This window comes from Silurus meridionalis, chromosome 1 (genome assembly GCF_014805685.1).
Source record: "Silurus meridionalis isolate SWU-2019-XX chromosome 1, ASM1480568v1, whole genome shotgun sequence".
In the NCBI taxonomy this organism is placed as follows: Eukaryota; Metazoa; Chordata; class Actinopteri; order Siluriformes; family Siluridae; genus Silurus; species Silurus meridionalis.
In genome coordinates this window covers 11,610,427-11,898,784 of record NC_060884.1, presented here as the reverse complement: position 1 = coordinate 11,898,784, position 288,358 = coordinate 11,610,427, and the positions used below count along the sequence as shown (strand labels likewise).

At 39.2% G+C, this 288,358-nt stretch overlaps 5 protein-coding genes across 9 annotated transcripts; 2 read left to right on the top strand and 3 right to left on the bottom strand.

Moving 5' to 3' along the window:
• Positions 1 to 23,740: 23,740 nt before the first annotated feature.
• Positions 23,741 to 45,407, bottom strand: rybpb (RING1 and YY1 binding protein b). 2 transcript variants are annotated; one of them, XM_046859699.1, is made up of 5 exons: positions 44,993 to 45,407; positions 44,120 to 44,245; positions 26,982 to 27,245; positions 26,796 to 26,891; positions 23,741 to 24,341 (listed from the first exon to the last, which is right to left on the bottom strand). In XM_046859699.1, the coding sequence occupies exons 1-5, from the start codon at positions 45,016 to 45,018 to the stop codon at positions 24,092 to 24,094; spliced, it is 762 nt and encodes a 253-aa protein (XP_046715655.1). In that variant the 5' UTR covers positions 45,019 to 45,407; the 3' UTR covers positions 23,741 to 24,091. The 2 variants fall into 2 exon arrangements, with proteins under 2 accessions (XP_046715655.1, XP_046715648.1); XM_046859692.1 differs by having other exon boundaries at positions 23,741 to 24,344; positions 44,993 to 45,402.
• Positions 45,408 to 67,916: 22,509 nt separating this feature from the next.
• Positions 67,917 to 135,442, bottom strand: shq1 (SHQ1, H/ACA ribonucleoprotein assembly factor). Its single transcript, XM_046834633.1, has 12 exons — positions 135,264 to 135,442; positions 125,782 to 125,958; positions 125,573 to 125,637; positions 119,135 to 119,257; positions 118,846 to 119,006; positions 116,940 to 117,052; positions 115,964 to 116,058; positions 98,796 to 98,953; positions 95,577 to 95,630; positions 86,699 to 86,822; positions 81,383 to 81,503; positions 67,917 to 68,786 (listed from the first exon to the last, which is right to left on the bottom strand). Exons 2-12 carry the CDS (start codon positions 125,922 to 125,924, stop codon positions 68,141 to 68,143), a joined length of 1,803 nt encoding a protein of 600 aa, XP_046690589.1. The 5' UTR covers positions 125,925 to 125,958; positions 135,264 to 135,442; the 3' UTR covers positions 67,917 to 68,140.
• Positions 135,443 to 135,586: 144 nt separating this feature from the next.
• Positions 135,587 to 166,567, top strand: gxylt2 (glucoside xylosyltransferase 2). The gene is made up of 7 exons (XM_046834773.1): positions 135,587 to 136,030; positions 151,188 to 151,383; positions 155,850 to 155,981; positions 156,090 to 156,341; positions 157,422 to 157,545; positions 162,918 to 163,090; positions 164,067 to 166,567. The coding sequence occupies exons 1-7, from the start codon at positions 135,756 to 135,758 to the stop codon at positions 164,253 to 164,255; spliced, it is 1,341 nt and encodes a 446-aa protein (XP_046690729.1). The 5' UTR covers positions 135,587 to 135,755; the 3' UTR covers positions 164,256 to 166,567.
• Positions 166,568 to 168,685: 2,118 nt separating this feature from the next.
• On the top strand, positions 168,686 to 178,201 carry ppp4r2b (protein phosphatase 4, regulatory subunit 2b). 2 transcript variants are annotated; one of them, XM_046856119.1, is made up of 9 exons: positions 168,686 to 168,811; positions 170,031 to 170,112; positions 171,226 to 171,396; positions 174,514 to 174,607; positions 175,224 to 175,261; positions 175,346 to 175,420; positions 175,575 to 175,715; positions 175,905 to 176,209; positions 176,715 to 178,201. In XM_046856119.1, exons 1-9 carry the CDS (start codon positions 168,778 to 168,780, stop codon positions 177,005 to 177,007), a joined length of 1,233 nt encoding a protein of 410 aa, XP_046712075.1. In that variant the 5' UTR covers positions 168,686 to 168,777; the 3' UTR covers positions 177,008 to 178,201. The 2 variants fall into 2 exon arrangements, with proteins under 2 accessions (XP_046712075.1, XP_046712065.1); XM_046856109.1 differs by lacking the exon at positions 168,686 to 168,811 and adding an exon at positions 168,876 to 169,048.
• Positions 178,202 to 204,405: 26,204 nt separating this feature from the next.
• pdzrn3b (PDZ domain containing RING finger 3b) lies at positions 204,406 to 287,439 on the bottom strand. 3 transcript variants are annotated; one of them, XM_046855105.1, is made up of 10 exons: positions 286,460 to 287,439; positions 281,253 to 281,339; positions 278,484 to 278,591; positions 213,320 to 213,567; positions 210,919 to 211,006; positions 209,054 to 209,152; positions 208,684 to 208,746; positions 208,497 to 208,598; positions 207,617 to 207,733; positions 204,406 to 206,944 (listed from the first exon to the last, which is right to left on the bottom strand). In XM_046855105.1, the coding sequence occupies exons 1-10, from the start codon at positions 287,171 to 287,173 to the stop codon at positions 205,430 to 205,432; spliced, it is 3,141 nt and encodes a 1,046-aa protein (XP_046711061.1). In that variant the 5' UTR covers positions 287,174 to 287,439; the 3' UTR covers positions 204,406 to 205,429. The 3 variants fall into 3 exon arrangements, with proteins under 3 accessions (XP_046711061.1, XP_046711054.1, XP_046711069.1); XM_046855098.1 differs by having other exon boundaries at positions 204,406 to 206,947; positions 286,460 to 287,435; XM_046855113.1 differs by lacking the exons at positions 278,484 to 278,591; positions 281,253 to 281,339; positions 286,460 to 287,439 and adding an exon at positions 225,401 to 225,645 and having other exon boundaries at positions 204,406 to 206,947.
• Between the last annotated feature and the right edge of the window lie 919 nt (positions 287,440 to 288,358).

Sequence of the window (288,358 nt, the reverse complement as noted above, 5' to 3'; positions counted from 1 at the left end):
CCCACTGAGGGTGCCGCTCCGCCTTATCACATCGGCCAAAAGTGCTTGGGGCAGCCACCTGGAGGCTCGCTCCACGCTTCGTTCAGCCTTTCCTGACCTCCAAGACATTGTACCTGGTGGCAGTTCGCCTCAAGCCCCGCTGTGTCCGCCACTGGCACTTCACTTTCCTCGTGCCCCAGGATAATCGTGCCTCTCGAGTATTTCCCTCCACCAGATCCCCTTCACCCACCCAGGGCGGGTTTCGAGGCCTTGCCTCTTCAGTCTGCTGCCTCTCACTCCTGAGACATCGGAAAAACAAGGCCTGGAGACGGTTGTGGAGGGGGGGTACTGTCAGGATCTTCAAGGCACATGGCGCGCACTTTGGGTTTCGCGGCACGCACTTCTGGGTCGGGGGCCATCTTGCCGTTTTTTCCCGCGCCTCCCGGTATTTAAGGAAACCAAAGACTTTAGCTCGGGGCCAGATGATCTTACCGGCTTCCTATAGTCTCTGACAGCTTAGTGTATAAATGAGATAATTGTAAGTCACTCTGGATAAGTCTGCCAAATGCCATAAATGTAACTGTAGACATAAAAAATGATCCAATCCCTAGAGGCTAAAGAAACATCAGTGTCTGACTCAATGGATGTTAAATGAAATCCCCACAAACTATAATCCTGATTTATGGAATGTGCCACACAAAGACTAAGACTATACTTCCTATCAGCCACTGCACCATGTCACACATTTTCGCACCTGAATTACATTGTCCTCTTATTACCACTTGACTATAAACAGTTCACTGCACTTCCTGTCTCTTGTTTGTCCCTCCATGCCAATGATCTGTCCATTCTCATCGCTGTTACCTTTGTTCCACGGTTCAGGTTTTATATATTTTTTATTTCTGTTTATTTTGTACACTTTATTATAAGAATCTCTGCACTTGTATCCATTTCATTTACAATTCATAATGTGACAGAGTGACAATTTACAGTATGTTATATCATTATCTTGGCTATGTCTACAAACAGAGCTTTTTAATTCTTGACATTTTCATACCTCAACAGAACACTTTAGGGCCATGTGAACATTGTTTCTAGGCTTGTTTTTGAGTTACTGAGGTTTGGGTTAAACCTGTTTAATGGAAGAGGCCAGTCCAACATTCTAATAAGTACAGTATCTCACAAAAGTGAGGACCCCTCACATTTCAGCAACCATTTAATTATATGTAAGGGACAATACTATAGAAATAAATATCGTATATACTTTAGAGTAGTTAACGTGCAGCTTGTATAGCAGTACAGATTTACTGTCCTCTGAAAATAACACAATTAGCTATTATTATTTAAATAGCTAGCAACAAAAGTGAGTACACCCTAAGTGAACATGTTAAAACTGTGTCCAAAGTGTCAGTATTCTGTGTGAGCACCACTGTTATCTAGCACTGCCTTAATCCTCCTGAGTATGGAATTCACCAGAGCTGCACAGGTTGTTGCTGGGATCCTCTTCCACTCCTCCATAATGACTTTCACAGAGCTGCTGGATGTTAGACAGATGGCGCTTCTCCACCTTTCGCTTAAGGAGGCCCCACAGCTGCTCAATATAGTTCATGTCTGGAGACATATTTGGCCACTCCAACACCTTTAACTTCACCTTCACCTTTAGCAAGGCAGTTGTCATCTTGGCGGTGTGTTTGGGGTCGTTATTATTTTGGAAAATTGCCGTCTGGCCCAGTTTCTAAAAAGAGGGCATCATGTTCTGCTTCAGAATGTCATAGTACATGTTGAAATTCATGTTTCCCACAATTTAAAAATCCAACAGTAACAGCAGCACTCATGCAGCCGCCGACCATGATGCTACCACCATGAGGAGGTAGGAAAGCAACAACAGGGCGTCAACACACATGCTGGACACCATCTGAGCCAAACAAGTTTATGTTAGTGTCATCAGACCACAGGACATGGTTCCAGTAATTCATGCTCTTGTTGACAGGCTTCCTTTTGGGAAGACCGCCTTGAAAACCGACTTGTTGCAGTGTGAGCGTATGGTACCGACAAGCGGACCTCCTGCTTCTGCAACCTATAAAGCAATGCTGGCAGCACTCATGCGTCTGTTTTGATTATACTAAAATGATGCTGAAATGTGAGGGGTGCACTCACTTTTGTAAGTTACTGCATAATAATCTAAGTATATAGTAAAGTATAAAAAATGTATATATTAAAAAATATAATATTTTTACTTATAATGAGTTGTAATTTCCAGTACTGTAACTTTATTTATTTGACCACAGACTTTGTGGGGGTCCCTAGACTGTGAAAATCATTCTTCTAGATGATGATGTCACAGAAAAAGTCTTTTTTTAGTTATAGTTCCAATATATATTAAAACATTTTTTTACAGGGTAGCCTATTTCATAAGCATAAAAAATGCCAGGTGCAAATGAGAGAAAAATGGTGTGTTACATCATAGTTTCAACAAACTTCCTCTCCACAGTAATGTTATGCCCTTAACAGTTCTGCTATAAAAATACTTTTACACTGACGCCGTACATTGCGTCCTATTTAAAACTACACCTTTAATCCACTGCTCGTAGACTTCAACCCCTGATCTTGACCTTGTCGACATGTTCACGGTGAAAACAACAACCTTGTCAGCAACAGCAGCTAATAGGTTTAGGCGATATTGGAAGGAAACACCTTTACATTCCAATTTTAATGGGACCTGCAACAGTTTGAATGATTTTTGTTAGTCACAGAATAACAACTTTTCCATCAAGTTATTAGCAGACATATTGGACACCAGTTCAATTTAGACACACAAATACACATTACAATTACACATAGTTTATCCACCTACATTTATTTTTGTGGGAGGTGTTACAAAATCAGAGAAAGACAAGGTTGGTCAAGTGGGTTTTTAATAATTTTTGCCATTTTTTATATAGCTGAATATAAATATATATGAAATGTCATTTTCTCCAGGGCATAACAATACAGTAATATAGTAGACGAGAGTATATCAGCAAGAAGAGTGTAGGACAATAAATACACAGAACAATGAAGACACAGGAATTATGAAAACTATATCATAATAGACAATTTCCAAAATAGAATAATATCCAATGCAGCTTTAAAAGGTGAAGTATACGTATGTTTAAATAGTCTATTTAAGTGTAGAGTAAGTTTTGGAGTCGGCTGGTGGTGGAACGGACGCTGTGGTGACGTTCTCTCCGGAGGTAGGAGTGTGAAGAGGCCATGTGAAGTGTAGGAGGGGTCATCTGGTCATCTGATTTTCCCTTGATTGTCCCAAAGCTCAGAGGAAACGCACATAGACATAAAAAAGAACATGTGAAACTCCAAACAGACACAAGCCAGAGCTCGGGATGGAAGTGAGTACCTTGAAGATGTGAAGCAACAATGCTACCCTTCTCATGGCCTCGCGCCACCCACCGAGTCCACATGCAAGAACAAATTGATGAGCAAAGAAAAAAGTAATCAAAATGCAGCAGTAACATCGGTAGCACTAAAAAGCCTTGACAGCTCAAGCACAATAGCTTTCAAATTGATGCACATGCCTAACAGCCTAATAAAAGTCCACTATTGATCACTACCCCACCGATACAGGCTACTTACTGGAATTCATTTATAAACTAATAAACGTAGAACAGTCCATTTTCCTTGCACTGTAATTGAGTGGCGTGTCTTAGACCGTTAGAGGTATTTACCTAAAGCTTTTATAGCAATGGCATTCGAAATACCTGTTGTTGTTTTTTTGTTGTTTTTTAACACAGCCGACAAGCAGTGAAGTGCGACCTCAATTCAGCCATTTCAGTATGTTACAATTTCCAGAGAAAAAGCTCAGAAACATCACACCACACAGTTCTAAATAGCTTGCATTACTAATGGCAAGCAAAATACTTGGAAGGCACACACCCAAAATCTCCCAATGCACTTTATTATCACAATGTTCCATATACACAGGGTGGCATGTTATTGGTCGATATGATGTTTATGAAATGTGAACTAGTCTTTGGTTAGAATATTAAATAGCATTAAATCAAACTTGATTCAGGGAGCTGTGTTTAAACCGATATACGGTTACATTACGGGAATCCCTGACCAATTTTCAGTTCGTTCGAAAGACATCCAGTATACCACATTGCTGGCGAGTTCGACTTCATATTCCTGGTAATTATAATCCAGTTTGTTTGTGACAAGGCGAATGTGACAGCTTCATTTTGAAGTCGAATAGATGTGTTTATGGAGTTGGAAAAAAAAAAGCTAAATCTGGTTAAGCAGTATTATGACTAGACAGCTCATCAAGCTCTTTTGGTTAACTGTACATATTAAATAACTTCTTCTTTGAGCCAGTGATGAAAGAAGCATTATTTTATAGCCTTTGCATTCTCCAGTGGTTTGGAATGCTTGTAAAGAGCCTTCATGAGGGATTAAAAGTTCAGACGCCAGAGCTAAACACAGGTCTGGTGAAGGTCCAGTGCATGGAGCCATATCACTTTCAACTTTCAAGTTTTAACCTACACTGCAGCGATATATTATATATTTCAGCTTGTTCTAATGTCTGAGCTTAGAGATCCCTGGATCTTTCATTTTTAATTACCTAAACAGACTGTTTTAACAAGCATAGAGTGGTGATTAAACAATGCTGAATTCATTACAGCAATTTTAACATCTTGAACCACAAATTAATATAGTGTCCTTATCAGACGTGTCCATACTGACATGCCAAAGCCATTAAAGAGCTTCCTTAATAGGGTGCACGTCTCCTCAGCAAGTGAACAAGTTTGTGTTGCCTTATTTCGCCCTGTGTTTCCTCTCCTCGCTTTCTCATTAGGCCTCTTTGGCTGAGTTCGAGGGAGAGGTTTAGTTTGGAAGTGGCCCAAATGCAAACATACATTTGAAATATAGCCAGACAGCCAGCCCTAACCCTCCTGCTCTCTCTCTCTCTCTCTCTCTCTCGCTCTCTCTTGCTCTCTCTCTCTCTCGCTCTCTCTCTCTCGCTTTCTCTCTCTCACTCTCTCTGGTGATTTGTATTGTTGGATTGGCTCTGCTTTTTCCAACCGAGTGCAATGAGCCCCAACGAAGGAGGTGCAGTCCATGCAGACACTTTTATGGACCCTTACAACAAGAACTGCATTGTAGAGAAGTCTCGTAGCTTCCACTAAATTTCACTTTGCGCTAAATTTAGTAGCCAAGTAGCTTGAAGCGTCTTTCAAGCTAAGGTAATACAATTAAAACAAAGCTCAAACTCATAGATGAAAAATGTTATTTTTTTATTGTATATGTTGTAATTGCATGTAAATGATCAAACCCAAAAAGTCATTAACTAAACCACTGGATGTCTTCTTTTTTTATGATACTCTTAATATATATATATATATATATATATATATATATATATATATATATATATATATATATATATATATATATATATATATATATATATATATATATATATATATATATATATATATATATATATATATATATATATATACATACACACACACACACACACACACACACACATAGTCCTGGACCAGACCCTAAATTGAAAAATATTAAGCTGTAAATATGCTTAACAGCTCATTGGTCAGAAATGAGCAGGAATTAAACTTGTAAATCCTGTAGATCTCTGTATTGTTTATTTATGAGCTTGTTATCGGGTCCTCGAATGGCTGCATCATATAACCAAAAAATTACTGACCTTTAAAGTAAAAACAAATCCCAATATATATTTTTGAAAGATTTGACAAACCTACACATTTTTGGGTGTTGAATTTTACATCACAATGATTTAATCTTAATGCACATGAAAACTATAAAGTGAATTGCCTGCTTTTCTAGCTTTCCCCCAAACAGTTTATCATAGCAAAATCAAACAGCGGCACAGGAGATCTCAGGAGTATGTTTGTTTCATTCCTGCTCATTATCTGCCCAGGAGTATTTTAACTTGAGGAAAGCAAAGCTCAGTTCACTTATGGCTCAGCTTTCAAAGAACCACAGAATCATGACTGAGCAGTCAAAACATTTGTGGTAAACACTCCCTATTCCAAATCCCAGTTCCTCTATTCTATAGTAAAGCTGCATACGGACACACAGTTCCTTGTGTCATTCTGGAGGCCTGAAGTCAATTGGAGTGAACTGAGGTAAATTTTATATTACACAAGTATTTGTTTTACTAACTTTACACTGATCTATTGAGAGGGTGTGTGTGATGATAAAGGTGAGCTGATAACACGTTTGTTTAAACTCCTAATAAGGTGTGACTGATCTTTGTGGGCTATACAGGGCCCTGTGTAACAAGTAATCAACTGAATGTACACATAATAAAATGTTAAACTGATTCCTTACATTAATTTAACCTGAAGCCAGTTTCCGTTTATGTTCTACTCAAATTAACAGAGGACAAAGGCGAGTCTCTATCATGTCCAAATAATTTAAACTAACAAATTGGACCAATCGGAACAAGAAGTCAGTGTTGTCATCACATATGATCTGTCAGTTCAGATCTAGGTTGTCATTCGTGCGATGTGTTAATTCAGATCAGACATATCATCTAAACAATGCTCTTGGGTGTGTGTGTGTTTAAAGGTGTGGCTTTCCAGGAAAACACTTAAGGAAGGAAAAGTGTTTACCTACATTGTGATCTAGCTTCATCTTTCACCCAGTTGCTGATTATGCTCTTATTAATGCAGCAAATCATAAGTAGAATAGTTTCAATAATTTGCAATAATTTAAGGCCTTTTTGGGTAGGGCATATTTTAGTTATAAGCACATACTGCATTATGACAGTAATGGCAAAATCACAACATTAGATTTTGAAGACAAATGATATAGACTTTCAAGATAGAGATATGTCAAAAAAGCCCTGAGAAGACATGGCCCAAATTGTGACAGAGGATAGATTTCCACTGCACTGACCTGTCAGCAACCCCATAATTCTTACTAGTGCTCCAAAGTAAACAATGGCAGCCTGTACACTTCCCCCTACTCCTGTTTGAAATACTCCTCAGTGTGTGAATAGTCTAACCTCAACTCTGCAATGTTTCTGGAACATCTTGTATTGTTATTAATGGAATTAAACGTTAAAGAATCGTATTTTCCCAAAGGTGACTAGAACTTACGTTTTAGAGAATTATGTACCTCTGTTCTGATTACTTTATAACACTATTTGGACTAAAGTTTGTGGACACCTGACCATCTTCTTTTTCTTTTGGCTTCTCCCATTAGGGGTCGCCACAGCGGATCATCCGTCTCCCTACCCCCCCTGTCCTCTACATCTGCCTCTTTCAAACCAACTACCTGCATGTCTTCCCTCATCACATCCATAAACCTCCTCCTTGGCCTTCCTCTTTTCCTCCTTCCTGGTAGTTCCATCCTCAGCATTCTCCTACTGATATACCCCATGTCCCTCCTCTGCACATGTCCAAACCATCTCAATCTTGCCTCCCTCACCTTGTCTCCAAAACGTCCTACATGCACTGTCCCTCTAATAAAGTCATTTCTAATCCTGTCCATCCTCGTCACTCCCAACGAAAACCTCAACATCTTCAGCTCTGCTACCTCCAGCTCCACCTCCTGTCTTTTACTCAATGCCACTGTCTCTAAACCATACAACATCGCAGGTCTCACCACAGTCCTATAAACTTTCCCTTTCACTCTTCTATCACAAATCACTCCTGCCACTCTTCTCCACCCACTCCACCCTGCCTGCACTCTTTTCTTCACTTCTCTAACATATTCTCCATTACTTTGCACTGTTGACCCCAGGTACCTGAACTCCTCCACCTTCTCTACCTCTTCAAATAATCCACAAATAATAATAACATCCGCAAACATCACAGTCAATGGAAACTCCTGTCTGACCTCGTCCGTCAACCTGTCCATCACCACTGCGAACAGGAAAGGGCTCAGAGCTGATCCTTGATGCAGTCCAACCCCCACCTTGAACCAGTCTTTTTAAACAATCTGGTTAAAAAATGCACTGCCATCTCTCCTAAACATCTCCATGCTTCTACCGGTATGCCATCTGGTCCAACCGACTTTCCACTCTTCATCCTCTTAATCGCTGCTCTTACTTCCTCCTTACTAATCCTACCCACTTCCTGCTCCACCATCTCCACACAATCCAACCTTCTCTCTCTCATTTTCCTCGTTCATCAACTGCTCAAAATACTCCCTTCATCTTCTCAACACACTCTCCTCACCAGTCAACACATTTCCATCTTCATCCTTTATTGCTCTAACTTGCAGCACATCCTTCCCAGCTCGGTCCCTCTGCCTGGCCCATTGTCATAAATCCTTTTCTCCTTCCTTAGTGTCCAACTTCTCCTACAGTTCCTCATATGACTTTTCCTTGGCTTTCACCACAACCCTCTTTACCTGCTGCCGCATCTCCTTTGATCTATTTGATTTGGCACATGTTTTACGCTGGGTGCCCTTCCTAACATAACCCTCCCTATTTATCCGGGCTTGGGACCGGCAATAAGAGTGCACTGGCTTGTGCAACCCTAATGGCTGGGTTTTGTGGACACCTGACCATAGGATTCATAAATACCTTTTGCTATTTTAATTCCACATTTAGTCCCCATTTGTTTTTAAAATAATTGCATCTCCTGGGAAAGTGTTACACTACATTTTAGAGTGTGTGCATTCAGCCACAAGAGCATTAGTAAAGCCAGGTACTGATGTAGGGTGAGGAGGCCTGGGGTGCAGTCAGCATTCTAATTCATCTCAAAGATGTTCATCAGGGTTAAGGTCAAAGTTCTAATGTAAGCAACTCAGTATCTTTGGGTCTCCTAGTTCAAGTAAAGGAAAAGTGATGAGGAAAATCAGATGCTACCTATACATCCTATACAATTGTGTGCTTTCATCTTTGCAGAAACCCTTTGAGGAAGAATCGCATACAGCTGGAAAAGTCAGATCTCCCAATACTTCTAGAGTGTACATTCTCTGGCTGTAGAAGGTCAAATTATTAAAAAAATTCATAATTGCTACTAAAATGTCCAATATCTCATATATTTTCATTTTTAATTTTGAGATTCTGAACTATTTACACCTTTTAGGCATAAATTCATGAACTCTGAGCGGTGAGTAAATGAACACTGATTGCCTATTCTTTATGGCACCTGTTAGTGGAAGGGATATATTAGGCAGCAATTGAAGATTTTGTTCTCAAAGTTTATGTGTTAGAAGCAGGAAAAATGGGCAAGCATAAGGATTTGAGTGAGTTTGGCCAAATTGTGATAGTTTCCCGATCTATCAAAAGTGGTCCAAGAAAGGAACAGTGATGAACCGGCGACAGGGTCATGTGATCTTCATCCTTTATTGCTCTAAGGGTCAAGGCTGCGAATGAACTCTAGAGAAAGTGGAACGCTAGTTCCTGAAACCTATTTTACTCTGATATCATGACAATGTATATGATAAAAAAACAATGTAAGCCATATGTCTTCAGCATTTATTTATAGACAGGTAGACATTCAACACTGTGAGTGGGCATCAAAAATATATTGTGTGTTCGGTTGTTTTTGTTGTGCAAAAAAAGCAAAGACAATATGGTAATATAAAAACTCAAAATAAAAATAAAATAAATGATCACGTGTGTGTTAATCCTCTGCTCACAGAAAGCCAATGCTGAGTATGCGAGCGATTAAGGGCACAGATAAATAGCTCCTGCATTCAGCACAATTTATTGCCATTAATTATTTAGCCGCCACAGCTGGACATTATGCAGTTCACACGCTTAATAAGTGTGGATCGTGAGCAGGTCAGAGAGTGATTAGGGCCGTTGTGCAGGGCGGCTATGGGAGAACATTTATTCCTCTGTAATTACTTAAGATGATTGAGCGCACACATTAAGCACTCGGCAGAGGGAGGCTTCCTAAGCACACAGGCTCTTGTTAAAATTAAGAAAATGAGAAACAATTTAACCTGCCATTCATGCTATGTATCCCTATTAGTAAGACAGAGATACACTATAATCACATTCATTCCTTAGGCTTGACATTTCTGCTCAGTTTTCCGGCTGACATTCCTGTGTTTGTCTCTTGCTCTCTTTCTCTCGCTATTTAAGCTAAAAGTGATAAGGTAATTTAATAAAGACAAAATGTTTTTTTAATTACTTACATTAAAAACAATAATGTGATTATTTACAACTGATAAAGCACAGGTCAGGTCAGAGTAGGGATTAGACCTCAAGGCATCCTGATATCAAACAGCTCATCAGGCAGTTCATTCACCTTCAGTTAATGTACCAGTGGACAGAAAAAGAAATACTCTGGCCAGGATACCTGTCCATTACAGCGCACCATGCACACTTGCACATACTAGAACGTTTTTATAAATGCTGGAAGCAACTTAGCACAGCAACCTCAGGTTTAAACCAGGGTCTCGAGAATTGTAAAGCATCTACACTACCTGCTGTATTCCTTGTACTGCCCTTCTAAACATTCAGCAACCGTAAATACATGTAAACATACATTAATGTGTGCAGAGCTACAGACGTGTTTTGCCAGTTGAAATTGGCTGTAACAGTTTCCCTCTGACCAACCAATCAGAGGACAGAAAAATGCTGACGCTATTCTGGATCTGTGAGGTGAATATGAAATCTAATTGGTTAAAGAAACAGATTTATTTCTTATAAAGACTAAGGTAAAAAGGCCAGCAGTACAGACTTTGAAGGCCCTGGGCAGATTAGATTGCCATGGCAGCACATAGAGGCTGAAATCTGATTGGACAAAAAATCTAATATCCACATACTCGTACTGGAAGCAGTGCAGCCAAGAGAAACGCTACAAAATAAAGAGAATAAACTGTTGGGAATAAATTAATACAATTTCATGGAACAAATATTAGAATTTATAAATGTAAATGTAGGTCAGTGCTTCTAATAGTGTTTAGGCCAGCAAAGAAGGATTTGCTGACCCTGACGGCCCACCACTGGTAAAACTAGATTAAATTTAATAGAACATAAATTCATAAACTTTCCATCCAGTATATACGACTTCTGATGTTTTGATAATAAACTGTGTGAACATCCTGAAACACTTGAATCCTCTTATACAGCAGTGCATATGACTTTTAATGTATTTCTGGTTACATGTAATGTTATAGAACGTGTATTAGTTCCTGTTACAATCATTATAATTCACACTAACATGGCATGCTCATTGTGTATAGATGTGGTTATGGGGCTCATGGTCATGTGACCTGGCAAGCTGCCGCTAAAGATTCTTTCAGGAAATCCCACCATATAAGCAATTGGGTGTTTTTTCTTGTTAAACACCTTTTTTTATACATTACTTTTTAATTTATTTTAGATTATGTGAAGTAAGGCCACGTAAATGATGGGTTGATATAGAAACTGTTGTTGTTATAGGAAATTAATCTGATCGATTATAAAGCTTTAGTGTAAAGTCAGAGTCATCATGTGCTTTTGTGTTGATTCATGTCCTGTTTGCTCCTGCTACTGGTTCTTGCCTCACGAGTCTGGTCTTTCATGACTGTATCCATTTTCTTGTTCATTAGTCTCTTGACCGTTTTGTTACTCTCATTTTTGTTCGCGGTTTTGTCCTCTTATTATGGGTTGCTGAATGCCTGCCCATAGGTTCACGTTTCAGATTTTCGACGATTTTTTGGATTCTTTAACTTTCTATTTAATAAAACGTTCTTACCCAGAACTTCCATCCATCTCTGCTATTCCATGCATTACATGGTGAAGTGATCCTGTGCCTGAGCCATGTTGAATCCATTGGCAATTGAAGAAAAATAAACCTTATGTATAATGGGTCTCGTATATTACTTTTATGCGAAGGTCAGACGGTTGTTCAAAATAAAAAAAAAAAGAAAACTTCTACAAATCTGACTGTTTTCAATCACTAGGTGAAGAAAAAATCTGCATACTTTTAATTTTCCTCACACCATGCCTTTGGAAAGTAAGAAAGTGTAGCTAAGAGATGCAGTTCGCAGCCCTGCTAAAGGCCCTCTGGTTATTCAGGGTTAACGACTGTTAAAGTACACTTTGTATGCTCAATTAGCTTAAATTATAGCGAGGCTGCAGCATTCGCTCTGTACTGTAGCTCCATTTCTTTCCAAATCGTTCATGCACAGTAACAAACGCTTATAAATAACTTTCGATCAAGCTTTTCCTGCCTGTACACAGACAAGCACACACACACGCTCACAAAAATGATGATGAAGTGAAACACCCACTTATTGAGCCAGAAACAGACGAACTGGGTTGCAGTGAGGTCTATTCACATAGCAGGTTGGAGTGCTCAGCATGACAAAGATGGCTTAGATAAGTGTCCACTTTCAGATCACTTCAATTTTCCTGGCATGTCAGAGGAAAATACACAGCTGTTCAAAAGTAAATATGGCCTCCTTATGGCAACAGGCTGAAAAACTTGCAGAACCACTAGAGATGTTATAGAACTGTGAGCCTAGATTGTTTAACAGCGAACAGAATTTTATATATATACATATATATTTTTCTCAGCTCTTTGTTTGCTGTTCAGCCGTTAATTAGGGCCAAAACTATAATTTCAAAGCAAGAGAAGCTGTTTTACTCAGGAAACATTATACCAACACGTCTGCACGAACTCGAATTGTGTTGCTTCACCAAATTCAGCGCAAGGCAAAAGAGAAATTCACTCTAGTTTAGTTGTTTTGATGAGAAATGCACACATAATTTCTAGTTCTTGCCTAAAAGCATCAGCACCCGAAATGGCTTTTTTTGCTTGCTGTTGGCAATTTAAGACGTGTGCTTTGCTCTGAGAATTTGTGCAACGAGACTAAATCATTAACACAGTTACTTGCAGTGACTGTGATCCAGAAATGGTTTCCATCCACATGATTGCCAAACACTGGTAGATTATTGCATGTTGCATCATTATCAGCAAAACCCAGAATGAAAGTCATGGAAAAAAAACAGAAGCAATATACCCAATTCCAATCATTACCCTGTTGCACATGAGAAAAAGTCTGTGGATACCTGACTATTGTGTACATTTGTCAATTTGTCTAGAGTTCCTTTGTGTGTTGTAGCACTAATATTCTCATGTTCAACTTCTCTCAGCAGCACGACAGTGTCTCTGTGCATAAAGTAAGCTGAAGACATGGCTTTGAAAAAAGACTGTATGTGTCCTGCACAGAACCTGGACCTCAACACCACTGAGCACCTTCTAGCTGATCCACATGCCTCCTTAACCAATATCAGCACCTGGCCTCATTAATGCTCTTGTGGCTGGATGAGCATGGTCCAAAATCTACTGGGAAGCCTTCCCAGAAGAGTGGAGTAAAAGACAGTAAAAGAAAAACTAAAAATAAAATGGGAAGTTCAAAAAACACATGGAGGTTTGATGGTCACGTGTCTACAAACCTTAACGTCTTTCAACAATCAATATAGTGCATCTGATACTAGAAACAATTCTTCACTTACCTTCTTTTGTTTACTTTTCCGTACAGAACCTTGAGAATCTCGTATGGATGATCGATTTTAACGTACTTTCCAGATTTTCATGTCAAAGCACCCCCGTGAATTGGTTTCCAGACAAACGAACAATGCAGCACAATGTACATGCAGCATGGCTGCACACAGGGTAGTGTTTTCACCTCGCAGTTCCAGGATTCCCGTTTGATTTATCATTCGTTCCCTGTGGGTTTTCTTTGGCTTCTCCTCCAAACTCCAAGAAGCATTCCAGTGTGCGGCATTCCAGTATCCAGTATTCCAGGATCCAGTATGCTTGACTACGCTAAACTGCCCCTAGGGCTGGGAATGTGTTCGTGTATGATGCAATGGACTTTCATCTTATCCAGGGTGTATTTCTGTCTCACGCAAAGGGGTTCCTGAAATAGGCTTTTGATCCGCTGTGATCCTGTTGAGAATAACTTAGTAATGGACGATGAATTAACGAATGAATGAACGAACACAAATAGTATTTCAGTGTGAGACTGAAAAAAAGCGGATCAATTTCCGTGTTTGTCAATAAAAGCATTAAGTTAGCTCGTGTTTGTCGTGTGCTGCGTCAGTCAAATTCACTTGGGAAAGTAAGCAGTTCCTGTCCTTGTTTATTCACAGTTTAGTGAATGCTAGAGGTCTGGCTTGTTAAACGAGCATCATGTACACCACAAACTTCTGAAGTGACGTAGCGCCCGCTGGAATGTACAATTTGCACCTCATAAACTGACAACTCAGTGGCCAGTTTATTAGGTACTCTCTCTATGTAATGCACTGCAGCTGTAGTATTTTTTTAATAGTCTAAAAAAACAACGTTGTTTTGTTAAAAAAAAAAAAGATACAATGATATATCAAGTTCTTCAGTCATCATACCATGAATCTTTCATATTGTCCAAACCATTTTTTTTATGTAAGCTGTTTAATTCCTGCTTATGACATTTTCTTATCTCTCCTACTCACTGTTCAGGAGGTTTTTCACAGTACGGCTTTATAATTTCATCGGGAAGTTACACGCTGTTTTATTGCTCTAAAGTCTTTTATTACTTTCCTACATGCCTGCCATATCATAGGACTTTCTGTCGACTTGGCAATATGTGCGAGAGCTGGATTCTAAAAATGTTTTATGGCTTCAAAGCTCAGGAGGTTGGAGAATGATGGAATCACCCTCCTAGATTCATCTAAAGTTCATCCGCTATTAAAAGTTAAGAACTCGGACTATCTTTGTAAATACGATAGCCGGCTGTTATCAAGACATGTGAAACCAGAAACCTGCCAGATTCTGCTGCTCCTGTCCACCAAAACAACAAGCAGAGCCATATCTTCTTAACACCATTACATCTCTTAAATCCAGTGGCTGATCTTACAACAGCAGGCCTTCTGATTCCCCATCTCTAATAAAAAAACATCTCCCCTCCCCCCACATCTGCATCTGCAGATGTTCTTACTTTTATCACCATATGGGATTCTTCACTTTGTGGTGCACAGATTTGTGCAGAAATGCTGCATAGGGCATAGTAGTAAAGACGGAGATTCTTGGAAGCCAGGAATTGTCTCCAAATTGTATCAGTTGCTCAGAATAACACAGAGCTTCTTAGCATCTCATGCGAAGCTGAAAGACGAGTCCTGTGTGGTCCTTTCTCCAAAAAATTCCGAACAGGATTCTGAATTGATTGCAACCAGGGAATTTTGCCAAACAATAGGAAATTACTAGCATATGGATGTTCTGTCTAGCATTACAAACATATAATATGTTTTGGCGGCAAACCAGTTCAAACCTTTTCTGAAGTAAATTGTGTTCAATTGTAAAACTACCCTGATTTGGAATACATTGTTATACATGAAGTATATAGAGTACACTTTATTAGGAACACCTTTACTGCTCATTCATGAAATTATACAATCAGCCAATCGTTGCAGTAGTAAAACGCATAGTCCAGAGCTCTACAATCAAATTGTAATATCAAATTTTAAAATGGGATCTTTGGCTGTTTTGGGGATTTCAGGAACTGCAAATTTTCTGGGATTTTCATACAATAGTCTATAGAATTTCCACAGAATGGATCGACAGGAAAAAGTAGCATCAAGTTATTAGAATGTTACTCTAAACTCTCTGATTGCTCCACCCAGTTTAGCCAAACTCCTCTAACCTTTGTTAGGTTTAATGCTATTTTGTAGTATTTTTTGTTGTGTTTTTTGCATTGCATTTGACTTTTATACTACAAATCTACATTTTTTTTCTACATTGTTGCACAGTTATGCTTGTGTACTGCTAGATAGTAAAAAGAAGTATAGATTTCCCTAAAAACGTACCAAATCCAAAAAAAGTCAAGAAACTAAATTATTACGTATAATTTTTTTTTGACAAAAACAATGGCTTCTGTGTTTTATTTATTATAACAAGTCATTTCTGCAAGATGCTCAGAAGAATTTAGCGGTTCATTTCCTCATTAAAGACACTTCAGACTACTGATGTATTTTTTTTCTTTTTAAAGCAGTCTTCAATTTCAGTATTGTCGTTCTTTCATTTATTTCTGGAAACTGCTTTGTATAGTAGAACTTTTTTTTAATATAGAAGAATTTCAATTCTTTTTATATTTGAAGCAAGCTTTCACATGGACTTTAGACTTTCGCGTAGTACTTCATAAGAGGTGTGACATAATATATAGCTGAGGAATGTGTAAAGGACGCTAGACAGTGGAAGTAAGGTTTCGGATTACATAGTGTGTCTGGACGCCTTTCTGTTTCATCATGTGCACCAGTGCGAGGCCTTGGTGTGAATATTCACTTCGGTTTCTCATTTGAAACTCGTGTTAATAATACGAATGTTGGTGTCAGTTGATTTCTACAGAGCCATTTTAAACAGCTGGAAGCTCCCAAAGTGCTGTCCAGTATTCAAGTATGACAATATCCAACAAACAAACAAAACAAAGTACAGGGAATTCGATTTCGCTCTATAATACATTAAAAGCCAGGATTTTTAATCAGAAGGTATTTGTGTACTTCTAGCCCAACATCTGAGATTGTGCCATAGTTTCCTTGCAGCTACTAAAAAAAAAAAAAAAAGCCTGATCACTTCTCTTTTCTCTGATCTGAAGATCTAAGTGGTCTCAAAGGAACATGCAAATGGAAGTAGGTACCTTTCAGCATTCAAGGTTTTAAAATAAATAAGAGATCCTTAAAATCAATTCTATAGCAGACTGGACACCAGTGAAAGGGTAATATGATCATGCTTGCATACAACCAATAATAGTCTAGCTGCTGCATTGTGCACCATTTGGAGTCCCGAAAGAGGCAGATGGTTTATATGTACATAAAGGGAAATTGCAGTAATCAAGTTGGGTAGAAATAAAGGCATGAATTACCCATTTTAAATCTTTAAAGGAAAGCCAGGGCTTAAGTTTAGCTTCATAGGAGGAGTTTTAGATGGTCAAGCTATTAATAGAATAGAATACAACTCCCAAGTTTATAACATCCAGTTTATAAAAGCAGGACAATTGAACAAGATTCAATTCACAAAAAAATGAACAAGAATCTCTGTTTTCATTCACCTTTTGGTTGGATTACTATAATGTTTTACTGTCTGGATGTTCTAAAAAAAATGCATGAACTGGCCAGCAGTTATCCCAGAAACAGCTGTTAGAGCTCTTAGGAGAACCAGAAGATATAAGTATATCTCCTTTGTCTTATCCACACTGCATTGGGTTCCCTTTTTCAGCTTGGATCCTCTTACACATTTCCATCCTCGTGTTGTCTCAGGGAGATGTTTCTTGCAAATGTTGCTTTGGGCTTTCTCGTTAAGGATGACTATATCGATTATAAATATATGCGTTTTAAAAGTACGAATGTGTGTGTTTCAGGTAAAGCTGCTTTGTGACCGTGCTCATTGTTAAAAAGCCTGTACAAATGGAACTGAACGGAAATCACGCAGTGCCGCTATCTGTATTTGAATCTGCGGTCATGACCTATACCCAAAGTTAGCTTTACTTCAGTACCACTTGTAAAACACTGGACAACGGAAAACGGACAGCCCTCGTCCCGCAGGTCAGAAGCTATAAAAAAATCTCCGCAATACGAATAATGCATTCGGTATTTGGTTATGAAGTATTATCAGCGCTGTGGCTGCACATAGCACAGTTGCAATGCCAAGCCAAGGCAAAGGTGCTTATATTTATGACATACAATCGTTTAAGACGTGAGTGAATACAAGAGAAACAGGGATGTGTATAAGCTCTCAGCAGGGAGTGGACAGAGTGGCAGCTCAGACTGAGGCTCCCCTGAGTCTAATGTCACTGATCTACACTGTTTGTGGCTGCACTACTCTGACATCTCAATCCTAGCTGAGACAGCTCGCAGCACGCCTAGAGGGCAAGAGCTAGCACAGGCCTCCTAACACACAGGCCATGTTCACACTCGCTATTAAACATCAGTCTCTGGTGATCACGAGTGGACAGCTGAGATGTCCATTCACACCTTGTATGTATCTGTATGTAACTGTCCATTCACACCTTGTACATTGCATTTATAAATGAGTATCAGCTGAGCATGTGATTACATTGGTTGTCTATTATATATATATATATATAAGCAGGTTGACAAATCTGCCTAAAGTCAGATATTTATGTCTTAATATTGAAACTAAAGCCGTCATTATCACCTCTATAAAAGCCCCTTTTTGCATTTTACTGGTGTGCAGCATTAATGCGCGTGTTAAAAACGCCAAGGAATAACGACATCAGCAAATATCGGAAGAAAGCAATCGTTGCTGCCTATCAGTTTAGGAGGGGGTTATAAGGCCATTTCCAAAAACATTTTAAGTTCATCATTGTAAAGGGAGAAACATTATTCAAAAGTGGAAAACAGTCAAGACAGTTGACTTTCCCCAGGAGTGGACATCCCAGCAAATTCACCCCAAAGATCATGTCATGCTCAGAGAAATTGCAAAAAACCTAAGTTACATCTCTGAAATCTACAGGCTTTAGTTAGCATGTTAAATGTTGCCAGGAAAAAAGCCTAATCTCTATAAAAAGAACAAAGCAGTAGGGACTGGGTTCGCAAAGTTGTTTGGCTATTATGCCGAGCGCAACATTTAGGCAAAAAACAAAACAAAAACATCTGTCTGACAGCTACAGCTTGGCTGAATTTGGGTAATGCAAAAGGGAAAACAATCCCAAACACACCAACAAGCCTAGAACAAAATGGCTGGGGGAAGGAGGGAAAAAAAACACAAAATTGAGGTGTTGCAACTGCCCAAAGTCCAGACCTCAACCCAACTGAAATCTTGTGGCATGACCGTTAAGAGAGCTGTGCATAAACAAATACCCACAATCCTAAATGACCTCAAGCAACACTGTGAAGAAGAAGGAGCCAGAATTCCTCCAGAACGATGCGAGAGACTGATAAGGTGTACTTTCACACGTGGTTTCTTCATATTGGATTGATTTAGACTGATAAGGATCAGATGATTTTGTCTTCATAAGTAAAGCCAGAATTCGAAAAGGTACTTTAATTTTCACGTGACTGTATATACACACAGTGGACAGCTCAAACTGGCAACCCTGGTGACTTTACAGGGACACTTGTGGCCATAAACCACACTTCCACACACCAGGCCACTTCTGCTTTTCATCTTACATTCGAATCTATTCAGACCTGTTAGTCAGCGATGTACACTCGAGCGTATCACCAAAGATGGATTATCAGTAGCGAGGAAAAGGATTAATCAGGATTAAAGAAAGACGGCAAGATCAAAAAATTGCAAAAGTATCGGGACACCAGCTTTTATTTTCAGTATTTTTAAAACCATAAACGGTTCTTCCCTAAACTTTTACCATAAAGTCGGAGGCACACAATTGTATATGATATTACATTTTCTCTTCACTTGAACCAGAACCCATCCTGTTCCAGCAGGACAATGCCCCTGTACACACAGCAAACTCCATGAAGATCCGGTTTACATGAGTGGAAGATCTGGTGTAAACTGGTATAGAGCTCAAACCCACTGAACACCTTTGGCATGAATTAGAACGCTTACTGCACCCCCAGGCCTCCTCACCTCACCTACACATCAGTACCTGCCTTTACCATCAAACTCTAGTTTAAATTAAATGTGGAACGGGACGTTCAGAAAGCAGATCTTAAGGTCAGGTGTCCACACACTTTAAACCTTAATCTACTTTCAACAAACTGACAACTTTTTGTCTGAGTATTATTTAAACTAAAATGGAGCCGAAACAGTACGTCGTCTAAAGCAAACCAGCTGTCTATGACTCGCTCTTGATGCAGGTCATGATGCCTAGGTCACATGTCTTACTTACATCCGCTACCTTCTTAAAGGGGCTGCTACGGCATGCTAACACATAATAAATTACCGTTAAACTCAAACCCCCAAGCTAGCAAAATGAACAAAAAACAACACAGTGGATCCATGTTTATTATTATATTTAGAAAATTCCAGTTTTTATGCCGGTCGTATTATTTTATTTTGTTGTATTTATCCGCCACACCTTAGTAAACTGCTCCGTAAAAATATTGTCTGATATTAAACCGGTGCGTGGTGCAAAAAGGTTGGGGACCACTGACGTACAGTACAGACCAAAAGTTTGGACACACCTTCTCATTCAAAGAGTTTTCTTTATTTTCATGACTATGAAAATTGTAGATTCACACTGAAGGCATCAAAACTATGAATTAACACGTGGAATTATATACATAACAAAAAAAGTGTGAAACAACTGAAAAATGTCATATTCTAGGTTCTTCAAAGTAGCCACCTTTTGCTTTGATTACTGCTTTGCACACTCTTGGCATTCTCTTGATGAGCTTCAAGAGGTAGTCACCTGAAATGGTCTTCCAACAGTCTTGAAGGAGTTCCCCGAGAGATGCTTGGCACTTGTTGGCCCTTTTGCCTTCACTCTGCGGTCCAGCTCACCCCTAAACCATCTCGATTGGGTTCAGGTCCGGTGACTGTGGAGGCCAGGTCATCTGGCGCAGCACCCCATCACTCTCCTTCTTGGTCAAATAGCCCTTGATGCCTTCAGTGTGACTCTACAATTTTCATAGTCATGAAAATAAAGAAAACTCTTTGAATGAGAAGGTGTGTCCAAACTTTTGGTCTGTACTGTAGATCAAGCAAGTCATGAAATTGTTTACCAAGTGAGGGGGAGGAAAAAAAAAGATTATATAAAATAATAATAATAAACAAATAAAAAAGACATTAGGGTTTTAGATAAATTGAACATTTTATTTGTGAAAAACTACAAGCCAAAAATGCATAAATAGACATTTCTATTTGAAGCGAAGAAAAACGATAAGGTAGCCTCTAAAGAGCAAAGTCGTGCACATGCTGAAAACTGTAGTATTTGAAACAGTGTAGTAAAGCTATAGACAAGGAGCAGTGTTCAATTAAACAAACAAACAAAAGCAATAACAAAAAAATAAAATACATTTACACAAGGAAATCGAACGAAACCATCACATGAAAAATTACCAATTTTAACACTCGGCAAGTAGCAAGAAACGCAAACCATGTTCAAATAAAAATGGGAAGATTAATACACTAAAAGACCCTACGCTATTACGAAACAAACTGTAAAAAAAATCGCTTCACGACAACATCGGCTCAGGATCAAATAAAACCGGGTGTACTGTACATTTCTATTGAGATTTTCACACAGATAATGCTACTGTAGATCACAAGGAAATAAGCATTCTAATTATGGAGTTTCTGACAAAGGAAGCTTTAAAAAAAAAAAAAAAAAGAAAAAGTAACCATCTTTACACAGTAAATTACGGTTACTGGTCGTACACAAGAACAGAACTGCTTGCGCGTATATAGAAAAACAAATTACAAATGGAATAAAGAAAAAATTTTCAGCTCCATTGCCATTTGTAGCCTAATATTGTTGACATTTGCACCATTTTCGAGATACATATACAAGCATTGTTTCGTTTTTCTTTTAAAAATTCCAATAAATTAGGATACAATTCATTTTTTTTTCTCTTTACAATTTTACAAAAAACAAAACGAAAACAAACAAAAAAAAAAAATCAAACTTAACTAACTGCTCATGATAGAGGGTAAGGCAAGTGAAAGGATGGCTATATTCATAAGAAATGTAAAGGCTATACAGTGCTCAGCAAGTTCCAATAACTACAAGTGGGTTCAAACGTGGCGAGAGTTTGACACCCCCCCAAACACCAAACACCCAATACCCCCTTTTTTTAAACCAATTTACCCAATGTAGTATTCTTCATATTGTGTTCACATTGCATATTCTATATATATATATATATATATATATATATATATATATATATATATATATATATATATATATATATATATCTCTCATGATCATACCAATTCAGTACACCTGGCGTGTACTCTGTTCCGAGTCTAATTAAGAACGGATCAGGTGATGCACGTGGTCGATGGTGGTTCCGACCCGATGCTTCGGGAATCACCGGTTAATATCACAAATACACAAACAAGACATGGTTACCGCTCACAAACATACCCAGGAACGCATTCATTTGTACAGATCACTAGAGCACTACGCACTGCCGCTGGCGTCTGTACAGAACGTATCCCGGGGGCCGGTGGAAGAAAACAAAACAAAAAAGCGTACACTTCGGCGCGTCGTGTCGCCGGAGGAACAAAAAACCAAGTCTACGATTCTGTTACGAGTGATACGTGAGTGATACTTTCACAGCTGCTCACACTTCTGCTTCTAAACATGAACCACTAGAACATTAGTATTAAGCAATTCGACTGATGATCGAGGTTTAAATATCGCGGTACTGGTGTACGAGACGTGACCGCTCGTACCGACCGCGACTCTCGATTCCGAAGCAACTGATGAGTTTCACAGTATATCGTGAACAAGAATTAGACAGTGAGAATTACGTATGGATTATATTAAACTTTTATTTAAAATGTATTGTTTGATATAATTATATATAATATATATATATCACACTTATGATCATTACAATTCAAATTATTTGTCTCATCATGTTATCAAATTCCTTTGGTCCTTCAATAAATAAAACTCATATCATATACACAGACTTTATACAGGTTTAATACAGTTTAAGAGGAAATGGGTGATTCGGAGGGAATTAAGCTTTGATTGGGGCCGTTATGGGATGGGTGGAAGGAAGATTTTGTCCGAAACGCAGTTAAATACTCTAAAGGGGTGAGGGGGTGAGAGGGGTGGGGATTTTGAAAGAAAAGAAAAATAAATAAAAATGATCTCCGTTTTCCTTCAGCCACATCATGTGGTTCTTTACGATTAGTAGAGTCCCAGGTTACAGTCTACATCTTCATTTAGCTTCTTTTTTTTTTTCCTTCACTAAACAAATGTTCGAAGCTGTAATTGTGATTCAAGTATGCTGGAATGCACTCGGAAAGCAAAACGTGGGTCGATGTGTGGCAGAACTTGAATCCAGACTAGTTCCTTGACTAGAACGCTTAGTGTTTGCACTACATGCCATAAATAACCAATAAGTTACAAAAGAATTCTGCCAAACAATGCCATTCATTAACAAACAGTAACTACAAAAAAAAAAAAAAACACACCCAGTTCACTCTATGATATCTGACTCAACTCTAAGCACTTTTAGGATTTCGAATCCAAATTTTACACCTGGATGCATCTTCATATTAACTGATCCAGAGCCAACCACTGCAAGTGTAAAAAGAATTGAGGATTCTATTAACAGAGACAGGAAATCACAAGGACAGGGGGGGTGCAAAGTCTAGAGTGGGGAGAAGCTAGAAAAGAGTCAGACCTGGGTATGTGAAAAGAGGGCTGGGAATGCCACTATGAAGAGCAGACAGGCAGCCTTTTCCTAGCACTCACTGAAGAAAAGAAGAAGAAGAAGAAAAAAAAAAGAAAAGCGAATGTGGAGTGGCGGAAAAATCAGTGAAATAGGCTTTAAGCTTAAGGACCTTGATGTGTGAAAGACAGTCTGAGAAGAGGGGAAAGAAAGAAAAATAAAAAATAAAAAATAAAAAAAAGGATTCACAGTGTAGCTAGCACCAATGTGGGAGAGTTTCTCAGGGGGCTCCAGGAAAACAATTCGAACTCATTAAAAACTCATTAAAAGTGTAAAATGGAACCATCAGCCATGCTACGTAGTGAAGCTTCAATAAGGGGGGGGATAATCTCTAAAAGTATTAAGATACAACAGATAATAAATAAGTGTCATAGCCATTCAGGAAATTGTTAAAGTGTAGGTGGTTATTGTGCACAGCAGACTTTCTTAATACAAAAAAAATAATAATAATTAAAAAAAATTTAATTCAGGCAGATGTTCACTTACAAGTATAAAACAATACATACAAGAAGCGGGGATGCCATCTCGTTAGCCCTGCTGCCACTCCAGTGCTACCGAGGTGTGACGCTGAGAATCCACCGGTAAGGGTCCGGAGAGATGGGATTATCTCCAATCGGGAAATGTATGTGCACGCGTCAACATGTACGCACATCGACATATGTGTAAATGTGGGGGTGTGGCAAGCATTCGCCCCTTCGTTTGGTAATAAAAAGCAGATGGGCGGAATGAGAGCAGGGCATAGGAGAAATGCAGAACAGCCAGCATCTCCACAGTGTCCAAGAGCAGTCCGGAGGCTCAGAATGACTCGTCGTGGCCAAGCGAGAGGTCTCGTTTAGGAGTGGAGGCACGTGACGAGCTCTTGTCGATGCTCTCGGAGCCCGAGCTCGGGTGCTGCTGCTCGGAGGCGGCGCTGGACGTCACTGTCGAGGAGGACGTGGAGGATGAACGCGTCTTCTCTTTAAAGTCTGTTATGATTACCGTCACATTCCCCACCGTGATGGCCAGCTGCTGGGCCGTGCTCCTGTCCACGTTCTTCAATTTGGGTCTGCTGAAGAAAAAAAAACAAGCAGTGTTATTCGGGAGTTACTACAGGGTACAAATGCATAAAAAAAAACAAACAAACAAACAAACACAGATATATGGTAAAAACTTAGGCATGTATAGTTAAGAGATACAGAGTGCACCCCTCACATTTCAGCAACCACTTCAGTATACTTCTCAATGGACAATACTAAAGAAATGAAACTTGAGTATATTTGAGTGTAGTCAATGTGCAGCTTGTATAACAGTATAGATTTACTGTCCTCTGAAAATAACTCAACATACAGCCATTAATGTCTAAATAGCTGGCAACAAAACTACCCTAAGTGGTAACGGCTGTCCGTTGTTCGACTACGCAAAGCCACATGTCCTATTCATCATGTTCATGTTTTTTGTCTGCTTGACAGGACCATACAAATTAGTGCATCTTGTTTTAGAGCAGTTACAACTTGGTGCTTTGAGTACAATTCTCTCATTCTGACCTGTTCAACTTTGCATCTCATGGCAAAGAACTCTGAGGATTTTTAGAATTGCTCTCCACAAAGATGGCTGAGGCTATAAGATGATCAGTAACACCCTGAAACTGAGTTAAACTACAGTGGACAGGGTCATACAGAGGTTTTCCAAGACGGGTTCCACTCGGAACAGGCATCGCAAGGGTCCATCAAAGGAGTTAGATGTGAAGAAGGTGCTGTGAGTCAGGTGCAGGATCTGGCTTCAAAAAACAGATGCATAAATGCTGCCCGCATTACTTTAAAGGTTGCAGAAGCAGGAGGTCCGCTTGTCTGTACTCAGACCATACGCTCACACTGCAACAAGTCGGTTTTCATGGCCGTCTTTCCCAGAAGGAAGCCTCTACTGAAGCTAGCTCACAGGAAAGCCAGTAAACAAGAGCATCAATTACTGGAACCATGGCCTGTGGTCTGATTTGAGCCAAACATATGTAGTGACACCATGGTGAAGAGAACCAAGGAAACTGTGGCTTTCTTACAGTCAAGCCTGGTGGTAAAGGCATCATGGTCTGTGGCTGCACGCTGGTACTGGGGATCTGCGGTTTATTGAGGGAAACATGGATTCCAACAGTGAAGGTGTTGAAGTGGATTGTCTCCAGACCTGAACCCTAATGAGCACCTGTGGAACATCTTTAGACGGACGCCATGTGTCAAACATCCAGCAGCTCCATGATGTCATTATGAAGGATTGGAGAAAGAGGATCCCAGCAACAACCTGTGCAGCTCTGGTGAATACCATGCCCAGGAGGATTAAGGCAGTGCTAGATAACAGTGGTGATCACACAGAACATTGACAGTTTTCACAAGTTCACTTAGGGTGCGCAGTGACTTTTGAGAGATATTGTATGTGGTCACAAAGATTAAAGCCTCAACTGTGAGCATTAAAAGTATTTAGACGGTCTGGTATACTTGGCTCTATGGCATGCGCTCTGTGACTAACATGACTGATTGTGAACATTTTTATGAACCACTGAGCTCATTGTGACCCGAGTTCTAGGGCTACATAGGACAGCTAAATGAAGGAATGACCCAGTTTATATGATGACAACTGCTCTGGAACACAGACCCTTGGACAGCATGTAACTGGCAGCTTATGAAGCCTTTTCTGAGCCAAGCATAGATCCTCCATTCTCCTCAGCCCAAGGTGGCGGCAGGAAGCGTTAACTGTTGAACTTCAGATCGGTAGGTTGTGAGGTTAAATCCCAGCATCGCCAAGCTGATGGAGCTGGGCCTTGAGCAAGGTTCATAACCCTCAACATGTCAGTTGTATAAATTGAGATAATTGCTCTGAACAAGGGCGTCTGCCAGATGCAATAAATGTACGAGCCAAAAGTAGGATTTTCCACCTTTATTAATCGAAACTACCGATCCATAATGAAGTGCTTTTTTTTTTTTTAGTGAGCAGGTCTCAATATATAAAATAGACCCCCAATCCTCTGTAGATCTCTATCCATTTTCCTCAAAACAAATGGGTAAAGGATTAATGACAATTCTGTGTTAGACACTGCGATATCCGATTGCATCGTCCTATCGGCCGGGCCTAGACAGATCAGTGGGAAAACAGCCAGCAGAGTGTGTGTGGGAGTGAAACCTTGCACTGCTCATTTGAGCGCAGCCCACGACTAACACGCTCATTCAGAGAAGAGAAGGAGAAAGAACAGGGTGGAAGCGAGGGGGGTTGTCTGCATTTGTGAATCAGAGCAGCTCTTACATTGAGATGCACTGTGGCTGTCTGCCAGCTTTGTTCAGTGACAGAATGACTAACAGTAGCTATTCAGGTTGAGGGAAGGCATCTCAAACTGCAGTTATTAATACACTACTATCTCTTTTTTAAAATGGGGTGGCATTAAACATTCTAATAAGACATGAAACGTTGTCTCTCTTAGGACAGCTTTAATACATACAATAAAACAATACTAAAAAATTAATTAAAAAAACCGAGGCACCTTGAGATGTGAGAGTTTTTAGTCTTGGTGGTTGATTTCCCAGACTGTATACTGTTTCTTTCACTTGGTGGGCTTTGATGGTTGTCCATCTTGGGCCTGCAAAGAGATGACAAGTAGCAGTAAATATGCACTCATGATCATTTGTGTTAATGCACTTGGCAGCACTGGCCAAACAATGTGCCCTACCTGGTCTTTTTGCTGGGTTTCTTGGGGAGGGAAACAGTGATTTCTTTCTCTCTGTCCTTCTTCTCTTTGTCAGCATGGTCGTTCTCGATCTTTTCCTTGGCTGGGAGCTCACCATCAGGCAGGTTTCGCTCTGGTCGCTCGCCATCGGCTTTCTCCTTCTCAAGTCTCTCTGGCTTTTCCTTCTTTTCTTTCTTCGCAGGGGGAGGGGTGGCATACTGCTGTGCCACCTGCTGAGCCACCAGCTGGGAGTTTATCCTGGGCTTCCTGTTGGGCCATTCAGAGTTCACAAAGTGTGTGTTAAAAAAGGATCGTGCTCAAGGCATCAGAACTACCACTGAACTGACAATATAGTTTAACCACAATACATAACGTCATACCAACTGCCTGTATTTTGCTGGGCATCATGCATGTCCCAGTTGTGGAGGCTAGGCACTGATATCAGTATTAAAAAAAAAAAAAAAAAAAAAAAGATACATTGTACCAAAGGCGAGTATGACGAAATCAATAATGCATCATAAATGTGTAGTAAAGCTCACACATGATATAATTTGAAAAAATATATGAAAGTATTTATCGGCCATAAACACAGTAAACAAACATACTTGATGTCAACAGTCTGCTACAATGACTCAGGACTACATGTTGCATTTGAGTACCCATCACTGCACACCAAAACAAAGTTTAACTGTAATAAACGGGCATTTGGTGCCACCCAGATGAGGATGAGGTTCCCCTCTAGAGTCTTGTCTCAAGGGTTCTTCCTTACGCCACCTCAGGGTTTTTTTTCCCCCTTACCATAGCTCAAAGTAAAATACACAATATATACACTCACAGGGCATTTAATGAGAATTAATCTATTAATTGCTGGTATGGCCTCACTTTGCTCCAAAATAAATGCTCAAACCCTTAGTGGTGTGGAGTCCATGCAGTGTTGAAAATAATCCTTCTGGTCCATGTTGACATGATTAAAATTATACAGTTTCCGCATATTTTTCAGGTCCACTTTCTTCTTCTAACACACTTTCCATTACTTTGCACTTGTACCCCAGGTACCTGAACTCCTTCACCTTCTCCACCTCCCTGCACCCGCACCACTCCACTGCCCTCCCTCTCATTCACACACATGTACTCTGTCTAACTCCTACTGACTTTCATTCCCCTTCTCTCAAGCGCATACATCCACCTCTCCAGGCTTTTCTCAACCTGCTCCCTACTCTCACCACAAATAACAATATAATCTGGAAACAGTCCGTCAACCCGTCCATCACCACTGCAAACAGGAAAGGGCTCAGAGCCGAACCTTGATTCAGTCCAACCTCCACCTTAAACCAGTCTTACGTTCCTACTGCACACTTCACTGATGTCACGCTGTCCTCATACATGTCCTGCACCACCCTTACATGCTTCTCTGACACACCTGACTTCCTCATACAATACCACAACTCCTCTTTCGGCACCCTGTCGTATGCTTTCTCTAAATCTACAATCACACAATGCAACTCCTTCTGATCTTCTCCATACTTCCGAATCAAGAATCACAAAGCAAATAATGCATCTGTGGTGCTCTTTCTCAGCATGAAACTATTCTGTTGCTCACAGATGGTCAACTCTTTTCTCAGCCTGGCTTCCACTACTCTTTCCCATAACTTCATGGTGTGACTGATCCACTTAATTCCCCTGTAGTTACTGCAGGTCTGCACATCTCCCTTATTTCTTAAAGATCAGTACCAGCACACTCCTTCTCCATTCCTCAGGCATCTTCTCACCTTCCAAAATCTTGTTGAACAATCTGGATAAAAACTTCACCTTCCACCTACACCTACACCTTCTACCACTTCATCTAACTCAATCCAGAATCCTTCTCCTCCATCTCACAGCCCACTTGTGGAGCATAAGCACAGATGACGGGTGCATACAAGCAGCAACAATACTCAGGCTATGGCATTCAAGCAATAATTGACTGAGATTACCAGGTCCAAACTTTGCCAAGAAGACATTCCACACAGCATTGTACCACCTAAACCAGTCTGGACTCTTCTTACAAGGCTGATTAGGTTAGCTGATTGAATGAACTCTGTCAGCTCAGTTTGACGTTTCATGATTAACTTCTCATGTTAACCAGTTTCTGGCAGCAGAACCAAATCATTAGATGTTTTCTTTATTACACTATTCTAAATAAACTCTAGAGACTTTGAGGAGATCAGCATTTACAGAAACACAAACCAGTTATATTAAAAAAGAAAAGCACGCACACATGATAAACGATTGGCTGATAAGTGCATGCATGAACATGTAGGTGTCCAGGTGCTCGTAATACAGTGCTCTGTGAGTGTGTTCACATTTAGGAATAATCTAAAGGTGCTGAAACGTAGGATTAATCATTAAACCTGAAATATGATTAAAAGTTAACATTTTATGAGCACTAGCCATTGCCAAAGGGGTGGGGGAATACCGTCAAAAAATTGGCGGTCATTATAACAACACTGCAGTATTGCCAAAAAACACAAAAATCATCTTCCTTGAGTGCAAGTTGTGTAAACTCTGCTCTCCATTTTGTATGTGCTACTGTGTGGGGGGAAAAAAAAAAACAGCAATACAGTAAGCAAATAAATAAATAAATAAATAAATAAAAAGAACATACAAACACTTTGCAAAATCGGTGACATTGCGTTCTCAATGATCATAAAGAAATAACAATAAGAGAGTGAAGTTTGTTTCACTGCTATGCAAGTGGAAGAAAAAAAAATAAAACAATCACTTGGGGCATAAAAACAATTGACAGATAGGGGTCAAGTGTTCAGAGAAATTGTGTGACTGTAAATATCGCTTGAAAAACTGTTCTGCCCGGTAAGTGCGAGAGATTGATGGTGTGAAAGTGCACCCCGATCTTAAGTGCTCACCTTATAAGATGTGGCGCCATGATTTCATTTAGGCTTCACACACAGAATCGTAATCACTGTGTGGAAATAGGGGTATCTCTTGCACGGTCTCATGCTATGTGATATCAAGCTCATTACCAGGTCACAATAAGCAGGCAAAAAAACAACACAACAACAATTCACAAAAATGCAGCTAAACCATTTTACAGTGGTGCACATAATATTCCTTTTTTTTTTTTCCCCCTCATATGGACACGCAGAAATCCACAGAGAAGTTGATTTTTGTGTCTCCGGTGGGCTCAGGCTTCCTATTATTAAGGTCCGTGCTATACTATGTTCCAGCTGTGCGTGCTCGTTACAAGCCTAATCCCATTACTCCACTCTTTTAACAAATGAGTGTGGGGATCACAGGTGTAGAACAATGACTGGCACTAATCTAATTATGGCCTGGGGGTTGGAAGAGGACTACAAGGTGCTTCGCAATCTGGCTTGCCAGTACGTGAGACCACAGGTGGACAGATCTGATTACAAGGACGCCTTGTTGTATAATGACATAGTGAAAGCCTTGTGGCTATTACCTTTTTTTTTTTTTTTTTTGCACATACATACTTCTCACTCCTACATAAACCCACAAAGAGACCAGATAGCAGCAGCGTGCTGCAGGCTCTCTCTCTTCCCTGTGCACGGTTGAGTTAATTAAAAGCCATAGGGCTGTGGTTGAGATCTGATGCAGAACTGTGCACAGCTCAGGCCAGCTCGTACTCCTCGAGTATAATGGCAGACATCTGGCAGCAGCTGGGGGTAACAAAGCAACCAGACTAAACCTAGGCGGAAATAGGGGGAAGAGAGCCGAAGAGCCCACGAGCACTGTTAATGTTGTCTAAACATTTTGACACGGCAACCTGCCTTCGTTATCTTCCATCTGCTAATTTGTTGAAGGCCATCGTTTTGAAATCATTTAGCAGTTTACAGATCAAAGAGGGAAAACAAGCTGTGTCCTGTTCAGGGCTGCACATGTCTTATTTTGTTATTCAAATAGAATATCTGAATCAAATAAAACAGCTCACGAATATTCATTTTGATTAATCTAATTAACGAAAAGGAATTTTAGGTCTCCAGCCAATTACATTCAATAACATGTAATAAACAAACTTATTAACAGCAGCCTGTACAATTTTAAGTCTTTTGCCTCTAGAACATTTCGTTCGTAAATGATTTGAAATGACTTTTACAGCTCAAGTGAAGCAGAAGTGAAGTGCGAAACTTAACAGTCACGATAAACAGCAGTTTCCGAGTGCGAGCTAGCACGTACTTATTTACTTTGACAACTTCAGCCAAAACAAACAAAAAACAAACAAACAAAAAAAAAGCTTGTCCACCTTGCACCACTCCACCTTTGCACAGCACATGGTTTACCGAAAAGGTAATTCTATTATGAATTTTATGAAGATTATTTTTGTAATAAATTTAACAGTTGGATTTTGTGCATATTTGCTGCAGCACTGTTTGTAAATAATGTTACATTGTGAAAAACCTGCTGCAAAAAAAAAGGTTCTTGTTGCTGCATGTGCACTTTACTGCGTTTGACACTGACGGTGGTTAAAAAAAAAAAAGTTGTGTCAATTTTCTGCTTTTTATGTTTGTTTTTCAGAACAGAGGAGGAGAACATTCCTTGTTGCTGATATAAACATTCTTATTGATCGGCCTCATCAACAGTGATGCAACAGACAACACCAGAAGAAAACAGCTGCCCGTCAGAGTGAAAGTGGCTGCATAAAGAAGCATAGATATCTATGTTTGCCCTCATGACAGACGGGTTGCAGGGTTCTCTCCCACAGGGACTGGCCAATCAGAAGACAATCAATCTCCTCATAATAGGGAATCATGTCAAAGGGACCAGCGCAACATCATAATCAATACCACCTCTGTGAGCAATCCAGTGGAGTCTGAGCTATGGGAATTACACAACTGCTGGGAAAAACGCCAGCCACTATTTAAAAAAAAAAAAAAGGGGCGGGGGGATGGGCGCGATGGCTAGAGTGCTGAAATATCTGTAGGAGGTATGCCAGTATTCCCATAAAAAAGAAAACAATTATACACCCAAAAACATTGAAAATTATTTAAAATATTTTTATCATAATAATTTCCTCATAAAAACGTATTGATTGAATGTAATTGGCGTAAAAGTAAAGTCCAAGTAATTAAAAAAAAATTAATTAAAAAAAGGTGTTTCCAAGCACACTGTACACCAGAACAGGAAAAACGTGAGCAGAAAGGTTAAGCAGTAAGTGGCATAATTCAGTCTAACCACTACAGTAGAGCCTAGAGGTATTTGCTCTGATCCAGCTGAGGGATTTGTCAGAAGTGTGCACTGAGGCCTTGCTAAATGCCTGCTCAGCCGAGTCTACTACTAACGGGCATCCAATACCGCTTCCCACCTGAGGTTATGCTGGGAGCAGTGCTGGAGGTGGACAGGGCTGTGATTGATTTGCTCAAACCCGTCCTGCCGCTCAGGTTCTGCTGCCAGGCGGCGAGATTTGTATCACGCGTAGATCAGAGCAGCAGAAATAGGCCAGGCGGTTAAGCCGTGATTCAGTGCCAGCTGTAATTCAGCCATGAATGCTCGCCGGCATGTCAGGACCACTGTTAAACCTGCCACAACAAGGCAAAAACCACACAATGCATTATTTACAGGCCAGCACATGACCAACAGCGCAGAAATGCTCTCTTTAATAAACAAGACATCACCTCTTCATCGAGCTGATCGAATCACCAAATGCAAACAACTTCTTGAATCAGATCCGTGAATGTCATCCGGTACTGCAAACTGCACTCCCCATGAAGCAGTTGAGAATAATAGCGGGTGGCGACTAAACACCCATCAATTTGAGAGATTGGGCGACTGCTCAACCGGTGTAGAAGTATGCCAGAAGTGAATGCCAACCTCTAGACAGGCTGGTAGCACAGACAGCTTGCTATTCACCACCGTCTTAGACAGTGATTGAGAGTTCCTACTCCCATCCCCCCTTCACTCCTCAGTGAAGTGGGCCAGATGCTATCAAACAACCGTCATTGACACACTATACTCAAAGTCCAGGCTTACAGACAGCAAGCAACAAGGAGGTTACACAAAGCTCAATCAGGAGCATGTAAATATACAAAATCTGGTCTTCATATTATGCAATCACTTACTGCAGCAGGAAGCAAGTTCTTGCCTGGTCAATGTCAACATTCACCTTTTGAATAAATCTCTCACACACTCTGGGGACTGTTTATTTATACTGAGCTTAAGGTGACAGTGGAGTGCCAGGTTGAGCCTGAGATAAATGAAATACATTACTTCCAATAGGGTGGCGAAAGAAGAGTACTTGAGTGAAGAGAGGCTGTAGAGAAGTCCTCAATTAAAACAGCTCTTCAAATGCAAGTGAAGTGCAGAGGCACAGGATTGCCGGCAGTAGCCTCTTGGCCCGCAGTGGTCTATAGTGTACAGAGGTGCACATGGTAGACATGTCAAAGCTGAAAAATAACCACACCGACAGTAGCGCAGGCCTGCCCGAAAAGAATGTAAATACCTGTGCTGGAATGGGCAGCGGTAACCAAAGCTCTATCTACTACTTCTATTTCTCCCTGCAGAGCGAATGTGTTTTGCACACCATAAGGATTCCATTATTCAACCTCATGGGCAGAAATCTCCTGGATGCTCAGTGAGAGAAAGAGAAAAATAATGAGTGAGTAAGAGAAAGAGAGAGAGAGAGAAAAATAATGGCTTTGCATACCATTCCCTCCACAGTGAAGCTGAAGATGTTTTGCTATTCTGCCCTGTTCACATTTCCAAAAAAAACCCCTCTTAGAAAAAAGGTCTTAGGAACATGTTGGGGAAAATCCCAAGCCGAAACCTTGTCTCCATTAGAGCATCTTTACATCACTGCCATGGCAGACAACATTCATATGCAGTCATCAGCAGAACAGTTAGCAAGCGAGCCTGATCCTCCAGTGCAGACATATTAAGCCCTCAGCAGAGGGGGATGATGGCACCGCTGGTTTTCTTGAGTGTTAAACAAGCTCTGGGATTCAGCTCCCATAAGCCATTCCACTAAACGATTAGTGGCACGGCGCCTGTTCGCTGAAGCCGAGATGGAGTACGCAAACCCTCAGAGAACACCTGGGTTCCAGAGACTGGACTGAAGACATCAAACGCGCACCTCCCCCTTGTCTCTGACGCATTCTCATTCTCCTTTTCGAGAATCGTTTAGAAGACTGCCAATGCAGACTGGATGAAGGACAGACCGACAAATCATAAAAGTAAAAAAAAAAAAAAAAAGCAGAAAAAAGAAACACAGACAAGCAGTTCCTCAGACTTGTGTGAAACCCAAGATGGGTTGCCCAGGTACACAGACGACCACATTTTATTTCACTCCAAAAGACAAAAAAACAAAAAAATGATATATTCGTCCACTCTAAGAAATCTGCCTTATTTCCAACTTGGCAGCACAGTGTCTGTCTGGGAAAGGGGGAGGGGGAGAACAAGTGCAGAGAAGAGAGGAGGAGGGGCAGAAAGACAGCAACACGGATTGAGAGAAGAAGCAGTTCCCTGGTAATGCGCAGATGTGAATTAGCTGGCGAGTTTACAGAATATAGCAAACTGTACTGCATTCGTTTTTTGACAGTGCTGCACCACTGGCTGGTGTTCGGCGTTCGTATCATTTGCGCTTTAAAGCATGAGAAATGCCAATATAGACTTAAGTGGCTGTTTTATTTTTTCCTTTTCCAATGGTTTGCATCTATTGAGTGTATAAGGCGCCTTAGTCTCCATTCAAACACTTAATGAAATCACACGCTGCATTTCAAGGAGCAAAATGTGACCAATAGATAATTCAAATCAATAGCAATTACCTGTTGCCAGTGATATGCCACGTCACTTTAAATGCTCTTTAGACTCCGACTGTTTATATCCGAGCTGCTCTCGAATGAGCGGCGAGCAGAAGCTTAGCACGAGCTGAAAACGCTTAGAAATCGAACTGCAAATTTCTCTCTAAATGCTTTGCATCAGTTGTTCTCCACCTTGCGCTTGTGCATCGGCTCATATGCATCAAGATGCACGCATATTCTAACATGTATTCTGCCACGTAGATCGTTTCATGCTTGGGAGGCCTAGATGATCTCTGTCTATGCAGAGAGAACACCAGAAGTCGAATGCATTTTAATAAAGTTGAAGGAATTTGAAATGTAACGAGAGGCAAAATGTATAAATTTCTTTTTAATGCGTATGAAGATACAATTGCCAGGACTAAATCAGTTGTAACTCATAAGTAACCTAAAGGACTCACTGTAGGGGTGCAACAGTGAGGCACAACACGTCAGTTTAACACGGTGCAAACAGCGAGAGAGAAAATGAGCGACACAGAGCGCAGCACAGGGAGACAACACCGCATAGCTCGACAGACACAGCATAAGAAGGACACACACACACAAACAAACACACTGCGACTGAGAGCAACAAAGAGAAACAGCGCATGACATTCCCAAAAATAACCCAAAAAAATATATACTAAATCCTGTAAAAACATAAATGTTAACAAAAAGAGAGAGAGAGAGAGAGAGAGAGAGAGAGAGAGAGAGAGAGAGAGAAACAAAGGGAGTAGTATGGTGAATGTTACATTGTGATAAGGACGGTAGGACATTTGTTAAGCTGCACAAAAAAAACAAACAAAAAAAAAAAACCCTAAGCTGTGGCTGGTGAATCACCATGATGGTCAGTTGTGGAGATTTACATGTCATGCACTCCGCCTGTTTCCAATGGCAACAAAATGCCAAGCGAGAAAACTGTGCCACCCAGTTACTATTACTATAATATAAAAAAACAAAAAATACAAACAAAGTGGAGCTCAATGATGACATTGAAGGATTTATTCTGACGATTTTCCCTACGTGGTTAAAAGCAGACATTTAAAAGGGTCTTATCTAATAAAGAAAGCAGTACGTATACGTATGAACTTTGGTAGTTTGCTAAGCAAATAAACGCGTAATTATTTATTATACTCGTTTCTTTTGAAAAACTAAATAGTATAAACAATTCCCTGATTCACATCCTGATGTGGTTAAGCTAGGCTAGACTAGCGCAGTGTAAAACCCCATAGCAAATCCAAGCCCAAGGCTGCGTCGTATATTAGACCAACCTGAAACGCAAATGTATTGGATTCAACACCAAGTTACTAAACAAAGTATCTGTGAATAAGTGTGTGTGTGTGTGTGTGTGTGTGTGTGTGTGTGTGTGTGTGTGTGTGTGTGTGTGTGTGTGTGTGTGAGTGCACATGATACAGTAAATTATTTTACTGTCGCTCATTCAATTCATCTGCAGCTTGGGTTGGTTGAATCTAGTGTTTAGAAAAGACATTTTCGGATAGTACGGTTTCCCCGGTTCTGTCCGAGTGAATGCGATTTATCTGCTTAACAAGTTCTGCAACATTTCACGAAACATATAGTGAGAATAATCCAAAAGGTAGCCGACTGCTCATGGGAGTATGGGAAATTCATCCAATAAACACACTTCACAGATAAACAAAAGCAAATGAAGCATTTTCCATTCAGAACAGCTGCCAAGGGGACTGGACACAATGCGAGAAATCGACACGATGAGACGTGGGTAGAGCTCAGTCCTCGGTATAGGTGAGCTGATGCAGGTGTCCGTCTCGAGTGTTGCTGCCGTAATGACCGGTTGTAGCGATCAAACCGAATCAAAACCAAAATACGTTCAACATCCGAATCATTTCCAGCCCCTCATGGTCCATGACAAGAAACACTCCAGACGAGGATTGTATTTCTAAAATACGGCCAGAAAAACTACTAGAATCTAAGAGTTAAAACAGAGAGAGGGGGAGCATGATGAAGCTTGTGCCAAGTAAGTCAATGCTTCACTGACTGTAAGTGCTCTGTCTCCAGAGGCAGAAAGCTGACTCCATCATCTGTCCATAATAGAGGGTTTCCTCCCCCGGACGACCTTTCGTGCCACATGCTGCCTGCCTTCTTTGAGACTGACAGATAGGTGGTGTGGCAGTGCTAAACGCTTCTTAGCTTTGTCAGTCTGCAGGAGCAAATCACGTTCTTTTTGACGTGTGCTGCACGCCTGCACCGTCTCCGCGCCTTTTTCCTTACGCTATTGGCTAGGGCCAATGACTGCGTTGTACACTTGTCTCTCCTACTCCCAATCTTGTGCAAACAGAACCTGGTCTGAATTAGTTTAAGTAGGCTCTGGGCAATACGACATGCTGCTAAGCGGAGACAACATTTCACGGGATATTTTATGTCTAGACCAGAGCGGTCTGCAAAACTAATGAGGAGAAATGCAATAAAACGGCTCTTCGTGTTTCGAGGCTCAAACAGGAAAAAAGGGAAAAAAGGGAAAAAAAAGAGAAAAAGCGATTACACTCGGACAAGGCTTTCGCGAGTTGCGCTTAAGAATGTCAAAACAGGCTGCGCTGGGATATTTCTTCTTTTTTCGATAGATAATCACAGACTGCACAGACAAACAGTTTAGAAAAAGACAGGAGGGATAAAACCAAATAATCTCTGTAAATTATCAGACTGGGAACGTTTAATACTACAGTGTGTCGATAAAATAGTAAGTGTCAGCATTTCAAGGATAAGAAGCATGTGCATTCGCCACTAAAGAGCCCGTATCGGACGTTGTTTTTGTATTTTAGCCGTCTTGCTTATGAAAAGAAGCACACCATGCTCCTGCCTGCAACATGTGAAGGAAACTCATCTAATGGCATCTGTTCAGCCGTGTGTTAGAGCCAGAGCCAAATACTGAGGACCACATTGAAATGGTATTTATTGTTCCGACAAAGCGGAGTTGAAATGCTTGTTGCTTGAGCACGGAGAACCTGGTGTAAGGTGAAAGGGTGCCACGTCAGCGTTTCGGTGAGGCCGAAGAAACAGCGAATCCAAAATAGACCTTTATTGTCTCAATAAATCAAAACGGTGGGCCGAGTGCTACTTTAACAATATCGAGCCTTTATTTAAAAACCGAGGAGAATCTGCGTTTCCATTATACGAGTCCTTTAAGAGTATTAGCGGCAAAACACAAAAAGATGTCAGCGTGTAATAAGACAATACTGCTAATCCTCTTACTGGTGACACCACACAAGGATTATAGCCTGAAGCGAGTGTACTGAGCAGTTGTTTTATCGCACGCGGCGCTCCAGCAGGAACGCGTTCGGGGGGGCGTGGTGGGGTGGGGGGTGTTGTGTCAGGGTTGTGCATTAATGACGACCAGAAATTACACCGAGTGCAAATCAATCCAGCAGTTTCATGGGTCAGGATTTGTTATGGACGTCATTCCCATACACCTGCAAGCAAAAAGCCAAAACAAACAGCTTAGCCGACAGTAAATATTGAAGTGTCGGGCAAGAACTGAACGCGCTCTGTTGTACTGCATCTCGAACAAATTCGTGAAACACTTCAAAAAGACCATGCCTGCACATATTAGCGTGCATGGCTGGTCTGTAAACACAAATCATGAGTGACTGGAAAAAAAAAAATGCATTGGTGTTAAACTGGCCAGTTCAAATTACTCTGTCTTGAAGGAAACTGAGTGGCAACCTCGAGCGTAAAACTATTGCTTGTGCGTGGTTACACTTCTATGATTTAACCTTGATCACTGCATGTTGTGGTTTCGGATAAACACCCAGCCCCTGCTCCACTGGATGACTGAAGTGCTGTGGCGGTGGTGCATGTGGGAATAAACGTAAGGGGAACGAGAGCGAAAAAAGAAAGAGAGAGGGGGAGAGAAAGAGAGGGCAAGCCCGGCACTTCCCTTCGCTGCGTAATGATGTGCTCCATTCTGCCTTCCCTCTGGGAGCCTCTCGACTGAGTGAGCACATCCCTGCACCGCCGTCCATCAAACTGCCGCTCCCCTCACTCTCACAGCATGGTCCAGCTCACTCAGTCACTCGCTCCACACTCTCTCTCCCTCTCCTTTTTCTCCTTGTCCCTCTCCCTTCCCCTCTCCCTCTCCCCCGTGCCGTGTCATCTGGTTCGCTCTCAATGTTCCGATTCACAGGGCAGTTTAGAGAGTGCGTTGTGACTCCAACTCACTTGCTGGGTTCCTTAGCCAACAATTTCTCCCACTGCTGATCTCGAGTTTCTCACACACACACACACACACACACACACACACACACACACACACACACAACGAAAACCCACACTCAAGACTCCCACCTGTGCTGACGAGCAAAGCGTATGTTAAAGCTGCATGTTTACGCGGAAAAAGCTGCTGTAAAGACCCGAAAACTTTTTTTAATCTCTTTTTTTTTTTTTAAACCTTTTGGTCCAGTGCAGTGTGAGGTTTAGGGAAAAAACAAATGAATAAAATAAAACACCCAAAAGACTGAAGACTTAATTTTCCCCTTAAACAAACCGTAACTCTATAGTGATTTCCGTGTTCCAATGTACCTTAATATTGCTTCCAAGTTGCTAGCGGGCAACTACGTTTCTCTCTGTTTTCATATTTAAAGCCTGATTTCAAATCCATGGAAGTTGTTTAACCTCAGACATGGTACCAGAGTACGTTTCTTTTCTTTTTTTTTTTTTATCTCTAAAGCACAGTCAACTCCAAATTCCCTGTCACAGGCCAATTCTAGTGCTCTGCACCCAGGCCAAACCTTTATCCTTCCACTGCTTTTTTCTCCTTTTTCTTCCATTATGTACAAAATTGTGCAGAAACTACCACCACAGCCAAAGTCACATGATAAACATCTTGTGTCTATTTTTGTAAGGAAACAGGCGCACTTCGGCAGGGATCTCTCCAGGTGAAAGACTGTTGTAGTGTGTGAGCGGAGTGTGTGAGCGAAGCCTGTGATCGCTCATGCAACGTGTGCATAGCGTTGCACTGACAAAACAACAGACCGTCGTCTGAAGAAAAAAAAAAAGACGTGCGCGTACTGTAGGCTGTAAAGTTCTCGCACTTTTGCGCAAATCTTCACATCTCATTACAAATTTAATCCCCCCAATTACCGCATCGGGACAGACTAATGCTGCAGGGGATGAGGAGCACAGACACAAAAAAAGAGCAGTACAAACCGCTCCTATAGCTCCATTACGCACAACATGAACTGAACTGACGGTGAGGAAAATCCATGGATTATAAACATCACTCTTCAATTATTTTATACAGACCCACTAAGCGAACACACACACACACACACACACACACACACACACACACACACACACACACACACCAATCTGTGCCCGTCACCTTAACGCTGGCATGAGCAGGTAGCACAATAGTAGCGCGCTCCATCCGGAATTAAGTGCTTAAAGCCTCAATTTGCCATCAAATTATGAACGGACTCAACACTTTAACTGAGCGGGCGGCAACAAACGCAGACGCTATTAAACACTTATATAAATATTCCAATCTGTTGGCCCACATTTGTGGGTCGCCCACAAATGGCAATTTCAGACTTATGTTTGATTGCGTGCTGTAGCTTCACACTCTTCCAAGACTGATAGTAGCCAAATGACCTGTTCGAAAAGTGTGTGTGTGTGTGTGTGTGTGGCAGCTTAAAATGAGAAACTGAAAAAGAGCCTATTGGCTTGTAAACCAATGTGGAGCGTTTGTTGTGACGAACTGACAGCGCTACCTAGATAAAAGGTCACGCCTCTACGGATTATTAGTCAAATTTGCATCAATCATTTATCACCGGGAGGCTGACCTTCAGCTTAAACAAGAATGTACAAGGTCTTCAGGGAGGAGACGGTGAAACAGAATGTAACCTTAGAACGACTAACTGCGAGACTTCAAACGCTCCCCTCGAGCACGAAACAAACATAAAAACTTCTAAATGCGCCGAGTGGCACGGGCCAGCTAGCAGGAATCTGGAGGGGAAGGAGAAGTAAATGTACACCTACACTGAAGATCAAGGTAACACAAAGCCTGCCTGGCACTTCCCCTCCGATCCCACACATCAATCAACTTTAGAAAGTCCTAATGGGCACTTCCGGAAACCTGCGAGAGACTGATATGTGCACGGGGACACAGCCAGCATGAAAGCCGATACAGAAACTAAGTGTCACATTCTGCAGCGCTGCTCTCGAGCTTTTCACTGCAAGGCTAGAACGTGGTGGTTTGGGGGGTGGGGGGTCTTCTGAGGTTGGTGCACAGGAAAACAAACTCTGCAGCGGCAACACGTGCAAATGGACAGCTGATTTTTATTTTGCTTTGCTTTTTCAGGGCTGCCCAGTGTTTTTTCCCCCGCTTTGTGGTGAACATTTTACTCAACACTTCTGCACAGCACAATTCCCATTACGTAATGCAGTGTCTTTACCGCTATACGCAGTCAGACTTTAAACTCTGTATCGCTTCCGTTTTATTGTGTTTGAGTCACACCTTTAACACATCGATATAGCACTAGACACTATAATATACACAGAGCAACAGTTCTTCTCTGTCAGCAGCAGCAAATCTATTCTGGTACTAAACAGATAAATGCACTTCATGTACGCATATGCTTTTGGTTCTCTTCTCCGATTTTGCGCTGCATGTATAAAAGCACTAAACTTCAAAACACAAACATTTGGTTAGGATTTAGGATTCTGTTCCTGCTTGTTCGGAGGAGTCCAGGACAATCAAAAGTCTCTGATCGACTGGGTTATAGCCTCACACACCCCACTTATGATCATACAAGCTGTCAGGAGATTAGAAACGGTTGCACAAGTCGATGTGGAAGTAGAGAAATTACTTAATGAGCGAGGAAATCGATCACATAAGGAGACTGAGTAGTGGCACAAGATAAATGAGTGATTAGTTTTTTTTATTAACTTTATTCACAAACTGCAAATCCAGAACATAATCTAGTGTACTTCTGGCTCCATTAATGACTTTTCTCATTTTGTAAACGCTATATTCATGTGACTTATTCCTTCTTTCAAAGGTCATCAGAGTAGATGATCCCGAGTCAGGATCTCTGACCCGAGTGACCCTGGATGACCTTGGCTAATGTTAACACAGGGTGAGGCTTTTTGATGTGCAGTGGCCTCGATATCACTTAAGAACGCTGTGCGGCCTGCTGCAGAAGAAATGGCCATGCTATTACCGCTTGAGATTTTACACAGCCTTTTTATTCGGTTTAATCCATCTCATTTTATTCCGAGGTTCAATTAAAAAAAAAAAAAAAAAAGTTCAGCATTAAAGGTCACCCAAATGTTTAGCAAATCTGCTCAGACATACTCGAAAAGAAAAAAAACCCATCAAATAAACTGAAAATGTGCTGCGGAAAGCCTACAATCGTTTCTGAGTGCTGTCTACAGCCGTCATTAACCGCTGTGATCATCTCTGTACGATAGTCTGGAACACGGCCAGGCGAGAAAACTGCAAATCAATACACCTGCATTGAACATTAAGAAAAACATCAAAAAAAATAAAATAAAATGTAGGCCAACTAAACATCCAGACCTCGTTCAGATTTCTGCCAAGAAACGCACAATATCCAAATGCACGCCCATCAGTCGAGGGCTGGCAGACTTCTTTTGAACTCAACGCCATCAAAAGGTGAAATAATCGGCAAATGAAAAGTGTTCGAGCCACACAAAGGCCCATTCAGGGAGGAAAACCTAGATAAAAGGCGAGCAGGGTAGAAGATAAATCGCCAACGAGCACAAGTGCATGTCATTTTGCTGCGCGCGCAAGCCGTGCTCCCTGCAACGCTGCTGGAACACATCAAAACGAGCACAAGGTGGCTAATTAGTGCTCATTAAAACGAGAGCCAGTTTTCTTACATCGGCAAACAATCGCGTCCATCAAAGGTTAACGTCTCCGATCAAACGCTGCTGCGTTTCTCTTCTCTAGAACATTTCAGGGTTTGTATTCTCCAGGATGACAGGTGCTTGGCAGTTGCTGGTGAGAGACAGGTCGGTGTTTTTTTTTTTTGTGTGCGTTTTTGACGTGCGCGGTTTTTACATCCTTCCATTACCATAAATCCCACTCATCTACTTCCTGCAAATCGTTGTTTTCATTACACTTTGTTCGACTTTGGAAGGAAGATGTTATTTGTTATCGACACTTACGTCGCAGGATATCTGTATTCCCCTTCTACAAGTTGTACATGCACATAAACTTTCCCCTGAATGTCAGTTCCGCACCGAGCCTAAAAACCACAGATGAAAAGGTTAGAGGCATGGGGATTCCTGACCTGCGGCGCACATTACTCATAGCTGTAGACACCACATCAGTCAGCTGATGAGAAGTGTTGGCGGCTTTACACACACGCACCGTAAACACCGCGACAAACTAACCGACGTGTTATTCGGCGTGTAAGAACAACGAAATGGCCGGGTTACGTGCAAAACAAACATCTCCTGTCGCCCTGTAGTCTCAAAACAATATACAAAAATTCAATAAAATCAAGCCTTGTTTTTAGTCCTTTAGCAGCAATTTAGGAAAACCTTCACAGCCACGGATTAAAACGTCAACCGCCATCAGAGTACTCTGCTTCAAGTTAATAACAAATACAGGCAGGTTTCGCACTTGTGCGTCACAGAGGACTTGTACCAGTGAAGCACTTCATCATCGCTGACAAATATGCATCACTTACTGGAGAGGAAACGACTGCGAACCACAAGATTTCCTAACGGTTAATAGACTCCTCAACAGCAGCATTCAAGCAGACGATGGTATTTATGTCGCACCAATTTCCTCGCCTTGCTTTCTACTTGTCGGTGAGGCAAGAAAAGCAATCGAATAATCATCACCTGACAACCCGAACGCCTTACACAGGCCATACTCTGGAATAACGAGCATCCGCATACATGGTACCTCCAGCCATCACCCAAAGTTGTACGCACCAAAGTTACCAATTGTGGACTGAAGAAATGCCGACTTTGTCTTCCTCGGACTTTCGCAGCTGGATTGCGTGTAAAGATGGTGATTGCGTGTTCTCCTTTTGCCAGGAGATTTCGAATTCCTCTGGCACATGGGAAGATGTGCAACTTTACACCGTGCACTTGGTGAAGAAGGAATCTACATTGTTGAGTGCATTAAAAAGAAAAAAGGAGCATCGCTCATTGCGGATGAAGTTGATGTGCAACAGCAGAAGGATTGCATTAGAGAGAGAGTGTGTGTGAGAGAGAGAGAGAGAGAGAGAGAGAGAGAGAGTGTGTGTGAGAGAGAAGGGGGAATGAGTGAGTGTGAGAGAGAGAGAGAGAGAGAGAGAGAGAGAGAGAGAGAGAGAGAGAGGTGGGAATAAAAAGCCCTACCTTGTGGATGTGCCCTTCCGTACATCGCAGATGCTGCATTTAAACGCTTCCGCGCTGTTCCTGAACGTACACACGCTACAGTCCCAGTATCCGTCATCAGCCGCCGGCTTGGCTTGTCTTTTCGGCCTGGGGGGGGGACACACACAAAAAAAAAAAAAAAAAAAGCCTTTCAATAAAACTGTCAACTTCACTCGCCTTTACATGACCTGCGAGCAAATCAGCACGAAAAGCGCGATCGTTAACCGAGTCAGACAAGTCACCAGATCCGAGAAGTGACAAACGTCAAACTCGACACTGGTTGAAATCCTGACTAGCGTGCTAACTAGCGCAGTTGGTTGGGTTTTCTTTTTTCTCTCCTCCAGTGAAGCAAAACCACTCACACCGACTAACACACACACACACACACACACACAGTCCGAGCAGACTCTAGCGTTAGCGCACGAGCAGGCTATAACCGTCTCAAGGGTTAAACCGAACGTCAAAAAATAGTGCCTTTTCTCCCACCGCGACCAAAATTTCGAGCCACCTCAAAGTGGCAGTTAAACATGTTGTGTTCCGCTAAGGCCCCGGTATATCCTCCTGTAAATCTCCCTTTGTCTGTGAGTGACTAGCTGCTAGAGTCAGAAGGGGTAGAGGAGAGAGGAGAAGAGGAGAAGAGAGGAGAGGAGAAGAGAAGAGAAGAGAGGAGAAGCCGCCATAGTTGCACTGTTCTCACTCTAGCACACGAGCCGAGGGGGAGAAAAAAAAAAGGCTGAAACACTCCTCAGGGGGGAAAAACAGCGTCTGAATAACGAGAGTCCGTCTGAAGAAGAAAAAACCCGTCCACGGAAACGCAGGAACACACACAGGGACGTCCAGAAAGGCTTTTCTTACCTGGTCGGGCTCTTTTTGTCGCCCATGATAGGGGAGACGTCTCTGGAAAAGAATAGAGTTTTCTTTCTCTTCCTGGGGAGAAAAAAAAAGGAACGTTTCGGGAATGGAGAAGAAGAATAGTGAGGAGGATCCTGAGAGCTCGAAGCGCCGCTAGCGCAGGCAGGCAGAGTCGCGTTCACGGACGGGCGCGAGGCAAAGCGAGTGCAGACCGCGTGACTCCGCGCCGGCCAATCAGCGCCGGCCTTCGCTTTAAAGTCTCGCTAGGAAATCGAAAATAGATCCAAAGCAGTACCGCCGCTCTCTCAACACAAGTTCCCGATAGCTCCACCGCTGAGTAAAGTCAGCCTCAACACTTACCCCGTCGGGTGTTTTTTGGGCTTCTATTACTCACTGTTCAAGCACATCTGAAAGCCGAGTTAAGCCTAGTAATGCAACCGATCCAGCTGATCAAGGTTTCAGGGTGAAGAACATCGAAATACTAGAGCAAGGTGTGGCTTCAGGGTTGGGAATCAGAAGCAGCTGCTTAGGAGCACACTTAGATCCTGGGAGGTTTTACCAGTGAACCAACACACACACACACACACACACACACACACACAGCATGGTCAGCCACTTACCTGGTCAGGGTTGAAGGGGATCTTAGGAACATAAGGAGCAATGAGACACCAGGTCATCCCAGGACACCAGGAACACACATTTACATCCAAGTTTATTTGAGGGGGAAAAAGTGGGATGAAAGTCTGTAGCTTGAGCTCTGGATTTAAACATCGTTTCTCCAACTTGAAGGAGATCTCAGGACCACTGGAGGCGATGAGGGAAGGGATCCTCATTGAGACACTAGGTCATCCCAGGACACCAGTTGAGTGAAAGTCCAGCCAAAATGTATGTTTTCATTAACTGAGATGAACACCTGTAGCCCGGGTTCAGGATGGAAACACGGTTCCCCTATTCTCCTTCTCCAATGTATACTTGGAGCGTCTGGAATTGCAGCTTGAAAAGACTGATTATGAAGGTTTTGAACATTTCTAAATTCTCACGGTATTCCCAGATGATGAAGCTGCAGATAATGAACAATTCGCTGATGGATTGTATTGAATGTGTGAATTGTGTACATGGTGATATGTGCCTAGGTCTAAAGAGTTACTTGTTGATTCAAACACAGAGAAAGGCAGCATGGGGGCAAGAGCATACGACTCGGATGCCGGAGACAAGAGCCGCTCTGTCATTGTGTCCATCCTTTCTCTCTGACAAGAGGATGTACCACTGGGTCATTGTCATTCGATTTGTGCTTGTCTCTGTCAGGCCTTGTAAGTGAGAAATGAAACGCTCTCTGATGCACAAACTGCCCGTCATGTCATTTATCTCCAGCTCACAAAGGCACATACATGAGATAAGTGAGCTAGGTGATAAATACAAACAGGCTAGATCACCTTTCACTTGCCGTAGACGAACCGTTGGAGTTACAGTAAATAACACTGCTGATTAGTTAAGTGAAATTTCTGACTGTAAAGTACCTACAGATAAATCTTCCTGCCTTTCAAAAATATGATACATGTGGGCGGAGGGCAAATTTGAAGCAATGATTCAAATGATTCTGGCAATCAAACACCGAAAGAGCACAAAAAAGAAATCAAGACGACTTCTTCCCACATCAAACCCAGACTCTGCCTTTGTTCTTCATCACTTGATCAAACATGAAACTCAATATGTACAGAACCTGCTGACTAGGACCATGTGCCATATGAAAATCTTTTTTTTTTAATATTTTTTTTACTTTGAATCACTTTCATTTCAAATATGAAAGTATGACCATTTAATAGAGCCGCAAAACATCTGTAGAGAAATGTTCATTTGTACCCGCATTGAGGAAGTGGAGGGGGAAATTCTCTTACGCGGTATTAGGTTAGAAATCTTGAGAGCAGATGATGCAAAATGATGAGATCCAAATGTATTAGACGACTATTTAAACGAGGTTTATAACAGATTTAAATAGGAGGAAATATGTCACATCGGATGATAAGCGTAAATATTCTTCAGCTAAATGTTTACATATGTTTCTAGTATGCAAGATGCAGAAAATGAAGAAAGTCTTGTGTTTGTCTTTTCTCATCCCCCTGGGGGAGGGGGTTGTTTTCCCAGGAGAAAGCCCAGGGGAGCCATTGACATGTTGAATAAGCGAATGTGTGGTTCAAAAGAAGAAAAGACAAGGACTTTTCATCTTTTTGTATCTTGTATTCATTCAGCTTTGAGAAGAAATCTCGATATTTAGTTAAATCTCAATTTAAATGGCCACACCTGTACCTGATATATCAATTGTTTTGGATTGTGCTGCAATTACATGCTTATAAATGTTCATGGTACAAGGCACCGGTCCAAATCTATTGAACGATAATGAATATTTCCTGAAATGATCCCAAATTGTTGCCATAAATTTAATTGTAATGTTCTATAAATATATCTGGCCAAATGTTTGTGGTCACCTGACCATAATACCAATATGTGGGCCTTCTTAAGTTATTACAGAAAAGCTGGAAACATCTGGAAACCTGGAACTTGTATAGCATATCTTTGCATGATATGGCTGTACAATTTGGCTTGACTACAGCTAAAAAAATCAACCATGTTCCAGCATGACAATGCTCCTGCACACAATACAAGCTCCAGGAAGACATGGTTTGTCAAGGATAGAGCAGAAGAATTTAAATGGCCTTCACAGAGCCCTGACCCGAAGCCCTCACTAAATGAACTAGAGCACTGACAGCAGACCAACATCAGTGCCTGACCTTGCGGCTGAATGTCACAAATCCCCACAGCACTCAAAAAATCCTTCCCAGGAGAGTGGAGGTTATTATAACAGCAAACAGGAAGGAGGGAGGGGGATGAATGGGATAGTCAAAAAGCCCATAATTAGTATGATGGTCTGGTGTCTATAAACTTTTGGCCTGGTCGTGTAATCACAGGAAGCATGCTTGTAGAGCTAACAGCAGCTGCGCCAAATGAATTGTGTTCATTAAACACAGCATCAACCTTGATCGATAAATTGCCTAATTTCACATCTTGTTGCCTTCACATTTGCATTTCCCGGTCCGTGAAGTTGAAACAGGGCAGTTCACATAAAACAGATACAGTACGTGTGTCTACTGTGTGTGTTTTTAGCCTGTTTCCTGGGGTGGCCACTAAACTTAAAGTCATCAATCACTCTCTATGATATATACTCGATATTGGAACAGGGATTTACTATTAATACTGAAGATAATAATCGATTCAATCAGATTGCACTTGTGACAAATATAACAGGACTGTAGTGTATACAGGTAATAGATTTTAAATATAATGATGTAACAAAGAAATCAAACAATTCTAATTTGCTTATTTAAAGCTATAATAAACCTGGAGCATTGTCCCCCATTTCTTTGTTGTTTTCACCAGGTTTCTATAAAAATACAAAATGCTGATTAATGCAGATATAATCACTGGAAAGATAAGTAAATTGTGTTTTGATCAGATGAGACCAAAGTCAAATTGGTTAATTAGGAAAACATTTTGACGTTGGGGGATTAAAAAAGAGAGGACAAAGTATAAGAGAGAAACCCCCATATACAGTGAATCATAGATGATTATATCAATGGCTCAATTAGTCCAGGGGCTCTCGGGAAGATTAAAAGCACTTGTTTACTGTAAAAATGTGTAAAACATTATACCAAATAATGTAATGACAATACAATGCATCACACAACTACATTTTAGGGGAAAAGGGTCTTCCTGCTATTAACTGTGCACCCACAGGAAGTATCTTGTTAGTGTTTAAAATTGATACCATAACAGAGGAAAAGACCTGCTTTGCAGACAGTCTTATATGCCGTGGGCCTCTCAGTGACATGTAGCTCGGTTTCTTTTTCCTCTCACGCTCACTTATATAGCTTTTTAAAACGCCAACTATTTATTTGCATTATTTATTCATTCGGAGATGAGTTTATCAGAAGGAACATCTGTTTTGTTTTATGTAGGTGGTGTTGTGCTGGAGGAAGACGGAATGAAGTAAAAGCAGAACACTGTCAGAAAGTAATAGCATATTGCTGATGCAAAAGGTCGAGTCTTCCAGTCATTACCTACATTTACCTTCAGTGCTTCTCTTTTCTTTTCTTTTCTTTTCTTTTCTTTTCTTTTCTTTTCTTTTCTTTTCATTTCTCTCCTTTTCTTTTCTTTTCTTTTCTCTCATTTTTGGTCTTCTTTCCTTTTCTTCGCCTTTTATCTGCCACTGTCTTATACTGTACACATGTTTCTCAAAAACCTAAATCCCCACATCACTGTTAATCAACAGTGTGATCACTCAAACAAATTCCAAAAATTTGATCTGAGAATTACGGACATACACTATCAGAGCCAAGATTAATGATGAGCCGTGTACCTGCAGAGATGTTTTGCTATTGGTAACGACTCAATGTGATTTGTTGTACTTGACCTTTCACCTTGCAGATAAAACACATCTGGCTGCTTGCCCTAGGGTCTGTTTGTTGTTGGCTGGACCTACAATGTGTGGTTTCGTGTGTGTGTGTGTGTGTGTGTGTGTGTGTGTGTAAGACTTCAAAGATGCTTTGACTGATCAGTGCACAGAGGTGATATTTGTTTGATCTCTCTCTCTCTCTCTCTTTTTCTCTCTCGCTCTATTACTCAGTGAGATGGTAATATGAAAGTGTTCACAAATTATTATTGTAATGGATGTCTATTTCTGTGCTCTTTCGAAATAATATTGTATTACAAGTGAAACAGATCTCATTGTCAAAGGGCACGCATAAAGTACATCATTATAAACATGATCTGACCTCTATATGTTGGCAGATCTATTGCCTCACTATGCCTAGTAAGCAATAAAACACAACGCTAGGAGCGTTTTTAAGAAGTAATCAATGACCAGGTGATATGATGTAGCCTGACACTAAGCTGAGTTATAGTTTTCTCCCTGAAGTGGATTACTTTCCTTTAACAGCTTTTTTCATTTCACCTAAATCACAGCAATCTGCCAATATTAATTAAAGGACGACACATCATACTAATCAGTTTATACTTTTGTTTAACGTCGTGGAACTGTTAGCGCTTATGTCAAAGCCACTATAAATAATCGTTATAAACAATGCAGCTTGTCTGGTTACAGAGAAACTGCAAAGTGTTCCATCCTGAACATTTTTCTCTGAAAGGAAAACTAAAGGAAAAGGTTTCATCTTTACCTGTCGAGACTGGAGACTCCTTCTATAAATGTAAAAAAGAAAATTCATTTATTTCTTAATAACAACCTGATGTGTTTTTTTTTTATGTGGACTTTTTATACACAGTATTCACTACACTACAGCCCTGTGAGTGAACTGTTACTACAGAAATGATAATGTATTAAAACCAGTATTTCAACATACCATAATATAGTAGCACAATTTATTGTTTCTATTCTGTGTTTTTCCATTACGATTCTTGTAGGATCTGTAGCCTAAATAAAGATTATTTCATGTAAGTAATTTTTAATGATAAAATGCTGATTGCAGCTTAAAAGAAAATGTATTTTAAATAATTCTACACTATATAAACCATAATGAGAAGAAGAAAAAGAATAGAAGAAAACAGGTTTGTGATTAAAAACACCTTGACATGAAATGAAGATTTAGCCCAGATGCATCCCATTTCCAAACTCATTTGATTGGACATGATTTAGAAAACCATACACTGTCTATAAATGCTGAAAATGCATATTAGATCAAAGACTGAATCATGACAGAATTGTGCATAACTGGGTTTCAGAAGAAACTGCTACTGCATTGAAGCTATCAAGAGCAAAGCAGCCTCCAAAATTCTTAACTGGAAGAAGTTTGGCACAAGCAGAACTCTTACTACAGTTCGTGAAAACTGAGCAATCAGAGGAGAAGAACCTTGGTTAGAGAGATGTCCAGGAACCTGATTGTCACTGTAGCTAAGCTCCAGAGATCATGTGTGGAGAAATGAGAAACCTGGAAAAGGTCAACCTTCAGTGCACCACTATAATGATCTGGGCTGTATGTCATTGTGGTTAGACAGAAACCTCTCTTCAGTGCAAAACACATGCTCTGTATCTACAGTTAGTTTTACCCAACACTTAAAACCAAGTTTCTCTGTAATTAAACCTCAGGTTGAATTGGAAATTAGAAGCTGGGAGAGGACATCTTTATATCTCTACCAACAATGTCCGAACAGCGAGTTTTAATGTATGTGTTATTACATGGAATCCTCAACACTGATATCATGCAACATGTGATTAGACAACTACATCTACAGCATTTGACAGATTGCCCACTTACAAAAGTGCTTTGGAGTCTCCACCAAAAATATATATCTTCATGCTAGCAAAATAAATAAAACCGCCAGTCACTAAGAAGCTTTGGACGAACAGGGTTTAAGTCAAGTAAACGTTGTCTTTCCTCCCTGAACCCCATGAAGTGCTTGATGATGTGCTTGGAGATGGTGTCTGGACTTCAGTCTTTGTTTGAACATAGTTAATGACTCAGCAGTTTAGACAATTAGGGAAAATTCCACCATCTGTCTATTGATCCAGGAAAGAGTTTTGCTGCATGTCTTCCTTGTATATAGTTGAGACCCTAGTGATTCAAAATGGAATGTGTTGCTGAAGGGGCTTTTTTTAATATACTGTATATAGATGCGTAGATTTGAAACTGTCTATTTTAGGATGTGAGCAAAAATGGTGTTTTAAATCTGATCTAAGAGGCTTCAAGAAAACCACTGCGAGTGCAGCAATGTGGTGATATGAGAAAACTGATTAAAGTCTCTGATATAGGCTGCTTTATTCCGATGGTCTTGCTTTGACTACGTACATTTACATTGCCAAGTCATAAATTAGATTGACAGTGGATTCAGAGAACAATGTGCTCAAGACAGAAGTTGATGGCCATTGCAAACACACACACACATACTTACACACACATTTGCATGCTCAGTCACACCTAGGGGCAATGTAAAGTTGCCCACGTACAAGCAAGTTTGTGGGTGGTGAAAAAAAAACCCACTCATGCACAGCAAATAACCTGAAAAGGCCACACAGACACATCCAAACTATTGTCTGAGACTTTTCTAAGTAAGATATATAAAACATACTGTTTCATTTTTACAATCCAATGCATATACACACACAGAAATTCGCAACTGCATTTGACGTTTTACAGTGTAGAATTCAATGTGCTTGTCTATAAAAGGGTGCAAAATTACATCATTGTTAATGTTTAGGATTTGCATTACCATCCATTTATGGTGTGCATTATATAGGCTTGAATTCTGAACTGTCTCCGAAAAGAAATGGATGTGTGCAGGGGTTTAATTGTGGCCAAGCCCTCTGGGACTGCATTAGAGTGCCATTTTCATGAATAAGCGTACGTGTGTGCGTGCGCGTGCATCCTGGGAGAGTGGGGGGATGGAGGTCACGTTTTCCTTTTCTACATGTGGAATGCCTCCATAAGTTCCTGTTTAGATAGACAACCCTCTCTCGATCTCTCCCTGTCTCGCACCCTCTCTTTCACTATCTCTTTCTCACTATCTCTCTCACTATCTCTCTCTCCCACTCTTTCTCTCCATCATATGCTGGCATGAGCTTAAGTGCTGCTTATGTTCAGATGAGTGTTTGGCTATAAGACTAGGCATGGATAGGCTCCAGGGAGAGCTTCAGGAAGGTAGATTATCCTCCTTACTGGTACATGTGTAGCATCTTAGTGCTGGTGGGAATGTGTGCAAAATAAGACAGAGACAGAAGAGGGAGAAAAACCTCCCCTTCGAAAATCAGAGGAGAAGTTATGAAAAGAATTTTGGAGCAACAGACAGAGACGGACCGACAGGGAGGAAGAATGCGAAAGACAGAGGACGGGCTGAGAGTCTGACTCAGTAGTGCAGAGCTTTGTTGAATTCAATGCAGCCCTCACAAAAGATTCCTCAACAAAGCCCCGAGAGCTGAAAGTCTGAGCTTGTAAGCATGTGGAAGTGTGTGCGCACGCATGTGTTAGAGCATGTCTACAGATGTCATGACGAGGTGACCTGATCCCCACGGTGCGTTCACTAGGCACACTGTACCTTTAAACAAGAAAATGAGATGCTTTGTTTTGGCTGCCAGAGCTCAAGCTCTCACTTTCTAAATAGTGTTTTGTTCTCCCCACCTTCAATTAAAAAAAAAAAAGTGGCTTTCAGTTTTTTTTTCCCCATTCGTTTTTTTTTTTTGTTGCAATTTGCAACGAGCAGCTTCCTCTAGGCATTAACAAAACTGCCATCACTCAATAGGAATACAGCTAAACACACAAAGCTTTATGCCAGGAAGAAAAATGTACAAAACAGACTTTCTTTTTTTTCTGCCATATTGAGGTGTCTAGGGCTGACAAAAGCCATGCACAGGGAGTAAGTTTCATTGCAGTGTTTTGCAGTGCTTCTGTGCAAGCAGGAATTACAGAGAAATAGAAATAGTTTTGCAGCAAAGACAGTTAGGTGGGGGAGTGTAGACAGGATGATGCTATAGAATCACACCCAGTGCTGTGGAACTCAGTCCATTTAACTGATTAGTGTGGAGACTAATGCATCTGTGAGGCAATTTTTCTGCTTGGACCCTAGTGTGAACAAATTCTAGGGCTCGGGCATAGTTGCATTTGCCTAAATCCCATAAAAAGAGATAGAGGATTTAATATAGTACAGGGCCTAGCTGAAGTCTTGGATTGTCAAAGTCTATCAGAATTAGCTTGATTTCCTGCTTAAAGACATTTGATTGATCTCTCTAGTTAGTTCCTTATGTGTTGTATTTCCTGTAGTCAGGAAATAATCAAACTGTGCTGGGGCGACACGGAGTTTTACACGGTCGCTATAAACCAAAGACCCCATCGTCATCCCCCCTTCCTCTCTGGTGACTCAGCTACTAAACACATGGCCTCAATGACTGACATCTCTCTCTCCCTCTCTCTCTCTCTCTCTCTCTCTCTCTCTCTCTATTACTTCCTTTCTTCTCTTTTCTCTCTCCTTACTCTCTACTCCTGCTCTTTCGTGCAACACAACTAGCACCCCATGTATCCATCACACTCCGGCAGGTACAAGCAAGTGCCCTGACAAAGCCTGTCTTCACTCCAATTCCCTTGGACCCATCGGCTTCTTTCTCTGGAGTGTGTGAGGGCATGGCGCCTTACAATTATTCTCTCAAGACGATTAAATGTGTTAACTATGCAGCCATAGAAGATTTCAACACGGTAAGTGTTGAAAGCGAGAAAGAGAAAGAGGGGAAAAAAAGAGAGGTTGGTTTATAAAGAACACGTGGGTGGTAAATCCACATTAAATAGCAGAAAAATTGACGACTGAAAAAGGCTAAGGAGAGTAAAAGTGCATTAGGTAAGGAGGGAAAAATAGGTTTTGGACAAATGGAGTTGTGTGGAAGACGAGTGGTAATGGTGGGGGGGAGAAGGAGGTTACCAAGGCTACCAAGGCAGCATGCTTTCATAGAAACCTTAGTGCCATTTTTGCACTAGATGTGAACCTTTCATGGAGGTATTAAAGCAATTTAGTTTAAGAGCATGATCAAACAGGTAACCCCAGGCATCAATTCTAAATGTCAAGAGGAGTGCAATGAGATTCAGTCAAGTACTCTTTTGAAATATGTCTCAAATCAGTGGGAAAAGTTTACCTATAATGCCCTGCGTTTTATTGGATATTACTAATGTATTTAAAATAAATGTCAAACTGTGTACACTATCAGATATACATACCTTATCACTATTTGTTTCCTTGTAGAACACTATAAGAAACAATTTGCTTTTTGTGCTATTTAGAGCCCTTTCCTTTAAAGCAAGCAACATATATATAGGACTGTAGGCATTAATTGCATTCTCAAGGCTAAAGCCAAGTTTCAAAAGTAGGACTATTTGAGATCAAGCCAGTTTGTAAGGAAGTTTAAAAAAGTCCTTACTTTAACTAATCAACTTAGTTTTTTCTTTGTTTGCGTATTTCTAGAAGAATAAGATTACTTGACTAACAGATTTAAAAAAAAAAAGTCTAGGTTCAAATGCCAATAAATAAGAAATACAGAACGTATCTCAAGTCTTAATGTCTCAACATCATGAGTTGTACAGCAATAATGCATAGTGCAAAGAGCAAATGTGAAAGAGCAGATACAAAAGGCAGCAGAAAACATGCTTTCTTTTTTTCTCTATTTTTGCTGTCTCACAGGAGATTTCAGTACTGTTGTTGGTGATTACACTCAGGAAACATTTATTTCCTGACAGTAAAACTGACTGATGAAATGCTACTGAAGATAATGGTGTAATATAATCAAATTCATTCTTTAGAGAGAAAACAATTTTGGAACGCCCATTGAGAAAATTTTTGTTTGTCATGTCTTTCACCGCCTGGAAATGAGGTGTAAATTACATGAGTTATCTGCAATATACATGTACAGGAGATTAAAAAACAAGCTGTTTGTGTTTCATAAAACATGGCAATTCATCAAAGTCAGTTGCAGTCAAAGGATCAAAATGAAAATAATTTTTTTTAATTTAAACGCACGAAATCTCCTATGGTATTACATGATGATAAGTAAGAGGAGTGCAGACGTACATATAAAAGTGTAAGAACAAATTTGATTTTAAAAAAAGCACCAATATGGGATAAAAATAGCTGGTGTGGGCATCGACACATTGTGAAGGTGTTGTGGAAACATAAAGTAAGGTATTTATGGAGTCCAGGTGATGAGCTGAGAGCAAAGACTCAGCAGAACTCTGAAAACGCTCCACTGAGAACAGGTCCAGGACTGAAGCCGGGCCCTAAGGCGCAGCTCAGATGTCTTTTAACTGGAGTGTGAAGTTGGTGTCCTTGGTCCGTAATGATACCTTCTGGCACTCCATCATGCCAGAATACATGATGGAACTGCGCTCCATGCATTTTATTGGTAGTAAACTCAAGGGCATCACCTGATGATGCCATTCAGAATTTCCACTGAATGATTAATGCACGCACCGAGTATGAATAACTGAATATGAATATAGTATGGGAATGTGTTGTAAACAGATACAAGTATAGATTTGAATAGATTTGTAGGTGCATATTTTGTTTCATGTGGGTGAATGCATGTGGTCAGATTCGTAATATGTTGCAGAAGGAAAGAAAGGTGTTCATTTGAATGAGTGTGCAGTGGCGTGAGTACGGCATCGGTAACAGTATGTGATAGAGATGGTTTAAACTAGTGTTCATCTGAGATCAGTTGAAGTCAGTTAGGAAGAACTGTAGAGAGGTAGTTGAGGTTTAGGAACTATCAAGTTTATGAATTTCTGAGTGCATAGTGATATTGAAAAAGAAATTTGTGGTATAAATAAATAGTGCCATTGCATTACATTCGATACCACAGCATCTAATCTACAGCATCAAAGTCTTTTCTGTACTCATTAATTACTTAACATCGGTTCTTTACAAACTGAATACACACTAAATAACAGGATATGTAGTTCTATAAAAAAATACAATTATATTGATGTAGCATTTAGGCACATAGATAAAACCAATAAGATATTGACCATGATATAAAGTGATCCTTCAGTCCTGAGTGAAAAATCATTGTTTGGTGCCTGTTGCTTTGGAGCACTGCGGGCATGGAGGCTTGAAATGTACATATGTGGGTGTGAGAGGGAGAGGGAGAGAGAAAGATGAAGTGTGTGCTAGAGGATTGTGGTAGGCTCACTGGGCCGAAGCATTTCACTGTAAAACATGTATCCTGGACAGGTCATGTGTTATGCATTGATCCATATAAATGCAGCAGAAAAATCCCACACGGCGCAAGACGGTGTTCCTGCCAAGTACTCTTAAGACCACAAGGGTTTTCATGCCAGGCCAGACCACTAACATCTATCTGATATGATGTACTAGAATTAATTCACAGAGGCTCTGTGAAAAGCATAGAAAAGCATTTTATTTTGTATTTTTTTTAATAAATTAAAAAACAAATGCAAACTGAAACATTTTACCTTTATTACATTGTCCATCTTGCTTGATTAAAGTAACATTAGCACTAAAATGACACGTTTTTCCCTAAGATTTTTCTACTCACCCACAAATCACATGTTTTCAATCAAGACTGCGAATGTTCCCTACGTTTCTTTCTCACGGGTTATGTGATAAGCGGCCAAGAAACCAAGAAAATAAGACCCTCTCCAAACCAAAACTGGTTTACAGTCTCGTTTTTTTGCAGCCGCACTCTTTCTGTGAGAACACAGATTGTCTATCCTATAAAAGGCAAGCATGCCCAGCTCCACTCCACTCCACACCACTGACGGCACCACCCAAGCGCTGGAAGGCTCAAACCCAAGGCTTACCAAGTGGAATTTAAAGGGAACACTTGAGAAACACAACATGGGTTGAGCAAGGGACTGGAAACTGCCTAAATCAGTTTATCCAAAACAAAACAACTCGTTAGTAGGTTGTCTATATAGATTAGGAGTATGACTAGTCTAATGAAAGTATCTGAAAATATATTTAAACATTCCAAGTTTGCCACAATGATACAGCAAAAAAAACAACTGGAAATGCATCTCTAATACACTAAATCAGGGTGGGTGTTTCAAATACATTGTAAAACAGTAAACGCTAGTAAAACAATGGTTCTTTTGTAAAGATTACAAAAATGTATGGCATAGGGGTTTTCCACGACTGTAGCGGTATCACTATCTACCCTTTAAAACAGTGATATTGAGATATTAATATAATAGCACAGCCGGGAGATGCTGAACTGTGAGCAGTCTAATCTGAAACGTCTCTACGGATCCAGAGTATGAAATTCAGCCTGATTTCTCGGTCAGCTGATATGAAAAGGAGTTGTGTGAGAGCCCTTGGTATTCGAGTGAGCAAATCTCAGAGCAATGCTAACACCATACAGATGTGCAACAAGTCTGCACCGAAGCCAACAGAGAGTGGATGACACCAGCGCAGTAGATGAATTTCATGTGGGTGGTTGCCTCATTGATTTTGTGTCAAAGGCAGATTAGAGCATGTAAAGATTCAATGCACCCAGGGATGGAATAGATTACAGTGGAACGTAGTTCCTTTAGTCCTGGCTGGAGCCCGTGTTCAGCTTGAGTGCTCTGAAGTCAGTAATTGCGCAGCAGGAAGCAGCCTAGCTGACCAGATGTAAGCATCTTCTTTCTGCATGAGTTACAGGTCAAAACAACCCATAATTTATATATACACTGAAGAGCATTTAAAAATCATTCATCCAATCGTCTTGGAGTAGTATTTAGACCTCACCAGGACCATTAAAACTTGAAGGAAAGCTGGATGAGGTGGGAATACACAACAAGGCAATAGTCCATCATACACATTTAAACATGTAGAGTAGCTTATCTTATTCCTGGCATGTTTTTTGGAGGTGTAAAGAAACCAGAGCACCCCAAAGAAACCTACGCAGACACAGGGAAAATGTGTAAAACCCCACATAACAATGTGAAACCTGGCACAACGAAGCAGGAATACAACCCGCCGTGTTACTTTGACATTTAGCAGCAACTGCAAAAACTTAATCAGATCTGTATGTAGTGTGGCCAGCATTTGCCTTTAAAGATGCCTCGATTCTCACAGACATACTATCACACATTTTAATTAGACAGAATTCTATTTCAAGCATCTCATGCAGAACTTGTCACAGCTGTTCTGCAGGTAACCACAGGTTGCCTCAATGATAAGATTAGCTCTCTGGTGAGGCCATTACAACTGTTGCAGAACTCCATGTTATTCTAGATCAAATTAATCTAGGTTTAAATTCATATAATACATCTTAAGGTACCTAGAGGTGCACATTAAATACTACTGTAACAGCTATCATAGGATGGACAATATCTGGTCTTCACAATTCATCTCCCTGAAAATCAAGCTACATCTCATTGTCGCACTGACAGCAACCTGCACAAGTGAGACCTTGAAAATGAACAATGATATCAGCTCTTAAAATAGAATATTACCATCATATCAACAACAAAGAGGTACTCTAAAGTTAGGGAATGTACAAGCTATACATCATTGTCTCTTACAGAACTGCTTGTCCATATCCTCCAAATGGAGAGCCATCAAACCCCCAAGACTACAAATACCACTAGGCACCAAACATAAACAAGGATGCCCCAAAAATGTGTAGAGAAGAACATTTATCAGGATGTCACAAGGGTCAATGCGATCCTGGCCAGAGACTGGAAATATTGAAGAGAATGGACTGCCCATATTCTACCTAGCATGAAAGGATTTAAGTGGACTTTGGCATATGCTTTGGCATACGCTTCTCTGATCATTTAGAATACCATTTCTGAGGAGTATGTAGGAGATTGATGAGAACTAGGACTTGACATCTTGGTTAAATATGTAAATGGTTGTCTCTTTCTCTATCTATCCCGAGGCATCCAGAGATTGGGCAAGCTCCAGTTGTGTGACACCTCATTAAGTTAGAAGGTGCCAACCCCTCAAGAAACCCCTCTAGAGGTTGCACCAGCTCCAGTTGTGTCTCACCTCATTAAGATTTCAGACCTTCAAAAAGAAGATGCCGGGCCATCCAGAGATGTAGCAGCACCAAATGAATCCCATTTCATGAAGATTTCTGACATTGAACTTCGAGGATAAACAACCTGTTAATCAATACTCGTAAACATTCTACATATGCTGTTTCACCATCATTGAACATTTAAAGGCTCTGACATGGAGGAGCTGGTGTTGGATCAATAATAATCTCAGACGCCGAGCTAATTTATTAGTAGCACCTGGTTCCACCACTCCACCTGACTGTAAAAGACTGGAGGAAGGAAATTATTCGTTATCACACACTCACGGTGCTCATGATATTTTCTAACTCTCTGGTGTTGGTAATGTTTTTATGATTTATAATCAGACTCCTGGTGTCACACAAATGAGGACAGCTTTGCTTTTTTTAAATCTGGTTCCTCTCAAGGTTGATTCCTCATACCACCTAAGGGAGTTTTTCCTTGCCACAGTCGCCCCAGGTTTGCTCATCGGGAATAAATACACAAAATTCACATATATTGAAATGTTTATTTCTATAATTCTTACACAAAGCGCTATACGAATTACATTTCAATTGATACAATACAGTATAGCTTTTAACAATTGGACATTGTCTTAAAGCAGCTTTCACAGATAAAGCAGTAATAAAGAATGTACAAGCTTGTATCATAAATCCTTATAATAAGTTTCAATTCTGAAAAACTTCAATTGAACGGAATAGTTTCAAGCGCTTTGACCTGATAGTAGTGTTAAAGGATTATTGAACTTATCTTTCACCTTGTCAGCATTATCTTGTGGAACCTTAGTAGTCATCTACAGTTCTTTAAATCTCTTTGATGCCTGTGTGGCTCACTTTAATGAACTGTTGATTCAGTTGACTGACACAGAGGCAAATCTGCAGGCTTAAATGAATAACCGAGGGGCAAGAGGTTTAATTCTGAGCTCAAGTTACTGTGTCTGTGGAGTTCTGCTCTAGTGTAGGATAGGCTCCAGAGCCACTTCAACCTGAGAAAAAAGAAAACAAGATTATTGAAGATAAACAAATTGTGTACCGCTTCTGAAATTTGGGTCAAAGAAGGAAAGAACATTTGAAAAATTGTACCAAAAAAAAAACTTTACAAATGCTCAAAAATACCCGGCCACATCTCAGAGAAAGTCCTAAGACGAGTATAGAAGATTGTGACAAGGAGCTCTCGTGTCATTCAATGGTATCTGTCGTAAACTACGATTTCGCTTCATAATAAACAAGCTGTGCTGGAGCTCTATCTGAAAGGTTAGCAGCAGTGAGTAATTGCTGCTGGTCTGAAAGTCATCGCTCTCACCCTCGAAAGCATAATGGACTCTGCATCCCCATGAGAGATTACATAATAACCAGAGCAGCTGGGTGAATTCCCTAAATGCATTGGCATCTTATCTCCCTCAACATACTTTTTAGGGCCTTATCCGAGAAGGAAGCTACCAACTGAGCAAGTGCAATAAGGTTACAAAGCGTGTCATGTTTTATTTTTTAATTTTTTTGAATGGTTATGGTATGATCCTGGAAATGCAATGCGCTTTTAAAAAGCTAAAAATATACCTGGGTTTTAATTAGTTCATTAGATACATGGATAAAGTTCATGTTTGCGCCGAACAGTGAGAGAGGTTTTGTTACAGGCACTGCATCGCATTTCAGCAGTGAAGGTTGTGACAAGGCGAAGAGAGTCCTTGACATTCCATCGTAGAGAAAGATTGTGTGTGTGTGTGTGTGTGTGTGTGTGAGGTCCAGACAGCAGCAGTGTGACAAACTAACGACGTGCTGTGCTGATGATAAGGTGCTTCTGTGGCAGACGCACCCCCTCCTTCTGTACATAATGTGTGTGTGTGTGTGTGTGTGTGCGCGCGTGTTGCCATGGCAATTTTAGACTGTATAACTGCACACGTTGTCCTTGAGTGTCAGGCCCGACTGTGCATTGGTACTGTCTGGTGTGTATATGCAGAGCGGTGTGAGCTTGACATAAATTGGTGTGTATGTTGGCTTCACTCTTGCTCTCACTTTGCTTATGCGTGCCGGCTCTGCGGTCCTGCTGTGCGAGCGGGCTTGTCTGTGTGTTGTCCAGATGTAATCCCCACCAGCCAGGCGCTGACTGCTATGCTCCAGGAGCCACAGGGGGTAGTCTGGGGGGTGACAAGCTGACACATTCAGGCAAGGAAATCTCCTTTCACACACGACAACCCGAGGGCCTCTGCTATTTGAGAAGGGAGGGAAACAGACAGACATAGAAAAAGAGTAAGAGGAACCCCAAGCTCTAGGTTTCAGCAGAGAATGAGTTGAATTGTTTTAATGAATTTCAGGGTGAGCTAAGCTTTAAACGAGATGGAAGGGAAATATCCTGTCCTGTAACCCCGGTCCGTGAACTCCGCATATCTTGAGGACGGGGGCGATTGTTAATGCAGCACTGTACTGAAAGCCTGTGGCTTTCTAAGAATGCTTCAGGTCTATGGGGTCACCACTACTGTGGCCACACTGCTGTACAAACATGGCCTTCGCTCCACAACTACATGCTTCTGAACCGCTGCTTTGAACAAGAATTATATGGTGCAAAGAATGTAAACACCAGAATGCATGCTCTTCAGGGATACAGTGATTCGTCAAGTGACTTTTTTTTCCTCCTCCCAGCATTAGGAGTTCATTTCAGGAAAGTCTTATTTGTTTTCAAGCCCACGGTTTAAAACAAGAGCCAGTTTATTAAGGAGTAACTTTAACCATATCATAAACAAAATCAGGAATAAGAAAAGAAGTTCAAATTTTCATATAATGCAAAGCCCTGTATTTTGAAACAAATTTGATTATGAACATAAAAAAAAACGTCTCTGTATAGATAAACTGATTTCAGCATAAGAGATAGAAAAATACTGGTATAAAGAGGAGGTAGCAAGAGACAGCAAGAGGAAGCTGTAGAGAGAACAGTAAAGAGATGTAAAGAGGTATAGCAGTGGGAGGTAGAGGGAAGGGGGGGTGGGGGTAAAACTGGAAGAGAAAAGTAGAGATAAATGAAAGAGGAAGATAGAAATACAGGAAGGTATAGAGTTAGTGAGAGGTACAAAAGTAGAGCAATGTAGTGAGCAAAAAAGAGTGAGAGAAGAATGCAGAGACAAAGAGCTAGAGCCAAAAAACTCAGAAAGTAAGAGAGAAAGAAAGACAGAGATATGATGTTGGTCAATCTTGTCACAGATTCCCCAGAAAAGTCTACCTTCCACACAAAACTTGTGTTGAAATAGTGACCATCAGTGAGAGTAGTTAATTAACTAAATCATGGTGAAGCCTTTCGTCTGAATGACAGCGAAATTAGAAATGAATGCCCAAGGAAAAGCAACTTTACTTAGGATATAAAAGCTCATTTAACGCACTTCCTCTTGGGAGCAAGTTATCACTTCGCTAGACGCAACAATGACAGCATGTTCCATCTGCTGAGAACAGACTTAAACTCGACACTTGTGTTAATTGTTACTTTACCCTGTGGGGCCCACTATTCACAGAGAGTCTGTGCAATTTGAGAAGAAATGCCTGGACAATGGTAAGCTAATGTGTCTACAAGCATGTTAGATAGGAGAGGTGTCTGATGGTACCGCATGTATATTTAACACATACACGCGCAGTCCCGATTAGCATGTATCAGTGAAGGTTTGACTGTTTGAGCTGTTAAAGGGCGTTCTCTGTGCTCCCCTGCATGATTTACATAGCAACAGTCCAGAAGCTCGCTTTTTAACCGTCACTTCCAAGAAACACACCTTTCATAACAGCACTTAAAACGAAGCTCAGTTCTAACAAAGAGCTCGGCAGTCTTTCATGCGTAGCGGATCGTAACAACATGCCGTACATGCTCTAGACGATTCCATGTAACACCCTCTTGAACAGAATGCGTGTATGAAAGTATTCGTCGCACTGGTTTACAGAAGGAGAAAGAGGACAAAGAGGTGCCAGAATAAACACACATACAGTGTGTGTATTGTGTGTGCGAGCTAGCGAGTGAACGTGAAAGAAAGATGAAGAAGGAGAACAAAAGCAATCGGGTAGAGCCACTGGAAAAGGCAGGCTCTGGAGTGCTACAGATTAATTTCTTCTTGAGGGCTATTCATCCACTCAAGCACAAGAATCACTTTGCACTAAGGACTGAGACAATATTGAGCTTTCAATCAAATTCATAAGCAAGAGCTACCGAGTACGTCTATTACGTGTACGCGTGTGTGTGTTTGTGTGTGTGAACGATGGTCACCTTGTCCTTGGTCTGGAAGCAAAGCAATAAACCTACAGTAGGTTGGTGATGCATAGAGACAATGACAGTGTGTTATGGCAGAGTGACTCTAACAGCAAGACTCATTGGTACTCAGGATAGCTGATAGCATTGTAAATCTCAAAAGAAACGTTAAAAAAAATAAAAGCAGGCATTATCACTTTTCACCACTGAGTTTTAATATCAGTGTTTAAAAGAAGCTTGAACTTCTTTCCAGGAAGGAATTTAAGGACCTGATCCAAGTAAAAACTGACCAATCAACAGATGTCAGACCACACACACACACACACACACACACACACACACACACACACACACACACGTAAGTAATGGCAGCTGTTGGAGTGGAAGTAGTTCATAAACAAGCAGTAGCTGGGAGTTTAATAAGGACCTCACACCAATGTCAGAGGCAGCCATAATTACCTCACTCTGCAGATGCTGGAGGGAAGGAGAAAGAAAAAAAAACCACTCAGACACACATAGGGCCACATTCATCTTTTTTTGTCAGTAGAATATATTTAAAAGACACAAATGTCCTCTTAGCCACAGGTTAAAGCCATTAAAAACTAGCATTGAAAAATTCCTGGCTAGTATCTCATAAAAAAAAAACAAAAAAAACAAACGCATCCACAGACAGCCTTCATAACAGGAAATATAGAGCTCTTTAAGATGAAAAACAGCAATGCAACACACTGTCACTTAATCAATGGCAAGCCCTGGAGGGGAGTGTCTGCTAGTGTGCTGTGGATGGTGGGATGAAGGAGGACAATTTGATAGTGGTCAGAGCGATGACTTGGCTCAGGATTGCCAAGAGAGCGTGGTCAGCTCTTCTCTAGGGGTGTTGCTTTAATGACACCATCCATCTCGACAGCAGTGCAGAGAGCCTTCGCAGCCATTATCACCACCTCTGAGGAAACAGTGGACGAAGAGGAAAAAGAAAGAAAAGTGGAGACGAAACCGATTCCCTCAGCGACTGAGGTGGGGCTTACAGCAGGCACAACTCCGTTACGCTCTGTCGTATCGCTCCAAGGGCTCCACAGACCGCACGAGCCTCCATGAATCTCATTTCAACTTATCCATTCCTCGACTCGCAGGTTTTAAGTGGCTCTCCCAGCACCTCTGCAAAGCTGGTATTACGCTGTTCGATTGCAGCAGTCTGTGAACATTCTTTGTCCCATTGCATGAGATGATGGCCATAAAATCTTGGCTCGGTTCTATGACAGACTGTGAGGTAACATGTGCTCTCCATGTCAGATTCTATGACAAAGACAGACCTACTCTGAAAAGAAAATGACTGTTCTGCATTGTGTCAATCAGCGTGATGTAGCACTTGTATAAATGAAAACAAGACCGCGATATAACAGAAGCAATAGAATACAACGAAAAGACATGAGGACAGCATAGGATGTAGGCTGGTGACTATACGTATATTAAAGTGAACAGGTTTTTGTTTGACATTTTTTTAAATTGCCACCACCGTATTTGTAGCCGTCCTGTCACTTCTGTGTCACTTTCTATTATTCTACTGTTAGTTTCCTTGCAGAATTCTTTTAGATAAACACAAAAATCGCACATTGTAAAAGAATTCTTTGTCTAAGAATATACCATATGATCCACTCAGCAATAGCCTGTTTAACTGCCATTTTAACCAAAGATGGCTGACTACAAAGTACTAGCAGTGTCAAAAAGTACAGGCACTCGTCTTAATGCACATACACCATGCTCTCTCTGATCCTCAACCAACGCTCCATTGGTCTCACCATCTTCTCTTTTCTAGCCCCTAGGTGGTGGATCGAACGAACAACGGTGTCAAAGAACAATTCTTTAAGCAGTACTTATATTAGAAAATATAAAAAAATTAGCTTTTTACACTGATTGTATCCTTGGTTTGGTCAAACTTCAAAGAACCTTTGTAAGGTGCACTGGACAAAAGCGTCTGCCCAGTGCAATTAATGTAAACGTTTTATTAAATAGAGTACAACGTTTAAAAACCACCAATAGGAAAACGGCATAAGATCACAAGAAGCTCAGGGAGAAACTGATAGAACCGTTGGTGAAAACTAGGCGCGTTAAGAAAAACTGGCTCAGCAGAATGTAAGAGAAGTGAAACTAAAGCTGGTATGTGGTGGAACTTGGTTCTTGCTGCCAATATTAATTCTATAATTATTGCAGCCCATATATTGTGTATATTTATTGCCCTGTGTTATTTTCTCACTGTTGCATACCTAAGTTGCACCATGGTCCTGGAAAATTTAAATTTGAGAGACCCTTTGATGGTCTCGCAGTTCAAACTCTGAACCATTTCCAAGTTTCCAATCGGTTACTGGTCTCTTCCCATATTCAACAGCTTCTTTTTGAATGACTTACAAAGCAATTTCCAGTCTGGTTCCTGCCTACCTTTCTGAGCGTCTCCATCCTTGCATCCCGTCTCACACCCTCGGGTCCTCTGGCAGCACTCATTTCAATTTCCTGCAATCGGCTTCTCTACCGCTACTTTCAAAGCTCATCTGAAAACTTTTCTCTTCCCACTATATTCTTGTTGTTTTTCTTCTCCTTAAAGGTTATATGGTGTTATATGCACAGTGAAGCCACCTGGGGTGAGCGAACAGCGCTAGTGAATTTCGAACACATGAATAATTAAACAAAATAGAAACAAATTCTGTTTCAGGTTTTTCTACCAGGAATACTGTTTTACACTGAGCTACAGGATATAGGCTGGTATGGATTACATATTTTCTTTCATAGGCACAGTGTTTCCATTTGGTCAAAGTTTTGTAGTGGTGTGTGCAACTTTTTAAAGAAGACACAAGGGAGATTGTTCGACTTAAGAGTCTGGACTTAGTGTCTGATGGCCCTAAGAGCTCTTTCACATCTCAGGCTTCACGGTGAAATTCTGAAGCAAGAACCGCTCTACTATATGTGACTGCATGCACTTATGCACTTGCTTATCTACTTCATAAATAACTCCCATGTGCTTATTCAAATGTCAGGTGACAAAAGCTGAGCTAGGCTTGCTTTCAGATCTTTCAGAGTCTTCAGTCTTATCTGGAATGAGCTGGTGGGGCTGCAGGCTTTCATTCCAACCAAGCAAGAGCCACACCTTATACGACTTGTTTAATCAGGCTCACAATGGGCTCCAATCAACCCTCAAGTGTCCCTCCTGTTTATCTTGAATGAAAGCCTGAAACCACACATATAAAATTGACAGAAGAACCTTGCTCCATCTAAGGAAGACTGGTCAGCATGCTTTAAAGAAGGCTTAGGTGAAGGACATGCTGCTCACACTTAGTTCCAGAATAAATGATTTCTGCCTGGTCCATTTATCATTTGGTATGGTACATGCACTGATTTATCTAATCCTGTGATTAATGGTACGGCTTTCAACAAAACTGGAAGTGCAATTCGTAGTCTGTGAATGGCTGTTGATTGAAAAATGCTTTGACTCATTCAACAGCACTAATAAAAGAGCATAACAATAGCAGGTTATTCTTTAACAATGGAAAACACTACTAGTTGACTCATTACAGCTCATCTAGTAAAAATGAATAGCTGCATAACCCTTAATTTCTATATTAGTGGTCAGTTAATGAAACAGGGTGACTGGTCAGCATGAGGCTTTGTGATTCCTTTAAAGGAAATGAGCAGGATTTATACCTGCAGGTGAGCTGTCAATTTAAAAAAAGGGACAAAATGCAAAACCAGCAAAATGGGGAAAAAAAGAAAAAATAAAGGACCGAATAGTGGCTGTGTAACGTCTTTAGCAATAGCTCAGCTGGAACAGCAATCTCTCCTAGCTTTAGACACTTCTCCCCTGAGAGCTACTCAGGGCTGCAGTTGACATTTCCTGCTGATATGCCTTCCCTCCTCGTTTATCGTTCGGTGACTGCCCCTTGCTGTTTTACTTCCAAAGAGACGACAGCGTGCAACCGAAACAAGCTAATCATCCATTAGTCGGCATCCAGGGCTGACAGGAGCGCAAGCTGGGGTTTTCAGCGCAAAACCGAGATCAGAGCGCTGAAACTGTCACGCGTTATGGCATCGGAATGTTCTTTAAAAAAAAAAAAAAAAAAAAAAAAGACAAGGAATTCCAAATAAAACAAACGGAAACAGAACGATTACAGCTGGTGAATGTAATTGAATGAATTTAACACACATTAGAGGATTTCAATCAAACAAAATCAGGGCAAGAAGTCTTTCATACGAGACATGATTGATACAGAGTACAAAAATGATTTTTTCAACCATTTTACACTTCAAGAAAAAGAAAAGATGTGTGAATTGTTTCAATTCAAACATATACTTCTCAACACAGACAAACCAAATGACAGTCCATTAACGATCATTTCAGCTCGGTAGATCCCTGTGAAGATGTCGGCATGTCCTCGTCGTCACTGTCCAGTTCTTCGGTGCTCAAGATGCGTACGGTACGCTGTCGGTGCTCTGCGTCGCTTGCTGCTTTTGGGATTTGAACTCCATCCAGAGCGACAGGGAGCTGGGAATCAACCGTCTTTCTCAATCCCTCCACCTCTGCCTCACGCTCTCTCTCTGTGCTGCTGGAGGGAATGGGTATTTCAGACACGTCCTCTCTGATCCTCAGCTCCTCCTCCAGCCTCTCTCCCAGCTGCTCGATCAGGTTTTCTCCATGCTCATGCTCCTGGGACCACGGTTCATCTGGTACTCTTTTTCGCTCCTCCTCTTCGCTCTTAGGAACACTGCTATCAAGATCGTCTTCTTCATCACCACTGCTGCTGGAGTTTTCCTCTTCTTCTTCGCTGCTGCTGTTAGACTCACCCTCCTCTTCACATTCTTTCATATGCTTGTTCACCCCCTCCTCCTCCTCCTTCCTACTCTTTATTTGCTCCTCCTGTTCCTCTTCTATCACCAGCTCAGCGGCTTCCTCCAGAATCTGCAGCTCCAGGTCCAGATCGTTCTTGTGCAGCTCAGCTTTGCGTAACGCTTCAGCCAGGGCCACCATGTGCTTGGACCTGAAAAGCAAAACAAAAGCGAATGAAAAAATCTTTTACAAAGATACACAGGACTGAATAAAAGATCTATAAATGCACCGTGTCCCTATCATAGCCCTCTCGTATCCTTTTTTTTAAGGCTTGGTCTCATTTCCTTCAGCTTCACAAGTCTGCTTTAACCCTTGTGTCCCCGTTTTGTGTCAAAATGCAACTGTGGCAGCGGGGGGCGCGGCTGAGCGCCGGTTTGTGAATGGAGGGCGAGGCAGAGGGAGACAAGCGAGAAGAATCGCACACCTGCTGGGAATGTATCTAATCAGTGTTCCCTTCTGCAGTGAGTGAGGTAAAAGGAGAAGATGAGTGAGAGAAGAACGCTGGGGAGAGAGGGGTGTGTGTGTGTTTGTGTGTGTGTGTGTGTGTGTGTTGCTGAAAGTGCAAAAATCAAATAAAGAAACCTGGTTTTATTGAAACTTGTCGCCGCCCCACTGTTCTTCCTTCCCCCGAACCGTTCGCTCTCCTACAGCAGCTTTACGCGATTGGCTCATTTTCGGTATTAAAGATGACACAAGGAGAAATTTACAAATGATGAAAAATCTGACCCCAGCTGCTTTCTACAACAATAAATAAAACAAATAGCTGAATTCGCTGTTGCACGACTTCTCATTCGCACCTAATTCTTGTAGGCGCTTTCCTCATGATACAAGATTAGAATCTACACTGCATCAGCTATAAGCTATGACCACCTGCCTAATATTGTGTTGGTCCCCCTTTTGCTCCAAAAACAGTCCTGACCTTTGAGTATTAACTTCATTAACTTCTTCAGCAGTTTGAGCTACAGGAGCTCGTCTGTTGGATCGGACCACACGGGCCAGCCTTCGTTCCACGATTGCATCAATGAGCCTTGCCCGCATACGACCCTGTTGCCGGTTCACCACTGTGAACATCCTTCCTTGGACCACTTTTGATAGATACTGACCACTGTAGACCAGTGAGTGACAACTGGAGATTCTCTGATCCATCACAATTTGGCTCTTGGTAAAATCCTTACGCTTGCCCATTTTTCCAAGTTTGAGGACAAAATGTTCACTTGCTGCCTAATGTATCCCACCCACTAACAGGTGCCATTATAAAGAGATAATCAGTTAATCAGTGACTGTCAAACAGTCATAATGTCACAATGTCACAATGTTATGCCTGATTGGTGTATGGACAAGTATCATAATTATTGGCGAATATTATATATATATTGACTATATAGACGGCCGTGTTCGCATATGTGATCCTTTGTTTTTCATAAATTAATTCATAATTAAGTTTGATCCAAAGCATCTGATCATTAAACCCGTACAGCTCTCACAAAATGCCGTGTGATGCTTGGTAAACCTTGATCTAATAGTCTAGTTTAAATAAGATTAAATGAGATTCAACTTTATTGGCATTGTGCAAGGTACATGTACAGAGCCAATGAAATGCTGTTAACATCTAACCAAAAGTGCATAAGTGGCGTATTTACAATAAATAGCAGTAAGATGGGCAGTAAGTATGAGGTCCATATACACAGGGGTGAAGGTGATAAATGTACAGAAATTGCAGTAGGTAATAATATATATGGTATATGTAGTAATATACAATATACTGTGCAAAGATTATGCATAGATAGACATGTCAGTGGGTAATATACTCAAATGACATGATATAGTTTTGTACAAGTATGAATGTATGTATGATACAGTATATACAGTATAAATACACGCGGAATGTACAGTAGTGCAAAATGCACAGAAAGTGACAATACCGTATTGAATCGGCTGTTCAGTGCAGTAACAGCCACAGGAAAAAGCTATACTTCATTCTGTTTGTGCGGCTCTGAGGCACCTGTAGCGTCTCCCGATGGGAGAAGGGTGAATAGTCCGTGGATTGGGGGGAGAGGTATCTTTGATAATGTCCTTTGCCCGTTGCAGACAGCCTTTGTATTGTAAATGTTTTTTAAAGTGGGTAGCTGAGTGCCGATGATTCGTTGGGCAGTTTTCACCATCCTCTAAAGGGCTTTACGGTCCGAAGCAGTGCAGCTGCTGTACTACAATGAGATGCAATTATAGAGGATGCTCTCAATGGCACAATGGAAAAAGTTTTCCAGTATCCTGTAGCACAGACAAGCCTTAGACTTCTCAGAAAAAACAGGTGCTGTAGTGCCTTCCTGATCAGGATAGATGAGTTCAGAGTCCAGGTGAGATCCTCAGAGATGTGGACTCCAAGCTCAGTCAATGTAAATGGGAGCGCAAGTGTGATTGCCGGCTCATCTAAAATCCACAATGACCTCTTTCGTCTTCTTGGTGTTGAGTTCCAGGTTAATGTCCTTACCCCATGCTACTAGGTGCTGGATCTCCTCCCAGCACCGACGGCCCAGCACCGTGGTGTCATCCGCAAACTTAACGATGATGTTTGAGGTATAGGCAGGTACGTAGTCATAGGTGAAGAGGGAGTATAGAAGAGGATGCTCTGAGTACACGGCCATGGATGCAGTCAGGGCCGGCTGCTTTCCATGCATTCACCCTGCCCAGGGTAGCACGCACAACAGAGGTGGAGAGTACTGTTTGAGTGGTTGCTCATCTGTTAATTGCTCTGCATTGAGCATGGGCTCTATGTTCCCTTTTTCAAAACAAGCATAGTAGAGGTTGAAGCAGAACTGGTTGGTGGTGCCTCGCTGGGTGGTTTGAGGTCAGTGATGGTCTGAATCCCTTGCCACATGCGTCAGGGGTCAGTAGAGTTGAAGTGCTCCTTGACTGTTTGTATAAATGTTTGGATTCGCAGATTCCACTCCTAAGATTGGCTCCGGCGACGCTGTAGACCTCCCGGTCTCCAGACCTAAAGGCTGTGTTGTGTGCTTTGAGAAGAAGACGAACCTCTCGGTTCATCCAGGGCTTCTGATTGGTGAGCACTATGATGCTCACTCACTCATACACAAAATGATGTTCATTTGTGTGGTCACACGATCCACACACCTTTTGATGATGTGGTTAAGAACAGAATACCAGAACATCTACTGTATCTCCTGGAAATTTGAAAGCCGCTTCATCATCATCATCAATGAGGATCATATCATATCAGATCATGCAGGATATGGAAGGACAAGGAAGTTTACTTAATGTGAAGTTAAAATGTCTATGCAAACGGCACAACAAACAAAAATAAGCAAAAGAATGTCATAGTATTTTTTTTTTAAAGGTACAACAGTGGACTTCCTCAGCTCATTATCAGTTAATGATATTGAAATGGGCACTGGTAGCATAGTTGGTAAGATCGAGTCACTGGGTCTACCCTTTCCACCCCATTGTAAAAGGTCTGGCCATACCCCTGACTAAAGGACAGAACACAAGGGTTTAAAAAAGGCATTATATTTGTCATTATTATCCTTAATCAACTAGACAGTGAACCTTCAGTGTGGGGGGATAAAGTGCTTTTGTTTCCAGACATAGCCTGTCAGATAGACTTAGAGGTCTTGTGTGAGTAAAGGAGGCAGTACACAGGCGATGTTAGCATTCACCTCACAGAAAAGCTGTCTCCATGGCTACTGTTGGGAGAACTCCGTAGTAGCACTTCGGTGCATGCTTATCAGCCTTGCTCTCTGGTGGAATAATTATTTTAGGAGAGAGACAGTTTCTCACACTCACTCACTCACTCACTCACTCACTCACTCACTCACTCATAACACACACACACACACACACACATAGACAAAGTTACTTGCAGAACTCACTTGTGCACACACACCATTTGTCACATTGCAGCACATCTCTGCTTCTTCCGTCGCTATTTTTTACCCTGCAAACACTTGTGGCCATGCCACTTGTAAAAAAGAACATAATACTTACTAAGCATAGTGCAGTGCTTTAAATAAATACAATGGCTTTCAAGCTCTTCTGTGGGCAAGGGTTACTCCGAGTAACATGACAAAGCGCCACTTCGAGAGGAAAGAAAAATCTGCTACAATGCACTGCATGTAAAGCTTAGAATGCAAAGGGGGGGCCCCCAGGATCATGCATTATTCATGCGCGGAACAAGTCCGGGGCGCTGCCAAAACTCAAGTGGCTGCTACTGAGCACTCCAGACAGCTAGCGGTCTACATTGGCATGGTGATTATCGGAGCGTCCAGAGTGCTTTCAGGGTCGCGGCTCATTCGCCAGGGGGTGGATTGGTGTTTGGTTTTTGGGGGGTTGGGGACGAGTAGAGGCGCAGCCATCGGCGCTTCAATTAACCCACCACCGAGAAGCGAGATGCCTTCTTATTAGGGAGCGGGGATAATGATCTCCCGCTTGGTGAGCAAAGCGAGCTATTGAGGCTGGGAGATTTCAGTTAATGCATCTGGAGAAGGCTGTTTATACAGCGCTTTAGCCTCAAGTGCTGCCACTCAGGAGCCACAGGTTTGAGGATGGTACACGGCGGAGGAAAGAGCAATCCGTTACAGTGAGGCAGTGGAGAGCGGGTTAGGGAGAGCGCGGTCGATTCCGTGTTTGTGTAATTGTGCAGTGAAAGATTGACAAGGTAAACAAACTCCACAACTCAAGAATGCATATCTACAAACCCTATTACATCACTCAGGAGAAAAAAAAAAAAAAAGTCACAACACCCATAAAAGATAGATTTTGCAGTGATCGTGCAATCAATAATGCCTAACAAGACTGCAAACAAGGACTGGAAAACCTTCGGGATGAAATCTAATCTCCTGAGAATTCTAAGACGCTCGTCTGTAAAACATGCGAAGAATTGTGTGTAGTAAAGAAAATACAAATAAAAAGCAGGATCACGTTCCTTACTGTCGATACACGCCAAAGGAATAATGTGCTTCAGGCCAAAGTTGATTAAATGACAGCATTCATCTTCAGCGGTGTTCTTACAAGATGGCCCCAAGCCATGAGCTTCACACGGTCCCAAACATGGCATGCGCAACATGATCTCATGAACAAACCTGAAAGCATCTGTGCAAAGCTCCTCAAGTGGAGAGTCCAGGTCCATAAAAACCAGTGAGGTGCTTCCTGGAGCGATGTTTGCTCCAGGAAGTCCCATGGAAGTAGCGGCACTTCAAACACATGCGGTATTCTCTTTCTCCCTGTGGGAAGTCATTATTGAGTTAGTGCTGCAGAGGCGTGCTTGTTTTCTCTCTCTCTTTCTCTCTCTCTCTCTCTCTCTCTCTCTCTCTCTTTCGTCCCCCTCCTTCTGTGCTAAGAGAATGTGTGCTTATGGTGCAAACAAAGGCTCCTTTTTTGGCTGAGGGATAATGTTGTACGTGATTCAGTCACTGGAGCGCCACCGTTGTGGTTTGCAGTAATTAAGTGATGAGAGGAGGCTTTCAAAGTTGGGAGAGAGGAAAGAGAACACATTTGTTCCTAAAAAAAAAAAAGAGGGATTACTTTAATATTAGAAAGGGAACTTGTGGTAAATTACTGAAGCAAAAACTACAATGTATGCCAAGGCTTCTAATAAACATACGAGGAGGAAGCCGGCCTGCACCTTTAAAAGACTAAAAGGGAGTACACTGGAATGCTCGGCAAGGGTTTAACAATTTCTAATAGCGTTTTATATGCTTCTTCACATTCAGGTTTATTGCGGTGAATGTAAAAGATAACGACGTCAGCTTTCGATGGAATAAACAGCCAATAATGAGAAAATACGACCTATCGAATGAGCTCATGCAAAGATTTCAGTCGATACTACAGTCTATTCCACATTTAGTACATATTTGCTGTTAGAAGAACCTCCACTCTTCTGGAAAAAGATTTTAGTGTGTGCTTGTGGGGATTTTGCGATTCAGCCAGTAGTAACTCACTGATGGAGGGTGAGAAGGTCTGGGGTGCGGTCAGAGTTCCAATTCTTCCCAAAGGTGTTCAGTAGGGTTGAGGTCAGAGGCTTTAAATCTGGCCACTCAATGTCTTTCACTCCAACTCTTATCTTTATGGAGCTTGCTTTGTGCACAGGGTCATTATACTGCTGGAACAGGTTTCGGAAAATGTAAAGCTATCGCATCCAAACACATCATATACAATTGTGTGCCTCCAACTTTGTAGGAACAGTTTAACAAGGAACCACATATGGCTGGAAAAGTGTCTCTAGGTGTCCCAATATAGTGTATATATGTAGAATTAGCTCATATCTCTGAGTTGAAGTGAGAGAAGACTGTGTCTCACTAGCAGTTTGAAAAGATCCCACTGCATCTTTTCAATAACTGGCTTCATCTTCCTTGCATGGTAGTTTTCTTATTGGCTGGTGAATGGCGATTGACACCTGAATATTTTTTTAAGAGAATTCTCTAGAAATCTCTAGAATATCTCAGATACACAAGCTTCACTTCTTTGTATGTTTGCATTTTATTTATACTTGCTTAAAACAATAACAAAAAAAACCCTGGCTTATAATTTACTATTTAAAAACCTTTCAGAAGACATTATTGGGATGTAAAATAAAAAAAATAAAAAATTTAATAAAAAAATAAAAATCAGTAGCCTGGGCATCCAGCACATGCTGATTTTGGATGGTCATATTCCATTCTTCCATAACTTAAAATCTTGACGCAGTAACTAAACTACAGAAAAAAGCAATTCCTGTTTCATTAGATGGAGGTACGAAAGAGAGTCTTTTGCTTGCTCCCTGTGCAGTGGCCTATGCGTTAAACATATAAAGATGCCTCCCAGACTTGAATAACAATGTTTAATTCGGGTGCAAGTCTCACAGCGGAGCCACTGGCCAACGTCTCCGCTGATTCGTTCTCTCGAAGTCACAACCACAATTGTTAGTAGAGGATTATAATCATATACCAAACACAACACATGGTACTGGGTTACATGCTGGACTTTTCCCCTTCTGGGCTGGATGATGAATTTATCATTGATCCACCCATTACATTGGTTAACCGAATTGTCTATATAATCCCACAACAATCATGTCGTAACTTTCGAAGTCGTTAAGTTTGGCTCACTTGTTTTTCAAACAATGTGCAGAAGTCCTGAGAAACCCCACCCTCTGAAGCAGCGGGACACTTCAATCCCCACCCAAACATGAATTATGAAAATTCTGATACTACACTGCACTGCACAGAGGTTTTATGGATAGAGGATGATAGAAAAGGCAATCAACTAGATGGATCGTTACACGTATGCATCAATACTATTTGAAACAGATCTGCACAAATATTGCATTTGAGAGCTTTTAAAATAAACACTGTTTTATCTTTTTCTAAAATGTGCCTACTTGAATTATTAGGTTACTTAAACCTAGAGAAATGCAGGAAAATTTACCATCAAGCATTTTTTTTTTAATTAGATAGTAATACTAGCGCATATTTCCTAGAAAAAGTGTAAGAGGTAATAACAGGAGCTTGGAGAACTAGATTACAAAAGTTTTAGACATCTTTTCTGAAGCCATTCTAAGAAAAAAAACAAATACTTCCTCTTTTCCTGTAATGAGCCAAATGAACATTTATTATTTATTTTTTTTTTTTTAGCAACAGTAAAACCCTATAAAGCATTGCCTGCATTTTACAGCTTTTAAAGCTGAACACATCCAATCCAGTCTTACAAAGGAAAAAAAAAGGGCAAAACAAAGAACACTCCATCAAAAGACCTTTCAATTCAGACAACCATCTAAGCCAATTTCCCTGAGGGGGAAAAAAAAAATAAAGCACCTAAACCCCATTTGAGACAATTTCCAGTTTTAGTTCCTCGACTGCTTCTTAATTCTTTTATATTGTCATTGCCTCATACTGCAGGTAAAGGCTAAAACTCATTTTCCCACAATTCCCTAATGTCAAGTAATTTAATACTAGCTGAAACAACTCAAGTTTACTCTCTTGTGTGTGTGTGTGTGTGTGTGGACTGAATGGTTCACACCCTGACCCACATGGCCTCTGCAGGCCACCATCTCTGCCAGCTCTGTAGGACTACCATGGAGAAGCTTCTGTCCTGAAAGAGTAACGCTTGGCTCGTCACCAAGGTTCAGACAATATCCCGTTTCTCTTAGCCTAAAAGAAGGGGGGGAAAAAAAATAATACAAGCCCTGAAGTCCAGCACCCTGAGTTGCCATGGTCGCCAGTTGGAATCCGATTGACCCAATTTAGAAGTTTGGAAACAACCATAGGCACAGACACACAGAAAGCAGAGCTGGTGTTATCTTGTTGGCAGAAACGGCGTGAAGAAACTCCATGCGCTGGTTACTCCAACAGGAGGAAAGCGATAAGAAGAAAGTGAAAACAAAGTGCAGTCTTGCACCATTGCTGTGAGGCCTTGGCATCTCGACAAGTCGCTGAAGCCACGCTGAAACGAATAACGCAGCGTGAGCATGCCTGCTGTCTCTGCCTGGGTTTTTTCGGCTGAAATGGATAGCAGAGATTCCGTCTACTGCAAACCTTTTCTTCCGAATCAAAACAAAGCTAAAGTGAAATATAGAGTAAAAGGCTGAAAATCTGTCGGTCGAAACAAAACCATGCCAGTCTTCCGCTTGAGAGGCAAAAGCGCATGTTCAACTGATTAGAAATGACATTCGCAAGTGCGAGGCCATGTTGAGTGCTTGACTCGAGCAACAGCAAAAGGTTTAAATCGAAAGCTCTCGAAGTTCAAATGAAAACACAAGCAACAGTATATGAAACTCCGATAATATTGGCTGACATTCCTCCAGGCATGATGGATGTTAAAGACTGTGATAACTTGGCAGACGTTCGAGGTGGTGAATGTGACGAGGCATTCGAGCGACGCTGTCAGTCAAAATACTTGTTCTTCGCTCACTTCAGTCACTTTGTCCTGTTTCTGATAGGAGGAACCTCCCAGCAGCTTAAATCATTCTGATGCCGTTTTACGAGGTCATAAATCGCAACTTGACTTTTCAGCAGGCGAGGATGACCGGACGGAGGACTACTCCGAGCATTACCAGCCCTCGGCTGTTAGGCGGATCGTCGTAAATCATCCGGGTGAGGGAGCGCTCATTAATCCTTTTTGTCTATCGCAAAAGCAGCTGAGCGTCTCAGAGTGGCGATGAAAGATCCGGGGGAGCCTTCACAGGAGTGGAAGTGATCAGATAACGGCTCGAGCCGAAGCGTCACGCGCGGAATAACTGGCAGAGCAACGAAGAGTTTAAATAATCTGCTATCAGATCTGTCAGGAGTTGAAAAGCTCGCCACAACAAAGTGAGAAAGAGACTAGAAGAGCTGCCTATGCAAACCAAAAATATAAAAATAACGCTGGGGATTTTCATGAAAAAACTGTGGACTGGCAACGTCTCCTTCGGTTGTTTTGCATGACAAGTAATGCTGCTTCCACACGGCAAGCTGTTATGTTTAAAAAGGGAATAAAAACAACAACAAGAAAAAAAAAAAAAACAACAGCTGAGCTGCAAATCGATTCTCAACATGATGTCGAAAAAAACTAAAATATGGAAGCCGCAGTATCTTCTCCTTCAGCGAATGCCTTGAGGCTACGATGAAGAACCTGCGAGCGCGTCTTGCAATTCTAGCTCAAAGTCAGCATTTAAAAAAATGCTGGTTGTTTACTGAACTGTGAGCGAGAAAAAAAAAAAAAAAAAAAAAGAAGAAGATGATTCACCATTTGATCACGGGTCAATGCCGTCAATATCTCGGTTTCGATCCACTTCGCAGTAGATGAAAGGCGTGAAAGTAGACAGCGTGCCACGTTGATATTTAAAGACTATGGAAGGAAACTGTACTTCCTGTTGTTTCATCTTCTTGATGATTTCGAAGAGACTAATCGAGTTCTCCAGCATGTTGAATGTGGAGATTTTTCGCTTTTCTTCGCTCTCCTTGCTCCTTGCCTGTCATCTTTTTCTTGACTTGTTGTTTTGTAGCAGGCCCAGGAAATGTGCATTCCAACTCGCTGTGAATTAGTGAAAGAAATTAGACACCGGCAGAAATGTATCAAGCTCTAGATATTTTAAAATGTTGTCGGTACTGCGGTTGAGCAACATTGCAAACGCAGTTTTTTTTTTTTTTTGGCTTGAACTGAATCATGGAGCTGCTGAAAGCATGCTGGGTCTGTTCTACACATTGAAGGTTGTGGCAAAGCCAACAGAAGAAGTGTGATCAAAACGCAGTTGTGGTCAATTGCTAAACCCGTCAAACCTTGAAAGTGAAATAATCAGTTATTCCTGGGGAGGTTTTTTTTCTTCCCCTTTATCTGGAGCCTTTGAACCATTTATGCTTAATGCATATAGTCGATGCCTGGTCAAATTTACTGCATTTAAACCATTCTTTTTTTTTTTTTTATCTTGGCACAAATCAAGCCCTTTGTTTCTTTCGAGCAGGAAAATCAATACAAGACATGAACGCAGGTCAAATAATCATTCAATTCTTAATGTGAGATCATGAAAAGGGGCGGGGCTTACAGAGAGTGACAGCTAACATCAGAGAGATCAAAATGTTCTGTTCTGGCACCGGGAAATGTCCCCTAGATGTCCAGTCAGCTATCTTCAAAAAATGGGTGAAGACCAACCTCTTTCTGAAACAGCATTTATTTTCCCTGTTTGTTTCATGTAATTATGTATTTAAAAAAAAAGTTCTATACAGCCGCCCAAACACTTGTACGTCACTCTGGCACCAATTCTTACACTTGCACGCATTGTTCACGTGCACACAGTCCAATTATATCAAGCAGGTGCTGATAATCACTTGCATGTGTTGGAGTAAAATTGGGTGAAGAAAACCTGCTACCAAGGTGAGGTTGTGAAAGACAATGTCACAGCTCCTACACCCCGTGGCAAGACTGAGCGAAGCAACATACCACAAGGTAGTTATACTGCATCAGCAAGGTCTCTTCCAGGCAAAGATTTCAAAGCAGATTAGGGTTTCAAGATCTACTGTTCAAGCTATTTTAAAGAAGCACAACGAAACGGATGATGTTGAGGACACAATGGTCGGCCAAGGAAACTTTATGTAGCAGATGAAAGACACTTTGTGCTTACTTCCCTTTGACATCAGACGATACAAAGCAGGACTATCAGCAATGAACTGGTGGAAACCATTGAGATGTCTGGCCAGAAGTGGTCTTCATGGAAGAATTGCAGTCAAAAGCCCATGGCAACAAGGCTGAGTGACTCAACTATGAGCGAAAAAACATAGGAACTCAGGTGCAGAGTCAAAATTTGAAATATTTGTCTGTTGCAGGAGGCAGTTTGTTCACCGTTGGGCTGGAGACCAGGACATTAATGAGTGTCCGCAGGCAAAATTGAAGCATGGTCGAGGTTCCTTGCAGATTTGCGGCTACATTTTTACAAATGGATGTGGAGATTTGGTCAGGATTAATGGTGTCCTCAATGCTGAAGAATACTGGCAGATACTCATTAATCATGCAATGCCATCAGGAAGGCGTCCGATTGGCCCTAAATTTATTCTGCAGCCAATGCCACCAAGGACTATCTTCAGTGTAGAGAAGAACAAGAAGTCCTGGAGGTGATGATTTTGCTCCCACAGAGTCCTGACCTAAACATCACACCAAATATTGATTCGATTCGGATTTCTCTTCTGTTGATTTACTTTCCAGTTTGTTAATTGATAAAAAATTATTATGAACCATTAACACTTCTATTTTTCAAAGCGTACTTACTTTACGGCATATCTTTTCAAACCTACCTAAAACCTTTGCATAATACTGTGTGTCTATGTATGTATATGTATAAAAATCTTACCAAATACAATTTAGGTTGTATGGTCCAACACAACCCTGAACATCATGATTGATTTTTACTCACATTATTAATTGGCCATAAAAAGGCTTTTGTCTAGAGAAAAATCTGTGCCAGATATAAAAAAATAAATAAAAAAATAGAAGGTAGAAGGGGAAGAAATCCAGCGGGTCCTGACAGGTTTGATCATCTCTACATCTGGGCACCAGGCCTGTAACATCAGGCCCATTTTTCTCTGCTGGAGCTTTTACACACAAGACTACAACTTTGCCTGAATCCAAGCCAGCAAAGCTCATAGCTCATTACTCAATTATGTGCTCACTGGCTCCGATTTCTAACATGCAAGTAATTGTAGTGAAAGTAGTTTTTTGGGAATTTGGGGGTGGGGGGTGCATTACTATTTGTACCCACAACCAAACTAAAAAGAACTTCAATCTGAAAAGTCCAGCATAACAAACGAGAGCTTCATCATCATTCACAAATAACGAGCTGCAGAATTCTTCAGGCCAACACGGGGAACCAAAAACGCGACATCTAACAAGCTTTGCGATTCTGATTAAAGCCCTTATTCATACACTGACACAGTGTTGAGCTCACGGTCACATTCCAGAACAGGCTAAACCCACAAATTCTGCCTTTGTGCAGAAGGAAAACAATTCACGTTTAAACATTTTAATCCGACTTCCAGCTTGTACCCTTTAACACAGGACCAGATGGCGGTTTCAAAGCTAAAGTATTCATGTATACAGTATGTTTTACTCCCCCACACCCTATAGCATATGGGGCAATAATTGCCTTCTAGACTGACCTACACAAATTAGCTTTGGGCCACTTCACATTATTTGTTCCTTAATTACAAACCCGCCCCGTCTCCCGCCGCAACATCAATTTGAGTTACCCGGACTTCCCGTGCAGCCACATGAAAGGAAACGATGTGAACTTACTTAACCCGCTGGATCCAAACGCAGTAGTCTGTGATGTAGAGGTCGTTAAGGATGTAAGCCGGCTCGTTGGATCTGAAGATCTTATGGATGGCTAGCAGGCATTTCAGGACAAAGGCCTTACCTGGAATGAGGGAAATCAGTCAGCAGTCAGACAATAAAGAAAAGCTTGTTTACATAAATCAAAGCAAAGCTGGAAAAGAAAGAACATAAAGCGGTAATTCTGTGAGGGGAAAAAGAAAAGAAAAGAAAAAAAAAAAAAGATATAACCAGCCACTAATTGGCAAGAACAGTAGTCTTCTTTTTTTTTTTTTTATAAATAGAAGAGTTTAAAAGAAAATGTCTTGAAAACTGTTTGCTGACATTTCACCATTCTTCTGAAGAGGTGTAAGAATATCTTTCCTGCGCACAAGATAATAGAAAAATTGAAGTGTCATGAAAGGAGTGGCAGAAACGAAAAAAGAAAAAACGCGAGAGGATACGCCGGGCCTCTCGCCGAAATAGCCTGGCAGCCGGTGGAGACATTCCAGCCTCCTGTGAAAACAAACAGTGCTCTTGCACTGAGGAAAGCCTTGCAGAAACATTTGGTTCCCGTTTAAGACGGGGCTCTTACTCTAGCAGGAAAAAAAAAGACTTGACTGCTAGAGAAAGAAGATCTCTGGGGATCTAAGTCTTTCTTTAATTCTCTTTATCTTTACTTCTCTCTCAACAACTCCATGACCTCATCCATTCATGTGGAACCTTTTCCTCATTTCCTCTCTGCTCTGGGTTTTGTTTGTTTTTATAAATTTTTTTGAAAGCTTTTGTTTCATTAGCAGAGATGAAGTCACAGACTGGGTGGCTTTCTCCAGAACTTTAGAACTTGCTAGACTTTAAAGATGAGCTGAAAGTTTAAAATAATGTAAACCAGAGGGATGGGGATGAAAAAAATAAAGGAAGGCACATAAAGTGGCGGCAAATTTTACCTCAGAACTTTACCAGGAATAAAGCACAACTGTATTAGCATACCAGCCATGCTGTTCAGTAGGTTTAAGCTAATTCTCAGAGCCATTGTCACCGTGAGGCCTTTTTAAAATATAAATAAATAAACAAAATAAATAGGATAACTTCTAAACTCTGAATTATCTGTCTGACAGCAAGGTCATGCTAACCGACAGCTGTAAATTAAAAAAATAAAAAAACAACTGTAAAGGGTTAAAGATAGGGGTGTCCAATACCTTGTATGTAGCTATGCTAATCTCTCGCAGACTATATCACGCTTTGCTCTTGTGACTTTGGATAGCAAGGTGACACACGCAAACGATTATTCGATTTAGTGCGTAATCAGATTTCCGGCTGTCAAAATGGCCGTAATGCTCTTGCACGGTCACATCATCAACATCGAAACAACAGAGAGCTTACGCACTCAATGAATGTCCAAATGCAAGTAGACTGTAATGTTTCAAAGATAAGAAATCCAGACAAAAGAACTGGCTTTTTAATACATTTTTCGCTACTCATGTTAGCATGGACAGACTATAATGTGTTACATAAATTAACCTCAGGTGATAAAACAGACAATATTAGTCAGTTTTTTTCATTTATTTTTTTTTTAATGATATGGCTGATCGGGGTTTGGATATCAGCAAAAAAATTGGTCTTGCCATTCCAATACTTTCTGAGGGAACTATATATTAGTCGTTGGAACACAGTCCCTTCAGAAAGTATTGGGAAGACATCGACTTCACCAAATCTGTGCTGTAATTTGCTTCAGTGGAGCCTCTATGAATCAAACTCGTTTGTGCAGCACATTCCACAGATGCTTGTTTGAATTGAGATATGAAAAATTTGAAGTCAACACTTTGAACTCTGTCATGTTCTTCAAACCATTTGTGAACATTTTTTTTCCCCAGTGAGCATCATCCATCTAAAAGAAGCCACGAAATACCCAAACCATGAAATGCCCATGCATTCCTGGCTCCGACACATCAAACTGTAAACTTGCTGCCTAATATATCTCCTTCACCGGTGCCATTTTAAGAAGCAAATCAATGCTTTTCAATTCACCTGCCAGCAATTTTATCAGAATTTTTGATTAAATGATGAATATAAAATAAAAGATTAAAAGATATATTACATGAGATAGCTTGAATTAGTATCCACATTATCAGGAAATTAAAATCTAGCTGTGTTAAGCCTTTTGTTTCCGGTGATCAGATATATTGGAACATGTGACTGACAGCTGTTTCGTTTTATCCAGCTGTGCCCTGCTTGATTAATTGATTTAACAATTAATAGCTATTCACGTTCGAGCCTTGGATTACATTTGTGACTGCACTTGGCCTTAAAAAGCACAAGCATTGTGAATAGACAATACATTGACTTGGAGGGTCCTGAAATAGAAATAAAACCGCCGGTGTACTACCAACAACCAGACCCCAAAACAACAGCTAGTGACCTCAAAAGGACAGGGGTAAAGGCACCACAAGCCACAAAAAAATTTCAAAAGCAGAAATCTATAAGCCATGCCACAACATTGCCAAAAGTTCTGGAACCACGAATAACCTCTACCCGAATAATAGAAAAGCTAAAATGCGGAGAAGGAAAGGATCTCCTCGTGATCCAAATTATACAAGCTTATGCAAGTTTTAGCGATTTTTGGAACACTTTGGTAAGGTCAGTAGGTTGACGGATTGATGCAAGCAAGAGATATGCAGCTAAATATGAAATGCTATTTACTTTCTAACCAGGTTTCTACACTTTTACTCACCTAAAAACTGGGTGGCCTGCTAAAATTCTGATTTATATTCCAAAATGTATCTTTTGATTTCAATCCAAAATATCTTTATTGTTTAGTAAAAACAACAGAATTAGCCTTGCGGTCCCAATAAGTCTACAGGGGACTGTATATAATGCCAATCAATGTGATCATATTTCTCATTATAAACGTTTTCCATAAGATTAGGCCCTATGCAGTTAAGGAATAGGAGGTAGACCTCAAAACCTTTAAATAAGGTTTTCTCCCTTTCCACTTTTAATGCGCATATCATCACCTCAGAACTACAAAAAATGTGTTACCTTAAGCTGTCACACACATTCTAACTCAATTTGGCTGTATTTGAACATAGAAAAGTGTGTGTGTTTTATGCTGTACGGTGCCGCGTTATGTCATCTGTTGAATTTCCTCTTACACGCTTGTTAAATCGCACTTTGCCTGGAGAGTGTTTGTCTTCTTTGTGGTTCTGCATTACTGACTACTTCCATGAAAATATTTAACAAACACCGCCATCAAATCCCGAATTCTCGAGGAGCTAAATGTTCCGCAGCACACCAAACGTGCTGCTTGAGGGCTGTTTAAATATTTACCCCGGATTTCATTTCCTGCACAGACCTCCCTTCATCCCTCCCCTCGACGCCACCTTTAATGTGCTTGTTCCGCCGATATCTTCGACCGTGTGCTTTTCAGCCATTTCGCAGAAGAGCGGCGGATCGGCTCGCCCTGCGAGCGCATGTGTGTAATCGTATTTCCCTACGAATTTAATTAGCGGGGTGTTACGGCGTGATGAAGAGGCTCCTGTTTTAACGCGAAGTAGCGATGGAGGTCACTAGTGTGGTTTGTCGATGCCGATGCTGCTGTCGTGATTGTGGATGTATAAACAGAATGAACTGAATTTTCTATTTGCTTTTTTAAGGTAGGGAATTTTGCGAGGGTTTTAATTTCACCGATGACTGATCAGTGTGAGCGTTAAAATGGAAGTCTTTAACCACAGTTTTACATGCCGCAGACATTCTTTTGAGAAGCCGAGAATCAAGTCATATGTGCGAGGAAGAAAACGCAATGAGAAAGTGAGGAAAAACGAAAATGGAATTGCAAAAATGTTCATCAGAAATAAATGTATATACGTGTGTGTGTATATATACATACATTAATATATCATACATGCATACATATACACACACACATATACACAGCAAAAAGTTTATTGGAAAAAGTCAAATTTACACCAAATGTAAGATAGAAACCAAATAGAGCACGGTTATTCGATACTACGCTACATTTTGTATTACCTCAATATATATCTTCAAATCTTGAAATGTGTCTATAAAAGAAATACAAAATTTAAAAGACTCATCTCTGAAATCCCTTGATCAACCACAAATGGTGGAATGCCCCATACTGTGAATAATTCTGCTTTCCCACAATCACAATCACCAATGTTCAAACTAATCACAGAAAGGTATGCGGAATATTTTGCTACGAAAGCGCGAAACAAATTCGGCTACAAATAATCGTTTCCCACGCTAATCCTCGCACCAGTGCCGCGTTACAAGTTTAATGATGCGTGCGAAATCAAAAGCGCGTACCTGCTTCGGAGTAAAAAAGCGACTGTTCCCGTCTCCTGCGATACTGAAAAGGGTTGCCCTTCGGAAAGACAGTGTGTGGCGGGGAGTTAACAGGAGCTAATGAGCTCGCTCGAAAATCAGTGCGGCGAGGTGTTCACTTTCTAATGAGCCACGGCCGCGCTAATCCAGCAGCTAAAAAGCCCTTTAATTGCCATCATTTACAAGCATTAAACCAACATGCTCCGGATAAGCTCACTGCACACATCCTAAATGTATTTACACAGAGAGAGAGAGAGAGTCACCCCTCTCTTTCTCTCTCTCCCTTCCTCCCTCTCTCTCTCTCTCTCTCTCTCTCTCTCTCTCTCCCCTGCTCTTTCTCTCTGCCAGACACTTTGATTTAAAGATTACTCTTCCCACAGAGATATCAAAGTCAAAAGCGCGTACGCTGCAAAGCCAGCGCTCCCTGTGAAGTCTCTCTCCACCTCTCTCTCGCTGACAGAAGCAGTTAGATATCAGTGAGTGAGCCGAAGCAAATCTGTTGACTTTACTAAGAGTAAAGACTCCTTTAGCCAGCAAACTCCACAGGACAAAGACGGATATCTGTGAAACGTTTCTCACGTCACCTGCCACGTTTTTTTTTTTTTTTTAGTTTGTTCACAGAGGTACCGTTTCATTAACCTTGTTTAAAAACAAAGAGGATAAAAAAAAAGAAGGAAGGATGGTTCTCTTCCTCATAGAAAAAGGACGAGCAAGATAAATTCTTTCTTTCAATAGAAAGAGGTTCAGCTCTTATTAGGGCCACACAAAGGAATGAATGAAGAACCAAAGGCAAGATTCTGAGACGTGAAAGCCGGGGTCACGTTAAGGTCCTGACCCTCGACTTGACCTCTGAGCACTGTTTGAAAACCACTCAAGAGCCTTATTGTGACAGAGTCCTGCTGCTGGGAGAGACAGACAGAAAAAAAAAAAAAGGAAAAAGAAAAAGTGAAAACTCACCACCCTGGAAAATGTGAGCGGCGTCCTGCATTGCTGTCGTGATCAGAGAGAAGTGGCGGTACAGCGGGTAACACAGCACCCTGCGGCCGAACGACACTAGCACCTCGTGTAGCGTGTGATACGTCTGAAACATACAAACACACACATTTTTCTTCTTACCCCTTGACTGACACCATTATTAATACTATGACGCCTTCATAATCTACGTTCTTTTCCTTTTTTTTGTATAAATAAAACCTACAGTTTTTGTGCATAAGTACCTTTTCCTAATGAGGCCAAGCTGAACAGCTCAAAAAGAGCAAATCTCTTAGACATTCTTATCCTCGTACTTATCTCACAATTACAAGAACATTTTATCCAAATGCCCACACATACTACACTTCCATCCACTTACCTACAGCTCATCATTAAGCTGCGCTGGTCAATAAAATCTGGTCGCAGTTTTTTCAACGAGCCCCTCGCTTCCCCTCTCTCTCTCTGGTTGCACTGAACACTTTCCTCGTAACTGCAGCGATTAGTGCTCTAATTACTCCTAACGACTCGGCGTTTTATTGAAGGGGTAAACACAAGAGCCACTCTTAAACACCTTTTGACGGCTTCGAATCGTCCCAGCTTAAAAATCGGAGATCAGCCGTGATGCTAGACACGGGAAAATAAAGCACGTGGGGAAAAAAATTCTTTCACACACACACACACACACACACACATCCCAAAACCTCCCGGATCTCTTCTTTCAGTGGCTTGTTAAGAATGCACCCCGAGTCAATGCAGCGTGTCATCGTAGCTCATGTGCTCCCCCGGGCTATAAAACAGCGGTGTAAATAAACCAGAGGCGGGGGGCAGAGCCGAGCAAGACTCTTAGGAGACAACATTAGTCAGGCAGAGTGGAGAGAGAGAGAGAGAGAGAGAGAGAGAGAGAGAGAGAGAGAGAGAGAGGAATGGGGAGAAAAAGAGATGGAGATGCAGAGGGCAGTTCCTTGACAGCCGGAGGAAGAGAGAGAAATTGAGGGAGCAATAAACTAAGAGATAGATGGGTAGTCGATCAGATAAGGCTGGCAATACAGCAAGATGAGGAAAGAGATACCAAAGGATGGAGAGATCGAGAGCGAGAAAAGGAGACATAGCATTGTGTGTGTGTGTGTGTGTGTGTTTTGGATGCAGCTGGAGGATGTCATTAGCTGGTCTTTATAATCAGCGTGTTGCCTCTGTACTGAGAGGAGGTTTAGGTTACTCTCCCTTATTGTCACACTCGTGTGCAAATGTGTAGGATTAAGAGCTGCTGCCGCCCTCGCTCACAGGCAGGAAACACACACCAGCGCACCTGCCCACACACACACAAACACACACACATACACGCTCACACAAGTCTTTGTATTCCTCCACACACGGTAATACTGGCACCTTTTAGTTCAGGGCCTCTTTGAAACGCATGAAATGACCAAAAGTGTGTGGAGACCGGACCATCTCCAAATTGTTGGTAAGAAAGTTGGAAGTACGCAACTGTCTACAACGTTGTAGTATTAAGATTTCCCTTCATTTCCACCCAGAAACCCAAATTCCAGCACGGCAATGCTCCTGTGCGCAAAGCGAGCTTAATGAAGACATGACTTGGCCATCAACAGAGCTTGCAACAGGATGACTGGATAGCAAGATGGCTCTGACAATGTCGATCGCAAAGGGGCTAATCGTTTAGAATTGTTTAGACGTTTTTTTTTTATTTGAATTTGATATGTGATGTGATCACAAGACTTAACCATGAGCCATAAATCTGCGGACTTTTGACTCAAATAGTGGTGGGCCTTCAGTGTGGACTTTGCCTGACTTTATCCACCTCTTAATACCACCACTATCACGTCGTACTATAACAACAAGTGGCATTACAGAGAGAGACATTTCATATATGGAGGGTGAATACCATTTTACTAAAGCAAGAAACCAAGTTAACTCCAAACCTCTACACTACCACTGCAACTGTGCTCCTACATCATCTGGAGCAGTTCAGAATCGATATTTGTCTAATACCATGACAAAAACATTTAAAAATTTTATAAAATACAACCTACTTACCAGAGATGCATACTCATAATTTGCAGCGCTCCTCAGAGTCTGTAAGGTACGTGGTACGGCTGAGAAAGCTAGCTAGCTTCGGGGTTGGCCGACCTCCTCACAATGTCTAGCTTTTCTTCAAAATGTACTTATAAGTATGTCCGAGACCAAATCAATTTCTCTTTCTCTGTAGACATAAAAAAGTCTAACTTGGATGTATTAACGTGTGCAGAGCTACAGATGTGTTTTGCCAGTCGAACTTGGCTGTAACAGTTTCCCTCTGACCAACCAATCAGAGGACGGAAAAATGCTGGCGCTATTCTGGGCCAGCTAGCTGTGAGACGAATATGATATCTCATTGGTTAAAGAGATAGAGCTATTTAATTAGGAGACTATGGTTAAAAAAACCTGCAGTACAGATTTTGAAGGCCCTGGGCAGATTAGATTGACATGGCAGCACATAGAGGCTGAAATCTGATTGGACAAAAAAAAAAAATCCAACATCTTTACACGTACTGGAAGCAGTGCAGCCAAGAGAAACGCTACGAAATTAAGAGAATAAACAGTTTTGAATAAATTAATACAATTTCATGAAACAAATATTAGAATTTAGGTTGTAAATGTAGGTCAGTGCTTCTGATAGTGTTTAGGCCAGCAGAGAAGGATTTGGTTAACCTGAACTCCTGCCACTGCATTTAAGAAAAGACTTGGGAGTCGACTTTGACATCACTTGGATTGTGCTTGAATGCTATGACTTAGAAAGATTTTTCGAACCAGAAATTGAACGATACATTTTTGCGATTTGATCTCCAAAGCAAGCCTACAAGCTACCAGCCTGCTAATAAACTTTCACTACACAAATATAATGCTCACTCCTCAACGGCAGAGGCATTCTGTGGAAGTCACGTATCTCTACAATAGTAGCAATCACTTTATGATGGTGCTGTTTGCAGCCATAAAGTGTTGCAACGTGTAGAACGTGTAGTTAAAAAATATCTGGCATAAACTTGGCAAATCCCAAAGCAAAGCCATATTAACTCAAGATAGATGGGTTCAGTCGACACCTCATCTGATGTGAGACGAAACTAAAATATTCAGTTAGTTAGGCATCTTTCGAATACAGAAAAAATGAACACCAATTTTAAAAGCCTGCATGATTTGTGTACATTTGCTACACTAACTCTTACTCTGGCTCTAAATGATTTAAAACCGCATTATGACATGTTTAGGATTCAAAGCTTAACTTGGCAACAAGACATGAATGCCAAGAGGTACTTTTCAACTTGCTCCCACATCTGGAAACCAGTGTTTGGTAGGAAAAGAACATGTACTCAAAAATGTGCATGGAAAAGATTTTTTTGTGGGTTCGAGGCTACATAAGGCCATCTCCAGGCTTTTCTTATCTATGATTCCTCTTCTGGTGTAATCATGAAGGGAACAGCCTTAGTCACTCCATCTGTCTGCCTGTCAGGTACAAACACACACCTGCTCCAATTCCTAAAACACACACACACACACACACACACACACACACACACACACACACACACACACACACCACTGCCACTACTCACCTTTCAATCTCAAGGGGCCTTACATACCCTTACACATGGCCAAAAATAGTTTTTACTCAATAACATCTGGAAGCACTCCAGGAACAGAATCACTATGTGGTGTGTGTGTGTGTGTGTGTGTGTGTGTATATATATATATATATATATATATATATATATATATATATATATATATATATATATATATATACATACACACACACACACACACACACACACACACACACACACACACACACAAATACACCCATACATACTTAATATATTATTATATATTATTATAAATTACTTTATAATAAAATTAATTTGCATTAACGTGTTATTGAGCTGTTAATTTTGACAGCCCAATATATATATAAAATCATTTATTAGGGGTGTAACGGTACAAGTATTCGCAACAAAATCTTTCATTACAATGCAGTACTTTTTACGTGATGAACACAGTTACAATCTGAGTTCCCTCTTTAACGTATTAAGTGGTGGCGCTATAAGAATTTCTCTTCAGAGGAGAAAATCCTGACAATTCCACAATATTAAATGAGTGAATGAATGAAGGATGGATGAAATGAAGACATTTGTTAAGGTATGCTGAAAAAAAGTCAACAGTTAAGTAGACATTCATCTTTTAAACATCTTTAAAATAAAATGTATATTAAATTTATAACACACATGCACACACGTACTTACATACACATCTGCATTACCCAAATAGGGGCTATCAAATGTAAACTATTAAATTTTTACCAATTGAATTGTATTTAATAAATTTGGTTTGTGCTAATTTCATTGATTACCTAATTTAATAAAAAATGTACTGCATTAATTAGTTTTTTCTATAAAATATTTTATATATTATTTAAGTAAGCAGGCATTTTTCTTTTTAATTGTTTTAAAAATTTTTATAATAATATTACAATGCGTTATTAAAAAACGTCAAGCACGTTTTATGTTTTGCATTTCTTCCCGCTAACCGTATCAAAACTGAACCGAACTGTGACTTAAAAACCAAGGTATGTACCAAACTGTGAATTTTGTACACACACATATATATATATATATATATATATATATATGTATATATGTGTGTGTGTGTGTGTGTGTGTGTGTGTGTGTGTGTATCTTGATAGCTGTTTAACCCTCTCTATAACTCACCTCACAAAATCGTATTTCTGAGTCACCTAAAAAAGGCAATTACTTGGCTTTGTGTGCTGAGCCTAGACTGTTCATCTAGTTGTTAGCACTTTCCATTCTTTATTCTGTGAAGGCTACAGATGCCACCCTGCTGCTTGTTTACAACAGCACCTCTACTCCAACAGAGAAGGCAGGGCTCACGTCTAACAGATGACATGAGAATCGTCTAATGAAGATACAAACCCAGGCAAATAACAGTGTTAGCTGCAAAGCGTATCACCTTCTAATTCTAATCCTATGTTAAATTGTCTGCAACTCATTATTTTCATGGCAACAGTGTTACCTAGAATTCTCGAACACACCATAAAAACAAAATTACATTTTTCTGGCTTCTACCATGTACAGGATCGGGAAGAACAGAGCTAGCGTGCTCCAAAACAACTACAAATCTGCCAATACGGATCGACAATTGAAGATATTCTGCACTTCAGCTTTTCATCAGATTTTCCGTCCAATTTGAAGGATTCCAGATTTGGAATTGTCCTGCCCCCACCATTATAAAGCACTGGCCACTTTTAAGCGAAAGAAATCATCATCCGCAAGCAGGAGTCATTAATGTGGCTGGTTGAATTCAGTTTGCTTACTATAAGTTGGTTAAAAAGGAAACAGCTCAAATTCATCCACTATGTATTTGTAAAGTATTTGTGACATGATTCCTTCACCATTTTGGGATGTTCCTGGCTGGAGTTTGCAGTATTATAACAATGATATTACAGCTCTGTGTGAAATCATGCCTTTGAAGATGGTCATTAAAACCAAGGCTTTTGGCATACAACTTTCCGAAAAGCCACAAATCTGGTCGTGCCATCATCCCACTGCTACACAGCCTGTTCACCCACCACTGTGTCACCAAGCGTGACTCAAACCCTCTCATCATCATTGCACTTGCGGGATCACGGACAACAGAACAGGAAACTCGGAGGAGGCGCACCCCCTCTTCGTTTTAAAACAAACAAAGAGATTGAACTTTATAATTCGTCAGAATGCACGTAAGATAAACAAATCTGCCTCCACTACTATCAAATGAACTAGAACTAGAGATCTTACCGGCTTTTTAAATTAATTTAACCAGTATTTCGAATCTTGTACATCTAATTAACGTGAGGATGTAATGTTCGCTCATGCTCAGTAACTGCCTGGTCAGGGCTGCAGAGGTAGAAAACTTGGGTTATCAGTTTACATTTTGGAAAACTAAACCAATGAAATCTTTTTTTTAAATATAATTAAGCATTAAGCTATAATTGAGACCAATTCCAAACTTGATCGATGTAGCTGAGGTTGAGGAACTGTCAGAATCCTCTGAGCATGCTAATGGAGCTGGCTTTTGTACCTCTGATCTGTTTTCAGTGTTTGCTAGCAGTAGAGTTTAAATATTCAATCAAGTAAGTCATTAAAATAAACATGCAAATAAACAACCTTTGAGATTAATTTCTCACACACATCAGATTTGAATACCAGTACAGACATTTGAGACACTAGCCAGATACAGATTGCACAAATAGTGCTAAATAGTGCTTTCTAAAATCCTGAATGTGTTTTTTTTTTCATACCTTTCCGTCTGCTGGATATCTCATGTTCCACTATCCTTTAAAGAAGACCCAGTTGGTTCAGACTTTGACATGGGTTTATTTTTTCTTCAAAAGGTAAAGTTGCTTTCTGATTGTCAACAGAGAGGCAGCTTGGCGATACTGGGGCTTCAACCAACAACCTTCTGATCAGTAACCCAGAGCATTAACCACTGAGCTACCACTTGTCCATTCTAACATCTTAAGCAGAACTGACTTGGTTTCACTAATTGAGAAAAACTTGTCACACATGGAAATAGGTGTTTCGAAGTGATATAAAAAGCAAAACAAATGAAATCATTAGTTGAAATTGGATTATTGTGAGCGCATATGATTTAGACTGGAAGACTAATTTGATTTCATTCAAACGGTGTGCCATTTGTCTAAAAAAGACATGGTAAGATTTTACCGCTATTTGAATGATATACAGTAATCCGCCGCTTTACCGCGGTTCGAATCTCGCGCCCCGGTTGGTTTATCGCGGAATTGCATTTCGTTTAGCTAGTTTTCCCGGTCTCTCGCGGATAGCACGATAGACCAAAAAACTTATAGGGAATTTTTTTTATGGAGTTGTATGTTGAAATAATGAAATGTATTAATAAAAATCTAATTTTTAATTATAAAATGAAGTAAAATGTTAATACAGTACAGTACTGTATACGTAAAATATCGCGGGTGGTTTTGGAACGTAAACACCGCGATAAACAAGGGATTACTGTATTAAAAAAAGCCTACGACAGTGCTGGCTCATTTGATTAGGGCTTTGGGCTACTTTGGGCTCACAATTGTGAGTTCCAATCATCACCATCAGTTGCTTGGCATGGCACGAGTATCAAGTCTCTAACGCATTCTACATTATTAGTGCCGCAGGTTCCAGGAAACTGCCTTACGCTGTATCGCTACAACTTTGTATAAACCTGACCGTCTCCCCTGCCCTCACTAATGCCGCTGTGAATGAGCATCAATCCTTACAGCCATGCCCTGAAATCTAGTGAAAAGCCTGCCAAGAGGATTGGACAGGTATGAATGTGCTGGTTAGGTGTAAATTTAAAAAAAAAAATGATGAAGCAGTTTTTGGTTATAGAACAAACAATAAAGATTTTCAGATTTTTAATGAGGACACCTTTTCTCTGGAGGCATGAAGAATTAAGAGTACTTTCAGACCATGAAAATGCCAGCGAGCAACTGAGTGTCCTTCTGCAATCAGGCAGGAGGTGCTGAAGCATTCAGAAGGATCAAAAAGTATTTGATCTACAGAGGCTTCAGTTTTCACACAGCGCAAACTCTCAGTAAAAAAAATCTGTTCACCGTGCACTCAGACATCTTTCACGGCAAATATGAATATCTTCAGATCCTCCGACCACTTTTAATATGAACACAAGCGGACCTGCTAGTGAAAATATTCAGTCAGCCATATCAAGAGACCTATGGGGGCCGGATTGAATAGTCTGGGAATATCAGAAAGGAGGTTTTTCACATAAAGTCTCATAAGAGAATGACAGGAAAAAAATTTAAACATCCAGCAAGCGTCAGTTCTGCTAGATGGAAATGCCATGTTAATAAGAAAGGTTAGACAAACTGGTTCGAAATGACCAAACCTTCAACCACACCAAGCATTAAACATGCTTTACAACCACGGTGCGCCAAAAAGCATCCCAGACCAAACAGTAGAAACCAATGCATTTCCTACTTAGGCCTTGAGTGGTGGCATAATTGAATCAACCCACCTCCAAATACCATCATGACGCCATGGCAATAGAAACCATCAATTTTATATAGAAACGCAGAATAACAGAAGTCTGGATAACAGACAGGAATCTGACTCAGTGAAAATGAATGCCATTACTAAAGCAAGAAAACCAATGAACACAATCCAACAAGTCTCCTTTTAGTTCAGCCACAGCTGCACCACATACATCGTCTATAGCAGAAACAATCAATCAATATTAACCTCAAAAAATGGAACTATAGTCCACCCTGGGTTTCAGTGCATTTTTTGTAGTGTGTGTGTGCATTTGTGCAAATTCTACAGGAAATAAAAACACAAAAGTATACACGTTTGTTGAAAGAGTTTGACCGACATTTCCTCTTAATTCCCAGCCTTTTTTTTCCCCCTCAATCCCGTCAATAACTAGGCTTGTAAGTATATCTGCGACCAAATCAATAATTTCTTCTCCTTCGTCAGTCATCGTGTAGCTAGAAATATTGTACATCTTTCAAATCTCTACATATTTTAGCATGCGCATTTTGCTACAGATGCACTTTGCTAGCTCTGACTAGTGCACTCTGACCATCCAATCGAAGGATATAAAAATGCTGACATCATCGTACGCCTGCTAGATGGCCCCGTGTCGCCAACTCGAATTCTGATTGGTTAAAGCAGCAGTTTCTTTGTCTTTTATTTAAAGTTACAGGCACCGCACGGTTACTTCTAAAGAGCTCAAGACAGATTTCATTGACCTTGGCAACACTTGATAGCTGAAATACTATAGCATACCATACCTCCAGCCAGCTTAATGTCCCACTGATTTTTCTGATAGTCCATGCTGACTCCACCTGCAAAACACAACATACTGTATTACACATGAGGCACAATCAATCAAAAGCGCACATGCTCTCAAACTGTCCACATCAAACATCTAATGTCATTTCCAGATTTCTTTTCGTAATGAGAGCAACACATTTGTACACCAAAGCATTCAACAAAGGGAACACTATAAGGAAATCGGAATAGTTTTCCTGCCTTTTGCAAGCGGAAACTACAGTGCAGATGTTAACGCGTACTGTGGGTCGTACATTCGGGATGCGTTCCAGCAGATCTGTTTACAGGAGCTGCGCTCTGGGTCTTCGCCGGAATTATAGCTTCGGCATTCCGCGATGCTTTTAAACGTGTGATTTAAAACTCATATCCGTGAAGAAATGACTATTTTCATACACTAACATATCTATTTTTATTGCTGGTATGGGACATCTGTTCAATGGCTCTTTATATCAAAATTGCTGTGTGGAATGAATTTTAAGATGACAAAAAAAAGCAAAAAAAAACATGGACTAATCTGACCAAGTCTGACAGCTTCGGATTTGTTTATATCATTTAACATTCGACATGTAACAAGTGTATGGAGGTACATTTATTTTTGAATGTACATTTAATGTCAAATATGCATGTCGATAAACAGAACAGAGTATAAACACTACTCAATATAGCAAGTTCTCAGCCTCACACATCTGAGACAATAGATTAGAGAACTGTGTATAACCTCGGCTGGTGCCCAGGATGACTTAACAAAACCACTGAATAAATACTAAGGCTTTCAATGCAGATATCATATTCGAGATCAAGAAATATTCTCACTTTATTCAAACAAAAATAAGTTACTTTGGTCAAAGAGGTGATCTGAGTATATTGTGAACAGTGTTGTGCTAGTTACTAAGAAATAGTAACTAGATACAGTTACTTCATTCAAAAAGTAAATCAATTACTTACACCAAAAAGTAATGCATTACTGTTAAAAGTAACTTTTTAGTTACTTTTTTTTAAGAACGTTCTTTAATGTTCCTATTAATGCCCTTTTATGCGTTATAGTCTATACAAACACAAAACTGACTTAAACACATAGTAATTTTTAAACACTATTTTATTAAAGTCAGACCAGCACAAACTGAATATATCACTAGGATTTCTGAAATAAATAACAAAACAAGCTGAATAATATATTCACAATCAAAAACTAAAGTGGCTTCTGCATCATAAAAGCTGTTGTGTTGAGCTCTTAAAAATGTTCCTTTCACAGCTTAAGTATGAAAACGATCAACAATGTACAATAACACCGGGTTAGCTTCTAGCTTCATCGAGGCGTGGAGTTTCTGGAGGAGCTTCGACAGATTGGAGTTGCTCCTATAGCAGTAGATACGACCTTCGTTTGACTAAAAAGTTTTTTCGATACGACAACTTACATTTGACTAAAAAGTTTTTTCTTTATACTCAATTAAAAGAAATAATGAGCATATTTCCACTTTGAGAAACTCGTCTTGCTCTCGCCTCGCCTCGACTCGCCATTACTGCCGCACAGACCTGAATAAACAGAGACACGCCCACAGTGCGTCTTCTTCGTGTTTACAGTGGTTCATTCACCAATCCTACAATGCGTCGCTGCTGTAAACAGGTTAGACTGTAGGATACACTTCAGCCAAAATTCATTCATTTAAAAAAGTAACGGACATCGCACCATACGGTAATGGTAACGGAGTTACTTTATTAAAAAAACGTTACAGTATTAGTTACTGTCAAAAGTAACTACGTTACAGTAACATGTTATTGCCCAACACTGATTGTGAATATCGTTTAGTGAACAGTTGATTACCTCCGTAATGATTAAACTACAATAAATGGACATTTGATGGCACATATATGAGTTCCCTTCTAAATCTGGTTTCTCTCAAGGTTTCTTACTCAGACAATCTCAATGAGCTGCTACTGACTTGCTTAGTGAGGAAAAAAAATAGGGACTAATTTATAATGCTAAAAATTTATATTCACAATCTACTTAATTCTATAAAGCTGCTTTTGGGCCAATGTCCATTGTTAAAAGTGCTTTCAATTTTAAATTGATAGCAATTGCACATGCTTTTGGTTTTAGCTTGCTTACTGTCATAATATCAAATAACAGAGAAATATGAAAGCGTTGCACAATAATAGAGAAAACAACCTTTGGAAGGTGAATTCTACTGACCTAATCAATGCTAAGATGCCTCTAAAAGCTAAGGACCTGTATTATATTCGAAGGTTTTCATTTGGACACCCCGTTGTCTCCCGAAATGTGTTTTGGCTGCTTACAGAGATTTGATTCATCAAATGCGGTGCAATTGTGTCTCTCCTACTGAGGTAAAGTTTTTCATATGCAGATATTTGGTCATTTCCATTCAGCAGACCATGAACGGCACGGCACGGCAAACTGTTTTTCACACCACTGTACGTGGTTTGAATATGAAATCTCTTTCTGCTCATTCAGCCACTTCATCGTCGTTGAAACATTAAGGACTTCTACAACTAAATTGCAGCAAAGTTAAAATAAAATACATTTTTGAAAATCAGCACCCGCCTGATTCCTCTAGACAATAATGATACGATATCATCAAGTTAACCCCAAACTAGCTCTAAAGTATATAAAATAAACACCTTCTGGGTATAATTAACCTTTTTTTTTTTTTTTTTTTTACAGAACACATACTGGATTTTTGACTATGAACATTTGCTAACATGCCATTTAATAGAAATATAGATCATTGTAATGTGATCCATGTAAGGTAAGAGAAAAGGTTGAATATTGAGCCATTACATCGTATATAAATTGTCTGTTTATCCTATTCTGCTAGGATATTTTCCACAGGTTTGACACTATTGCTTCAAAACATAAAATCCCACTAAAAAATATATGACACTTTAGAATTTGGACACTTTATGTTTTCCTGATCTCTTTTGTGTTGTGCTTATGCTGTCAAAATGGCTGTAATCACATCTCTGGTCTTTTATTAGGCTTGACACGGTAATCTCTCATGTTTTATCTCTAGCGAACGCACACACACGCATGCACAGTGTTTGTCTGATTTAGCTTCTGTCTGTGAAGATATACACCATACAACTACAACTCAAGATCTTCACCCCTTATGCAACATTCCACCATATCAGCAGCTGGTGGTACAATGCGATTCCGGACTCACGTTGTGTTCTCCTTCTGTAGTGCGCACATCGTAGATGTAAGCCAGGATGATGTCCACTAGACTGAGCCAGACATGGTACCGGCTCGCCTTGTCCAGCGCAAAGGAACGATTTGTGAACTTTCTCATCTGTTCTTTTTCTTCGTCGGTGAAACTCACAACTGCGGAGAAAAAGGTGGAAATCGGACCAAATCAATGCATTTACATTGCAAGAACGCCACATGCATCTCAGCAACTTACAGGGCATTTTGGAACATTACGGTGTAAAAGTTGAGTCTGCTTGCAAACGAGCACAACCAGAAATCCTAGATTTCCATAAGGAGTCATACAAGTTAAACACTGAAGCTCAAAATTATTAAACGGCGATGCAAATGACTATTTTTCTTGTGGCCCTGAAGTCAATTTGACCCACTGAATATTTTTAATGAAAGAAAAATTCTAGTACCCGAACTAATTTAGTAGGAACACACCAACATCTGGACATTCATGTAATTGTATAGTCATTTTACCCACAGGCTCAACCAAATTGGACAAAACTGAAGAGAGAGAGAGAGAGAGAGAGAGAGAGAGAGAGAGAGAGAGAGAGAGAGAGAGAGAGAGAATGAGAGTTCTCATAATAGCCTCAGATTCCTGTGCGTGTCTGAATGAAATGAAACTCGATGGGGTGAAACTTCTTAAAAAGAAATGCTTTTCTAATTATCACGGTTGTAAAGAGTGCTTATTTGAGTTGCTATATGTTCAATGCCAGTTCAAGCCATCCAGTGTGGCCATTCTCCTTTAACAAGGTGTTTCCAACCAAAGAACTATGGTCAGCCAATGTTTTAGGTTTTACGCACCGTTCTGTGTATACAGTAATCCCCTGTTTATCGCGGACGCCACCCCAAAAATGCTATTTAATGTATACAGTACTGTACTGTATTAACATTTTACTTCATTTTATAATGAATAACCATATTTTTATTCATAAATTTCATTATTTCAATATAAAACGCCATAAAAACAATTCCCTATACGTTTTTTTGTCTATCGTATTATGTGAGAGAGCCCGGGAAAATCAGCAAAACAAATGAGTTATGTGGCAAACGCAATTCCGCGATAAAGAGGGGGATTACTGTACTCTAAATATGAAGTGTTGTATGAACACCAGGAGGTCGGCTGCTTCTGAAAACAGCTGTTCTGTGTGTTCATTAACTTAAGCCCTGGACTTTGGACTGGACCATTGTGCTGCTGCTACACGATCGGCTGATTAAATAACAGCATTAATGTTCAGGCATACAGGTGTTCCTTACTCAGAACAATTCGTTTTGACCTGAAACTCACTGGCCGTCATGAAAACCTTTAGTTTAGTTGAATACAAAAACAGCACGATTAATTCTACAAATCATTTAACTCGACACAAATCAAAAATATAAAAACAGACTAAATGTGAACAATGTTCTAGCAGAGGTCAGTTTCATATATGTTACAGATTCGTCACTGGAATTAAATGCAAGGGAGTTAGAATGCTAGAATGTTCAGAATTGATGTCATTTCATCATGTGTGTGATGACGTAACCCTTTGGAAAAAAGTATGGCAAAGACACCCAATGGAAGCACAAATTCGGGTATGTAGGAGGGTTAAACTGTACTCGGTGTACAAAAAAATACTTGTATATTTATACTTGGTTTTTGCATGCAGGAGGCAAGTATCATTGGAAACAAATAAAACCATGAAACCTTACAAAAAAATACACAATAATACTAAAAATAAATAAATCTTGGAAAACATTGCATTGTTTAAAAGCTTTACTCAGGTAATATTACAACTGAAGCAATTATCACACTACACCTTCTTGCTCCTCTGGCACAAGTTTTGTATACCGCCCATGGTCCAAAGTGCAAGTTTGGTGAACTCTAGTATGACTTGTAGCCCTGAATTTGACCCACTGATTATATAAGAGAGAAATACACTAACTGGCCAAATGATTAGAAACACAAACACTTGCACATCCATGGAATTGTCTATGCAGCCAATCATATTATGCACAAGCTCTACTAAACTGGGCCGACAGATTAAAGAGATAGATGGATGGAGGGAGGGGAGAGAGAGAGAGAGAGAGAGAGAGAGAGAGAGAAAGAGAGTGAAGAGAGAGAGTGAGTGAAAAAGAGAAAGCACTTGGTCCTTTTTAGTAAGTTTCAGTGAGATTGCACTCATAATAGCCTCAAATTCCTGGTGTTGTCTGACAGGTCTAAAACTCGATGGGGTCTTCTGCTCTTGTGTGTTCTGCGACGCGTTTCTACTCAACACAGTTGTAAAGAGTGATTGTTGTAAAGAGTTACTATAATCTTCCTGTCGGTTTAAGCAAGCCACTCTGGCCAGTTTCCTTTTCGCATACCCCTGTGTTCCAAAGTTTAGTGAACTCTGGCTTTTTGCGAGTTCATATACCCTGAAAACAAGTGTTTGATGTCGATATCGTGATTGATGTCACAGTGTGACAAGATGAGGAAACACTGAATATAGCGGTGTCACAGTGTTATATAACAGCTTGAAAATATTCGAAAATCAAGGTTTTTGGTTTTACACCATTCTGTGTGTACAGTAATCCCCTGTTTATCGCGGACGCCACCCCAAAAATGCTATTTTATGTTTACAGTACTGTAACTTTACTCTTACCTGATTAAATGTACAGAAAAACAACCCTTGTTAAAAACTCTCTTTCAAGTACATATTAAAAATGTATAATGCCATGATTTTTTTTTTATCTTCTATTCGCAACACCGGTGTGTTCTCCCTTTGTATTTTTCTTCTTTACAGACATTCAATCAAATTCCCATCAATGTCAGATGAAACTGCACCTTTGAGCAAAAGCCAGAACACACCACCTGAGACCTAGTCCTTTTTTTATTTATTTATTTATTTATTTTTTTAATTACAACCGCTGCAAACAACGGACAATGCGGAGTCGAGTTACTCATGTAGAGTATGATCAGCATCAGTGTTCATGTTGGCTTGATTTACAAACAATTCATAAAAAAAAGTAACTTTTAATTAACTGTTTAATTAAAAATCATCATTGGGTGGGCTTTCTAGCTAATTTTGCGTTGCTGTTGTATGTTTAATAACTAGCCAAATTTCAGGTTAAGTAGAATAACCAGCAAACATGAAGAAATAAATGAAGAAATAAAACCAAATGCCCGCACTGTTAATCATTTACTCACTCAAGTAGACTTTTAGCGTTACACTTTGACACCCAATTCTTTCTCCAACTACTTTTCCCAGACAGTGGGCAGCCTTTCTTCATTCGCAATCGATACAGTACATCACTATCAACACGCCTGCTGATTATACCCACTTCGTCTTGCTTGGTATCTCTCGTGCGCTTGTATTCCCTGCACCTCACGACAAATGACGAGCATGAAATTGCAGGGTGCGAGTGTTTTGTCGGGGTTCCTGACTCCTAACAGACGACTGTTCAAGACGGAAAAAAAATGCACGCTGTGAAAATGGAATGTCTGTTGACGGCCTCCTGACGTCCCACACTTCACCTAGCTGAAGAGCGCTCATTTACATATCGTGTGGGAGAAACAAGATCCGAGCACAACACAATGCACACGAAATGCTGAAACTAACTATAGTACCAAGATGTAGAAAAACAAACAGATCGAATGAGAGAGAGAGAGAGAGAGAGAGAGAGAGAGAGAGAGAGAGCAAGAAAGATTGTTTCATTTGTTATCCTGATCGGATTTTTCGTACAAGGTATACATAGGTCTTTGGCTAGACACAAAGGCAAAAAGATTTTAAGTGGGTGTTAAGTGGAAAATGTTTCTTTTTCCTAATAAATAATGCTGCTGTAATGAACAATAGAAGCACTGATATGAAGCTATAAAACTCTTCAGTAGGGCAAAGGCAATATTAAGCTTGTAACATAAATTAATATGTTTGAATCCAATATATGAAAGTGAGCAAGTCTGTTTAATTGATGTTTTATTTTTTCTTCCCAGTTTTGGGCTCGAACCCCCCTATGCTTTCTCCATCTGTCCCCCAATAAAATAAAGAGTTTGGACGGCGCTGCGACAGGCAGAATTTGATCCCCTTTCTCAAACTCGCTTCGACGCACACATATTGTGCGAGGAAAGATGGATGACTGTTCTGGTGCGAGCGCAAAACAAAACACACGCATACACGAGAGAGAAGTTGGACTCCGTAAGGTGAGTTTATTGCTTAGAGATGGATCACTGCAAATGTTTAATGTGTGCAGCTGAAGTAAGTGCACGGAGAGGGGATTAATGAGTTTGACTGATGGGTAGGGGGGGTGGGGAGAGAGAGAGAGAGAGAGAGAGAGAGAGAGAGAGAGAGAGAGAGAGAGAAAAAGAGCGCAGCTGAAAGTGATCATCTGTCTGGCAGTAGAATAGGAGTACAAGCTTCCCCATTACAGAGCCCTTGGTATACACAACTGATCTGGGATCTGGAGGCACGCACGCACGCACACACACACACACACACACACACACACACACACACACACACACACACACACACACTTCAAACGAGGCTGCTGGCTGCAGCTGGGTCTTGGCTTGGCCAGGAGCTGCTGGATTCCTGCAACATGATGACAGGAGCTCTCACTCACGCTCTCTCACTTTCACTCTCGCAATCCGAGGCCGAGCCTTTGTACGAAAAGAAAATGATAAATGTCTGACTAGGATTCCCGAGTCTAAAAGACAGGCTGGTGTAAATATACACTCTACTCCAGACACTTGCTAAAGACTATGAATACATCATTGTAATCTTTTTTTAATTACCACATAATTTAGGATATCCTTTAAGAAGACAATACGACACGAAACGAACCGTCATGGTTGACATTATTTGCCTGAGAATGATTCTGCCACATTGAAAAATCTGGTTTTGTTAGCCAAATGGACTCAGGGCACTTGACTGGACTTGACTAGACTGTTCTGAACTTCGAGTTGAACTCGTACAGACACACCTGAAGCATCCTGGAGTATACGCCATACATGGAACTCATGAGCTGCCGCGCTGATCTCGCAAAACTGCAAGATTGCATTTAGAAAGGATACAGACATAACATGCATCTCGCTACATATGGCAGCAGTGCTTATAATTACAGGTAGTCCTCTACTTACGATGGAGATACGTTACGACGACCCCATCGTAAGTTAAAGATGGTGCTATGACTGTGACGAGTCTTTCCTGCTTCATGCTGATTTACAAATTGTATTTTCTTCTCTAAACTGATGGCTTTCCTCTTCTTTTTTCACTACAAGCAGGAGACATACTTGGGCACTTGGAAGACATGATTTTATCACTAAAATTGCTGTTTGAAACCATTTGAAACAGAAAAGAAAAATCCACACTGAGACAACTTTCCTCCGTTTGACCGCTATTGAGAGTGGAGCATTTACAGGGCAAGAGATACGCTCATCCCAGCTGTGCGCGTCCGAGGTGTCGTACATCGTTTAGGTCCACTGTTGCTTGATTAGCTTTATATAATATATATATATATATATGTATACAGTGCCTTGCGAAAGTATTCCGCCCCCTTGAACTTTGCGACCTTTTGCCACATTTTAGGCTTCAAACATAAAGATATAAAACTGTAATTTTTGTGAAGAATCAACAAGTGGGACACAATCATGAAGTGGAACAAAATGTATTGGATATTTCAAACTTTTTTAACAAATAAAAAACTGAAAAATTGGGCGTGCAAAATTATTCAGCCCCCTTAAGTTAATACTTTGTAGCGCCACCTTTTGCTGCGATTACAGCTGTAAGTCGCTTGGGGTATGTCTCTATCGGTTTTGCACATCGAGACTGAAATTTTTGCCCATTCCTCCTTGCAAAACAGCTCGAGCTCAGTGAGGCTGGATGGAGAGCATTTGTGAACAGCAGTTTTCAGTTCTTTCCACAGATTCTCGATTGGATTCAGGTCTGGACTTTGACTTGGCCATTCTAACACCTGGATATGTTTATTTGTGAACCATTCCATTGTAGATTTTGCTTTATGTTTTGGATCATTGTCTTGTTGGAAGACAAATCTCGTCCCAGTCTCAGGTCTTTTGCAGACTCCATTAGGTTTTCTTCCAGAATGGTCCTGTACTTGGCTCCATCCATCTTCCCATCAATTTTAACCATCTTCCCTGTCCCTGCTGAAAAAAAGCAGGCCCAAACCATGATGCTGCCACCACCATGTTTGACAGTGGGGATGGTGTGTTCAGGGTGATGAGCTGTGTTGCTTTTACGCCAAACATAACGTTTTGCATTGTTGCCAAAAAGTTCGATTTTGGTTTCATCTGACCAGAGCACCTTCTTCCACATGTTTGGTGTGTCTCCCAGGTGGCTTGTGGCAAACTTTAAACGACACTTTTTATGGATATCTTTAAGAAATGGCTTTCTTCTTGCCACTCTTCCATAAAGGCCAGATTTGTGCAGTATACGACTGATTGTTGTCTTATGGACAGAGTCTCCCACCTCAGCTGTAGATCTCTGCAGTTCATCCAGAGTGATCATGGGCCTCTTGGCTGCATCTCTGATCAGTCTTCTCCTTGTATGAGCTGAAAGTTTAGAGGGACAGCCAGGTCTTGGTAGATTTGCAGTGGTCTGATACTCCTTCCATTTCAATATTATCGCTTGCACAGTGCTCCTTGGGATGTTCAAAGCTTGGGAAATCTTTTTGTATCCAAATCCGTCTTTAAACTTCTCCACAACAGTATCTCGGACCTGCCTGGTGTGTTCCTTGTTCTTCATGATGCTCTCTGTGCTTTAAATGGACCTCTGAGACTATCACAGTGCAGGTGCATTTATACGGAGACTTGATTACACACAGGTGGATTCTATTTATCATCATTAGTCATTTAGGTCAACATTGGATCATTCAGAGATCCTCACTGAACTTCTGGAGAGAGTATGCTGCACTTCATGATTGTGTCCCACTTGTTGATTCTTCACAAAAAATTACAGTTTCATATCTTTATGTTTGAAGCCTGAAATGTGGCAAAAGGTCGCAAAGTTCAAGGGGGCCGAATACTTTCGCAAGGCACTGTATATATATATATATATAAATGCATGTACATAATGCATGGTGAGCTATTCAACTGCATTTATACATACATCTAGAAATTCTGCCATTTAGGAAAGAAATATCCTTTTATTAGAAGTGTCCAAGGCTGCAAAACTTTTACAGACCTACAGCTTTTTCAAGGCTTCAAGTTGTGGTCCTTGCCACAGCTCTCCACAGAGTCAAGGAGATCAACACAGCAAAACTGGCTGTGCAGTCAGGGAGGAAGAGGCAACATGGCATACACTCTATCATTCATAATGACACAATCATCTCAGGGCATCTTGGAGCTCAAGCATGCAGAAGAGGGGAGATTGAAACGCAGCCCTTTGATGTTGCCTTATGTAGCGGTTTGAAAAGTTCTGATCTGGATTCTTGACTGGATTCCATAATGGAAGCATCTGATAACCTTTGTCCTGTTTAGTTGTACCATAAGGAAGATAGTGAGTGGGAATTGGCCATGAAAGTAGGTGCTGCATGTACTAGCAGACGACTTCATCAGTATTTTTTTTGGGTTGTTTTTGGTACAAATCATTGCCATTAAAAGAGAATGCTTCCTCTGCCATGACCTGCTCTGATTATTACCAATTTATGTGCCAAGAAATACCAATAAAGAAAGAATACATTTTTTAGACATAGTCAGTTTCTAACTTAAGTTTATTACAAGCTAATATGCACCTTCACACGACCGACACACGAATGACCATTAAATGTCACGTAACTAATTCCTCAGTGCAAAATGCATGTTCTAAAGTCCAGTCGGATACTTGTTAAACTACATGTCCACCACCTCCAGGTTCACTGTTCTGCATTCATGTCACTGGAGAGCAGATACTTGTTATGCAGAGGTAAAAGTTCAGTGAAGCTAATCTCCATGCAAATGAGCGTGACTGACATGTCGCGCTCAGCCAGTCAGATAAGGGCTCCACAAAGAGGGGAAGACTTTCAATTCTCTATAACCAAATTCACAGAAATGCCCAGTGAAGGAGAGAGAAAGCGGCGCGCTGCCAAAAAAATTTGCAAGTGCAAACACGCAACTGCTGTAAACAATGAAGCCAGTCGGCGCACGAACAATACCCTCATCATGCCGACAAAGTCCATCATGACGTCGTTTACACCGATATCTTCATGTCGCCTTCGGCGACCATCGTGCTAGCAGTTTCAGCAAATTAACAAAGCTGCTGATTACTTCCAGGCTCAGTAAATCAGCCAACATTGCCGAGGCAACATCCAGCAGTCATTGCGGAATTTAATGATATGCACACATATGGAAGTGGTGCCTCGGTGCGATTCGGATCACTAAAAAAGTTTTATAGAACCACACTCGTTACAGTCACCTGCTCAATGCTGTGAGTTTCAGTTACTCGTTTTTATGTGCTACAAGAGATATAGATAAATGGGGAATAACCCGCAATAGAGTAAAACTACACTAACTAAAAATGGATCAAAACCAAACAGTTAATGGGCATCATGGTGGCGTAGTCTGAGACGATGCCACTCCACAACTTAAAAATGGATCCTGAAATTGTGTTACCGTTTGTCCAGTTACTGTTTGTTTACCATTTCTGTTCATCATCTCCTCAGAGTTCTATGGCTACTTTTAACCTCCCAAAAACATACTGGTAGGTAGTTTGCACCTAGTTTTTAAAGGGGTTCAGGGATGAGTTTTGAGATTAAGCTTCAGGATTGTTTACTGGATTTAGGGTTCGGTTTTTAGATTATTGATGAGGGGGTCGAGTTCTGGGTGCAGATTTGTGTTTAGGGGTCAGGGATGAATGTTAAACTTTGTATTTTGATGTTTTTAAGGTTTAGGGTGTTTTATTACATACATAAGTTTTGGGTTTCAGGTTTGCGAAAAGGGTTCAGGTATAGAATGAGTTCCCCCCCAAAACCCTGTATATTATATTTTCCCTGCATATTGTTTTTTTCTTTGTTATTGTTTGTGTACAACAGTGTGGTCAACCACAAGTGTGTAAACTAGGGGCATTACCATCTCACTTCTGTTGACCAACATGCAATATTACTCATACAATGTGCTATATTATTAATTTAGCTTCATTACTTCTCAAAATGTATACATATTTTAATTAGGAAGTCTAATTTCGTTATAATACAGTGTAAACCTTTCGTGACTAAAGCGGACTCTGAGAAACGCACAAGAATACACACAATATGCACCAGATTGTATTTTTTGTGAAAGGATATTCAACGAACATTATAAACAAAATGTTTTTTTTGTCCTACTCCCCACCAATGTTCATGGGCGTTCCTCCTGATTGACCACCAACCTGATGAGGATAAAATGTTACTTGAAATGAATGAATGAATGAATTAATTGGGTCATCTGTCAAAAAAATAAAAAAAATTAACACTGGACTGTGCTCAAATCTTGTGTTGAGCTTTGTGCGAGAGCCCACTCATAAATGAGTTCGAAATTGTGTAATGCTCACAGAGCTTTTCAATCATTCTCACATAAGGCAATACTTTACCCATCTTTTAGAAAAAACCTTTCGAAATGAATTTATTGCTACACATCATATTTTCTTCCAACTCCAAGGGAGGTTTCTGTAATTCCAAAATGTAGTCCAAACACCAACCGGGCCAACAATGATAAAAAAAAAAAAAAACTAAACGCAGCGAAGCTAATTAGCTTTAATTTTATGACTTAACAAGGATGATGCAGTCGGGGGGGAATCTCTCCGAAAAGCAAACAGCGTTGATGGAGTGTGGAGGCAGGAGATGTATTCTGGCAGTGGCATTTACGATATCTGAATCACAGCCAGCCTGCTTGGAACTGTCAATCCAGGCAATTAAAGGGCAATAAAAGGTGGCTTTACACGAGTACTAGCTTAATGCAGTGTGTGTGAATGTGTGTGTGTGTGTGTGTGTGTGTGTGTGTGTGTGTGTGTGTGTGTGTGTGTAAGACTTATTCAGCTACAGAGCATTACTGATAAATTTCTATTATACATCTATTATATATGTGTCATTAAAGATGCTTCTTCCACCTGGCAGAACTGTGATGCAAAATATGTAAGACAAATTTTCACACGTTTTAGAATATCAGGAGGTTGGTATGTGCTGCAGATAAAAGTGTTCCTGTTTGCAGCGCTTGCAGTTTGTTTTGCGTGGGAGTAAAAGTGAATTTAATATAAACCTGATTCGACACTAAAGAGCCCATCAGCTGAATGTGCAGTGCATATTAAAAGGTAGTAGAGCATAACTAAAATAAATAAATAAATAAATAAATGAATGAATAAAATCAACACTGACATTCAGTATCGGTACATTAAACATTTGACAGATAGCCAAAGATCTCGCTTAGGAATATTCTTCAGCATTAAATGTTTTAAGAGTTTTCTCCTGAGGGATGATTTAGGGTTCTGGCTTTTGATTTAGAGAGTTTGGTTTAGAGCTCTGGGCTTAAATATTAAGATTAAGATTTTAAGGCTTTCAGTTTATGGTTTTAGGCTTTGAGTTTAAGGATTTGTGTTTAGATTTTAGGGTTTAAGGACTTTAGTTCAGGGTTCAGAGTTTTGTGTGTAAATCTTTGAATTTTGGGTTTAGGGCTTTGAGTTTAGATATTAGGGTTTAAAATTGAGTTTAGGGTTAAGGGCTTTAAGTTTAGATTTTGAGGTACAACACTGAGTTTAGGGTTCTGAGTTTAAACTTTAAAATTTAGTGTTTAGGGCTTTAAATTTAAAGTTTAAGTTTAGGACTTTGAGTTTAGAGCTTTGGGTTTAAAGCTTTGGGCTTTGGGTTTAGGGTTACGGCTTTAAATTTAGGGTTTGAGGCTAAGAGTTTAAGTTTTACAGATTTGAGTCCACACTCAAAAGAAAAGAATGGTGAAAGTAAGAAAAAGTGATGGTCATGTCAAGTCAAATTGAACTTTACTGTCGTTCAGCTGGGCAGCAACTTGCGAAGCAGAACAAAACTGCATTTTTCCAAAGACTCCATGTGCAGATGAACATATGACAGTCAGTATAGGCAAGACAGGTAATATATAGACAGGACAATAGTAAGTTTAGCATATAGACAAGACAATAGTAACACACACACACACACGGATAACACAATCAGACGTTTCTTGTACAGGCCCTGTATAGAAGGAAGTGAGGTTCTGCTGATTTTCTCAACAGTCTTTACTACTCTCTGTAGGGATTCTGGTCCCAGTCAGAGCAGTTTCCATAATATGTTGCTGGTCAGTATACACTCTATTGTGCCGGTGTAGAATGTAGTAAAGACAGACGTCAACCATCAGTTTTACAATTGCTGAATTATAAAAGCTGATTCTTGTTTTTTTACGTGTTATGACTGCTTATTAAAAGGTTGATATATTTTCCCGGTTTTAATTATGTATAAGTGCAGCAATGAAATGTTCTAAAAAAAGATCTGCATTTGACTTCTGACCTGGCGAACGGTAATAGATAAAAACGGCAACTTAATTACTTAATCTGAGATGAGCGAACCTGCAGCCTGCTAATAAAATGTCAACGCTTATAATGCTGTCAACGTAAATAATCGATTAGTCTTAAGTGTTAGGCGGACCGACTGAATCGCGCAACAAACAGGCCTTCTTTTCACAAGCGCATTTTGAAAATTGGAAAAAAGGTTTGCGTGAAAAAAGATATTTACCGATTCCAAAAAAATAAGGAATGAAGCGCTTTTCTTAAATAAAAATAAAGTGTTTTTCTAAGCTGTTACAGGTGCTGAAGAAGACAAGCATGAAGGCTTGTCAGTTAGTGAGAGGGCTGGTTGAACACGGCCTGGAGCGCTTTTATAAACAGACAGAAAAACATACAGTAACTCTAGATAAACAGTCAGCTGAAATGCTATGGGACTCCAATGCCAAGAGACAAACATTACTATTCGTGTGTGTGTGTGTGTATATATATTATATATATATATATATATATAAAAAATAAACACGCACACACACACACACACGCACACGTGTATGACAACTCTATGAGACAGTCGAGTGTGAAATGCGTGCGTGTTAAATAGCTGTTCTTTAGAGGGCAAGTCTTGCAGCGAGCATATCAAAGATCCATGCTGCTGATTGATGTCTGCTTACTGAAGACTGACAGCTGCTCCGGTGGCACAGTCATGCTCCTGCGGATCGGAGACGCGCCTCTCTCTCTCTCTCTCTTTCTTTCTCTCTCACTCAATCTCACTCTCTGTGTCTCTCAATAGCACTATCTATTCCATCTTAATCCTTTCTCCGCCTGGGCTTCCTCTGAGGCACCATACGCTGATGGCTGAGTGTCATTTGTTCGTCAGGGCCGTAGGGCTTTTGCAAAATTAACAGGCTGCTCAAGGCAGACAAAGTGTGCGAGCGTGTGATTGAATTGTCGGGACGTCTCTGCAGCGCTTAATCGCTCTCATCTCTCAATGCGTGCACGCACACGCACACGCACACACACACACAGTCAATGACCCATGCATCACAGCTTTAAATGTGTCAGATAAACCCACTGATTTTAAATGCCAAAGGAGCGAGAGAAAGCAAGAGAGAAGGAGAGAGCAGATTGACAGAGGGCTTGCGAGTAGGCAGTTTGGGGTGGTGTGTATGCTTCACTGACTAAAATACCCAAATGAATCATGCTGCGTGACAGTTGCAAAATGAGTCCGCAATTCAACACCACAGCACCAACAGGCAAATGTTATTCTATGAGTCACCATGGGGTTAAGTAATTGAAACTGACCACATGATCCAAACAGCTACAATCATAATGCTCCAGCCAATAAATTACACTGCCATTAGTGATTTAGTTACAAATCCCCCAAATCCCACAATCTATTATGGGTTTGCTGGCAAAGTGATGCCACCTGCTGGTCCAGTCTGACAACTGATGGCTGAATAAAGAGTCAGCAAACTGTCTGCCTTTTCAATTCAGAAATGACCCCAAAAAAGTGGAGAAAGTTTAGAATTCCACACGAGGGAGGAAAAAAATAAACACTAAACAATCAAATCATTTGACAAAAATAGTTTTTTTCAAACAAAGACATCTTAGCAACTGAAAATATCTTGAACAGAGTCAAACTTATCTAGAATTTCGTATTATAAGATTACAATAAACCAATGATTCACTTGTTAGAATTGGAAAGATAATTTGACAATATTCAACGTATCGCCGCTTTATATTTTAGTACACAGACTGCATGACAACATTTTTTAAGTACAATAGTAACGTTTCACTTAAAGGTGTGTTGCCTCTTAAAATATCTTCTGCGCCTGCATTTTTTTCTTAATAGACTAAAAATGATTAAATATTAACAAAACTTCAATTTGGTAGCTCATAGGTTAACGATCAGAAGGTTTTGAGGGCCCTTGAGCAAGGCCCTTAACCCTGTATCATGGCTGACACTGGGCCCAGCTTCCTACATTGTTAAAAGCCCCTTTCACCTTTAATACACAGCCTGGTGCATCCATAGACCGAATCATCCCTTCATCAAAACAATGACCTAAAATTACTGCTTGTGCTGAAGTTATTAAATCAAAAAAATGCTTTAATTGAATATAAAACTGCTTCGATACTAAATAACCACCAAGAAACAAGACTAAGCTCATATTGCTGTTTAAAGATATTTGTGAAAAGTCATACCCCGTGATACGTCGCTCTTCCTGCATCGATCACTTCACAGATGAACGAGATCATGTGTTTCGCATTGACTTTTGTACCACTCACTTTAAGACATCAAAACACTATTGATCTTTGTATACCGATGGTTTGTATATCAATAGGGGCAATTCTGGGAATTTTACACCTCAGCCGCAGTAAAAAAAAAAGGTCAACTTTGAATGAAGTGAAACGGTGACATCGGATTGGATGAACATCAAGGGATTGTTTTAAACTAGCGTGAAATTGAGCAAACCGTGTTTCATTGGCTTGGAAAGGAGGGATCAGGCAGTGAGCAAGACTGTACAGTGCAACATCTAGTCCTTTACTGTTTTTAAGAGACCGGCACGAGGTGGAGGAGTTCAGGTACCTGGGGTCAACAGTGCAAAGTAATAGAGTGTGTGTTAGGGAAGTGAAGAAAAGAGTGCAGGCAGGGTGGAGTGGGTGGAGAAGAGTAGCAGGAGTGATTTGTGATAGAAGAGTATCTGCGAGAGTGAAAGGGAAAGTTTATAGGACTGTGGTGAGACCTGCGATGTTGTATGGTTTAGAGACAGTGGCATTGAGTAAAAGACAGGAGGTGGAGCTGGAGGTAGCAGAGCTGAAGATGTTGAGGTTTTTGTTGGGAGTGACGAGGATGGACAGGATTGGAAATGAGTTTATTGGAGGGACAGCGCATGTAGGACATTTTGGAGACAAGGTGAGGAGGTGAGATTGAGATAGTTTGGACATGTTCAGAGGAGGGACATGGGGTATATTGGTAGAAGAATGCTGAGGATGGAGCCACCAGGAAGGAGGAAAAAAGGAAGACCAAGGAGGAGGTTTATGGATGTGGTGAGAGAAAACATGCAGGTAGTTGGTTTAAAAAAGGCAGATGTAGAGGACAGGGGGGGTATGGAGACGAATGATCCGCTGTGGCGACCCCTAATGGGAGAAGCCGAAAGAAGAAGAAGAAGAACAAGAGACCGACGCATGCATGTTCACTTTTGTTTATACACACACGCACACACAAAAGACAGGTAATTTATTGCACGTGAAGATTTACTGTGGACAAACACATATTTTCATTGAAAAAGAATAGCATGAATAACAGCTTTACAAACGTTTCTATCTGGTGGTGTACTGCGGTCCATTTGACATTAAAACACAAAACGCACCAAGAGCAGCATAAATTCACAATGGTTTGGCTCAGTCTCTGTAACTGACCGAGATTTATGGCAACCGATACGCTTGCAAAAAATCTCATTTTGTATCCTTGTTGTTTTTCCAGTTAAACAATACAGAAAAAAACATCCTGTCAAGGATTTGCATACAGTTTATATGCACCTTGCAGAAGGTGCAAAATGCAAAAAAATATCTAATGAGAAACAATTGAGCGATTAAAAAAATAAATAAATAAATAATTGAAAAAAAAGGGGAAAAAAAAGAAATAATAAAATATATATATATATATATATATATATATATATATATATATATATAGCAATTGTTATAAACCCACTTATTATTACTTACAAATGACCGTTTTGCAGGTTATGCAAAGTGTACGCAAACTTATGACCTCATCTATAATAGATCAGCTGCACGAATGGCGTGTGTGACTGGTTTAATAGAAATTTAATTTATTTGTTAAAGCATACAACATATAAATAAGTGGTCCCTCCCTCAGTACAGCCGATACTGCAGTTATATGTTTCTCTTGAATATTTATGCATTGGGAAAATAAAACGGCATCAAATTTTTGACAATTCTGAAAATTATGAATATACGCCAAGTGATGAGTTTGCTCAGATCACCCAGCTCTTCTTGTATAGCTCCAGTGCATTAGCAAAACAAACATGGCTTTAATGGATTCTTCTGTCAAAGCATTCTTAAACCGTCCAATGATATATCATAATGCATTGCTTAAGTGGTTTGTAATATCTAATATTAAAATAGCCTAGAAACATTATGAGTAAAAACATTATGAGGCAAAGTATAAAAGGATTTGTAAATATGCATAGCATAGACTGTATGGACAAATGTTTGTGGACACTTGCACATAAGATGCTTTTCGATTGTCCCGTTCCACATTTAGTCCCAGTTTACTGTTATAATAACCTCCACTCTTCTGGGAAGTTCTTCCACTCGATAAGTGTGATTGTGGAGATTTGTGCTCATTTAGCCACAAGAGTGTTAGTAAAGTAAGGCACTGATGTAGAGTGAGGAGGACTTGAGTGCACTCAGTGTTCTAATTCATCCTCACCATGTTTATAGGGTTGAGGTCAGAGCTGTTTAGCGGGCCACTCAAGATCTTCCGCTGCAACCTATGTAAAGCTTATCTACATGCTTTGTGCACTCGAGTATTGTCATGCTGGCACGGGTTTTGGTCCCTTCATTAAAGTCAAGAAAAAAAAAAAACTCAAAAGCTACCGTATTTAAAGACGTCCTATATAATTGTTTGCCTCCGACTTTGTGGTTTTGACCAAAACTGTTTTTACATTTGTGGGGACAAAATCAGGTGTCCCAATACTTTTGTCCATATAAAGTAGATTACAAATAGAGTGACACAATAGAAAGCCAGATAGAATAAGAGTAGGTAGATGGAGAGAGTGTTACTAGTAGAAAACAAAAGCAGATACAATTTGATGGATGAGAGAGAGAGAGAGAGAGAGAGAGAGAGAGAGAGAGAGAGAGAGAGAGAGAGTAATTTGTAGAGAGAAGGTGTTGACTAGTATATAGATAAATAGTAGAATGATAGAAAAAAATGTGGCAGTAAAGTGTGTGCTACGAGAGATTGACAGAGAGATGGATGGAGAAGGAGGTGTGTGTTACAGGCACACTGACAGAGTGAGAGGTGGAGAAGATGGGCTTTAGACTGTCAGCCTACAGGTGTGTGTGTGTGTTTTGACAGTCACAGTTTGAAATCTTGAACATTTTCAGCCAGGCTCTGAACATTCCCTCAATGTAGGTCTAGCTAAAAGCTAAAGCCTGCCCGCCTTCCTGCCTATCCCTCCATCCATCCATTCATCCATCCATCCATCATAGACAGACAGACAGACAGATCAAAGCTCTTAATAAATACAGCTGTGCTGCCATTTTTGGCCAGTTTGACGTTCCATAACAGGAGACTACATTTACAAATTTTAGGTCTCGCTAATAATAATAATAATAAGAATAAGAATAAGAATAATAAACTTGGCAGAAAAGAATTCTCACTTTGTCAATCCATAACAAATACTGTTGATGTGAACCTTTTTTCTTTTACAATAGCAAAAACTTCCCATTTAAAGCCAGTCAGCTTGTTTTGTGCTCCAGTTTTGTCACTAGATTTCACCATTTGGTTTTAATGTTTTAACTTATATAATTTGTGTTAAACAGAACAACCCTCCTGTGCTACCAAACATATTTTTTTACAGAAGAGTAAATAATCTATATACAATTAGCCATAAAAGTAACACTTTGGATACACAAGTCACGTAAATGATTGAAAGGGTACATTAAGACATTTACTCACTAGTTTCAGCATCCAGGTCTGGCTTCAGCTCACTCCACCACGGCTTAAAACTGAGATGAACTTGCCTCATCTCTTCACCTTCATATAAATCACACCTGTAAAAAATGAACACAATCAACACAGTGTCTGTGGAAAAACAAAAGTATATAGTGCCTACCTAAAGAAGCTTCTATACACGACCATCCTAATGTTATAATACAAACTCTGCTCACAAAGCACAGAAAACCTGGAACTCACCAAATCAAGTAAATAAATCCTACATTTCCTCTGACAGTTTTACTAACTAGATTTAAGAATAATCTTTTTTTTTTCTTTTTTTCTTTTTCAAAAGTAAATTAAAGAATAATCCTGTCTAGTGTTTAACACTATATATTTGGCACCTGTTTCCTTGTATAATTGCGATCAGCTCTTACTCATGGTATAAAGACAGCTGTGTAAAAATGTGAATCATTGTGGGGTTTTTTAATAACAAACATGTTCCTAAAAATGTGTGTCTGCTGAGGTGTCAACATGGTGAACAAAAAAAATCCTGGCTGGCAGGCAGACGGTTCAATGTTGAATATCATACAGTGCCTGTCAAAAGTTTGGAAACAGTTATCGTTTTTTGAGAGACACATGCATGTTCATATGCAACAAACCAGGTAATTGAATCCCCCCTTAGCATGAAGAAGAGCTTCACACACTCTTGGCATCTGGGCAGTAGATTTGTCCAAATATTGTCCTGAAATACTTTGCCATGCCTCTTGTAAAACTTCCCAAAGGTGTCCTTTATAGATATTTCTTTCTGACCTTGTGATCCAGTTCATTCCAAAGGAGTTCAATAAGATTTAGATCCGTTGACTTGCTATTCTATTCTATGACGGCTAGCACCCCAGCCGACTGTTTCCTCTCTAAATAGTGCTTCCATAGTGTCATACTTTAGAGCGTCAGCATGTGAGGTTTGATCGGTAGCCAAGTGAATGACAGTTCCACTCACAGATAATGATCAGTACAGAATATGGTGGTCTCTGAATTCAAGCGATCGGCTCTCCTCTTGGCAGGGGTGGAGTTTTCCGGGTCTTCCACATCGATCACTTCGGACAGCTCTTCCTAAATGGCACAGTGAAGGAAAACATTTGCCGCTTAATGCACTTCATTGGTTAACCAATGTGGTGCAGATTTTCCTGCCTTAGTATCTGTACTCTGAAACTCTTTTTGTTTAGCGGAACTTTTATTTCATTGCATTTTAATGAGCAATATCTTACTCTGTAATCCAACTTACCATTCCTACTTAAAGTGAATACATTAATTGTGTTAAATGAAAACCTGTCTCAGCCGTAAGTCTTTGGTTCTCGTCAAAGTGTACTCTCACTGTGTGTATCCACAACAAAAGAAAACGTTCTCGTTATGATGCGCAGACGAATAGAACGTCGAGTTGTATAAATGATTTAAATATAGTTCTCATTAGGGGTGAACTCAAACAAATCGAATACAAAAAAGCATCAAGGCAAATGCTTCGTTTAGTCTTTTTAACTACACACGATGCGCTGCGTTTCCCCACGGACCATTATTACTGGCGCGCCACCCGCTAAACTCTGGACCGCTCTGGGGTCTCATTCAGCAACGTAGCGTACGTACAAGGTTGCGTGCGCTATCTGTGTCTCCAATTCCCCTTCTCGCCTTCTGCGCTACCACGTTGTGGCTTAGAGATTTCTAACACGTTTCACACTTTTTCCCATCAAGTTTTTTCCACAATAAATCCAAACCTTCACGTGGAAAGTGATGCGCGTGCAAAACGAGGCTAAAAACGTGCACGCAATGGTTTGGATTTTTTTATTTTTTTTTATTATAATGACACCCCTGGACAGGAAAACACAGAAGACGCTGCAGAATGACAAATGGAGGAAAGGGGAGAAATCGAAGAGGGAATATACCAGCCAAAGAAAACGACAGAAAGTTTCCAAAGTTTGCGATCATTTCAAACCAAAACATAAAGAAAACACTGTACATTGTGTTTAACCTTTTTAAAGTCATTTTAAATAGAATTTTTATATTTTGATTTATGATTTTTTTTGTTATTTATATATTTGTATTTGCATTTTGAGGTAATATGGCAATTAAATGCAACTAAATGGGTTTAGTTTTCACAGATATTCTTTGCAATTTTGGCAAAAAATAAAAAATTAAAAAAATTAAAAAATTAAAAAAATTAAAAAAATTCTAAACAAGAGAACAAATTCCTTCACCACTTTAAGGGACCCGTCTTATTTTCTCTAGTATATTTACTATTGCTCTTTGATAAGCAAAAAGTACTTCTTATCGGATTACTAGATTAATCGATGGAATAATCGGTATAATACTCGAATACTAAAATAATCGATAGCTGCAGCCTAAGCCATATTAGATTATTATTACGTATTAGATATTATCTATAGAATTTAGATAGTATAGATATTATATATCAAATTAATCATAATATGTCTCTATGTTGATTAACACAAATACTACGACTGTACACTATAAAGTACTAAAGTAAATGCATTAATGTACTTAAATCCAACTAACAGTACTAAACGTTATATGTTGTACTGAACATTGAGGACAAATTCACGTCTTTCTGTACAGGAATAGGGAATTGAAATGCTTTTTTCTTTCAATTCTTTAAATTCACATATCAGATGCACAGAGATTTTGTACCTGGCAAAGTTATTGTTTAAGAAGGGATATGTACAGTATTTATTGTACATTTTGTACCTGAAATTAACCACTTAATTTAAATTATGCTTCCTCTAAATTGTTGCAATTTATGGTTTTAATATTAGAAACTTTGAGTAAAATTTGAAGAAATCATGTTTGAAATCTCTTCTGGCAAAAATCAAAGAATGGTTTAATCTACAATATACCTGAAGTCGAGAGAAAACCCCAGTCCTGAGGTTTCCGAAGCCGTATTTCTGCAATGTTCTCAGGTCTTCCTCTGAGGACTCGACGTACGGCTGCTGTTCCACCTGCCAATCAAAATCCTCATCATCATCTTCCTGACATGCTTCGCTCGTGCTGCAGGCTCCTTTAAATTCAGGCAGAGAAGAAAAAAAAAATCTAGTAAAATTCTGGAAAGAAAGGAAAGACAGCAGAGAAGTTGGAGTGACAGTAGGAGTAAGCTAGGAGAGTGTGTTACATGTGGTTCTAACGTACCGATTTCCTCCACCAAAGGTTGTGCTGATCTGGAGCCTTTGGGAGCCAAGAGACTGGTCAGCATGTGCAGTCCATCAAAATGCTGTCCTGCTGTCTCCTTAAAGACTCGCATTGTAAAGAGACCTGACAGAAACACACAATTTCTCACAGGAATGTACTGAAAATGAGTGAATGAATGAATAAAAGTACAATCAGTGTTTGTTTTCATATTATACTATTGGAAACCAAGGAATAGCTGGGTGTTAACACTAGTTTGATGAATATCTTGGGAATACACCAATCATCTTTACCTTCATCCATATGGTGACACAAATGCTAACAAAAAAAAAATTCAGCGATCAAGCAACAGCCTGTCCCACTTTTCCCCTTAACAGATTTTCTTGTTTGTTTGACCAGTGTTTATATTAAAGGTCCTGTGTAACTGTATAAAGGTGATTGTCTTCACTTCTCTCAATTCATGTACAGTGTTTTTAATAATACGTAGTTTTACATACATTAAAATTTAAAAAACGGTTATCTGAAACATTTCATGACGCATTGATTATTCCATCATTCCCTGCTCGAATGGAGCAGCTTGACAGAAATAAAGTGCAAAACACCGTAGTAATAGTAATTAAGCATAATAAATGATGATTAAACGACCTGTCAGCATTCTGCCAATCAGAGGAGAAAATCAGTTCATAAAGACAGGGATAAGTATGGAGGCAAACAGAAGATAATAACCCGTGGATTTCTTACTAAAGCTGTGATGTTGATGTGTAAGAGATGCAATTGTGTTTGGTTCCATGATGAAATCGCAGCATTTTGATGGACGTTTGCGGTTTTTCATGAAAGTATATATAAACCCTGATTTCGCAGTCAAATTCGAACAGCGTTGCCACAGTATTGCCTCATTTTCTGTCGCCTGTAGCACCGATGCCAAAACTTTTCTCCAAATCTAGTGTAGTTACACAAACACATGCTGAGAAAAGGCCTAGCTTTTCAAAAGCACCAGCAAGTGTTTTAAGAACAAGAAGGTCTCTGGGAAGTTTTTCCAAAGTACTCGATCAATTCCTGTTTCCAGTAGCACCCATTAATGAAATGTGCTGTATATATTACGCCTTTAATGTATTGGATAAAAAAATAAATAAACGGATAAGCACCATCAAAATATTCCCCCCATTTTGTGTATTTTGCTTTGTATACCACTACAGTGAACTTTGAAATAAAATCAAAGTGTGATTGAACTGTAGACTTTCAGCTATAATTTATTGTTGAATTATTAATTTAGGAATTACAGTCATTTATTTTTACATATTCCCTCTGTTTTTTGGTTTTTTTACAGGCTGAACGGTAACTGGGCAAACTAACACTTATTAATATAAGTATTTAAAAATAAATATTTTAAACAAAATTTGTGCAATTAAGGCCTGCCTGAAGTCCGGAACCCATGGACCACAGAATCCACCAAATTCCTTTAACGCCTTAAACAGAAAAAACTCTTCAGCAGCTGCTTGTTTGTTTTTTTTGTAGTTTAATCCTTAGTAAGTTAACATTCTCAGTTTGTATTTTTCTTTCCTTACATTAACATTTCTATGCCTTAGCTTCTGCAGTAAATGTTCTGTGTTAAAATCCTGTGTAGAGAACATTCAGATACTCTTTAGACTCTGCTGAGTCATGCATGTAAAAGTATTAAATCTCAATTACAAGGCATAATAATCTAGCATCATGTTTTTTTTACCCTTATGGTTTGGACATGTGCAGAGGAGGGACATGGGGTATATCGGTAGGAGAATGCTGAGGATGGAGCCACCAGGAAGGAGGAAAAGATGAAGGCCAAGGAGCAGGTTTATGGATGTGGTGAAGGCACATGCAGGTAGTTGGTTTGAAAGAGGCAGATGTAGAAAACGGGGGGTATATAGACGGATGATTAGCTGTGGCGACCCCTAATGGGAGAAGCCGAAAGAAGAAGAAGAAGAAACCCCACTAAGAATGTATCAGCTGACTGATGTCTTCTGATTTTAAATAATTTTATGCTGGAGTTACAGAAATGTAAGTCCAAGGATCAATTCAAAGCAATAACAGTAATTGGTGTACAACTGTCATGCACTGCTAACACTGCAATCTTTCGCTTTCTCTCTCTCTCTCCCTCTCTCTCTCTCTTTTTTCTATTTTACAAAATGCAGATGTACACAGTTATTTAAAGCTATTATGAAATACGGCATCCTCTAAATATTTATAAACCATACGTTCTGTTTTAATCACGAACTTAGTATCTGACTACAAATGACTAGACTGTGATTACTGCTTACAAATAAAGTGGGCAAAATAAGAACGATGCATGACGTTCTTTCTGAAATGTTTTAATTATGTCCCTGACGAGGTTATCATAACTTCTTTTCACTTACTGGAAAATTCACATATCAGATGCCCAGACCTTTTGTACCTGGCAAAGTTATTGTTTAAGAAGGAGTATGTGCAGTATTTATTGTACATTCTGTGCCTGGAATGAACCACTCAACAATTTAAATGATGCTTCCTCTAAATTGTTGCAATTTATGGTTTTAATATTAGAAACTTTCTGAGTAAAGTTTGGAGAAATCGTGTTTGGGTGTCTCCTCTGGCAAATATAAAAGAATGGTTTAATCTACAATAATGTGGGCATAAATGTTGTCTTCAATGTTTCCCTAGCTCTTGACTGTACATAAAGAGCATAATTCCCCCCTAAAACGATTTACACTATACAGAGTACAAATCTGTGTGTAAACCTGAGACTTAATAAGTTTCCTATGCATTTTAGACATTCCTTTTCACACTTAGTCCCTATTTGCCATTATAACCCTCACTCTTCTGGGAAGATGTTTCACTAGATTTATGAGTGTGATTGTGAAGATTTGTTCTCATTCAGCCACAAGGGTGTTAGTAAAATCAGGAAATGATGTAGAGTGAGGAGGCCTGGGGTTCGGTCACTGTTTCAGAAGTCCCAAAAAAGGTTTTTAGTAGGTTTGAGTTCAGAGCTCTAAAACATGCCACTTAAAATCTTCCTCTCCAAACATGTAAAGCATATAAATATAAATATATATATATATATATATATATAATACTGGGGCAGGTTTGGGTCTCTGAGTTCAAGTGAAGGGAAAATGTAGTGTTATCACAACCAAAGACAATTGAGTAGGAGGGTAATGGATATGGTGAGGGAAGACATGCAGGTAGTTGATTTGAAAGAGGCAGATGTAGAGGAAAGAGGGGGTGTGGAGACGGATGATCCGCTGTGGCGACCCCTTATGGAAGAAGCCGAAAGAAGAAGAAGAAGAGCATGACATAACTAAAAATTTTACACTTTACCACATAAATCTACAAGGTGCCCCAAAATACTTAATACATATTCTGACTGGGGATATTGCACTCATCACAGTGGATGTTAACACTACCCAATGTATAAAGATCTTTTGGACACACTATAGAAGAGTTTAGTTTGGCACCTATTCACCAGCATTCCGATTATTTAGCTGATATAAATCATCAAATTACATTTTACCCCTTTTTTCAAATCTCAAACTCAATTCTGGGTATCAAACAATAATAAATGATAAAAGATAAAATAAATAAAAATCCAAAAAGGAACAAGAAATATATACAGTACGTTTCAATAACGTTTCTTTGCTGAAGATAATTTGAAACTGACTCAGCAGTGGTGATGCACCAATCTCCTGAAATTACCAATGACCTCAACAGAAAATCATAAAGTTAAGGTGTATGAAAAACAATGTCTAGAAAGGAGAAAAGGCATGTTGGAAACTAGCGTGGCAGTAAGCAAAGCTACAGTGGGTACAGAAAGTATTCAGACCCCCTTAAATTTGTCACTCTTTGTTATATTGCAGCTATTTGCTAAAATCATTTAAGTGTATTTCTTTTCCTCATTAATTTACACATAGCACCCCATATTGACAGAACAACACAGAATTGTTGAAGTATTCAGACCCTTTGCTCAGTATTTAGTAGAAGCACCCTTTTGATCTAATACAGCCATGAGTCTTTTTGGGAAAGTTTTTCGCACCTGGATTTGGAGATCCTCTGCCATTCCTCTTTGCAGATCCTCTCCAGTTCTGTCAGATTGGATGGTAAACATTGGTGGACAGCCATTTTTAGGTCTCTCCAGAGATGCTCAATTGGGTTTAAGTCAGGGCTCTGGCTGGGCCATTCAAAAACAGTCACAGAGTTGTTGTGAAGCCACTCCTTCGTTATTTTAGCTGTGTGCTTAGGGTCACTGTCTTGTTGGAAGGTAAACTTCGGCCCAGCCTGAGGTCCAGAGCACTCTGGAGATGGTTTTTGTCCAGGATATCCCTGTACTTGGCCGCATTCATCTTTCCCTCGATTGCAACCAGTCGTCCTGTCCCTGCAGCTGAAAAACACCCCCACAGCATGATGCTGCCACCACCATGCTTCACTGTTGGAACTGTATTTGTTGATAAGCAGTGCCTGGTTTTCTCCACACATACCGCTTAAAATTAAGGCCAAAAAGTTCTATCTTGGTCTCATCAGATTAGAGAATCTTATTTCTCACCATCTTGGAGTCCTTCAGGTGTTTTTTTTTTTTTTTTTTTTAGCAAACTCCATGTGGGCTTTCATGTGTCTTGCACTAAGAAGTGGCTTAATCGGGCCACTCTGCCATAAAGCCCCGACTGGTAGAGGGCTGCAGTGATGGTTGACTTTCTACAACTTTCTCCCATTTCCCGACTGCATCTCTGGAGCTCAGCCACAGTGATCTTTGGGTTCCTCTTTACCTCTCTCACCAAGGCTCTTCTCCCCCGAAAGCTTAGTTTGGCCAGACGGCCAGCTCTAGGAAGGGTTCCTAGACATCTAGACGTCTCAAACATCTTCCATTTGAGGATTATGGAGGTCATTGTGCTCTTAGGAACCTTAAGTGCAGCAGAAATTCTTTTGTAACCTTGGCCAGATCTGTGCCGTGCCACAATTCTGTCTCTGAGCTCTTCAGGCAGTTCCTTTGACCTCATGATTCTCATTTGCTCTGACATGCATTGTGATCTGTAAGGTCTTATACAGACAGGTGTGTGGCTTTCCTAATTAAGTCCAATCAGTATAATCAAATACAGCTCGACTCAAATGAAGGTGTAGAACCATTTTAGAGACGATCAGAAGAAATGGATAGCACCTGAGTTAAATATATGAGTGTCACAGCAAAGGGTCTGAATACTTAGGACCATGTGATATTTCAGTTTTTCTTTTTTAATAACTGCAAAAATGTCAACAATTCTGTGTTTTTCTGTCAATATGGGGTGCTATGTGTACATTAACGAGGAAAAGAAATGAACAAATTATTTTAGCAAATAGCTGCAATATAACAAAGAGTGAAGAATTTAAGGGGGTCTGAATACCGTAATTTCCGGACTATAAAGCGCACCCACTCATATATAAGCAGCACTGAAATTTACAAATATTTTTTATTTTGAACATAAATAAGCCGCAGGTGTCTACAATGAAACTAATGTACTTTACACAGGCTTTAGCGAAAGACACGTTACACACGGTGTAACGGGTGAAATATGTTGCGCTTCCTTTAGGAGCATAGCGGTATTTTGGGAATAGCATGCCACTGCATTTACCACTATTACTGCGTGTGTTCAAGATGAGAAATATGTCCTTATTATTTTTTGATGCTCATTTCTAAGTTACGCTGACTAACCCGTAACGCTGTTGCCAAGAAAAAGAAAAGAACACGAGTTTTGGAAACCTGTCTGTGCTTATACGATTTCTGTTGCAACTGGAGTTAGCGAGCTCTCCCATGACCCAGACTCAATGTGTTACAACGGCTTGTATCTAAACAGTAGCCTACCAAGAAAGTCATTGTTCACTGTCTTCCTCCTTCCTTTCACAACTATTTCTCTCGGGAGTTTATCTTTTGGCATCGTCGTGCGTTTAAGAAAAACGTTTTTTTCTCCCGATGCCGTGCAGCTCAGAACACAGGTGAGGTGCGTTTTTTCGTTTCCGTTCGGAAATTTCATTGGTCTAATGTTATGGGGTTTAGTTTTTTGGCTTGAAGTTTGTGAAACCGGGACAAACCCTTGAAAAATCCATAAATAAGCTGCTTCATTGTTTAAGCCGTGGGGTTTAAAACTTGGGAAAAAGTAGCGACTTATAGTCCGAAAAATACGGTACTTTCCGTACCCACTGTGTATCTTTGGACTACAAAAAAAAAAAGTATATATATAAATTTATTAATTGAGTCAATTATTAAAAACAGAGGTATAGACTTTCCTCAAAAAGTACACAAAGTAAAGCAGTAAATAATCAATTTATAATGCAAATATATAAAGAATTGATGTTTCTAATATTTCATAAAACTGTTTAGAGGAAAATAAACCTCATTCAAGAATAATAATGCATTTTCTAGTACCACACATGTCTGTAGGTAAAAAAAAATTGAAAAAAGGTTACCTTTATCAATGTCAAAAGAAGCCTTTTCCCTTCCATCTTGGATTATTCGTCCAGGCAGTGTCAACCTGTAACGATAAATGAAAAATCACCAAAAAAAAAAAAAAAAAAATTCCTAAATTCTTTTTACTGATTGAATCTGTTTAAGAAATTTCACCTTTGCTTATTTCTGTTAAAATAGATCATGAAACACTCGTGTGGAGAGCAATCACCTGAGAAAATAGGGCTTGGCATAAAATTTGAAGTCCTCTCCTTCGACGTAGACGTCAAACTCGGATGTCCTTGTGTAAGGAACGCGGATAACCAGCGTAAGGAAGTCTGAGTCTTGACTCAGCTCGAAGGCTGGTGTTATCATGTCGCTTGTCTGTGACTATTCAGCATCTGAGTGGCTAAAAGATGATGAGAATAAGTCATTTACAGCTTTATCAAGAATGTGACACTGATGTGACACTACAATAATATGCATTTTTTTTGCTTGGGTAATATTCTGTATATGTATTCAAGAATAAATTGGCTAAGTACTGAAAACTTGGTGTTAAAGTAGCGTTACAGGAGTCACACTAGGTACTTGCGAATGTTTTGAATACTGTCTATTGACTTTTAGAGAACATGGGCAAGTAATGTAATAATTGCTGGAGTATCTCTAGGATTTTGGATCCATATTCCATACAAATAAATGCATAATCTTCATTATATAGACACTTCAAGAAAAATGTTTTTTCTCCTATTAGGAGTCGCCACAGCGGATCATCGGTCTCCATACCCCCCTGTCCTCTACATCTGCCTTTTTCACACCAACTTCCTGCATGTCTTTCCTCACCACATCCATAAACCTCCTCTTTTCCCTCTTCCTGGTGGCTTCATTCTCAGCATTTTCCTACCGATATTCCCCATGTCCCTCCTCTGAACATGTCCAAACCATCTCAATTACGCTTTCCTCAACTTGTTACCAAAACGTCCTACATGCGCTGTCCCTTTAATACTCATTTCTAATCCTGTCCATCGTCGTCACTCCCAACGAAAACCTCAACATCTTCAGCTCTGCTACCTCCAGCTCCACCTCCTGTCCTTTACTCAATGCCACTGTCTCTGAACCATACATCACAGGTTTTACCACAGTCCTATAAACTTTCTCTTTCACTCTTGCAGATACTCTTCTATCACAAATCACTCCTGACACTCTTCTCCACCCACTCCACCCTGCCTGCACTCTTTTCTTCACTTCTCTAACACTCTCCATTACTTTGCACTGTTGAGCCCAAGTACCTGAACTCCTTCACCTTCTCCACCTCTTCTCCCTGCAACCACACCCCTCCACTGCCTCTCTCTCATTCACACACATGTACTTTGTCTTACTCCTACTGACATTCATTCCCCTTCTCTCCAGCACATACCTCCACCTCTCCAGGCTCTTCTCAACCTGCTCAATACTCTCACTACAAATCACAATATCATCCAGAATATGTCTGACCTTGTTCGTCAACTGGTCCATCACCACTGCAAACAGGAAAGGGCTCAGAGCCGATCCTTAATGCAGTCCAACCTCCACCTTGAACCAGTCTTTCAACAAACATGCTTTTATCCTATATTTTCTTTAAATATTCCCCATCCCTGAAAATGTCCAATTTAATTTATCCGACTTAAATGAGAAAAAATAATTCTGGAAGCTTTATGTAGGATACTATTATTATAGCACAGTGCCATTGTTTAATATTGCCAACTAGTTAAATATAAGCAAGTTTGTGAAGATTTGTCTTTATTGTTAAACAATCTTGATCTTTCACTCTAAATAAATAGTCAGAATATTCACAAAAATTAACTCTAACCTCATTAGGCATTATAAGTTAAGATCTTGGCAAAGGCAGGTAGAATACAATATTGACGACAAGACTGCCAATAACTGTGGCACACTTTTTTTCCATTTATAAAACTGTTTACAATTGTGTGACATTCAGGAGAGCTGAGTATTTTTTTTTTCTAGAACTATCAAAAGCTTTAAGTGAAGACACTTTTTCAACACACAATAATTCATATCCTGTCAGGGCTTCCATTTGAAAGAGGAGTTATCTAAGGTGATTGTGAGTATAATAATTGTGATCTGGCTGGAGTTTTGTATTACTTTTCCTTAATAAAATATCGCATTATAATAATTATTATCATAATTATATTATCATAATTTTTGAATAACCCTGTATGTATGTATGTATGTATGTATGTGTATATATATGTGTATAATCCTGTATATAAACTGTGTGTGTGTGTGTGTGTATATATATATATATATATAGCTTGTTTATTCCAGAACTACTGCAGGCTTTGTCTAATCCTAATCAAACATCAGAGACACTGCCTACTTCATGCTTTGAGGCTTTGTTTCACGGCGTTAACACAGATTCTAACTCCATCTGGTGGCTGTTCAGTCGTCCACAAAGGTTTCCCTAAACAGATCAGTCACTAGCACATAAGAAGGTCTCCCGGAGTGAGTTTTTTTCACACTTCTGCAAGTCAGAAACTCTCCAGCTACATTGTGATCTGGTAACTTGCAATTTCCCCTGACCACAAAGTGTGATAGAAATTTCTCGGTTGCTCATTCGCTAAAACTGCGAGAAAAGTTAAGTGAAACACATGTGGTGTCATTAAAACACATCTGTTCAGCACAGCAGTAGTCAGTTATAGAGGGTGACCGATATTTAGGAATCAGGGCAGCCGATGGGCGATATATGATGCCGATTTTCTTTGGTCGATTTTGCTTTCCCCCCCTTCATGTCATAAAATCGAATACGTATTTAATAAGACGTGATACAGAAAATTGCTTAAACATTTATTAAACAACACAAGCCTCTTTAATCGGTGCTCTGGTTACCAGTTTTTTGTACCCATACCTACCTGTAGCCTAAACCACAGCTGGTTGAAGGCTCACTAACAATACCAGTTCCATACTCATTCTCTCTCCCCAAATGTTATACTCATTCTCTGCCTAAATTTTATACTCATTCTCTCTCCAAATGTTATACTTGGCATTTTACTTGGTCCGTACGTATACTTGGTCAGACAGAATCAGTTGTTTCTCGGCTGATTCTGCATGTCAAATCAGCAGCGGAGCTGGTCGGTGTAAACGAGAATCCTATTGGCTATTTCACTTAGCAAATGAGCACGCACACACACACACACACACACACACACACACACACACACACACACACACACACACACACACACACACACACAAAAACTAAGCATGCTTGTCATTATTTCTCGCCTGTGCAACTTAGTTAAAATAAGCCACATGAATTTGTTAGTAATGATCGTGGCAGATGGAAATGCTGTTTGCATTATATTTACAGTTCCAGGTTCCCTGTTTGGCTGCCGAATACAGACTTCTGCCACCTGTTGGTAAGGAAGAGTTATGTTCACTTACGCAAGCGCAGAATTTATATGCACAATTTGGTCTGGCAGATGCGCCTGCCTAATAACCCTGCCTAATAATTTGCAGCACAATTGGCCACTGCCGATAAAAAAAAAAAATGTAAAGCAGAAAAATTGTCCTGATCCATTGGTTGATCAATCAGTTACTTACACCTTGACCATATGCTAGTTATATTTGAATCAATATACTTTGCTGAATCTTAAGCTTTTAATGTGGCATTGTAAAAATTCAGTCTGAATTCTTTTTTTCCTCTCCACAATAAAAAAACATTATTTGTGTGTACGTACAACCAGTGAAAGATCCTGAGTGGCCTGCTGGAGTGCTGACCTCAACCCTACTAATCACCTTAAGAATCTGCAACCTAAGCCCCTTTATCTACCTCAGTACCTGATTTTACTAACACCCCTGAGACACAAATCTCCAAAATCACACTGCAAAATCTACTAACACATCCTCCCAGAGTAGCAGAGGTAATTTTATCAGAAAATAACTGTAAACGACAAGATTTTGCACAGATAAGACATAGGTTATGAAATTACAGTTCATGTTGAACTCTCTCTTAACCATGGGAAAATGTGCTCGCTTGCTTGTGTGTGTACAAGCAGATAAAGAGCATTTATTTATAAATACCATGGTCTTACAGCCATCTCGCTCAATACATGTCATTTTTCACCACGGATGAAAATGCATGTTGTGTTTTGAGGGCTCTTAGTGCACTTAAACCTCTCAATAGTAGCCGAATGACTAAAGCAAAAATGTAACGCAATCCAAAAAAAATGTCTTGCATTTTTTTTAACTCCACAGGTTGGACTGCCAAAGCACCCTCACTACATACAACAGGCGCCCTAATGGCATACACAGGAAACATTTTGCACATGCCTCATGGTTTAGCCACCAATTTAGCTGGTTTCCAATATACACAGCTCAGAGTGAATAATTAGCTATGCTACAGTATCCACACACTCATATACAGCCAATGTCTATGTTTCCTGAAAGCTGAAAGACACAAACCAGCTACTGCAACTGGTCTTGACATTGGCCACTGCTCAAACATCCTCTGAACTAGGAAAGGATGGATGTGTCATGGCAAAGTCTTCACATATAAGTCATCATTAAAAGAAAAAATACTACACTATAAAAGCCTGAATTTGAGAAGTTTACTAGTCTGGAGCATTCAGGGATGTGTTAGGAGGAAAGACATCAGGAATGACCTTAAAGAAGCAATTGTTGCTGTCCCTCAATCTGGGGAGGGGTTATAAGGCCATTTTCATTGAATTTCAAGTCTAACATTCTTCAGTGAGGAATATTATTCTCAAATGGACAACATTTATGACAGTTGCCAATCTTCCTAGGAGTGGACATCCCAGAAAATTTAGTCCAAGTTAAGACCATGCAACGATATTAAAAAAAAACCCTTAGTCACATCTTACACTCCACAGGCCTCAGTTAGTACACTGTGTTTAAGCTTGCGTTAGCACCGTTAGAAAAAGACTGAACAAGCATGGTTTGTTTGGAAGCGTTGCCAGGAGAAAGCCTTGTCTCTTTAAAAAGAATGTGGCAGCACAGCTTAGGTTTGTACAGTTGCATCTGAACAACCCACAGGACTTCTCCAACAATGCCCTCTTGTTTGGTAAAAACTAGGGCAGTTCACATTAACGCAAAAATTTATTTTAATGGCATTCGGGTTTTTTTTAACTGCGTGATTTATGTTTGACCGTTTTTATTAAACATTGAAATAAATAAATGAATAAATATAGAAACGGCAAAATTAAATCCTTCAACACAACACATTTATTCACAACAACCTTAATTTACTCAGATATTATAAAAAATAAGAAAAATGATAAACTTTATTTTTAATCCCTATACATTTGTTTTACTGAAGTCTTGAATCAAACACCCATTTCCGCTGTGGTGCACACATCCGGCAATTAAAACCATCCGTGTGGAAAAAAAAGGTCCGTTTTGGTTTCCTGATGATTTACGTAATTTAAAACACCATAATTACTTTAAAACACTGACAAGAATGTTTTGTCCTCATGCTTGATGTTTAGTACATTTTCACTAATAATAAACACACATTTGCATAAAACATCCATATATGCCCACGCCCATGTTGACTAGAGTATTAAAAACTGAAATAGTAGTAATTTAAGGTACATCGAGAACAGATAAAAAAATGTGAGATTAAATTGCGATTCAATATTTGAATCGCTTGGCAGCCCTAGTAAAAACCTAACACAACATATCACAACAAATCAGAAAGTCACACAAGTGTATAAAGAATAGAATCAAGGTGTTGCAAAGGCCCAGTCGAAGTTCACACCTCAACCCAGCTGAAATGCTGAGGCAGGACCGTCAGAGAGCTGTGCATATGCAAATGCAAACAAACCTCAGCGACCTGATGCAACGCTGTAAAGCAGACTGAGCCAAAATTCCTCCACAATGATGTGCGAGACTGATAACGTCATACAAAACAGGACTGCATGAGGTTTCTGCTGCTGTGGTTTTTACCTATTGACTCATAATGTGTGCTTCGTTTTTCCACACACGGTTTCTCCGTTTCGGCTTGATTTTTGCAAAAAAAATAAACGATGATAATATGTCATGTGCTGTTCATCTTGAATTGTATTTACCTAATTGTAAGACATGATATGGCTCAGATCATTTCTATTATGTCCTGATATGTAAAGCCATAGAAAAAATGGTGTACTTTCATTTTCACATGACTGCATGCCCAGACGAATGGTATCTGCATTTAGATCTGAGAAGGGTTGATCATCTTTATAGGCCATTATTTGGTGGTGTACCACTCCAGTAAGTCTAACCTGCTCCTGCTGCAACCTGGGTGTCACAGTGCACCAACTCTAGGCTCTATTCAAGTAATACTGCACCTCACAGTAATGTGAGTAATGTAAAAAACACCTTTCTAGTTAGTCCTAAAATGAGTCAGTTCCTCACAGCATTGTGGTAAAGGTTATTTAAGTGAATATCACCTTCCCGGGTGTTTAGAAGGACTGAAATCATATAAATAGATACAACTTTATTGTCATTGCATAATACAAGTACACAGCAACAAAATGCAGTTTGGCATCGACCAGAAGTGCACAATTGTTTGCTAGTTGCATATAATTCTATGATTCTACATATGTAACTGCCAGATTTCTCTGTCATGCAAAACCACAACTACCCTGGGAGAAGGTTCTAGGCATTACAACAATAATATCGATATCAAATTCTATGCCATACAGTCGGTTAATCACTAATGAAGATCTGGGCATGAGTGGGCATCCGATGTTCCCTGAAACACAGTAACATTCATAGATTTACACCAGTTTGTGTATAAAGCAGGTTTTCTGCCCATGAATGATCCCTCACACAGACTGCTCACATGCTACAGAGCATGTGTTTTCATGCTGTCTGCTAATCTGGCAACATAAAAATGCACCTAATGATACGTGGACAATGGCAATTTGTCCACTGACTACTACTTGGACTCTACTGTCCTGGTCATATAGTTTATTGTATTGTGGTGTGCATAGTCAATTATCTAACTGTACTTAAGTCTGCTTTAGTGAATGAGGTTGTGAAGAAAATTTCATTCCTCTTTCATGTCTGTGATGAACTTATAGTACTTGAATGATATAAATGTTAATGAGTTGCATCAATGATACAAGGCTCTGAATTTAACATGTCAGTTCACCAAACAACCCATTTAACAGGCTGTAAAATACAAACACTTATTTTTTTTAAACCAAAAAAAATAAAAAAACACCCAGCAAGAACAACCAGTAGAAATAACACCAACAGGCAACTTGCAACAGCGATAAAATCATTCATTTTATTACAGACTAATCAACAACTTATCATGTGCTGCTAGGAGTCTGAATAGATCACGCTCAGAATGTTGAATATTACAATAAATTAATAATACACGCCCAAGTATTTTCTTCTGCCAAGCGTATTGACACATGAAAATCATATTGAGACGTGCAAAAATAAAATTGCATTGAGACAGCTAAATCCTAACAAGCCATGTGGAATTCATAGCGAGACGTGGAAATTGTATCGAGACACAGAAATTGTTTCGAAACACAAAAAATCTAAGAGACACACCGAAATCAGAGAAACATACCGAAATCGTATCGAGACATAACAAAATCAAAGAAACATACCGAAATCGTATCGCGACATAGCAAAATCATATCGAGACACACCGAAATCAGAGAAACATACTGAAAATGGATCGAGACATACCGGAATCGTATCGAGACATAGCAAAATCTGATCGAGACACACCGAAATCAGAGAAACATACTGAAATCGTATCGAGACATACCAAAATCGGATCGAGACATACCAAAATTGGATCGAGACACACCGGAATCGTATCGAGACCTAGCAAAACCGATTCGAGACACACCAAAATCGTATCGAGACACACCAAAATCAGAGAAACATACCGAAAATGGATCGAGACATACCGGAATCGTATCGAGACATAGCAAAATCTGTTTGAGACACACTGAAATCAGAGAAACATACCGAAATCGTATCGAGACATACCGAAATCAGAGAAACATACCGAAATCAGATCGAGACATAGAAAAATCTGATCGAGACACACCGAAATCGGATCGAGACATAGAAAAATCTGATCGAGACACACCGAAATCGGATCGAGACACACCGAAATCATAAATACGAACAGAAATATACCAAAACTGTATCAGGAAACAACTAAATTGTATGTTAAGTGAATTGGGTGTATCGTTACATCCCTAAAAACTTGCTTTATTCAAATTAATAAACTAATGAATCATGCAATACCCAACAACCGTCAAAATGAGCTCCTGCTAGAGTTCCCAAGCTCAATAATGCAGCAGGTTGTACATGCACATGGCCTGTCACAGCTGGAATGGGGTGCATTTGGACTTTTGGAGAATGAAACCCAAGGCAAGTATTTACTTCCACTAAACGTACAGAGACACATGGGAATCGTATCGAGACACATTGTGTCAAGACACATGGGATTCGTATCGAGACACATCATATCATGACACATGGGAATCGTATCGTATGGTATATACTGTTATTATAGTATGTGTATATTCTCTTTTTCATATCTTTGCATTTATTTTTATTTCTTTGTTTGTTGTTATTATTAGTTTTTATTTCTCTGTTTTTATTTTTTTGTATATTCTTTTTTATATATCTGCATCTATTTTTATTTCTTTGTCTTGCTGCTGTAACATAGAAATGTCCCCACTGTGGGACGAATAAAGGTTTATCTTATCTTATCTTATCGAGACACATTGTATCGAGACACATGGGAATCGTGTATAGACACATGGGATTCGTATCGAGACACATAGGAATCGTGTCGAGACACACGGGTATCGTGTCGAGACACACGGGAATCGCGTCGAGACACACGGGAATCGTATCAAGATACATCGCATCATGACACACAGGAATCGTATCGAGACACACGGGTATCGTGTCAAAACCCACGGGTATCGCGTCGAGACACACGGGTATCGTCTTGAGACACATGGGAATTGTATCATGACACACGGGAATCGTATCGAGACACACGGGAATCGTATCGAGACACACGGGAATCGTATCGAGACACACGGGAATCGTATCGAGACACACGGGAATCGTATCGAGACACACGGGAATCGTATCGAGACACACGGGAATCGCATCAAGACAGAAATTGTATCGAGCCACACGGGAATCGTATCGAGACATTAAAATTGCATGTTAAATGAATCCGTTGTATCGTAACAGCTCTAATAACTTGTTGTTTTTTTAAATACTAATCTACTGCAGAATGCAAACCCTGACAGCCAGATTAAGAAAATGAGCTCCTGCTGGACAGTAAAGCAGCAGGGTGTGCATGCACATGGCCCGTCATAACTGGGATGAGGTGCATTTCGACTAAACACGCGTATGTTTATAAAGCAGCTCGGTGTTAGCTTAATCCACATCGCACCATCACACATCTAAATAACCGTGACTTCTCCGAGAAATGATGATACTTGATCTCATAAAGAAACCTAATAAGCACGGCTCGTATACTACAGCATGCAAACGGCTTGAACGCAACTTTAGATTGCTTGGGGTTAGATGCTAGCTATAACGCGTTAGCGGTTCGCATCAGCGTATAACAGGAGGAAAAGTGGTCTTTTTTAAAAAGCGATCAAAGTACCAGAAACGGGACACTTTTATGGGAAAACATATCCATGATGTATCTACCTTAAAATCCAGGGCAAAAACTCTCCAGCGTAGAAAATAACACGAACACATGGCCGAGTTCCTGTTTAACACACAGTCAATGGAGCTACCGTAACATATCAAATAGAAACGCATGTAAAAATAAATACGATTATAATTAGGCGAGGTTTGTATTGGGTGCATCGGTAAGACAACTAGTTAAACGGTACAAGAAATGATAAGTAATAAAGGAAACTGATTCGAACAGTAGCACAAACCGGTAAAATCACAAGGGAACTAAATTTTTTAAAGGTCGGGTTTTTTATCTGTATTACGGTCGAGCAGCTTTGCCCCGCCTCCCTCGGGAGAGTGAATTCGTGGACGGTGAGACTGTGCGCGCTCTGGACTTGTTCACAACGCGAGTAAACGGAGCACAGCGGCACTGTGGAGGTCCATTATAGTCATTGCATTGGATTTCTAACTGGCCGTTTCAATGCGTGGCCGAGCGCACACGGGGGGAACTTTTCCACCACCATGAGGATCCACTGCAAAATCCTGACGATCGCGCTGTGCCTCGGAGTTTTCCTACTTTTGTACTTTTTCGGGGGGAACACGGCGGACGATCCCCCGCCGCCTCCACCGCCACCACCGCTGCTCAGGCACACTGCCGAAGACCGCAAACTTCCCAGTTTTCCAGCTGCGTCTGCACTCGGGAAAATAGTTTCGCTAAAAGTCGGAAAGCCTCCCGAAGCTCCAAAACAGATCCGGAGAGAAAACTCCAGAGGAGGCAATGCCAGCGCCAAGCTTCGGTAAGCTGCTGCTTCTTCCAGCATTATTCATACTGCAGATCTGATGAAGTTCACTGATCTGGAAAATAACGTGCAAAAATGTATTAGAATGCACCAGATTGTGTGCAGGGTGCATTGATCATCTGCACATATTCAACTAGTCTCATAGATCGCTCTGCGATTGACCCTGAATTTGACCAGTGCCCAACAGTCATATGAAGTTGATCTCCAGGCAGCCATTCTTTAACATTTCCACCAGACCGACTGCATTCAAGGACATTTCAGAGCCAAGGGTGCTGCTCAGATAAGCAAGATCAGTCTTCTGCAATCATCATCCAGTGATCATTGCTTTTTAGTTCATGGCATGTGTGCATGAGGGAAGACACATCATTAGGTGAAACAATAATGTCTGCCATTGATCATCTGCATCCAAACATCTGTTTGGGCATTTATATATCTGCAGTAACTCTTAATCCTGGCCAGGTTTGCAGTAAAGAGCCTAGCTCAGGAACCTTAGGTGTTCGAGCAGACACTAGAAGGGATGCCAAATCTCTCATTCACACTCTTATTCACACCTAGGTGCAATTTTGCCCAAGTCCACCCACCAGCTGTCGGGATGAAGAAAACTGAAACACAGAAAGTGCTTTAAACACTTGAATTAGTTCACACTGGGGTGTATTAAACCCCAGGTGAACGCAATCCTCGGTTGTGTGGTGTCACTTGTCACACACTTAACGCTCATGTCACACCCTTAACCCAGGGTTAACGATTTTCATCTCTGGTATTCGTAATTATATAATAGTGTTCATTCCTTACACCAGGCGTAAACGTTGTTTATTTGCATGTTCGCCCGGGGAACAATCGTGACTGGATAAATACAGCGTGCAAATAAAGTACTACCCTTGCTTCTAAATGGTGTTGTGAAAGTGTAAAACACTAGGGGTTTGGAAATTCTTGCCATCAATAACCCAAGAAAAAAAAAAAAGAAGTGAACAGCGAACATGAAAAATGCAGCACAGTTTTATGTAAATTTTATTTTCAGGTCACCTTGGGTTTTAAACAGCGTTGCACTTACACATTCTACCGTGCGTGGTGGTGCTGAGGATGTGTGTGAGTGTGAGACCAATGAAATTTGGGTTTCAAACCTTTTGATGAGACCGAACCAGGAATCCTATGGCTGTGATGTGCTTTTCTTGTGTACCATCAAGAGGTCACCTTGCCTCAGATCACTTATTACTAGATATGGTATTTGTCCTATATCTGGTTTAAGATGAATATTAAACGTGTAATATTCTGTATAGTCTTGCATGGAAATCAGGATCAATTCCAAGGTTATACATTTGAGAAAAGTAGGGGAGGCGTTCATATAAGCGCATCGGTTCTTTTGTCCAGGAAGAGCTGTGACCCCTTGAAGGTTCACGTAAGAATAACACGCAGAGTGAACAGTCTATTAAAGCGAGAACAGTCCGTTATCGCGATCAGGCGTGACCCGAGGGCTCCGGGAAAAACCAGCTCGTTTCCGAAGGACTCCTGTGAGCTTAGCAGAGGAAGGCCAAAAATCAATGATCGACTTGTTCGGTGTAATTAAATGCGCCCGCTCCCTCGTGAACGTTTTTTGATCGGGACGGCGTTATCCGTTCACCCAGCCGCTCGCCTTCATTCAGAGCTCTACAAAAAGGAGCGATTGTGAGCTCCACCGGATTAAAACGGGGATGAATCTGCATCATTGTTTTCCTCGGATGCACACGTTTTTACGCACACACGTCGTCGAGCTCTATATGTTGGCCTACAAATAGAGGAATCACAAACGGGAATTGTTTCAGCAGGTATTGTTATGCTGGATTTTCACTTTTCTCAAACAAGGCACATATGTCACTGCACCCAAATGGACACTTATTTCTCACCATTGGTGAGTGTCAGGTTGAGCAGCAGATACATGATTACAGCTAGGAAGCACTCTATGGAAAATACCATTTGAGGGAAGAAAAAAAGGGGGCAGAAATATGACCTGTTCAATTCAGTTATGATTACTGTTCACAGTTTTATTTTTCCGTTTTTACGCTCATCCTCCAGACAGACTTCCTGCCTCACCAGGCTGCGACTGACAAACAAGTCCCCGATGAGGCATCGCATCATTTCCCCTGAGCTTCTGTCGAGTTGTAGAAAGACGTGGAGTGTGTGTGCGCGTGTGTGCGTGCGATGAGCTGAAATCCACGCTGTTTTAAAAGCACATTGAGCGCTGACAAGGCAGGATGTTCTTCTTTATAGTAGGAATGTATTTCGAAACTAAAGTGACCAGAGGAGATGATTCAGCAGCTAATGAGAGGAAAAATATGCAGGATGAAGTGTATAAATAGTTTACGTGAAAGTTGGATCGGTAATCCGAAATCTGGTAATGCGCTCTGAGATGGTTTTGGAGAGCTTCTCAAAGGCAAACTGTTGGTTGAGTTCTTCTTCAAAACCTTCTAAAAGGGTTTCGAGATTTGACTAGAAATTGTAATTTTTTTCATATATTTAAAAAAAAAACAAAAAAAGGAAAATGAGGCAAAGGGTTGTTTTGGTTTTTAATAATTATTGTTATCAATTTTTATTTTTACATACCGTATTTTTCGGACTATAAGCCGCTACTTTTTTCCTGCGTTTTGAACCCCGCGGCTTAAACAATGAAGCGGCTAATTTATGAATTTTCCCGGGTTTTTGCCAGTTTTACAAACTTCAAGCCAAAAAACTAAACCCCATAACATTAGACTAATTAAATTTCCGAACAGAAACGAAAAAACGCACCTCACCTGTGTTCTGAGCTGCACGGCTTCGGAAGAAAAAAAGTTTTTTTTAAACACACGACGATGCCAAAAGATAAACTCCCGAGAGAAATAGTTGTGAAAGGAAGGAGGAAGACAGTGAACAATAACTTACTTGGTCGGCTACTGGTCAGATACAAGCCATGGTAGCGGGTCATGGGAGAGCTCGCTAATTCCAGTTGCAACAGAAATTATATAAGCACAGACAGGTTTCCAAAACTCGTGTTTTTTTATTTTTTTTATTTTTATTTTTTTATTTTTCTTCGCAACAGCGTTACGGGTTAGTCAAAATCATATAGGTCTAGATATCATTTCAAATTTAAGATTGGCTTTGGGGTTTTTTTTGCTAGCATGTAAAGTAAAAATGCTTTTCGAAAATAAAAGTGTAAATAGTTTATCAAATCAATATTTGGTTTGACTACAATTTGCCTGCAATTTCTTCTAGGTGCGCTTGCACACAGTGTTTGAAGGAACTCAGCACGTAGGTTGTTCCAAACATCTTGGTGAACTACCCACAGATCTTCTGTGGATGGAGGCTGCCTAAAGCCAGACAGAGATTAGGCTTTTTGGTCGCAATTCTGACAAGAAGACCGCTCCTGGATAGACTTCTCTAGACATGGGTGTACACTGGGTTCCATGAGTTCCTTACTGACGGCATTGCTGGACATCTTCCGATGTCAAAGGGAGGTAAACATGATGCATCTTTCATCTGCTGAGTTACGTTTCCTTGGACGAACACTGCATCCATAGTCCTCAAGGTTGCCTGTTTCTGCTTCGTCAAAATAGCTTGAACAGGAGATATCGAAACGTCAGTCTGTTTTCAAATATTTGACCTTGCTAATGCTCAGTGTTGCCATGGTGTAAGACCTGTGACCTCACCTTGGAAGGAGAGGTCGGTTCCTCACATATTTTGAAACCTCCTACACAGCTGTTTCAACCTACTTACGAAAGTAATAATAACCAGCACCTGCTTGATATAATTGGATAATCGTACACTTGATTCTGATGCTACAAAATCCCTGACTGTGTGCCGGTGTACAAAGTGTGTAAGAACTGAACGCCAATAGGTAGTCGCACCAAATATTGATTTGATTTGGATTTTTCTTCTGTTCCCTCACTATGCATTTTGCAATTTTATATATATTTTGCCCGCCGTTATTCTGTATTATTCTGTATTATGACCGAATAGCGAACCTCTGGAATATACGATTAATCCGTCATCATAAATGTTTTATATGCTCCAGGAAAGATTCTTCATAGGCAATTTTTTTACCAGAACACAGAACTTTCCTGAAGGCCTTGAATTCTTATCAGCACTTGTGAGAGAGCGGATAAGAGTGCATCAGCTCAGGGGGAAAAAGAGCTCGGAGCGTTCCCGTCGGATTAAGTTAAATGAAATTGGAGAGCTGGCTTAATCCTTTCATGAGGTAGGCTGCTGTGTTCTTTTGGCTGATATTCCTCCCACTGAGTTACAGGGTTCATGATGGAGTTTGCCAGACTGATGATGAAACAACAAAGCCGTGCTGTCAGTTCACACTCAGGGCCTGTATACATTTCCTCCAAACAAGAACGTCTTGTTATTGTTGCGTCGCGCCGGTCTAATCACTAGTACAAAGGGACTCGCGGACTTTCAGCATTGCCGATGTGTGTCATGAGGTATAGGTTTGGTAATGAGATCTGGGAAATACTGTAGTGTTTGAATATACTTTTATTTAATGTCAATAAAAAAACAGACTGGAAGAAACTAAATCTGTATTTTACAAATGTATATAATGAGTAGCCCTAATTGCTAGTTAGAATTCGATCTAGGAAGGTTGCATTAGGGTTGGGTAACTTCGAAGGAATAATACAACATGGGGTATTGTATTAATAAAAAATTATCAATGACAGGTTGGTTGAAAAGGGGTTAACAATATCTGCGAATGTTTTATCTGATTGTAGTTCCATTTGAACGCTTAACAACATTGTCCAAAGCAAGTAACATGTTCAACATATCAACAATTAAATCCTTTTTATAAAAATCAATTTATGTGGTGTTTGCAGCACTAGTCCTCATGCTAGATGTTACTATACTAATGATTTAAGTATTAGAATTGATCAATTTTGCAAGACTGCGTTGTTAAACCGTAACATAAACTGGAAATTAGTATCAACTAAAAGAGATTTTGGACAAAATGTTGCCAGAGTTTCTGTTTATTTTTGAAAATTGATTCTGAAAAGGGCCTCACTCACTTTCTAGCATGTCGGCTAGCTCACTGGTTCACATCGATTTGTACATTCATGATAAAGTGGCTTCAGGTGAAATTTCCATCCCTCCTTCTTGTTCCATTTTATGAGCTTTCATATTTTTAGTCAGAAGTAATATTAAAAAATATGTTATCATTTTTCAGTGGTGGGCGGTGAGGGTCAGCAAATCCTTCTCTGCTGGCCTAAACACTATCAGAAGCACTGACCTACATTTACAACCTAAATTCTAATATTTGTTTCATAAAATTGTATTAATTTATTCCAAACAGTTTATTCTCTTCATTTTGTAGCGTTTCTCTTGGCTGCACTGCTTCCAGTACGTGTATGTGGATGTTAGATTTTTTTGTCCAATCAGATTTCAGCCTCTATGTGCTGCCATGTCAATCTAATCTGCCCAGGGCCTTCAAAATCAGTAGTGCTGGCCTTTTTACCTTAGTCTTTATTAGCAATAGCTCTGTTTCTTTAACCAATCATATTTCATATTCACCTCACAGCATTTTTCCGTCCTCTGATTGGTTGGTCAGAAGGAATCTGTTACAGCCAAGTTCGACTGGCAAAACACGTGTGTAGCTCTGCACACATTAATACATCAGAGTTAGACTTTTTTATGCCTACAGAGGAAGAGAAACTTAAAAAAAAAACTTATTTGAAAGAGAAGCTAGACATCGTGAGGGGGTTAGCCAACCCTGAAGCTAGCTAGCTTGTCTCAGCCTGGAAAAGGGTTTGTTCTTCACTTCCAGACCAGTGAATACGAGCGGTACCACTGGTTTACAGCCTCTGAGAAGCAGTGCAAATTATTAGTCTGCATCTCTGGTGAGTAGGTTGTATTTTATTTACATTTTTAATTTAGAGTTTTGGAGTTGTCTTAACTGGGTTTCTTGCTTTAGTAAAAATGGTATTCACCCTCCATATGTGAAATGCCTCTCTCTCTGTAATGCCACGTGTTGTTATATTGTGTTTTTGTATTGTATTGATGGTTTCCATAATCGCGACGTGATAGTGGTGGTATTAAGAGGTGGATTAAGTTGGGGAAAGTCCACACTGAAGGCCCAGGTATCAAATGCACGGCCCGCCACTGTCGTTTTCATTGCCCACTGAAGACGTCAATCTGCCGCTTGTCCAATCAAATCGGTTGACCAGAGCGAACTGTTTTACAGTAAACGATTTTGCCCTCCAGTCAAAGCTGATGTTATAGAAAGGAAATCGGCACCAACTCACTTATTTTCCAATAACTCACTCATTTATCAAGTAATTAATGATCACAGTATTATTCAGGCTGCCATTAGGTGTTCAAGGTTTATATGACTCTCGCTTTATTAAAGCCAATTTTATTCATTTTATGTGAAGGTTCTTTCAGATATGTGTTTTTTAATCTGTTTATATTGAGCCCTGGCATGTCATATCATCATTTATTGACATGCATTGAGAGACAATGGCAAATCAAATAGCAAATGAAAAAGGAAAAGAATCAAAAACTTTCCAAAATTCCGAGGGCATTTTGAGTTAAACCAAATACTAAAATTTCATGTTCATGCAGTGCTTCTTTATTTGTTTTGAGTATTAGTAGTGCTCGTCATAGTAGTAGTGCAACCTTCGTCTTTCTGTTCATCTTTCAACAGTTTCACATTAGTTTTTTTCCTTGATTTGGGGGAAACTTGTTTTGTAGCATTTTTTTATTACTGTTGGCCACTTTAAGAACTGGATGCTTGGCTTGTATTGTACTGCCTCCCTGTTAAGTTGTTTTGCATGCATGAGCATGAGTCATTCACATGATTAAAGTTTACTGGGGGAAAAAAACACAGCTGGATCATCGGGTTTTGCTGTGCTGTGTGTAGCATCGTGGAACATGCGAACAGAAACGTTTTCAAGAAACGGCATTCGTCATCAGATGGGATTCAGTTATGATGTCGTTTCCCCAGGAGGCAAATGTACGGGTTCATCGCATTACATAGAGCCATAAGCATGTCATCTGGCAAATCTCTCGTTCTCTGTCCAACACACACACTTTCGATTTTCTCTGTGCTTACTCTAAGCATCCCAATAAGTTGTGTCTCATTGCCTCAAGTCTTTACCATAAAAGCAAAGCAAATATCAGCTTTTTTGCTTTTAGACAGCAATATTTGTAGGTGATCTACAGCCAAGAATGGCATGAGAGATCAGCCTTTGTCAGGCAAAAGTTGGGAAATCAGTTGGCCAAGTGGAAAAAGCCTGCTGGAAAATGCTGGCTGGAATCCCATGTGTTTAGAGAGGAAGAATTCTCTCTGGTTGAAAATGCACACATTAGATTTTTCCTTCGAAAATTTTTTTTATTTGAGCCACTTTCTATACACTGTACTTGCTTTGTCCAACTCGAAAGTCTATGGAGTTTATTTTACGTGGTCCTGTTATAGCTGGGCATTACCTGATTATTACCTGCTGTATGCGCACACCCTATAATAAGAATGACTTCCTTCTCTACCCTAAATGTTTCCAGATGTGCTGAATCGAGCTGCAAACCTTTGCCTGTAAGCCCTCTGCGCTGCTGAGCAGGTAGAAAGCTCGCAGCTTTGTGCCGGCAGATCCTTGATAAGAGTTGCACAATATTTCAACAAATCTATAAAGACGTATTCCTGCGTGTTCAATAGACACGTCCGATAAAACGTGAAAGGCTGTCGAATAATACTGAACGACCAAGGAAAGGACAAAACTTGGCTTAATGCCTATCATGTCTCTTGAGCTGAATCAGTGAATAAGAAGCCTTTTAAATCACTGTGGTTGCTTTGTGTACAATGTCTTCAACATGCGCTTCTTCTCCTCCTCCTCCTTGGCCATGCATTACTTTAACAATAAAACGTACTTTTATATTGACTTCAGAGAGAAGAGCCTAGTGAGTGCAACGTGGAACAGGGTGGAGAGGGGGTCGGCAAATTATTATTTCATTAGCGAGGCCAAGCTCTGTTTACCCAAAGGCCCAATTAACTAAGCTAAAAAGATCAGCTAATTATGCGCATTAATACGGACTATGAAGCTACATAATCGTCTCCAAGGGCCGAGCCCTCATTTATTTTTTAGTCTTTATTGTGTCTTGGTAATGTCCCTTGTGATCAAGCATATCCTGTGTACACCCTTCACACATAGGCAGAATGTATATATATATATATATATATATATAATCAGCTTGTAGTTCAGTGGTTAAGACATTGGACTTCTAATAAGAAGGTCACGGGTGGAAATCCCAAGAACACCAAGCTGCCGTTTCAACCTGCTCAGTTGTTGAAGAGAATCAAGTCAGATTTTCTAAAGGACGTCTGCCATAAATGTCCATGTTTTTTCATCATATGAACATAGTGTATTGGTTTAGGATAATATGTTTACATTTGCTCAATGGAGTACAGTTCTAATGCACTTTACTGTATTTTGCTATATTTTGTTTCTATTCGCATATCTCTTTATATTCTTGATTTAAAAAATAAAAAAAAGTCAATTTGAGGGTCTCACTATGACTTAATGCAGCGGTCCCCAACCTTTTTTTGCGCCATGGAAGGGTCTTAAAAGTGTGGCGGATAAATACAACAAAATAAAATGATACGACCGGCATAACACCTAGTATTTTCTAAATATAATAATAATCATAAATCCACTGTATTGTTGTTTGTTCATTTTGGTAGCTTAGGGGTTTGACTTTAGCAGGAAATGTATAATGTGTTAGCGGCCGGAGCAGCCCCTTTAAGAATGTAGAGGATGGAGGTAAGTCATGTGACCGAGGGAAGCTTCTTGACATGCATCAAGAGTGAGTCGTAGACAGATGTGGACGAAAGAATCCGGTAATTTTCCAAAATAAAACCTCGTTCAGAATCAGATAATAAATAAAACGGAAATAATGTAAGTTATGTATTCTTTCTGTGCGGCCCGGTACCACTGCCTTAATGCATTAAATACCCAAAAGTATATAGACACATTACGTTATCCTCTTTGCCGAACCCTGACCTCAAACTCACTAAACACCTTTGTGATAACCTGAAACACCAACTGAAGTTCTGGTGCTTGAACGAGCACAATTTTCTAAAACCACATTGTACAGCGTTGACTAAAGGAAATGACATAAACATAAACCCAGATTATTCACAATATAACAAACTCATATTGAATGTTTAAATTGTGGAAATGTTCCATTTTAAGGAAACAATTTTGAAGTTGATGCTTCAGTACATCTCTAAGATTGGACAGGGCCATTTTAACTTTTAAATGCAGTCTCTATACATGAAAACTGAGGAGACCAGTTGCTGGAGTTTTGGGAAAAGAATGGTGTCCCACTCAAGTCTGATATAGGATTTTAACTGCTTAACAGGTCCTGAGGCTTTTTTGTTTGTTTGTTTTTTTGGTGAAAGGTCTGAACCCTGTAGCCAGCCCACATGGACTCTTCTACACTGAAGCCATGCAGTATGCGGTTTAGCATTGTTTTGTTGAAATTTGTTATATACCTTTGCATTGATTGTGGCTTTCCAAATGTGCAAGCTGCCGATTTCATAGGCATAGGCACTGGTGCACCACTATACCATTGGAGATGTGGATTTTTAACTTGAGCGCTGATGACAAGCAGGTTGGTGACAACGGTGTTTCTGGATCATGTTCACGTATGGCTTCTCCTATGCATAATAGAGCTTTAACCTGCATTTGTGGATGTGGATACAAAATCAAACTTGTCCCATGAGTGGCCAAAAATCTGATTTGAATATTTATTTTCACCCTTGTGCACACTTTTACATTTGACTCTTGATGATATGTACTCTATATGAGATATTTAAAGGCTCCACAATTTTATGTTGTGGAACGTTTGTAGATGAAGCCGATTCGTGAACCTCTGCCCATCTTTGTATGCCGAGTCACGTTACTGACTTGTTGCCGTTTAACCTAATTAGTTGCGAAATGTTTCTCTAGCTATTTCTTTTTAGTAACACATACTTTTCCAACCTCTTGTTGCCTCGTCCCAAATTTCCTTAGACGTGTTGTGACCAAAATAAAAAATCAAATTTTTTTTTCTTAAAATACATTTCCTTAGTTTAAACATTTTAGATAGTTTGTATGTTCTTTTGTGAATAAAATATGGGTGTGTGAGATTTGCAAATCAATCAAATCAAGTTGTAGTTCTTACCGACCGCCAGTGTTGGGAACCTGCTTGTTTCAATAAAAAAAATGAATAAAAAACTAATAACCTGGATATATAAACTGCTTGTTTTGGACATCGGAACTAACAATTCTGCTGTGAATTCCCCCGTGTAGATCAAAATGACTGTGTAAAATTTACAACAAAATCAATTTCCAAAGAATGATTAGTCACTGTAATCTTTCTAATCTATTTAAGAGCATACGTTACTTATTTCTATCTCGCGCACACACACAAACATATACATGCAGAAATCATTCTGTTAGGATGCAGATACTAAATGTCACCATATTTGAGCAACACAAAGGCAGAATGTGATGGGTATGACTACCTCAAGCAATTTCGACATCTGATGGACCAATAAAAGGAAGTGGAATAAGCTTAAAAATAATCTGGGGAAGTACCACACATAGTGGCAAACTGCATTTACACTGCACAGGGGAATTTCAGTTGAACTATGTACATGGTTTATGGTGCCTCGAGTTTTCTGAAACTCTCTCTCTTTGAAGTGGGGCGTCTAATATGGTGCTCCGTCGTGTTTTAGTTCTGTTGTTTTGGATAACCTGCACTCTATATGCCAAGTGCAAAGAAGTGAACTTTTAAAATATGATGCCACATCAGTCAGTGTGCGGGTTTGAAGAATTTCCATAAAGTGGGAGGAGGAATACAATTTAGCTATAATATGATCATAAAAACTGTATTTAATATGCAGAAGCAAACTACTAAGTGTTTATTCTTTGTTAAAGCTAAAGCCATACATATGTCTGATCGAAAATTAGTTTCCCTGTAATTGCCAGATATACAGTACAGACCAAAAGTTTGGACACACCTTCTCATTCAAAGAGTTTTCTTTATTTTCATGACTATGAAAATTGTAGATTCACACTGAAGGCATCAAAACTATGAATTAACACATGTGGAATTATATATGGAATTATATACATAACAAAAAAGTGTGAAACAACTGAAAAATTTCATATTCTAGGTTCTTCAAAGTAGCCACCTTTTGCTTTGATTACTGCTTTGCACACTCTTGGCATTCTCTTGATGAGCTTCAAGAGGTAGTCACCTGAAATGGTCTTCCAACAGTCTTGAAGGAGTTCCCTGAGAGATGATTGGCACTTGTTGGCCCTTTTGCCTTCACTCTGCGGTCCAGCTCACCCCTAAACCATCTCGATTGGGTTCAGGTCCGGTGACTGTGGAGGCCAGGTCATCTGGCGCAGCACCCCATCACTCTCCTTCTTGGTCAAATAGCCCTTGATGCCTTTAGTGTGACTCTACAATTTTCATAGTCATGAAAATAAAGAAAACTCTTTGAATGAGAAGGTGTGTCCAAACTTTTGGTCTGTACTGTATAAAAACATGATTCGCATAATTAATCATTCGATTCAACCATGTGAATGTTCCAGAAAACCCTTGAGGGTATTAAATCTTTCCTTTTGCTTTTCATGTACATAATGTAGTAAGACGTTTAGTTTAGTTTCATGCAATTCTACTGAGAAATCATATGACTTGCTGAATTTCTGTGATTTATGTTTGTTGCTATTTTGAGTTTGGGGTTTCATAGATTTCTCACATTTCAGTTTTTCTTTTATTTTTTTTGCTGTGTAAGGAATTTGGTGCATCGTTTCATTTCAAGTCATTCTTATTTGTATAGCACTTTTAACAATGAACATTGTTTAAAAGCAGCTTTGCACAAATAATGTGGTACTAAAGAATAAATAATATTGTTCTTTATAATTGTAGGTTTGTCCCTAATGAATAAAAAACCCAGTTAAGACTCCAAACCTCTACACTACAACCTCAACTGTGCTCCTACATCATCTTGAGCAGTTCAGAATCAATATTTATCTAATAAAACATTTTTAAAACATTAAAAATGTAAATAAAATACAACCTACTCACCAGAGATGCAGACTCATAATTTCCAGCGCTCCTCAGAGGCTGTAAACCAGTGGTACCGCTCGTATTCACTTGTCTGGAAGTGGTGAACAAACCCTTTCCCGGGCTAAGAAAAGCTAGCTAGCTTCTGGGTTGGCCGACCTCCTCACAATGTCTAGCTTTTCTTCAAAATGTATTTATAAGTATGTGGTCACTGGTTGACCCCAAGCCCCAAAACTGGCCACAAAAGCTGCTATGCAACACAGCAGAAATGTGTACAGACTACAAGCATATATCGACTGGTTGTTTTAAAAAAAAACCTTGATATAACGTTCACCTGAATGCTGTATAAGAAGGGAGGGGGACACAACTGGATCTGTTGATGTCCCGATACTTATCAGATTATCGCACCTTGTTATTTAATTACATAAAATGGTCAGCTTTAGTCCTGGAACGTTTGCAGCAAATGTATGTGCAGTTATTCTTTGCAGTCTGTCGAAGCAGTGGCCTAGTTTTTGTCATTTATCTCTGTGGAGCAGCACAGAGTTTATGTGAGAGGAACTGAAATTTTCACAGCTATTCTCCTTTGTGCTTTATGTGTGAAGTGAGATTGGGTCTCAGGCAGACAGGGAAAAAAAGCATTGCATTTGTGAATGTACGCTTTTTTATTTATATATTTCTTTTACCCGGCACCCCTCACCCACTCACCACAATACCCCTCTTCCCATATCTAGGTCTACATTCAACTTTTAAGTTTGCCTTCTTCAGTTGAAGTTTGATATCTAAATTTCTACCCCCCTTTATTTTCAGTCTGGACAACTACAAACTCCCCAGGCTGCACCACTCTGTTTCTCTTAACCAAATCCTAATAAAATAGAACACACCGTCCCTAAGGTCATCTCTGGTTGCATTGTTGGAGAGTTTACTGATTCTTATAGACCCAGTGTCTGATTTAGACATGGACCACAACGGCAAACTAAAACCAGATTTTGCTTTGTGAGACTCGAGACAAATGTTCAATGGTTTTGGTGCAAATAAGGGCAAACAGAAAAAAGTTGCATCTTCCTTATGTCTGGCAGTTCCCTGGGGACGGTTTAATTCTGCCTTAGGTCTGTTCGCGCTCTACACTGTGTTTGCAGCCCTTTTTATCTCTGATGCAGATAAGACTGAGTGGGAGTGGAGAGCCTTGACTGCAAAGCCAAGTTTGCAAAGTATCTGAGTGGAACAGTAGGCTACAAAACAGTAGCCTCGGTACCAGGGGCAAGCAGATTTCATGTCTGCGCTATTAGTTTTTTTTTATTATTATTATTTTATTCAATTCAATTCATTTTTATTTGTATAGCACTTTTAACAATGAACATTGTCTCAAAGCAGCTTTACACAGATAATGTGGTGATTAAAAGTGAATATGTTCTTTATAAGTAAGTTTGTCCCTGATGAGCAAGCCGGTGGTGACTGTGGCGAGGAAAAACATAAGGAAGGATGGCATAAGGAAGAAACCTTAAGAGGAACCAGACTCAAGAGAGAACCCATCCTCATCTGGGTTGCATCGAATGTCCATTTATTGCAGATATACAATGTTACGGGGTGCAGTAATGGTGATCAAGAGAAAACTGTAGTCCTGAGTCACTGTAGCAGACTGTTGACATGAACTACAGTCCAAATCCATCCTCAAAGTCCCCGTTCTTACTCCGGGATTTCATGGAACCACCCAAGGCGTTGATGAGAAACCATCCCCAGCCGCACAGAGTGGCCTGCAATCGAAAAGAACACTATCCAGAGGCAGGCCTGGACGAAGTGGGAAGATCCACGGAGGGAAGAGGGGCAGGAACAGTGGTCACTGGAACCACATGTATAAAATTAATTATTAATTATCATTCCTGGTTATGTCTGAGACAAGTAAGTTCTAGCGAAGTCCACAATAAACTAGCACATTTGAACTGAGTTAGATTTGCTACCTAAAGTCTATTCTTATGTTCGGGTGAAGCTCAATGCTGAAGGTGGACCTCCTGACTCTGTAATCGGCATAAATAATAAATAGGAAGCCAATTGGGAATTTATTTATTTATTTATTTTTTTTTCTCTCAAGGTTGTAGGTATTTTTCAAAATTCCTCAGCAAAGATAAGCCGGATAAGATAATGTCCGGAATAAAATTGCATAGCCAGTTCTTTATTTTAATATATAGTTTTTTTTGCACTGAAAAAAATTACAGTTTGTGATCATAGGACGAATAAGTGATGTTGGATTCAAAAATTCAGCTTGCATTTTCTGACATTTACATCTAGATGTGCTAAACAGTTGGATTATTGGGGACTTATTTCCCCCCAATAGATATTTGACAATGTGACTGACTGTCAGGTGTTTTCTTGTTGCCCAGGTGTGCTCTTTCAGATCGACTGTTTACACAATTAAACGTCAGCTCTGAACGTCAAGTTGCATTTGTTGTTAAGCCAACATCAAAACCGGAGAGATGTCTATGAGAGAAAAGCAAAAGCTATTTTTAAGCTGAGTAAACAGAAATCTAGATCAGAACGATTAGGGCGTAGTGACTATTTAAAATGTGCTGAATTAGAAAGATATCATCGGTGTGCTAACAGGTCAGGCGAAAGAAAACAACAGCAAATATTGTAAGAGCTGTGAAGAAACGCACAAAAGTCACACCAGTCAGGTGTGTATCACCAAACACCTTGGCTGAAGACTTGGAGAGCGAAAATATGGAGGATAGAAATCACTATTTGGAAGGAAGAATCAGAAGGCTAGCTTGGAATTCATAAACACAGAGATGAGCCACAGCAGTTCTTTAACTGGATTAACTTCTAGGAGAGTGAGAATCCTAGAGCTCCTGGAATGTTTTTCTGTCTGGTTTCTGAATAATGGTTGACTTTTATGGGGGGAAATAACTTTAAATTGAATTAGTATTATTTTTTACTGTTGATCCTTTGTTTAAAAAAATGATGGAAGGACAGTGAACATTTAAAAGTTATAAATGTTATTAATCTTTTAAGTGTATATTGTTGTTTTTTTTATATGCAAAGATGATGATAATATATACAAGCTAATATCTACCGATTTGTAAGCATTCATACCTTATTTTAACCTCTTCAGGAAGAAGAGTGAGCATGGCCAGTCTGGGTTGAAGCTCCCTCAGGGGGAGGACGTTATGCACCTTGCTGTGGTTGCTTGTGGAAACCGACTGGAGGAAACTCTTACCATGGTTAAATCAGCACTGCTATTCAGCATCAAGAAGATAAGGTTTCACATCTTTGCAGAAGAGGAGCTGAAAGAACAGTTTGAGAAAGAGGTAAGAGTTCAATTAAAGCACTTGCACATCTTGTGGTACAAGTAAACCTTGTGGTATATTTGACAGTTAATTCCATGCTTGGTTCGCCAATATTTGCTTGCATTTGGTCGATGGCCTATATCTGAGATGAATGCGTAAGCGTTTATCGGCGAAAGCAGGCCGGAGTCATTTCTCTTCCTGAATCATAAATTGAATTTGACTCGGACTCTTATCAGAACATCAGGACCTACAGTTTTCTTCCACTGTGATTTAGTGTGTTGAATTTTTCGTTATCAAACCACGCAAGATACTTCTTGCATATACTATTCTGTGGTTTTTATTTTATGAAGGTCACTTGCAATGTTTTTTGCTATGGGATGTATAGCACTTGCACTCTCATATAGAATAAATCTTTTGGAGGAATTATTGCCCATAATTCTTCATGATGTTGTTATGTAAGTACTTAACTCTCCATACTGAATTCCACTACTCTTTTAACAAGCTTCAGGTTTGTGGACATCTGAGTACGGCACTCGTATGCGAGTTGCATAACCTATTTCAGATTAATTTACTGTTTGCTGTTATAATAACCTCCACTCTTCTGAGCAGATTTTCCACTTCCTTTTGGAACTTAGCTATGCAGGATTTTTTTCTCAGTCTGCCATAGAAGCATTAGTGAGGTCAGGCATTGATGTTGGGCATAGAGCTCTGGGGTGCAGTCACATGTTTCATGGAGATGGTGGCACATGTTTGGGTCTCCTTGTTCTAGTGAAGAAAAGAAAATTGTTATTGCATTCAAGGACATTCCAGAGAGAATGGGTCACAGGGAGAGACATATATGGATTATTAAGTATCCTTATTGATGTATAAAAGGTAAGGACACTGTGCAGGTGGGGACTCTGGCAAGACTCGCTATGGCAGCATAATTAAAAGGTAGAGCCAGAAGGTAACACCGACATGAGGGAACTCTGGGAAAAGAGACGCCACACCATCATCAACAAACCTGAGTGAACGCGTGAGTGTGAGGGGACGACAGCATATAAATATCCCAGTTAGCCAAACACTCTATATCCATGGTCCCTCCAGATCTGCTCCTTTACCTAAGTAAAACCTACTGATAAAAGACTTGACTAAATAAATATGTTTCAGCCTCGACTTGAACACTGAGACTGTGTCTGAGTCCCGAACACTGATTGGAAGGCTGTTCCATAACTGTGGAGCTTTGTAAGAGAAAGATTTTCCCCCTGCTGTAGTCTTCATTATTTAAAGTACCAACAAATAGCCTGCACCTATTGATTTATGTAGGCACGGGGGATCATAATGGTACAGAAGTTCACTCAGATACTGCGGCGCGAGACCGTTAACTGCTTTATTCGTCAGTAGTAGTATTTTATTATCAATGCGAATTTTGATTGAGAGTAGTGTAGACTGATTAAAACAGGGGTGATGTGGTCATATTTTCTAGATCTAGTGAGGACTCTTGCTGCTTTATTCTGAACTAACTAAAGCTTCTTTATGCACTTACTTAAACACCCAGACAGTAAAGCATTACAGTAGTCTAATCTAGATGTAACAAAAGCATCCTGTAACGACAATTTTTTCTAATTTTAGCACTATTTTTTAAGGTGAAAGAAGGCGATCCTGGTAATGTTATTCACATGAGCCTCAAAGGGCAGACTAGGGTCAATAATCACACCAAGGTTTTTGACTGCTGTACACACTGAGATAGAAACACTATCCAGAGGTGCTACGTAATCGGAAAGTTTACCTCTAGCTGCATCTGGCCCTAGTAAAAGTATTTTCCGTCTTATCCGAGTTGAGCAAAAGGAAGTTATCAAGCATCCACTGTCTAATGTCCTTTACACACTCCTCAACATTGTTAAGCTGATCTCTCTCATCTGGTTTTGCTGCTATTCCAGCATAACAATAGAAGCTAATACCATATTTACGTATAAGTTGAATTGTTCCGTGTGTAGAATTTCATTATCCTCCACCAGCATATAAGGCAAATCAAAAATTGCTTTCTGTTTGTTTTACTTGAACCCTGTAGCATGATTGAGTTGAACACCCTAGTGGCCTCATATGTGGGTTAGATAGATTGAAGCTTTATTCATTGAAGCATGTGCCTTTGTGGTTTTGGTTTTTAAAACATTACGTGGTAAGTTTTGCACGCAAATGTTTAAGTAAATGTGATGCCAGGGTTCCTTGGGCTTGTGCTTGCCAGTTCTGAAAAGTCTAGGCTGATAAAAATTTTGCATTTCAGATCAAGTCCCTTCCCATAGACCCCAAGAGACCTCACTCTTCTTCCTTTTATATAGAGTTACTATATGTAATACTTACTGTATATAATATGAAAGTGACAACCTTTGTACCTATTACTCATGGCCTGCACTGTTCAGTGGAGAAGACTGTTCATGTGTCCAAGCAGTACATTGCGCATGGCAAGGGAACTGCTACAGCTCCGATGTGTTAATATATTCTAGTCAGCCAGACACTGCCATCCCAGCTTGTCCTTAGCACTGCTCTAGTGGGGCCATTCAGAAGAGTCGCGATGGTAACGAGTGGAAAAAGCCTTTACATGATTTGCGCTTTGATCCCTCACCCATATCAGTGACACAACTGCTGGCTTTTGGTATTGTGAGCTCTCCCCCTGGAACAAACTGTTTCATAGTAATGTGGACTTGGCGTGCAGCAGAGCAGAAAATGATCGAGTCCACATGTAGAACTGGTGGCTTTTTGGAGTGGAGCTCTAGGTCCCTGTATAATAAACAGCCCTTGAAAAGAGGCTTTAAAAGTAGCTGGAGGAAAAAAATAATTTCTGCAAGTGTGGCATTAAATGAGAGTAATCCAGTCTTTAATCATTTACAATACAGAAGTAATGGAAAAATGACATTGATCTGTGGTGTTTCTGCAGCCCCTAGTGTATTATGTTTGGGTTGAGTTAAACATGTTGGCAACTATATAAAATGCTCAATTGCTTGACTTTTTTTTTCTGTTTCAGCAAAAATAGTGATTTTTGTCGCAAACATGGCAAAATATTCTTATTTACTAATAAATAATGTGCTATGATTTAGTTAATTTCAATAAACTGTGCTTATTACCTGCATGTAGACTAAAGGTTTGTGGTCACTCATGTGTGCATCCCATTAAAGATTTAGTCCCACTTTACTGCTACAATAATCTCCACTCTTCTGGGCTTTCAACACTCCACTTTAGAGTGTGTGCCTGTGGAGATCTGTGCCCATTTATCCACACAAACAATCGTGAGATCAGGTAGTGATGTTGCATTAGGAGACCTGGTGCACACTCAGAGTTCCAGTTCATCTCAAAGGTGTTGAGGGGGTGAGGTTGAGGGCTATTTGAGGCAAAGCCAGTGGAACTCGCTTTGTGCAAGGCCACGGTGTCATGGTGGAACATGTTTGGAACCATTCGTGAAGTGAAATTTTAATGTTACAGCATATAAAGATATTCTAGACAATTATGTATATTGCTTCCAGGATTTTGGCACCAGTTTGGAGATGGGTGTAATGGATAGATGTCCACATATTTTTGATCATACAGTGTGTTTAATCTGTGCAATTATTGTTAGTAATGGCAGCTTTCTATGTAATTAATTTAGCAATATATTACTTGATATTGGACTTTATTAGGGAAATTGTTTTAAGCAGAATTTGATGACTTATATCACGTTGGACAAAGTTTCTCAGACAAATATCTGTTCCTCGATAATGAATTCTCTGGAATTTATCTCTGGTTTTAAAAAATGCCCTTAAGCACAAATATGTGCATTAAGATAATACACAATATTTCATGACATACCTTTAAAGAAATCTTTGGAATCTAACAAATACAAAATCTCAACCATTATCATTTGTGTGACTGAATGTTTTCAGTGAAACATTCTGGATTTGTAATTGTACTCTATTGAGGTGTTTTTGTTCTTTCAGGGATGCCAGAGATGCTATTTTGCTGTGGTAAACTAAAAAACCTCTCAAGGAATTGAGGAAATAAAGTAAATATCAAATGAATTAGAAATGAATTAATTGTTATTTAGTTTTAAACTGACACATTTTGTTAAAAAGAGTGGCATCTTTTACATTTGGTTTTCTTTATTTTTCACTTTTGGGGGAAACCAGACTCAAATATTGTGACATGCATAAGAGAAACACAGGAAATTGTGGAATTACATTAAGCAGAATGTGAAGATTTGATCATGTGAGGATTTTTGCTTTGAACGTCTAAAAAAAAAATAATAATAATGAAAGTCTTGGAATCACGTGGCATAGCATGTGGCCTGCAGCATATTACACACAAACACTGATACTACACACACTGTGTAAAGTCTAATAGTGGGATAATAATACGTATATAATAATAGATGGATCTTAAGTGTGTCCTAATTGGTCTAAAAGTGTGTTCAAAGAATTTTCTGTTTTTGATTTCTTGAACAGACTGAATTTGCTGACCACCACTATTTTCTTTCTCAGCTGAGCCGCTGGCCACGGCCGCTCTCCTCCAAACTCCAGTACACTCTTTACCCGATCACCTTTTCCGTGGGTAATGCTGAGGAATGGAAGAAGCTCTTCAAGCCATGTGCTGCCCAGAGACTCTTCCTTCCAGTAAGGACTCACCTTTTTCCTGTTTTTTATTATTTTTTTTATTATTATTTAATTGCTTTCTTAGGATTTTCAAAAAGAATGTAATAAACTTGCTTATCTGATCCTCAGGTCATCCTTAAAGATGTCGACTCGCTGCTGTACGTGGACACAGATGTCCTCTTTCTCCGACCAATGGATGACATCTGGAAATTCCTAAAGGCCTTCAACAGCACTCAGTTGGCAGCCATGGCCCCTGAACACGAGATCCCCAAAATCGGCTGGTACAGTCGCTTTGCGAGGCATCCGTTCTACGGGGTCACAGGGGTCAACTCTGGTGTCATGCTGATGAACCTCACACGCATTCGCAGCACTTTGTTTAAGGTGAGAAGAGAAAACGGTTGCTCAACTGGTTCTCTATATTGTTCTGAGGATAAACAAATGACTTCATCATTTGCATAATTGATCTTATTCGCGCTTTGAACAGATACTAAATTCAATATGAATGTAAAAAGTTCAGGCTTTGTTACTTATAGGCTGAACCTTAAAACAGAAGGGCACATAATACTTAGTTCTATTAATTATTTGATGGTTTATCATAAGCTGCTACAGACACTTTAGATCCATGACCCACTGATGACCACTCATTTCTTACCATGAAATGTTACATGGTCATTAATTGTATCTTTATGTTCCTGATTAAAGAGCAAGAGGCATGAGCTCTTCAAAATTTCATAAATTGTTTATATTTTAAGAAAGCTCGGAAATTAAAAAGTACATTTTGAAATGGCATTCGAAAGGAATTGCTAGTCAATCATATCAAGCTCATATACACAATATGGACAAAGTTTTGTGGACACCTGCCTATAAGATGCATGCAATTTATTTTATGTTTGATTCCCATTACACATTTAAACCCTATTTGCTGTTATAATATCCTCCACTCTTCTGGGAAGATTTTAGATCGTGGGTGTGGAGATTCGTTCAGCCACAAGGGAAGAACTACATGTGGCTGGAAATGTCGGGTGTCCGAATATTTTTGTGCATATAATATATTTGATTGATTCCTACAGTGAATAAAAAAAGGACTCTCTTAAGGGTGATGTATGTGCTTCTGTAAAATAGACTGCTCTGGCTCCTGAGTGTGGGGTTCTACAGGAATAAGACAGATTCTTTAGTCATGGTAATTAGCTAAATGGGAGCATTATTTTTGTATGTCGCACAAATCCGATGCTAGTTGTTTTCTTTGACACCTCGATAATGCTTTAGTCCTTACTTCTCCATGACATTTATCATGAACCCTTTCACTCAGAGACTTAAAAAAAAAAAAAAAAAAGAATAGCAAAAGCGTGTAAATGTGGCTACAATTTCCAGGTCATTTTAAACCTGAGCCTTTCAAATGTCTGTAAATAAGCTGCCAGACATAGTGTGGAGGAAAATAACCTGCCAAACTCAATATTACAGAACAGCATGATCGCTAGCGGCCTGTCATGGGAGGACTTGCTTCATCCACTCTACCAAAAATACAAGAATCACATCACATGGGGGGACCAGGACCTCCTTAATATTATTTTCCACTATAATCCAGGTACACGTTTATAATTAATTACATCTGTTTGTTTGTGTTGACAAGTGTCACAAGTGAAGTGTAACATATTCGGTAGCTTTTGTCTGTGTTATAAGTTGCTTACGATTACAAAGTGTGACTCGATTTTAAGAGGAATGTGCTGGTCAAATGTCCACAAACTTTTGGCCTAGTGTATGGTGTATAGGACAGTTTTAATCTATTGTTATTATTATTATTATTTTTTTATTTTTTATTATTATTATTAGGTATTTTGTTCTTCTTCTTGAAAAGGTGCCTATGTTAGTACAAGGAACATTCTGTTCATTTGGGCAGAGTGCTGCCGGCTCTCTAGCGCCACCATTTTTTTAAATTAAATTTGAACCTAATTATTTGTTTATGTGAACAGTGTGTCTAACGTCTATAAGCTTCCCAGGAATACCAAAGTTCAATTGGGTTCGATTAGATTTTCCGCCATCTTGGATTTTGCAAAAACTGTTTTATTTGTATTTTATTTGCTACTTCTCCTACAAATCTTATTTAGTCTTTGGTGCACGTTATCTTCGAGGAAAGCTAAAGTATTTTGAATACTATACAGTAACGGAGGTCACATTTGTCAATCTCGCAGGATATGCGATATCTCGGCAACAAGGCTATGCAACAGGTTTCGTACTGGTCAAAAGATACAGTTACAAGCTGAAGATTCTTTTAGGTTTCACAGATCCTGCCTGCTCAGCCCCTGAAAATGCTGCTTGCAGCTTTAATTATTATTTTATTAGTGGTAGTAGTAGTAATGATGGTGGTGGAGAGGTTTTAAATTGTGAGCTTACGATCCAGCAGCTAATGCTTTAACCACTGAGCTAACACCACCAGTAGTAGCAGAAGTAGAAGAAGAAAAAGAAGAAGAAGAAGAAGAAAAACACATCTATAGACTATTTTTATAGACCAATGATGTAAGCCAAAACATTCACAGTTGGTTGCATGGTGCTCTTCATCCCTTGTCAGAAAACCAATATAGTTGTTAGAGTATAAAAACAGACATGTCGTGTCGCTCTTTTTTTCCTGAGTGAACCCAATTTTTTTATTTTGTATTTTTTTAAATGCACCTCCTCAGCAGTTTGTTCAGGACTCTGTGTGTGAGTGGGTAAACACTTATCTACTCTGGAGTGACTGTGACAAACTCTGAGCAAGGTGTGAGGATTAAGTACTTGTGGTGGTGAAGGAGACTTGGCACAGCTTGCGCTTGCTTGTCAGCGAGATGGAGCATAGCCAAAAATAGCAGCGCAGAAAACAGCCATTCAGACGTGTGAAAAGAATGTGTGAAACAAGCTTGTTAACCTTAGGAAGGTTAGACTTCAGTGGTGGCAAAAAAAAAAAAAAAAAAAAAACCTGTATAGACATTTTGTTTTTTGGGCTGCTCCTTAAAAAAATAAAAACAACTTCCAGAGTTGCATTTGTGTTCATATACTGAACTGATATGTTCATGAATTTATCTTTAAGTTTTGTGTTCTTCTATAAGAGGGATTTAGATTTTAACCCTTTACCTTTGTTCCAAAATATTAGTGTGTTAGTTATATTGGGGATTTAAGAGTTAATTCATGCAAAAAAAAACCCAACAAAAACAAAACTTTAAATATTTGAATTAAAATGTTTCAAAAGAGCACAAGCATAGCAGAGACTTAAATGCAGCCAATTTACTCAAATAATTAAAGATGCATTGTGTCAAAAATTTTTTTTTTATTAATACTAACTATATTTATCAGGACTAACTGTGAAAGACATGATTTTTAAGGATAAAAAACAAGAAAATGTTACTATTTTTGTCAAGTGAATGTAAAGGATCTTTTATAGAGTTGTTGAATAAATATCTGTATGTCTTGAAGCTAATAAGGCCAGAAACACATGCCACCCAATACACCCAAAAACACATAAATGCACTGTGCCAATCAGCATGTTCGATTTCATTGAGAAGTTAGCAAAAAAAAATTAATCAAAGGATTTTTTTATGTACATACGTGCAAACAATAATGGAGAAATCGATTCATTTTGAACTACTGAGCATTCAGACAGTAGTTTTTCTAATTGCGCTATCATGATCATGAATATTTAATGTGCTTACAGAGGCATGTAGGTCACATGATGCAGCTTAATATCTCTCTGAGCTTTGAACAGTCTGACCTTTGATTGAATTTGCTTTGACTGAAGTTTGACACGTGGTTTAATGGTAACCCATTTGCAACCAATCTTTACTGTAAAATTCTGAATTTCATATTGTTTGGAGATGGCCGTATAACCCCCTTTTTCAGATTGATATGCAGTAATAATTGCTTCTTTGAGATAATGGCTTTCATGGCCTTTTTTTTTTTTTTTTTCCGTTTCTGACCACCAAACTACCAAAAGTTTTAATAGAAGTAGTCAGACTTCTTGATTGTTAGCCTTGTGCATTTCATTTGTAACACCTAGCTGATAAATATTTTTTTAATGATTGTTGATGTTGGATGAGTGTATTCCCATTGCCTTAATGCTTTTTAGGTTTTGGTTTTTTTTTGGTTTTTGGTTTTGGTTTTTGGTTTTGGTTTTGGTTTTTTTTTGTGCTGTTATGAGGTTATGTTTGGGTTACAGAAGTTGGTTAGGAGCATGTAATTATTAATTAGGCCATGTTAAATAATAATAAAGAAATGGCGTATAGGGGGTAACCTCATACTTTTTTGCGTTTATGTTAATTTTTCTCTGGGAGAAGCCGAAAGAAATACTACTTTCTGTGCTGTATAACCCCACACACGGGTATTATGTGAATAACATGCAGTTTGAACTGAGGGGCATAATTTAAAAAAGCAGTTGTTCTAACTACTTTTGGTGGTCTGAGGTGCTTTTTAGTCATGCTATGTAAGTATAAATTAGAGATCCTTAATCATATCTGCACAGAGCCAATGTGGCTGCAGGCTTTAATTCTAGCCAAATAGGAGGCCACAGCTAATATTCATTTGAAGAACAAGAACAACTAGTCAAGCATTTGAAATGTAACCTGCAGGCACGTCGACTCATTGCAAATAAGATTGAAGAGCCCCAGTGTAACTGCAGATCCCACTTGCAATATAACGTACACACACTGTGGCTGCCATAATTTAAATCAGTTAACAGCTTATAAAATGCTTTACTGAATTGTGGCTTTTTTTTGGTAACTATCTTCTGCATTAAACTGCTGGAGTGAAGGAATATAGTATGCCATCTGTGAAGAAGTAGTGTCGAAGTGTGTATTCTGCATACTGGTTCCAGCTTTGCTAAATACAGACACTTATTACTAGAGCAGGATCAGTCAGAATACAAATCCCGTTCCTAAATGTATGAAACATTGGTAGCACTGGGCAATAATGATGTCAATACTGAGGTAAATTTTAGTATTGTGTCAAAGCACTGTTACTTTTTTTTCCTGATTTATCTGTTAGAAGGTGTTGGTTAATTTTCTAGTAATTTCACCTGCAAAAAAAATGATTGTAATGCGCTCAATGTGTAAGATTTCTATTTTACATTTTGTCTATAGTAACAGCTATTGAGGATTTTGAGGAATCAAGTTATAGTCATATTAGTCCTATAATCTCATTGTAATAGAAAGCTGGTTAAAAAAGATTTTAGTTGTTTAACATATTAAGACCTTATAGTTGTTGATATATACGATGTTGTATGGTTTAGAGAAAGTGGCATTGAGTAAAAGACAGGAGGTGGAGCTGGAGGTAGCAGAGCTGAAGATGTTGAGGTTTTTGTTGGGAGTGACGACGATGGAAAGGATTAGAAATGAGTTTATTAGAGGGACAGAGCATGTAGGACATTTAGGAGACAAGGTGAGGGAGGTGAGATTGAGATGATTTGGACATGTGCAGAGGGGGGACATGGGGAATATCGGTAGGAGAATGCTGAGGATGGAGCCACCAGGAAGGAGGAAAAGAGGAAAACCAACAAAGAGGTTTATGGATGTGGTAAAGGGAAAGACATGCAGGTAGTTGGGTTGAAAGAGGCAGATGTACAGGACAGGGGGGGTATGGAGACGGATGATCCGCTGTGGCGACCCCTAATGGGAGAAGCCGAAAGAAGTTGTTGTTGTTGTTATATGGAATCATCGGTATGGAGATGTTTAACATTTTTGGAAACATCCATTAGCATCAGCACTGGAGGAAAAGATGTTTCTTCAAATTTGCTTCGCTTAACTAATCACTTTTCAGACTTTGCATTTCCTTGCTTTTTCAGATGAGAAGGATGGGGTCCCACATACATTTTTATTCATAATTTAATATTTAATTCAACATAGAAAATAGTAGAGAAAAGTAGAGAATGTAAGTGAATTTTAATCAGGCCAGTTTTGCAAACCTAAACTCTACTTAAACACTGAACTCAATTGTACTACAGTTCGGATTGTTTTCATTGAACTTTAAAAAATGTTTTCTGTGAAAACATAGAAAGTAATTCTATTTGTGTATTTATTTCTAAATATTGTTGAAATGAGCAGAACCATGTGGCACCTTTTCATTTGAATATAATGAATATTTTGATATCATGCAAATTATAGCCCACAGCCCTTAAACAAGTTTGATATTTTTTGGTTCTTCATTGAGAAAAAAAAATCGGGCCCCTCTGAACTAAATAGATAAAATGATTGCCGTGTTCGTTTAAATAATGAACAATGGTTTGTGAATCGCTATGAAATATGATGGAAAAAAACATTCTAAATTGCAATGGTCATGTCATTTGGTCATGTCATCACTATTTTTTCCCCCTATAGCAGCATGATAGAATGCTTGAAATCTGATACAGGTAGTACAGGTACAGTACAGGTATTTCCATCTGTAACATATTCTATATTTCTTTCTATAGCTGTTGTTTCTATAGTGACAGCAGGTATACATTGGCTTGTGTACCTCAAACGCACCACACAATCTAAGACTAATAAACACGTTTAAAATGAGGTTGTTCTTTAACAAGGTCATTTTTTTTTAAATCATTGATGGAGGGATTTTTTCTGGGAAACCTTTAACATAAAACAAATCTCTGCTGTAAGCACCTTCGTCTCGGTATTATTTTCAGTTTCCTCGCTATAATGAGAGGCCTCCAGTGTGCATTGTTTTGTTTATCATCAGAGCCCGTCGCGGTATTCCTTGCATATTACGCTATACATAATGCACTTTTTCTGCTAATATTGCAGATATTGTCTATTTTTAGAACACTTACTAAATGCATTCTTTGAAAAATATAAGAACCATTAAGTACCATATTCAAATATCCGTACCATTTAAGGTTTTGGTGCCAATGCTTTGTGTGCATGCATATCTTTTATTTTTAGCTTTTTCATTTATTTTAATTTATAATTAAACATATTTTAACATACTGTATGTGTGCTTTTACAGAATGCCTATATACATTTCCGTGCCAGTGGAACTACAGGCCTGATCACTGCATGTATGGCAGCAACTGCAAGGGGGCAGAGGAAGAGGGTGTATCCATTCTCCATGGCAACCGTGGCGTTTACCACGACGACAAGCAGCCGGCTTTTAAAGTGGTGTATGATTCTATACATGATGTGAGTCATCTCTCTCTTCATGTGCTTTATGGGTGTCTTTATAGCACTAATGCTCTGTTTCCTCATCTTTTCTCATGTGCCAGTGCAATACAAGGAAAATGTCAAGCAATCATGTGGTAGCAGCACAAAACGGATAAAATCATGCAGAGTTTCAGTTAATGTTTACTTCGAACATGAGAATTGGAGTTTAATTGTTAATATTTAGCCGTCCAGTTTGGGTGAGCTTGTGCCCACTGTAGCCTCAGATTCCTTCTTCTGTCTGACAAGACTGGAATCTAATGTGGTCTTCTTTTATTGTAGTTTATCCACCTCAAAGTTGGGTTTCTCAGACATTCTGAGATGTTTGTACAGAGTGGCTACGTCAGTTAAACTGCGGTCACGCTAGACTTTCGGACAGCTGCTGCGAAAATGGGCGGCAGCCAGATGTTAAAATGTACCATCTGTTAATGCAACAATGACACTGCAAACCTTTTTTTCCCCCCAGAATGTTGCATTTATATTATTTTAAAGAGGTGATATGTAAAACTGGACTATACTTAGTGTATCTTCATCTTGTATTTCATGAAGGTCATGCCGTTACATATACATCTACTATCAGTCAACTAATTCGCAGGTCACCAAACTTTCGGGTACAGCAACATGCATTTTATCATTCGCTTGGTTTGAATACGAATCAATAGATCGAAATGTTTAGTGTGACCGCGGCCTTTACAGTTGACTTTGTCAACCATCCAACCAATTTAGTGATTCATATTCTGATATTTTTATATGAACTGAAGCAATTGATCCTTGTCTGCATGATTTTATGCATTGCACTATTGCTACATGACTGGTTAATTTTTTGATCGAACAGGTGTATGTTCCTAATATAGAGACCTTTATGTGAAATGCATTGTGTTTTGTTACTTGCTTATGCATATTAACCTCTGTTATCACACCCTGAGATGATCCTATTCATTTTCATTTTTTTTTCCAGTATCCTGTTGAAGAAAACCTGTTCCAGTCCTTGTTTTATCCTCTCCAGACCAAATTCTTGGACACGGTCAACACGCTATGTGGCAGAGTTCCTCAGGTGTTCCTAAAGCAGATCGAGAAGACCATGAAGGCCGTGTTTGAGCAAAAAGTGGTTCGCCACGCACGCCTGCCACGCAGACAACGTCGCTGAACTAGAGTGTATGCAGTTGATCGATGACAAGGAGAAGAGCTGATTCTCCAAATCCAGTGGTGTCTTTTTTTTTTTTTTTTTTTCTTCCTTTTTTTATGGATCATGTGCAATACCAAGAACTCTGTGTGGTTCCCTGACCAGTGTTCTTTATCTGGGAAGGATGATGCAGAGCTTTTTGGATAGACTGGGGTTTTCAGCAGTGGTTATTATGGATTAAATGGCAGCTTGGTACCTGATGAAGGGCGTTGCTCTTAAAAGAACTGAACCACTCAAGAGTAAGAGTATTTGGGGGTAAAAAGGACAGTCCAAATGGTTACCTAGTAACCTAGTAAATGTTGAATGAGTTTAGCAGGATTTCTTTTTCGAGAAGATGGTGATAAAATAGAAACATGTTCCTCTTACACAGTGTAACAGAGCGACAGATTGCACACTCCGTTATTAGTTTTTACTCTTGTTGCAAAGAATATAAAGATAACTGCTTAGCACAAGCTTGGCAAACACAAAGACCTCAAAATGCAACAGACTGTGGGGTCAGACAGAGGCAAGAGACGGGTGGTATAGCACTTGAATGTGCAATGTTCCTATTCAGTGATAATGTTTTAGAATCAAGCAAATGCCAGTTGGTGTTGCCTGGAGGCAGCATTGTAGAACTGGGTGATTTTATTGCCTGATAATGGCCTACTTTTATTCATTTTAGTAGTCACATTGTGTTTGCCATTTACCACATGAACTAAAATCCTGGTAATATACACCAAGTCTACAAACAGCATTGCTCATGCCTTAAACCGTAAATAATGTGAAATCGTTATACTGTACTATGATTATAATATGGTACAGACTCAGCAGAAAAGCCCATGACAGTAATATAATATAACTAAAAATACAATATTGTCTGGGGTTTTTTTAACAGCAACCAAAAAAAAAGACCCTCCATGTTTTCACCTGAAATGCATGCTTTTCAAATTGGACAAGACACAGATTTGACCTCACGTGCGCTTTTACGAGGCATAAAATGTGGCAGTGAAATTGCTTTTGGAAACTAATATACCGCTAATGCGGCAGCACTATTACAAGACATTTGCGCTATTATTTCCATCTTGTGGCAAGAACCGATAAAGAACAAAAAAATATATATATATCAGTCTTCTGAGTCGCTCCGGAGTGATTTTCTGCTCTGTGCCCTTTTCAAGGTTGTGTGATGTTCTGCACAGGCTCACTGATCATTAATCATCATTCCCCTGAAATGTGCTGCATTTATAATATGTGGATCGTTGTCTACGTGGCACGTGTCTCTTCAAGTCAAGATTCTATTGAACATTTCTGATGTGTTCTTGTGGGTTATGTATATGGGTAAATCATTTATTTTATATTAAATCCATTTTAGGGAGTACATTAATTACTTATTCCTAATTCTAACAGTAACATGAGGTTGGTTTTAATGCTTGCGGTCCCAGTAGATGCCTGATGGAGGAAACGATTTCCCTTAATAATGTTTATAATTAACACGAGATTTTCCATTTCTTTGTGAAATTCCTCATGATTTTCTTGCATTGAAATGTTGGTCTGTTTTCATTTTAGCCAAAGGTTTTAGTACCTTACCCACAATGCCATTTTGGTTGCCCTTTGATTGTGGTGCAGTAAGATTTGTGCTTTGTGGTTTACCTCATAACAACGCCATTTTAAAACTCGGTACATTCAACATATACGAAGTCAGGTTGCCATGTTCTTCTTTTGTAAGCAACACGCTAGCCATATAACTGAGTGAGGTGTATTTTCTTTTTCAGAACAGCAAACTGTGTAGTCAGTGTTTGAGATTTATCAAATTTGTCTGTATGTTTAATCTAAAGAAAATTCATACAGCATCATTCGATTAAAGATAAGCAGTGCTATTTTGTTTACTTGTGATGTTGAGCCGAGCCATGTGGAGTCGACGTCATGGCACAAACCGGAAAGGAAATCATAGTTGTAAAGATTACCTTGAGTTCATCGAGTAGGTGGGTTTTTTTATTTTGTTGTTTTTGCTTTTTTTTTTTTTTTTGTATTTTCCTGATTGGGGGTTTGAAAATTCTCACGTCTCGTGTATTTGCCTATGCTTTATCTAAAGAGAGATGAATGCTAGACAGTTAAAACAGCTCTGGGGCAGCAGGTTTTTTTTAGTCAAGTGTTCTAGCCTTGTCAAAGGTATAACTAAGAATACAGTACCAATACATTTCACCCTACATGCTAACCGTATCAGATGTTTAAAAGGTTAAATGTGTTTCAGGGAATTTTAGAAAGAGTTTTAAAAATAAAAACACATTTAAATTTTTTTATGTTACATTGCATTTTCCTGTGTCAGATCACCAAATTAACCCTGTCTGAACACCAGATTTACAGAAATAACAAGTAACCATAAACACTTATCTGCTAAATATCCTGTGATATTTGCTTGCTATCATATTTCGATCTTTATATTGATCATGCTTATACATATTTTTATTTTAAGGCCTATAAAAAAGTGTTGTAAATAATATGATGTAAATGCACATCAGGACAGTGTGCTATTCTTATCTGGGACTGGTTTCCAGCATCATCTCATTGCTGATGAATTGGAGCATTCTGAAACATACAATGAAATATTTCTGAGGTTTTTTTGTTTTTTTAATCAGAGATGTCAGTGCATGTCAGAAATGTAATAAAAGAAAAGCATTTTTCCATCCTTTTGTTTTGTTAATTACATTTTTTTGTTTGTTTTTTCGTGACTGGTCATAATTATGAACATTGTTGCTGGAAAATGTTGCTCGGTTTGAGCAGCTGCCTGGAAAAACCCCAGCTGAGTTGATCTTACTGGTAGACCATTATTGGCAGTTTGTAAGTGCTTGTAGCAAAAAACTAGTTTTTGATCTACTGATACAATTACTATTTGATGAAACGTTGTGGTGAACAAAATATGCCAAATAGAAAAAAAACATTTAATGATTTATTCAAGTACTAAGGAAGCTGGTTTAATAGCTATCACATATAGTCTACGATCTTGACTAGCTAAACATGCTATTTGATAGCTGGTCAGGCAAATTATAAATGCTTTGAATTATCTCCTATCAAATACATATCCTGAGCGGTACATTTTTATTATTGTCCTTACATGGTTAATTTGTGTAACCTTACATTGTGTTATCAGATATGTTATAGCAGCTATAAACATTCCGTTCTCAAATTTAAAGACCTTGGGCAGTCGAGTGGTGCAACAGAAAGATGTTGTGACTTCCACCCCTAGTGAGTCCATGGTAGCAAAACTGATCAGGCTTTTTGGATGAGCAGGATGCTGCTCTCAATCACCTATCACTCACAGCATTATTAGCCAGTGATGGGTCTCTGAGATCTTATGCATGGGGGACAGTGATTTTTAGAGGACAAGGTTTGTTTGGGTTGTTCATGAATGTACTGTGCTTGAAGTTTGAATACCTGGGATCGACTGTTCGCAGTAATGGACAGTTTGTTAAAGTGAAGAAAGGAGTGCAGGCAGGGTGGAGAAGAGTGGCGAAGAGAGGTGAGACCTGCGATGTTAGTTTGGATGTATAGTTTAGAGACCGTGGCATTGACTGAAAGACAGGAAGTGGAGCTGGAGCTAGCAATGGTGAAGATGCTGCGATTATCATTGGGAGTGACGACAATGGACAGGATGAGAAATTAGTTTATTAGAAGGACTACGCAGGTGGAGACAAGGTAAGAGAGGCATGATTGCGATGGTTTGATCATGTCCGGAGGAGGGACACGGGGTATATCGGTAGATGAATTCTGAGAATGGAGCCGTCAGGCAGGTGGAAAAGAGGAAGGCCAAGGGGGACGTTTATGGATGTGGTAAGATAAGAAATGCGGTTGGTTGGTTTGAAAAAGGCAGATGTAAAGGACAGGGTGGTATAGAGATGGACGATCGACTGTAGCGACCCCTAACAGGAGCAGCCAGAAGAAGAGGGGGAATGTACTATGGCATAAAAAATACTATTACAAAGTGCTTGAAACATTTTTTGTTCCAACATCCGACAAAGTGTTAGTATGTCAATGGTTCTTACTTATATAACAGTATTTGTGAACCTATTTACACGAAACATAATCTAACATATTAGCGAGCGCGCATAAAGATTAATGATTTTGGATTACAGCCGGAACTACTGTCGGAGCTGCTGTTATAGAAGCAACACCTGACCAAATATCCTTAAGCATTTATTCATCAAGCGCGTAATGGATAATGCATAAATACAGTTAAAGTGCTAACCATTATAGAAAACTAACGAATGTAAACAAAACAGTCAATTAAAACGTTCCAAAAAAACACAAAGTAGTGCATCAGCGGAATAGTAATAAAGGGTAAAGGTCAGACTAACGTAGGATACTATGGAGTACTAAACACCGGCCGCTTTACGCCGGTGACGTCACGAGCGCCATATTGAATTTTTTTTTTTTTTTTTTTTTCCTCCGCTTTTCCCCTCTTAACATCAGCCATTAGCACGTCGCGTCGTTGTGGAGTCCCGCTGTCGGAAACATGGAGATCGACACCCTTCTCGAGGCTCTGAAAGGTCGTTCTTGTTGATTTAAATTCCTTGTTAGGTTATCGGGGTGGCGGGGGTAAACAGGATGGCCGGCCGGCTGGCTGGCGGCGCGGGGACGCGGCGCTGACGGCGGTACCGCGAGCGGCGTTGTTAGCCTAGCGAGCGTTCGCGTTAGCATGGGCAGCCAAGCTCACTCATTTAGTCGTCCGCCGCTAACCACTACTTCCATTTCTTCCTGGTTGACTTTTGACTCGGCACTTAGTCGTGAGTTAAAATGTGACTTTTACCAATGGTATATTTAATTTAGTCTTAATGAGGGATTCCCTTCTCTCCGTGCGGATTTACACAACTAGCCAGGTTAGCGGTTAGCAGCTAATTGGTAGCCATTCCGGTGAAGTTCTGAGACGCGAGCTAGTTGCGCAGTAGACCCTTCCAAGTAATGTTCACTACGATGCCCTAATAACCGGCGTTTTTAACTTCTTCGTCCTGTCCGAGTTATACGCGGTGTAGCTGGTGTTTTTCCATAATCCAACAGCGTTTACAACTCAATCTTGAGCGGTAAAGCCGGTAATCTGTCAGTGGAATACCCAATTCAATTCAGTTTGATTTGGATTGCGCTTTGAACATTGGACATTGTCCCAAAGCAGCTTTACAGAGATAACTAGATTATACAGTTTGAATGTATATGTTAGTGCCTATACGTTTATCCCTTATGAGCAAACCAGTGGCAAGGAAGATCTCCCTGAGATGGTAAGAGGAAGAAACCTTGAGAGGAACCAGACTCAAAAGGGAAACCTGTCTTCACCTGGGTGACGCCGAATGTCCATTCATTATAGTTTTATCATATTTGAGGTCTGTTGTGCAGTAATGGGTCCTTAAATGCAGAACTGTTAATGCAAATTTGAGTCTTAAACTGTTGATAATGATTACAGTCCATATCCATGGTCATAGGTGAATCCATGGAGAAGAAAAAGTGGGCAGTCACTGGTACTGGTATGTTTAACATGACAGAGGGGAGGAAGAGAGAAATAAGGATCATTACGTATCCTTAATTTTACACAAAAGTTTGACACTGTCAGTATGATCAGCTATAGTCATTCAGTAGGTTTGGACCTTTTTGGCTGGATAGAGATCTGAAATGAATGTAATATTGTGATGTTTTTTGTTTTTTTTTTAACTCTGATTCTAGTTTCATCATGGTAGAACAGTGCGAGTGACCTGTGCTGTGTTTCTCTGTTCTCCTCAGATTTCGAGAAGAAAGGGAAAAAGGAACTGTCTCCGGTGTTGGACCAGTTTCTGTGCCATGTAGCTAAGACTGGAGAGACCATGTAAGTCATGTGGACAGGTTCCATGTAACTTTTCTCCAAGCGCTGCTTATCTGTTCAGTTTTTAGCGTTGTGGTTTTGAATCGAGTCTCACAGATGTTCTGTGGATGTCCTTGAGGAATCTGCTCCGCTTACTAGGGCTGGGACGATTCACTAATCTGCCGATTCAATACATATTGCGATTCTGTAGCTATTGCGATTCATTGTTTAAATTGTGATTTTTGTTTGCTTAATAAAGATTAGACAATGGCAAATACTTGATCATACCCTTAAAAAGATTGTATATGAGTTATATTAACAAAAATAATGCATCACATCTTTCTGAATTTTTATTTCCGGAGCACACATACATAGTGCATAAAGAACCTTGAAGCATAAAACTTTTCAAGTACCAAAAACTTAAATATAATATTTAAATGTGCAACAAAATAACTAAAAACAATACTCTCTGAAATAAAATAAAAGTGCCGTTAAACTGTTCCAATGTTCAACTCAGTCAAGGTGCTAATATACTTCTCTCTCTTTCTCACCTCAGGTGAGAGCTATTATAGCATCTCGTTGAAACGTCTGTTATAAGTTTGTGCACAGGGAGCTCCAGTAACTTTTGTTTTTCCTGCAAAACATGAAGTCCTGCAGCACTTCTATGGAAATATCCAGTGATGCGTCGTACTCATCCGAGTAACTTCGTGACAGCGGGCAGCTTCAGTGCGCGCTGTGAGGCCAGATTACGAGTGTGCGCGTAGCACTTAATATGGAGAAAGCCGGTTAATTGGGCAGCGATAACCATATTAGACACATTGTCTGTGACTAAAGCAGGATCTTTATCTGTTAAACGATTCTCAAAGAGGTTTGCTCCACTGACTTTGCAATAGTTTTGCTTTCTTGCACCACGACGTCATCTAATATGGACAACGACAAAATACGTTTCGCCCTCTGTTGGAATAAAAGCGGTAACATCTTCCCGCCACCTCTCTGGAAAAGTAAAATAATTAAATATATATCGATTCTGAGGTAGACAAATCGATCTCAAAATCGTTTTAAAAAGAATCGCGATAGTTTGGTGAATCGATTTTTTTCTCCCACCCCTACCGCTTACGTAAATGTCTTGTTTTGCAGGGTGTCCTGGTCGCAGTTTAAAAGCTACTTTCTCTTCAAACTGGAGAAAGTGATGGAGGACTTTCGAGCATCGGCACCTGAGCAAAGAGGACCTGCAAACCCCAACGTGGAGTCTGTCCCTTTTGAGGAGATGAAAGAGAGAATATTGAAAATCGTCAACGGCTACAACGGGTGAGTCAGAGTTTTTTTTTTTTTTTTTTTTTTTAAACCTATTTAAACTGGCTTAATTGTGAAAGCTAGTGTCATTTAACCAAGTTAAAGGCATTAATACAGACTAAGGCAAAACAAGCAAGCATATAATGCTCTTTTCTATGTAGAACCCCATGTGGACATGCCTGACAAAACTATTGGCCAATGCCTCGTCTATAAGATTTGCTGTCACATTGCAAGATGTTTTATTTTGTTCAGCATTTTCACTTTATGTTTATGCATTAGGTAACGGTTACTCAAATAAAACCAATAGCTCACAACATGAAATCTCCTTGGCCCCATGCCCAGGATACTGATTTGCTCACCCATTACGAAAAATGTTTTCTCCCCGTTCCTCCATTTTATTTTATAAATAATAGGCAAGAAAGATAATGCAAAGAAGGGATAAAACAAAAGGAATGGCAATAGGGAAGGGGCAGACTGAGTGATGTAAAAGCTTAGCCAAAGGCTGGTTGGCAAGGCCTTGCTTCTTCCTGATGGATAAAAGTCCGTAAAATCTGTTAGTCTTTGTAAGGGCAAATGAATGTACAGTGCACACGTGAATTAAGTAATTAGGCTAAGAACAATACTTGGCAAACCCACACTAAACTTAACTGGTACATGTTCACTTAGCTGTTGATCAGATGATTTCTTGTGGGATAAGTTCACTTTTAAGACATTGAAAGATTTAAAATTACACACATTCCCGATACGAACATAGAAATGGCTTGTTTCTAGCATAAGTTCCAGTCTATAAAGTTTAAATAGATTTGATCTTTTTTCATAGTTATGTTAGAGGGCATCTACCCGTTTTTGCATTTAAACATCTTAAAAGAATGAGCTGAAGTTTAAGAAATCAATGGCCATATTTAAATAAAACACTGTTTCTAACGTTACTCTACTGGACAGTGTCCACCGCAGGGGAGTGAGAAAAACGCCTAGGTTTCTGCTTGCAATCAGTCCCTGAATAGGGGTGTGACTATAAGCCGCTGAACTCTACTCACTGGCGTTCGAGTGCAATCATGTTGACTGCAAGGTGTGCGAATTCTTGCAAGCCAGCGGATGAAATGTCCTAAATTGTTTAAAGCAAACATTTTTTCACTATTCTCAAACATCTTTTCGAAAAGGAGAATAAAAATAAAAAAAAATAGTGCCATGACAAACTATGGCTGCGGAAATCGCCTGTCGGGTGTTCAAGCGAGACCGTAAAATGTTTTTCAGTATTTACAAACAGCCTCTCTGTGAGAAATAAAAACTGACTAAAACACTTAGAATCTAACTACTCACCAAAAACACTAAGAAAGCACATGCAACTGAACGACGATGGCGTCGCGTCACTTTCAAACCGGCTGACCAGTGTGGGGTGGTGGGGGGGTTATGTTCGGTACAAAACTGATTTATTTGAATCCGTAATTCACATTCAAATATGTCCACAGACGCAGTAGAATTGACTTACGTTTGTATAGTACTACACTCACTTAAATTATGTAATTATGAAATTGATTTAGAGTTAAAATCTGGGCTAACGGTATACTTGGCTTTTCTTTTGGCTAATGTAAAAGCAAGCATCCATCACACAGGACTGGTCCCAATAGGTTTCCCATTTCAGCTTCATTGCTTTTGATTTCCTTCATTGGCCTTCTCTGGGCCCCTTGCGATGGCTTGACTACTCTTTCAGAACATCTTTAAATCTTCAGGTCTTGTGGGACGTTTCTCTTGCGCTGTGGTGTGCACTTCCAAACTTAGTTCAATGAGCGACGACTGGTAAACCAGCGACTGCGTCGTAGCCACTCAAATCTTGTTGATTAGAACTGGACCATGGAGCAGCGGAAAAAAGTGTCCTTGTCGGATTACTCATGTTTTCTTTTACTTGGCCGGACAGGTAACATGAATGTCATTACCTGGAGAAGAGGTGGCACCAGGATGCACTTGGTGTTAAAGGCAAGCTGGTGGATGCTGTGTGATGCGCTGGGTAATTTTCTGCTGGGAAGCTTTGAGTCCTGGCCTTCAAGTGGATGTTACGTTGCCATGTAACATCTACCTAAGCGTTGCAGGCTAAGCATACCCAGTGGTATTCCCAAATTGCAGTGACCTTTTGGTTAATGATTGTACCCTGAAACAAAATTACTTGTCACAGTTTGAGGAACACGAGTTCAACTTTTTTGAATCACAGTTCAACTGAGCGTTTGTGCAGCGTGTCGGACAAGCAAGTCTGATTCATGGAGGTCTCACCTCAAGACTTAAAGGATTTCCTGCTAATGCTTAAGTACCAGATACCACAGCGCACCTTCAGTGGTTTTAATGTAGATAAATAAACAGTTTTAAAGTAGATAAATAATTCGTAAATATGTCATCTTGTTTGCTGATACTGCATGCACTTCTCTTTACTCACGAGTGTTCATGGTATTTCCGCTCTGCCATGGGTTTCAACTCCCTCCCTTTAATAATCATGTAACTCCTGCATATAAGTGCAGGTGTGAAAGATGTTATGGTTAAGCGCAGGACTTTGTTACTTCTTTTGAAGGTACACTAAGTGCACAGTCTGGTCATATGTCAAGTCAAGTTTATTTGTATAGCGCTTTTCACAACAGACATTGTCTCAAAGCAGCTTTTTTTTATGTGTGAAAATGCTTAGCTAATGAGTTCACTGTAAACTTTGTGGTTTGTGTATTTGGTCTGGTTGTTTTTGTTGGCCTTTTTCTTATAGACAGTGCCCCCTGTTGGTGACCAGACCAGTTGTTTCTGTCCATAATTGATGGCTATGAAAAACGCACCCTGCACAGGGCAGAGTTGCAAGTCAGGCATTCAGCTCCATAACATGCCATAGACCTAAAGAAAAAATACCTGCTAAAAAACAATTCAATATTTTATTTAATTTAGTTTATTTATTTTTTCAAGCTCGCCATCCCCTTGTGCTCTCAATGCCTTGAAAAACTGCTAGACAGAAGCGGTTCTTGGACTGAGGAATATCGTTTAGTATTAACATAATTTTTAAATACACTTTTAGGATAACATTGTAAAATGTGGAAGTCATACAGTTTGCAAAACATTGGCACATGCCCAGTAATTATTTGTATATGCTTTAAATTTCTTACCCAGGATCCCATTCACTATCCAGCGCTTGTGTGAGCTCCTCACAGATCCCAAGAGGAACTACACAGGAACAGAGAAATTTCTCAGAGGGGTTGAAAAGGTAAGTATAGATTGTACTAATCCAATCTAATTCATATGAATTGGTGGTTTTTGGGTGGTTGTAAAGTAATTAGGGCCATTAGGGTTAACCGTAATAAATCAAATTGATTTATTTATCTATTATTTATTTATTAATCAAATTAAGTCGCCATCAGAGCTGCTATTATAGAAAAAAAAGACACCTTCTGACGAATAACACTTGATGTTCGATTATCAGGCGTATAAACTGTTACACCAGCCCAGTATTGATTTTATCAGTCTGCTTGTTCATGTTTAGCGCACATTGTTTATGCAGATGCTTGTTCTGTTCTTTTGTCTAGCTACATTCCTCTTGGCCTACAGTTTACACACACACACACCATACTTGGCAATTGTAATTATAAAACACACGACTCCTGATGTTTAAAACATAGTTGGCCATCAGAACTCCTACAGAGCCTAGACATCCTGAACACATTTACCCTGGTGCTCATAAAGGGAAGCATTCCTGAAGTTTAGTGCTAATTGCCAAATCTAAAGGTGATTTGTTATCTACTATAAAAAGTGCTATGCAGGGGCTTGAATATGACTTGGCATTGTACTCTATTGTGACGTATACATATTTTGTGTTTTCCCAGAATGTGATGGTGGTCAGTTGTGTGTATCCCACCTCTGAGTAAGTCATCTCAATTTGCACCAGCAGATTCGTTAGTTCTACTCGCGTACGTGAATGATTAATGCTATTCTATTAAATTCTCAGGAAAAATGGATGTAGCGGTGTTAACAGAATGAACGGAGTCATGTTGCCAAGTAGCACATCCATATTCACAGAAAGGTAAATTAGCCCATGCTTCGTAGTAAATATATTAGATGTCTTGTTTGTAGAAGTAAAAACTAGAAGTACTGCTATTATAACCTTTTTTATTTTTAATCTCTCTCTCTCTCTCTCTCTCTCTCTCTCTCTCTCATTTTTGAAACCTGTTCCTCAGGAAAGTGAATGGGCCTGGAACACCTCGGCCAATGAACAGACTGAAAATTTCCTCATCTAGTTCACTGGCCACAAACGGTCTGCTGGACAGTGCAGAAAATAAAGATCCAAACAAAGACTCGGGCCACAGCATATCTGTTGGGTATATTTCACCTGCCTAACTACTTTTATCAGTTCTATTCGTGCACATCTCACATCTTAATCTTTGTTTTTGTTATATTGGGGTTACTGCTAACCTGGGAATTTCAGTTGTAGAATTTATTATTATTATTATTTTTGTGTGTCACTTTTACTGCTTTAACTATTAAACATCTTTCGTGTTGTTTTTCAGTGATGTGCCTGGGGCAAGCCTCGGGTCGCCCTTAAACAGCTGCATAAAGAACAAACATGCAGAGGATGAAAACTCTGAGGAAGAACAGCAGGAGGTGAAGAGGCTTAAATTCAGTGAGGATGGTGGTGAGGACGAGGAGGACGAAGACACCGAAGGCGAATCAGATGACAAGATTGTCGAGTCTGAGGAAGCGTCCGATGTGTCAGGAAATCCAGAGTCACCATCATCCATGATGCAGGAGAAAGAAGAAGGGCATGATGAAGAGTGCGATCACGCCAGTTCAACAGCAGTTAGTGAGGACCAAGGTATCACCTGAAAACGCCCAGCTGTGTTTAACTCCCAGTCCAAATTGATTTGTAATCTGACATTATACCAAACTATAAAACATATGGGAAGATCGTGTGTTTATTAGAATGAAGTAAGGTAGAAATCAATGTAATAGTAAATTCATTTAAACGGTTATACATTTGTCAAATAGCTATAAGATGACATTATTCTTACAAAGTATAAGTATTAAATATAGTTGATGACTAGTATGTGTCAAGGCAATTTGAAAATATTTCATGCACAGAATCAGCTAAACAAGTTATTCTTTTCTTATGTACATTTTAAGATTTACATGTCAAATGTTTTTTTTTTTTTTTTTTTTTTAAACAATCAAAAGGTAAATAATTGAAATGATTTTATTAGTTTAGTGAATGTTTGGTTATCTAGTGAAACAGATAATACTTTAGCTATAAGTTTACTCCTCCATAAGTATAAAAGTATGTGTTTCGAGTCTGAATCCACTTTCTTCTTTCCTCTCTGTAGAGCCGTCCAGTACGCAGTCCGACTATGCAGAGAGGGAAGTTCCTTCCGGCTCTGTCCAGGAACCCAGTGACATGGACCAGTCGGAGCAGACAGCTCCAGCCTCGAGCCCTGAGAGGGCGGAGGTGGAGGAGGAGTCAAGCGAGCCGGACAGTAGCAGCAGTTCTGAGCTCACGTCCGGCCCCGACGCCTCGTCTGACTCCACCCCCAGTGGTGCAGACTCACCCACAGAGGGCAGCGTGGAGTTGGGGGAGCTAGACTTAGAAAACACAGAAGAGCCTATGGAGCAGGATTAAGGAGCCTCTTAAACACAGACTTTGTAGCATAAACAACAACCAGCGTGTGGAGATTCGAGAACACACTAACAGTAACAGAACAGGCTCTTTAACTCGGGCCACCAACAGCCTTTCGGTCCAGCGTCACCTACTTTTTCCAGCTTTCTTACCCGTTATGGGTGGACACACTATGCTGGTGTACATAATTTTTTTTTTTTTAGTTAATTCCTTTTTATTTTTGTATTGAAGGTTTTAAACTGGAAGGTTATTTTCATTCTATTACATCCTCTTCACCTTAGTACCACTGAATGCAGTTGGTCTTTAAAGGCATTTCCCCCTCTGTTATAGTATAGCAGTGAGATGATTATCCCTTTGATTGATTGCTTCTGTACAGATGGGTGAGGGGTTGTAATGTGTTTTTTTTTTTCTTTTGTTTGTTTGTGTTTGTTCCCCCAGCTTTTTATTATTATTAAAAGAATTTTGTATACACAGACTTTATCACCAGAACAGTAGAATTTATTGTTGCTTATGCAGTTTGTCCAAAGACACATGATTTATTAGATTTTGAAGCAAAGGCCATAATTATTGGTTCATGTTCAGTTTTTTTTCTTCTTTTCCTCAAAGTTCAGGTTGTCTGTTAAGAATTATTACTTACACACATTGTCTGCATATGGACCTGTGTCGAAAAGGTAATAAGCTAAGTTTGGTTTCATCTTTTACGAACCCTCACAAACACATTTGAAAACTCTCGCTGTTACACTCGACTGTAATGACTAAGAGTTTAATATAAAAGGTACATCTACTCAATGGAAAGAATTTCAAGTGACTTTCTGATCCACGACAATAATTTATACGAACATTTCAATGAATCACTCTATTTTTGAGAAATCTAGACGTTTTGTTTTTGTTGTTTTTTTTCCACTTGCCAGTCTGCACACTAGTCAGATTGAGCGAAAACTGCGTGTTTGTGAAAGTGAGAGCGAGCGTGAGAGGCGTTCCTGTCTATACCAAGCTGTCTCACGAGTTACAACTGACTGCCTCTACTGCACCTGTACTGTTTTGATATTTAGAATTTTTAAATTTCTGTAGTTTTGTAGAGGTTTGTGTTCACTGCTGTTTGTGGATCCATATTATTGTATGATCTTTCTGTGTATACTGAATGCGTGTGCTTTCAATGCAGTATTCAGGTGAAGCAATAAATGTTCTGATTTTAAATGTGCAAATGTGTTTTTTTTTTTTTTTTTTTTTGTTTGTTTATTTGAAATTTTCGTGTGTGCGTGTGTGCGCATGCAGTGGTAAAGCAAATTCATCAATGGTGGAACTGTTGCCACATAACTGCTCTTCTATACAAATAATGTGAGCTTGTTTGAGTATTACTAATAGTGAATTCAAGTTCATTTTGTATACATTTACACTGTACATTAAAAATGGAGCCGTTTAAGATAACGCTTGTGCTTTTTGGTTATGATTCATTCCCTTACTGACTGAATATGAGGTGTGTTCGAGAGCCACAGGGAACGTCTCTTCCACAGGGTCCATTCTAACCCTGTTTTGTGTAACCCTGCATATTTGGATCGAGGTAGAGGGACAGCTTTTGATACACAGTTTGACACAGCCTTCAATCCTGGCTTTTTTCCAGGCACAAGCCATGTTTCAGTGACTGATTGACAATTTTTTGTCTACACTGCATATTCCACAGATTTATGCAAAACCCAGCAAAGTGCAATTTGACAAAAAAAAATTATATCTTGCAATTAATCTAATTCCTAATGGCATGATTTTTCTAACCGAAAAGCTCAATAAAATAAAATGTTGATTGAGTAATCTGAGCTTGTATAAAATTAAGGGGGGGCAGAAACATTTTTAGTGGATAAAAATGGAAGGAATTTTTTTTACACTTTGTTGAAGCACCTTTTGATCTTGTTGCACCATTCAGTCTTTTGGAGTAACAGTCTAGGAGCATTGCACATCTTGACTTGTCCATATTTTTCCAATATATTCCTGTAAAAACATTTTAGATGCATCAAACTGTGGGATTCAGGTCTAGCAAGGTCATAGAAACATCTTTTGGTGAAGCCATTCCTCTGTGTATTTGGACGTATGCTTTAGTCATTGTTGTGCTGAAAGGTGAAATCCCTTTTCATCTTCAGCTTACTAGCTATTCATGGTTCCCTCCACCTTGATGAAAGCCCTAAGGTGAAGAAAAACACCCCTAAACCAGGCTGGACGTTGGGTGCTTTTTTGAGAAAAGTGCTATATTTTTTATCTTTATTTCTTACACCAAGCATACCTTTTGAAATTGGTCTCATCAGACCAAAAACATTCTGTCACATGGTTTGGGAAGATTTTGTTGCGCTTGGATGTTTCTTTCATGTAGAAATATGTGACATTGCTGAGAGTAATCAGCCCAATATTCCTGCAGCTCCACTAATTTTGCTGTAGCCTTTTTTTTTGTTTTGTCCCTTTCAAAAATTTGGAGGGATGTCGTGTTTTTTTGGTGATGTCACTGTGATGATCCATTTCCTTTATTTGTTGATTATGGCCTTTACAATGTGCTGTTGTACTTGTATATTACGTGTTGTCTGTTTTAATGAACAGCTGTGTTTCATAGCTGTGTAGCTCACAGCACCATTTCAGTGTCATGAGAGTGTCTGTAACCCCTGTGCCTTACACTGAGTGAAATTTACCCTCCCTCTCAGAGGAAATAAAAAGCGGATTGACCAAATCCAGCCATGGTGCTTAGCAGCCTGCTGTGTTTAACTGTAGGCTTTGAACGCCAGTCTCTGGGGAAATAAGCCGTATCACTTGGGTAATAGACACCGCTCTTAAATCAAAAGAGGTGTCATTTAATTCACAGATCGTCCAAACGCCTGTCCTCATTAACCACATTGAGCCTTTGTGACTTAGGAGAGTTTGCACAAGCACAAGCTACTTAAAATCAAATATGAGGCAGCAGTGTCAATATTGTAGGAATAGTATGGACTGCATTGTATATACACACACACACACACACACACTCTTCTGCAGCCTACTAAAGCTGTAACCCACTAAAAGTAATCGAAGACCTTTATTATCCTTAAAAGGAACTTTCAAATATGTCTTTGTTTCGGAGAATACCACTGTGTATCAAAATTCAAGCAGATGACACCGAAACCCTGACTCGATAACCTGAATGAAACTTTGGATTTCTTTAGCATTGTATTTAATCATTTACCTTTGTTTAATTGTCTTTAAGATGCATTTGGAAAAACAGTGTTATCGGCATTAATTGTAACTACTTCACCTAATAGCTCACCAGTGACTATGTATGTTTTCCAGAATTCCAACGCTCATACTTCCAATGAGAATAGCATTCAAACAGAGTCCATGAACAAGATATCTAAGGACATGTATCTAATATGAAGAGATTGCATCATCATGTCTGTGGTCTTCTTTTCTGCTCCTGTCATTTTTTTTTTTATTCCATTTTCAATCAGACATGAGTGGAGCCCTGACTTCACTTTGCTGGTAATTTAGTAGACTACTTATCTACTATTAGAATTTCAAGAGCACTGATAATATTAATAATAATGCATCTAAAGACAATGAATAAATGATTACAGTGCAAATGTGTCCAAAGTTTTGTTTTTGGTTTCATTGCTTTGAATTTAACAATAAATCTGAAGACTAAATTTCCATTTCCATTTGCGGCATTTAGCAGACGCCCTTGTCCAGAGCGACGTACGAAAGTGCTTTGAGTCTCTCGCAATGAATAAATCTACACTGGTGCGCTAGATTACAAACCTAATATAAATATAACTCTTGAATTCTACATAGCAAACTTGGAAAGTGCTAATTCAAGTGTTTATAAATAGACTAAATAGCCACCATTCAGTCCTAATAGTTGTATAGGGCACATATTGGAAATACCAAGCAATACTCTGTTCATGGAACAACTAGCTACAATCCTGAGTTATATGACCTTGAAAAGAAATCCCAGATTTAGCCACATGTCATCTCAGAATGATCTGGCCACTAGTGCATGCAAAGTGGGGTTATCTACATGGCATTCACTTTTTTTCGCTGAGGTAAAAAGACACCATTAGAGACATACATGGGCGCATAAGGAAAGTCTTTAAGTGACTGCAACACAAGGGGGAAGGGAAGATATCACACAGAGATTTTGACACATAAAGTGACATCCAGCATATGTGCTGTCTTGACCTAGTACTGCCCTAGTGAACTTGAGAGCCAGTTAGACCACCCTCAGTTGCAGCTGATTGATGTGTTCTGAACTCACACTACCACATTGCACCTCAGGAGACCCCTTTCAATGAAATAAAATCCTTGCTTTGCTGGATTTTTAGTGAGCATTTAACGATAACAATAACGGGCTTGTCCATTTGCTCAGGTCGCTTTTAAAATTCCAAAATCTGTGCCTTCCAGGACCATTCTAGATTTAGCCTACCTGCAGCTAGCTAGAATATAGTTTATTGTATGTTTTTTCTAGATTTAGCCTACCTGCAGCTAGCTAGATAGCTAGATAGCTAGAATATAGTTTATTGTATGTTTTTTATTTTATTATTTATTATGAATACAAAGAAAATCATAGGAAATAGCAAATGAATAAAAAATAAAGTGTCACGTTAAAGGTTGCCTGAATTTGACTTCGATTTATGTAGAAAAATGCAAAAAATCGAATAATACTTTCCACATAAACAAATGGGAAACCATATGTGTAGATTGGTGTATTATATTATATTTTCTAAAGATTTCATATAAATCTGTAAAACTATGTATAAAAAATGTTGTACCATTCTTTTTTAGAAATATATAGGGCCAAAATTGTACACCTTGGTTTCATGCCATCTGCCATCATGCTATTCATGCCTTAACCTTGTTTCCATGGCATCTGTGATGAATCTCAGCAGTCTAGTTTTGTTAGACATTGAATTTCTTTATCTTTTCTAATTCTTTATTTAGTGTACTTGTTTATTCAGCTTTTCAAATTTGTTTTCAATGCCATAGACTTATAACATTCTACTTCTTGTATCTAAACTGCCATGTTTTGCATAAAATACTATCCAAAAGTATTGGAACAGCAAAGCCGGTTCCTTTTTTTTTTGCTATACATTGATGAAATTTTGGTTTGAGATCAAAAGATTAATGAAACCATGGTTAAAAATTTCTGCTTTTATTTCCTTTCCCTTGGGGGCAGACAACCCAATTTTTAGTTAAGTTCAGTTACTGCACACTTTTTTTGTACTTTAAATGCACTAGCACTTAATTTCTATTCCTATCAGGTTACTATACAACCATATATCATTGTCTTATAGTCATAGTTATGTTCAATTGTCCCTTTGTGAACTCAACACCGTTTCCCATACCTCTTCCCTCTTGCTTCTGCTGCACTTTATTTATGTCCTGTCACCACTGTGTGTCATACATTCATCTTGCACCACTGATCCAGCAGTAAATGTATTTGTGAACTGTACACTCTATGAAGTCGTGATAACAATAATGTAACGTGATAACAATACATGTTCAAATGGACTGAAGTCTAGTAATGAACATGGAGAGTCTAACACGTTCAGAAAGGCTTGCTTTTTTTCCACAGGCAGCTCTCCGTTCTTTATGTTGGTTTATCTTTTTTTAACAAGAACAGCAGACTTTACGGCCTAAACCCAGGGCTCATTTCAGAGCCATTCAGAGCTATTCACTGGTTAAACAATCAATTAAACACGGCACACCTAGGAATCAGGAAACACTTCACAGTCACTTATTTCAATATTTTTGATCACCAGAAAAACATATAGGTTAAAACAAGGTACCATAATTAAGTGCATTAACACATCTCAATGTACATATCAGAAAATGAAAGCTAAATGTCTGATCTATTGTCACATGATCATCTTTTGACCTCAAACCCAGATGTCTTCAGTGTATAGCAAAAACAATGGAATTGGCCTTGCCACTCCAGCCTACATCTTAATTCACATTTATGTGTAAATCAGTGTCAAAAAGCTCTTGCCTGTCTTGAGGAACAGATGTCCTGTTATAAATCCGTTCACATGGATAATCTAATTTTATGGTTGTTCCCAATTCATGTACCATCACTTAATAGGATTAAATGCAAACAAAGCATTGCTTAATTACAAAACATAAATAAGTTACACTGGACAGTTTAAGTGGCAAATGTTTCTAACTTGGAGGCATAAGAAAATTTGTCTGCACAAACAGCCAGTAATAGAGAATACTTTTTGAATGCTGAAAAAAAATACCCCAACTTGTTACAATAAATAATGTTCTGTAAGATGTTACTATTTATATAATGCAAGCACTGGGTGCTGTATACAATTTATGCATCATAAATCGATACATTTCTAACATTGGTTCGAACTTTTGCTATGTATCTAAATAGATAAGTAGCTACTCAGGTTAGTTAGGAACATGCTAGACACTCTTGCAGTGTTTGTTTGTTTGTTAGTAGTGGTGTTGAACTTAAAAGTAATCAAGGTATATGCATAAAGTACTCAATAAAGTATCTAGCTAGCTCCATAAGTGCTGTATTACATAGAAACATCAATAACTGTATAATATTTTTTATTATTATGCAGTTGTGTAAAATGTTATTCAGAAAGCTAGATAACTTTGAATGAAATACAAATCATAAACTACAAACCAAAAAAGTTGGGACACTGTACAAATTGTGAATAAAAACAGAATACAATGATGTGGAAGTTTCAAATTTCAATATTTTATTTAGAATACTACATAGATGACATATCAAATGTTTAAACTGAGAAAATGTATAATTTTAAGGGAAAACAAGTTGATTTTAAATTTCATGGCATCAACACATCTCAAAAAAGTTGGGACAAGACCATGTTTACCACTGTGTAGCATCCCCTCTTTTTTTTTATAACAGTCTGCAAATGTCTGGGGACTGAGGAGACAAGTTGCTCAAGTTTAGGAAAAGGAATGTTGTACCATTCTTGTCTAATACAGGCTTCTAGTTGCTGAACTGTCAAATGCGCCAAATGTTTTCTATGGGTGAAAGATCTGGACTGCAGGCTGGTAATTTCAGTACCCGGGTCCTTCTTCTACGTAGCCATGATGTTGTAATTGATGCAGTATGTGGTCTGGCATTGTCATGTTGGAAAATGCAAGGTCTTCCCTGAAAGAGATGACATCTGGATGGGAGAATATATTGTTCTAGAACTTGGATATACCTTTCAGCATTGATGGTGCCTTTCCAGATGTATAAGCTGCCCATGCCACATGCACTCAGACTTCTGAACTGAGCGCTGATGACAACTAGGGTTGTCCTTATCCTCTTTAGTCTGGATGACATGGCGTCCCAGTTTTCCAAAATAAACTTCATAAAATGTTTATTCTTCTGACCACAGAACAGTTTTCCACTTTGCCACAGTCCATTTTAAATTAGCTTTGGCCCAGAGAAAACACCTGCGCTTCTGGATCATGTTTAGATATGGCTTCTTTTTTGACCTATAGAGTTTTAGCTGGATTTTGGATTGTGTTTACCGACAATGCTTTCTGGAAGTATTCCTGAGCCCATGTTGTGATTTCCATTACAGTAGCATTCCTGTATGTGATGCAGAGCCGTCTAAGGGCCCGAAGATCACGAGCATACAGTATGGTTTTCCGGCCTTGACCCTTACGCAAAGAGGTTGTTCCAGATTCTCTGAATCTTTGGATGATATTATGCACTGTAGATGATGATAACTTCAAACTCTTTACAATTTTTATCTGAGAAACGTTTTGATTTTGCTCCACTATTTTTCGCCGCAGCACTGGAGGAATTGGTGATCCTCTGCCCATCTTGACTTTCCTAGATTTAATTGGAAGCCAATCTTCTGTGCTATCCTTGTTCGTTTTTAATAAAAGCTTAAAAATGGAATGATTAGGTCAGTGATTGTCCTTAACAGCAGTGAATGGGATTGACAAGCACTAATTTGATTCTTTACACGACATTTGATTTTCAACTGTCCTTTAACTGCCCTTTGGAAAGGACCAAAATGGGTTCCAGTGCATAACTAACTGCACTTTAAATGTACTTTAGTTTTAATTACAAGGCCTCTGAATTTGGGCCATGTCTTAAGGTTGATATTACGTTTCAGTAACTGCACATTTATAGATAAAAGGATGAAATCAGGCTCAGATAGTGTCTTGGTGGACGAGGTTAAAGATTGTCAAGAAAGTGTGTGTGCATTATAGCAATTATTTGTGTTCTTGCCAGTTACAGATATGCAGTTAAGGCCTATTATTTCATTACTTGCTTTGATTTTATTTTGTAAAAGTGAAATCAAGACCACTATAATGGCTCAATTAGTTAGCTGATTACAACAACTCCCTTTTCCATCAACCAAAGGTAATACTATTACTTTGTTTTTAATTCATGTCTAGTCTTTGTATGGGCAAACCCACATGTAGTTAAAATATTTACCATTTTATATACTATAATAATTGATGTTAAGTAATCCTGAGCTTGTTTCATCTTTATGCTAATGAAAAAAAAATCTTAATAAGCCACTTGCTGTGGTGTAATAATCTGCAATCGATCAGTGGATATATTAGTCAAAATGGTTATTGTTGTTTGGCATGTATACATTGCATGTATATACAGTATTTTGAATCTATGGTACATGCTTAAAAAATGACAAATATTTTGTACCCAAATGCATTTTTAACATTTCACAAGTTCAGTATTCAGAATTCTTCTTTCTCAACTGATGTCTAATACACTCTAAAACATAAAAATGTCACTCCATGCCCTTCACATTAATGTCTTTTGTACTTCAAAAGGATTTAAAGTTTTATGCGAGTGCTCTACTTTTTTTTGTTCTGCAAGTCCACACTTCAATACATGATGAAGGGGGTCATTCTCCAACCATACGAAATCTCTGTATCATCCAATAGAGGGGAGTGTTTAGTTTCCCAGTCGCTCTTAAGTGGATTACTCTTCAACCAGGACATAGAAGCTTGTCTGAGTGCCCTGGGCTGAAGATACAGTTGTGCTCCTCCTCTTCCCCTCCTTCATCCCTTTTCCTATTATCCCTCAACCCAGCATAAAAACAAGATGAGGGCTCATCTCCCAGAGGCTGCGTGTCCAATGGAGCCAATGGATTCAACTTTCGCAGCTCGGAATGTATATAAAAAATGGTTGGCAAAGTCAAACTTTGTAGAACACTTAGATGAACTTTAAATTGAGTTTGATGAAAAGTCACAGTTTAGTATCAGTCCTGTAAAACTCCTGGCAACATCATCTTAAATCTTAAATAAAAGACTTCATGATGATTAAGATTTTGTCATTAAAATAGCATTAACTAAATGTTGGGATCGAGATTATAATCTATGCTTTATTTCAGAAGTACACTATATTGCCAAATGTACTGAGTCACTGGACCTCTTCTGCTATATGTGGTTCTTTTACAAACTGTTACCACAAAGCTGGAGGCACTCAATTGTGTCTTTAGATGTGCTATAGTACAATTTTGCATTCACTTGAACTTGGAAACACAATGCCCCTGTGCACAATGTGAGCTCCTTGAAGATATGCTTTACATGCTTTGGAGTCCTCTTGATCTTGAGTGGCCTGCTATAAAGCTCTGATCTCATCCCTACTGAACACCTTTGGGATGAATTGGAAAGCTGCCTACACCCCAGACCTCGTCACCTACATCAGTACCTACCTTTCATAATACCCTTGTGGCTGATGAACACAAATATCCATATGCACACTCCTGTGGAACAAGAATTATAAGAGCAAATTGGGACTAAATTTTAAATGCAATGCTCAAAAATCACATATCATGCTTATGACCAGGTGACCCAATTTTTTTGGCAATATAGTGTACATTGCTCTGAGCCAGGTTTAGGATCAGCTCATCATCCATTATTTACTAATATATTCACTGCCACTTTAATGTCATTCGCTCTCCTGCTGTCATACTGGTGACAGTGTTCACTTTGCTAATGTTTGCACTGCACTACCACTTTAATTCAACTCAAGTGTGCTGTTATATTGGCAATGTTCACAATGCCTACTGCACTACCACATTACACCTTCATACTGTATCTCTATTTTAATTGAAAGCAGGAGCTGACTGAGCAAATGCATAAAATCGCAAACATTTACAGCCGAATAACTTCACATTTCAGAGCGTGTGTGTGTGTGTGACAGACAACCTGAAATAAAACCCTGATCAATGAAAGTCACTGCGTATCATGGCAGAGAATTCCAAAATGTGAAGCAAATCCTGTAGTAAAGAGGGATCAGTGTCAGCCGATCTACTAATAACACCAGACAAGGCTATAAGATAAAAATTAAGAACTAGGAACAAAACACAAGTACAAATTGTACAAATACATCGAAAGAGCAAATACTTTGCATACAATTTAAAAATCCAAAGACACATTTATAAACTGAGTGAACGAAGCACACTTTGGCAACAAAAAACTGTCACATGTTCTAATACATGACCACATCTATATACAGTGAGGAAAATAAGGATTTGAACACCCTGCCACTTAGAAATCATGGAGGGGTCTGAAATTGTCATCGAAGGTGCATGTCCACTGTGAGAGACATAATCTAAAAAAAAAAATCCAGAAATCACAATATATGATTTTTAAACTATTTAAACTATTTAAACTTTTTACTTATCTCGACCTCGGTTAACTCGACAACCCTATTAAGTCGACGTTTTTGAAGTGGAACCGCCAAATTCTCGCTTTGTCTAAGCATTTTTTATCGGTTATGTCACCTTTTTTATGTCGCCGAACCCTGATATCTCGAGCACAAGGGGGGAAAATTTTGCCATTTAACGTCAGTTATCTCGGTGCAGCCGCAGAAGAACTTGCGAAAGTGTCGGAAAAATCAAGGCTTACAGATGCTATAGGTGTTGTATTGTATACTGGTGAATCTCTGCTGTTAGTTAGTGCACATATGCCTTTTGTTGTTAAATGTTATGCGATGAACGGGAGGCGAAAGCTGCGCTTGGCGGCGCGGAACGTGGGATGAGCAGCAAAAGCATAGAATGAACACCGGCAGGATCGGGGGGAATCCGCTGTGCGCTTTGGGAAGAAAAGAGCAGCCATTGAGAGAGTGCCGGTGGGAAGCCACGTACCGGGATACGCATGCACGATAACAACGACCGCCGTGAACCAACATATACCAACAATAACGGACAGTGAGAGTGTGGAAGTTTAAATAGAAGCTGGTGATGATGCTAAACGAGCACCATATGTGCGCGATTGAAGCCGGGAGCTTCAGAGAAAGCGGCCGAGAAAGCACCTGACACGCCAAAGGGGGCACCGAAGGGGGCGTGGCAGGTGAAATCCTGACAGATAAACATGTACTCTATGTATTTTTATAGCATGCCTTCATCAAACAAATCGCGGCAACGCTGTTGTGTAAAAAACCCCTTCAAAAACACGTGCATGCACATTCTCATTTATTAACACACATCATGTACATAAAGAAATTTCAAGCACGTTAATATATTGCCGCCATTTTGATTTTCGTTTATCTCGATCATCGGTTATCTCGATGCTTTTTGGCAACCCCTAGGACATCGACATAACCGGGTTCCACTGTAAGTATTTGAACACCTGTCTATCAGCTAGAATTCTGACCATCAAAGACCTGTTAGTCTGCCTTTAAAATGTCCACCTCCACTACATTTATTATCCTAAATTAGATGCACCTGTTTGAGGTCGTTAGCTGCATAAAGACACCTGTCCACCCCATACAATCAGTAAGAATCCAACTACTAACATGGCCAAGACCAAAGAGCTGTCCAAAGACACTAGAGACAAAATTGTACACCTCCACAAGGCTGGAAAGGGCTACAGGGAAATTGCCAAGCAGCTTGGTGAAAAAAGGTCCACTGTTGGAGCAATCATTAGAAAATAGAAGAAGCTAAACATGACTGTCAATCTCCCTCGGACTGGGGCTCCATGCAAGATCTCACCTCGTGGGGTCTCAATGATCCTAAGGAAGGTGAAAAATCAGCCCAGAACTACACGGGAGGAGCTGGTCAATGACCTGAATAGAGCTGGGACCACCGTTTCCAAGGTTACTGTTGGTAATACACTAAGACGTCATGAGGTTTGAAATCATGCATGGCACGGAAGGTCCCCCTGCTTAAACCAGTACATGTCCAGGCACGTCTTAAGTTTGTCAATGACCATTTGGATGATCCAGAGGAGTCATGGGAGAAAGTCATGTGGTCAGATGAGACCAAAATAGAACTTTTAGGTCATAATTCCACTAAACGTGTTTGGAGGAAGAAGAATGATGAGCACCATCCCAAGAACACCATCCCTACTGTGAAGCATGGGGGTGGTAGCATCAGGCTTTGGGGGTGTTTTTCTGCACATGGGACAGGGCGACTGCACTGTATTAAGGAGAGGATGACCGGGGCCATGTATTGCGAGATTTTGGGGAACAACCTCCTTTCCTCAGTTAGAGCATTGGAGATGGGTCGAGGCTGGGTCTTCCAACATGACAATGACCAAGCACACAGCCAGGATAACCAAGGAGTGGCTCTGTAAGAAGCATATCAAGGTTCTGGCGTGGCCTAGCCAGTCTCCAGACCTAAACCCAATAGAGAATCTTTGGAGGGAGCTCAAACTCTGTGTTTCTCAGTGACAGGCCAGAAACCTGACTGATCTAGAGAAGATCTGTGTGGAGGAGTGGGCCAAAATGCCTTCTGCAGTGTGTGCAAACCTGGTGAAAAACTACAGGAAACGCTTTGACCTCTGTAATTGCAAACAAAGGCTACTGTACCAAATATTAACATTGACTTTCTCAGGTGTTCAAATACTTATTTGCAGCTGTATCATACAAATAAATAGTTAAAAAATCATACATTGTGATTTCTGGATTTTTTTTTTGGATTCTGTCTCTTACAGTGGACATGCACCTAAGATTTCAATCAATTTCAGACCCTATATATATATATATATATATATATATATATATATATATATATATATATATATATATATATATATATATATATATATATATATATATATATATATATATATATATATATATATATACAGTATATATAAATAAACTTATATGGGGCAGAGCATTTTGTTTTCACACGAGTCACACGGTTAGGTTGTTTGTCGTCCACATTAGTATCATTGCTCTCAAAGGGTGGCAAAACCGTGTTAAATTGTGGTTTAGGTGCATTCCACAGCTACGTGGACTAGCATGTTTTTGCTAGTTTTAATAGCAACACTGATCAGCATGGATATATACTTTTGCACCTGGTGGATAAATCACAATAGAAGGCATAGATAACAGTAAGAAGCTAATTAAACAGCCAAAATGAGATGACAGGGACATAAAATGCCCAAATCTAAGCAGCTAGTGCTATGTAACACAACCACATGCTAATTTTTATTCACTGTTAACTCCATTAGCATTTTTGGTCAGCCTCCAGCTTCAATGTGAGAACTCAGGATGAAGTGGTTGTGTCAGGTTGAATTCTCTGGCAGAAGTAGTTGTCAGATGTTCTACACATACAGTAGCTGGCACACAGCAAGTGTTACTGAAACCTTGTTTTATACATCGAGAATGCTCATTTATCCATTTAAAAAAGAGTATAATGAATTTAAATCGAAATGTGTATGTATAGAAACTAATTTGCTAGGTAGTTCTATATATAAATATGAGAGTAGTGTTAATGTACAAATAAAGGCTATTATATACCAAGTGATGGTTGTTGCACTGAGTTCATTAAAATCTTCACAGTTCCTGATGACTTTAACAAATGTGAGATCCTGTGTGAAAACATCTCTGTTCCCTCAGTTAGACAGATATCTTCAGGTACTGAGATGCCAGGCTATTGCGGGGGTGAGATTTATACATGCAGTTCTCGGGTACATGCTGTTCAAGCTCTCACCAACCTGCCAGACGGACCTTGACCAAGATTTGGCAAACAAAAAAAAACCCACCAAAGACCACAAATTCTTCCTTTTAGAGCACGACCGTTTCTGTAATAATATCAATATGAGTGAAAATGCTACCTAATTAGTTTTTATGCTGTTCTAAGGTGACAAGGAGAAACCTGATTAGAGATGTTGATGTGAAAATTACAGCCTTTATATTACATATTTAGCCAACACCTGTGTATCACCATCTGTACAGAAACAGGTGATGGAACATATTGAACGCGGTCTGCCAAGTCTGTTTTCCTTGACTCCGGTTGGGCACACAGGAGTTTGAAAATTAGAATTTCCATCAAACTGCTTGCAGTGCCCTAGTTATCGGTTTGGGACATTTTCCTGTAAATTACATTGTATCCTTTTCACGATTTATCCAGCAGCAAAATGCATCAATTACAAATTTAAAAAAACAAAGATAATGGGAATTTACACTCTCTGTAAAAGAAAAATGATTCCTTATTAATTGAAATACATAAATATATCAACATTGGTCCTGAATTTTTATAAGCACATACTATAACTTATCTTACCTTTTTTCCCCCAACACTTTTCAGCAAACCATCAGAGAATGTGCAGTGCAAGGCACTTGATATGCAATTCCTAGAGAGAACAGCTACATGTGCGTGTTGGTGTTCTTGAATTTACTCCAGATGAATAAAGGTTAAAGTTTCAGTGGAATGAAGAATGAAATGCAAATAAGCTTCCTTTTGCATTCACACTTCAATTATTTTAAATGGAATTATCTACAGTGGCATTGCTGGATTTTTTTTATAACTGGGTGGCCAAGAAGCTAGCATTATGCATTCAATACCATTAGCTAATGGAAGCTAATAATAACATTAAGAAATGCAATGGTATGCCTTCAAACTATTTTTATCAGAGACAAACTGTAGAAATAAACATACAGGTATACATTAGTAATTTCAGCCTCATATTTTTAATAGTTTACAAAAGTGCATAGGATTATGAACTGCATCGGAAATGTAATTATCAAATCAAATTGCTATCCCTAGAATTTTTTTTGCGCAGTCCAAATACACATAAACTGAGTCGCTTCTTATTAGGGTTGAGAGAATGTGGCTTCCACTGAAGTATTTCAGTCTAATGAAGTGCTTTAATTGACTCTTTTGAAGGCTACTGTCTTTATAGATGTCCCCAAGCCTTTCACTTTAATAGCAGCGATGGACCTGCTTTGGTGACGAAGCTTTTAGCAGCTATTTTATCGAAGGCTTGATGCTCTTTGCCACTGGCAGTAAAAAGTATGAATGGAAGACTGATAAAAAGTCAATGTGGACAATGGTTTCTACACCTCAACAAATCTGCATGCTTTATTTATTTATTTATTTATTTAAGATTGTTCCTGTGCATATTTTCTATGATGCAAATCAGTATTATATTTTCCTACTAAGTTGGCCAGTTTAACAGAAGGTTTGACCTAATAATTGTTAAAAGCTTAAACTATTCCCGACACCGAACTGATGTTTAACAAATTAAATAATTCAGCTTCAACACATATGGGCTAGACTTAAATTGCAGCTTTGTAATAGTTCCAACTTGATATTTGCTGTGTTGCAGAACCATTTAGCTTTGTGTCTCCAATGAGAAACTCACTTAATATGATATTATTGCATTACATACTGACCATGATACAAATTTCTCCATTACAGCTATATGAAATGACATCTATATCATAATAGTGAATGTAATGCAGTAATAGCTTTGACAGGTAAAAGCCAAATCATGATCTATTAATACAGTCTGTGGAAGGTTTCTGGCTAGATTTAGGACCAGGGTTGGCTTTTAAGCTTGTTCTTAAAACCTAATGTCAAGCATCATGCCATGCATTTCAGCATTGTATCATTTCCCAAGAGAGGCATAAGGACATTTAATGCTCAATAAATGTATTATTGATGCACATGGGTCGATTTCTGTAAAACTCACATCCCAAAAAAGGGTTACAAGATAATTTGGGATTTTTGCACATATTTCTGAATTATATAACATTTGTTTGCTTAAGCTAATTATATCTGCATCCAGGATGTTGGTGTGTTGATTCCCCTTACTTAATTACAATTCTATTAGCAACTAAAATTTTTAGTTATTACACTGCTAGGCAAATACGGGCTAATTATGAAAATGTTAATTGCCTAAACAAGAAATCACTTTTTTGGAAATTAGAATGCAGCACATACTATATTATAGATTGCCCACTGCTCTGTGTAGCTTGTTATCAGTCCCTTGTGCTGTATTAGATGTGGAACATCACCAAATAAAGATTCATATTTAAGTTTGTAAACCCAGATGCGTCAATCAAACAATTTTTTTTAAATATCTTTAGAATAAATATTATGACCTTTGTGTATAAATATACTAAATAAGTGAATTTCCCTGTTTCCAGGCCCCCACCTCCCAAACAGGTCACTGCAGCCAAAACAAACAAAGCAATAATGTAATATTAAACAAATAATGAAATGAAAAGAGTCTTGCTCATTTTTTTGACCAATGGTTGCGAAGACCATTAAAAGCTAGGATGTTTCCAGCTTGGCTCATTTTTTTTTCCCTTGGAGATTAAACTGGTTAGAAATGAGATCTGATCTTGCAAGGTTGAAATTGCTGAGCTGTGTCTCCCAGACTAAGAGAATTCTTAAATCCAAAGAAATCTGTAAGGACATCACCCAGAATACTGCTGATAGCTGCCAGGTTAGCATTTGCGTGTTAGTTTTGTCACAAACTCTTCAATGAAGCCGTTCAAGACATAAGTCTATAAACCGCACACATCTCTATACCAACTTCCAGGAACTTTCAGACAGAAAATTCATGCCAAAGTGAGGTGATGCTACATTTCATATTATACCTTGCCTTAAAATATTTAAATACTTCTCAGGTGTTTGGGGACAATACATGATCTATCATTATCCTTTTTTTTTTTTTTTACCTAAAGGAAAAAAAATTTTCTTTAAAAATGAAATATCTCTGCTTAATGTAAATTATAAAAGTAAGCTGACATTTGAATTATTAAACATATTTATTCCTTTTGGAACATGTCCAGATTCTTTGTCTAAGAAAATCATAAATAATTATAGAGAGTATTTCAATCAGTTGAAATATGGTGTGCAGTAAAAAAAAGTTCATTGTTCTGGCTTTTCTAACAGACTTAAGACAAGAACAACTTGCCATGCTTTTCAACAAACATTTACATAATGTGTGCATAAATACATTATGCTCAGGCTTGAAGCAAGGGTTTTATAATTATTATTTTTTTACTTGCCTTACACTTTTGGTTCAAACAACTGGCTTTAAACATTACACAAAAACAAGAGCAGTTATTAGTAGTGTGAAATGACAAAAGCAAAGGAATTTAAAGGAAAGTTTCTACCGCAATTCATTATAGCCTGTGCGTGAACTCTGAAATTACCATTTGAATCCTGTCTTTCCTGGTGTACTCAAAGAAAAGCTGTACATCTCCTACACTTTGACACTAACCAAAGACAAGGCAATAAATTTAACAAAAAAAAAAAGTTTTGCAAAGCATTGTTGCAGTGCTGAAAGACCATTCAATGTCCATGACAAAGCAATATAACTTGCTTTGTCTTGGCATGGACACCTTTTTGTTTCTTTTAAAACCAAATTCCATGAGTGTTTGCTGGGGATTTATGTTGCCCAGTGTTGTAGCATGGTGTTTACAAGCCTTGGATGACAACCTTGGCATTTGACACTGGCTGGTTGCCCTTGGCACTACAATCATAGCCAGGAAATTCTGTGTAAGTGTGTTTTCCCTAAGGTGCATTTAAAGACCACCATCCTGGTTCTTTAAGATTTATTTAAGTGTTCTTAAATTCCAAAAGCATCTCTAGTTGGAACCTCTTTGCAGCCAGAAAATACTACATAGCACTTTTAAGAGTTCCCTCAGAGAGACAACTGAAGAACCCTTAAAGCCACTTGACAGCTACATGAAAGTGGACAGCCAATTCTTAAAGTGTTCTAAAATAAAATAGATATTGAACCCAAGCGGTTTATATGTTCAAACAATTCATTCTGCAAAATAATCATTGTCACTTCTAGAGGCAGCTTTCTATCATTATCAAACATAACACCAATACCTTGTGTGCAAGAGAGAACAAATACTTTGATTCAAATCTAGATTGTCCAATCCTTTAAATATCTATTGATTGCATACATATATTATTTTATTTGCCAAGGATTCACTGTAAGAAGTAATTTTCAGTGTCTTTCCTTAGAGGCACATGTAAAAACAAAACATACTTGATTTCATGGCATTCTGTTGCTAGTTTCTAGTTTTCTAGATTCACTGCAAAGTCATAAACCAACATGAAACGCCTGATCTTTGCAAATAGGTCCATGCACTGGTCAAGGGTCAAACATTTAGTGAAGGCAATTTATGCTAGTGGATCATTCGGCAGTGCAAAGCATTCTGTGCTTTCCTATTTATCTCTAAGTGTTCTCAACAGTGACTTGACTTGCATGAGAATTATTATACAGTGTTCATTCTGTTTTTTTTTCTTTGATCAAATAATGATTGACAGTTGGCCTAGCTGAGAAGCCCTACCAAGTAACCATGCTTGTTAGTATTTTTTTTTTAAAAGGTTATATTTTAATATGCAGCTCTCTACTTTGATTTAGAATCATCTGCAGCAGTTCAAACCACACTTTAAAGATTCTGCACCCTGAAAGTCACAAAGGAATGGGAGTGTGCAATGTTTACGTGGATGAGATAGGCCCAAGTTACACGTCTGTGGATAATGACAGGTCGTGATGAAGTGATTCCCAAATTTTCTGATATAAGTGATTCTCGGATATTAATTATTCTGGTCACTATTTCTGTGGAGCGTATTCCAGAAACACTGGTCACGAGGTGGGAATTCACCATGGACGAGACCACAGGCCACTGCAAGGCGCCATGGGAAATTTAGTACAGTCAATCTATTAATTGCATTTTTTACAAGAGCAAATAAAATAACCCAAAGCAAAGTTGTCATTTTGGTAAATTGGTGGCTCAGAGATTATGACTAAAATTGGTCATTTGGGACCAAGCACCACCAATGTTGGCCTCTAGAGAGAAGCTGTATTTGCTCCAGGTTTTGTATCATAGTTGATCATGCAGACTTATATTATAAATGATTATATGAGCAGGGATTTCTCTGTTCTTTTATTTTTAATTCAACTTACATTTTTTTTATATAAACCTCTTTGTGTACTGACTTGTTTCTGATTGTTACCAATACCTTTTAAGGATTGGTGATTTTTTATTATTTGATTAAGCATCTCAGTAGGGTTGTATGGTTACATCTACATCTTGTCAGCTGCTACTGTAATAAAATGCATTATAGATGGGTTTTGTTTGATGCTGCAGCTGTAGCTTCTATTTGCTGAATTCTGTTTTCCACTGACCTCTTTTAAAGGACAGCAAAGCACCATCTGAAATAAACCATTATACAAATTGTTAAACAAAAGCCTTGCTACAATGATATTTTCCTGAGCATTCTCAAAAATGATTGAATTTACCTCCTCAGAAGACACAATAAAAAAAGTGGTACCTGCTGCTGCAGAATGTTTAATAGAGTTTTTTTCCCAAGTGCTACTGAAACACAATACCAACGTCCTTTATTAAGAGAACAAAGCTTACTCTTTTTTTTTTTTCATTTTAAAAAGCAGAAAGAATAAAAAAATAAAAATAATAAAATGCCTATATACAGACAGCTCTAATTCAAAATGGTTCTGAAAGGAAAAATGTCAGAGCTGTTCATAATACTCTACTTTTCTTCCCTTCAAATTAAGAAAGCACTTCATATTCAAGAACATGGCCATTCTAGTACAGAGCACTTAATCAAATAGTTTAAAAAGCGCTCAGTAAAATGAGCCTGCAGTTATTACTGTCCTACTTTTAAGATGATTTGTGTTTCAGCACAGGCCTGCACACATTTACACACAAAAAACTCATAAAGTCACTCATAAAGTGATTGACAGCTGTCAAGCCACACTTTAAAAAGACACTAAATGGTTGGTGGGTTTATGATGTCTAAAGTGCAAAATACATCTTTTAGAAATCACAGGTTACCCATTCAATATGTTGACTAATTGAACATGCATGTGATCAATGTAATTTTACAGCATTTAACTGTACAGAGTGTACTCTATATTTGCTCTGATTAAACAATTAAATGATGACCCCATGGTCTTGCAGTATTTCAACAATATTCTGAAGAAACAATCAGGTTTACTGAATAACTCGAATCTTGAGCCAAAAAAAATTTAAATAATAAATACCTCATAAATATGGATGCCATCAACCAAATCAAGCCTCTGACTGGTGTGAATTATACACTTGCTACATCGATATAACATCAGACATTGTAAAGGCATATCATTTAAACAAATATTTTTTTTTCACTCTGGCAATTGGTAGTTTTATATGAGATGAACTATATTCTCTATATTGTCTTGAAAGGAAAAAAAACACAAAGAATTTGGTTTCAGCTGTTGGTGATTCAGTACAGACATAAATAACACGAATCATTTAGCTTAGACTATACAAGACAATACAGACAATACAAGTATAAAATAGAACACAATATACAGAGTGTATGACAGATCAGTAATGGAAATAGTGTGAGAGTGCATGGTAGTGCAAATAGCAGTAATGGGAGGAGGTTTCTTTAGAACTTTTGTACAATATACAGCGGCAATAGTGTGTGTAACATATAGGGATGATGTAATGACTGACTGTTCTGATAATGCAGTACTTATAGATATAAATTAGTGCATATAATTAAGATCAGTTTTTAACGAGAGTGATGGCCTGAGGAAAGAAATTGATCCTGTGTCTGGCAGTTTTTATGAACTAAGTTCTGTAGTGCCTGCCAGAAGGGAGAAGTTGAAAGAGGTCTTGTCCAGAGTGCGAAAGGTCAGTAGTGACATGTATATTCTGCGATTTTTCAAGTTTTCCCACTAACAAAGTACGGAGAGATCTGTCATTTTCATCGTAGGTACACCTCAACTGTAAAAGGCAGAATCTAAAAAAAAAAAATGCAGAAAATCACATTGTATGATTTTTTAATAATTAATTACCATTTTATTTCATGAAATAAGTATTTAATCACCTACCAACCAGCAGGAATTCTGTGTCTCACAGACCCTTAATTTGTTTTTAAGTAGCCCTTCTGTACTCCACTCATTACCTGTATTAATTGCACCTGTTTAAACTCGTTACCTGTATAAAAGACACCTATCCATACACTCAATCAATCAGACTCCAACCTCTCCACTATGGGCAAGACCAAAGAGCTGTCTAAGGACACTAGGGACAAAATTGTAGACCTGCACAAGGCTGGGGGGGGCTACAGGACAATAGGCAAACAGTTTAGTGAGAAGGCAACAACTGTTGCTGCAATTATTTGTCAATCTCCCTCGGACTGGGGCTTTATGCAGGATCTCGCCTCGTGGAGTATCAAAGATCCTGAGAAAAATGAGGGATCAGCATAGAACTACACGGGCGGACCTGGTGAATGGCCTGAAGACAGCTGGAATCACAGTCTCAATGGTTACCTTTAGTAACACACTACACCGTCATGGATTAAAATCCTGCAGCATGCTCATAGTCTCCCTGCTCAAGCCAGCACATCTCAACATTGTTTTTTGTTTTTTTTTAAACTCCTGTCTGATGCAACTAATTAAGGTGGGCAACAATAATCTGGTATATAATCTTAAAATCAATAATATGACATTTTTTAAACCATTGTTTAATCATTACAGTGTTTCAGACCTTTCACCAAGTTTATCGTTCACTGCAGCAGGATTACCACAGAAACTGTCTGAGAGAGCATGAGTAGATGTGAATGCAGAAAACATAGTGATTTTTTTTTGTTTTGTTCAATGCTTAAAGCATATGGTTGATTGCATTTTTCCAACCACCTGGATGCACTTTTTTGCGCTCTATAGTTCCCAAAAAGATTTCCAAAACATTCTTGAATAAAATCCATGTAATTCTCACTGGTCCTACTAGAAGTTCTTCTAAATGCCTGTCAATGATGACCTATTTGATTTCTGGACCAATTTTTGGCATGCGTTATTTGGAAAAACATCTGTGTCAAATAATGAAGTTCTTCAAATTTCCATGTAAGATTGCTTTGATTAAAAAAAAAAAAAATTTATCAGCTCAAGTGTTATAGGAAAAGGAGGTAAACCACTGTATCTTTGTTGGGTTGACATATGTTTTATGCTCCAATGATTTCTGAGCCAGGACCATATCCTTTACAGCATGACCAGTTTTTACTGTAATGAGAAACATTATCACTGTCCTATACACAAATTAAACTATAGAACTTAGCATATCGAGGCTGCATTCTTAGCATGGTTTGATATACATGCCCAGCCATGTCTGGAAACTATTTACTTGTATGATGAGCATTGAAATGATCTATTCCTTTAGCAAAATATTTCTTCAATGTTATACCATGATCTTTGTTAGAGAACATCTGTTTTGTATTAGAATAAGCATGTACCATACACGTCCCTCTGAATTACCGGTTGCTATAGAAACATATAAAAAGTACATTTAGATAAACATGCGATTTGAAATGCAGATGGCACTACAGTCAGAGCCATGTGCTTACTGAGATATAATCAACACCTTATGACTATTTTGATTTAAATTGACAGTGATGTGGTATCACTTTGAAAGTGATGCTGGTTGGCAAAAGCCTTAATGTATGGCATCTTGTGTTGTTTTTGCAATTCATACAAATCTGGCTACTGGACTGTTTACATTTTTTATTGGATTCAACAACCGTTATTATTCCCACCAGATGTGGAGATGTGTATCTTTAAATATCCATACGCCCACTCAGGTACAATTATCCAAAAAAGTAAAAAGATGTATTTATTCTGTCGTGCATCATTCAGTTATTATTTACTCATTTGCCAGATGCTTTATCTGAGCACTTGAGGGTTAAGCGATTTAGTCAAGTGCCTAGTAGTGGCAGCATTGGGATTTGAACCCAACACAGAGTCTCATTCAGAGCCAGCGTTTTTGTTTTTGCCTGCTAAGAACAGAATTAGACTTGCAGAATGGCGAATAATATAGTGATATTATCGTGGAGCAACATATTTATTTCATTCCTGTTTGACATAACTGTGATGTAATTTACTGAAACTCTGCTTTTTTTATGAAGCAGAAAAAGCAAAAGCATGTCCTCTAAATCCAAGAGTTAAGAGTATTCAAGTAAATGAGAGAACAGCTGCAGTGTTTCTTCATCGGAAACCATTAATTACATTTACAGTTCATTTTTCCAATTACATCAGTTTCGATATGCCCCACAGGATAGTCTATTTGCTGTGGTCACCATGAGCTGGATATTAATATGTCCACAGTAATTAATTCCATATGGACGGTATTGAAATAAAAAATTGTTGAAAAGAAAAATGAAAATGAAAAACTGCTTGTGATTAAAACCCTAAAAAAAAACCCAACAATATTCAGGGTGTTCCATGAATCCAACCTCACAGGGTGAATAATTCAACATCCACTTTATTATGAACACATTTACTTTCATGCAGTTATCTAATCAGACAGTAAAATCTGAGCAGTGCATAAAATGCATAAAACCATGCAGTTACAGGTCAAGAGATTCAGTTAATGTCCACATCAAACATCAGAATGAAAAAAGATTCCAGTAACTTGGATTGTGGCATGCTTGTTGGTACCAGATGGGCTTTTGAGTATTTTAGAAACTGCTGATCTTCTTGGGTTTTCACACATAACAGTCTAGATTTTTTTTTTTGCAAAGAATATCGAGAAAAACAACAAAAAACATTGTTGTAACATTGTTTTCTGTAGGTGGAAATGAACAGACGTCAGAAGAAGATGGTCATATCAGTGTGCTCAACAAATTTATCTTCCTGTGGTTTAGAAGAGCAGTAGACCACATCAGGTTACACTCCTGTCAGTCAGGAACAAGAATCTGAGGATATTGATTTCACAGACTCCTTCAAACTTGACTTTTGAAGATAAGACAAAAAATAAGCACATAAAAATTTTCCCCAGACATCTGATGTGGTCTTCTTCTGTTAAAGGCCATCCAGCTCAAGGTTCGGAATGTCAGACATGCTGAAATGCTTTGCAGATTTTCCAATATGACCATTTGACTCTCTATTATATATAATATAAATATACTGTAAATATACTGAAAAATACAAATTTCACATACTTGCTGTGTATCTTGTGTTCCAGAAGATTTAATTAATTCAGTAGTTGGCATGTCAAGGCCTCAAAATTCCATGTCCATCTCTGTCAAACTAAAAAGTTTTTAATAAAAAGCTGTTTTTTTCTTAATACGTTCCACTTTTGTGATTGTTGTCATGTGCTGAATTAAAACCTTCCTGTGCTGAATTAAAACCTTCGTGTGCTGAATTAAAACCTTTGTGTGCTGAATTAAAACCTGAATTAAAAAATTCAAACAGATGTCTTAGGAAAATTGTTATTTTAATTAGCAAGAAAAGTCTTTATATAAACGTGTGAATTTTTTTTTAGATGAGGTAAATGTATAGGGAGATTTTTTTCATATGTTAGTCAGGTAGCAAAATACAGTCGAATGTACCAATTTAAATAGCTTCTCTGAATGTGACTCTAGAAAGTAACCTTTTCTAATATTAGCATACAAACTCTTGTTTTTAGCATTTATGATATTCTTAAAAAAAAAAAAATAGTGATAATCTCACAACTGTAAGATTGCAAGCTCGAGTTAGGGTTGCATGCTTTTCTACATTTATAAATCAATCAACTCCATGTGAATTAAGGATTGGGAAAATTGGGAACCCCAGGCTTAATAATGTCAAATAAATAAATAAACCAGTGCAATCGAATAAATGTCTGTTTCTGCTGGAACACTTACCGTATACTACAATAAAATATATATATTTTTTACTCGTAATATTACCTCGGTAAGACATAAGGTGTGTATACTACAAAGAATGCATGTAATCTTTACAAATGAAATACACGCTCTATTCAATACTTTGTCCTCCTGCATTTTCTCAGTGAAAAACAGACCCTTAACCTCGTCTCCTCAGGAAAGGTTGAGAGGGAGCCAAGAAACCCAAGCACTGGGCTTATCAGTCAACAGCTGCTTTGCTCATGCATTCTTCTGGTGTGGCATTTAAACAAACGAGACGAGGATGGCCTTCCCGGACTGCCTGCTTTAATTCAATAGAGATATGAAAATACGCCAGGGGCGACAAACCGCAAAGAGCGATCAAAGTAATCTCAGTCTGCATCAAGAGAATGAGCCATTTTGGAATTGAATGCAAGCGGCTCTTTGTTTGGCTCGCATGCCATGTTGTTATCTCCTATTAAACAATGTGTGCACCGTTTTGTGTGCGTGTGTGTGTGTGTGTGTGTGTGTGTGTGTGTACAAATCATTCTCTGGGGAAATAAATCACACACAGTGGTCTGCAGCAACTCTGAGGAAGAACCATCAATTACATTCCAAGAGACACAGAAGAGGCTGAGCCTGAATCTACCTCAGTGGCTACTATTAGCATAATGATTTCTCTGAACTGATCAAATGCACATGCCATTTCACTGAACTTTATATTCGTGATATAATACTAACAACCATGGATTACATGTCTGAGGACTTGCATAGTTGTGTGGATATGCCGGTTTAAATTGCCAAGCGAAGAGAAAGGTTTAAAACAAGCATTGAGGATTAAGCTAATTTACTGAGGATGTTTTTGCTAATAGCTGGGTATTAGTATTTAAACAATGCAGCTCCATTAGGGCAATAGGGTGCTGTTTTACTGCTACAAATTGTTGTATTCTTCTTTCTGGGGGTTGAAGTAAACACCCACACTGAAAGATTGATTGTTGGGCACTAGATCATGAGATTTTATTGGTGCCCTTTCAAAATCCAATACAACATTTAGTCACAATTTGCTGTTGTAATGACCTCAGGGAAGATATTACACCAAATGCTGGAGTGTGGTTGTGGAGATTTCTGCTCTTTCAGCCATGAAGGTTTAGTAAAGGCAGGTACTGATGTAGGTGAGAGGCCTGGGGTGCAGTCAGCGTTCCAATTTATCCCAAAGATGTGCAATATGGTTGATATCAGAGCTCTGTAATAGGCCATTTAAGATTTTTCACTGCAAACTATATCAACCATATCTTCATGAAGCTGGCTTTTTGTGCACAGGAATATTGCAATGCTGGAATAGGAATGCTACTGCATCCAAAGACATCTTATACCATTGTGTGCCTCAGACATTGTGGTAACAGTTTGGGGAAGAGTCACATATGGCTGGAAAATTCAGGTGTGTCAATACTTTTGTCCATATTGTGTAGTTCGAGTTCTACAAAACAATACTCCTAATACAGTTGTGAGGCTTGCGAACTACTTTCCATGTCCATGCTAGTTTTATTAATTAGCAATTTAATGATTCATTGATTACTATTAGTATCTCTGGGAAAGATTTTAACTGTCTGTAAGCATGTCTCAGAGTGTATTTTACTTTCTTTAAATATGAGTAGAAATAGCCACAGGTATTATACGCTTATTGCCCACTTTCACAGGAACATCTGTACACTTGCACATTCACGCAGCTCTCTAATCAGCCAATCATGTGGCAGCAGAACAATGCAAAAAATAAAAAATCAATCATACAGATAGAGGTCAAGTGTTCGTGATCACATCAAACATCAGAACGAAAAATCTGTGTGATCTCTGTAATGCTAATCATGGTAGTTTGGTGGAAAAAAATTAATTGTCAGTGACAATTCTGTAGGTGGAAATACATTGTTCATAAGAGAGCGGGAAATGTGTAGATTTGTTTTAAGCTGACATAAAGGTAACACAAACAGAAAAAAATTTATCTTACACCCGTGGTAAGCAGACAAGGATCTCAGCACTCACAAAACTTGAGGTCGATGGATTACATCAGTTAACCACATCATGTTACGCGTACGGTCAGTCAGAAACAATAAACATCCAAGATGAATGATTGTATGAGTTACTATAGACTTTCTGTCATCTTAAATCAGTCTGATGTTGCTCCTTTGATCTCTCTTATCAACACAGTGTTTCTGTCTGCAGACCCCCTGAACACAAGATGCTATTTGTTTTTTTTTTACAATTCTATGCCCACTATAGAGACTGTTGAAAGAAAATCGCAGGAGGACAGCAGTTTTTGTAAAAAATCAACCGGTCCAACCGGCACTTAACAGGTATCTGCATAGGTTTTCACAATAAGATGCTGTCACATGATTGACTTATTAAATAACTGCATAAGTGTGCAGATGTACTTAATAAACCAAACTTTCTTTGACTGATATTTGTAAAGATTCGGTTTCATTCCGTGGTAAAAAAATGTTGCAGTATGAAGAGAATCCGGGGGGCACTCATAAAACATCTAGCACAAAGAACGCAATGAACAACAAACGCTTTTCAAATACAAAACAATAATTTATTATTTCTCCCATTTTACACGCATCAAATTTTGTTGGTAATTAAGGATTTGTTAGGTTGTATTATTTTGATTTAATACACAAAGACCGATACAAAAAAGAACGAATTCTTTAAAGGGCAAGGCCTGACACTGAATTTAAAACCAATCTGTTTATACCCATTATGATATGCTATATACATACAATAGAAATCATATTAAATGTCTTTTGCAAAATAATAATGAACACAAAGCGATTAAAAAATTTGAAAGGTCTATTTGCAATACTGCTTTCTGTATCTCAAGATTTCTCAAAGAGTTTGAGAACTGCACTTAAAAACTGATTATTTCAGCAGATTAATGACTAGGTCTTTCTTTAAGCTGATCAAGAAAAAACAAAACAAAACATAGAATGTACCTTTACAATGCAAACTGATTTACAATTTATCAACAAAAAAGAGAACTTCCAGAGGTATGCACCTTGATGTATGTTTCATTGTTGATAATGCAAAAGCACCTTTAAAACGTTTAACAGAGACGCTGGTAAATATGTAAAAATGTCCTCCAAAGGTATTGTGTTGGCATTGAGGCTAAATACACTGTATTATTTAAATAAGCAAAATGTATGCATGGTAAATAAAATACTGATAAAAAAAAAATTGCGGTAAAAAAAAAAAAAAAAAAAAAGTTGCTGCTGCTGGTTGTTTTTAGTTGTTAAGGTGGTCTTTTAACCGTTTTCAGAAATCTTACAGAAAGGCCCAAAATAAAAAAAAAAACTGTTTGTTTATAATTACTCAGAAAGCAAGCACAAAGTTATAAGTATTATGCAAAACTGTTTGTCATGTTTCTCTCCTCCTAGTCCATTCTTTAAGACGCTGATCGTACCTTCTCTTACTCACTGATCATGAAACCCCTTCAAACAATGATACTGCTTCCTTATTTACAAACATTGCCACATTGAACGAGGCAGGATACTCTACCCCAATCGGTAGTGTCCTATGTACAGCAGCCAGAGCCAAGAGTTTACACCGTGGTCACCGACAACAGCGAGTTGTACACCCGGGTCCCGTCTGGAGACCGTGCACCGTGCGTGAGCAGTTCCTGGATGGTCATCCAGTTATCAAAGATCTTCTTGTTGCGTTTCTTCATCATTTTTTTGTGACTCAGTTCGATGATGTTGACCTCCTTTTTGTCATCTGCGCCACTCCCGCTCTGCTCTTTCAGCCAGTCTGTGCGACTCTGCTTCATGAACTCGCGCCGCTGACGCTGTTCCTTGGCGCGCACGGCATGCTGCTTGCGCTCCTCCTTGCTCCAGTAGCGACCCATCTTCAGCTCGCTGGCGGCGTCGTCGTCTGTGGTCATGCCTCCACTGCGTTCCTCTCTGATACGCAGGGCACGCTCCTTCAACAGGCGGTCACGTGCTGGCCTCTTGGTGATGTACCGAGTACCATCGCTGCGGATCTTTACCTTCCACTCTCCTTTGGGCTCGGCCGAAGCCGGATCCCGGCAAATGCTGGCAAGACTCACCTGGCTCTGTGCGTACTCTACGGCGGATTTTTGCTGAATCAAATGCATGTAGCTTTGATAATGCTGAGCATGCGCTGGGATGTGGGCATGTTTGTAGGGGGAGTGCGGATGGCTGAGGCGACTTGGCTTGCGATCTTTGGCCTCGGAATGGTGGCCAGCATCAGGCTCTTTGGATGGGGCAGTGTGGATCCTGCTTGAGCCAGTAGCCTCCTGGACAGGTGATAGCAAGGGCCTTAAGACTCTGGTGCTGGGGCCTGTTCCAGTACCTCCTGCACTGGCTTCTGCAAGCCCTTCATTAGCTCTGCGTAATGAGTTGTCCGGTGAGAGCTCGAGTGTAAGTGGTGTGCTGCGGCAGCTCTCTCCTGTATTGTAGGCACTTGAGCTGTCCTTGTCCGACTTCTCAGGTAGCTCGCTGATATCAGCCAGCTCATGGCGCCGTGCGTCTACGCTCGTATTGTAGTTGCGAAAGCCACTGTTGTGCAACATCCATGGCTGCTCGCGTAACTGCTGTGTACGATGAGCCCGCACAATGCTCAGGCATTCTAGTTCGATGTTTCGCAGCTCTGCGTTAAGAAGCTCCAGCTCCTTGTCCACGCCATCATCTCCTGCACCACAGAGTCCTTGTCCGCCGTCTACTCCGAAGCTGGGCCAACTTATGCTCAAGCCACCACCACTCTTCACCTGGCATTTGAGCTCCAACAGCTCTCGGAAGCGCTCGCACTCATCAGCTGGAAAGTCACCCAGAAAGTCTGCATCGGTGTAGTCAGCTGAGATAAAGGATTCGTTGCTGAAAGGAAGGTCACTGCTCCCCAGTGTGTCCTGACTGTATGCCAGGCGTCTGTGGCTGCCCAGCGTGGTAGAGGCACTGGTCTGGTCATCGCAGATGTTCTCTTGCTCTGAGCTCTCATCATTGCGGGTGCTTTCATCGGTGCGTCCCAGGCCACTGTCCTTCTCGTGCTGATGTGACAGCAGTGTTCCTGTGTCCATCATGCCTCCACTCTTCACTGGTTTCTTCTGGGAGAAAAGAAGAAAAAAGAAATAAGAACAATGGAATTTTTGAGAGATTTGAGAGATTTGTTATGAATATACCACTGAATATATTGTTTGTAGGTTTACACCAAGTAAATGCTGACAAGACAAAACATCTGCCTTTGCTCAAAATTCACAGAATTGTCTGTTTGACAGTACAGAACATGCCCTTTACTACTGTAAATGACAGTAAGGGAGACTGGGTAGCTGTTAAAAAAAAAACAACCTTGGGCTGGAGAGTTCTGAGCAGCTTTACTAGAAAATACTCCCTAATAAAGACTCTTAGGAATGAGTTTTTGAATAGTGAAGGAGATGGGGAGATAACTGCAGAAAATATGTCTATAGTGGAGAAAGAGAAGGATGGAAATTTATAGGAAAAAGTTGGAGTTTGAGTTGTGGTCTTTCTCACATACTCGTTATTGTGCCACTCCTCATTCCTCTAAAAGTCTAATAAACAGCAAGATATATATATATATATATATATATATATATATATATATATATATATATATATATATATATATATATATATCTATCATATAAGTCCCCTAAAATACATACAAAAAGAACTTGCGTATGCGAGCCTGAGACTACATATTGGACTGATATGGACTTGTGATATCGGACTGCTGTCTCTCTGAAGGAATGCTTTACCTGTTGGAGCATGCTGGCAGTAAACTGCATGGCCTGATTATGCTGCTGCTCGAGCATGTCCATGTGCAGATCGTCCAGGAAATCATTTCTGTCGTCTTCCATCCATCCATCGTCCAGCTGTACCAGAAGAAAAAAATAAGAAGAGCTGTCAATCTAAGCCAAATTGTTGTTGCATTTGTCCTCAGAGAATTCAAAGGTAGTTGTGGATTAGAAATGTCAATGCCTTTAGAGTAAGACATTCATATGGGGGAGTTAATGGGAGAAGGAATTTCAGAACTCACACCCAGAATGTTTAATTGCCAGTCACAAAACATTTGTTCATCCCTGATTTACTGCACTTTAACACATTTCCTCTTTATTCCCTCTTTAACACATGCTGTAACAGTTTCATTCCAACATTCTATTGTAAAATATTTTTTAGTCATGAAAAACCATGATCCATTAAAGTGACAGTTTGGTCATTTTTAAACCCCCCCCCCCCCCCCCCGGTATAAATGCCCTGGAAATTAATAAATAATTAACTAATTAATTAATTAATTAATTTCTCAAATCGGGGAAATACATATACACAATACATATAGTAATATATAATTTAGCTAACAACCTTTCTGCTAAACATTCGTAAAATAGGCGACTACTACAATCAGTATAATTTAATATAAATAATTTATAATGATTAAAAACTAAATAGAAATACATCAGTACACAAATCTCAGAAAAGTGTATTGCAAAATCATCTATTACAATATCACTATAATATACAGATATAATCGTCCTACTCAGACCTACAGATGAGAAGAAGTCTATGCTTAATCCTTCACATACTTTCTCAGTAATGGTGGGAGCAGTGTTTGAAAGTGCTTTAAAAGTGCTTATGTACCTGTATCTCTGGTCGAGCCACCAGCAGACATACATTCCGGTTCTCTTCACTGGTGAGCAGAGCCACCGCCTCCTCCCGATTCTGCACCTCGATGCCATTGATCTGAGTAATGGACGAAAGTACAACTTATCTTGTAGCGGAAAGATAACTGCAGATGTGTTAAACTGAGTTTCAGCCCAATACACACCTGGATGATTCTGTCTCCTTCCCTAATTCGGCCATCTCTTGCAGCAATGCTGTTTGGATCAATCTGTCAAAGCGAATAAAAATAGGCCTCTCTTTAGCACTAGCCAGCTTTCTAACCCAAACTGCAATTATTGGTGTTTCAGGTTTATATCATCATATAATGGATCAACTGATTTCAACTGGAAACTTTGCAGACATTCGAAATGTAATTCCAGAAATAATGATATTTGAAAATAATATTAATAATAATAATAATAATAATAACAATAATAATAATACAATCATACAAAAACATCCAATGTGATTTAAATAGTATGTCTACGAATAGAAAATGAAAACAATCTGAAAAAAAGGAGAGATTTGGTGCGCACCTCACTGACGTATATACCGGTTTCGTCCTCATCGTCAGTCCTGTAGCACACGGTTAAGCCCAGCTTGTCCTGGATATTTGTCCTGTACAAATCCACTTCCTGCAAAGAACATACGTTGTTCTTGAATGTGTCTATATATATATAACACATTAGCATATATAGTACATTACCAGCAATACCAGGCAGATATACATCAGCAGAACAACACAGACAAGGCCCCTCTTATCTGTCTCACAGGCTTTTAAGTGGATTGCAGCCATTTATTTTTCAGAGTCAGGGCTGACAGGATGAACGAAGAGCTCAGGCAGGCGCTGGAGTCGAGCCTCGTTTATCACTTGTCAACACCTGTAATCTGTAAAATACAGATTGCTATTTCCAAGAGAGGAGACGGATCGAACGGCTGACTACCCAAATCTCCTTCAATCTCCTCGGCCTCACCAGTTCAGCCTCAATTTCCACTGAAAACACTTGAGCTGATTAGATGCCTTGCTCTTTAATGGATCTTTCCTAGCTGTATTTTACACTGGCAGTGTTTGATCATACTTTTTCAGCATGATATATTAGTACAGCATGGTTAAAGCATGTAAATCCTGCCAGCAATTGGCCCCATTTATCAATCTGTGTGTGTCAAGTTGAGTGTGAATGATTTCGCAGGCCAAAACCGAACCAAAAATTCACCCCAGATTTACTACAACACTGACTTTCTACACACTTCAGTGTTTAGGTTGATACATTGACATTTACCTGTAAACTACAGAGTGAACAGCAATTAAAAATATCATAAACTAAAGAAATGTGGTAGGAGCTGAATTCAATGCAGAAACTAATTCCCCTCTTATTTTGTGGCATTTCTTTTATGCTGAGCCATTGGCCCAAACTCTCATAAAATTTGTGTTCAAATGAAATGAATAAGCAATTTAAACTCAACAACATAATCTATAAGTAACACCGTAGCAACTTATTTTCAGTTATAAGAGTTGAAGCCGATCTTATATGGGGGACACATTGATAAGCCGCCTTATAAGCTTTAAGGTTTTACAAACTACAAAACATTTTTTTTTGTGTAAATGTTATTGCCAGTGAATACATTTCTTCTTATCCAGTTTAATAAATTGTGTATGATGTGTGGAAATATACATAAAGAAAACCATGACGGAATATGGTTTTCTCCACTATGCACTGACACTGACACTGCCCCTCTTTTATCCCTACATTGCAGCTGAAGGACAGATCATTAGGGAAAGGACTATTTATTGTTTGTGAGAAAAAGGGCCAACGTTGCTTTGGCATTCTATTAATCAGTCATGCGTTTCTGTGGCCCCATGATGACATATGAACAGTCTTCAAAGCCAGTGAAAGGTCAAAGCAGAACTTTGTGCTGAACATCTGTTCGGAAAAAAAAAACTGAACTTGACCTCATTAGTAATACGCAGATGACCCAACTCACTTCATCACAGATTCTGTCTCCTACTCGTAATTATAACCTTTCCACTGACTTACTTCAGTTCAGAGTCCTAGAATTCAGTGATATTTGGAAATGAACTCGCACGATGTGACGTAGTCAATGGGACTGACCAGATCAGTGTTCGAATAAACTGGGTTTGTCAACAGAATGGATCAACTGCAGGAGAGTACACCGAGTAAACCTTAATGCTATTGCGCTGGAGACAGTCAGGCTTTGCGCTGTGCTGTTATAGGCTACAGTGACAGCGCATTAGAAATGTATCTTCATTTATATTTAGGGGAAGAGCTAGAGTGGGAAAACGAGAGAGCGAGATAGAGAAAGAGAGATTGGAGAAGAAATAAAAGTAACAAATCGAAAAATTAAAGACTATGTCAGGTGTGTGTGTGTGTGTGTGTGTTACCTCATACTCAAGTTCTTCTCTTTCCATATCCTGCTGCATGGTCTCTAGGTAATCATTCGGGTCGAAATACTCATGCCCGGGAGAGTGCCTATAAAAATAATACCGCTATCATTAAACAGCTTATAAAATACATTTCTTAAAAAGGCCCTTGTTATGCTAAAAATACACTGCCCATCCAAAAAAATAAAGTCACCACCTGGATTTAACTATGCAAATAGGTAAGAGCCTCCCATCGGATATTTACTGAATGGATGATTATGTTTCAGCTGGCAACAAGTTATTTAACCCTAAATCATGCAGTAAATAGCATCTCATTTCTTAAATAACCATGTTGGAAGACGCATCCTGTGATCGTGGTCGTGTTTCAGAAGGGTCAAATTACTGGCATGCATCAAGCAAAGAAAACATCTAAGGAGATTACTGAAACTACTAAAATTGGGTTAAGAACTGGAAGTATAGTGGGGAACCATCATCTTCGAGGAAGAAATGCGGTCGGAAAATAATCTTGAATGATCGTGATCGGCGATCACTTAAACGTTTGGGGCAATAAAATCGTAAAAACAACAACAGTAGAACTCACGGCTATGTTTAATAGTGAAAGTAAGAGCATTTCCTCACGCACAATGTGAAGGAGCAATGCAAGAAGGTCCAAAGTGATGGGCGCATAAAGGTAAGAAGAGCAGCGGATGAACTGATGCACCCATCATGCCTAGTGCCTACCGTACAAGCCTGTGGGGGCAGTGCTATGATCTGGGGTTTCTGCAGTTGGTCAGGTCTAGGTTCAGCAACGTTATGTGCCCAAAGAATGAGGTCAGCTGACAACCTGAATATACTGAATAACCAGGTTAAAGGATTTTTCTTCCCTGATGGCACGGACATATTTCAAGATGAAAATGCCAGGATTGTTCGGGGAAAATGCAAACTGAAATGAACTTTAAATCCACAGATGTCCTGACAGGTTTCTGGTGCTAATGAAGACCTGAGTGAAGTAATGGAACTTAGGCGCTTCTTTGCCTAACATTTCTCCCATTGCTGATCCCTACAGCTACACAAATCAACCATTTGAAAGTTTGACGTTGTGTTCCTGCCAATCTACTCAATATATTGGAGTAAACTGGAATGTGTATTTGAATATAATACATTTTAATAAGTTTTAAAAGAATGTGTGTTTGTACTAAACAACTAATAAAATAGGTTTGAAAAACCTTGAACCTTGTAAAGTATAAGTATGCTCAGAAGTATGTTTATGTCTATTGGCAAGAGTAGCTCACAGCTTTATGTATTTGAAATATTGATTCATTCATTTTGAAGTTTATTTACTTTGGAACAGCACTTTATCTTATAGGCCAGGAGTTTTTTTAGACTGAGAATCCAGCAAAGTATTTCAGCAGACTAAACTAAATACTAAAAATACTTCAGCTTCAGTAGCAGACCCACAGATACAGACTTATTTACTCACAAGCGTTTATGTAAAACTCTTTAGCTAAAGGTAGTTAAATGGAGAAAATCAGAAAAAGAAAAATGTTTATACATTTTTCAGCAGGTATGTGTGTCTCCTAAATCATGTGTCAAATTTAAAATTGAATCTCAGTCTCCAAAACTGAGAAAATCTGAGGCAGAGATTTCAGAGACTATGGCACTCAAATGAGCAATATGAGAATTGCGAGAAATAAAGTCGCAGAAAGAAAACCGAAAACATTTTTTAATTCTTTTTTTTTTTTTCTAACAGAAAACAGCGAGGGCGAGAAGAAGATTCAGGCCAGAGAAAACAACTAAACAATGAAACTTTTAATTTCAAACTAAAACAAACAAAAAAAGTATTTTAAAGTCATTTTGAAATTTTTAATGTATATAAATTTGTTTTTGCATTTTCATGCAATATGGCAATCACATGCATTACATGGGTTTAGTTTTCACAGATATTGCAATTTCAGAATCAAAATGTATCGAACTAAACTGTACAGAAAAAACTCATTTACATATTTGAGCAATAGCGCCCTCTTAGGTCACAAAATACGATGGTCACTGAATCTGGTGTAACCCCCGCCGTGTTTCGCCCGCATGAGAAACAGCATATCCTCTTCGAACAGCACGCATATGTAACCATCGATATCAGACTAAAACTGCCTCTTCTGGGCAGCCTGAAATAGCGACCAGCGGTCAATCCCAAGGATATCGTTACATCTGCCTGCTATTTGAAGAGGAGAGGTGTCTCTCAAGAGGAAGATACCAGTTCTTCAGCCTGTTCTGCTATGACTTTATTCTCATAATTTTGACTTTATTCTTATATTGCTGCCACATTATACTAGTTATCTTTGTTTTTTTGTTTGTTTACGTGGCACTAAAACGCTGTCGTAAGTCTGTGCAAGTGCCCAGTCTGCGAAAAAAAGATGGCGCTCACCCTTCAGGTAGCATGTACTGATCAAGTACAGGAAGTGTCGCGGCAGGCAGCTTGCTGAGGGCCATAATGTGCTGGAAGGTGATGTCTGTCTGCGTGCTGATGTCCGTCATCTGTGCATCCAAATCAGATCCTGCCAACTTGGGCTTCGGTGCCCTGCGCAACACATGCACCATGATGGGCTCTTTGGCTGTGCGGAAGGCCTCTACTGCCTGCTCATGAGTAGCATTGGAAAGGTCTTTGCCATTTACCTAGAAACAGGGAGAAAGTCTGTTAGAGCCGAACTGTCGTTTACCATTATATGGTTTATTTAAAAAAAACAACCCCAAAAAAAAACAACCCTTAATTTAAGGATCATTATTAGAATATTATAAAGCCTGTGTTAACATTCACAAAGCGAGAAGAAACTTCTTAGCTGTATAAATGGCTCCATCAACAGGGTCTGTTACAGCTCAAGAGAAACGAGTACCAAAGAAAAACAGCTGGAAAATCCATAGAATGTCTTTGTATAGTATTTGCATATCACATGGCTGCACAGATTGACCATTTTCATCCGTCTCTACATCACTGAAGATGAATTGTAATAAACTCACGTTTCTTCTTTTCAGGGTCAGAGACAAATGCAGCAGAATGGAAAAGTTAATTAGAACGAGCCCCTTCTTAATTAATCATGGCTCTTTGGGAAACCAGATTGTGAATAAAGAGAGTGGGGGTGTATCGAGAAACAGATTCCTTTAGCGGAGCAATTTTAGGGCCAGTGAAATACGGCACCACCCTGGGAGATTAAGTGGGGGCAGCGTGTTAACCTGCAGCGATGAAAACCGCATCACGCCAATAGCAGGGCGGAGAGAGTTAATTACAAAAGTAGGATGTGCAAAGAGACTTTTTTATTTTTTATTTGACTTGTCAGTGGGTTGCCAAAAGGACTGATTAACTAATCGGAAACAGCAGGATCTGATGCATTTTTTAGGTGCATCAAGACATAAACAGGGAAGCCTACTTGTCAGGTAATTAAAAAACTAGAAATTACACTAGAAACAATATAGCTGTAAACAAATAAACAATCTTCGAAAGGTGTCCTTACGATAGTGGTGCTTGAAAGGCAATGCCAGTAAAGCTATACAAGTACTGCATATTATTTTCAATTCATTTTTATTTGTATAGTGTTTTTAAAAATGAACATTGTCTCAAAGCAGCTTTACACAGATAATGTAGTAATAAAAAATTAATATGTTCTTTATAAGTAAGTTTGTCCCTGATGAGGATGCTGATGGCGACTGTGGCAAGGAAATACTCCCCGAGATGGCATAAGGAAGAAACCTTGAGAGGAACCAGACTCAAGAGGAAACCCATCCTCACCTGGGTTGCACCGAATATCCATTTATTGCAGATATACGATGTTGCGGGTTACAGTGATTGTGATCAGAAGCAAACTGTAGTCCTGAGTCATTGTAGCAGACTGTTGACATGAACTACAGTCCAAATCCTTCCTCAAAGCTCCCGTTCTTACTCCGGAATTTCATAATGAACAGTAATACTGCTACTATAGATCACATCTTAATGTTACTGATATGAGTGCTATTGATGCATTAATCTAAGTAGTAAGTAGCACTAGGAAGGGTCCCTGGTGGTCTAGTGTTTAGGATGCAGCGCTCTCACCGCTGCGGCCCGGGTTCGATCCCCGGTCAGGGAACCAACCACAGTCACTCTCAGTGCCGGTCCCAAGCCCAGATAAATGGGGAGGGTTGCGTTAGGAAGGGCATCCAGCGTAAAAAACACGTGCCAAATCAAACATGCGGGTGATCTGCTGTGGCGACCCCTGATGGGAGAAGCCGAAATAAAGTTTTTTTTAAGTAGCACTAGAAAAAAAAAAAGTATTATATTAAAGCAATACCAAATGAATTTAATACATTTTTCATGAATATTCAGAATACAGTCCACCTTACACAGTGAGCTAATATAATAGTAATATACCCTAACATACTGTACGTTATTTTAGGCTGTGAATCAGCCCGATACCAGATATAAATACAGAAATATTTCTGGTTTTTTTTTTTCGACTGAAAGAGTATCGTAGCTAGTTAAATTAAGTTACTACTACTAACTGGATATTACACCTAGGGTCAGCTGGCTCTTTTCTCACAGCACTAACAGAGCATCTCCCTCAACGCTTTACCAGCCACAGCAATCCCAATGTGTTCATATGTGATTCCTGGATGAGAGACAGCTTCGATAGGATCTTGCGCCTAGGGAATTTACACATTCACACATAGTTTTACCTCTGAGCAAAGCACAAATGCACATTCCAGGGATGATGAGACTGATGTGGATTCTTAAGAAACGGACATGCAATAAACCTTTTCTCAGATTTACCTTGACGCTAATATAAGATAGTAATATTCAGTGTTTCTGGACTGCACAACATTAGAATTCTGATGAGCATAAATGCACATTGCATCTGACACCAGTCATAAAAAAAGATTTCTGCATGAAAGCCATGAAGGCATCTGATCGCTGTTGTATCCGTGAGCTTGCCCACTTAAAACATTAAGGAGATATCTAAAAGACGTTGATAAAGATATATGGCTGGCAGAACGACGGTTACTCAAGCACTTATAACCAGAAAAGGATTTACTCTAATCCTATCTTGAAGGCAAACTGGATCTGAAATGAGCTCCCTGTAAAAAAATTTTTAAGTCAGAAAAGACTATTTTGAAGAAAATCACAACCATAAGAGTAATTCCCGAACCAAATAATTTCTTTACTTACACAAAAAAGCAAATCCATAACAATTTTTTTCCAAAAGAAAGTGAAAAGTTTGAATAATACAGTAATTTGCAGGAGAAATTCCACTAGAAATCTGACTTTCGTTTATTGCATGAGAATTACTCTGAACCTTTTTTCCTTCTATCCACTTTTCAACATCCTCCTTTGGGCTTTTATTTCATCCAAGAATTTTTGAGTAAAAAAAAAAAAAAAAACAACGCTCCACTCACTGTGCTCAGCTTCCTGCAAGATCTCCCCAGGAATCTCTTTCCCCTCTTGAGCCCATGACCCCTGAGACAAAGCACTGGCCATGCAGCCTGAGCTCTACACCCAGGATCCTCCCTTATCCAGCTCCCCACCAGGGGATTCACTCCACCAGAACTCCTTTTCAACAATCTCACCTTTGACACAGCCTACAATGGCTGGGAGTGGTAGCCTTTAGCAACTCTGTGAACCAACACTCTTCCCCCTGATGAACTACAGAAATGTTCACCCCTGTAAGACACTAGTGACATCACGGCTCCAATAGCCTTTCATTAAGTCAATGCCAGTGAACAGAAATGTTCTGACAAACTGCTCAAAAATGATTACGGGGAAAAAAAAAGAAATTCTACGTTTTGACATTTTGTGCAATCTTACATGTCTAAGGCAATGAATGCCTTCAAGGATTTTATGTTAAATCAGACAGCTGGGTAAATGTTAATATTCAGCCGAGTCCTTGTTAATGGCAGGAGGCCTCAGCGCGCACTCTTTGCCTGGAATAATAATGAGCAATAATGATGAGCAATAATAATGAGCAATAAACCACTGCTTTGCATTTTGAGTGCTTAGCATGAGGCAGACTTTGTATGAACAGAATCAGCAGTGTGATTTTACATTCCATGAGGTGTTTTGAGTAAATAGACTGTTAGCAATAGGCTGTTAGTATTGATCAGTGCACTGATTCATTCTGCACACGCTGTGATCCCAGCTAGTCCTTGGGAAAATGTGGCAGTATGTCAACTTTTCCAAACCAAAGCTTTAATATACCAATCTTAAGATAGTAACAATCACATTCTTCAACCATAAGAGAAGAGAAGAAGGCGAAGAGTGAAATGGATTGGCAAAAATCCCAATTACTAGGAGATCTGACCACGTGTGTTAATCCTCCCTTTCGTACATGTTTAGTAGTCTGGTCACAAGAATAAACCCAGCAGAACTGGTGTTGGTGTTTTACTTCTTTTATGCCTAATGGTGGCAATGGGAGCTTCTTTTGGATGCCGTGAGACCAAGCAACTTTTCTTCTCCGATGGCATGCATTCTTGATGTGGATTAGGAAGCGAAGACAGGACGCTTGTGATGGGCATAAGCTGCTTGGAAAAATACGGCATTATTTATTTCTACCTAATCTTGTTTAAGCATGGGACATTGCATTTTCCAGAGGAGAACGATAAAAGGAAAATGGTCACTTCCTCCAAGCTCTTTTTGGCATTCTGCACAGCTTAATAAGAACTGCTTCAGGTGGAAAACAAACTTTTTCCCACGCTCAGATGAGCCAAAATTAGCACATGATGTCAAATACTAAGTGGAACGGATGCATCATGATACCAGCCTACACATGCCAATATCTATTAATGCAAATTTACCTAGAAGCATAGATGGCTCTCAATGATCTCTGATTTGTATTTCGAATACTTTTATGGAAAAGTGTTACTTGTGATGAAATGTTGATAAGTGGGTCAATCATTATAGAAAAACATCACTGGAGTCGAAAAGACGGGCTGACGACACGAGAGACGTGAAACTAAAAATGCCTGCTTATCCCGATCGGCTGAAAGCGGTTAAATTCCCATCATTTATTTCATCTCCCTTTCACGGTGTATGAGGTGCCATTGAGCCCTGAGGTTTTCTGTGAGTGGATAAGTTATTCAAGCTGCTAGAAGGTAATGAGAGATAATAAAGTGTTGCACTGAGTTATATTGTATTTTATTTAGTTAAACTGAAGCATTTCTGCATTTAAACGCTGCCTGATTGATGTCTTAAAGGTAAATGCAGGGAAAAGGATTGATTCATCTTGCCAGTAATGATGAGAAAAGGGCAGAAGCTTGCACTTACATCATCGTTAATTAACAACGGTTTCTCATTTTGCTAGATTGATGAACGGAATACACTATTCACAAAGAACAAGCGGGGGCATTCATCAGAATCAGGTTTATTGGTCAAGTGTGTTGACACACACAAGGAATTTGCTACCCAGCTGTTGGTGAATCTCAAATGTACAGACATAAATAACCCTATACATTTAGCTTTAACTACAGTTTAGACTATAATGTGCAATGAATTTTTGTAACAGAATCACAATCACAACTTGTTATACACTATAATGGCGAAAAACTTGTCGGCACCTTACACACCTTTATTACCGGGGCCACAAAGTTGGCATGAGCGCCCTTGAGTGCCCTCAGCGGCCTGCCCTTTACCTCACAAAACACCTTAGTGTTGGCTGAACTGGAATGCAGACTGCTCCCCAAGAAGCTCTTACCCGACATCAATGCATACTCACTAATACTCCTGTGGCTGAATGAGCACATCTTCATAGCCACCCTGCAAAAACGAGTGGAAGGCTTCACAGGAGAGTAGAGGTTATTATAACTGCAAAAAATTAAGGACTAAATATAGAATAGGATTCGAAAAGCACAGATAGGTGGAATGTTTGTGTCCAAAACATTTGGCCATATAGTATAAGTATAGTATATAGTATATAGTATAAGACTTCTTCCATTAATGTTAAATATACAAAGGTAGACACTTATTTTTTGTTAAATAACAGCACATTTTACTGAAATGTCCTAAATTAACATGCAACATGACCACCATAGCAGTCCGTGTAAAGTTTGCTCTTTTATATGATGCTATCTTTTTTTCTCTTTTTAAAAACAAAACAAAAACAGTACAAGTCCTGTGATTTGAATTAACAGCACTGTGATATGTCCAGAGATGGGAAGTAATGAAGTATGAACACTTTGTTACTGTACTTACTTTCTGGTATTTGTACTTCACTATTTATTTTTGGACTTTTTTCTTCTTTTTATTTGACACAAATATCTCTACATTTTTAATGTGACCAATATTTTTTCCAATATTATGACTAATATTTTTTCATCTCATTGTGCGCCGTTTTCAGCCCATAAACCTGTTTCTTGTAATTGCGTGCCTTTTTTCAGCCTACCGCTGGTATATTATTTCCTGGCTATCACTCATCACCGACATAGGCTAGCCTACAAGGCTAACAATGAATATAGCTAACGTGGATGAGATAGAGGGAGTCAGCGATGTAAACATGACTAAAAACAGACATTCTTAATCACCATCATATTTTCTCTGCTTGTGTTCTATATGGTGGGTGTGAAATTCTTTCGTATCAATAAATTAATGTGAGATGAGGTCCAGTTACCAGAATGACACAAACAGTTCATATTAAAGGCTTCTTTTTACTTAAATACAAGTCCGAGCCCAAACTTCTTTACTTTAACGTGAGTGAAAAAGTGTAGGCAGTGATTTAACTTTTACCAGAGACTTTTTACAACATGAATATCTGTACTTCTACTTAAATGAAGGATGCATATACTTGTCCTGAGCAAGTTTTGGTAACCAGTCATATCCTCGAGTTTCCAAAAAAAGAAAAGTTTTCAACAAGTCAACAGTAACACAATTTCCTAGGTTACACAGAATGTGCAAATGTGTATACAAAGGGGAAATTAAGATTTTACCAAAAGGGGGAAAAAATTTAATTTAACAGTTAGTTTATAGTTTATACATAACACCAGGTGTATTAACATAAATTCTTTATGAATAGGAGAGATGACGTGTGTTTATAAAGAAAAGGCAGTTATGCCACTGGGCACACTTTTGTTTTAATAAAGGTTACATAAAAATAGAAAATAAAAGAAATATCTAAATCAATTCTACTATTTATTTTTAAGACAACCCATATTACTGTATTAAATTACATTTCAAACAAAATTATAGAATAGTCTACTTTTTAATTTGTTATTGGCTACTATGGTTTAACTGCTTTTTTTTTTTTTTTTTTTTTTTTGTGAAGCACCAAATATACATGGAGCTCATTCACAATCCATAATTTCAGACTTTAAAATGAATAGTGCTATATGTATATTGGTCAGAAATAAGGAGTTGACATGAACTGCATTAGATTCCATCTTCTCAAAAGACTATCATTAGAAGATGACACTTTTAAGATCCTACTGAAAAAGCAAAAGAAATATGATCTTAGTTGGGTGCTTCACTGCCTCCATTGCATGTCCTAAATATCAGCTGTCCGGCACTGAGGGATAGCAATGATTAGGCTCTGAGGGAGGACTCGGGCTGACGAGGAATAATGAGAAGTAATGGCTCTCCATCATCTGCATTTAAAAAAGAGGCCCACAGCTCTAACAAGAGATTAGACCTCTCTATCAAGATGTTTTATTCATCACTCTGCATGGACACTAGGGATATGGCCTGCTTTTCACCTCCGGAACATGTGTTCACACATGCAATTTATATCGTTAATCATGTCCCATCATTTACCAGTAATAACAAGCCTCCAGAGGAACACATTGGAGGTGTTACTACAAAGGCGTTCGCAAATGAACTCATTTATCCATTGTACACTGAATGTGAACTGTTCATAAAAAAAAAAAAAAAAAACAAATAAAAAAAAAAAAAGAGAAAAATAAACCCAAAAGGATGACACACTGCAATCATGGTATTTTGATCACACAACTGGAAGAACAAAGACATGCTAACAAAAGACTTTACAGCATACACCAGGAAAAGCAGACGGCACATTTAATCTGTCCTGATGTCTTTGTTACTTTTGAGGATCAAAACAAAGCGCTTGTGAGCATCTGTTCAAACATTTCCGCTATAAAAAAGACCCATTCACACCTGCTCCTGTGTGTCCATAGAAAACACCACATCTGTACTGTATTTCAGTCTAAAGTACTAGGTTTAACTAACGGGTTATAGTATAATACCATTGTAAATATTGTAAAAATAATCATTCCCTTTATATACTGCACTAGCAGTCCTTGCACATTTTGCATTTTCAGCATATTCATACATTTACAGTATACACATACAACGAGTCTACTGAATATACTTATCAAATGAACACAATATCAAATAAATTATTATTTTTTTAATCAATAATACATTACCTGTTAATATGTTTCTTATCTGATCTTATATAAATTACAGCAGTATTGGCTTGTAATACCTGGTGTAAGCATAACCTCAACTTTTTCTTCAATCTGCCTTTTATGTTCTATTATATATAATAGTACTCATTGGGTTACACTGTTTTTTTATTGGTTTCATTAATTTGACCCCAACTTCTGTCACCTTACATGTGTGATAACTTTGAATGATGTTACATCTTGATTAGCCCCGTTATGGGTAATCTTCTCTCAAATTCAGTGTTTTGGTGCCTGTTTGTTATGCTGTACCCTTGTTTTGTCTACATGTCGTGTCTGTAGCTATCGCATTGTATCTGTTTCTTGTTCGTGTCACTTGTGTATCTCGTCATGTGAGAGAGATTGTTTTGTCTCGGCTTGTCCAGAGTGTACTGATATGTCCCTAGTGACTGCTGACCACCTGCTTCAGTGCGAAACAGCTGTGGAGGCGCTGTGGCCTCAATCTGTTTCCGATTAGGCTTAGTGTCTGCCTATTTCCCGATTCTCCTCAAATCATTCAACGCAATCTGACCATTATGTCTCCGTCAACCCTCAGGAACACCCAAACTCCACTCTAAGGACGTTCCTAACTGTAAGATCGCGGTCCTATTAGAGTCAATAACAAAATCTTAAGCTTGCTGTTCCTAATTAGCGAGAAACAAACCACTGTTTCCATAGAAATGTTTATACTATTCTTAACAGTTAATTAGATTATCTGCATGAGTAACATCCTAAATCTATTTCCCACTCTCCTCTATCTCGCACAAGATATACCCTTATCTCTACATGCGATGTAATTGGATTTACGTTCATTTCCGTACAAAATTACCCTTTTCTATTCTCCCTTAAGATAATTTGTTTTAATCACATCAGAAGCTCTCTGGGACAGAGAATACACCATAAAGCCAAGATCATTACAGAATCTAACAAGCTAGTCAGCGTGAAAGCTACGAGACGAAATAAATACAGGCGCCATGGCGATTACCGGCTGCTTTTGGGTCTATATACAGTCAAACACAGGTTCAGCCGTCCAGATTAAGGGCAAACACCAATGGAGAAACTTGCATCTCCACATGGTGCATAGCCTTCCAGCTTTGAAGCTGTCAGCACGGGGTTGTGGTGCACTTAGTGAGGTCAACTCTTTGCAATGACAGCTAGAAAAAGTCACACTGTGCCTAGTCTGGGCTTCTCCCCCTATCTCCCCTTGAATGCTTTCAGGAAAAACAGTACTAATATACTTTTTTCCATATAGGATACATTTTCTGGAATCAGTGGGTAGAAATATTTTTTTTTCTCCCCCAAACAATATAGCTAGTATTGTTTAAGCTTTGCCTAAGCGTACAATACAAAGGCACTGAGGAGTATATTTTCTCTCCTGTCTGTGTTTGACTCAGAAACACTGTCGAGACAGAAACGAAAGTGCATGAAGGAAGAAAATGATGGAGAAAATCCTGGGGGTCGGCAAGATGCCAAACACCCTAATGAATAGGATCGTGAATGCATTATCTGAGGATGAGGCCAGACTGGAGTCTGGACCTCCATGTAACCCCTCCATTCTCCCACAAGCACACCCACTCCTCCTTCACCAGACACGTTCAAGCTCAGGCGATCTCTATCTGGTGCCATTGAACTATTCAACAAAAGAAAATCCAGGTCCTACATTTCCACACAGGACTACGAGTACCATAACCACCCATGGAGCATATTGTGGGAAATATGGCTGACAAGAGATTAAAGGAGTTTTATATTCAATCAAACCTTGAGCTATATTCAGAAATTGCCTGCTTTCCAGCGATTGCAAAAAAAAAATGCTCTACTAATAGATCATGAACCTTGAATGATGCTACTGGTATCAAGAGTTGTGCTTCTGGGTAAAAAGGATGGTGCTGCTCATTGCTGTCAATCATGAGTAACACTATTCTGTTGTGTGTGCCTGAGCTGATGTATGCTGAGAAAGGCAGTAAGTGCTTTTCTCAAAGACTACGAGGTGGCTTTCTTTAAGTGTCTTGGAGGAAGCACATTCTAGCATCACCTACTTGGATGATAGAAAAGCGGTGTGAATTTGGAAAACGTGCAAAATAAAGAAAATCCAACAGTGTTTACTTGAGTTTACTCGCTCTTACTGAATAACACGTTGGCAAAAAACAAATCTCTTAGTAACCATATCTTTCGCAAACAGCTCTTTGCATGTCTAAGAATTAAATATTTACAAAATGATCTGATTAAGAGTTTCATATCACATGGACAAGAACCATAAATCACCCGTCATGGAAGCAGACTGATGCACAAAATATCTGATGCATCGATGGGTAACATTTATTGGTGAAATTTAATCACGCTGCTTGTCACTTGGCTTTGACTATGTCACACAGAGATAATGCTTATCCCCTACACTTATAGAGGTAAAAACTTCTTCCTCCTGACTTATCATTTGACGAGAAGGCTGAAGGGCAGATTTTAAGGCACACCGGATGCTTTATCGGAGGGGTGATAAATAGAGTTTGATGATAAACATGGGCGCCTGCCTTTGTGTGCTGAAGCTCCGTCCACTCAGATGGTAGACCTGCTCGGAATAATTGGCAAGGCGAGGGGGCAATAAGACTAACAGCATGCCGCCCTTAGCTAACAGTCTGCCAATCAAACCTAATTGACAGGTCTCTATAGAGAATGGAAAGATAGGACAAAGGGATGTGATCTAATCTGGTGGCCCTATATTTCATTTTTTGTTTGTAACTGAAAATTCTGGATTGAAAGCTAAATTCACTGAACACACACACACACACACACACACACACACACACACACACACACACACACACACACACACACACACACACACACTTTTACCTCAATTTAAAACAAGGCTGTTAGTACCACTCACTCTTAGGTTTGATCAAAGCAAAGCTTACAGACAGAACAGAGACAGAACATTGATATCAGCAGAGAAATACAGAGCTATTACAAATGAGAAACACAGTGTTTTGTGCACAGAAAATACATAAAGTAGCTAATACAATGCACTTTCTGGAGTTTCTTATTTCTCAATTTCTTGGGAACATTTTCAAGCATCTGTTTCCATATGGGATCAACAACTGGTGCTTTTATTTATAATTTATTAGCTTAATGTTTTAGTTATTTTGTTATTGGGGTTAAGGCTAAAGGCATAACATAAATTAGCTACATTACTAATTACGGTAAGAGTAAGCCACAACGTGTGTGTGTGTGTGTGTGTGTGTGTGTGTGTGTGTGTGTGTGTGTGTGTGTGCGTGCGTGTCAGTAATTGAACAAATAGGCTCAACACAGCCCCCTGCTGGCTCATTCACATCCCCAGCTACCATCTGCAACAGTAGATCTCAGCATCCCAAGACAACAAAATTCAAAAACTAACATCATAGATCATACGACAATATAATTAAGAGCACACAGTAACATTTCCATACTTCATGTGCAAATGTGCTGACTGAAAACCTTCATGAACACACCTAGATTTCTTTCGTTACATTTGTTTTGTGTTTAACTTTCATTTCAAAATACACAAATTCTAAGAGTCTATATATAAAATATATAAAAATGAGAACGGTAAACTAAGAACAATTTGAGATTGAAAATGAATGGGACACAGACGAGCCCTGAAAAAAGTAAATAAAAAAAAAGCAATGAAAAAAACAAAGAGGAAGAAAACTTATTTGGTGGAGGGAGAATAGTAAAAAAAAAAAAAAGCCCTTAAGTATGTGTTTTAATGATTTCTATATTCGTGAATAAGACAATATATTGTAAACGGCTCCATTATTCTCATGAATCTATATATTACAAGAGAACCGGTTGCAGCTAAATCGGAGTTCACAAAATTCTGCATTTAGCACCCACATCCACAAATAGCAGAATCTTAAAATGACATGTAATATCAAGAGTCATCAGATGACATTACACAACCATGAATAATAAAATAATAAACTATTTGACATCATCTCCACGAGGTCCATACAAGAAACAACAAACATGACTCTATGCGAAAGATTTCCACAGTTCCAAATCATCCCAATCATCTAGCACAGATCCAAAATATTCATAAAAAATGCACAAGTGAAGGAAAGTCAGTTACCCGGCACACTTCATACAGTAGTTTGTATCGCTCTGCTGGCTTCTGTAAAGTACAGAGGCTGCATCCCATGATGAAGAGTTCACACCATCCAGCCTTCTCTCCGGAAGAGAGCAGTAACTCTGTATGCTCTCTCCCTCCTTCCTGTGAGCTGCTCTCTCACGCTCTCCCTCACTAGTGAAGATTTACACACACTCCACGCTGCAGTATTCTCTGTGTGAAACAGACTGAAGTGTGCAAGTGCAGTCATTTCCTGCCCTCTCCCGCTCTCCCTGCCTTTTATGCTTTTATACCACTAACACAATTCTGCTTTTACACACCCACTCATGCATATTAAGCACAGAGTTCATTGAATATTCATAAGAGGGATGAGCCATAATGACTGGGGGAGGAAATAGGGGAATCTGAATACTATTATAATGAACAAAAAAAGATAATAAGTAATCTCTCTTTACAATAAAACCAGAAAAATTCATCAAACAGACCATTTACCTTACTATCTACGGCATTTCATTGGCCCTTTACTTGTACCTTGCACAATGACAAAGTTGAATCTAATCTAATTACATGAACCCATATGTGAGGGCAATTAGGAAAACCTGCTGAATATGCCTAAAACCGATTCTATTAAACAATATATATACTTTAAACTGTAGTGTAAAAAATAAAGACCACCAAATACATGTTTTACATTTTATCTGCTTCCTAACACTGTACTGTTTGAGAAATGTTACAGTTCAGAATGCTTTTAAAAGCATATCTAGCAGAAAATGTAAAAAGGATTTAGACCGTGTGAAGGATTTATTTTATTTTCCAGGCCACTTGCATTCAGCTGGACACATTTACAGTTATTCCTAAAACATGGCAACATCACAAAGGCAAAAATAGGCTTAATGTCCTACAAGCGAAGCAAACGAGGCAAAAATGGACAACACGAAGTGAGCCAATGAATTAGTCATGATTTCCGTGACCTTTAATGTATTTTCACACAAACCAGAAACAAAGACGATTCAGAAGCCGCCTGCCCCATCACTTGCTCATGCTAATAGCTTGGCCCATAACCAAACAAGCAAACAGACTGAACTACTCACTGCCTCATCAACATGGCATGTAGTACACTGCCAAACAAGGCTGATTGATGTAAAACTGCATAGCCTTCTGAGTCGCATTCGTTCATTTGGTGCCTGCTCTTTTTGTGTTTAACAAAAGGGGCAGTGTAGACCTGGCGCCCTTCTGCCACTTCACTCTGGTGCCACTCATCCAACCATACGTAAATGCTAATTAGAGATCAGTGACATTGAGCTGGACAGCTTTACTTGTACACCCACACTCGAACTACAGGTTGTTTACTTCAATGTAACACACTCACCATCAGCACCTCCCATGTCGCAACCGACAATTACGTTTTGTGTAAAATCCTTTTTTCAATGTCAATGTACTATGCTGTAATTATTATGTATGGCATACAAGCCATCTTGGTTAATCATTTTGAATTAACTTACACATTATTACACAATTAAATAAATGCTCCTAAATATCGATTATGGGGACGAAACAATCCGTACTAATTCTGGTTAATTGTTTTGTTAAAATTATCCAAAATAACAGAAACTGGTGTCTACTTATAATGTAAGGAAGTCTACTGTGCATAATGCAAAACACTTCTGTTGTTATTGATCATACATACTGTATTGATTTCAAAGTTGTATTTAACCTCCTTGCCTACTTAAACAACTTGAATTTAATATTCGGTACATATGGAACATTTTGTTCCATACTCAACTGATACATCAGAGCATAACTAATAGCTACTGTTAATGGCGATAGTGTATGCATTAACAAAGTAATCAGTCGCTTGACTAATTGTACCATCAGATAAAATGTGAGCATACGTGATGTACCATTTAATCGGCAAAAAGAAAAGGTCACACATACTTGAGGACACCGCTTGTCATTTGCCAACTTTTTAACTTTTTTTTTTTTTAACTAAAACTCAATCTGTATAAACACTATATTGCCCAAAGTATTGGGTCACCTGACAAAGGTGGAGGCACTCATTTGTATAGGACGTCTATAAATACGCTATAATATTTTGCATTCGCTTAAACTTGGAAACCCAAACCTGTTCCAGCATTGCCTGCTATAGAGCTCTGATCTCATCCCTACTTAACACCTTTGGGATGAATTGGAATGCTGACTGCACCCCAGACCTCCTCACCTACATCAGTACCTGCCTTTCATAATACCCTTGTGGCTGATGAACACAAATATCCATAAGCACACTCCAAAAATCTAGTGGAACAGCTTCCCAGAAGAGTGGAGGGAATTATAAGAGCAAATTTGGACTAATTGTGGAATGCAATGCTCCAAAAATCATATACTATATGTATGACCAGGTGACCCAATACTTTTGGCAATTTAGTGCAGGTTCAAACAGAACATTGAACACAGTGGAAGAAATCACCAAGGACAGGCTGCCAGACTACTGCTGATACACATTCACGCATTCATTTACACACAGGGGTTGTTTAGCACAGCGTAGAACCCAGGAGAAACCCAAGCATGCACACGGAGAACATGGAAAACTCCAGATAATGACTCGGGAGCTGAAATGATCAAAAGGAAAAAAATCTTAAATGAATCTTAATGCAATATAGTTGATTGCATTTGAGTTTTCTAAAAGCAGAAGAAATACTCATATCTGGAGGTCTACCTCATTTTGAAGTTTCCATATCCCTTCAGGCCTTGCATGAGTTAAAGGGAAAATGGCTTATACAGTTGAAGTGTAAATGAAAGGTTCCTAAAAAAAAGGCAGGACACTAGCTTGGAACACAGGCAAGAATGTATCCACTTACACTGAATGTCAGCCATGTGGATGGGCTGGTTAATGGTAATGGACAACACTGAGGCAAATGTCATTGCTGTAGATAGACAGCTAAATATCCTACCACAAAGGCTGTGTCCAACTTGACATTCCATACATGCCATTTTATTTTGACACGTTGTACAGTGTATGCCAAAGATATCAGTGGGATGTGAATTCTTTCCTCTGCTGGGTGTATGAGGTTATCAATTGAGGAAATATTATTTCAGACAGACAGGGAGGCTAATAAGGCCTCCACCCTGGATGGGCTAAGACCTTAGTTGGCAGGAAGCTGGCTTGCGTTGTACAGTTCTCATACCTGTCTATATTATGAAAGATAGGATATGATGACCAATGTGCAGATTTTAGTGCCAAAGGTGGGATTTCCTGAGTCTGAGGCCAGCTGTTTCCATATGATCTGGACCGAGGTTAGGGTCCTGGGTCTCCAGTGTTTCCTATGTTCGCAAGAGTTATGCGCTTCCAAAATCGAGTCAATCCCGAGAGATCCTGCTGTTCTGAGATGCTTCCCTTTATCATTTTTCTGTCAGCACTGAGTGTTCTTTTTACCAATGAGATCACATGATGTTATCACAGCTTTAACTTCTTCAAAAACAGACAGGGCAACATCTTAATGTAACATGTGCCTTTAACAATAATTTCCAGTCACAAATCTTTTTCAACCTTCCACTCATGCTAAATCACAAGACAGCTGGATACCCTTAGTGAATGTCCTCTTTTACATACACAAGCTTACTGATGGCCATGATTGCCTAGTGTTTTTGTAAAAGACGGGAAAGAGAGTAACATCTCACCCACTCAGAGAGCATAAAAACTGGACTCCTATTGGATTTGTGACTGCCAGGCAAATGCCCTTTTGTTGCACCACTCAGAAGAAGTCTGATCTTTTACTCTTCTTAGATATGCAGCTAAGATGGAGCCAATGAACAAAAAAAGAAAGATGTGTAACTCCCCATATCCTTCATGACCACAGTAGATGTATCAGTCAGGAATAACCAGCCATTAACTAGCAGTATGATCTCTGCAAAATGGACATACAGAAAATTGACTTCCCAATAGAAATAACAGGATTAGACTGGGACAAAAGAAAACATGGGAATCCTAGCTGCTGGTAGTGGGAGGGTTTATCTATGGGATGACAGCGGCTGCTTTTTCCCCCACTTTAATTAAAGCAGCACAGGCAGTGACCCCTCCTGTCTGGACATTTGTTCTGATACGCCATCCATATTCATGGCCCGGTCTTGCTTAAACCACACACTGTCGCACCACAGGAGCAGTCGGTTATGCTATTATTTTAACTGCTACTACAGAGGGACCAGGTCCTTCCAAATCTCATTCTCAGGTTGTATTGACTGGGCCAATTCTGAAAATGTAATAACACTAAAACTGTACCACTTCATTATCTTTATGGCAGAGGGCTGGCATCAGTCTGTCCGATATTAATAAAGCAATATACTTCGTTTCTTAAATATCAACACTTGAATGTGCATTAATGGTCTTAGAAATTCTACTATTTTTGTCATCATAACCTTGGCTACCTCTAAAAACTCTAAGTGCGTGAGGATAAAAGTGCTCCATAACACGGCTCCAGCTGTGTGCAGAAATGTATCCTCCTCCATTTAATACACTCGATGAAGTTCAGACTTCAGTTAATAGAGCCATGCCCTCAACATTTCAGCCAAACAGTGGAAGAAATGCCATGCTATCCATCTCTCTGAGCTACAGCAAAATTAAGAGATAAAAAGAGGAGACCAACAGATAATTACCAGACACTGGTCCTGGTAACATTATGGTGGATACGAATTAGACAAAACCTAGCATGTGGGAGGTTTGTGTGTGTGTGCGTGTGTGTGTGTGTGCGCACACATTTTTTTCTTTACTAAATGCACTGGCTAGATTAGCAATGTATATTGGTCCATCTAACCACACCTGCTCTTTCTGCATTATAATGTCACATGGATGCTTGTGAAGTAAACCCCTAGGGAGTGCCCACAATATGATAAGTAGTTCTTCTAAAATTCTACTTGAAAACATTTTATTACTAATATTCCAGAGTTATATAACTACAAACAACAACTGATTCATTGGTAGGAAGTATTTATTGCTAATACTAATAAAATCTACACAGCAGCCCACAACAAATTTAGCTAAAACTAGAATATTATAAGTACTATGCAGACATTTCACTGGCTTGTGCCAGTGCTTTTTCTTAAAAACGATATTGACTAAACAGTACTACAAAACAGAGAAACTGCAGGCTACACATGCTCATCAACTGGATAAAGCCATGATGCAAAAAAGTGAAAGAGACTAACTTTTTGAGTTACAGCAACTAGTCCAGGATATAGATTTGAATAATAAACGTGGTGGTGGTAGCTCAGAGTTTAATACATTAGACTTCTGATCGGAGGATCCTAAGTTCAAATGCCCAATGCCACAGAACTGTCACTGATGAAGTGCCTTGAGCGAGGCCCTCAACTGCTCATGTGTACGAAATAAAGGTAAGCCACTCTAAATAAGGGCATCTGCTAAATACCATAAAGGTAAATTACCCTTACATTTAAATAGGTCGTAAAATAAAAATCTGTACTGAGGGAGCAATTGATTTTCATATAACTAAAGGAATCCTTAACTGCAGACATTTCGGAGCAGTCTGGTAAATGGAAATAAGTAGAAAACATTGTTGATCCAGTGGAAAATGTATAACCAGTATGTGTTCAAACCCTGGCTACTACAGACCTGGTGCAGAATCATACTGCTTATTACCAGGTGATGTAGACCAAGTAGGTCTGAGCTATAATCGAAATATTTCCCACCATATTCACCCCTAATCCTGACAGCTCTGAAAAGATATGATTTCAAGCCCCCGCCAAAAGAAGAACAAAATGGTTCACAGAAAATGAAGAAGCGTCAATGAAAAGCTGTCAGGCACAAGTGAGGACGATATGAATGTATTTAAACGTAAATAAATTGGTGATGATGAGGTGATGAGAGAGGAGGGATTTGGCCCAGGAAAGTGTATTCTCTATCTGACTGACTAATATGCCTTCGGATTTGGCACGTTTCCAACAAACACCGAATTGCCCCTGCTGGTTAAAACAGCACATGTCTATAATAAGGGCATTAAAATCGAGTCGTAACCTTTGCCACAATAAGCCCTCTTTTCACCCCACTTTAGACGACTATAGTGAGGCCTAATAAAATCCTATTTACAGTTCATTATCCAAATGTCATGACAGTCCTCTAGTCAGCTAACTTATGTGGCTTGTCAACGAAGGCTATTAGGCTGGATATTAAACGTGTTCATATTTCATCTGTCAGCCTTAATGAGCTGGAAACTGGGTCTCATATTGTGAGGAGAAAAGTGCTGGACACCTTTTCTTTCTGTCAGGCCTGGGAAGAAGCCAGGCTTCTGGTGGCTACAGCATGGTTTTTGTCTGCTTATATGATGGTATGGTTGTAAGACAGAATTCAGCTAAACAAAAGTAAGTACACCCTTTACATTTCAGCAACCATTTTAGTCTATCTTCTCAATTAATTGGATGTCAAGTCCTTTTTCTTAATTAATACAAGAAAAAATACAATGGGTCTCTTAAAATGAATAAGTAATTTGTTTCCTATTTAGAAAAATGTACATTATTGTTGAAATTCTTCTGGGCTGCTCCCATTTGGGGTCGCCACAGTGGATCATTCGTTTCCATACCCCCGTCCTCTACATCTGCCTCTTTCAACCTACCTGGATGTCTTCCCTCACCACATCCATAAACATTATTGCTGAAATTGCAATCTGTAAAAAACTAAACCCATTCAGTGCATTTAAGTGGCATTTTACAAAAAAAAATGCAAAATACAAATATATAAATAAATAAAAAATCTAATACAATTATCAAATTCAATTTCAAACACTTGGCCAATAAACCTGATTCTGATTCTGATATATATATATATATATATATATATATATATATATATATATATATATATATATATATATATATATATATATACAGTGGAACCTCGGGTTACGAACGCCCCGGCATACGTATAATTCAGGTTACGAATCGCAGTTCATAAAAAATGTTGCCTCTAGTTACGAGAAATTTTTTAGGATACGAGCGTTGCGCACGGAAAAATCGCAGGCAGGTTAGTTTTTTACGTATCGCCACGTGCTCTCGCTGCGCTCTCGTGCAGCACATACACATCCGCTCGTCGCTCTAACAGTGTGGAATTACTGAACTTTAAATACTGTACGTATTCCTATCACCATGCCGCCAACAAAGTAGCCTGATGGAAATTCTCCTTCCAAACAATAACTCCCCCTCCTCCCGCTTCTACGGACATTGTCTCCATCATGCACGCAGCGAGACTTCTTAAAGGTAAGGTACCATTTAAAGATTTATTGTTTATATGTTTATATGTTTTTATATGATACGATTTCAATATAACATGTTAAAAGTAAATAATATTAGTGAATATTGGCGTTATTTTTTTCTTAAGAAACACTTTTTGGGTGTCCAGAACGAATTACCGAAGTTTCTATTCATTGTTATGGGAAAATTTGTATCGGGATACGAGCTTTTCAGGTTAAGAGTAAAGTGATGGAACCAATTAAACTCGTAACCCGAGGTCCCACTGTATATTCAAATGTGCAGCTCGTATAGCAGTACAGATTTACTTTTCTCTAAAAATAAATCAACATAAAGACATTGTCAAAATAGCTGACAACAAAAGTGAGTACACCCTAAATTAACATGTCAAAACTGTGTCCAAAATGTCAATATTCTGTGTGATCACCACTGTTATCTAGCACTGCCTTAATCCTCCTGGGCATGGAATTCTCCAGAGCTGCACAGGATGTTGCTGGGATCCTCTTCCACTCTTCCATAATGACATCACAGAGCTGCTGGATGTTAGACAGATGGCGCTTCTCCACCTTCCGCTTGAGGAGGCCCCACAGGTGCTCAGTAGGGTTCAGGTCTATAGACATACTTGGCCACTTAATCACCTTAAGCTTCCTCAGCAAAGCAGTTGTCATCTTGGTGGTTGTTTGTTTGGGGTCCTTATAATGCTGGAAAACTGACGTTCGGCCCAGTTTCTGAAAGAACGGTATCATGTTCTGCTTGAGAATGTAGTAGAACATGTTGGAATCCATGTTTCCCTCAATAAACCAAAGCTTCTCAGTACCAGCAGCACTCATGATGCCTCCACCAACAAGCATGACTGTAGGCAAGACACAATTTACTTGGTTCTCCTCACCATGGGGTCACCACACATGCTGGACACCATCTGAGCCGAAAAAGGTATAGTCTCATCAAACCACAAAAGATGGTTCCAGTAATTAATACTCTTGGACAGGTTGTCTTCAGCAAACTGTTTGCTGGCTTTCCTGTGAGCAGAGTGGAACTTGTCTCGGAAAACCTCTGTATGACCCTGGCCACTGTACTGTAACTCAGTTTCTGGGTTTCGCTGATCTTCTTATGTTTGTGGAGAACAACAATTCTAATTCTCAAATCCTTTTTTTTTGCCATGAGGTGCCATGTTGAACATCCAGTGCTCAGTATGAGAGAATTGTACTCAAAGTATCAAATATTAACTGCTGTAATACATGATACCCAAATTTGGATGGTCCTATCAAGCAGACAAAAACATGAGCATGATGAATAGGACAAGCGACGTACAGCTGTTATCACTGACAATAATGGCTGGAGTTATTTTCAGCACAGTAAATCTATACTGCTTTACAAGCTTACATTGACTACGCTAAAATATATCCATGTTTCATTTCTATAGTATTGTCCATTGAGAAGATATATATATATATATATATATATATATATATATATATATATATATATATATATATATGTGTGTGTGTGTGTGTGTGTGTGTGTGTGTGTGTGTGTGTGTGTGCGTGCGTGCGTGCGTGCGTGCGTGCGTGCGTGTGTGCGCCAGTCAGACAGAGGTTGTATAACCCACTTGACACCGTTTCACTGATAATTATCTACAATGCTTAATCCTTATCAATACAAATCTCATCAGCATACAAAATCAATTTGATTATCCAGTCAACTAGCATGACAAAGGCGAGTTTTTCACATCTCCAGGTCCCTTGTGTCACCCTGCCTGCGTATACACAAAAAAAACTGGCATTTAAGTGTCAGTCCCTAATCTTATTAGTGGAAAATATGAAAATTGATTTGTATCAGTTAACTATTGAACTTCTCAATTTCCTGTACTTAATCGATGGGTTAATGAATTTCTATGATAATTCTGAGCATGAAACCTAGATGTGCAAATGCAATACTGAATAATCCACATGGAATTAAAGCTATTTAATCAGATTTTTTGTCATATGTTAACTCTATAAATAGCAACGCAAGACTGGTAAATTTCCTCCAAGGGCCATTTCAAGAGGCTCCTCAACCCACAACAGAAGCTTGTCGATACCACATTTAGGAGCCTCAAAGAAGCACTCAGAACTCTTTTAAAAAGAGAAAACAGACACAAGGTGCACTTAGCCAGTGTCACCAATTCTTTTACAGCCTGGGTTATTAGGCTGACCATTATTCCCTGGTAGCTGTTTTCCTCAACACAGCTATCGAAGGCCTTCTGTTTGTTTGTAGATAATTCCACTCTCCTACATCCTATCCACCCCTGTTACAAGATGGTGAATGGGAGGAAAATGGACAACAGGGCTTTCCTTTTTCTTTTCTATAAAAAGACCACAGGCCCTGTAATTTTACTCCAATTCAAACTGCATTTGCACCACAACACTCCTATCATTTTTTTGGGGAGTACAATGGCTCAGCTCAATTAGGAGAGACATCATGAATCCATTAAACTTTGGCCAAGAAAGCCTGCATCATTACTATTTCTGAACAGGCAAGGCAGATCAGAGGAAAAGAGCAAGGTACATAACACAGCAATATAAAAAAACTAAATAAAATAAAAATTATGAACAGAAAACACAAAAAAGCACAACAAAACTAAAGAGAGTTTCAGTGTTTATAAATGTAGTTCGATAGGTCAACCCTTTTAGGAGTTCAATCCTTAAAATACAATCCAAAAGCAGAAATTGACTGGTCTTCTAACTAAACCGATCATGATGCTTCCCTGCCTGCAAAACACATTTCCAATGACTACACCTCCTATGAGCTGCTTTTGTAGGCCACTAGTACTCAGGACCTGGGCTGCATCTGTAGAATTGATGTAGGTGTCCTTAATGTGGGAATGAGAAATCAAACTCTTCGACTGGTTCCGTTTCCCTGCTGTCCATAAAATGACTTGGCCTTTACTGCTATTTCTAAATGTTTAAATGGAATAAGCTCCTGCCAGTGAGTCTGTGCATTTAAAGTAGCCGTGTACGGGAATGAGTTTGCTGACGAGGAGAGGCGGGACGAACTGTCTGTATGGAATCGTAAAAGCATCCGCATAGAAATGCCGTCTTTACTATGCCTCTCTATTGTAAGAAAACATTCTAATTGCTACAAGAAAAGCATGTTCTTATTAGTAAGCACGAGATCATTTTGTTTATTTGGCTTGTTTAGGATTGTTAACATTACCGGAAACTGCTCTTAAAATCCCTACATGCAATAATCCTTTTTTTTGGTGTTTCATTGTAATTTTTCTGTCATTCTGATATATTAATTATTTCTCTTCAGCATTGGCATATCTAATGGAGTGCGCTGACGCGCATCCTTCCTTTTTTTCCGAGCCCTCTCCTCGTGATGTGTTTTCAATTACCCTTGTGCGGAGCCACAAAGGCAACCTGTGTGCTAATTCAATAAAGACACAAAAGAACCAAGGGATGGGGCAAGCCTTCTCATTGTCATGGTAACGGTTGACTGACAGTGCTTGTTTGGCTGCTCCCTCTTGGCTCCCTGAGTGGCAAATGCTTACTTTGAAACTGCCACTCAAATGTTGACACCAGGACCTTGCACAGTCGTCTCGGTGTGTGTGCAAGTGTGGATGTGTGTGTATATGAGAGATGAGGTAGGGTGAAAGGGCTGTTGACCATGGCCCCTGCTCAGCAGGAAACACCCTTTAAACAGACCCTTTAAAAAGACATTTGCCAGATGGTGTTCACTTTTATTCCTTTAACAAATTCTCCTTAACCAGGACCCCACTTTAGATATACTAGTACCAAAAGGAACATGCATAGAATGATCGATAACACAGTAATAAACTGGCACTAGATTTATAGCAAATTTCCTCACAACACATACTCAACCCTAAGTATGTTTGTTTAATCCTCTCCTAAATGTAGTACAAGACTTATATTGTACTGAAGATCAGTTTGCATCAACAAGCACAGCTTGAGTGATTCATCTACAATGACTGCAATACAGACCTTGATATAAAAAATAATTACAGGCTGCAGGGAATTAACAGACCATAACTGCTGGTAATATGAGCAAATGTTGTGAATCTTCTCAATATTCCACAATCAATACAGCAAAGCCCACAGAGACTGCACAATGTTGAGCAATGAGAACATGCCACGTGGGTCAATCAGAATTTACCGTCAACTACAATGCTCATAAAAGTGAGATAAATTGTGTAGCTGATCTATTATTATTTTTAGGAAGCCAATTTGCGATATTCGCAATCCTTATTCTATTGTATGCGTGCACAACAGTATGAACAGTCAGTGATTCTCTGGCCACACTTTAATCGGCGCATACTTGTGTCCACATTGTCCTCTCTCTCAGGGGCATATTCAAAGTTGATGTGATATTTCCTCACAGTTGCTCATATTTGGAGTTGGGTTACGCACAGGAGAGTTGATTTTCTTGGCAGACCATTTCGATTATGCAAATTGTCTTCTTGTTTTTCTTGAGGGGACACTTTAAAGAAAGGATTTTTCAATAGCCAGTACACCTACATAATTAAGGAGAAGCCATGGCCCTATATAAAAATCACCACTCCAATTGCATTATAGACGGTCCTAGGTCGGATTAAGCGACATGGCTTCCGCTTATCGTTGGGCAGTTTACAAAATAGCACTTAATCCATCAACCCCCCATTAGGCTGCATTTTATACATTTATTTCATATCCTGCTCTGACAGTAGCTCAGGCGCACAACCTAATAAAGTTATGAAACGCTGAACTTTTTTTATAATGCGTTTAATTTCCTTTGTGCCCTCCGGTACAAAAAATATAAAAATACATGCTCATGGCTTGAAGGTTAAGCTGATTCAGGGCTCATCTGCAACACTTACAGCTCATTCATCTAAATCCATAACTAATTTTATCCTTTGGGTAATCAGTCCATGAGAATTCATCCCAGAACGCTGTGGACTTTTTACATTTTTCACATTGCAGACTAAAGCTCTCTGGAAGTCTTTTAAAACATTGGGCTTGCATCCTGGATGGCATTTCTGGTCAGATGGAAGAGGATGTACGTACAAATGGCTGTTCCTTGATCGTTAACCTGACAGGATAGGGAAAGCCGGCATTCTGCGTTTGTATTTTGACTCCAAGGGTTGTCACTATCGAATAATTACACAGCACACAGCATGTCTGCAAACCGTACTCATTATTTAGGTGCAATATCTGCTTCCCTTTTCTCCATATTTTCTAGCCTCTTTTTTTTCTTCTTCTGTGTATCACTGAGAACTGGAGCAGTCCACCACTTCAAAAGCAACAGATTCATCCCAGGCTCATGCTTTGTTTTTAATGTCTTGAGCTACTTTTGCTGCTTTTTTTTTTTATTTCAACATGCTTAATTGTTTCAATTAAGATTTTCTGCAGCTCAGCTGGTAATTTGTCTTACGCCGCAATTCTAATTGGCTGTTCGAACATCGGTTATGTTTATTAGCATTGCGATGTAACGGCAGCTGTGTGCATGGTTTTTTTTTTGCGTTCGCTTTTGCTTTCAGTCTGTCTGTCTCTCAGTGGGGATTTGTAGTGCTCAGTGGTAGTGGGACAGGGACTGATGGATGCTCATTACTCCAAACTCCCTTCGCTTTCATGCTCCGCCACGCTTCGCCACACACCAGCCGATAATGAGGCGAACAGGTGAGAAGGATTACAACACCCAAACACACACACACACACACACACACACACACACACACACAGATACAAGAAAGAGTGAACATGAGAACCGTAACATCTGAACCAGATAAAAGGGCTTTGAAAATACTGCATGAGGGGGAAAAAAAGGAAAAGCTCACATCTTCCCTGCAGAGACTTCATAACACACACACACACACACACACACACACACACACACACACAACTCTACTGTCCAAAACACAAAAAAAATGAAATGAAAACAGCCAGAGTTCACATTGTCTTTAAGGAACAGCCAGGGCAGTTGGTTTTTATTGTGTGCTGCTAACGCATTCTCTCCTTGTTGGCCTGAACACACCCCACATCAAACCCCTCAGCTATGAAGAATGCGAGTTCAAACAAAAAAAAAAAAAACGAAAGGGTTAGTAAAACATGAAGACACCACCGCCTCAACGCCAGATATGAAGAGAGACGGTGGTTGGCAGGGTTGCAAGGTCTCAGCGAAATCTTAATCTTGAAAACCACACAAAAGGCCTGAAACTAACCCAGAATGCTTGTGTATATGAAAAGGGAGAGGCTTTTTTCTTTCATTTTCCTCCCACTCTGTGCACAGGAGACAGGTCCACTGTGGTGAATCTGTTTTCTATTTATTATTCGTAACATCCGCAATATGCTTTGATATCATGAATGCTGATAGACATCGTCCACTCCATAATATCACTTAATCTTAACAATACATCTTACAACAGAAATGCTGCTGTGCCAAATACACGTACAAGTTTCCTTTGTTTCACACAGCCTTTGTTTGCAGGAAATTCATTAATTTAATTCCAAATATTTGCTTTAACACAAGATCTTGGCAGATGAGAATTAGTTTTAAACCGAAAAACACCATCTGTAGACTTGTTTTTTGTGTGTGTGTGTTTTTTTCTCTCTCCTCATCTCCACCCACAACCTTGTTCAAAACCAGCCAAATTTGATAATGATCAAAACACGATACAGGCAGCCCTGGTGTTTTGAGAAAACGATTTCAAAATGAGACAAAACTCATTGCTTTTCAATTTATACTTATTTACGGCCCTTTGTATTTTAACATAGGAGACTGTGGGTGAAAAAATCTAAAAAGAAGTACTGTTAAAAAAATAATTCTTACTATTCATTATTATTTAAATACAAGTCATATACAACTATTGAAGATCAAGCTATCTGAATGTTTCTATGAACCTTAATGTTTATATGCACGTTTCCTTTAACAAATGGTTTCTCTGGAATAAACATAAAAAAACCATCCAAACATCCCTTGATGAATATTTCTTTTAACAGAATAGTAAATCACATTGCACAATAAAAAGATAATTCAAGAATTACATAAATTCAGCGGCAAACTTCAATTTTGGCATTTAGATCAGTAAAGTCTCCTTTTCTGTTAAGAAAACTTGCGTCTCAAACCCCTTAATCCGAAATCCAAGATGGCGGTGTGGCAGTAGCACGCAGCGGCCTCTCCGGATCCAAAATGGTTCTCACATCATCAAGTTCGCTGATGACACATGGTAGCTCTTATCAACAAGAACGACTCTAAACGTTGACAAAACTAAAAGGATGGTTATTGACTATAGAGCAGCCATTCTCCACTGAACATCGATGGATTCTCCGTGGAGATCGAAAGAGCAACATATTCCTTGGTGATCCTCTGGTGGAAAACATCACCTGGTCACTCAACACCAGTTCCATCACCAAAAAAGCCCTGCAGTGCCTCTACTCCTGGAAAGGCTAAGGAAAGCCCATCTCCCTCCACCCATCTTGACCAAGTTCTACAGAGGGACCATCGAGATCATCCTGAACAGCTGCTTCACTGCCGGGTATGGGAACTGCACCATTTCCGAACGGAATACCCTACAGAGGACAGTGAGGACTGCCGAGAAGATCAGTGGAGTCTCTCCCCCCTTTATCACGGACATTCACACCACACGCTGCATCCGCAAAGCCAACAGCATTGTGGACGACCCCACACTCCCGTCACACACACTTTTCACTCTCTTACCATCAGGAAAAAATTCCAAAGCATTCGAGCCGTCACATCCAGAGTGTGCAACAGTTTTTTCCGCCCTCAAGCCATCATGTTCCTCAACACACAGAACTGAACTGTACCGAACTTAAACACTTAATACTCATTTTACTTCATCCACATCCATGTGTTCAGCTCCACCCATATTATATTCTAATCATAGCATACTGTACTTATACTGTATTTATATAGCTTTGTGTTATGTTACGTAGCTCTATGTTGTGTGATGTAGCATAACGTTGTTTTATGTAGCGTCAGCGTTCTGGAAAAATGTCTCATGTCACCGTGTACTGCATTAGCTATATATGGTTAAAATGACAATAAAAGCTTTTTGACTTGACTAATAGCAAACCTTTTAGAATACCGATCAACAGTGATCATTTCAGATGCACGACCTAAAAATGGTCTTAAGTCTATTCATTCAAAATGAGTAATTAAAAAATAATCAGTGATGGCAATTCAATCACAGACACAATACTAGCAGAGGTGCACCAGATCAGAGTCTTTTACTTTACACAGCCCTAGATCTCTCAGTTAGAGTAAGATCTCAAGTGAGATAAATTGAGAATTTATTGTATACTACAAGCTGCACTGAAGCTCTGGCAGTGCATGATAGAGTGAAGTGCAGTGTGTGTGTGTGTGTGAGCACATGTGCTCATTTGGAGAGCAGCCATTATGAGTATGTTATTGGTGAGGTTAGATTTCCCCCCACAGGCAGACACCGGTACTACGTCCAAACCACAGTAAATAAGCTTGTGAACAGACTTCCTACATGGAGAAATCAATTCTTAACCCCCATGCCCAACACACACACACACACACGTAAAAAAGAAGGATGGCAGGTTTCAGGCTTACTGAAAATCAGAGAGAGTGTACATTTAAGAGACAGCGTGAACAAGCAAAAGAGAAACATAGAACCGATGAGGTCTACTGTTTACTTATTACATTCTACATCACCGCTTGAATCGTCTGTGCAACTAACCATCACCAACCCAGAGACACTTTACAAACATATCTTCAGCTCTATAACCCTATATTGACTTCTCATGACATACTGTCTATATACTGTGTGTGTCAAATGTGTGGGTATATGTAATGTTTATTTTTTCCATGATGCCTCGAGCTGTGCTAGACATATTGTGCTGCCTTTAGTAAAACAGGCTGTCTAGGCACCTGACCTTAAACCAATCGAACTGCTCTGGGAAAGGCTAGATCGAAAGGTTCAATAGTAGGAGGCATTCAATCAGCTCTGTCGAGTCTGGCAAGATTCACTGCAATGCCGCTTGAAGTAACACCAAGAAAAAAAATGTATGCGAACAAAGTGTTTGCAGCAGTTATAGCTGCAGAGAATTTTTTCAATCTATAACCATTGATTTATCCTGCTTGCATGTGTGTATTCAGACTTAACACGCCTCCACCGTTGTGACTCAGCAGGTCTACGAGGGGAAACGGGCTCTCAAAACACTCCACCATCCCTTCCTCCTTCTCATATTATGATAAACCAGTCGCTGCTGTTTTTCCTTTAGTCAGCTCTCTCATACGCAAAAGCCAACAAAAAAAAAGTTTACCATATCAGAATGTATTGTGCTAAAACAAAAGGTTTATCACACATTGTACTAACGTGTCAGGAGAAAAATATTTTTCTAGTTTTATCATTTCCTTCTTTCTTTCTTTTTGCTGCCACTAATACGCCAATAGTGATAGTAGTAGTGATCGTTAACAAACTGAGAAAAACAAACTATTTTTTTACAATCAATTCATGAATATACAAATGTAGATGCTTCAAGTCTTGATTCTTTACCAAAGTCAGATAAACTGCAGATCATAAAAACAAACTGTATAAGACTAAAAGCTTTGAGAGTGTAAGCAGCTCTAGGATCGAAAGGGGAGATAAGTATTTAAGATAAAATGGTGATACAAGGCTAAATTATGGAATGCAGTGTTGGAAAAAAAAAATGCTTTTCAGTTTTACTAGTCGAAAACCCACTCGTTTTAGATATGTATGTGCAAAGATTTGCATTCGACTGAAATCTCAAATGCAGCAGGTGTCTAACATTTAGCAACATTGTGATCCATATAGATATAATGTAGTCTTGCTAAACACACACAGCAGCTGAAGTGATATGAGGTGCTGAAAGATAATAAGTGGCTCTACACTGCTGATGAAAACATCTGCTCTATTGTTTTTCACGACACCATTATAACACCGGCCTGGGATATACTACAGTAAGCCATTTGCGACGAAACAAGCTAAGGTTTTCTAGACAGAACACAACAGCCGTTTTTTTTTGTCAGACGCTACACCTGGTGTTTATCCAACATGCTGCGACTTGCTGTATTCAGCTCGAGACAGACGTGACGACAGACTTTACTTTCTCAAAACATCTCCTGAAGCCGGGGACAGAGCATACGCTATCTTGGGAGGGGAAATACCGAAGCATTTAAAACAGCTCGGAGAAGAAAGGCTCGTTTCACACACACATCTGATCAAAATGATTTGTTTACGTCAGGTCCACTAGAGGACACTGCTCTCCTCTGTTCGTGTGCTTTTTCCATCCTTCATCAGTTGAGCTCAGCTGGCCTCTTGGCAAAATTTAAGGAAGGGGTTGAACGTTTCTGGGCCTCTCTTAAAACAGGATCCAATTCGAGAGCTAACTGAGGCCATGCTGAAACACTTCTCTTTTGACATAAAAAAAACGCTTTAATAAGGGAAAGAACATTCAATAAGCTTCTAACATTTTAGGAGGACACTATATAGGAGTGTGTAATTCATTACCATAAAAAGCATACATATATACATATATATATATATATATATATATATATATATATATATATAGTAAGGCATGAATGGATTGTACCATAAAAAGTTCAGGGAGTCGAATGACACTGAGCTTGAGTTAAGGCACTGCGTCACAGATTATATGGTCCACTGCTGACAAACCATAAACAAATAATGCTTAGCTTTCAAACCCACCCTCTAACCTATATGTCGCCAAGGAGTTCACTGTTGAAATGTAACAGAGGGACAGAAAATTTGGGTTTGTGAGAGAAGAGACATGGGAAGAGAAGGGATTAACGTGTAAAGGTTAAAAAAAGTTCACTTGTGTCTACTAAACAGAACGAAAACTCTTGGGCTCTGCTGAGCACAACATATAAGCAACAATCCAAATGGAATTAAAACGCTCCTCTCTCTCTCTTACTCTCTCTCACTCTCTCTCTCTCTCTCTCTCTCTCTCATTGCATGCGTGTGTTTCATGAGCCGATTGCTCAACACCCGGCCACCCAGTTTACATAAACACTCTGCCCTTCCAGCAGTACAACAACCACTCGGCTTTGTCTGGAGCTCTGAGAATCTGAGTGTGTTTATGCATTCGGTGGCCACCATTTTCAACACACCTACCTCCTAGCTACAACGATCAAACATTTCATCAGGTAAACCTATCCTGTGTAGGTGCATGTTATGCTGACTGTAGTCCATCTGTGGCTACATACAGTGTTTTTTTGCCTTAACCCAACCGAACAATAGAAAGAGACAACCACTGCCCTAATGTTCAAATAGAAGTCCCTGGCATGACACTTGTCTATTAGTGTGGGTGGTGGTGTTTTTTTTTTTTTTTTTTTTTTTTCATCTTTGGGATGGTTTACTGACATTTTTACACCTAAAGATCAATTCTGGGTTCAAAAACAATTTACTGACCAAAAATATATAGCCAATGGTGGTGCTGATTTCAGAGACTTGTACCAGAATGGAAATTGTGCAGAGCAGACAAAATAAGGCAAAACACAAACACTTTTAGAGTTTGGTTTGAGCTTCTGCCTGAAAACAGTGAAAAGAGTATGCCCATGGTCTAAGACACTAGACTAGAAGTACACGAAAACTATTGAGGTAAATGATGCGCCAAATCACTCCAGTGGTGGCGGGGTTTTTGTGGTAGACCATGGCAGATAGCCCTTCCAGTGTATGTGTACCTACCAAAGTGACCACCAAGTGTGTCTGTGGGCCTGTAAAAAATTAACAATGCAGACTTGGCATGTGTCACTAGAAGATTGAGCGCTTTTTGAGCTGTTGTTGAGGTTTCTTAATGTTTGTCAAAGCAGTGCTGCCACAATAATGTGTGTGTGGCATAAGGCTGAGCCCATGCTAGGATGCGTTTGTGGCTTAGCAGACAGAGGCTAGTGACCCAAAAGTAAACAAGCTTCTTATCCACTTGCACAAAGAGGCCTTCTGCCACAAATGACAGCCTCCATGAAGATTTCCATCCCAGAGCTCTGTGTCATGTGCATGTTTGTGTCAACGCAAGTGTGTGTTCTCACTGAAGGTCTCTTGATTCGGCTTATCCGAACCCAACTTTCATAAACATGCATTTCAAACCACAAGTTTAGCCAAAAAGTGTCCTCAGATGCTATATGTTTGGATTAAGCCCAACTAAATGACAACACAATACAATAAAGGTCCCTCATACTTCATTAGTTCCACCATGCTCTTCCCAGACAGTTCAATGTGATCTGAAAACAATCTGTAGAGCGCCTACTATACATCCAAAACCAACGTCGTTTAAGACACTCTGTCTAATGCAGTCTACTATTCAACTTGGACTTGAGGTTATTATTTAACACCATATAACAGTTATGCGCAGCAGTGAAGCCTCTGATGTTAACCATTTCACACAGCCGTGGCAGTTAATGATATACGACACTTGTGAAACAGGCTGCAGGGTTAAAATGGCATGCTTCACACTCAACTTCCACATGCTTAAAAGCGACCGCTCCAGCAACAGAATGAAAGGTTACTACTATAATTTGACAGTCATCTTGTATAAGAAAATGCTTGAGGAAAGAATAGCAATCTGTAATCACCAGTAGCAATTGACAGTGCACATGCCTACGCCGCTGTTCACTGTGTAAAGATTTACTTTTGGTAAATACAGGCTCGAAGATGTCTAAGCAAACATTACAGGAAAAGAGCAAACATGCTTATAAAGCATATATGCACTTGCCACCAAGTTCCCATATTTTTTATGTTCAAGCAAATCTCTACAGGCTAATGTTATGTCGAAGAACTGTCCCGATTAACGCATTATAAGTGCGCAAAACACAACTTCACCTACCCTGCCTGTCTGTGCCCAATTAACAAATTAACAGATCAGGTTTACTGCTGGACTGCAGCCTACCGCTGCTCAAGAGGCTGGAGAGACTTGGTTCAGAGACGAGGGGGCAGTTGAACATAAGGTGCGCTGGTACAGATTAACGCTAATCTCTAGGCTAATGAAAACAAGGGATGTGTGCAATGGAGCCTGTATTGCCTTTGAAGACGGCTCAGCAGGGTGGAATAAAAAGAAATCCCCCACAGCACAAGGTCCGCAGGGGCCGAGCTACAGCCTTAGTATCAGGGGTCAAACCTGGCTTTAGCAAGTCCTTACGCCTAATTTTGCTGTCTCGCTCACTCATTTGAAGGCAAATATGAAATGTCATATTTGTTTACTTACTGAGTTTCAGCAAATTGTGGTGTAGAGAGACGGGTCGTCCTTGCCTCTTACTTGTGCAAGATTCTCGTTTCACAGAATGTGTGTGTTTCAGTGAAAAAAGAAACATTGAATGAAGACATTGAATAAAAGACAGTATGGCAGTGAAATCGCATGTATACACCTTGTATACCATGGGCAGCAAGGGAGACTAAGACTTTACTTCTCAGACTTGGCACAGGCTAAAGGTTGCAACATCAAAGACGCCGTGAGAGCCTCAGAGGCTCATTGAGTCCCCTTTCAACAAAGCAGCCCGAGTCCATAACCAGAGCCCACTTGATTAGAAATGTAAATGCTGTACTGCCCAGCCAAGCTAAATGGCCTCAAGCACCCTACCAGGTCTGCTCAACAGACTGAACAGACTCATGGTGTGCGCAGCAATTTCAGCTCTCTGCTGCTTGTTTTGGCTATAGGAGGGAAAGATTTTGACCAATTCGTCCAACACTGTGCTAACAACAGGCCATTGAGGCTGCTGCTGACATTGCTGGTCTTTATTAAGGGTATAGATCTTCATCCAAAACCAAGCTGTGTTTTTTTATACTCTAATGCATTTGAGATTTTATTATTATTAGAAAAAAAAAAACCCAATATAAATGCAAAAGTCACTACTGCTGTGATTACACCAAATCCCTGATGGTATCTCAATATCACATTCTCTCACCCATGACTTCTCCCTAATCTCCCACCAGCGCATGCACGCACACACACACACACAGAAATAGAGAATACAACCGCAACAAAAGCAGTCGTCTTGTTCCATTTCGCTGCCCTTTCTTTGAGGTTACTGCATTTTCCATGTAGTCTGTCAGCTTCCAGTTCATATACTTCATCACTCCACGCTAAATTACTGTCTTTAACCCAAAAATAGAGCTTCATGGAGGTTTTGGACATCTGATTCATGGAAATCAAAAGTGCTAGTCTGTCTAGAGAGCCAATAAAATAATATAAATAAATAAATAAAAGCAACAAAACCAGGAAACCTCTGCATACTGTCAGTCGGGGCTAAAACCAAATGAGGATGCAAGCAAAAGACCAGATATGTGTAAAAGCAGTTAAAAATATAGCCGGGCTAAAAGAAATACGCTTGGCTTGACCGTTTGACCACACTGATCTTTAGAAACTTTCCAACATCAAATTGGTTAAAAAAAAAAAAAAAAAAACACGGAGGAAAAAATAAGTGAAAAAGTAAAAAAAAAAAAAAAAAAGAAAAAATCTCAGCGAAGGAAAGCAAAAAGGGGAGATAGAGAGACTGAGAGTGAAAGAGTGAGTGAGTTCAGGCTAAATCACCAGGACAGAAAAGGCCAGAGGGAGTTATTTATTATTTATCCCCTATTGGATTGCTATTATTAAACAACTCTTCCGGATTGCTTACATATACATTGCCCTTTCTGGGTTGCCATGCATTAAGGCTATTAAGTTCCAAGCAACTGTGTTCTGATTTGTCATCTTGTTTGCCACAGTGCTGCATGAGTCCTTCCTTCTATACTCACTTTATTGGCAAATAGAGCTTGGCAGACCTTTTGCTCATCCAAATTAAGATACCATATAAAGACAACTGAACAGGCATGGAGAATGAACTAGATCCTGAAGTAAGCACTAACCATGGCATTGCCCATCATCCACTGGCCTGAAAACAAGCAAGCCCAGATGTTCCTGCATTAGTAAAATTGCCTCCAGAGCTTCTCTGGTTTGCTAGCACTTTGCTCTTTATTCCCTCCATTTTCCCCAGAATTCACTTCACCACAGGTCGGCCCAACTCCCATAAACACAATTAGATCGGGCGAAACGTGGTGAATGCCGTTTTTCTTGCGCTTAGTGTGCGTCACAGTGCTGACCTGCAGAATGCGGGCTAATCTCCGAATGTTTAGTTGAGCGCTCCTAATTGCTAACGTTTTATAAATAGTGCAAAATGTCATTTTGAAAAAGATCTGGGTTGATAGTTCTAATTGGCTTCGCTGATGTAAGAAACAACTTGCTATATGAAGTGAATTGGAGAGTGGAAAGAAAGAATCAGCAGTAGCAGTCCCAGGACCATTTGTGTGGTCTGGGCGAGGTGCACCGAGGTTTGGAAATGAAACAGTGGAATGGGAGGTTTTACGCAGTGTTTCTGGACACATGGGCTGTGGTGTTATAGCTCTAATAAACATGCCAATGGCACTTCTAAATCCAGAGTCTGAATATAATAGGCTATGGTCTCGCCGGAGCAGTTAAAGGCTGGTGTCGTTTCTCAGCAAATGATGTGAATATTGCTATTGCTCAGTGATGTACTGTACAACCAACTCAAAACGATAGCAATAGGCTGCTTGTAGAACACCCACGATACGAAAGACAACTTCTCATGCAGGGAAGATTTGCGCACTGCAGAATAGCATTCCGATAGCATTTGGAAAGAGTTAATATGCTCCACCTACTCCCTCCTATTCTCCAGGGTGTGGGTTTTGAGTTTTTGTTTTCCCTACTCCTGCTCTGACCCTTTTCTCTGTCTCTCATTTCTAGCCAAGCATGTCCTCCCAGGTCCTGTCTGGGAAAGATTATGCAAACCTGGCATTGTGAGCATGTGTGTGTGATTGAGCAAATAGAGGGCAGAGGATGGCCTCTCCTTTTAAAGTTAAGTGTTTTTTTTACAAAAACACACTGAGTGACCAAACAGACACAGCCAACACTTTATTTCCACTACCTTGATCCTTCAGCCTACGCAGCACAAAATACAATGACGCCGTCTTACTACTTTATCGTGCCAAGCTTGACATGTTGCCTTCACTAGGCCTAGACACTGTAACACTCGTTCTATTTACTGCTAAGTGGTTGATAGATGGTGTGTGCATCTTCTCCTGTCTACATTGTCAGACTGTAGTCTCTTTTTTATGAAGACACACAACAGCCTTAAATGCTTGGGGATCCTCTTGAAGTAGAGTGCATAGATGTGGGAATGTAATAAAAAATGAAAAATCAAAAGCGAACTAGATGCAAAAGGTTTTTAGGTCTCTGCTTAGTCTGGGTCACTTTTGATCCGGATACTAAGGGCATTCTGGAGTACACATACTAGCATGTTGGTGACAGGCGAGGGGGCATGTGAAGAACATGTGAAACTACACAAAGTAACCTGAGTTCAGAATCAAACCGAGGACCCTGAAGCTGTGAAGCAGCAATACTACACACGAGACCACCATGCCACTTCTATAAATCAACATCTATAGGTAGTGTAAGCTCTGCAGCAGTACCCAGAGTTTAATCTAAAAAATATATATAAAAAATGCTCTACACTATATAATCATGAGATTTAAGTGTTTGTCAGATGTTCTCACCTTGATGCTCTCACTGAGAAAGTAATTCCCGGCACTCTAGTATAGTCACAGTTTAGCTATGCAAACAGCACAGTCAATAAAGGTTAAGTATCCATTGCAGCTGAGCCAATAGCAGCTGAAGGGGATGGTGGGGGCTGATCACAGATGTTTGTGACAGTTAGGTGGATCGAGAAAGAGGAGATAAATTCGACTCATGCTTGCAATCACCAGCTTTGTTTGACTGACAGCAGGATTACAGTAGAGTGGATAGTGTGTGTTCTTTGTTAACCACACACACAAACATACATTTTTGTGGATGAAGATTGCACAAGCCTATGTCAAAACAATATTATTGTTGCTATCAACACAAACCTTAAAACTACTTACACAGAAGATCAAGTACTCTACGGATGAGGAGTTTCAAATCTTACCTGTAAAAAGAAAAGAGAAAGAATAACGTCATGATTGTACAGTAACGCTCAACACACACACACACACACACACACACACAGAGTGGAACCTCGATACTCGCGACCTCGATACTTCACGACTTCTCATTTGGAACCGGACTAAGAGTAACTTGCGAAAAATCGGGTAGTTTGTACTAATAAATTACGGAAAAACTAAAAAAAAAAACAATTTTATTATTGTATTATTCATTTAAAGTAGTAAATAATAAATTTATGATAAGTAATTCACTATTTCTGTGGCGTGTACAGTACAGTACATGTACAATTCCCCTTGAAAAGGAACCATGAAAAGGAGAAAGTCAAAACCTCGCCATTTTTGTTACTATACACTATTTTTTCCAAACGTTTTGATTACCGGACCTTTACTGCTATATGTGGGATGAATTGGAATGCTGACTGCACCCCAGGCCTCCTTACCTACACCAGTACCTGCCTTTCGTAATACCCTTGTGGCTGATAAACACAAATATCCATAAGCTCACTCCAAAATCTAGTGGAACAGCTTCCCAGAAGAGTGAAGGAAATTCTAAGAGTAAATTGGGACTAAATGTGGAATGTAATCCCATATAACCAGGTGACCCAAAACCTTCAGAAACAGTGTATATCTATATATGTCAATTACTATCCATAGATCCACCCATCCTTATAATATCTAAAAAATAGCACAGGAAAAAAAGGATATGGTAGAAATTAAATACATGGACACAAACCAAAATCATATAACAAATTAAATAATTTTAAATGTAATGACCTGTGAATGTCTAGTGTAATGCTTTCCAATCGGATGGATTGTCAGACATTTTTTTGGGACCCTATTAACTGGGTGTAAAGCGTTTTTTTACAATGTTAAGGACAGGTTTCTCAGGCTATTGCTGCAGACATGCTGCTACTTTACAGTCCGCCAGTCTGTATTGAGTGGTAAGGGTGCAGCACTGGCCTTATTTGGTGAGCTGGTTGGTTGTGTTTAATGAATGAGGCTTTCACAGAGGCTGGTTTCGCCACTCTACAGAGACGCATGTGTGTGTGCATATAGGATTGCTTGCATGTTTCTGAATATTATGGACTGCAGGTTTTATCCCATCAGGCATTCTGTACACTTCAACACAGCAGCGTTGTTTGAAGCTTTTACCACTTTCTGCGGGGTTTAATGAAATCTTGTTTCCACTGATTTAACCCAGCTTCCAGTACCTAGAAAGCTGAGAAGTTACTCAGTTTGTCTTAAAGTGCACTTAACGGAGGGTAATTACTATATATATATATATATATATATATATATATATATATATATATAAAATGCTTTAAATTCTCCCATTTCCTCTCAGTATCTCTCAAAGTAAGGTCTTCGATTACCAATAAATCAAAACTTGTACCCACTGTTTGGTATCCTGTAACCTTGGTCGTGCTAATTGCTTCATATCATTAGTCCCTTGTTCACTTTCTTTTCTCTTCTAACTCCAGATCTTATCCACATGGATCCACAATGTAGACCCAACACCTTCAGACACAATAGCTACTCCCTTTTATTCTTTTGTGAATAAAAGTTAGTCCTGTTCGTATACTCGTACTGGATACTGAAAAATGCCAGAGTTCAGGCGAGAGTTCAGTTTATACTGCTGCGATGCATTAGGGAACGGTAAGTGGACTGAGGACATGGCTCTCTGGCACGCCTCGTCTGTCCACAGGTTTAAATTTAGCCTTGATCAGTGCAAGCGATGTGCCCAACCATCAAGAGAAACATTATCATCGCTTAGCCAGTAGGCCGCAAGAGATACTGGTGAGCCAAAAGCACGGCAGAGTCGAACCAGCAACCCGGAAAACATCACACGCTGAACCAGACGTTAAAACAAAGTGGCCTGGACTCCAAAGCAGCTTTTGAGTTACTGAAGCCAAGGAAAACTGAAAAAGTACTCTTGTGACCTTAATGAATACTTTTTTCGCCATATTTGCAGGCAAACTTCTGTCTGGAAACATAATCTTTTCCGCAGTGTGATAAAAAAATGCTCTGTTACATGCAGACTAGTTTTAGATAAGTCTGGAGAAAAATACACAAAGAGGAAAAAACCTGCACTCATGCTGTGGAATCGTCTCCCTCTCTCTCTCTCTCTCTCTCTCTCTCTCTCTCTCTCTTTACATCAAAGATCAAAGTGTTTCGTTAGTAGCCATTATCCATTTCCTGATCTGTTGTCAGTTTACTGTAGTCTCTTCTATAATTGTCCTTTATTATACAGGCCAGATAAGTATGCAGTATGAGTGATGTAGCAAGTGTGAGTGTCTTTGTGGGTCTCTACGTGTGTGTTTTGGAGCGTAAAGGAAGCCTTGGCTCTAGTCTGGCCGTAACAGACTCCGTGGAGTCAATGCAGCTGTTCCTGCACAGCCACAAAGGGGAGATTTTAATTGCTAGTGAATGTCAGGACGAAGGCTTTCAATTTGGTCAGTGCTCCGGAGACGAGCACTGCTCTTCCTAAGTGTTTGCATGTTTGTACATTCGTCCTGTACCGATTGACCTCGCCCCCAAATAAGCAGTCAGGACAGAGTTTCACAGAATGAAGCATGAGCGCTAACAACCACTGTTATTAATGATCGCATCCCCAGACATTAGAGGCTGTGAAACGGGGCGTACTCCACGCTAAGATTTATTTCTGTTTTTCCACTTGTCTAAAGATGTCTCCGTCTCCGTCTCTCTTTTCCCCTCGAGGCAGTAGGCTGTCTGACGGCTCTGTGTATGGAAAAGTGGTGCACTAATCGAGCTGCTTTGCATGCCCTGTCTATTTATAAACAGTTGCAATTGTGTGATAATTCAACTGCAGGGCTAAACAGATAATGTGATGCAAACGCTCGACCCCCAGACCACCCGCTTATCCCCTCCCTCACTCCAGGACCTCCCTTGGCTTAAAGCAAGGACGAGAGAGAGAGAGAGACAGAGAGAGAAAGAGAGAGAAACAAAACAATGGAAAACATTGCATGAGTAGTATGAAAGAACAAGCCAAACTCCAGGGTGCGTTTCTTTTTTTTCCCCGAGTCACTAACGTGCACCCGTGACAGATAGTCATATGGAGTTCATTTAAGCGCTGCTGTAGGTACGTGAGTAATACGAGGAGATGGAGGAAGTGCAAAGATCCACAGATTACAATTTTTTATTTATTTTTTTGATTGAATGTTTTCTGTTGTGCTGGGCTCTATAAATGCTTAAACACTGACCAAACAGCCAAACAGACATCACAGTCATTCAAAAAATGGCATTGTTTGTCTTTGCTGATGAGCCAAGTCTGTCAGGTTCAATCTCTGCTCCCCTTGAAAACCACACACATCATTTCAGTCAGTGTAAATAAGACACACTCAGTGTCCAATTCACTAACTGGCCAAATGAGACAGTGCACCTTTTACAACTCTTCAAATGTAAACACGGCCATTTCGCCACTCAGCCAAGCGGAGGGAGAAAAAGGTATTTCAATACTAACTACAAACAGACTAAGCAGGACATAAACATAGCTGGCGCTTGTTCTAAGGTATAGCCCTGACTACTTTTACAGTTAGATTTCAGGTGTAATATATGTCATTTATTTATTCAAGCAAAAACCTAATATTTGTATTTTTCTTTCATCAGGTAATAAAGTACATTTTAAAAGCTTACAGCATTTCAGTCACTAATAACCAGGCTAGCTTTTTTCTTTTCTTTTCCTGCTTGGTCTTTTTTCTCGTTAATTGAATAATGCAGACAGAAAAAACGGAGAGATTGGAAAAGTGAGATTGGAGAAGTGGAACACTGGCGGTCGAACATTTTGCCTAAAAAGACTTATTACAAAGGAGCTTTAAGCTAAAACACGACTCTTGACAAGATCTGTGGCAATTTGTAAAAACACATTTGTAAAAAAATTTACAAAATCGAATGGTTAACGTGTCACATAAACGTAATAATAAATCGATTTGAGAAATTTTATTTAAGAGGAAAGAAACAAAGAAAGAAAGGGGGAAAAAGATACTGGTGAGACTGTTTAAAGTTGCTTATTTTTAAATGGCACCAGGAAAAACCTTGTCATTGAATATAATTAACTATAACATATTACTAGTACAATGTTTTTATTTATTCATTTCAATTGGAAATTGAAATTTTTGGTAAATTGCCGTTTTCACCTTGGGTCACATCCCGCCAACATGTTGTTGCTGTTGTTTTTTCCTTACATATCTAATGCAGAATGTAAAGAAAAACAGGATGATAGCACACACACACAAAAAAAGGTAAACACATAAAATCTGCCTAATACACTATATAACTAAAAGCTATCTGAATCAATAGAGGCATCAATTTAAAGGTATTCAAGTAGGTTCATACAAAATGTGCTAAACTAAACAATGAAAACAAATGAAAACACCAGTATCCCAAGTTATTTTATATATTTTAGTTGTTTTTCTTTTTTTCTTAGTACTTTTTTCCTCTTTCATTTCTTTGTTCAGACTGAAAAAAGTTGCTAGATGGTGATTATAACTAAATGTATTCTTTATTTTTTTTTTAGTTCACCACTGCTTTTGGTTAAATAGCTTTTTTATGATTTATGTGAATGGAGATCAATTTAATGCCAAAAACAAATCCTGGAGACTCCATGTTTTGTGTTCCTTAAATTTAATTTAAGAGCTCACACCTCAACACTTCTTATCATTTCACACTATGGGTTTTGCGCACCAGGCAGAGGATCAAGCTGTGAACTAATTTTCCTCTTAAAGCGATAAGAAAAATGAGTAGGTGATCAAGAAGACAGAAGAGAGCAAAAGGGAAAGAAGCATGTGGGAGCTAAAATGCTCTGTAAGTGTCTGCGCATAGCTGATGCCAAAAAAGCAAGGCTTAAGCAAGGTCTGGAATCTGATTTCAGCAGAGAAGCAAAGCAGGAAACACTGGTCCTCTAGGGGAGGGGGAGGGGTTGGGGGGGATTCATAGCCATGGAATTCACCCAAACGTCCGTTCTCCAAAAGCTCTCTTGAAAAACATTTTCAAAGCCCACCTTTCTTTTTTCCCTCTCTCCTTCTCAGTTACAAAAAACCTGGGTCAGCAGTACGGTCCACTAGCATGCCTCATTCCATTCTCTGCTCTTCTGTGGAACCAGGATTATGGCCAAAAGCTTTGTCCGTGACATATCACATTTCGCACTTGGGTTGGTGTCGCCCTGCCAGTGAATGAAGGCCAATCAGAGGTAGGACCTTTGTGTCATCAGAAGGTCACACTGGTTCAGCATAATAGCAATAGCAAAAAAAAATAAAATAAAGAGGCCACTATCTCTATCTAGATCAGATAACTACTGCTTTTGAACAGGAGCCCAAGGGTTAAGATATACCACAGCACGCTGATCAATATCTGCTCTACCAGTGGTAGATTCTCACACGTTACAACTTGTATCCTGGCTGGAGGTTGCCGGATGGTGGAGCGTTTTGTAGTAAAAAGAGGTCCTGGCCCTCCATATGGGATTAATGATGCCAGATGTGACCAATCAAGTCTATAAAAGGGCCAGGTCTGCTGTGAGCCCAAGTTGCAGCTGCGAATACAGCTGGACCATGCCTCTTTCTTCCTTTTACCTAGAGTCCTTTTCTTTTAGCCACCGCAAGTCTGCTTGTATGCTCTTGCTGGTGATAATTTCAGATTTGAAAAAAGCAAAATACAGCCATTAGAGTGACTTATGCATTCGATCGGCGTGAGGATTTAGTGTTAAGTTGCAGATAGCGTTGCCAGAGCCAATGGAAATAACATTAGGGAACTAGAGAGAGGGAGGATTAACTCCTACTCCTTGGCGATGATACATGGTGTGATTCAAAAGCAGGATGTCTACTTAGAGTCTCTGGACGATGGTGATGAGGTGAAAAGGCATCCGATTAAACCCAGGCAGAACAACGACCCACCTCACTGCTCTCATCCACATTTTTTAAAGCTGCGATCCAAGCTTAGTTACAGACTGAAGGTGATTTGTAATTTTACGTTGTCAGAAAGACTCTCCTGTTGCCAGAAAGTATTCACACACTCAACATACTTAACAGGTTGTGTGAGGCATTTCTCACTTTTTTTTTTTTTTTTCCCGTGAGAGCTGAAGCAGTTCCACCCCGGGCCTCACAAGAGCGTCTCTGTTTGGGGTCTCTGAGAGAAGTTAGGCTTCGCTAGGCTCCAGGCAAGCATGAATGTGGGCATTTTAAAAATCCTCCTGTGTATGGACTAGGTCTTAATTAAAACCCCATGTTTCAGCACACGGGGGGGTTGCAGCAGCATTGCCACTGGTGAGGATCACATGCTATAAACAAACAAATCCAAGTCAAAAATACCATACAAGTATTCAGTTTCTAAGCTAGCAGTATTCTAAGCGCATAATGTTGGGATATCACCAATCACAAATTTAGTTTCTGCTCTTCCCATTAGAATTGATGATACAACTTTCCTGAACTCGTAAAAAAACGGCTGGAGCTGAGTGCGTGTTTGAGTGCGTGTTTGTGTGCGCGCCTCTTATGCCACATTCTGATACAGTATTAATGGATTTAGGACAGGAAGGGGCCTATAAAAAGGCTAAACAAGACTGCTATTCAGTCTCTGATTGGGCTGTTACCCAAATAGCACAGTAAAAGTTGGGGAAAGAATCTTATTAGTGCAAAAATACACATGGCACGCCAATAACAGCGACAGATTAATAATACAATTTGTTAATGATCAGTCATCACGCTCCTCGGATGTACGTGAGCTTAGTGTTTGCCAAGACATCGGCGTATCATTGGTGCTTATCAGCATAAATCTTCTGAGAAAGACATTCACATGGATAAAATTACATTGCATGCCAACATGCCACAGTTGGTTTCAGTGTGTTCATGACTGCAGCCTGGACTTCAAGCTCAGCCGACTTGGCAGACTTGTATTCATTCAGAATTCGGTCGTGACATACAATATTACACACCTCAAAACCTTGATATGATAATGAGGGTGCAAATCTCAAACATAGTAAGCACAGACATAAAAGCAAAGGTCTACTTGCTAACACCTTTCATTTAGATGTTTGAAAATCCAATGACTTGACTAAGATTGCTTTGACAAAATGCAGCCATGTGGTGTTTTGACAAATAAGAGTTTGTGCAGTTTATCAACAGTCATGCTCAGTCTTACTCATTACAGCATACACCATAACAGTTTGAACAGGACAACCACAGAAAAATATCCCTCACTAGTAAAAGCAGTGGCATATGATTCAACCGTGTAATTCTAGTTCAAGTGTTACCAGAAGACCCTGTAGAACTTCTAACTATTTTAACATCCCAAGAACATGATGATGGTAAACATTACAAGAGTGCAGCACATTGAGGTTGCCCTAATGCTTTTTAACATTTAGATACACACGTGTTACGAAGTTAAGGACCTCCTTAACTTTAAAACAGTAAAGTTAATATAAAAGATAATCCAACTATTTACATTTTTAACTAGGAATTTGAACACATACAGTGATATTCTGGCAATTCATTAAAGTTATAAATGTTTTAATTGCAGAACACAAGATACAAATTTACTATACATATACAATAAATATAATTTTTTATCAATTTTACTGATGCGCCATGTTTCAAATAAAGCACCAAAATCTGCCATGACACAGCATGTTTCCCCTCAATGAATCGCAGCTCCCCAGTACCAGCAGCACTCATGCAGCCCCAGACCATGATGCTACCACCACCATGCTTGACTGAGGACAAGACACAATTTTCCACACATGCTGGACACCATCTGAGCCAAACAAGTTTATCTTAGTTTTATCAGACCACAGGACATGGTTCCAGTAACTCATGCTTTTGTAGAGGTTCTTTAGCAATCTGTTTGCTGGCTTTCTTGTGAGCCAGTTTCAGAAGCATCTTTCTTCTGGGAAGATGGCCATAAAAACCGAGTTGTTGCAGTGTGCGGCGTATGGTCTATGCACTGACAAGTGGACCTTCTGCATCTGCAACCTCTAAAGCAATGCTGGCAGCACTCGTGCATTTTTTGAATATATATGCATGGAAAACATAAATATTTTACTAAAATTTTTTTTAAATTACTTATGATTGGTTACTACTTCCAATCCCCAGCATGAGTGAGAAACCTCATGAATCTCCTCTGTGTCTGCTTTAATCAGGATGGTGAATCGCTAAAAAGAAACCAATTTGAAATAAGTAGTTTCTGATGTACAAACAGTGATGTCAAAGACAACATCTGCTACCTCTATTAAGGTGTAAAAAAAAAACGTGAAAGTGCAGTGCAGTGCAGGAAAATTCAGCTTACATAAATCAAGAAAAAAGTGCAGTAAGTGTCTTTCCTTTAAGAAATGCACTCATGTTTGCTTTATAAGCTACGGAATATGAACATGAAAGGAAGCATGGGTTATAATATAATTTAATAATTAATAATATTATATAATCTGTTAATGAAATTAGGAAGGATCATCTGTGAGCACGAGTATTTGCTTACTGCCCCATCCATTTTGGTAATTAAGCAGTCACAAGTTTAGACATAAGCTGTGATTCGTGAGCTTACCCAAAACTAATCTCACTTTTGTATTAATGCAGTCTGTATGGAAGTTCACCACACAAGGTCACTGGGGGATTGGAAGAAATAAAGAGAATTTAACAGAGTGATCAAAAGTATAATAAATCTACAGGTATGTGCTTCATATAGACAACAGTCAGTCTTGAAAGAGACCATTAGACAGATTAAAACTGTTTCTGGCCAACAACTTATGACAATGGAACGTTTTCCATTACCAGGACAGTGCAAAAGGAACAACACACTGAGATTTACAGCCAATTCACACCAAGTCCCACCTTCTGCAGTAAGCAGGCAGCATGTGTTGCCAATTTGCACACAGATGATGTTGATTAGTGTGGGCATGACATCTCTGGACCTCAGCTGTGGCTGTGTACAAGGGGACATGTCCCCCCAATTAGCTGTGGCATGTTACCAGATGAGGATTTACAAGACCTCCAGAAACACCTAGCACTAGGACTAAAGAGAAATAAAGGAGCAGTGGAAACTTTCCCTACCTTTGCAATTGTGTTGTAATGTTACATATTAAAATAAAGAACGAATAACCATTTAGTTTAACCGAGAACTCTGAAATTACGTTACGTTCATTTAGCCGTTAAACCACAAAGCGGGGTTTGTAATACTTACATTTAATGAACTGTGTTGTTAACGTAGACAAATCAAGTTTGCAACTACTAATGATGTTTGCGACTTTGCGGTGCTAAAACGAGCTTAGCAGGGAATAAATGGTTTAGGATCATTTATAGGGACTTTTTTTTACATTACAGTTTATATTACTATTTATATACAAAATTAACAGTCACACCTTAAACAAGGTTCCAGTGTTTCCAGTTCCATAATGTCACAAATCACAGGCAGACTCAAAGGATACTGTTCTCCAGCTTTGATTATAAACCCCCACTGAAAAAAAATGGACTGGGATTCGAGTTTTTTGCATAATTCATACTTCATGAGAGATAAGCAATCATAATAAAGTGTGTTCACAACTCCCATTGTGATAAGGTCAAATGAAGTTAATTACAACTCCATTTTCCTCGAACTCTCCTTGTTTTCTTTCCCCCTGGATGACGTTTTGTTAAATTTGGATGATAATGCACTTCTAATGATTTAACAATCTTCATGTAACATTTAGACTGAACCCTGACTTTTGACAAAATGGCAAAATCAATGGATTATAGAGCACTATAGCCAGCTGTGAGCTTGTGCACTGGTAGCTAAGATCATGTGAACCATCTTTTATGTTGCACATCAAACAGCACAGCTGCCTCCCAATGGGCATCCACTTAGCTCTAAAGTAGGCCCAGTCCCAGTTGACCTGCTCTTCCTTTTAAATCATTTCCTCTTTGGATAACAGTTGAAGAACACCATCCCAGTCCATTGGGATCAGACTAAACAAAGTTACATACCGTGAAATGCTCCAAAAATGGCAACCTGTTAAGTCCATTTCCACCCATTTTATATGGCATAAGAACATCTGAATTCTAATGGAAACAAAAGAAAACTAATTTTATATCATTAATTTAATATTTAGCTAATTTATATTAAGTTATATTAGTATTAATTCATAATATTATTTAACTTTATTTATTAAGTTTATTAAGTTATTAACTTTTTTTAGATCTAGTTCCAACCTTGTACGAAATAAAGCAAGTTGTCCACGGCATCTTTCTCTCTGAACAAGCCCTGTTCTTTCTATGCTTCTGAAATCTCCACTGATAGACAGATAGCAAAAAGGTCAAACTTAAAGAATAGCGTCTCCATAGAAGAATGCACAGAATGACCCTAACCTAAGCTTTGGCTATCTGTAAATTAAAACAAGTTAGTCTTATCTGTAGTGACAGGTCAAACATGTAATTTAGCACACCCTCTAAAGAAGGAATCATGAATATTAGTTCTTAAATTCTTTGCTTATAATACCATAGTTATTTAAGGAATGTGTGCCTGAACATTAGCACTTTGTCCTGGTCGTTAATACGAGCAGAACTTTGCGAGAGAAAAGAACTGCGGGAAATTAGAGTGAAATGCATTAAAATCCAAAGCAGACACCACCATTAAAATGGCAAAGTGGTCTTGCATCATGGTGAATGTATGTCCCTGCTATCCAACATCGTGCGCAGCTTTTACTAGCAAAAATAAACAAAGTAGGGTAGTTACGTCAATTAGTTCCGCAAGTCAATTAGCTTTAAAGTAAAAAACTATCAAATTATACTTCATCACTGTTAGTGAGCTGTTAATTTTGCTCAAGTGCCAAGATGGTAAAAGGCAGCCACAAAGGCAGCACCGTCTCCATTTTGTTTTTTTCAAGTATTTAAAAAAAAATTAAAAAGCTTATTATCCACATAACTTGCCTTTTTAAATTGGATTCAAGGGACATAAGTTTAAAAGAAAGTTTAAGCCTGGGTATGTCTAAAAATAAATTTGAATTTATTTGGGCAAATAAAAATAGTTAAACGGTCTCTTTAGACTTATAACCCTGAAATGAGACTCTGCAAAATCGTGGCTTGCACTCCACCATAAGCTAGTTGGCTGACTTTAGTTGGCACAGATCAGTCATCTCTCTTGGCGGTAGGTGGTCCATTGTGCTGCTGACTAGCGTCTGTCATTGAGGTAACACCGGACCACACAACCTGCTGAATGCAGCAGAGCTTGGCGTTGAGCAGGCGGTTCAGACCTTAACCTGATACGCTTAGATTAGCTCAGCAGACGGAGGCTGGCCAGTAACAGGAAAACCCATAACCACTTGGGGGGGAAAAAAATAAACTTAACTAAAGAAAGTTACTGAGTCTAGAGAATAGAATACAATTTACACATTATATAGGGACATCTGCATTGACATATATATGTCCGGCAAAGTCAAACCCATATTATGGTCGCATTCTGGCAAACATTTACTAACTTATTATGTCATGGATTTTCAGGTTCTGGCAGTGCATTTACAGGATGTGATTAAAACGTCAGAAGCGGTCATTTGCAAACTGCTTGTGCTGCCTTGTGGATCCAGGGTCCCCAATGTCAGTGCGGATTAAACAAAATCCTGTCAGTAGGGGGCTTACATAAAGCAAACGGCCTCAATGAGTATCCTGTGAAGAATCCAATGTTTGTGGTATAGACTTTGTAAACAGTGTGTCTCTAACCATGATAAAGCATTGACTTAAAGATGAACAAAAAACTCTGACATGAACACACCTTTAATATTTAACAACTTGCCTCTTGCTTGCATTTTTCCTCTCTGAGATTGATGTTAGAAGAAAAAAAAAATAATCCATGTGATCTACTCTGTCTTTCTTCATTTCCAACAACTCTACCACTTTACATGACCTCCAGGCATTTGTTTATTTGAACACCCATCTAAAGTAAGTTTTTACCATACAGGATAAAACAGTGGAACCTGGGTATGCCTAAAAGCTGCTCATTTTAAACTCTTGAGGTCAAGTTACTCTTGTAGTGTAAACTATCAACTGATCATTAAATATTAGTAATTACAATTCTGTGTTATATTTTATTCTATGGTAAATTGCATTTTTTTACATCATTGCCTAGTTAATAATAAATATATCACTACATGTCATACATGGTTGTGCATGTGACAAATGAATTTTAAATATAATATTTTTCTCATTTGTTTAGTTACGTTTTTACAAACCATACTGCAATGGCCATGATGAAAAATGACAATATCATGATAATATTTGCTCCTATTGAACACTGTACATATTATGATATATGTTGCTAAATAAACTGTTTTATTAGTTTCACCAAAAATAAAAAGATTCTACAAAATGTTTTCTTTTTGTTTGTTTGTTTGCTTAAACCATATTTTAACACCTAATCAGCTATCCCAATATACCAGATATCCCAACACAATTGTACAACCCAAGGTTTAAGAGAAAAGACTTCTTTCAGAGGCATAAACCTAATCATGTTTAATATACTTTGCAATGCATAAGCTACATTTTACAGATTTTAAGTAGCTTGGTTCATTTACAGTCAGAGCCTGGGAATATTTTTTCTCATTAGTCACGAGTCTATGCCTCAGAAAGACCCACTGATAACCATATGAGTAAATGTGTGTGTGTCTATTTGCAATCTGTTGCAACCATCTTTCATTAATAAACTCCCCAATGACGCCTGCTGTTATAATTTCTTAGCTGCTTCATTGCAGCCTTTGTGACAAAAGCATGCCAGGGTGCCGCTAACTCGGTCTCCTTCTCTCTCGTTTTCCCCTTTCGCCTGTCGTCCTCCCTGTTTCTCTCTGGCAGAGTTGCCTCTTTTAGACAGTCTTGGTAATCAATTAGTGATAAGTCTGTAGAATGAATGGAGCCAAGAGGGAGAATTAAATTTAAGAAGACTATAAAAAGCAACAGTGAAGCACAGTTGGAAAAGAACATAGCAACAAGCTGAATAAAAGTTAGTGTGCATATGACGTAATAATGAGATGAGAGTAAAATCTTTCATAAAAAAAACTGTATTAAAAATACATACAGTATATGACAGTACATTTAGTTCATTACAAGCAGAATACATTGACAAGGTGACCTCCATGTGTATGTTTGTATAGGTCTGTGCAGCTTCGTCAGAGGATAACCAGTCAGCCTTGAATGTCAAATGGAACTTTATTTTCACAGGAACAGTAGATCACAGTGTGAGTGGTTGGGGAAAGAGAAGGAAAGAAATAGGGCCAATGTCACCTAAAGTCTGAGTGACATTAATGTCAACTACTTAAACTCAAACTCATATGGGCATTCGGCTTATGTAGAGCTCATAGATCAAATATAAGCTAACAAAGCTAGAACACGTGTCTATTGTTGCAGCTAAACTGTTAGGCCAGGACTGAGGTCTGAACAATTCTTGAAAGATAAATTACTTTTCATGGTAATTCTTACTAAAGATTCTTTCACCAATATTGTATAGAAAAATGTATTTATTCAATTTTTACAGTAATGCCCAAGAGCACAGTACCCAAACTATTTTTAAGTAAATGTATTGTTTATCAATTTGCATTGTGAAATTCCTATAAAATGGATGATATTTAAGATAAAAAGAAATAATATTAAGTGGATAATTTTGCATTGTGCCCACCCAGTGTTAAAAGAAAACCATCAATATTTCACAGGTTACATTCAATGGACACAACAATACTTTTCTCTAGAGCCACTCATAGGCTACACAAGGACAAAACTGAAAACTGGAAGTTTGCAATATATAAAAAATACTGAAAGCCTGTTTGGGACAACATATTCCCTTTTACCACACTGCAGGCAATTTTAAAATTGACTCATCTTACCAATGTTGTCTCTTCACACCAGCCACACTTCAAAGTGTGTATGTTGGCTATGGTCAGTGGTTATAACAAATATAGTTATTGTGGTTACCTGCATGCAACTGCTGCAGAATCTACATTATTCTAAAACTACCTTGAAACAAATTTAACTTGTTATATACAACAAAAATGTTATGTTGTTTGGGGGAAGCCCTGGTGCACCTTCTCATGATAACCAACTGGCGCAGTGCCTGACAAAACTGTGGAAACACCTAGTCTTAACTTGTTTGAAATACATTTTCATTTTGTTTATATGCAACAAACTAGGTAAAAGGCAAAAAAGAGAAAAAAATCAAACAGTGAATGACTGGAAGAATGTTCTGTGGACATGTGGACAAACAAGACCAAATTTGAAATTTAGTTGATTTGTTAAATGAAGAACAGAAGAGATGTTATTATGAGACTGTACCACATAAACAGTCAAACATGGAGGTGGAACAGTTTGGGGGTGTTTTGGAGCAGGGAAGGCTGCAGACTAATTCCATGTGAAAAGTATACTGAATCAACATGGCTACCATTCAATACTTTAACGCTATGCAATTCCACCTGGACTGCGGCTAATTGGAACCAACTTCACCATACAACAAGACAATTACCCGAAGCACAAATCCTAGCATTGTAAGTGTTATTTAAAGAGCAAACAGTCGGCTGGAGGTATATCTATCAATGAATGGCTGGCCCAGTCTCCAGACCTGAACTGCTCTAGGATGAATTAGATAACAAGGTCAGAAAGAAACATCCAACTAGTGAAAAACACTTGTCAAGTTTTACATGAGCCATGGCAAAGTATTTTGGTACTAATAGTAGTACATAACTAGTAACTAATAAAGAACATCTATGGCAAATTTTATAAGGCATGTGACATGTTTTTATGGCCACCAATTTGGCCAAAACAAAATATTCAGTTGTAATTTTATAATAGAAAATACATAAATGTGACTATACATCCCAGATATTTTCACTTGCTGCAATTACCCAAGTCTGAAACAGTTGGGGAAAAAATTTAAATAAAAACATAATGTAATGATCTAAAAACCTAATGTTTACACTAAAAAAATTTAGCATTTTAAGGAAAAAGAAATTAAAAGTAATTGTGGATATGATGGCTGCAACACACCCAAAAAGGTTTGGAAAGGGCCAAGTTGACCAGAGTGTAACACCTCCTCTTCTTTTAACAACAGTCTGTATAGTCTGGGAACTGAGGAGACCAGTTGCTGGAGTTTTGGGAGAGGAATGTTGATTTTCTCTGAATCTTTTCATGATATTAGATGCGATCGAAGAGGCATTTAATGTCTTTGTAGTTTGATGTTGAGGAACACTTTTGAAATTGTTCCACGATTTGTAGACAGTGGTACATGTCATATTTACTTTTTCATTTATATGGATTTATAGATTCCTTTATACATATATAGATTTGCAAATCACCGCATTCTGTTTTAATGTTCATTTTCCCCTAATTCCTTTGTAATTGGGGTTGTAAATTCCATTTTAAATTAAACAAATGGTTATGTTGGACAGACATGTGCTTCAAACAAACACAATTCCCTATAATTAAGATATGTTGCTCATTTTAAACGATCTCTTCAGACATAATATTTAGTGCAGGCAACTTTCCTTAAGACTTGAGGCTAAGATGAGGTATACACCAGACCAGAATACATTTTTTCCTTTGGAAGTCATAGCTCATTAATCTTAGAGTTAGTGAGGGAAAGAGATGGACCTAAGAGAGAATGGACAAAAACTGAAGAACTTAGTGAAACATAAGGGAAAACCAGACATGTCTTTTTCAAATAAGAAGCTATAATGAAGATGCTCTAGCTGGTTGGGCCCAAGTCTGGGTCAAAGCTGGACTCAAAAAAGTCTGGATCGCTGAAGGTCATAAATCATGTCATCTAAATCACAGAGTGCACGTTTTGAGCCATAAATGAAGCCTCGCCACCCTCGATCCCTAACAAGCAGAGCTACTTTCAATGCCAGCCTGTGGCTTTCTATCCAATTTGTTCTCTGATGAATGAGCTTGCTTGGCCAAAAAGTAGAAAAGTTTCCAGTAATTGAAGTAGAGTTTGGACTTACTTGAAGTCACATTGGTATCTCAGAGATTTAGTGGTCTAATTCTGTGAAAATATATGGGCATGTGGATTATATGTTCAACAGAAAATTTAGTCAAAGTTATGGATTTGAGGAATCTTTAGGGGAAAAACAAGTTCCAAGCTTAATCCTGATGTGAATTTGAGGGCCAACTAGAAGCATTTCAGTTTACTCCTCTATAGAGGATGACAGACTTCAGAATAGTTTCTGACTTCACTTAGCCCAAATAAAAGCCTCAATCAAGACCAAAGATGAGCACCCAAATCCACAGCCTTCATCTTGGACAGATTGATAGAGATAGGGATTATTGTGCCTTATTAGCCATATGCCTCTGCCTTGAGGGTTCATTTGAGCATGTGTGTATTAGGGAGACACAAATGGATGTGAAATATATTACAAATGTCTGATAAAAATAAATCCCTATAAATACAAACTGTTGTCATTTTTATAGCTTCACTGTTAAATAGGTGAAAAAAAAGCTGAACTTAAATGTATACTTTTTCATTATTATTATAAATGATAAAAACGTCATTAGTACATAAAATGATGGCCTGAGAGCATTTATAACACTCAGGCTCAGTCAACTTTACATGATGGTGTTATGGTCTTCTGGAAAGATGAGTCATGACAGTGCTAATAAGCGCTTTTGACTGATCCATATTAAGCTCCCGGCCATTTACACACACATGGAAAATAAAATAAATTGTGAGAGTTGGAAAATGCAGTGCTGAAAAGTCATCTTATCCCTGTGCACTGTCTGGAGAAAATGTAGAAAGTGGACATGAAAGATAAGGGGCTAGAACAAATGCTGCATATCTGACCTCCCTGAATTAAACAAAAATGACTTAAGACACGCAAAGTTGTAATGGTGTAAGATTTCAGCATTGAAATTCCAAGGTGTGAATTAGAACAGAACAATTTAATCTAAACAATACATACAACGCTAAAATAAAAAAGAAATAAGAGGTTTGATTTACACTTATAAAAACATATGACAAGGAAGTTGTCTCCAAAAATTACAAGCCTACAATAACACAGTAGTTATGGCAAACTAAATCTGAAACATGATTTGTTTGGCAGCGTTAGCATGACATCAAGAAGCATGGAATTCCATTTTCGTGCACTTCAGCAAAACACGATTTTTGTTTGCTCAGCAAGATCGCAGTAGAAAAGATGTTTTTTTGTGTCGACAAAACAATTTAGAATTTGTTTCAACTGTGCTATCGAATGCAGCTGAAAGCTTGTAAATAACACAAATTTAAATAGATTCCCCCCAATAATGCCTTACTGAAAGGCTAAACACACTGCCTCGGTTTTTCTAGACCATCTGCCACCTGGAGATATGAAAAGCTTCAACCATTATTTCTTCATCTTCTGCTTTTTACCTCCTTCAGAGCGAAACACAAGTGATAATGCTTAAAACTATTATCACGGCTTTCAACCACAGAATCAAACAGAAAACTGACATAAATAAGAATAAAGATGGACAGAATGAGGGCACACATGTACTTCCGCATATCTACATCAAACAGGCTCGTTGTACTAAACTACAGCAAGCAGGCGACCTTTTCAATCACCTGGGTCTAAATAACATCTACTTTTCACATGCTTTAACGAAAGTTTTATTTCAGTAAAAGCACGGTCCCACAAACAAGAATCTATATATTTACAAAGACCGACTTTTGTGAAAAACACAAGAGTTTCACAATTATTATAGCCCGTATTATATATGGAATGTATGATATACTATTTTTTCTTTATTTAAAGGTGTAAATATGCTCTTGCTTTTGTCTGGATTGTCTCAACACTTATCTTGCCGCATGCTAAAATTACTGATCTCAGCATTAGAGAATCACTTAGTATGTGGTACTGAGGTATTTACAGTATCCTTAACCAAATTTATTACTAGTGTTCAAGAATTTATTAAGCATGTATGGACGATGTAAACACGCTCTACATTACCCGCCATGCATGCTTGTACTCACTCCTACAACTATTTAAGAAATCCAACTGTGTATATCCTTCAATCTCCCTAATGTGCTAAACTAAACAAACACAATCAAGCTGAAGGTAATCCAGACCACTCTCTTATCAATCATGATTAACTATGTAGATGAAACTAAAAGATGTGGTAATATTGTAAGAGGACTGCAAACCTACAAAAAAAAACAAATCTTAACAAATACACAAGAGCAGCTCTGTCTGGGAAACATTTAGGCAGCTAGCATGCCTTACCACAGAAAACAGCAGCTGTGACCCTGATATAGCAGTGGAGTTGAGTGGACAGTTGAGTTCAGCAATTTTATGTGCTCTCTCGCTCTCTAGCTCCCTTCTCACGCAAACCAACCCAAAGAGTAAACCCGCTGTTTATTACGAATTGCTCGACAACCTGTTTAATATTAGCACAACAAACTATTATGCAAGATTGTCTCACTGGGGAAAAAAAAATAAATCACAAGAAACTAAGGATTAGCATGTTCCATTGTCCTCTGTTCTTTTCAAGAAGAGATTTTATTGCTTCACAGAGTTTAGATACACTTGATGTTGGGCTTGAAACATTTCTTAGGCATCTGCTATGTAAAATTCCTTCACTCACAAATTACTTTCACTTCTCTCAAGATAACTTGCCTGGACAGAACAAGGCTAGATGAAGACACATCACAAAAAAAAAAGAAACAGTGATCCCCTATAAATCTAAATCATGCACTGAATGTAACCCGTTGCAAATCAAGAAGAGGAGGATACCTGCCGAGAGAGAGAGAGAGAGAGAGAGAGAGAGAGAGAGAGAGAGAGAGAGAGAGAGAGAGAAAGCAGTGTCTCCTGTAGCCCACAAAGAAACACTTGTCAGTCTGCCAGTACAGTCCGAAACTTGATGCCTGGCTGCAGATGTGCTGTGGTTTATTTAACATCACCTACCTTGTCTGACAGAACTTGCACTAAAGCCACCCCTGCTGTACCCGACCCCTTCAACACACACACCCCACAGAGATAAATGTCCATCTCCACTGGTCTGATCTGCTTCATCTCCAGGCTTGTATTTCCGGCACCTCTCCACGGATTAAGCTGAGCGTCTTTGAACGAAGCGCCACATGAAGGCGAGCTCCACAATGGGCGGTTGTCTTCGGGTCCCAATGTAAATCAAGGCAGGTATGCCTGACCAATGAACACTTAAACATCTCCTCCTTATGCATGGGTACAATACTCAGCTGCCAGTTTTCTGTTATGTATGTTAGTGGTTACATCTGGAATCTTTCACAAGTGATGCCCAGAAGTTTGTGAACAAAGTTAACACTATGTACCGGATTGAGAAGCAGATGTGATTTAAACAACATCTCATTTCAACGTTCTTTTCAAATCTACAAAATAAAATATGTATGAGACTTAACACTAGACGCTGTCACAAAGCAGCTTTACAGAGGTCAGGATGAAGATGCCTAAAAGTTGCAGGAAAAACCAGAACCAGACTCAACTGGGAAATCTAAACTGGGAGTGGCACCCAAGAAAGGGTTTATACATTTTTGTCTAAGATTATTGTCTGGCTAGCTGAAATTATTTTTAAGATATACCACATAACAAGGACAAAGCAGCTTATAGTGAGTGTTTTCCTATGAAACAACAAATAAAAAGATTTATTAAAACCCTATAACGTTCAAGGTTTTGTGTAGAAGTAAAATCCCCTTAGAAAAACCATCCAAATATCCCAGAGAGAATTTTGTCCCTGAAAAAATAAATGCAGCCAATGAATGTAAAAAAAAAATAAAAACTGCAAGCAAACATCTTTATTTGTTTGACACCATGGCATTGACTGTGGCATTGTGCCTTTAGTGGTTGCTTTCTAGAAGGCCTGGGAGATGCTGGGTTCTTCTACTGTGCTTTCTTTGAGACAGAAAAAACAAAGAGACTAGATTGTAGAACTTTTTTTGTTGTTTTGCTGATGATTAATGTTTCAGTAATGCCTCCTGCTGAGATTTTGTTCAATTAATGGTATACTCCCAAGAATGTGCCAAATCCTGATCCAAAACAAAGATGCAACAAGGCTCATTTATCTTGGTCATCAGACCATATTTTCCTGTTTAAACAGGAAGCCCTCAATCAAATGGAGAAGGTGAATGAGAAGTACTATTTCTCTCTTTGGAGTTTAGAGACAGGACATGGAGGGAGTCAGCTTGATTAAGAACATCGATGTTGTATGGATTAGAGACAGTGGCATTGAGTAAAAGACAGGAGGTGGAGCTGGAGGTAGCAGAGCTGAAGATGTTAAGGTTTTCGTTGGGAGTGACGAGGATGGACAAGATTAGAAATTAGTTTATTAGAGGACAGCACATGTAGGATGTTTTGGTGACAAGGTGAGGGAGGCGAGATTGAGATGGTTTGGACATGTGCAGAGAAGGGACATGAATTATATTGGTAGAAGAATGCTGAAGATGGAGCCACCAGGTAGGAGGAAAAGAGGAAGGCCAAGGAGGAGGTTCATGGATGTGGTGAGGGAAGACATGCAGGTAGTTGGTGTGAAAGAGGCAGATGTAGAGGACAGGGTGGTATGGAGACAGATGATCCGCTGTGGCGACCCCTAATGGGAGCAGCCAAAAGAAGAAGAAGAAGAAGAAGTTTTCTATTTTCTCAAATCTGGATGAGAATGGCACATAGCAGCTGCTGTGTATAAACTGAAGTTTTAGCTGGATTTGTGCATTTTAAGCATTTTAGTGTGTACATCTGACCACTGTAAAAGGAGACAAATGAGGGGAGCCATAAAAAAAACTATTATTGAGAAATAAATCTAAAAAGGCTCAAGTGATCAAACTCAAGGTACTTAATCTTCCAAGAGTTGTCGTACCAACCCCCCTTGATTACTCCTAAACCTACTGTAACCCAAGATATGAATGCAAAAAAGTGAAAAAGAATCCAAATGCTTTCATCAGAGCAGGTCTGTGACTGTAGATGCAGAGCCTTATACAGTACAGTTTTCCATGTTAGGGGAAAGAAAAATAAATGCTTAGATTCGTATGCAAGTGATTTATGAGAGGAAATGATGCTGCAATACTGCTGCTCGCATGCAGAGCGACTTTAATATTGGATCGTGAAAGAACCGTTGAAATACAGCACAAACGCTACTTAAATTACAGTATGGTCATTTCAAGACGAACATTTACAAGTCCAGCAGTAACTCAGGCACAACTTAGAGAAGAGAGGGGGGAAAAAAAATACGTAAAACTGGGATCCAAGTTTTAAAATAGGAATGGTATCTTCAGGTCTGAGTATAAAATGAACAGGGTTGTAAACGACCTGTCTCTTTTATGCCATGCCATATTTGGAGATTATGCCTAAATCACAAATAAAAGTAATAGTACAGTACTAGATGACCCGGATATAGATATATATTTTAATAGATATAGAATGTGTATGACTTTGCTGTTAAGAAAACATGAGAACTGATTGGAACTGTAGAAAAATAAATTGGTATGTGTATACAGCAGAAAGGATGAATGACCAGTAGCAGTTATTAGTTCAAGAGCTATATGACAAAATGAAGTGAGCTGTAAAAATCATCAACCCACTACACTCAAGGAACGATCTTTTCAAATATTTCTTTTAGGCAAATATTATAGCTTCCTCACAACCAGGACCACAAAAAAACCAATATACCCCTCCTAACAGTCACTCTTCCCAACACAACATCTAGAACAATGAGCAGAACTGGGCTTCCACTTTTCCTATAGTGTTATATGTTGACTTTGTATTTGGACTGCATCGGCATATGTATTTACTGTATTCATTTAAATTAATCTAATACTTGGCAAAGTGATTCAAGAGAAATACCATAATTTACCATTAAATTCCTTTATACCATTTTTAATCAATGGAAAATTATATATACACCTTACCAAATATTTGCCAGCAATATTTTCCTGTTAGATTTGTTTTTGCATTACTTATATATTATACTGCCAGGTCATAGACATATACAGCATTACTGAGAGAAATCAAGCTTTTATGACCCTGACTAAAGCCCTGCTAGGCAGTATATTAGAAATTAACTGATGTTAGTTGATTAGGAACGAGGGTAGGGTTTAGAGAGCCGATTTAATAGTGTAGTTATATGTATTAAAATCTTGTATCATTAAATGAATACATTTATCTTTAAAAAAAGATGGACCATGTATTTTCTCTGGAACTGATTAAAGATTATCTATACAAAACAAATGCATGCATTCTTTTGATCACTCAAAGTGAACATAAATCATGCTATCAGTGTGGCTTTTTGCTGCCTTGTCCTCGTCGTTCACATTTTTTCTTATAAGCCTTCACTCTTCCTAGCTACAGCTACATGCTGCCATCCTATTTAGCCTCAGCATGCCACTTCTTTCTGATCAGCAACCGTCACAAAGTAAGGCCCCTTCATTTCTACTGGATCTAATATCTGGAGTTAGGTGAGCCAGACATGACTAGAATGCCCCTCTCAGCTGGGACTGAGACATGCTACTTCCATCGAGATTAAACTGCCCTGCATGCCGTGCCTTGCTAGGACACATTCTGCTCGTGCCAAATCCAATAAAGATATTCACAAAGGCTCACTTCTTGTTATGAGACACCAACAGATAATGTGATCTTCCCCTCGTGATTTAACCCTCATCTCCGGATAGAAATGAACACAGGACTTTGTGACACGTCTAGCTAAAAACATCACATGCTCTAACAATTTATTAGTGGCACTGCTAAGAGAATAGGACAAGGTTAAGGGCCTCAACCTCTTGCTGGTTTGACCTGACTTATAGTCCCTGTGGAAACTAAAAATGGCACCCCACATCTAAATATGTCAATTATGCTAATGCTGGCCATAAAATGTTTGTTTGAATAGATTAGGGTTAATTATAACAGGTAAAAAATAAAATAAAAGGTGAATTGACGTTTTGTCATTTACCCCCACTGACCTGTAGCTAAAGGAGTTATACAAAATCGAATAGACCTTAATACTTTTCCCAGAAAGGACAAAAAAGCTTTGCAACTTCAAAAACATTTCAGGAGGCCCCTTTAATAAATGGTTAACTTGGGTTAGATCCAGAACATACCAGATTTCTTAATATGAACTAAAAAAAAAAAAAAACACATTAGAGCATGCAATCAACTTGGGGGCCTCTGAATATAAGCATATTTATACAAGCCAACTCAAGAATGAGAAGCAACCTAAAAAAATGGGATTCATGTATAAAATAATGGTGACATATTGGACACATATTAGTCACTCAATCAGCTTCCTCAGCAAGGCAGTTGTTACCGGTATGTTTGGGGTCTTTTTATATTGAAAAACTGCCGTTTGGCCCAGTTTCTGTAGGAAGGGCATCGTGTTTTGTTTCAGAACATCACAGTACATGTTGGAATCCATGTTTTCCTTGATTAACCGCAGCCCCAGACCATGATGCTACCACCACCATGCTTGACCGTAAGCAAGACAATTTTCTTGGTTCTCCTCACCAGCGCGTCATGCGATCTGTGCTAAACAAGTTTATCTTAGTCTCATCAGACCACAGAATATGGTTCCAGTAATTCATGCTCTTGGACAGGTTGTCTCCAGCAAAATGTTTGAGGGCTTTCTTTTTAGCCAGCTTAAGAGGCTCTCTTCTGGGATGACGGCCATGCAAACGGACTTATTGCAGTGTGCGGCATATGGTCTGAGCACTGACAAGCGGACGTTCTGTAACCTCTAAATGATGGCGGCACTCGTGCGTCTGTTTTTTAAGACAGCACCTGCACAGCACGAGGACTCAACTTCTTTGATTGACCCTTGAAAGGCCTGTTCCTAGTGGAACCCGTCTTAGAAAACCGCTGCATGACCCTAGCTACTGTACTGTAACTTAGTTTTTAGAGTGTCACTGATCTTCTTATAGCCTCTGCCATCTTTGCAGAAAGCAACAATACTATTTGTCAAATCTTCAGGGAGTTATTTGTCATTAGGTATCATGTTAAACATCCAGTGGTCAGTATGAGAGAATTGTATTTAAAGCAACAAATTTGAACTGCTCTAATACAAGATACACAAATTTTGTATGGTCCTGTCAAGCAGACAAAAACATGAAAATAGGACATGTACAGCTGTTATCACTTAGGGTGTACTCACATTTGTTGCTAGCTATTTTAACAATAATAGCTGCATGTTAAGTTATTTTTAAGAGGACTGTAAATCTATACTGCTATACAAGCGGCGCAAACGTTTAAAGCCTGAAATGTTCCTGTTTGGCCACCAAGTGATTCAAAAGCTTTTGTGAAAACTGATTCCTTGCTGGATTTTTACTATACCACTAGGCATATGATTAACCCATATGTTTCTGCTTAAATACTACGCGCTGCATGTTACTTATTGAAAATATATTTCCAGGAAGGTTGTCAATAGATCTGGATTTCCCCGCAGTAGAGACTGTCTTCATCTCTACCCACACCACAAGCGCACATTAATCCAGTAACCAAATAAAAAGAATTCCAACACCCTCTTATCAAAAGAAGGCTCATTGACATGCCAGCAATAGGTCCCTTTCTCTCAACACTCACTTCCCAATTCTGATACAACCTATTCAGTAAAAGGATTTTCTAACGCTATTTAGCACCCACTCAGCCAAAAAAAAAAAAAAACCTCGAGTATATGTGGGGCGTTAAGTGCCACTCTACGGTTAATCTCACTTTCACTTGCAGACCCCAAAGGGAGATACTCATCCTGCTCAAATTATGGTTTACAGCAGAAATGACTTTGTTCACTGAATGTAAAAAATAATAATGATAAAAAAACAGGCAAATGTTTATTTGCTGCCTACATGAAAATATTTTAATAGAAGAAAAAGTGCCTCGCCTGGTTTCTCACGCAAATAGCTGAAACTGGCCTCAGCGGAGGTTCTTTTAAAAGATGGTTGCCGTTTAACCTTTGACCCAATTGGTGTTTGCAGGCTTTAACAAGTTGACATATAACAGTACTGATGTCCCTACTACAAGACAAACATTTTTTACACTTGTGTTAAAAGCTTAGGTGGTGCTACAATGGCCTTCTGTAATGTATACCAAAAAACATAGCTGGTTACATTTAAAATATTATTTAAAAAAAAAAATATTTAAAAATAATAATTATGAAGCTACACAATAAGCAGAACTTATGTCTTAAATGGTCACCAGACTGCTAAACTAAATAAACCAGAATTTTACATAGTGTTGGTTTTCATGTCAAGCTAAATCTACAAAAATTCCAAAATAATTCATGGTTTCAACGATTCTGCCTTGTTCGGCAGAAATAAAAGACTTGGCTTTTATTATAAGGTCAGATGCAGTTGTTTTTTTAAGTGTGAATGCTTAGATTAAATATAGCGGCAATAAAAAAATCACAAGGCAAATAAGGCTACACAAAGAAGATTTTCATTCTCAAGAGTAAGCAAAAGCAACCACAGCACAATTTTTATGAGAAAATTTAAATGATGAGAACCAAACAAGGCTCCATTCATCTGACAAAATAATTCGAGTCTGCTTTGCTTTAGCTCCACAACGCCACTACAAATGTGGGATTCTAGGGCTCTCTTGGAGATAGTTTTGATTTCTCATAGATACATGTTAGCAATTAGGAGGCTGTTTTTGTGTGGTATGAACAAAGACAGCTGGGGTTCATTTGAGCTCGGTTGTAAGGACCAGGTGATCCCTCCAGCAAGTTGTTTAGTGATGATGCATTGATGGCATTTCTTGTGGTCTGCTTTTGTTCATGAAGCAACTTTAGGGGTACTTTTTTTTCCTGTCAAGAACATAAGCAATGGAAATACATGAAATATATAAAGGCATTTGTAAGGTTACTATATGTTGTCATAGGCAAATGAGGCACACCTGCAATGATACTCCATCAACGACTGGCATTATGCCAAATTCATCAGCGTGACTATCAGAAGTCTATCAACGTGTGATAGCAATCAAATTGAATCCAGGCATGAAATGCATTTTCCCAGAACAACAAGGAACTGCTCTAAAGGTAATTCACAGCCCTACAACCAAGAACTAGGCTGAATTTAGATGCTTGAGGTCACCTAAGACGGTCAGAAAAACAAATAAGCAATTTACATCTGCAACCAACGTCAGAAACAATTTAGCTAGAAGATGTATTTATGATAGTGGGATTGGATAAATCGCCTCATTATCTGTTCATTTGACACCAAATCACCCTTTTATACAGTGGAGAAATGAATGACCGAAACCAGTTTTGAAAATACTGAAAGCTAAATAACACACCTGAAACTTCTTTATACTCAACTTGAGCATTCAGATTTGACTCAATCTATGTCATACTATAAAACATTTCAATACGAATTAATGAGCCTCCTGACCCGGTTAGAGAACTTGTTAGCCATTGATAGATAGAGTGAGGAGAAAAGGTGGCATGGCCTGGACGATTCTGGTGCTACAGGTTACAGCTAATTCGTATAAAGGAAGAGGATCAGAATGGGACCATTGACTCTTGGTTTAACTGTGTACAATAAAAAAGGTTTTCAGTTCTCTCTTGATTACATTTCCAGCAAGATTCATTACTCAAAGCACGGTAATGCGAGATTGCTTATAGTACCTGCTAACAGAAGACCACAAGCCATATAATTCACTAATTCAGTGCATAGACACACCTTAGCTGACAAAGGGTATAATTGTACCTTTACAAAAAAAAAAAGGAAGAGAGAAAGTGAGAGAGAGAGAGAGAGAGAGAGAGAGAGAGAGAGAGAGAGAGGAGCTATTACTAAAGCTCAAAGCTACCGAGTTTTATATTCTCTTTTCTAAATGGCCTGTCGATTTCCTGAAGCTCACAATCTAAATGCATTTTTTTTTTATAATCCAACATTACAGCACTATGCTCGACTCCCATTTAACATTTAAGAAAGATGACCTGATACTATCTTTTCACTTTATAAACCTTGTGACTTTAGCATATTAACGCAATAAAGAAATAAATGTATGTTCTTTAATCTACTGTCATTCTTAAAGAAGAAAAAACATGACCATCATATATCATAAATGCCTCCTGAGAACTTCTAATCTCTTAATAGGTGAAGCTTTTCTAAATAATCATTAATACCTATTATAAGACCTATACAGTGCCTGTCAGAAGTTTGTAAGTTAGTCTTTTATTGTTTTAGAAGATACATGCATGTTCCTTTTGTTTACATGCAACAAACTAATTATGAAGATTTATGAAGACTTACTTTGACCAAACAAAAGTATAAAATGTACATATGTTAAACTTCAGACGATATATTTTGCCATGCCTCTTTTAAAATTTGAAATAGTTGTTATTCACTGGTTGGATATCTCTTTCTGACCTTGCGATCCAGTTTATTTCAGTGCAGTTCAATAGGATTGAGGTCCAGTGACTGGGCAAGTCTTCAACATTCCCTGCTCCAAACCAAACTATGTTTGACAGGGGGTGTGTGGGGGTCTGCTAACAATCTCTCCTGTTCTCTGTCTTACATAAGATCCTCTATTAGAACCAAAAATATTTGCTGACCAATTCTTATGTGCTTTTGACTTTTAGCTAGTTTGTCGCATATAAAAAAAAAGAATAGTTTGTGTCTCAGAAATATTCTCAGAAATACAATTACTTTACACATAATGAGGATTATAGGAATATTTTTAAATAATTTTGCATCAGTTCAAACATTATTTTCCCTAATAGCAGCTATCTGGTATTCTTAATTAAATTGCTCTCTTTGGTTAAAATCAGAACTCATCCCTCTGTATTAAATGCCGTAATTCATCACATATAGATGAATTACAACACAATGAAATTCTTTTCCTTGTAAATCACTAGTTGGAAATTTGGGGTCAGAGTGCAGGGTCAGCTATTATAAGTCACTCATGGAGTAGAGAGGGTTAAGAGACTTGCTCAAATGCCCAATAGTGGTCGGTTGGTGGTGCTGAGACTCGTAACCTGCTGATCAGTAACCCACAGCCTTAACCTTTATGCCATCATTGTTTCACTATTAAAAGTTGAAGTGGTGTGCACACAGACATAACATTGCTAACAACAATTCCTAGCAGTAAAAAGAGAAAAAAAAAATACCATAAACTTCCATTATGTGTCACTGGATGTTAAGTCAATGCTGACAAAATAAGTCCTGTTATACAAACATTGGTTGAAGTGACTAAAATTTTTTATTTGATTGGATTTAACCAGGTTAATATGGCTGCTTAAAAAAAACCAAAAACGTTTTTTTTTTTTTTTGGGGAGCACAATTCCATGTCTTCCTCTGTCACATGACTCAGTCACATGATACTGTCATGTACACAAATCAATAACATGCACGTTCTAGTGTGATTTTGGAGGTAACAACAGTTAGTTCAATTGTTTTACACCCCACCCCCCATCCACTATTTTTTGTTTTTACAGCTCCACCAAATTTGTTTTCTACTAGCTCATAAACCCAAGGTTCACAAATTAACAACAAAAAAAGCAGCTAAATATGGCAAAAAAGTTTGCAGCTAAAATGTTTACGTGACAGATATTTAAACAGTTGGGCCAATGGAATGTCTGCATACAGTAAAAATATTTACATTGGCCTAGTTACAATCATAGATGTCTAGTCATCAATCTGCACCCTGAATAACAGATTTAGACGAATGAATTCAGAGGAACCAGAGTTGCACTACATGCCACTATAAAAACAAAATTTGAACACTTGAATTTCTATAGGCCTTACAAAGAGACCGCTAGTTCAAAGAACCTCTTGTTACCAGAGTAAGAGGGAGATTTCTGGACAAACACAACATTCACTATGCTTCTTTTAAGCATAATTTTTAATTCCAATCTGTGCACATTTCCAAATTCACTGTCGATGTGTAACAATCAAGTTTGACATTCTGTCATATCAAAATTGAACATAATGGTTCAGTAATGCAACCACACATACCTCCATTATTCTGTCATGAATCTTAAGCCCTCCTTCTTTATCCACTGGTCCATGTTCCACAATCTTTGATACAAAGATACCTTCATTTGAAGTCCCGTCTTCATTATCCTGAAAATATAATGTGATGTGAAGTGATTGTTTAAAGCTGGTGATACAACAGAATGTCTTATTCACACTCTAGTAACAACATACTGAAAACGCTGAAATATGAAATACTTTGATGGCTCTCAGTACAGAGTACACCATTTTGACTATTTCCGGGGAGCAAATACAGACAGATGGATGTTAACTTGAACAAGTTAGTAAATAAATTAATAAATAAAAGATAAATAAAAAGTTACAGATTTCATTAACTACACTAATGACTATAATTAATAACTTTTCTGGCACAGTTGAAAATTTGCCAGAAGAAAGGCATATGAACGTATTGTCGTCTGCGGAGTGAGCAGAATGATCAGAAGTAAAGTTGCCAAGCTTCAACGCTATTGCAAAACAAGCATTTGTGGGAGGAACGAACAGAAGTTTTTCTTTGGAACAACTGAAACATCTCCAAGTTCTGCTTGGAGAAACCGTATATAGAAAGGAAGCCAATTATTTTGTAATTGAATGCAACTTGGCTTTGCTGACTTTTATTCAGGCCATTAAATCTGTGGAACATTTCTCAACTCAAAAGTGTTGGACGTTATTGAGACTAGTGGTTAAAACGTTGGCTTTTTGAACGGAAGTTCGTGAGTTCAAATCCCAGCACAATGAAGCTGCTGTTCGTTTGTATAAATGGGAAAATTGTAGGTTGCTGTGAATAAGGACGTCTCCCAAATGCAACAAATATAAATGTAAGAATAGTCAAATAAGACCTTGAACAATAAATATACTGCTTATCAAAAATAAAAAATTTGGAGATACCTTGCCTTTATTGAGTCTATTCTGACTTTAAGACCAAACACACCTCATCGATGCGTTAGAGATAATTTACAGAGGAAGCAGGCACATTATGGAACACAGAACAAGTTGTCCAATCACCCAGCCCTAATCCATTTGACTGACTCCAGAAAGTGTTGGATTGAGAGATTTTAAAGAGAAAGTTATCCAGCCAAACGCTCTTCACACTGGAAAAACTGACTCAAATGTTCAAAGATTGAAGATTGAACTACAAAAAGTGGCTGTATCTGCTAAATATATTGTCACAAATATTTGGATTAGATGCCGTTTTCCTTTAAATACAGCAGAAATTTAAACACTTATCAAATGCAATTTTGTAAAAATTGCTTAAATATTTATATGTACGATAAACTCGTTTGTATACGGGCAAGCTGTAGCCAGGATCTTAGCACAGAATGACATGCAATTAATTGTAGGTGCTCAAAGCCAACTGTGAAGTTGTAGTTTTCTAACCTATCAAACTGAAAAAATAAAATAGCACTTAAAATACTTCCCAAGCCTCAAGTAGTATCATGATCTTTAGAGATCATGCTATGTTAGGCAGTATGGATGAAAAAGAATAAATGTCTAGCACGGAGCCATAAACTGATAGCAAGAGCTTGGGGCTTTAAAAATGTTTTGTTTTCCCCCCCCCCATACAACCACATCAAACCTTTGCCTGCTTCATGCCAAGTCGGACAACACTGTTGAGTAATTTTTAATAGAATACTTAGAAAACCACAGGAAATCAAGCTGCGAATGCTGTAGCTAATTACTGTTAAGATTACTTCCTCTCTTTTTTCCCCCTTCTCATTGGAACAACAACAAAAACAAAACACTTTTTTACATAAGAATGCTCATACAACAAGCTGACTACAGACAAACATTTTTTTTTTCTAATGAGTTTATGATTTTTTGCTTTAGTGATCAGCATATATAACCACAGGTGGGTGTATTGTGTATAGAAAATCATCAATAAAAGAGTGGTTTGATGATGTTTTCCAGTAATGGCATGTATTGTGTTTTTTTTTAACCAATTTATAGTCATGCTCACATGAACTACTACTGACTGACACTAAAGAACCCAAAAATGCAACAGTATAATCACTGCAGTCAGAACTACAGTACTGTATGCTTACAGAAAATTAAGTACTCAACACTTCTGTTCCTCATCAAAAACAAGGGCAACCCTGGAGCACCATGGCACGGCAGATATGATCATTTTTTTTCATTCCTGATTCAACATAAATGGTTTGGAATCTGACAACCAATAACTGGAATGATGAAAAGGCTACAAGTCTAGAGAGAGGATCTCTGCGGCATGATCCTTTAAAAGTCTTTTCTTCTAAATCTTTAAAATTAGTTTTTATAAAAACTAATCCAGGTACCTATTCTAACTCTGCAGACCAACCCAGCAAAACCAAGTTCAAATAAATTTTGTTTAAGTTCTGAATGTTTTACAGTTTCCTGTAGAACAAAAAAATATATCGCTATAACGGTTCAGTTAAGAACACTACGTCAGACTTCTATTCTGGACATGCCTCACACCAACTCATTAAAACTTCGGCACCTATTCTTGTTGATACGGATACCACAAGTACTAGTTTGTAAAGAACCGCAATGCCACTGCAGAGCTCTGGACAGGGTTAGTTGCAAGCTTTCACCCACCCTGACAAATAATTAAATAAAAAATACTTTGCCAGTGCTTGCTAGGAGCCTGGAAAAAAAAAAACCTAAGATCAGCATTAATGGAATTGGATTGGTCAGCTGGATATTTTGTATGGTCACTAGATCAATTAAGTATTTACAGGTATTAAATGACACTCATATGTTAACCTGATTGAGACTTACCACACATGGTCGGCCTCCAACAATATTAAAGCCCAAAGATCCAGATTCTCTGTGGAGCACAAGTGAGACGCTTTTGCTCTCGCCACCCTGAAAAAGAAGCAAATCATACAAATGAGGAAAAAAACCCACACATTTTCCTTCAATACATGTACTCAACCTTAAACTATGGAACGTAAACGTAGTTAATTAGAGATTAATTTTTGGACGAATAGCTGTCAAGTGACCATTAGCTTTCCGGGTTAAAAGCTTTTGGTATTTCCTGATATGTTAAGCTTATTAATAAACCTATAGCTGCTTCCAAAATGGGGATGACAAGAGGGATTTGGAAACCAGACGTGTGTCTAATCCTCCTGTCTGTTAAGGTGGCGGTAGTGGGAAGTCAGCTGTCCATACTATACACCATAAAATAGTGTGTCTAAATACAACACATATTTTAATGGTATGTTCAGTGTCAGCCGTTTATAGCTGTCTGCAGGCAGTGCAGGGGTCTGGAGTTGGAATGCAACAAGCCAAAACAGATGCCGAAATCCCGGAATTCCATGGGAAACAATGAGTGTGCTAAAATGAGTAGAGGGTGCATAGTAATGTCACTATTATAATAAAATATATTTGGTGGGTTCAGACTCAATGACTTCAACTGAAATACATACAAATCAATGGCTTCAACTATCTAATAAACAAGGCCAAGAATAGTCATATACCAACAATGTGTGGCACTCGAAAACTTTAAATAGGTGGATTTAATCACAGTGATGAAAGCCAATCATCAAATTACTTTTTCCAGCTGGATGTTGTCATGACTGACATTCTCTTGACTGAGAGAGAATTCAGTGAAAATAAAAACAACACAGTATTTAACAACAACTGCCCAATTGTTTCTTTGCCTTCAATCATACTTCTTAATATCCACAGAAAGTGGGCAAATTTGTCCTAAAACATATTGTGTGCTGATGCAGTGTTTGTTTCATCAGTAAAATCATGAAAAGATCAGAAGTAACTCAAGAGAACTTCATTGTGTACAGAGCTGCATTAATCAAACTCAAATAACAATGCTTAATTGATGCTACTTTGACCGAGGCTCAATACTGAGGCAATTTTGCTAATGATAAGGATAGGAATTCTGTATTAGTCTACACAGCCTAGCCTGAATACAGGTTTCCCCATATTCAGCAATCCTGCATTCTATAGATATTTTCTATGAAATGTAAAAAACACAGCTAATTTACCATGTCTGAAAACATTTTGCCTCATAAAAACGCTACCGTATTCAAAAAGACCCCCCCATGTAGTCTCTTATCCTGTAGTCCCTTGCTTGCTCTCTATTTATCATGCTTCTCTAGAGACAATCCATACACCCGAAGCTAAGCAAAGGAGCTAACGTGTCTGCTTGTAAAAATGGCAGATTCATAAACATTCCCCTTCTCTCTTTCAGCAGGCTAAGAAATGTAGCTGGCGAGCATGACTCACGCCTAGACAAGGGGAAGAGACCCCTCCTCAGCCCAATGACACTACTTTGTCAGAGTTGAAAGAGTTTAGAAATACTGCCTAAAATCTGTAACCAAAGAGGTATGTGGTGAAAGAAGCAGGAGAGGTAAATGAGCGCACCAAAGGCAAAATCTTAAACAGTTGAGTAAAAATAAATGAAATCATCACCATTATTGTTGGTGTTGTTACTAGAATGTATTAACTAAAGTAATGTATTGCATTTATAAACAGTTTTTCATTTTTACATTGTTACTGTACTCGTGTATATATATTTCTTACTTTCTGTACTTAAGAAAGTATATTAGTATCTTTATTTTGGAAAACCTTTTCAAATCTAACTTTTTCTCTTCACTACATTTCAGAAAAGAACATGCCGTTCCTTGCTACTTTGAGGTGAACACGTAAATTGGGCTAAATGATAACCTGTCGTAAGACCACAACTGTAACCCCGCGGTTCTCGTGGGAGGTTGCCTGGACCAAGCTTACTCTCGCCTATGAAGTGCAGAATGGAACACTGATCTTATTAAATAAAGATCAGTCTTTTCACTTTTGATATTTCAATGCATTCACAAAAAGTAGAAATGTGCTGGTTGTTTAGTAGTTTGCCGATAATATATGGCCTGAATTACACACACAACGGTCACACACAACAGATAGATGAGACCCCCAGAGAGGTTATAAAACAGCGAAACACAGATTTAGATCAAATCTAACCGCCATCCTTCCTAGAGCAGATACTCTCATTATTATGATTTGATTATGGGCAGCAGAATGAAACGGTCCGCATTGACAATGATGCATTTCCATACAATATTAGGAAGATAGGAGAACGTTAGGAAACTGTATTGAGAAATGTAAATAATACAACTACAGATGTCCTAAATTGGCCTAGTTAAATAAGTAATCAATTGATCACAGTCAGCTCAGTGGTTAAATGTCAAACACGTGAGAGACACAAGTTCCCTGTTCAAGGTCAGCTTAGTTGCTTGGAACAACTGATTTAACTCCGATAATGTGGTTGACTTCTAAGCAAACCAAAAGAAGAACAGTGAACTAATTTATAGACACAATATAATTAAACTTGTATATTGTATGTTTCAATGCTCCATCAATGAAACAATTGTTAAATAAGTACAAGCCAACTGCACACACAGTTTCCTAACTCAAATTCAACACTGCACATGCTGGCTAATCATTCATCTGAGACAGTTATTTAAGATTTAGCACATTTACACAACTACAATCTAGCAATGGAAATATCTGACCACTAGATACATGTTGGATGACTATTCAAAAAATCATTCAATCTGGATTTGTGGATGAACTAAAGACTACAAAACAAAAGACATGATAAGTGTTTTGTTTTTATCTGCAACCGAAAAAATGGTTTTAGACACAAATGTTCATTTATAGGTAACTAGGGTGAGCCTGAACCCCACACAGACACTGGAGGATGGTCTTAGAAATGTTCCAAAGCATTTCAACCCTGACCCTAGTCCTGCAGTGGGACAGGTTCAGACTCAAGCTCAAGGGAGCATCATACTAAGCTTACATCTTTTTTGTCAAGTACATCCTATAAATTTAGTTTATTTGCTTATGTGAAAGTAAATGCAATTAAATATTTATTTTACAATCTGTTCGTTCCAAATCTTTTAATCAAATCCAAGATCATGGCTTGAGCTTGGCCATTTTCCCAATGTTATCAATACAAAAAAGCTCACATATCCCTTCCTTGTTAATTAGCCTTGATAATACATATACATAGCTGTTAATGCTGGGTTCTGAATGTATTTGAAACTCGGAGAAGTACCACAAAGGCATAATGGTACCACTACTGTGCTTCATCATAAGGGATGAGCAGTGTTTGATTCTCAAGAAGTACCCGAAGTCATTTAAGTGCCAAATTCATTTTTTCCAAAAGTATCATCAGTTTACTCACACACCACAATATCAACAGTGAAGTTTTTTCTTCTAAGATTGTTCGCCTTCTCCTCTGTGAAGATACTCTAGGGCTCTGTTATAATGGCTATTGGGTTTTTGGTCACCTCAATGACCTCAGCCCTTTTCGACTGTTTACAGAGTTTTGCTGTACAGCCAGCTGTGGGGAAAAGTCCCAGTTTGTTACATATTTTTTCCTTTTCACAAACTTCACTGTGGTTCTACAAACATTCAGAGCTTTACAACGTTTAGAAAGTCACAGAGGTATACACAGAACAGAACTTTGTCATGGTTTTTGGTCTACCTTGCACAGTGACTCATGCTATATACACAATCTTGTGCTATTCTAAATTATGTCCATTTCACTGAATTTGTCTGGGAATTTGTCACAGTTGGTCTCCAAGCAAGTTCTAAGTTCCTAAAAAACGTTTTTGAATTAGTCCTTCTGGCTTACAGCGTGTAAAACTTGATAAAAAAAAAACAAAGTCAACAAAGTCCATTTTGAATTAGATCCGCAATACAATGTAGTGCACTCTAACTAACCAAAGGTGCCTGAACATTTTCTGAACGTACTGCATGTTTTAATTACAAAAACATCTTTATTCCTGCCAGGGTCATGGTGAATCCTGAGAACGCTGGGAGAGAGGTGAGAATACTGCCTCAATAGTGCACAGTTCATCTCAGAGCTCCATGCACACATGTGGGTGTGCATTTCTGGTACAGACTCTTGATTATATTTGAGAGGTTTAAAATATTGGCCCACAATTAACCAAAAACAGGGTATAGAACAGTCTTTTTTTTTTTTTTTTGGTATTTTGTCATTTTAAGTAAGTAATGGCATTATCCCGAACGCTTTGCCACTCATTTAGACATTCACGGAATTGAAAGGATTTGTGTGATATTTCACTTTATAATAATTTCCATTTGCAAACATGAAGCAGTCAGGCTACTCATGTCAGGCATTAATGTACAGTACTGGAAAAAAGTTGCCAGGGACATTTTTTTTTATAAAAACAAATGGGTGCACAATCCTACTCACTGAAAATGTGCCTATAGCCAGAATGTACATGGTTGAAATGCCATGCACAGGTTGCATCATTTTTTTTTAACCATGGCTCAGTCAGCATTCGATGGGATCTGACCATACCCCCAAACTTCTAGATATTTAACAGGAACAACTTTCAGAGCAAATTCAGTGAAGAAGCAGTTCAATCCCTATGATTTAACACCACCCTTCATACGCTCCTCAGAGAGCTAGACTACACTATGACGTTGTTTTCCACCGTTAGGTGTTTTGCAGAAGCACTGCTCAAACTGTGATTGAACACACACCCAAATGTAAGCAGATACACACGTAGTCCCGAATGAACAGGTTCAGTTCAAGCAGCAAATCAGCTTCACAATGTACACACCCCTAGTGGTTTAGAAAGGTATAACATGATCACCGATCAACCAATTGGGTTAAACGGTCTATCCAAAACTGCTTACTGGACTATCAACCTAAGCACAAATTTATTATATACTGGTTATTTTTTGAGCAAAAAAACATTTTAGAAAACTTTGTAAATATTATATTAAATTGCGTGCGTTCTCATTCATCATGAAATGAATGTTTTGCATGGATTTAGAATTAATTTATCCCATCCATGGCCACTGAATTGACGCTTTGGAATGTATGCCTGTTTGGGCAACAGAGATAATAAACAAAAAAAAGTAAAAGCCAATGCTGACGAAGTTTGCCGAAACATATTTTAAAATTGCATGTAAAAAAAAAAAAAATCAACCTTTGCTGTAGGCGCAAAGCTCTTGAGCGCGTCGATGCGCGCGCTGTACTCGGTGAATTTCTTTTGGTAGCGGATCGCCGTCAATTGCAGCTCGCTGTGCACGGAGGAGAGCTGCGCGAACAGTGACTTCTCGCGCTTGCTCGCGCGCATCGCCTGCTTCCGACACTCCTTCTCCAGGTTGGCGAGTTTGGCTTGCAGCGCGCCGTTGTGCGCCTTGAGCGCGCGCACGCAGCAGTGGCCGTCCAGGAAGCGCTCGCGATGGGTGATGCCGAGCCCGCAGCCCTGCTCACACACGCCCGCCGGCCGGTACTCGCAGGCGTCGCGCATGTGCAAGTGCAAGTCCTTGAAGTTGAGCACCTGGATGCAGCCCTCGTTGCGGCAGCGCGCCGGGGCGAACTCGCACGTCTCAACGTGCTCGGCGAGATGCTGGAGCTTGACGACCTGGCGGCAGCCGCGCGCGTGATGCTCGCAGCGGATGTCCAGCTTGAGCACGAGGCTCTTGAGCGGCGGCACGTGGTGCAGCTCCTGGGCGGACACGCGCCGCCGGCACTGCGCCGGACAGCTGCGCTGCTGCGCCACCCAAGGCAGCACGCACGCCGCGCAGAAGACGTGGCCGCACGGCGTTGTCAGCGGCTCCTCCAGCACTTTGTGGCAGAGGTTGCACTTCAGATCCGGGTCCACGGCGCCGCTGAACCGCTCCAACTCGAAGCCCATGGTTTGGTTTTAAATGCAAAAAAAAAAAAAAAAAAAAAGTTATGAAAAAAGCGCCACGGGATCAGCGCTTGGCTGCGGACTCGCGCATTGAAACGAGGCGCACCGCTTGACCGTAAGCTGCTTCTCCCTCAACTAATTGCCTGAAACTTTGCTAGGAGGGGGGCAGTGTGCAAATATGCGCTACCGTAACACGTGTAGGAGCAGCGCATACACTCTCACATTTGCGCAAATAAAAAACTAAAACTACAACAAAAAGTTAACGCTTCACAAAAAAAAAGGATTCCAAGACTCATATGAACTGTTAGTAGAATCAGAGAACAAAAGCCTTTAAGAACTAATGGAAATATTGTGGTTGTAAGAGTTAGACCATATATAGGAATCTCCAAGTCAAGTGAAGTTTATTTCTACAGCGCTTTTCACAACAGACATTGTCTCAAATCAACTTTACAAAGTTTAAGAGTTAAAGTGAATGGTGTGCATGTATCCCTGATGAGCAGCCATGGCGACTCTGGCAAGGAAAACTCCCTTAGATGTTATGAGGAAGAAACCTTAGAGAGGAACCAGACTCAAAAGGGGAATCCAGCCTCATTTGGGTGACATAAAGAGTGTGATTATAGTCTTCATAACAATACAGAACACTGGAGAGTGAGAACTAACATGAGCACTGGAGTGTAAGTTTATAAGTAATGTTCTTTCTACAATATCCACCTTCATATCCATTTGTAAAAGATAGCTTTTTGTAAGAGATTAAGTTTTAATATTGTATTTTCTCTCTCTCTCTCTCTCTCTCTCTCTCTCTCTCTCTCCTCCCTAGGGTAAGCCCTTAAAAATTATATCTATATTCTATACTTTTGCTTTCCTTCAACACCAGGTGTCTGAATGCTTCTAAAAAAGTTATCATTTAAGTTGCACTTTTAAAGTATGCATTTCACAAACATGAGCTCACATTAATTGTAATTCACGCCATGACACAGATCTGAAGTAAGTCACAATCCTGTAGCTTGCAGTAATATGCAGAATGTGCATTATACATTAAATAGGTGGGATAATGTTAAAAATATGCAACTCTTCCCAAAAAAAAAAAAACCTCATACTATACTATACTATACTATCAGCTTACCCAAACAAACTCGTGTGTACAATCAGTAATTGCTCTAAACAAAAGTTTTAAAGAATGAATAGTAA

What these genes read in the sequence shown, in the direction of transcription:
- rybpb (XM_046859692.1), bottom strand. Translation starts at nt 45,018, where the DNA reads ATGGGCGACAAAAAGAGCCCGACCAG. An exon ending in GACAAAAAGAGCCCGACCAG is followed by an intron (nt 44,246 to 44,992) that starts GTAAGAAAAGCC and finishes TCCCCCCCCCAG; the next exon opens with GCCGAAAAGACAAGCCAAGC. An exon ending in AAACCCAGCAAAAAGACCAG is followed by an intron (nt 26,892 to 26,981) that starts GTAGGGCACATT and finishes ATCTCTTTGCAG; the next exon opens with GCCCAAGATGGACAACCATC.
- shq1 (XM_046834633.1), bottom strand. Translation starts at nt 125,924, where the DNA reads ATGATAACACCAGCCTTCGAGCTGAGTCAAGACTCAGACTTCCTTACG. An exon ending in TTCTGTACTGATCATTATCT is followed by an intron (nt 116,059 to 116,939) that starts GTGAGTGGAACT and finishes CATTTTTTACAG; the next exon opens with GTGTGATTTATATGAAGGTG. An exon ending in CGCTCACATTTTCCAGGGTG is followed by an intron (nt 81,504 to 86,698) that starts GTGAGTTTTCAC and finishes CCCTCATTCCAG; the next exon opens with GTAAGGCCTTTGTCCTGAAA.
- gxylt2 (XM_046834773.1), top strand. Translation starts at nt 135,756, where the DNA reads ATGAGGATCCACTGCAAAATCCTGACGATCGCGCTGTGCCTCGGAGTT. An exon ending in AAGAACAGTTTGAGAAAGAG is followed by an intron (nt 151,384 to 155,849) that starts GTAAGAGTTCAA and finishes TTTCTTTCTCAG; the next exon opens with CTGAGCCGCTGGCCACGGCC. An exon ending in TATTTTCCACTATAATCCAG is followed by an intron (nt 157,546 to 162,917) that starts GTACACGTTTAT and finishes GTGCTTTTACAG; the next exon opens with AATGCCTATATACATTTCCG.
- ppp4r2b (XM_046856109.1), top strand. Translation starts at nt 168,961, where the DNA reads ATGGGCAGCCAAGCTCACTCATTTAGTCGTCCGCCGCTAACCACTACT. An exon ending in TTTTGACTCGGCACTTAGTC is followed by an intron (nt 169,049 to 170,030) that starts GTGAGTTAAAAT and finishes TGTTCTCCTCAG; the next exon opens with ATTTCGAGAAGAAAGGGAAA. An exon ending in ACATCCATATTCACAGAAAG is followed by an intron (nt 175,421 to 175,574) that starts GTAAATTAGCCC and finishes CCTGTTCCTCAG; the next exon opens with GAAAGTGAATGGGCCTGGAA.
- pdzrn3b (XM_046855098.1), bottom strand. Translation starts at nt 287,173, where the DNA reads ATGGGCTTCGAGTTGGAGCGGTTCAGCGGCGCCGTGGACCCGGATCTG. An exon ending in CAGTACATGCTACCTGAAGG is followed by an intron (nt 211,007 to 213,319) that starts GTGAGCGCCATC and finishes TTATTTTTATAG; the next exon opens with GCACTCTCCCGGGCATGAGT. An exon ending in TGGCTCGACCAGAGATACAG is followed by an intron (nt 207,734 to 208,496) that starts GTACATAAGCAC and finishes CTTCTGGTACAG; the next exon opens with CTGGACGATGGATGGATGGA.